At 48.5% G+C, this 274,606-nt stretch overlaps 29 protein-coding genes, 2 long non-coding RNA genes and 2 other non-coding genes across 67 annotated transcripts in view; 7 read left to right on the forward strand and 26 right to left on the reverse strand.

Moving 5' to 3' along the window:
• Positions 1–3,703: 3,703 nt before the first annotated feature.
• On the reverse strand, positions 3,704–4,278 carry LOC138224826 (histone H2B 1/2). Its single transcript, XM_069182920.1, has one exon. The coding sequence runs from the start codon at positions 4,261–4,263 to the stop codon at positions 3,889–3,891; it is 375 nt and encodes a 124-aa protein (XP_069039021.1). The 5' UTR covers positions 4,264–4,278; the 3' UTR covers positions 3,704–3,888.
• A 1,361-nt stretch (positions 4,279–5,639) lies between these two features.
• Positions 5,640–6,096, reverse strand: LOC138224688 (histone H4). Its single transcript, XM_069182683.1, has one exon. It carries the CDS (start codon positions 6,051–6,053, stop codon positions 5,742–5,744), a length of 312 nt encoding a protein of 103 aa, XP_069038784.1. The 5' UTR covers positions 6,054–6,096; the 3' UTR covers positions 5,640–5,741.
• A 941-nt stretch (positions 6,097–7,037) lies between these two features.
• LOC138224641 (histone H3) lies at positions 7,038–7,519 on the reverse strand. Its single transcript, XM_069182615.1, has one exon. The coding sequence runs from the start codon at positions 7,511–7,513 to the stop codon at positions 7,103–7,105; it is 411 nt and encodes a 136-aa protein (XP_069038716.1). The 5' UTR covers positions 7,514–7,519; the 3' UTR covers positions 7,038–7,102.
• Positions 7,520–7,960: 441 nt separating this feature from the next.
• LOC138224643 (histone H2AX-like) lies at positions 7,961–26,442 on the reverse strand. Its single transcript, XM_069182617.1, has 3 exons — positions 26,026–26,442; positions 10,977–10,985; positions 7,961–8,663 (listed from the first exon to the last, which is right to left on the reverse strand). The coding sequence occupies exons 1-3, from the start codon at positions 26,406–26,408 to the stop codon at positions 8,267–8,269; spliced, it is 789 nt and encodes a 262-aa protein (XP_069038718.1). The 5' UTR covers positions 26,409–26,442; the 3' UTR covers positions 7,961–8,266.
• On the reverse strand, positions 9,435–10,470 carry LOC138224639 (histone H1-like). The gene has a single exon (XM_069182613.1). It carries the CDS (start codon positions 10,358–10,360, stop codon positions 9,719–9,721), a length of 642 nt encoding a protein of 213 aa, XP_069038714.1. The 5' UTR covers positions 10,361–10,470; the 3' UTR covers positions 9,435–9,718.
• Positions 12,048–15,768, reverse strand: LOC138224831 (histone H2B 1/2). Of its 3 annotated transcripts, none has more exons than XM_069182926.1 (4): positions 14,948–15,768; positions 14,428–14,587; positions 13,734–13,898; positions 12,048–12,455 (listed from the first exon to the last, which is right to left on the reverse strand). In XM_069182926.1, exon 1 carries the CDS (start codon positions 15,751–15,753, stop codon positions 15,379–15,381), a length of 375 nt encoding a protein of 124 aa, XP_069039027.1. In that variant the 5' UTR covers positions 15,754–15,768; the 3' UTR covers positions 12,048–12,455; positions 13,734–13,898; positions 14,428–14,587; positions 14,948–15,378. The 3 variants fall into 3 exon arrangements, with proteins under 3 accessions (XP_069039027.1, XP_069039026.1, XP_069039028.1); XM_069182925.1 differs by having other exon boundaries at positions 14,428–14,594; XM_069182927.1 differs by lacking the exon at positions 13,734–13,898 and having other exon boundaries at positions 14,428–14,594.
• On the reverse strand, positions 18,164–21,834 carry LOC138224833 (histone H2B 1/2). Of its 4 annotated transcripts, none has more exons than XM_069182931.1 (4): positions 21,034–21,834; positions 20,514–20,673; positions 19,820–19,984; positions 18,164–18,563 (listed from the first exon to the last, which is right to left on the reverse strand). In XM_069182931.1, exon 1 carries the CDS (start codon positions 21,817–21,819, stop codon positions 21,445–21,447), a length of 375 nt encoding a protein of 124 aa, XP_069039032.1. In that variant the 5' UTR covers positions 21,820–21,834; the 3' UTR covers positions 18,164–18,563; positions 19,820–19,984; positions 20,514–20,673; positions 21,034–21,444. The 4 variants fall into 4 exon arrangements, with proteins under 4 accessions (XP_069039032.1, XP_069039031.1, XP_069039030.1 ...); XM_069182930.1 differs by having other exon boundaries at positions 20,514–20,680; XM_069182929.1 differs by having other exon boundaries at positions 20,514–21,834.
• On the reverse strand, positions 23,198–23,756 carry LOC138224700 (histone H4). The gene has a single exon (XM_069182697.1). It carries the CDS (start codon positions 23,612–23,614, stop codon positions 23,303–23,305), a length of 312 nt encoding a protein of 103 aa, XP_069038798.1. The 5' UTR covers positions 23,615–23,756; the 3' UTR covers positions 23,198–23,302.
• Positions 24,860–25,283, reverse strand: LOC138224642 (histone H3). The gene has a single exon (XM_069182616.1). It carries the CDS (start codon positions 25,268–25,270, stop codon positions 24,860–24,862), a length of 411 nt encoding a protein of 136 aa, XP_069038717.1. The 5' UTR covers positions 25,271–25,283.
• A 769-nt stretch (positions 26,443–27,211) lies between the features above and the next one.
• LOC138224640 (histone H1-like) lies at positions 27,212–28,236 on the reverse strand. The gene has a single exon (XM_069182614.1). It carries the CDS (start codon positions 28,115–28,117, stop codon positions 27,476–27,478), a length of 642 nt encoding a protein of 213 aa, XP_069038715.1. The 5' UTR covers positions 28,118–28,236; the 3' UTR covers positions 27,212–27,475.
• Positions 28,237–29,804: 1,568 nt separating this feature from the next.
• LOC138224801 (histone H2B 1/2) lies at positions 29,805–33,503 on the reverse strand. 3 transcript variants are annotated; one of them, XM_069182864.1, is made up of 4 exons: positions 32,683–33,503; positions 32,163–32,322; positions 31,469–31,633; positions 29,805–30,212 (listed from the first exon to the last, which is right to left on the reverse strand). In XM_069182864.1, the coding sequence occupies exon 1, from the start codon at positions 33,486–33,488 to the stop codon at positions 33,114–33,116; it is 375 nt and encodes a 124-aa protein (XP_069038965.1). In that variant the 5' UTR covers positions 33,489–33,503; the 3' UTR covers positions 29,805–30,212; positions 31,469–31,633; positions 32,163–32,322; positions 32,683–33,113. The 3 variants fall into 3 exon arrangements, with proteins under 3 accessions (XP_069038965.1, XP_069038964.1, XP_069038966.1); XM_069182863.1 differs by having other exon boundaries at positions 32,163–32,329; XM_069182865.1 differs by lacking the exon at positions 31,469–31,633 and having other exon boundaries at positions 32,163–32,329.
• A 1,360-nt stretch (positions 33,504–34,863) lies between these two features.
• Positions 34,864–35,421, reverse strand: LOC138224733 (histone H4). Its single transcript, XM_069182769.1, has one exon. It carries the CDS (start codon positions 35,275–35,277, stop codon positions 34,966–34,968), a length of 312 nt encoding a protein of 103 aa, XP_069038870.1. The 5' UTR covers positions 35,278–35,421; the 3' UTR covers positions 34,864–34,965.
• An 813-nt stretch (positions 35,422–36,234) lies between these two features.
• Positions 36,235–36,710, reverse strand: LOC138224668 (histone H3). The gene has a single exon (XM_069182651.1). It carries the CDS (start codon positions 36,708–36,710, stop codon positions 36,300–36,302), a length of 411 nt encoding a protein of 136 aa, XP_069038752.1. The 3' UTR covers positions 36,235–36,299.
• A 204-nt stretch (positions 36,711–36,914) lies between these two features.
• Positions 36,915–56,460, reverse strand: LOC107075738 (myelin protein P0-like). Its single transcript, XM_015337941.2, has 8 exons — positions 56,257–56,460; positions 48,553–48,599; positions 47,979–48,130; positions 46,709–46,916; positions 44,934–45,084; positions 43,990–44,047; positions 43,557–43,643; positions 36,915–40,633 (listed from the first exon to the last, which is right to left on the reverse strand). Exons 2-8 carry the CDS (start codon positions 48,593–48,595, stop codon positions 40,463–40,465), a joined length of 870 nt encoding a protein of 289 aa, XP_015193427.2. The 5' UTR covers positions 48,596–48,599; positions 56,257–56,460; the 3' UTR covers positions 36,915–40,462.
• A 4,765-nt stretch (positions 56,461–61,225) lies between these two features.
• On the reverse strand, positions 61,226–70,806 carry LOC107075737 (myelin protein zero-like protein 3). 2 transcript variants are annotated; one of them, XM_069183101.1, is made up of 7 exons: positions 70,072–70,806; positions 68,134–68,194; positions 65,387–65,553; positions 64,002–64,212; positions 63,186–63,351; positions 62,928–62,997; positions 61,226–61,799 (listed from the first exon to the last, which is right to left on the reverse strand). In XM_069183101.1, the coding sequence occupies exons 2-7, from the start codon at positions 68,189–68,191 to the stop codon at positions 61,725–61,727; spliced, it is 747 nt and encodes a 248-aa protein (XP_069039202.1). In that variant the 5' UTR covers positions 68,192–68,194; positions 70,072–70,806; the 3' UTR covers positions 61,226–61,724. The 2 variants fall into 2 exon arrangements, with proteins under 2 accessions (XP_069039202.1, XP_069039203.1); XM_069183102.1 differs by lacking the exon at positions 70,072–70,806 and adding an exon at positions 68,762–69,431.
• Positions 70,807–70,888: 82 nt separating this feature from the next.
• Positions 70,889–84,700, reverse strand: LOC102691847 (myelin protein zero-like protein 2). 4 transcript variants are annotated; one of them, XM_015337955.2, is made up of 4 exons: positions 84,214–84,700; positions 76,877–77,046; positions 75,876–76,022; positions 70,889–73,004 (listed from the first exon to the last, which is right to left on the reverse strand). In XM_015337955.2, exons 1-4 carry the CDS (start codon positions 84,266–84,268, stop codon positions 72,798–72,800), a joined length of 579 nt encoding a protein of 192 aa, XP_015193441.2. In that variant the 5' UTR covers positions 84,269–84,700; the 3' UTR covers positions 70,889–72,797. The 4 variants fall into 4 exon arrangements, with proteins under 4 accessions (XP_015193441.2, XP_069039204.1, XP_015193440.2 ...); XM_069183103.1 differs by having other exon boundaries at positions 75,812–76,022; positions 84,260–84,695; XM_015337954.2 differs by having other exon boundaries at positions 75,812–76,022; positions 84,214–84,691.
• A 908-nt stretch (positions 84,701–85,608) lies between these two features.
• On the reverse strand, positions 85,609–92,226 carry rps9 (ribosomal protein S9). The gene is made up of 5 exons (XM_069183104.1): positions 92,125–92,226; positions 90,340–90,452; positions 89,219–89,341; positions 88,297–88,483; positions 85,609–85,870 (listed from the first exon to the last, which is right to left on the reverse strand). Exons 2-5 carry the CDS (start codon positions 90,434–90,436, stop codon positions 85,693–85,695), a joined length of 585 nt encoding a protein of 194 aa, XP_069039205.1. The 5' UTR covers positions 90,437–90,452; positions 92,125–92,226; the 3' UTR covers positions 85,609–85,692.
• A 1,609-nt stretch (positions 92,227–93,835) lies between these two features.
• Positions 93,836–105,605, forward strand: mboat7 (membrane bound O-acyltransferase domain containing 7). The gene is made up of 9 exons (XM_006642361.3): positions 93,836–93,925; positions 95,397–95,495; positions 95,606–95,735; positions 97,238–97,364; positions 97,715–97,871; positions 98,812–99,007; positions 100,568–100,720; positions 101,209–101,385; positions 101,788–105,605. Exons 2-9 carry the CDS (start codon positions 95,420–95,422, stop codon positions 102,152–102,154), a joined length of 1,383 nt encoding a protein of 460 aa, XP_006642424.2. The 5' UTR covers positions 93,836–93,925; positions 95,397–95,419; the 3' UTR covers positions 102,155–105,605.
• A 2,784-nt stretch (positions 105,606–108,389) lies between these two features.
• LOC107075719 (zinc finger protein 135-like) lies at positions 108,390–110,977 on the reverse strand. The gene is made up of 2 exons (XM_069183117.1): positions 109,820–110,977; positions 108,390–109,262 (listed from the first exon to the last, which is right to left on the reverse strand). Exons 1-2 carry the CDS (start codon positions 110,355–110,357, stop codon positions 108,535–108,537), a joined length of 1,266 nt encoding a protein of 421 aa, XP_069039218.1. The 5' UTR covers positions 110,358–110,977; the 3' UTR covers positions 108,390–108,534.
• A 1,492-nt stretch (positions 110,978–112,469) lies between these two features.
• LOC138224919 (uncharacterized) lies at positions 112,470–127,187 on the reverse strand. Of its 4 annotated transcripts, XM_069183118.1 has the most exons (17): positions 126,937–127,185; positions 125,503–125,601; positions 122,325–122,348; positions 119,351–119,398; positions 118,966–119,013; positions 118,831–118,878; positions 118,370–118,417; positions 117,985–118,032; positions 117,850–117,897; positions 117,389–117,436; positions 117,004–117,051; positions 116,869–116,916; positions 116,726–116,773; positions 116,056–116,103; positions 114,966–115,055; positions 114,352–114,390; positions 112,472–113,509 (listed from the first exon to the last, which is right to left on the reverse strand). In XM_069183118.1, the coding sequence occupies exons 1-17, from the start codon at positions 127,040–127,042 to the stop codon at positions 113,349–113,351; spliced, it is 1,047 nt and encodes a 348-aa protein (XP_069039219.1). In that variant the 5' UTR covers positions 127,043–127,185; the 3' UTR covers positions 112,472–113,348. The 4 variants fall into 4 exon arrangements, with proteins under 4 accessions (XP_069039221.1, XP_069039222.1, XP_069039219.1 ...); XM_069183119.1 differs by lacking the exon at positions 116,726–116,773 and having other exon boundaries at positions 126,937–127,186; XM_069183120.1 differs by lacking the exons at positions 116,869–116,916; positions 117,004–117,051; positions 117,389–117,436 and having other exon boundaries at positions 112,470–113,509; positions 126,937–127,187.
• A 2,097-nt stretch (positions 127,188–129,284) lies between these two features.
• Positions 129,285–129,403, forward strand: LOC138224923 (5S ribosomal RNA). Its single transcript, XR_011183421.1, has one exon. It is a non-coding gene; the product is annotated as a 5S ribosomal RNA (ribosomal RNA).
• An 869-nt stretch (positions 129,404–130,272) lies between these two features.
• LOC138224746 (uncharacterized) lies at positions 130,273–131,346 on the reverse strand. The gene is made up of 2 exons (XR_011183168.1): positions 131,201–131,346; positions 130,273–130,343 (listed from the first exon to the last, which is right to left on the reverse strand). It is a non-coding gene; the product is annotated as an uncharacterized lncRNA (long non-coding RNA).
• A 133-nt stretch (positions 131,347–131,479) lies between these two features.
• Positions 131,480–137,572, forward strand: LOC102691250 (endothelial zinc finger protein induced by tumor necrosis factor alpha-like). Its single transcript, XM_069182780.1, has 4 exons — positions 131,480–131,739; positions 134,047–134,195; positions 134,733–134,826; positions 136,104–137,572. The coding sequence occupies exons 2-4, from the start codon at positions 134,052–134,054 to the stop codon at positions 137,411–137,413; spliced, it is 1,548 nt and encodes a 515-aa protein (XP_069038881.1). The 5' UTR covers positions 131,480–131,739; positions 134,047–134,051; the 3' UTR covers positions 137,414–137,572.
• Positions 137,573–138,692: 1,120 nt separating this feature from the next.
• znf384b (zinc finger protein 384 b) lies at positions 138,693–169,685 on the reverse strand. Of its 11 annotated transcripts, XM_069183132.1 has the most exons (14): positions 169,595–169,685; positions 161,522–161,558; positions 161,268–161,335; positions 159,916–160,195; positions 159,545–159,673; positions 158,239–158,426; positions 155,221–155,297; positions 146,554–146,778; positions 144,688–144,855; positions 143,810–143,888; positions 142,827–142,985; positions 141,643–142,029; positions 141,238–141,309; positions 138,693–139,295 (listed from the first exon to the last, which is right to left on the reverse strand). In XM_069183132.1, the coding sequence occupies exons 3-14, from the start codon at positions 161,331–161,333 to the stop codon at positions 139,209–139,211; spliced, it is 1,917 nt and encodes a 638-aa protein (XP_069039233.1). In that variant the 5' UTR covers positions 161,334–161,335; positions 161,522–161,558; positions 169,595–169,685; the 3' UTR covers positions 138,693–139,208. The 11 variants fall into 11 exon arrangements, 9 of the variants coding, with proteins under 9 accessions (XP_069039233.1, XP_069039234.1, XP_069039231.1 ...); XM_069183133.1 differs by lacking the exon at positions 141,238–141,309; XR_011183418.1 differs by lacking the exon at positions 141,238–141,309 and having other exon boundaries at positions 139,228–139,295; positions 141,431–142,029.
• A 2,693-nt stretch (positions 169,686–172,378) lies between these two features.
• LOC102691051 (nudix hydrolase 8) lies at positions 172,379–180,253 on the reverse strand. The gene is made up of 5 exons (XM_015337952.2): positions 180,186–180,253; positions 177,211–178,227; positions 175,732–175,864; positions 175,190–175,267; positions 172,379–173,876 (listed from the first exon to the last, which is right to left on the reverse strand). Exons 2-5 carry the CDS (start codon positions 178,224–178,226, stop codon positions 173,688–173,690), a joined length of 1,416 nt encoding a protein of 471 aa, XP_015193438.2. The 5' UTR covers position 178,227; positions 180,186–180,253; the 3' UTR covers positions 172,379–173,687.
• A 2,030-nt stretch (positions 180,254–182,283) lies between these two features.
• Positions 182,284–206,999, reverse strand: LOC102690847 (von Willebrand factor A domain-containing protein 5A-like). 5 transcript variants are annotated; one of them, XM_069182422.1, is made up of 21 exons: positions 206,967–206,999; positions 201,776–201,823; positions 200,587–200,789; positions 198,372–198,594; positions 197,540–197,706; positions 196,698–196,812; positions 194,066–194,241; positions 193,206–193,294; positions 192,651–192,795; positions 191,954–192,033; positions 191,263–191,377; positions 190,167–190,325; positions 189,585–189,688; positions 188,594–188,820; positions 187,946–188,035; positions 187,261–187,317; positions 186,765–186,794; positions 185,930–186,004; positions 184,611–184,747; positions 183,295–183,421; positions 182,284–182,717 (listed from the first exon to the last, which is right to left on the reverse strand). In XM_069182422.1, the coding sequence occupies exons 2-21, from the start codon at positions 201,816–201,818 to the stop codon at positions 182,638–182,640; spliced, it is 2,442 nt and encodes an 813-aa protein (XP_069038523.1). In that variant the 5' UTR covers positions 201,819–201,823; positions 206,967–206,999; the 3' UTR covers positions 182,284–182,637. The 5 variants fall into 5 exon arrangements, with proteins under 5 accessions (XP_069038523.1, XP_069038524.1, XP_069038525.1 ...); XM_069182423.1 differs by lacking the exon at positions 206,967–206,999 and adding an exon at positions 206,686–206,942; XM_069182424.1 differs by lacking the exon at positions 206,967–206,999 and adding an exon at positions 206,299–206,320.
• A 1,100-nt stretch (positions 207,000–208,099) lies between these two features.
• Positions 208,100–229,366, forward strand: LOC102690644 (uncharacterized). 2 transcript variants are annotated; one of them, XM_015337963.2, is made up of 15 exons: positions 208,100–208,225; positions 209,951–210,025; positions 210,125–210,253; positions 210,536–210,660; positions 211,454–211,584; positions 211,933–212,056; positions 212,760–212,881; positions 214,052–214,138; positions 216,230–216,319; positions 218,717–218,805; positions 222,978–223,197; positions 223,456–223,578; positions 224,443–224,608; positions 227,691–227,782; positions 228,719–229,366. In XM_015337963.2, the coding sequence occupies exons 3-15, from the start codon at positions 210,140–210,142 to the stop codon at positions 228,793–228,795; spliced, it is 1,560 nt and encodes a 519-aa protein (XP_015193449.2). In that variant the 5' UTR covers positions 208,100–208,225; positions 209,951–210,025; positions 210,125–210,139; the 3' UTR covers positions 228,796–229,366. The 2 variants fall into 2 exon arrangements, with proteins under 2 accessions (XP_015193449.2, XP_015193450.2); XM_015337964.2 differs by lacking the exon at positions 209,951–210,025.
• Positions 229,367–229,894: 528 nt separating this feature from the next.
• On the forward strand, positions 229,895–237,911 carry pianp (PILR alpha associated neural protein). Of its 2 annotated transcripts, none has more exons than XM_015337968.2 (6): positions 229,895–229,998; positions 230,541–230,594; positions 230,844–231,277; positions 231,471–231,549; positions 232,524–232,682; positions 235,406–237,911. In XM_015337968.2, exons 2-6 carry the CDS (start codon positions 230,584–230,586, stop codon positions 235,425–235,427), a joined length of 705 nt encoding a protein of 234 aa, XP_015193454.2. In that variant the 5' UTR covers positions 229,895–229,998; positions 230,541–230,583; the 3' UTR covers positions 235,428–237,911. The 2 variants fall into 2 exon arrangements, with proteins under 2 accessions (XP_015193454.2, XP_015193453.2); XM_015337967.2 differs by having other exon boundaries at positions 229,958–230,350.
• Positions 237,912–243,945: 6,034 nt separating this feature from the next.
• cops7a (COP9 constitutive photomorphogenic homolog subunit 7A) lies at positions 243,946–250,078 on the reverse strand. Of its 2 annotated transcripts, none has more exons than XM_015337837.2 (8): positions 249,969–250,078; positions 248,597–248,773; positions 248,142–248,217; positions 247,915–248,003; positions 247,343–247,545; positions 245,958–246,063; positions 244,863–245,035; positions 243,946–244,680 (listed from the first exon to the last, which is right to left on the reverse strand). In XM_015337837.2, the coding sequence occupies exons 2-8, from the start codon at positions 248,735–248,737 to the stop codon at positions 244,641–244,643; spliced, it is 828 nt and encodes a 275-aa protein (XP_015193323.1). In that variant the 5' UTR covers positions 248,738–248,773; positions 249,969–250,078; the 3' UTR covers positions 243,946–244,640. The 2 variants fall into 2 exon arrangements, with proteins under 2 accessions (XP_015193323.1, XP_006642463.1); XM_006642400.3 differs by having other exon boundaries at positions 248,597–248,737; positions 249,969–250,077.
• A 2,171-nt stretch (positions 250,079–252,249) lies between these two features.
• Positions 252,250–259,251, reverse strand: tpi1b (triosephosphate isomerase 1b). Its single transcript, XM_006642359.3, has 7 exons — positions 259,137–259,251; positions 256,039–256,162; positions 255,831–255,915; positions 255,396–255,528; positions 253,911–253,996; positions 253,010–253,097; positions 252,250–252,499 (listed from the first exon to the last, which is right to left on the reverse strand). The coding sequence occupies exons 1-7, from the start codon at positions 259,249–259,251 to the stop codon at positions 252,381–252,383; spliced, it is 750 nt and encodes a 249-aa protein (XP_006642422.1). The 3' UTR covers positions 252,250–252,380.
• Positions 259,252–259,429: 178 nt separating this feature from the next.
• LOC138224862 (uncharacterized) overlaps positions 259,430–274,606 on the forward strand; it is a 27,112-nt gene continuing 11,935 nt past the window's right edge. For 2 of the 3 annotated variants that reach the window (XR_011183323.1, XR_011183322.1), the window contains exons 1-3: positions 259,430–259,726; positions 263,043–263,158; positions 266,470–266,561. This is a non-coding gene — a long non-coding RNA (uncharacterized lncRNA). The remainder of the gene's footprint in view (positions 259,727–263,042; positions 263,159–266,469; positions 266,562–274,606) is intronic. The other variant, XR_011183321.1, reaches the window with a different exon arrangement.
• Positions 262,176–262,232, forward strand: LOC138224932 (U7 small nuclear RNA). The gene has a single exon (XR_011183430.1). It is a non-coding gene; the product is annotated as a U7 small nuclear RNA (small nuclear RNA).
• LOC138224860 (C-type lectin domain family 4 member M-like) overlaps positions 263,448–274,606 on the reverse strand; it is a 14,049-nt gene continuing 2,890 nt past the window's right edge. Inside the window, exons 2-9 of one of the 2 annotated variants that reach the window (XM_069182997.1) lie at positions 271,844–271,930; positions 269,192–269,275; positions 268,280–268,381; positions 267,663–268,142; positions 266,742–266,893; positions 265,622–265,737; positions 264,890–265,049; positions 263,448–264,282 (exon numbers count right to left, since the gene is read on the reverse strand). In XM_069182997.1, the coding sequence (XP_069039098.1) occupies positions 264,902–265,049; positions 265,622–265,737; positions 266,742–266,893; positions 267,663–268,142; positions 268,280–268,381; positions 269,192–269,275; positions 271,844–271,930 (1,169 nt within the window). In that variant the 3' untranslated portion in view covers positions 263,448–264,282; positions 264,890–264,901. Of the gene's footprint in view, positions 264,301–264,889; positions 265,050–265,621; positions 265,738–266,741; positions 266,894–267,662; positions 268,143–268,279; positions 268,382–269,191; positions 269,276–271,843; positions 271,931–274,606 lie in introns of both variants that reach the window. The other variant, XM_069182996.1, reaches the window with a different exon arrangement.

The following is a 274,606-nucleotide window of genomic DNA, read 5'->3' on the forward strand; positions in this document are numbered from 1 at the left end:
GAGGAGGAACTAAGCAGGGCCAGAAACTCAAGGGCTGTGGTTTCTCACACGGGGAAATTTCTGTTTCATTATTACAATCAAAGCTTTTCTTTAGTAATGGGAGTAAACAGCAGGGGTTGGGAGGACAGGCGACGCTCTGATCCTCAGACAGCGGTCAGCACAGCAACACACGACCGAACTGGGGGGCGTTGGGTCAGGGAGAAGAGGGTCATGCGACCTGCAAGTGAAGCCAGAATGAACTATCGAGGCAACAGGCTCCCCCTTCTCCCCCAGCGAGAGGAGGGGTAACAGCTGACTGCTCCCCCAGGCCAGAGCTCAGGGCCTAACCCCGTGAAGACAGACCCCAGAGCAGGACCCTGCTGTCTTCCAGCTCGGAGGCTCCTCCCTCAGGGGCACAGGGAGCTGGAGAGACCCCAGGGCTATTGACCTCTGACCCCTGGCAGACTCGGGCCTCACTGCAGCAGAACACAGCCTGTGTGGCGACTGGGGGTCCGAGCTGCACCCCTGGGCAGCCTCTGTCCTCCGACTGTGAGCTGAGAAACCGGCGAAGTCACAGGCGAGATATTTAAAGAGCGACTTGCGGAATTCAATTCAATGCAATTTATTTTGATATAGCGCCTTTCACAACAAAGTTGCCCCAAGGCGCTGGACAAAGCAAGTGACCATACAGGTTGTGAATACAGAACAGAAAAGACCAGAAGACAACGGAGGAGAGGAACCAAAAACTCCTCAGTAAGGAGAAAAAAACCTCTAGGGGTCCAAGGTCAACTGTCTGCCCAACCCCTTTGGGCATGCTAACATTATATAATTAAAAAAAGGAATAAATGAATAAGTGTATTAGTCCATCCATCATGTCTTCTGTAGGTCAGTACTCCATGCAGATCTCTGAAGACCAGAAAAATCCTCCTAAACGATAGCTGTATCCACGATGTCCCTCTTGGATCCATAGCAGTGATGCAGCATCCAACTCAAATGGGGCCCAGCCTGGACACGTGGGGAGGAGAATAGGACAGTTTGGTCAGAACAGATGTAGCTACCTGGTGGGCCAACACAGAGACACACAATGGCATGTACAACAGCACCAGCAGCCATGGCTGCAGCAGGCTATAATTTAAGGTGTGAGCAGGCTAGACTGAAGTAATAGGTCTTCAGTCTGAATTTGAATACTGAGATAGACATGAATAAGTTCCATTAGATGCCTGACCTCTGAGAGCCTTGTAAGTAAGTAGAAGAATTTTGAAGTCCGCCCTGTACCTGACAGGAAGCCAATGAAGAGAGCTAAGTATGTGGGTTATATGGTCGTACTTTCTGCTCCTAGTAACAATTCTAGCTGCTGTGTTCTGAATTCTCTGTAAGGCGTTGAAAGAGTGGTGGGTGCTCCCTGATAGTAGGGCATCGCAGTAGTCTAACCTGCTGTATACAAGAGCATGTATTAATTTATCTGTCTCGAGTGGAGAGAAACTACCCTTGTTTTGCAATATTTCTTAACTGTAATATGACGCCTAGATTACGTGCTGAGTCTTTGAGGCAAACGTTTTAATCATCTGAGTGAAGTGCTGACGGTATAGTAGTCCTATCAGTATTGTTGCCAGAACAGAACTGCAGAATTCCAACAACACCTGGAATTACAGCGGAGAACTTCCAACAGTTATTCTCACAGGTTTATTATTCACCAACAAGAGGAAACACACATAAGGCCTAAACACGACACAGCAATTGTCCTCCTTCATCCGACAGTGACATGATGTTTCCATGTGGTTAACTCTCTACACTGTGTCAGTATAGATGGAGGAAATCTAACTAGTCAGTAAAAACACAACAGACAGCTCGTAATCCACACTGGAAGACTGGCTCATCTTCTTTCACCAAATGAAATCAGGTTTGAGTGAGGCTGTAAATCCAATCCAGGCTCACCAGTATCTGCCTGTATTGTTGAATTTCCAGGCAGGACAGGATTACGTGTAAGTGATTCTCTACCTGCTCTCCACACAACCTACAACTCTGTGAACCGCTTCCTTTTTGATGCGTTTGAATTTTAGGATGCATAAATAAATGTCAGGTTTTTCCAACAGAAGTTTCCCCAAATTTGTGAACTTGTTGAAATCTGTATCTGTTCTTCCACTGATCTACATGTCTGACCATTTTCTTTAAATATATTCTGCTGAATCTTCTCATTACACAATCAACATTATGCTCCAGTGTTGATATTAAGGTACTCGATGAGCAGCTATAAAGCTGTCAAGCAGTGTCTTACCTGGGCCTGTAGTGGCTGCTTCATGAGATCTTCAGATGTGAGGGGTCTCTGCTCTCTGCCAGCACACCTGTCACACAGCGCTGGGTCACGACGCTGCACAGAGCTGGAGACACGGCTTCACCCGGGAGGAACGTGAAGTCTTACAGAAGGCAGTCAGAGCTGTGACTTCAAAAGTCAGGGTGAAGGAAAAGAAAGGATTATGAGCTGATAGTGAGGGCAGCATGCTGGTAGAGTGGCTAGCATCGCAACCTCACAGCACTGGGGCTCTGGGTTCAATTAGCCCACCTGGCAATGCTGCAGCTTTGTGCAGTAATGTACTGTATAACCCAGCAGACTGGTACCTGTTGGCTCTGTGCAGTAATGTATACCCCAGCAGACTGGTACCTGTTGGCTCTGTGCAGTAATGTATACCCAGGAGGGACAACAGTACAGAGGGAAACATTGTGCTTTCAATGCCTGTACTGTATCCCTTAACTCTTCCGAGGCTAACTACAGCACAGAATTCACAAATGGGCACACCTCGAGTTCGTCTCTTCCTCTGCACCATTTCTACAGATTTTAAAACCAGCAAGGCGCACAGTAAATTAAATTAGCAAATTAAATTCACTCCTTTAACCTGCGTTCCGTTTACTATTTATTAATGACCCGACACTAAAACAGCAATCAAACAGCACGAAGAAATCATTTAACTCACCAGAGATCCACAGTTGAAATCGTTCATTTTTGTGGACTGCGGTTCTTATGTTAAAGACTTTCGCCTTGTTTTCCAGACAAGCGTGTCCTGATCTTCTCTCTCCTGCTCCCTCTGCTGGACAGTCGTGGTCTCTGCACCCAGGAGCTCTGCCCTGGTTCAGCTGTAACCTTACAAACAGGGAGATACTTTTCTATCGGTCCTGTAACGGTTTCTCTGTCAAAGCAACTGCTCTTTCTCACAAGAATTTGAGTATTAATTCTATCAATGGAAAAATATTTAAATGTTTCGCAGACCCTTCACACCATACGGTCAGACATATTTATGTTATTCATCTCGGTTTTCTATAGTAAAGACTCGTATAATCGTAATACCGAAATTCCACAGAAAACGTCATGGAAGCTCGCCCGATTTAGACTGCCTAAAAACATGCAACCATATAATAACAGGATTTAGACGCAGTTGTACATTTCTAATCGTTAAAAGAAACTCAAAATAAAAAGGAGAAAACATGCAAGCGGACCTGGTTGAGACATGATCCCTCCTTCTTCTCCGACTCAGAAACATTAACCTCTTCCCTGCCGGAGAGCCGAGAGGCACGAACAGTACTGGTGTTCACGTTATTTGACGTGAAATCCCTATTAATTAGCCATAAATGATACTTCCCGAAAATGCATATTCGGATTGAACCAACAATACGTCCTTCAGACAGCTTGCAATATTGAACGCAAACGGAATCTGCATAAAATACACACGTGAAATGTAGACAGAGCCTGTTCTGTCCAAATCGTTTAATAACCGCGGTTCAAACGCCCTACAGTATTTCGGATAAAGCACTAACATGCACAAACACACAAAGAGGTCATGACTGCTCCTTCTCGACTCTGTGGGTGGCTCTTAAAAGAGCCTTTGGGTTCGCTGATCCGGGACGGGCGGGCCGGGTTTACTTGGAGCTGGTGTACTTGGTGACGGCCTTGGTGCCCTCGGACACGGCGTGCTTGGCCAGCTCTCCGGGCAGCAGCAGGCGCACGGCGGTCTGGATCTCCCGGGAGGTGATGGTGGAGCGCTTGTTGTAGTGCGCCAGGCGGGAGGCCTCGCCGGCGATGCGCTCGAAGATGTCGCTGACGAACGAGTTCATGATGCCCATGGCCTTCGACGAGATGCCGGTGTCCGGGTGCACCTGCTTCAGCACCTTGTACACGTAGATGGCGTAGCTCTCCTTCCTGGTCTTTCTGCGCTTCTTGCCGCCCTTCCCGGCCGTCTTGGTCACGGCTTTCTTGGAGCCCTTCTTGGGAGCGGATTTCGCTGGTTCAGGCATCTTCACAAACTGCACTCTGTGAAAACAGGCATGAGAGTTCTAGCCTCACAGCCCCCTATTTATAGCGCCCGCATGCAAATCATCTCGCTCAGCTCAGAAGGCGGCTCATTGGTCAGCGAGAGAGCTGCTCTCCTATTGGCTGCGCTCTGCGCCAATGAAATTCAAACGGGTGAGCGCCTGAGCCGCTCGCTCTGACTCCAGGCGCCTCTCTCTCCCCTCCGCCCGCGCCCAAAGGAACAGAGGACCGTGTGATCCGTTTAACATTACGTGCAGATTTATTGAAATCCCGCTCTCATAACGCTTATGTCCCCTACCCTAGAAAAAATGTGCTCGGCGTAAAATGTGCGATTTGTGCAAACTTGGAGTCAAAAGGACTCTTGGTGATGTTCTAGGCAATTTTAAAATCAGTTCTGAGCTAACAGCATTCTATCGCAACGCTTTTGGGCAAATTAGTCTGAGCAGAAGAAAACATCACACTAAAACTTTCTACAAAATGAACGTAAGCAGAAGGGCTCTTTGCAAATGGATTTCAAGCGCTTCGGGCGTCTTTGTCTCGACCTCTCGCCGAGTCTGAGCGAACAAAGAGCTGAGCAGCTTCCTGTCGGGGCGGGGAGGGTTAGAAACTGTCCGATTACACAAGCTCTTTCTTAAAAGACAAACCCAGCATGAAGAATAAAAAAACATTTAGAAGCTGAACCCCATTCTGTCCCATTATCTAATAGCAATTTACTACTACGTGCAGATTTTCTGAAATCCGACTCTCATTACGCTTATGTCTCCTACCCTAGAAAACAATGTGCTCGGCGTAAACCGTGCGATTTGTGCAAACTTGGAGTCAAAAGCACAGTTTTGGTGATATTCTAGACAACTTTAAAAGCACTTTGGAACAACCAACAGCATTTTATCACACACTTTTGAGCTTCAGCATTGGTTTCAAATTAGTCTGAGCACAATAAAACTAAACACTAAACCTTTCTACAAAATAGCATGTAGGAGATTAGCTTTTGGCGAATGAAGTGGATTTCAAGCGCATCGTCTCGTCCTCTCACCGAGTCTGCCTGAACAAAGCTGAACCGCTTCCTGTCGGGGCGGGGAGGGTTAGAAACGGACCTTTCTTAAAAGCCATGAAGCATGCATGAATAATAAAAATATTAAGGAAGTGAGCTTCATTCTTTACTCATGACCTAATTAGAATTAGTAGTAATGACAATAAGAACTACCACTCCATCAAAACGCTTTCAGCAATAAATTATTTCATTAGCAACCAGATCCACACTAATGTAAGGATTGATAAGCCCTGCATCTCAATTTAAGAATCATCACAGCAATCGCAAAGTGTTGCTTGCTTTAAAAAAAAAAAACACATTCTAAAGTGATGGTTTAGATTTCAGCTCTATTTTGATAATGTGGGTGGCTCTTAAAAGAGCCTTTGGGTTGATACGTCGGGGTCCGGTCCGGCAGTGAAGCTCCGCTCCTGTTTAGCCGCCGAAGCCGTACAGGGTGCGGCCCTGGCGCTTCAGCGCGTACACCACGTCCATGGCGGTGACGGTCTTCCTCTTGGCGTGCTCGGTGTAGGTGACGGCGTCGCGGATGACGTTCTCCAGGAACACCTTCAGCACCCCGCGGGTCTCCTCGTAGATCAGCCCGGAGATCCGCTTCACTCCCCCACGGCGAGCCAGGCGGCGGATGGCGGGCTTGGTGATTCCCTGGATGTTGTCGCGGAGAACCTTGCGGTGACGCTTAGCGCCTCCTTTCCCGAGTCCCTTTCCGCCTTTGCCTCTTCCAGACATCTTCTAGTTATCAGTTAGTGACACAACACACACTGCTGGGCTGCAGCCGCGGCGCTTCTCTTTTCAAGCCTGAGAGCGGACCTGCTTGAGACAGGAGGCGCGCTGACACACGAGCCCGCCTCCTCTCCGACCGCAGCAGCAGCCCAGACTGCACAGGAACCTCTTCCCTGCCGGAGAGCTCTCCACCACAGCAGCGCCGGAGAGGACAGACCTCGAGTATTCAATGTTTACAGCGGTGATGTAATATTCTCGTGTAGATTTAGACCAATCTAATTCCGCGCTCAACACAAAAACACAGAATTCGGAATGGAAAATGTAGTGTACTACTGTGTATCAGGGTCATGAGCAAGTGACAAAAAGCATTCATCGTTGTAGCAGTACATATTTCGTTCTTCACCCGTTTTGTATCATTGAATAAACAATCCAGCTGTTAAAAAGACCAAAATGTTTTATATAAGGACGTCTTTTAAAACGCTTATAAAGAAATGTTCCACCTAAAGTAACTGTATAAACGTTCTTAAATCATGTCATTGCAATCTCTATCACATGGACTGTCTGAGGTTCATGGCTAGTTAGCAGTGGTCCTCACAGATCTGTACTGCAGTATAAACGCTTCTTTTGGAGTGAAATGAAGAGCGATGGAGGGACCAGTAAGCGTGCTGTTGCTTAATTGTGAACCGACAGCGAACTCAGAAAATAAACAGTAGTGGAAGGGAGGGGATTGAATGCCGGTCGTTCTTGTATCATTAAAATAGTCTCATGCATTTAAACACTTTCAAGTATGGATATGAACGCTGAAAAATAGATGTAGAGCAAAAGGGGAGACGTGTGTCGCTAGTTTACTGCAGCAGTGTAGTCGTGCAGGGGGACTTTTACACGAGGGGGCAGAAAACCGCTTCTCGGTCGGGATTTCACCTATCAGCTAACCAAACGAGAATTGTGCCTCGTACAGACTATAATGGAATAATGTAACCCTCTCGAGTGTTGTGGTGGCTCTTAAAAGAGCCTTTGTGTTCAAGGGAAAAGATGCTGCAGCAGGCGGTCCGTGTCTAAGCGCGCTCCCCGCGGATGCGGCGGGCCAGCTGGATGTCTTTGGGCATGATGGTCACCCTCTTGGCGTGGATGGCGCACAGGTTGGTGTCCTCGAAGAGCCCCACCAGGTAAGCCTCGCTGGCCTCCTGCAGAGCCATGACGGCGGAGCTCTGGAAGCGCAGGTCGGTCTTGAAGTCCTGGGCGATCTCTCTCACCAGGCGCTGGAAGGGCAGCTTGCGGATCAGCAGCTCGGTGGACTTCTGGTAGCGGCGGATCTCCCGCAGAGCCACGGTGCCGGGCCTGTAGCGGTGGGGCTTCTTCACGCCGCCGGTGGCGGGGGCGCTCTTTCGGGCAGCCTTGGTGGCCAGCTGCTTCCTGGGCGCCTTGCCGCCGGTGGACTTGCGAGCGGTCTGCTTGGTTCTCGCCATCTTCCTCGCTGCTCTTCACAGTCAACAGTGTACTGAGAACCACTTCCCGCACTCGGGTTTATATGCGCAGACAGCCCCGTCCTGATTGGTTGAAAGGCACAGGGGGGAGGAGGGTGTATCGCTCTGATTGGACGGTTTGAAACCGAGCGCGCAGCTCCTACACTCCTCGCGGGTTTAACGGCTCCAGGTCTCTCGGTTTAATAAGAGACACAGAAAGATCGATTTTCCTTGATTTATCAACTAAAAGCAAGTTCAGGCGTTTTTATACCTCGCTACCTATAAAGTGGCAAGGATTTTGATTACTGTTTTAGCTATAATATAGGACAAGAATAGTGACATGGTATAATACTACTATAATAACGTTAAATAATATAATTTCTAGTGTAAAAAGTGTGACTCGGGAAGAGAGCGTTGTGCTGAGGGACAAGACCACTTGAAAGACTAATATAATAATAATACGAATTTTATTAATCCAATTACAAGTACAATAAGGAATACCTCTTTGGTTTGTAATTAAAAGGTTAAAAACGAAGCGAATATAGAAATGTTATGAACTGTATTGCGAGCGCAACAAACCGCTCTTCCATACAGCAGATTCTGGATCACGTTGCTTCACCACTGAAATATGTTAGTAAAACCGTGTAAACGCTGAAGTTACACAAGTAAACAAAACTCGCTCTTTTCAAGAGGCTGTGGGTGGCTCTTAAAAGAGCCTTTGTGTTCGGGGTCAGTCGGAGGTCTCTGCCGCGCTGTTTACTTGCTCTTGGCCGGCTTCTCGGTCTTCTTGGGCAGCAGCACCGCCTGGATGTTGGGCAGCACGCCGCCCTGCGCGATGGTCACGCCGCCCAGCAGCTTGTTCAGCTCCTCGTCGTTGCGGACGGCCAGCTGCAGGTGCCGGGGGATGATGCGGGTCTTCTTGTTGTCCCGGGCGGCGTTGCCAGCCAGCTCCAGGATCTCGGCGGTCAGGTACTCCAGCACCGCGGCCAGATACACCGGGGCTCCGGCGCCGACCCGCTCGGCATAGTTTCCCTTGCGCAGCAGCCGGTGGACACGGCCCACAGGGAACTGCAGTCCGGCCCTGGAAGAGCGAGTCTTGGCCTTGGCTCTGGCCTTACCGCCGGTCTTTCCTCTGCCGCTCATCTTGTAATATCTAGCTTGTCCGAAGAAGTCTGACAATACTGATCACAAACTGTCTGCCGCCCCGTTTTTGAAGAGTCGCGGCTGAATTTGATTGGTTGGACCGGAACAAGCTCTCCACCCAATCAGAGATCAGTGTTGCCAACCAGCGCTCTCGGTCTCCACCAATCAACAGGCAGGAGGGAAATTCGGACTCTGAACACAGAGCGCGGCTCTGCTGCCGAGCGATGACAAATATTTGTTTTTCAATATCAAGCTTATTATCATGATTCTCATACACAGGTATATGGAATAGAGAAATGCTATTTAGCTAGCTCTCAGACGTTAAGTGGTTATAAAAACAACAATAAAGTTGCATAAGAAACAGAGACAACAGGCCATGTGCAGAACAACAGGCGAATAGCAAAACTACAACAGTTCATGTGCAAAACACTTTGCTTAAACGGTCATTTTTTATGCTTTACAAAATGTATATTTTAGTGAATTTCACCACCGTCTGACTCTCAGTAACCACGCTACCTTGAGTGGAATTAAGCTCCACTCCCATAAGAATCTGGATCACCCGCCTCCGAGGGCTCGATATTGAAAAGTCACCATTGTCGCTATTAGAGTGACACATCTGTCACGTTACGTCTTTTCACATGTCCGCTATAGCTGCGAGACTAGCAGTCACACACTAATGAAAACCTCCGTGCCATGTAACAGTGTAACATTTCACCTCAACTAAATTCATTAAATGAAGAGATGCAAGGAGTCACAGCGCTGTTCAATGGAGATCAGAACGTTTAACAAAAAAGCCTTTTAATTCTACACCTCCTCTGTGCACCCACTCTCTACAATAGTATTAATATTTACATTTGTACATTTTACCCAGCATCGCATTTCAGTATAATTTTGAAAAACTACAACCCAGTCCCTCTCCTGTAAAATAATGATTTCTCCCCCCATATCGAGCGAACCGGCGCTTTCAAGCGGTGAAAAGGGAAAGTCTGCGCTCTCTCTCGGAAGGGCTGGTGGCTCTTAGAAGAGCCTTTGGGTTTGTAGGAAATTAACTCGGGGGTCGATCGCTCACTTCTTCTTGGGAGCCGCTTTCTTAGCTTTGGCCGTCTTGGGTTTGGCCACCTTGGGCTTCGCTGCCTTGGCTTTCTTCGGGCTCTTCGCCTTCTTAGGCGCCGCTGGCTTCTTGGCCTTCTTGGGGCTCTTGGTCGCCTTCTTGGCCGCTGCGGGCTTCGCGGCTTTCTTGGGCGACTTCTTGGCGGCCGCTGGCTTCTTGGTCGCCGCCTTCTTGGGCGACTTCTTGGCGGCCGCTGGCTTCTTAGCCGCTGCGGGTTTCTTGGCCGCCGGCTTCTTGGCTTTGGCGGCGGCGGCGGCTCTCTTCACGGGCTTGGGCTTGGTCTCCGCCTGCTTCTTGTTGAGCTTGAAGGAGCCCGAGGCGCCGGTGCCCTTGGTCTGCACCAGGGTGCCCTTGGTCACCAGGCTCTTGATGGCCAGCTTGACGCGGGAGTTGTTCTTCTCCACGTCGTAGCCGCCGGCCGCCAGGGACTTCTTCAGGGCGGCCAGGGACACGCCGCTCCGCTCCTTGGAGGCGGACACGGCCTGCAGGATGAGCTCTCCCACGCTGGGGCCCGCTTTCTTGGGCTTGGCGGCGCTCTTCTTCTTGGGCGCCTTGGCCGGCGCGGCGGCGGGGGCCGGAGCGACTTCTTCTGCCATCGCTGCGTCTCTGTCTGCTGTCGGACTGTCTGCGGCTCCGCGCGCAGGCGGAACTTCAAGGCCGCATGAGAACCGTGGAGACTCAACCGCTGCTGCTGCTGCAGCTCCGCTCCGCACAGCCCGCTCGCACTTGTGTTTTCTCCCCGCACAAAACTGCCCCGTAATCCTCACAGATACACAGAATCGATTATCAAATACATGAAGTACGAAGAAAACCCCCTGCTCTTTAATATGCAGTTGAGTTACAGATTTTTCTGTACGATCATTTTGACAGAATTGCCCAGAGTCCAACAACAGCGCACACGAAAGGCGGTGCTCAACCGGCACTTCATCGCCTATTTCTAAAATAAATGTACGTAAAACGTCAGTAAAGAGAAAAACAAGGTGTAAATAATACAGTCGAGACCGACGGTCATGTAACACAATAAGAATGAATTCTGAAATATTTAAAACGGATGATTTATTTTGCTCTATGTTCGGTGTCATTAACACACTCCCGGACTCGCTGTTTCTAAGAAGGAGACGGACAAGTTTTGTCAAACAAGACAGTTTTATCCCTGTGAAATTCGGAGTATTTCGAGTTTTTCCACCGATACGCTTTTATAAAATGCTGTACAAGCGAATTCTATGGTTTTGATTATCTCAAATTTTCCAAATCAGTAATTTCAATGGCGATTCTTCAACGGGGCTTTAGTAAAGACGGCGACTCTCTACCGTCAATACCAACATTCCTGAAGCTCTTTCTAAACCTGTTACTTCGGATTGCAGTTCCTCCAGATCCTTCAGCATCGTCCCAGCTTCTCGGGAGGAGACAGTTAGCAGAAAGCCCGTGATATTACTGTTCGTACAAGACGGGCAGAAAAAAAGAATTTCAAAATGCTAAGTTTTATTTTCTTTCATCTGGCTGGTGTGAACGCCCGTCCATTCCCCAGACATGTAAATTAAGACGTTTGTCTCTGGGGCTCACGGTAGGGCTAATACCAATTCAACAGGAACAGGGCTCTAGGCTGGAGACATGCGGACTCCATACAGAACGATTCTTCTATTCGGATATAAAATCAAGACCTGCAAGGCAGCAGTTTTAGACGCTTTATGTTGAAACCTATCTTGATAATATTCATCAAATAGAAGACCTACGCTAATACTGAATTATCCACACAGTGTAGAAAGACCCGAAGTTCTTGTATTTAAGTAATTGTCAGTTCTGCCATGTGTGTGTGTGTGGGGGGGGGTATTCTAATTAATTCTTCACTCTTGCTACAGATTAATTTTGTTCTAGACCATTACTCATAAAACACCTAACTGCTGCTGTGTGAAATCCCTTTTATAGAACAGCAATCGCTCCTTGGTAAAGAAACAGTCTAAATACACCAAACAAGTGTTGTAGTTTTTTAAACAGGAGACACTTCTTTACCCAAAGAGCTGTGGGAGAATGGAGCAAGTTGTCCAGCCATGTTGATCCCCTCGCTACTCTCTACAGACAACAGGCTCCTCCCTCAGGGGCACAGGGAGCTGGAGAGACCCCAGGGCTATTGACCTCTGACCCCTGGCAGACTCGGGCCTCACTGCAGCAGAACACGGCCTGTGTGGCGACTGGGGGTCCGAGCTGCACCCCTGGGCAGCCTCTGTCCTCCGACTGTGAGCTGGGAAACCGGCGAAGTCACAGGCGAGATATTTAAAGAGCGACTTGCAGAATTCAATTCAATGCAATTTATTTTGATATAGCGCCTTTCACAACAAGGTTGCCCCAAGGCGCTGGACAAAGCAAGTGACCATACAGGTTGTGAATACAGAACAGGAAAGACCAGAAGACAACGGAGGAGAGGAACCAAAAACTCCTCAGTAAGGAGAAAAAAACCTCTAGGGGTCCAAGGTCAACTGTCTGCCCAACCCCTTTTGGACATGCTAACATTATATAATTAAAAAAAGGAATAAATGAATAAGTGTATTAGTCCATCCATCATGTCTTCTGTAGGTCAGTACTCCATGCAGATCTCTGTAGACCAGAAAAATCCTCCTAAACGATAGCTGTATCCACAATGTCCCTCTTGGATCCATAGCAGTGATGCAGCATCCAACTCAAATGGTGCCCAGCCTGGACACATGGGGAGGAGAATAGGACAGTTTGGTCAGAACAGATGTAGCTACCTGGTGGGCCAACACAGAGACACACAATGGCATGTACAGCAGCACCAGCAGCCATGGCTGCAGCAGGCTATAATTTAAGGTGTGAGCAGGCTAGACTGAAGTAATAGGTCTTCAGTCTGAATTTGAATACTGAGATCGACATTATTAAGTTCCATTAGATAGACAGGTGCCTGACCTCTGAGAGCCTTGTAAGTAAGTAGAAGGATTTTGAAGTCCGCCCTGTACCTGACAGGAAGCCAATGAAGAGAGCTAAGTATGTGGGTTATATGGTCGTACTTTCTGCTCCTAGTAACAATTCTAGCTGCTGTGTTCTGAACTCTCTGTAAGGCGTTGAAAGAGTGGTGGGTGCTCCCTGATAGTAGGGCATCGCAGTAGTCTAACCTGCTGTATACAAGAGCATGTATTAATTTATCTGTCTCGAGTGGAGAGAAACTACCCTTGTTTTGCAATATTTCTTAACTGTAATATGACGCCTAGATTACGTGCTGAGTCTTTGAGGCAAACGTTTTAATCATCTGAGTGAAGTGCTGACGGTATAGTAGTCCTATCAGTATTGTTGCCAGAACAGAACTGCAGAATTCCAACAACACCTGGAATTACAGCGGAGAACTTCCAACAGTTATTCTCACAGGTTTATTATTCACCGACAAGAGGAAACACACAAAAGGCCTAAACACGACACAGCAATTGTCCTCCTTCATCCGACAGTGACATGATGTTTCCATGTGGTTAACTCTCTACACTGTGTCAGTATAGATGGAGGAAATCTAACTAGTCAGTAAAAACACAACAGACAGCTCGTAATCCACACTGGAAGACTGGCTCATCTTCTTTCACCAAATGAAATCAGGTTTGAGTGAGGCTGTAAATCCAATCCAGGCTCACCAGTATCTGCCTGTATTGTTGAATTTCCAGGCAGGACAGGATTACGTGTAAGTGATTCTCTACCTGCTCTCCACACAACCTACAACTCTGTGAACCGCTTCCTTTTTGATGCGTTTGAATTTTAGGATGCATAAATAAATGTCAGGTTTTTCCAACAGAAGTTTCCCCAAATTTGTGAACTTGTTGAAATCTGTATCTGTTCTTCCACTGATCTACAGGTCTGACCATTTTCTTTAAATATATTCTGCTGAATCTTCTCATTACACAATCAACATTATGCTCCAGTGTTGATATTAAGGTACTCGATGAGCAGCTATAAAGCTGTCAAGCAGTGTCTTACCTGGGCCTGTAGTGGCTGCTTCATGAGATCTTCAGATGTGAGGGGTCTCTGCTCTCTGCCAGCACACCTGTCACACAGCGCTGGGTCACGACGCTGCACAGAGCTGGAGACACGGCTTCACCCGGGAGGAACGTGAAGTCTTACCGAAGGCAGTCAGAGCTGTGACTTCAAAAGTCAGGGTGAAGGAAAAGAAAGGATTATGAGCTGATAGTGAGGGCAGCATGCTGGTAGAGTGGCTAGCATCGCAACCTCACAGCACTGGGGCTCTGGGTTCAATTAGCCCACCTGGCAATGCTGCAGCTCTGTGCAGTAATGTACTGTATAACCCAGCAGACTGGTACCTGTTGGCTCTGTGCAGTAATGTATACCCCAGCAGACTGGTACCTGTTGGCTCTGTGCAGTAATGTATACCCAGGAGGGACAACAGTACAGAGGGAAACATTGTGCTTTCAATGCCTGTACTGTATCCCTCAACCCTTCCGAGGCTAACTACAGCACAGAATTCACAAATGGGCACACCTCGAGTTCGTCTCTTCCTCTGCACCATTTCTACAGATTTTAAAACCAGCAAGGCGCACAGTAAATTAAATTAGCAAATTAAATTCACTCCTTTAACCTGCGTTCCGTTTACTATTTATTAATGACCCGACACTAAAACAGCAATCAAACAGCACGAAGAAATCATTTAACTCACCAGAGATCCACAGTTGAAATCGTTCATTTTTGTGGACTGCGGTTCTTATGTTCAAGACTTTCGCCTTGTTTTCCAGACAAGCGTGTCCTGATCTTCTCTCTCCTGCTCCCTCTGCTGGACAGTCGTGGTCTCTGCACCCAGGAGCTCTGCCCTGGTTCAGCTGTAACCTTACAAACAGGGAGATACTTTTCTATCGGTCCTGTAACGGTTTCTCTGTCAAAGCAACTGCTCTTTCTCACAAGAATTTGAGTATTAATTCTATCAATGGAAAAATATTTAAATGTTTCGCAGACCCTTCACACCATACGGTCAGACATATTTATGTTATTCATCTCGGTTTTCTATAGTAAAGACTCGTATAATCGTAATACCGAAATTCCACAGAAAACGTCATGGAAGCTCGCCCGATTTAGACTGCCTAAAAACATGCAACCATATAATAACAGGATTTAGACGCAGTTGTACATTTCTAATCGTTAAAAGAAACTCAAAATAAAAAGGAGAAAACATGCAAGCGGACCTGGTTGAGACACGATCCCTCCTCTTCTCCGACTCGCGCAGCAGCAGAAACATTAACCTCTTCCCTGCCGGAGAGCCGAGAGGCACGAACAGTACTGGTGTTCACGTTATTTGACGTGAAATCCCTATTAATTAGCCATAAATTATACTTCCCGAAAATGCATATTCGGATTAAACCAACAATACGTCCTTCAGACAGCTTGCAATATTGAACGCAAACGGAATCTGCATAAAATACAGACGTGGAATGTAGACAGAGCCTGTTCTGTCCGAAACGTTTAATAACCACAGCTCAAACGCCCTACGGTATTTCGGATAAAGCACTAACATGCACAAACACACAAAAAGAGGTCATGACTGCTCCTTCTCGACTCTGTGGGTGGCTCTTAAAAGAGCCTTTGGGTTCGCCGATCCGGGACGGGCGGGCCGGGTTTACTTGGAGCTGGTGTACTTGGTGACGGCCTTGGTGCCCTCGGACACGGCGTGCTTGGCCAGCTCTCCGGGCAGCAGCAGGCGCACGGCGGTCTGGATCTCCCGGGAGGTGATGGTGGAGCGCTTGTTGTAGTGCGCCAGGCGGGAGGCCTCGCCGGCGATGCGCTCGAAGATGTCGCTGACGAACGAGTTCATGATGCCCATGGCCTTCGACGAGATGCCGGTGTCCGGGTGCACCTGCTTCAGCACCTTGTACACGTAGATGGCGTAGCTCTCCTTCCTGGTCTTTCTGCGCTTCTTGCCGCCCTTCCCGGCCGTCTTGGTCACGGCTTTCTTGGAGCCCTTCTTGGGAGCGGATTTCGCTGGTTCAGGCATCTTCACAAACTGCACTCTGTGAAAACAAGCATGAGAGTTCTAGACTCTCAGCCCCCTATTTATAGCGCCCGCATGCAAATCAGCTCGCTCAGCTCACAAGGCGGCTCATTGGTCAGCGAGAGAGCTGCTCTCCTATTGGCTGCGCTCTGCGCCAATGAAATTCAAACGGGTGAGCGCCCGAGCCGCTCGCTCTGACTCCAAGCGCCTCTCTCTCCCCTCCGCCCGCGCCCAAAGGAACAGAGGACCGTGTGATCCGTTTAACACAACGTGCAGATTTATTGAAATCCCGCTCTCATAACGCTTATGTCCCCTACCCTAGAAAAAATGTGCTCGGCGTAAAATGTGCGATTTGTGCAAACTTGGAGTCAAAAGGACTCTTGGTGATGTTCTAGGCAATTTTAAAATCAGTTCTGAGCTAACAGCATTCTATCGCAACGCTTTTGGGCAAATTAGTCTGAGCAGAAGAAAACATCACACTAAAACTTTCTACAAAATGAACGTAAGCAGAAGGGCTCTTTGCAAATGGATTTCAAGCGCTTCGGGCGTCTTTGTCTCGACCTCTCGCCGAGTCTGAGCGAACAAAGAGCTGAGCAGCTTCCTGTCGGGGCGGGGAGGGTTAGAAACTGTCCGATTACACAAGCTCTTTCTTAAAAGACAAACCCAGCATGAAGAATAAAAAAACATTTAGAAGCTGAACCCCATTCTGTCCCATTATCTAATAGCAATTTACTACTACGTGCAGATTTTCTGAAATCCGACTCTCATTACGCTTATGTCTCCCACCCTAGAAAACAATGTGCTCGGCGTAAACCGTGCGATTTGTGCAAACTTGGAGTCAAAAGCACAGTTTTGGTGATATTCTAGACAACTTTAAAAGCACTTTGGAACAACCAACAGCATTTTATCACACACTTTTGAGCTTCAGCATTGGTTTCAAATTAGTCTGAGCACAATAAAACTAAACACTAAACCTTTCTACAAAATAGCATGTAGGAGATTAGCTTTTGGCGAATGAAGTGGATTTCAAGCGCATCGTCTCGTCCTCTCACCGAGTCTGCCTGAACAAAGCTGAACCGCTTCCTGTCGGGGCGGGGAGGGTTAGAAACGGACCTTTCTTAAAAACCATGAAGCATGCATGAAAAATAAAAATATTAAGGAAGTGAGCTTCATTCTTTACTCATGACCTAATTAGAATTAGTAGTAATGACAATAAGAACTACCACTCCATCAAAACGCTTTCAGCAATAAATTATTTCATTAGCAACCAGATCCACACTAATGTAAGGATTGATAAGCCCTGCATCTCAATTTAAGAATCATCACAGCAATCGCAAAGTGTTGCTTGCTTTAAAAAAAAACACACATTCTAAAGTGATGGTTTAGATTTCAGCTCTATTTTGATAATGTGGGTGGCTCTTAAAAGAGCCTTTGGGTTGATACGTCGGGGTCCGGTCCGGCAGTGAAGCTCCGCTCCTGTTTAGCCGCCGAAGCCGTACAGGGTGCGGCCCTGGCGCTTCAGCGCGTACACCACGTCCATGGCGGTGACGGTCTTCCTCTTGGCGTGCTCGGTGTAGGTGACGGCGTCGCGGATGACGTTCTCCAGGAACACCTTCAGCACCCCGCGGGTCTCCTCGTAGATCAGCCCGGAGATCCGCTTCACTCCCCCACGGCGAGCCAGGCGGCGGATGGCGGGCTTGGTGATTCCCTGGATGTTGTCGCGGAGAACCTTGCGGTGACGCTTAGCGCCTCCGATTCTTCTATTCGGATATAAAATCAAGACCTGCAAGGCAGCAGTTTTAGACGCTTTATGTTGAAACCTATCTTGATAATATTCATCAAATAGAAGACCTACGCTAATACTGAATTATCCACACAGTGTAGAAAGACCCGAAGTTCTTGTATTTAAGTAATTGTCAGTTCTGCCATGTGTGTGTGTGTGGGGGGGGGTATTCTAATTAATTCTTCACTCTTGCTACAGATTAATTTTGTTCTAGACCATTACTCATAAAACACCTAACTGCTGCTGTGTGAAATCCCTTTTATAGAACAGCAATCGCTCCTTGGTAAAGAAACAGTCTAAATACACCAAACAAGTGTTGTAGTTTTTTAAACAGGAGACACTTCTTTACCCAAAGAGCTGTGGGAGAATGGAGCAAGTTGTCCAGCCATGTTGATCCCCTCGCTACTCTCTACAGACAACAGGCTCCTCCCTCAGGGGCACAGGGAGCTGGAGAGACCCCAGGGCTATTGACCTCTGACCCCTGGCAGACTCGGGCCTCACTGCAGCAGAACACGGCCTGTGTGGCGACTGGGGGTCCGAGCTGCACCCCTGGGCAGCCTCTGTCCTCCGACTGTGAGCTGGGAAACCGGCGAAGTCACAGGCGAGATATTTAAAGAGCGACTTGCAGAATTCAATTCAATGCAATTTATTTTGATATAGCGCCTTTCACAACAAGATTGCCCCAAGGCGCTGGACAAAGCAAGTGACCATACAGGTTGTGAATACAGAACAGGAAAGACCAGAAGACAACGGAGGAGAGGAACCAAAAACTCCTCAGTAAGGAGAAAAAAACCTCTAGGGGTCCAAGGTCAACTGTCTGCCCAACCCCTTTTGGGCATGCTAACATTATATAATTAAAAAAAGGAATAAATGAATAAGTGTATTAGTCCATCCATCATGTCTTCTGTAGGTCAGTACTCCATGCAGATCTCTGTAGACCAGAAAAATCCTCCTAAACGATAGCTGTATCCACAATGTCCCTCTTGGATCCATAGCAGTGATGCAGCATCCAACTCAAATGGTGCCCAGCCTGGACACATGGGGAGGAGAATAGGACAGTTTGGTCAGAACAGATGTAGCTACCTGGTGGGCCAACACAGAGACACACAATGGCATGTACAGCAGCACCAGCAGCCATGGCTGCAGCAGGCTATAATTTAAGGTGTGAGCAGGCTAGACTGAAGTAATAGGTCTTCAGTCTGAATTTGAATACTGAGATCGACATTATTAAGTTCCATTAGATAGACAGGTGCCTGACCTCTGACAGCCTTGTAAGTAAGTAGAAGGATTTTGAAGTCCGCCCTGTACCTGACAGGAAGCCAATGAAGAGAGCTAAGTATGTGGGTTATATGGTCGTACTTTCTGCTCCTAGTAACAATTCTAGCTGCTGTGTTCTGAACTCTCTGTAAGGCGTTGAAAGAGTGGTGGGTGCTCCCTGATAGTAGGGCATCGCAGTAGTCTAACCTGCTGTATACAAGAGCATGTATTAATTTATCTGTCTCGAGTGGAGAGAAACTACCCTTGTTTTGCAATATTTCTTAACTGTAATATGACGCCTAGATTACGTGCTGAGTCTTTGAGTGAAGTGCTGACGGTATAGTAGTCCTATCAGTATTGTTGCCAGAACAGAACTGCAGAATTCCAACAACACCTGGAATTACAGCGGAGAACTTCCAACAGTTATTCTCACAGGTTTATTATTCACCGACAAGAGGAAACACACAAAAGGCCTAAACACGACACAGCAATTGTCCTCCTTCATCCGACAGTGACATGATGTTTCCATGTGGTTAACTCTCTACACTGTGTCAGTATAGATGGAGGAAATCTAACTAGTCAGTAAAAACACAACAGACAGCTCGTAATCCACACTGGAAGACTGGCTCATCTTCTTTCACCAAATGAAATCAGGTTTGAGTGAGGCTGTAAATCCAATCCAGGCTCACCAGTATCTGCCTGTATTGTTGAATTTCCAGGCAGGACAGGATTACGTGTAAGTGATTCTCTACCTGCTCTCCACACAACCTACAACTCTGTGAACCGCTTCCTTTTTGATGCGTTTGAATTTTAGGATGCATAAATAAATGTCAGGTTTTTCCAACAGAAGTTTCCCCAAATTTGTGAACTTGTTGAAATCTGTATCTGTTCTTCCACTGATCTACAGGTCTGACCATTTTCTTTAAATATATTCTGCTGAATCTTCTCATTACACAATCAACATTATGCTCCAGTGTTGATATTAAGGTACTCGATGAGCAGCTATAAAGCTGTCAAGCAGTGTCTTACCTGGGCCTGTAGTGGCTGCTTCATGAGATCTTCAGATGTGAGGGGTCTCTGCTCTCTGCCAGCACACCTGTCACACAGCGCTGGGTCACGACGCTGCACAGAGCTGGAGACACGGCTTCACCCGGGAGGAACGTGAAGTCTTACCGAAGGCAGTCAGAGCTGTGACTTCAAAAGTCAGGGTGAAGGAAAAGAAAGGATTATGAGCTGATAGTGAGGGCAGCATGCTGGTAGAGTGGCTAGCATCGCAACCTCACAGCACTGGGGCTCTGGGTTCAATTAGCCCACCTGGCAATGCTGCAGCTCTGTGCAGTAATGTACTGTATAACCCAGCAGACTGGTACCTGTTGGCTCTGTGCAGTAATGTATACCCCAGCAGACTGGTACCTGTTGGCTCTGTGCAGTAATGTATACCCAGGAGGGACAACAGTACAGAGGGAAACATTGTGCTTTCAATGCCTGTACTGTATCCCTCAACCCTTCCGAGGCTAACTACAGCACAGAATTCACAAATGGGCACACCTCGAGTTCGTCTCTTCCTCTGCACCATTTCTACAGATTTTAAAACCAGCAAGGCGCACAGTAAATTAAATTAGCAAATTAAATTCACTCCTTTAACCTGCGTTCCGTTTACTATTTATTAATGACCCGACACTAAAACAGCAATCAAACAGCACGAAGAAATCATTTAACTCACCAGAGATCCACAGTTGAAATCGTTCATTTTTGTGGACTGCGGTTCTTATGTTCAAGACTTTCGCCTTGTTTTCCAGACAAGCGTGTCCTGATCTTCTCTCTCCTGCTCCCTCTGCTGGACAGTCGTGGTCTCTGCACCCAGGAGCTCTGCCCTGGTTCAGCTGTAACCTTACAAACAGGGAGATACTTTTCTATCGGTCCTGTAACGGTTTCTCTGTCAAAGCAACTGCTCTTTCTCACAAGAATTTGAGTATTAATTCTATCAATGGAAAGATATTTAAATGTTTCGCAGACCCTTCACACCATACGGTCAGACATATTTATGTTATTCATCTCGGTTTTCTATAGTAAAGACTCGAATAATCGTAATACCGAAATTCCACAGAAAACGTCATGGAAGCTCGCCCGATTTAGACTGCCTAAAAACATGCAACCATATAATAACAGGATTTAGACGCAGTTGTACATTTCTAATCGTTAAAAGAAACTCAAAATAAAAAGGAGAAAACATGCAAGCGGACCTGGTTGAGACATGATCCCTCCTTCTTCTCCGACTCAGAAACATTAACCTCTTCCCTGCCGGAGAGCCGAACAGTACTGGTGTTTACGTTATTTGACGTGAAATCCCTATTAATTAGCCATAAATGATACTTCCCGAAAATGCATATTCGGATTGAACCAACAATACGTCCTTCAGACAGCTTGCAGTATTGAACGCAAACGGAATCTGCATAAAATACAGACGTGAAATGTAGACAGAGCCTGTTCTGTCCAAATCGTTTAATAACCGCGGTTCAAACGCCCTACAGTATTTCGGATAAAGCACTAACATGCACAAACACACAAAGAGGTCATGACTGCTCCTTCTCGACTCTGTGGGTGGCTCTTAAAAGAGCCTTTGGGTTCGCTGATCCGGGACGGGCGGGCCGGGTTTACTTGGAGCTGGTGTACTTGGTGACGGCCTTGGTGCCCTCGGACACGGCGTGCTTGGCCAGCTCTCCGGGCAGCAGCAGGCGCACGGCGGTCTGGATCTCCCGGGAGGTGATGGTGGAGCGCTTGTTGTAGTGCGCCAGGCGGGAGGCCTCGCCGGCGATGCGCTCGAAGATGTCGCTGACGAACGAGTTCATGATGCCCATGGCCTTCGACGAGATGCCGGTGTCCGGGTGCACCTGCTTCAGCACCTTGTACACATAGATGGCGTAGCTCTCCTTCCTGGTCTTTCTGCGCTTCTTGCCGCCCTTCCCGGCCGTCTTGGTCACGGCTTTCTTGGAGCCCTTCTTGGGAGCGGATTTCGCTGGTTCAGGCATCTTCACAAACTGCACTCTGTGAGAACAGGCATGAGAGTTCTAGACTCACAGCCCCCTATTTATAGCGCTCCCATGCAAATCAGCTCGCTCAGCTCACAAGGCGGCTCATTGGTCAGCGAGAGAGCTGCTCTCCTATTGGCTGCGCTCTGCGCCAATGAAATTCAAACGGCTGAGCGCCCGAGCCGCTCGCTCTGACTCCAAGCGCCTCTCTCTCCCCTCCGCCCGCGCCCAAAGGAACAGAGGACCGTGTGATCCGTTTAACACAACGTGCAGATTTATTGAAATCCCGCTCTCATAACGCTTATGTCCCCTACCCTAGAAAAAATGTGCTCGGCGTAAAATGTGCGATTTGTGCAAACTTGGAGTCAAAAGGACTCTTGGTGATGTTCTAGGCAATTTTAAAATCAGTTCTGAGCTAACAGCATTCTATCGCAACGCTTTTGGGCAAATTAGTCTGAGCAGAAGAAAACATCACACTAAAACTTTCTACAAAATGAACGTAAGCAGAAGGGCTCTTTGCAAATGGATTTCAAGCGCTTCGGGCGTCTTTGTCTCGACCTCTCGCCGAGTCTGAGCGAACAAAGAGCTGAGCAGCTTCCTGTCGGGGCGGGGAGGGTTAGAAACTGTCCGATTACACAAGCTCTTTCTTAAAAGACAAACCCAGCATGAAGAATAAAAAAACATTTAGAAGCTGAACCCCATTCTGTCCCATTATCTAATAGCAATTTACTACTACGTGCAGATTTTCTGAAATCCTTCTCTCATTACGCTTATGTCTCCCACCCTAGAAAACAATGTGCTCGGCGTAAACCGTGCGATTTGTGCAAACTTGGAGTCAAAAGCACAGTTTTGGTGATATTCTAGACAACTTTAAAAGCACTTTGGAACAACCAACAGCATTTTATCACACACTTTTGAGCTTCAGCATTGGTTTCAAATTAGTCTGAGCACAACTAAACTAAACACTAAACCTTTCTACAAAATAGCATGTAGGAGATTAGCTTTTGGCGAATGAAGTGGATTTCAAGCGCATCGTCTCGTCCTCTCACCGAGTCTGCCTGAACAAAGCTGAACCGCTTCCTGTCGGGGCGGGGAGGGTTAGAAACGGACCTTTCTTAAAAGCCATGAAGCATGCATGAATAATAAAAATATTAAGGAAGTGAGCTTCATTCTTTACTCATGACCTAATTAGAATTAGTAGTAATGACAATAAGAACTACCACTCCATCAAAACGCTTTCAGCAATAAATTATTTCATTAGCAACCAGATCCACACTAATGTAAGGATTGATAAGCCCTGCATCTCAATTTAAGAATCATCACAGCAATCGCAAAGTGTTGCTTGCTTTAAAAAAAAAAACACACACACATTCTAAAGTGATGGTTTAGATTTCAGCTCTATTTTGATAATGTGGGTGGCTCTTAAAAGAGCCTTTGGGTTGATACGTCGGGGTCCGGTCCGGTAGTGAAGCTCCGCTCCTGTTTAGCCGCCGAAGCCGTACAGGGTGCGGCCCTGGCGCTTCAGCGCGTACACCACGTCCATGGCGGTGACGGTCTTCCTCTTGGCGTGCTCGGTGTAGGTGACGGCGTCGCGGATGACGTTCTCCAGGAACACCTTCAGCACCCCGCGGGTCTCCTCGTAGATCAGCCCGGAGATCCGCTTCACTCCCCCACGGCGAGCCAGGCGGCGGATGGCGGGCTTGGTGATTCCCTGGATGTTGTCGCGGAGAACCTTGCGGTGACGCTTAGCGCCTCCTTTCCCGAGTCCCTTTCCGCCTTTGCCTCTTCCAGACATCTTCAAGTTATCAGTTAGTGACACGACACACACTGCTGGGCTGCAGCCGCGGCGCTTCTCTTTTCAAGCCTGAGAGCGGACCTGCTTGAGACAGGAGGCGCGCTGACACACGAGCCCGCCTCCTCTCCGACCGCAGCAGCAGCCCAGACTGCACAGGAACCTCTTCCCTGCCGGAGAGCTCTCCACCACAGCAACTTTAAACAGGCTACACTTCGAAATTGGCATGATTACTTCCCTAACCAACGGCATTGTAGGATTGTGCAAATTCTCCCCACGTGGTTTGAATGCTTGACCCTGGACTCGAGAAAAGCCCAGTCTTATCGAGCGCTAGCAATACAGGATAGTCGGTGCTGCAGCACGTTTTTGACTTGCAGTTTTTCTTACAGGGTAAAACTTTAGAGCAAAGGAAACCTAAACCCATACCACACCGACAGCATTAAGAAATGTGTCAATACCGAACCCACGTATCTAGGAAGAACGATATCGAATTCAGAATCCTTTGCACATGTGAGGTGCTCTTTTCTGAACCAAAACGCCCCATACGGAACAGAAAATACAACATACTACGGTGTATGGATTATGAACTGTACTCAGACTTTAATCACTGTACGAATAAATCATTATGTTTAATGTCATTCATGTTTAATCACCTACTAAACCGAGGTGCCTGAATGCCGGAAACCGAAGAATCTAAGAAATTAGGGGGGTCAATTTTATACGTGTTCAACTGTAACACATTGCAATACAGTACAGGACATCAGCAGTGAAATATTCGATCTTTTTTATATTTTTGTGGTGGTTCTTAAAAGAGCCTTTGTGTTCAAGGGGAAAGATCCTGCAGCAGGCGGTCCGTGACTAAGCGCGCTCCCCGCCAAACACCGAATTCGGAAAAGAAAATTAAGAGTAGCGGAAGGGCTTTTAATGCCAGTCGTTCTTGTGTCATTAAAATAGTCTCATGCATTTGAACACTTTCAAACGTGGATATGAATGCTGAAAAACGAATTTAGAGCAAAAGGGGAGACGTGTGTCGCTGGTGTACTGCAGCAGTGCAGTCGTGCAGAGGGGCTTTTAGACGTGTTGGTAGAAAACCGCTTCTCGGTAGGGCTTTCACTTATCAGCTAACCAAACGAGAATTGTGCCTCGTACAGACTATAATGGAATAATGTAACCCTCTCGAGTGTTGTGGTGGCTCTGAAAAGAGCCTTTGTGTTCAAGGGAAAAGATGCTGCAGCAGGCGGTTCATGTCTAAGCGCGCTCCCCGCGGATGCGGCGGGCCAGCTGGATGTCTTTGGGCATGATGGTCACCCTCTTGGCGTGGATGGCGCACAGGTTGGTGTCCTCGAAGAGCCCCACCAGGTAAGCCTCGCTGGCCTCCTGCAGAGCCATGACAGCGGAGCTCTGGAAGCGCAGGTCGGTCTTGAAGTCCTGGGCGATCTCTCTCACCAGGCGCTGGAAGGGCAGCTTGCGGATCAGCAGCTCGGTGGACTTCTGGTAGCGGCGGATCTCCCGCAGAGCCACGGTGCCGGGCCTGTAGCGGTGGGGCTTCTTCACGCCGCCGGTGGCGGGGGCGCTCTTGCGGGCAGCCTTGGTGGCCAGCTGCTTCCTGGGCGCCTTGCCGCCGGTGGACTTGCGAGCGGTCTGCTTGGTTCTCGCCATCTTCCTCGCTGCTCTTCACAGTCAACAGTGTACTGAGAACCACTTCCCGCACTCGGGTTTATATGCGCAGACAGCCCCGTCCTGATTGGTTGAAAGGCACAGGGGGGAGGAGGGTGTAACTCTGATTGGACGGTTTGAAACCGAGCGCGAAGCTCCTACACTCCTCGTGGGTTTAACGGCTCCAGGTCTCTCGGTTTAATAAGAGACACAGAAAGATCGATTTTCCTTGATTTATCAACTAAAAGCAAGTTCAGGCGTTTTTATACCTCGCTACCTATAAAGTGGCAAGGATTTTGATTACTGTTTTAGCTAGAATATAGGACAAGAATAGTGACATGGTATAATACTACTATAATAACGTTAAATAATATAATTTCTAGTGTAAAAAGTGTGACTCGGGAGGAGAGCGTTGTGCTGAGGGACAAGACCACTTGAAAGACTAATATAATAATAATACGAATTTTATTAATCCAATTACAAGTACAATAAGGAATACCTCTTTGGTTTGTAATTAAAAGGTTAAAAACGAAGCGAATATAGAAATGTTATGAACTGTATTACGAGCGCAACAAACCGCTCTTCCATACAGCAGATTCTGGATCACGCTGCTTCACCACTGAAATATGTTAGTAAAACCGTGTAAACGCTGAAGTTACACAAGTAAACAAAACTCGCTCTTTTCAAGAGGCTGTGGGTGGCTCTTAAAAGAGCCTTTGTGTTCGGGGTCAGTCGGAGGTCTCTGCCGCGCTGTTTACTTGCTCTTGGCCGGCTTCTCGGTCTTCTTGGGCAGCAGCACCGCCTGGATGTTGGGCAGCACGCCGCCCTGCGCGATGGTCACGCCGCCCAGCAGCTTGTTCAGCTCCTCGTCGTTGCGGACGGCCAGCTGCAGGTGCCGGGGGATGATGCGGGTCTTCTTGTTGTCCCGGGCGGCGTTGCCAGCCAGCTCCAGGATCTCGGCGGTCAGGTACTCCAGCACCGCGGCCAGATACACCGGGGCTCCGGCGCCGACCCGCTCGGCATAGTTTCCCTTGCGCAGCAGCCGGTGGACACGGCCCACAGGGAACTGCAGTCCGGCCCTGGAAGAGCGAGTCTTGGCCTTGGCTCTGGCCTTACCGCCGGTCTTTCCTCTGCCGCTCATCTTGTAATATCTAGCTTGTCTGAAGAAGTCTGACAATACTGATCACAAACTGTCTGCCGCCCCGTTTTTGAAGAGTCGCGGCTGAATTTGATTGGATGGACCGGAACAAGCTCTCCACCCAATCAGAGATCAGTGTTCCCAACCAGCGCTCTCGGTCTCCACCAATCAACAGGCAGGAGGGAAATTCGGACTCTGAACACAGAGCGCGGCTCTGCTGCCGATCGATGACAAATATTTGTTTTTCAATATCAAGCTTATTATCATGATTCTCATACACAGGTATATGGAATAGAGAAATGCTATTTAGCTAGCTCTCAGACGTTAAGTGGTTATAAAAACAACAATAAAGTTGCATAAGAAACAGAGACAACAGGCCATGTGCAGAACAACAGGCGAATAGCAAAACTACAACAGTTCATGTGCAAAACACTTTGCTTAAACGGTCATTTTTTATGCTTTACAAAATGTATATTTTAGTGAATTTCACCACCGTCTGACTCTCAGTAACCACGCTACCTTGAGTGGAATTAAGCTCCACTCCCATAAGAATCTGGATCACCCGCCTCCGAGGGCTCGATATTGAAAAGTCACCATTGTCGCTATTAGAGTGACACATCTGTCACGTTACGTCTTTTCACATGTCCGCTATAGCTGCGAGACTAGCAGTCACACACTAATGAAAACCTCCGTGCCATGTAACAGTGTAACATTTCACCTCAACTAAATTCATTAAATGAAGAGATGCAAGGAGTCACAACGCTGTTCAATGGAGATCAGAACGTTTAACAAAAAAGCCTTTTAATTCTACACCTCCTCTGTGCACCCACTCTCTACAATAGTATTAATATTCACATTTGTACATTTTACCCAGCATCGCATTTCAGTATAATTTTGAAAAACTACAACCCAGTCCCTCTCCTTCTGTAAAATAATGATTTCTCCCCCCATATCGAGCGAACCGGCGCTTTCAAGCGGTGAAAAGGAAAGTCTGCGCTCTCTCTCGGAAGGGCTGGTGGCTCTTAGAAGAGCCTTTGGGTTTGTAGGAAATTAACTCGGGGGTCGATCGCTCACTTCTTCTTGGGAGCCGCTTTCTTAGCTTTGGCCGTCTTGGGTTTGGCCACCTTGGGCTTCGCTGCCTTGGCTTTCTTCGGGCTCTTCGCCTTCTTAGGCGCCGCTGGCTTCTTGGCCTTCTTGGGGCTCTTGGTCGCCTTCTTGGCCGCTGCGGGCTTCGCGGCTTTCTTGGGCGACTTCTTGGCGGCCGCTGGCTTCTTGGTCGCCGCCTTCTTGGGCGACTTCTTGGCGGCCGCTGGCTTCTTAGCTGCTGCGGGTTTCTTGGCCGCCGGCTTCTTGGCTTTGGCGGCGGCGGCGGCTCTCTTCACGGGCTTGGGCTTGGTCTCCGCCTGCTTCTTGTTGAGCTTGAAGGAGCCCGAGGCGCCGGTGCCCTTGGTCTGCACCAGGGTGCCCTTGGTCACCAGGCTCTTGATGGCCAGCTTGACGCGGGAGTTGTTCTTCTCCACGTCGTAGCCGCCGGCCGCCAGGGACTTCTTCAGGGCGGCCAGGGACACGCCGCTCCGCTCCTTGGAGGCGGACACGGCCTGCAGGATGAGCTCTCCCACGCTGGGGCCCGCTTTCTTGGGCTTGGCGGCGCTCTTCTTCTTGGGCGCCTTGGCCGGCGCGGCGGCGGGGGCCGGAGCGACTTCTTCTGCCATCGCTGCGTCTCTGTCTGCTGTCGGACTGTCTGCGGCTCCGCGCGCAGGCGGAACTTCAAGGCCGCATGAGAACCGTGGAGACTCAACCGCTGCTGCTGCTGCAGCTCCGCTCCGCACAGCCCGCTCGCACTTGTGTTTTCTCCCCGCACAAAACTGCCCCGTGATCCTCACAGATACACCGAATCGATTATCAAATACACGAAGTACGGAGAAAACCCCCTGCTCTTTAATATGCAGTTGAGTTACAGATTTTTCTGTACGATAATTCTGACAGAATTGCCCAGAGTCCAACAACAGCGCACACGAAAGGCGGTGTTCAACCGGCACTTCGTCGTCTATTTCTAAAATAAATGTACGTAAAACGTCAGTAAAGAGAAAAACAAGGTGTAAATAATACAGTCGAGACCGACGGTCATGAAACACAATAAGAATGAATTCTGAAATATTTAAAACGGATGATTTATTTTGCTCTATGTTCAGTGTCATTAACACACTCCCGGACTCGCTGTTTCTAAGAAGGAGACGGACAAGTTTTGTCAAACTAGCCAGTTTTATCCCTGTGAAATTCGGAGTATTTCGAGTTTTTCCAGCGATACGCTTTTATAACATGCTGTACAAGCGTATTCTATGGTTTTGATTATCTCAAATTTTCCAAATCAGTTATTTCAATGGCGATTCTTCAACGGGGCTTTAGTAAAGACGGCGACTCTCTACCGTCAATACCAACATTCCTGAAGCTCTTTCTAAACCTGTTACTTCGGATTGCAGTTCCTCCAGATCCTTCAGCATCGTCCCAGCTTCTCGGGAGGAGACAGTTAGCAGAAAGCCCGTGATATTACTGTTCGTACAAGACGGGCAGAAAAAAAGAATTTCAAAATGCTTAGTTTTAATTTCTTTCATCTGGCTGGTGTGAACGCCCGTCCATTCCCCAGACGTTTAAATTAAGAAGTTTGTCTCTGGGGCTCACGGTAGGGCTAATACCAATTCAACAGGAACAGGGCTCTAGGCTGGAGACATGCGGACTCCATACAGAACGATTCTTCTATTCGGATATAAAATCAAGACCTGCAAGGCAGCAGTTTTAGACGCTTTATGTTGAAACCTATCTTGATAATATTCATCAAATAGAAGACCTACGCTAATACTGAATTATCCACACAGTGTAGAAAGACCCGAAGTTCTTGTATTTAAGTAATTGTCAGTTCTGCCATGTGTGTGTGTGTGGGGGGGGGTATTCTAATTAATTCTTCACTCTTGCTACAGATTAATTTTGTTCTAGACCATTACTCATAAAACACCTAACTGCTGCTGTGTGAAATCCCTTTTATAGAACAGCAATCGCTCCTTGGTAAAGAAACAGTCTAAATACACCAAACAAGTGTTGTAGTTTTTTAAACAGGAGACACTTCTTTACCCAAAGAGCTGTGGGAGAATGGAGCAAGTTGTCCAGCCATGTTGATCCCCTCGCTACTCTCTACAGACAACAGGCTCCTCCCTCAGGGGCACAGGGAGCTGGAGAGACCCCAGGGCTATTGACCTCTGACCCCTGGCAGACTCGGGCCTCACTGCAGCAGAACACGGCCTGTGTGGCGACTGGGGGTCCGAGCTGCACCCCTGGGCAGCCTCTGTCCTCCGACTGTGAGCTGGGAAACCGGCGAAGTCACAGGCGAGATATTTAAAGAGCGACTTGCAGAATTCAATTCAATGCAATTTATTTTGATATAGCGCCTTTCACAACAAGGTTGCCCCAAGGCGCTGGACAAAGCAAGTGACCATACAGGTTGTGAATACAGAACAGGAAAGACCAGAAGACAACGGAGGAGAGGAACCAAAAACTCCTCAGTAAGGAGAAAAAAACCTCTAGGGGTCCAAGGTCAACTGTCTGCCCAACCCCTTTTGGGCATGCTAACATTATATAATTAAAAAAAGGAATAAATGAATAAGTGTATTAGTCCATCCATCATGTCTTCTGTAGGTCAGTACTCCATGCAGATCTCTGTAGACCAGAAAAATCCTCCTAAACGATAGCTGTATCCACGATGTCCCTCTTGGATCCATAGCAGTGATGCAGCATCCAACTCAAATGGTGCCCAGCCTGGACACATGGGGAGGAGAATAGGACAGTTTGGTCAGAACAGATGTAGCTACCTGGTGGGCCAACACAGAGACACACAATGGCATGTACAGCAGCACCAGCAGCCATGGCTGCAGCAGGCTATAATTTAAGGTGTGAGCAGGCTAGACTGAAGTAATAGGTCTTCAGTCTGAATTTGAATACTGAGATCGACATTATTAAGTTCCATTAGATAGACAGGTGCCTGACCTCTGAGAGCCTTGTAAGTAAGTAGAAGGATTTTGAAGTCCGCCCTGTACCTGACAGGAAGCCAATGAAGAGAGCTAAGTATGTGGGTTATATGGTCGTACTTTCTGCTCCTAGTAACAATTCTAGCTGCTGTGTTCTGAACTCTCTGTAAGGCGTTGAAAGAGTGGTGGGTGCTCCCTGATAGTAGGGCATCGCAGTAGTCTAACCTGCTGTATACAAGAGCATGTATTAATTTATCTGTCTCGAGTGGAGAGAAACTACCCTTGTTTTGCAATATTTCTTAACTGTAATATGACGCCTAGATTACGTGCTGAGTCTTTGAGTGAAGTGCTGACGGTATAGTAGTCCTATCAGTATTGTTGCCAGAACAGAACTGCAGAATTCCAACAACACCTGGAATTACAGCGGAGAACTTCCAACAGTTATTCTCACAGGTTTATTATTCACCGACAAGAGGAAACACACAAAAGGCCTAAACACGACACAGCAATTGTCCTCCTTCATCCGACAGTGACATGATGTTTCCATGTGGTTAACTCTCTACACTGTGTCAGTATAGATGGAGGAAATCTAACTAGTCAGTAAAAACACAACAGACAGCTCGTAATCCACACTGGAAGACTGGCTCATCTTCTTTCACCAAATGAAATCAGGTTTGAGTGAGGCTGTAAATCCAATCCAGGCTCACCAGTATCTGCCTGTATTGTTGAATTTCCAGGCAGGACAGGATTACGTGTAAGTGATTCTCTACCTGCTCTCCACACAACCTACAACTCTGTGAACCGCTTCCTTTTTGATGCGTTTGAATTTTAGGATGCATAAATAAATGTCAGGTTTTTCCAACAGAAGTTTCCCCAAATTTGTGAACTTGTTGAAATCTGTATCTGTTCTTCCACTGATCTACAGGTCTGACCATTTTCTTTAAATATATTCTGCTGAATCTTCTCATTACACAATCAACATTATGCTCCAGTGTTGATATTAAGGTACTCGATGAGCAGCTATAAAGCTGTCAAGCAGTGTCTTACCTGGGCCTGTAGTGGCTGCTTCATGAGATCTTCAGATGTGAGGGGTCTCTGCTCTCTGCCAGCACACCTGTCACACAGCGCTGGGTCACGACGCTGCACAGAGCTGGAGACACGGCTTCACCCGGGAGGAACGTGAAGTCTTACCGAAGGCAGTCAGAGCTGTGACTTCAAAAGTCAGGGTGAAGGAAAAGAAAGGATTATGAGCTGATAGTGAGGGCAGCATGCTGGTAGAGTGGCTAGCATCGCAACCTCACAGCACTGGGGCTCTGGGTTCAATTAGCCCACCTGGCAATGCTGCAGCTCTGTGCAGTAATGTACTGTATAACCCAGCAGACTGGTACCTGTTGGCTCTGTGCAGTAATGTATACCCCAGCAGACTGGTACCTGTTGGCTCTGTGCAGTAATGTATACCCAGGAGGGACAACAGTACAGAGGGAAACATTGTGCTTTCAATGCCTGTACTGTATCCCTCAACCATTCCGAGGCTAACTACAGCACAGAATTCACAAATGGGCACACCTCGAGTTCGTCTCTTCCTCTGCACCATTTCTACAGATTTTAAAACCAGCAAGGCGCACAGTAAATTAAATTAGCAAATTAAATTCACTCCTTTAACCTGCGTTCCGTTTACTATTTATTAATGACCCGACACTAAAACAGCAATCAAACAGCACGAAGAAATCATTTAACTCACCAGAGATCCACAGTTGAAATCGTTCATTTTTGTGGACTGCGGTTCTTATGTTCAAGACTTTCGCCTTGTTTTCCAGACAAGCGTGTCCTGATCTTCTCTCTCCTGCTCCCTCTGCTGGACAGTCGTGGTCTCTGCACCCAGGAGCTCTGCCCTGGTTCAGCTGTAACCTTACAAACAGTGAGATACTTTTCTATCGGTCCTGTAACGGTTTCTCTGTCAAAGCAACTGCTCTTTCTCACAAGAATTTGAGTATTAATTCTATCAATGGAAAGATATTTAAATGTTTCGCAGACCCTTCACACCATACGGTCAGACATATTTATGTTATTCATCTCGGTTTTCTATAGTAAAGACTCGTATAATCGTAATACCGAAATTCCACAGAAAACGTCATGGAAGCTCGCCCGATTTAGACTGCCTAAAAACATGCAACCATATAATAACAGGATTTAGACGCAGTTGTACATTTCTAATCGTTAAAAGAAACTCAAAATAAAAAGGAGAAAACATGCAAGCGGACCTGGTTGAGACACGATCCCTCCTCTTCTCCGACTCGCGCAGCAGCAGAAACATTAACCTCTTCCCTGCCGGAGAGCCGAGAGGCACGAACAGTACTGGTGTTCACGTTATTTGACGTGAAATCCCTATTAATTAGCCATAAATTATACTTCCCGAAAATGCATATTCGGATTAAACCAACAATACGTCCTTCAGACAGCTTGCAATATTGAACGCAAACGGAATCTGCATAAAATACAGACGTGGAATGTAGACAGAGCCTGTTCTGTCCGAAACGTTTAATAACCACAGCTCAAACGCCCTACGGTATTTCGGATAAAGCACTAACATGCACAAACACACAAAAAGAGGTCATGACTGCTCCTTCTCGACTCTGTGGGTGGCTCTTAAAAGAGCCTTTGGGTTCGCCGATCCGGGACGGGCGGGCCGGGTTTACTTGGAGCTGGTGTACTTGGTGACGGCCTTGGTGCCCTCGGACACGGCGTGCTTGGCCAGCTCTCCGGGCAGCAGCAGGCGCACGGCGGTCTGGATCTCCCGGGAGGTGATGGTGGAGCGCTTGTTGTAGTGCGCCAGGCGGGAGGCCTCGCCGGCGATGCGCTCGAAGATGTCGCTGACGAACGAGTTCATGATGCCCATGGCCTTCGACGAGATGCCGGTGTCCGGGTGCACCTGCTTCAGCACCTTGTACACGTAGATGGCGTAGCTCTCCTTCCTGGTCTTTCTGCGCTTCTTGCCGCCCTTCCCGGCCGTCTTGGTCACGGCTTTCTTGGAGCCCTTCTTGGGAGCGGATTTCGCTGGTTCAGGCATCTTCACAAACTGCACTCTGTGAAAACAAGCATGAGAGTTCTAGACTCTCAGCCCCCTATTTATAGCGCCCGCATGCAAATCAGCTCGCTCAGCTCACAAGGCGGCTCATTGGTCAGCGAGAGAGCTGCTCTCCTATTGGCTGCGCTCTGCGCCAATGAAATTCAAACGGGTGAGCGCCCGAGCCGCTCGCTCTGACTCCAAGCGCCTCTCTCTCCCCTCCGCCCGCGCCCAAAGGAACAGAGGACCGTGTGATCCGTTTAACACAACGTGCAGATTTATTGAAATCCCGCTCTCATAACGCTTATGTCCCCTACCCTAGAAAAAATAAGCTCGGCGTAAAATGTGCGATTTGTGCAAACTTGGAGTCAAAAGGACTCTTGGTGATGTTCTAGGCAATTTTAAAATCAGTTCTGAGCTAACAGCATCCTATCGCAACGCTTTTGGGCAAATTAGTCTGAGCACAAGAAAACATCACACTAAACCTTTCTACAACATGAACGTAAGCAGAAGGGCTCTCAAGCAAATGGCTTTCAAGCGCTTCGGGGGTCTTTGTCTCGACCTCCCGCCGAGTCTGAGCGAACAAAGAGCTGAGCAGCTTCCTGTCGGGGCGGGGAGGGTTAGAAACGGCCCGATTACACAAGCTCTTTCTTAAAAGACAAACCCAGCATGAAGAATAAAAAAACATTTAGAAGCTGAACCCCATTCTGTCCCATTATCTAATAGTCTAAACGTACAGATTTTCTGAAATCCGACTCTCATTACGCTTATGTCTCCTACCCTAGAAAACAATGTGCTCGGCGTAAACCGTGCGATTTGTGCAAACTTGGAGTCAAAAGCACAGTTTTGGTGATATTCTAGACAACTTTAAAAGCACTTTGGAACAACCAACAGCATTTTATCGCCACACTTTTGAGCTTCAGCATTGGTTTCAAATTAGTCTGAGCACAATAAAACTAAACCCTAAACCTTTTCTACAAAATAGCATGTAGGAGATTAGCTTTTGGCGAATGAAGTGGATTTCAAGCGCATCGTCTCGTCCTCTCACCGAGTCTGCCTGAACAAAGCTGAGCCGCTTCCTCTCGGGGTGGGGAGGGTTAGAAACGGCCCTTTCTTAAAAGCCATGAAGCATGCATGAAAAATAAAAATATTAAGGAAGTGAGCTTCATTCTTTACTCATTACCTAATTAGAATTAGTAGTAATGACAATAAGAACTACCACTCCATCAAAACGCTTTCAGCAATAAATTATTTCATTAGCAACCAGATCCACACCAATGTAACGATTGATAAGCCCTGCATCTCAATTTAAGAATCATCACAGCAATTGCAAAGTGTTGCTTGCTTTAAAAAAAAAAACACACACATTCTAAAGTGATGGTTTAGATTTCAGCTCTATTTTGATAATGTGGGTGGCTCTTAAAAGAGCCTTTGGGTTGATACGTCGGGGTCCGGTCCGGCAGTGAAGCTCCGCTCCTGTTTAGCCGCCGAAGCCGTACAGGGTGCGGCCCTGGCGCTTCAGCGCGTACACCACGTCCATGGCGGTGACGGTCTTCCTCTTGGCGTGCTCGGTGTAGGTGACGGCGTCGCGGATGACGTTCTCCAGGAACACCTTCAGCACCCCGCGGGTCTCCTCGTAGATCAGCCCGGAGATCCGCTTCACTCCCCCACGGCGAGCTAGGCGGCGGATGGCGGGCTTGGTGATTCCCTGGATGTTGTCGCGGAGAACCTTGCGGTGACGCTTAGCGCCTCCTTTCCCGAGTCCCTTTCCGCCTTTGCCTCTTCCAGACATCTTCGAGTTATCAGTTAGTGACACGACACACACTGCTGGGCTGCAGCCGCGGCGCTTCTCTTTTCAAGCCTGAGAGCGGACCTGCTTGAGACAGGAGGCGCGCTGACACACGAGCCCGCCTCCTCTCCGACCGCAGCAGCAGCCCAGACTGCACAGGAACCTCTTCCCTGCCGGAGAGCTCTCCACCACAGCAACTTTAAACAGGCTACACTTCGAAATTGTCATGATTACTTCCCTAACCAACGGCATTGTAGGATTGTGCAAATTCTCCCCACGTGGTTTGAATGCTTGAACCTGGACTCGAGAAAAGCCCAGTCTTATCGAGCGCTAGCAATACAGGATAGTCGGTGCTGCAGCACGTTTTTGACTTACAGGATAAAACTGTAGAGCAAAGGAAACCTAAACCCATGCTATACCGACAGCATTAAGAAATGTGTCAATACCGAACCCACGTATCTAGGAAGAACGATATCGAATTCAGAATCCATTGCACATGTGAGGTGCTCTTTTCTGAACCAAAACGCCCCATACGGAACAGAAAATACAACATACTACGGTGTATAGATTATGAACTGTACTAAGACTTTAATCACTGTAGGAATAAATCCGTAATTCGTATTTAATCACCTTCTAAACCGAGGTGCCTGAATGCCGGAAAGAAGAAGAATCTTCTCTAGGGGGGAGGGATTAATTGGTTAATGCCAATCGCTCTTGTGTCATTAAAATAGTCTCATGCATTTGAACACTTTCAAACGTGGATATGAATGCTGAAAAACGAATTTAGAGCAAAAGGGGAGACGTGTGTCGCTGGTGTACTGCAGCAGTGTAGTCGTGCAGGGGGGCTTTTACACGAGGGGGTAGAAAACCGCTTCTCGGTCGGGATTTCACTTCTCAGCTAACCAAACGAGAATTGTGCCTCGTACAGACTATAATGGAATAATGTAACCCTCTCGAGTGTTGTGGTGGCTCTTAAAAGAGCCTTTGTGTTCAAGGGAAAAGATGCTGCAGCAGGCGGTCCGTGTCTAAGCGCGCTCCCCGCGGATGCGGCGGGCCAGCTGGATGTCTTTGGGCATGATGGTCACCCTCTTGGCGTGGATGGCGCACAGGTTGGTGTCCTCGAAGAGCCCCACCAGGTAAGCCTCGCTGGCCTCCTGCAGAGCCATGACGGCGGAGCTCTGGAAGCGCAGGTCGGTCTTGAAGTCCTGGGCGATCTCTCTCACCAGGCGCTGGAAGGGCAGCTTGCGGATCAGCAGCTCGGTGGACTTCTGGTAGCGGCGGATCTCCCGCAGAGCCACGGTGCCGGGCCTGTAGCGGTGGGGCTTCTTCACGCCGCCGGTGGCGGGGGCGCTCTTGCGGGCAGCCTTGGTGGCCAGTTGCTTCCTGGGCGCCTTGCCGCCGGTGGACTTGCGAGCGGTCTGCTTGGTTCTCGCCATCTTCCTCGCTGCTCTTCACAATCAGCACTGTACTGAGAGCAGCAGCCCGCACTCGGGTTTATTTGCGCAGGCAGCCCCGTCCTGATTGGCTGAAGGCCTCGGGAGCCTCTCGCTGATTGGATAGTTTGAGAAGGAGCGCGCAGTTTTTGTACCCTATGCAATGTTAGACATTCAAACAGACTCTATAATAGATCTGAGCCCATGACTATTTTATTGTTATTTCATCTCATTATGAAGGAATCACACACCCTTGTTCCAATTTCTGGCTGTTCCAATGTCTCTGCTTTGATAGTCTGCTACTGCAGCTTTGGATCTGAGAATCACTTAACTCAATCATTAACATGATTGTCTCCTTCCTCATATTCAAAAGCTTCTGAACGCTATTACTGACCAAGCAGGCATCCCTTTCAATTACATTTTAATAGGAACAGAACTTCCTGTTGTGAACAGTTTCCTATCTCACTTTTCATTCCCCCCGATGTCTATATTACTCCAGTGTGAGTGCTTCACAGACAGGACTCCTGATGTTAATCAGTATTGTGTAAGGACGTGCACTGGCACAACTTGACTTAATTTATTCATTATATTGCACTTCTGTCATTCCAGCACTCTAGAAGGCATGCTACTACTGCTGACCTTGTTCAAGTCCGTCAATGTGATTAATAAACATCCATCTGCCTCCTGCTGTTCATCACTCTCACTGAGGACTGAAAGTGTGAAGATTCTCAGAGGAGACAATATCCAGCTCTGTGATTTGTAGGGCAAGCCAGTCTAGATCACACTCGGTGCATCACACCAACTCTCCTTCACTACAGCTCCAGCACTGAAGTCACTGATGGTGATCTCCTGGAAATCTAACATCAACTCATCTCTTTTCCATTCTCTTGTCTAGAACTCTGTCCCCTGTAATTGAACAGTACCTGTATCTCGCTATCATCACTAATATTCTGGGTCACATCAGTAAAGCCTGAAGGCTATAGATTCAGAGCTGAGAGTTGCAGCAGCACCTCAGTATCTTCTGTGCCCTTCTGAGCTCCGTTGTTGATCATGTGTAAAAGAGTGAGGAGCAGGATCAGAGGTAGTGTTACAGTTAGGGACTGGATATGCTTTGTAGTTTTCAACTCGGAGAATGTGCATCAACACTCAGGAGTTGTGACTTTCAGCCACAGTTCACTTTGTTTGCTTCCTCTGTTATACTGGAGTTATCGCACCAGACACTTGTCATCAGTATATTAATTTCTCTCCCATTGAGAAATAAGGAATAGACAGACTCTGGAGAGGTTATGCTCTGATCTCTCATGGTCTCTCCCAGTGTGTTTCTAGCACTCCTGTGTGGGAGTGTTGGACACTCAGAGGAGTGAGTTTCATTCCATATGAGTGCAAAAGAGTTTGTTTCTCATTCATAGCATCACTGACAGACTCCTAGAGAGATCCTGCTGGGCTCTTTTATTTGCGCCCCACCCAGAGGTCTGCTCATCTGGCGGTGGGATGGGGTGGGGATGATCATCGCTCTTACACACTTACTGCTGAATAATGTGAAGGACTAAAGTGGGGTGCACACCCCCAGAAGATGATGACGAGAGACGTTTTTTAAAGTTCCCTCTCCGACCAAGAATTTTTAAGCCGCAGTGGGAGGTTAAGGGAGCAAATATCAGGGCAGAGATATCGCTTAACATCGATAACGAATATCGGTTAACGGAGATAACTGTTTGCTGATCAACCTACAACTTAAACGTCCCCCATCTCGCAGGATGTCAACAGTCACACAAAAACACCCGGAACTGTTAGATTACAAATGGGAATTATTGTTGATCAGTTGTTAAAAAAAACATCTCCAAATGCTGTTAGTGTACTACTCCTAATCTGTTCCCTTCACCATGAGCGTAGAGATCACGCAAGGGAGTGAGGGGCGTTTAAGACGTTGAGGTGGCGTTTTGTAGTTTCCAAATTCATTCTGAAAAAAAAGCCATATCTGGGCAATATCTAAATGCTGCTGCTGTATTTTAAGATTGCCACAAGGGGGCAGCCAAGGAGCTGCAGGCTGCCAGTGCTGGCTCAAGGAGTTTGTTACAGGAGATGCCCTGATGCCCACGTCCCACAGAACAAACGATCTGGCTGTTTCCCCTGCGCTGGGGGGGGGGTGCTTTTTTTACCTCCTTTTTACCATTGTGTTTTCTATGCAACATCCCACATGTCCATCCATTTTCTCAATCGCTCTTTTCACTTCAAGGTTGCGGAGGAGCAAGAGCCTATTTCAGCAAGCCACACACACACACACTCACTCACTCACACCAGGGCCAGTTTACTCAGAAGCCAATTACCCTACTGTACCAGCATGTTTTTGGACTGTGGGGGGGAACCTACACTAACACAGATGGAGAGAACATGCAAACTCCACACGAGCAGCATTCCAGGAGCTGAACCCTGGGCCCCAGCCCTGCATGGTGGCAATGCCCACCACTGTGCCACCATGTTGCCTTTTATCCAGTATTTTCTGCACTACTACAATATACCGTGACTCTAGAAGGCATTCTAATGGCAGACCATATTTAGCAAGAAGAATCCACAGAGTTTATCAAAGATTTACGTACAGCATTTCTGCATTTTTCACTTTTAACATCGGCCTTGGTTTCAGCATTCCTGCAAGACATGAGCAATTGAATTACAAACTAGGCCTCAGCTTTCGGGTGTCTTTTACTTCGCTTCCTTGTTTTTGCGTCTTGCCTGCAAATCCAGCAGCTACTCCATGAAGAAACAACAGCAGCTGGAACTACAGAAACATGGCGCTCGGGACGGTGATGTAATACAACATTAGCAGACGCAGAACAGTCCAGAGGTAGGAAAGATGGACAAACCATACAACAGGCACCGGAAGTTAGCCTGGAGGAAACGTGCATGTCAGACACCTTAGGGGTCAAACTTATGAGAAGATATGAAAAAGGCCATTTCTGTTAGGGGTTTTGCTATGAGCCACGACAGGAAGAAGTGGTAATAGAGGGAGACTTTAACTTTCCACTCATAGATTGGGACAAGATCAACAAGCAGGTCAGCCACTGAAATGATAGACAGGACTCTCTGAAGAAGTTGGTCGGAGTATTTACATGAAGAGCATGCCCCAGCCCAAACAGAATTCTAGGTTAACTAGATTAACTAACTGTTAGCGTGGAAGAGGCAGGTTTGTTTACCAAGTGTAGCTGAGGGTCAAGAGATTGTCTCAGGACAGTAGACAACACTCTTGCAGCAGTCGCTGAAGAGAGAGTAATATCCAGAGAGTGGCTAGTCTAGCACCTGCCTATAAGAGAGGTTAAAGATCCAATCTGTGTAACTGTTAACATATAAATCGTTGGTTATGAAACTGATCATTTGAACTAAGCTAGTGGAGCATCTGTGTGTCACTGATTTTCCAGGAGATTGCCCGCGTGGGTGTAGCCATAAGTACATCTTGCTTAACCAGCTTGTTAAGACTTCTTTGAACAAGGCACAGCAGCAATACTGACAGAGTACCTGAATTTCAATCTCTCCAGCGCCCATGGTGCTGAGAGCAGGGCAGAGTTTGTGAGGGTGAAGCCTGCGAGGTTGAGCTCTGGTTGGTCACGGCTGGGAGGCACGGGTTGACCCGTCAAAGATGCCTTGCTCTGACCAGAGAGCTGCTTTTGCATCCTGCAATTTGAAACCCGATGGTAGAGGAGCTTCGTACGAATGGTCAACATTTCTTTTGGAAGCAGAGCCTTAAATACCAGGACACGTCCGTGTTAGACAGTGAGGGTATCTGCCTGGGGGACAGTACTGGCGCAGAGGTGCTTCTTCAGGAAGGAATGCTCACTTTCGGGGTGCATGCTGTCCAGTGCCAGCCACTCTGCCGGTAGCCCCTTCCTGTTGCTGGGCGTCTGTGCAGGCCTGGGCAGCTCCTCGGGGGCTCTGTGCTGCCGGGGGGAAAGAATAGAGCGTTACACCAACAGGAACAGGGGCAGGAGAGAAAACCGCAGCAGGCTTTCATGGCTGCGAACAGCTCTGCGTTGCGGAAAGTGAGACGCGGTAGAAAAAGAAGAGGCGGTGTCAGGGTTTCTGGGCTTTTGTACACTCAAACCTGGGTCGGTCCTGGATGGAGCTCTGGACTGGAGGTGAACCATGGCGGTAACCACTCACTGAAAATTGTTGCTCAAGAGCATAAAGATCTGAGTTTGAGTCCCTGAGATGTCGATCTTGAGCCCAGTCTCCCTCTTTTGGTATTGTTGTTACAGTTAAGCTTTACTATCAAAATTAATGAGTCTGTTATATTACGTATTTTGAAATTGATTTAAACTCTGGTCCTGGAGTCCTACAGGAGTCCAGAACCCTGATCCAATTAGTACAGGGGTCTATACTCCTGATTATTGAGAGCTCCAGTCCAATGACTCCAGGGGTCTGTAACCCTGGTCCTGGAGAGACCCGGTCCAGTTACTACAACGGCACACCCTTTTTGATATAAAAAAGCCTGTGTTTTGTTTTCAAAAAGAAAGTGAAATATGCACCATTTCAGTTGACCTTTTGGCTAAAATTCTTTCTGCAGCAGTAGAGCCTACTGCAGCTTATTTTCCCATTGATTCTTAAAGTTCAGTGGCAATCCAGTCAAATATCTAAACCATACAGTATTTGAAAGAAGCAGAAATAGGCCAACTCATCTGCCTGTGAAACAACGCTGTAGGTGCTTTTCTTTCAAGTGAATAGTTTTAATCAAAGCTTGTATACTCAGATAACATTGTTCATGGTAAAAAGTTAAATGTCTGGAAAAATTGCAAAGCAAAAAAAGAACCACTAAAACATGCTAATTGTTTAAGTAGTCACCCACCAAGTCAAATTTTAGCAGCATTATTCAGCAAGATTTAGCGGCAATTACAGCGATTGTGATTCATTTTTGGATACGCGTTTGCCAGATTTGCACACGCAGGGACATTCACTTTCTTCATGATAGGTCAGTTCAGTCTCGCTCTGGGTCATTGTGCTGCTGAAGGACAAATTGGTCCCATTTTTAGATCTTCAGCAGGCTGAAGCACGCTTTCCACTAGGGATTTTTTGGCTCAGTCTTGTCAAGTGGGAAGAAGAATTATAACAAAGCTACCGCCACTATGCTCGACAGCAGGAGTGGTGTCGACGATGCTCTATGTTGGGTTTTCACCAATCATGATGCATTGAGAGCAAAAACGTTCAATTTTTCCTCCTCTGACCATAGATGTCTTTTCCACACGGCTGCAATATCACTTAAACGTTTCGCTGTAAAATCCATTTGGGATCTGCAATGGGTTTTCCACTCATGATATACTGGCCAGCTTTGTGGGGTGTCCAGGCTATCACTGGCTCCTGGGCATTTTCTCCTATCTCGGCCGTTGAGCTATTTAACACTTTTAGCCCCTGACCTGTTTATTGCTTGCCCAGGATATAGCTGGGCAGGACAAGGCAACTTTCACTTAATGATCAATCTCACCGTGCTCAAAGGGATATTCAGTGTTTGACAGTGTTTATACTCTTCTCTCAATCTGTACCTTGCACCAACTTTATTCCCAAGTTCTTTTTGAAAGCTCCTTGGTATTCAAAGTGGAATCTTGGCTTGAAAGTCGCTACCTGACTCGCAGAGAGAGATCTGTTTAGATTTAAAACTGATTGTGTGGCTCGTTAAATTCATTTCCTCACTCATTTGTAGCTTGTGCCGGCATCTGTCGGTACAAATCTTGATAACAAACATTGGAAACTGAGATGGACAGATGGACTGCAGCTCAATCCAGGGCAGAACAGGCTCTAGACCACTGTAACCCTGAAAGTTATGGTACCCCCCCCCCAAAACAAAAATCAACAGGATGAGAGGTCATCGAAAGGGAGTGCATGATGCTTTTCCAAAGGGCTGCAGTTCAGCTGTAATGCTGAGAGCTTTGCACTTGAGACCTCAGCCAAGCACAGACATTACTGTTACACCCACAAGTCCTCAACATGGTAACACCATCTCGCCAATTGCACAGCTAGAGCTGCAGCTCTCGAATCCTCTTTTCCCTTGTACACCGGTACCTGTTTTTCCGGAAGTTGTGAAAATCGGATACGGCGGAGCACGTGAATTGTTACCCACATGTGTAGTAACGCAGGCCAACTCAAAAACTACGAAGAAGCGATAGACAAAGAGAAATTTCGAATCCCCCGCCAAGTGTCGGGAGAGAAGGGGAAGGCTCGTTTCTAGTGTTGGCAACACGTCCTGCTTACCAGTCTGGCGAGAGGCTGCACAGGGCCTGCGGAAGGCCTGATCCAGCTCGCCGCGTCTCGCTTCGGGAGCGCTCTTACTTTCCGGAGAATATCTGAGGTTTAGACTTGATTGTGGACACTAAACGTGTTAAGAAAATTAAAAATTGTGTACATGTGTGATCACACAAAAAGCAAATGAAGTGGTTACTGTACAGTGCTGTCTGTAGTTATGATTAATGATGTCTAACAGTGTTTTTTTTATTCCTAAGAACATCAACTGCAGTATGAATGAGAGTCGTTTTTGCTTCTTTTGTCATTTTCTGGTAAGAAAAGGAAACGCTGGGGGTGACTTTCAGAGTCCAGAATGGATCGGAATTTTGCCCCATAAGCAATAATGAAAATCGTTTTTTTCTTGGGATGAATTTTCGCTGTACGAAAGGGTTTCTGGGAACGAATTACTTCATAAAAAGAGGTACGGGTGTACGTATTCATTCACGCAGTGCTCAGTGCAGCCTGCCGGTGGGGAAGATGTTTATTCCCCGCGCTCTGGAAGTGCAATGGAATGAACTACAGCCACGTCACTGCCTGTCTTCTCTGCTCTCGTTTGGAGCCCTTGGATTCTCCTGGGTGCCCCACACTCACCATGGTGATGTAGAGGTCTTCGGCATGGGGTCTTGGGGGTGGCGGGGGAGCACAGGTCCGGCCCAGGGTGACATAGCAATCGGAGTCCTAAGAGAGAGGAGGAGGAAGAGGTGGTAAGAAGTTTGCTGCCTCTTAACACAGTGATCAGCAACTGATCGACAAACATGATTGATTAATGTTTGGTGTTTCGACACTCTGATTTCCTCCCGAAGTCCAAAAACGCATGGGTAGTTTAAATGGCTTCTGGGGAAAGTGGCCCTGGTGCGTGCGTACGTGCATACGTGCCTGTGCCCTGTGATGGACTGGCGTCCCATCCAGGATGTATCCCATCTTGTGCCCGTTGCATTCTGGGATAGTCTCCAGCTTCCCCGCAATCATGAATCGGAAGAAGCGCTTAGAAAAAACATGGGTGGTTTGTCGGTCGATCAGTTACCTTGTTATTTCTGGGGTTCCGGTCTCCAGCATTGGTCAGGCTCTGGCTAAGCCCCTCCCTGAAACGAGACACAGCAGACAGGAGCTCAGCCTGAGAAGGTCGAGGTGACGCCAAAACTGTTTTTCTCTCGTGAAAAACCCATTGAGAAGAGTTGACTGAGAAGGAGGAAGGGCCAACTCATCGGGTTGCACCAAAAAACTGTAAAGAATTTACAAGGGACTCTTAATGTGACATACTTCTGAACGTTTCGTCTAATACTTCTTGATTGTGTGCTTTTTCACACAATAACTAAGATGGTTGTACTGCTGTCTGGGCTTTGTGCGATAAGACTGTTCCTCCTAAACCCGGTCTTGTTTAGGTTATGCAAACCAAAGCAAAGGTCTCCCCTTTGGTCTTTCCTGGTCTTCCCCTATTTTCTCCTACTTTCCTTCCCCTCTACTCTTCTGTCCTTATCAGATGACTTCAGACTCTCTTCTTTCACTCAGTCTTTTTATCTCTCTGTTATCATCATGTCCATTTTATACTTTTCTTTGTTGCGGCTCCGCCTTTCTGTCGGTTTTCCCCTGCCCTTTTGGTCTCCCTGTCATTTTAGGATTGTTCATCCATCTGTTAGTCTCCTGACACTCTCTGTCTCTGTGAATGCAGCTCTGCTCCCCACCCACCGGATTTGATCAATACCTCCAATAGAAAGCTGTGGACTTAGACCTCCAAGAGCGCCACTTCTTCTGACAGGGGACAGAATTTCTCTGTACCATGGGGCTGGACCTCTACAGCAGAAGAATTGCTCTGCACCACAGGGCCCGGCCCCTGCTCCAGGAGAATAGCTCTGCGCCACAGGGCCAGGCCCCTGCAACCAGGAGAATTGACCAGGCTCTAAGGGGGTGACATCCCCTTCTGCTCGTCTGTTCCCTTTGCCACTCTGTCTTCAGTAAGCCCTGCCTTACCCCTGGTTGCTGTGGCGGCAGGGAGCCCGCTGGAACGCCCACAGGCCGAACGCCAGGGCCAGAGCCAGGACAAAACCTCCACCCACGGATCCCGCATACATGGGCCACTGGGCAGCTTGAGCATGGGGGGTTAGGATAGTCCTGCCTTGGGCTGACAGTGGGAGGGGGAGAGGGATTGGAGAGAGAAGAGGGAGAGGAAAATGCAGAGACAGAGGCAGAGTGAGAGAGCAGAGCGATCCAGGAGAAAAGAGGAGGACAGGTTGAGAGATGTGGAGGATGGGAGAAAAGGGAAAATGGAGGGATTGAACAAGAGGGCAGAATGGGAGAGAAGTGAAAGAGGGAGAGAAAGATACAAATCCGTTAGAACATGTGTGTAAACATCTGTGGACATGCCAACATGCTTCATAGAACAAAAGGCATCCTCTATCATAAGTATAATAAGTACAATTCTCATATTGAACCCCAGGCTGCTTGAAAGCTGCTTGGGTTTTGGGTGCATCAAAAACACATTTCAAAAGTTACCAACGGTCTGGTTTTGCTAGCTCACAGACCCAGGAATCTCAATCCAGCGGTCTCTTGAAGGAAATGGGGCATTTAATGGGTGGCTATCCTCAATTCAGTATTTGATATCAGTAGCCAGTCAAATCAGGCTTCACCCATCAAAGATGTGCCGCCGTAATAACCCTGAGACACAACTGCATTTATTACACGGAAGTGAAATGTAAGTTCAGGAACATCCGGGACAAAAACAGGAAATTTTTTAAACGAAATGTCTTTTCTTGGACGATTGCATAACTCACAACACAATGGGCTCAGTGTGTACATATGCAGGCACGTTATCAATAGATTGACATTTTGTTTTGCTTTTGCACCCTTCTTTGTGTTATTTTCGGTTCTCGCTAACCTCACAACGGTGCTTCCGTCCCTCAGTTAGGGACGTCGGCTTTTTCCCTGTGCTCCGCCTACTCCCACACCGTTACATGAGGTAAAACTCGAAGCTACGAAGGCAAGGTGCCCTGAAGAAACACTGAGGAACCTTCAGAGGTCAAGTGCTCAGGGGGAATTCCGGACTCTTTGCTCTGTGGGTTCCCTAACACTCCTCAGTATGTTCTCAGCAATATGTCCAAGAGCCTGCAGTTAAACTTCTAAATCACATCAAGTCCTGGCAGCACATCACTCCCATGCTTAAATCTCTAAATTGGTTACCTATAAAGTCACGTATTCAAGATCATGTTACTGACTTGTAAGGCTTTAATTAAGCCTCTGAGCTCCTCCATGCTTACACCCCCTCCTGTAGGCTCTGGCCAGTTGAGGCTGGTCCTTTGCTCACTGTACCCCAGAAGAAATCTCGGACTTTTAGTGACCATTTTCCCTTTTCCCAGCTCTGCTCCTTTGCTACAGAATGCCCTTCCTCCGATTCTTTGAGATACTACCTCTTTGACTCTCTTCAAATCTGAACTCACCTTTTTTACTACAGCCTATGTCTGATTGCCCTACTTCCGAGCCTGTAGGTTCTTGTTCCATTTTCTTTACTTTGTATTGTGTTTTTGGCTTTTTCTTTCCATATCACATTGAACAGTGTTCTTAGGTTTGGAAAGGTGCATGCTTTCCAAAATCAATAATAGGACTAGGACTAGAACTAGGACTAAGACTAAGACTAAGACTAGGCCTATGGCTAAGACTAAGACTAGCTTGCTGGGATAAGCTCTGGCTTCCCAGCAACACTACAGTATATTGGATGTAGTAGTTAGAAGATGGATGGGTGGGCTTCGTACCTAGGACCGGGGAGGTGACGCGGAGCTGGGTGCTGTTCTTGTAGATGAGAGGGCTGTTGGCTGGGCGCAGGCGGCACACATACTCCCCCTGGTGGGCTGCAGTGACATTGCGGAGCAGGATGGTGGCGTCATTCTCCCCGATGTTCCCAATGAAGGACACCCACCTCTCGGACGGGATACTGTGGTTCTGGTAGTAGAAGAAAATCACCTGCTCGGACAGGCAGCCAGAATAAAGAGTGTTATTTGAATGTGTTTTCAAAGGTGATTTCATGCTGGGGAAAAAAGGGGGCGACCCCTTAATTTCATGTATACGTTTATGATCTAATGTTTATTTAATGTATATGTTATAAGGCATGAGATATTCACCACTGAAAACTACAAAGCTCATAGAAATATATTTAATTTTTTTTGCTGTCTCGGATGCTGATAAATAATTGAATCCTTGACCTGTGAATAACTGATCAATTAAAAAAACTGATAATTTAATCCGTGACATTTAGCATATCTTCTAAGCGGCGTTACCTGCAAACTGCCAAAATAGATGATCTTATTATCGATAGTGTATCTTGGCTGTGTTTACTGGCTAATTCAGGCGTGGGCTCGGAGGTGTTTGATCCATTCTCCAGGAGATAAACGTCACAGACTTTGAAGTTTGGGGGTTCTCAGTCCTGGTCTTGTTGGGGTTTTTTTCCCGCCCATCTCTCTGTTACGCGGCTAAAGTCATAATTGACTTAATAAGACTTATTTGCTTTCAGCTCTTAAGCATATTGGATGTTGCTTCTTAGCTGTTGCCTGTTTTGTTTCCTAAGTAGGATTTCACACATCCAACCATTTTCTAAACCTCGCTGTCCCAGGCAGGGTGCACCCTGGATGGGAAACCAGACACAAACACTCACGCCAGGGCCAGTTTTCCCCAGAAGCCAGCAGGAAAACCCACATGAACACAGGGAGAACATACAAACTCCACACAGACAGGGCCCTGGCGCACTGTGGCAGCAATTCAAACCACTGAGCTGCCACGCAGGCCTACTGGGATGCAAATCGGCTTGAAATAAAAATGAATTGTTTATGTGGAACATCATCAAAACTCTACAAAAATCAAAGGCTATATCTGCATTTTCTTCCCCAATCTAAGACCTACTTATTCTAAATCCAGGCTGGGACCCTAGTGAGCTCTGAATTGCCCTACAGTTTAGATCTACATGCCAGCTTGTCTACCTGTGATGTGTGACCGGTCTGTAACCGTTTGTGGTTTTGTGGCAGGCATTACCTTCTCCTGGAACTCCCACTCCACGCTGCTGTCTTGACTCCTCTCTCCTGCGGTCAGCGAGAAGGTGCAGGGCAGCCGGACGTCAGAGCCCACAGTCCCCTGCAGCTCATGGGCTGTGAACACCACTCCTCCAGCACTGCACACCAGTAGCACTGGAAAACACCAGTACAGCACCAGTACACCTGGGTCATAAACACCATTATCCACCCCAGTGCATCTGGATCATACCATTACAGCACCAGTACACCTGGGTCATAAATACCATTATCTACCCCAGTGCATCTGGATCATACCATTACAGCACCAGTACACCTGGATCATAAACACCATTACCACCCCAGTACACCTGGAGCATACCATTACAGCACCAGTACACCTGGATCATAAACACCATTACCACACCAGTATACCTGGCTCATACTATTAAAACACCAGTACTACAGTACTACAAACTCAGAACATGGCCACTCCACACAGACAGTGTGCGAGTCGAACCCTGGACCCTGAAACAGGAACCACTGGTGCCAACGACATCTATGACTCACGTATTGCACTAAAACAGACTAATGCTCACCGCTGGAAACTGCAGCCAAAAAGATGATGACCATTCTTTGCATGAACCTGTAAAATAAAATATATTAATTTAGATCTCTTGTCTGAATAGCGAGTTGGACTTTAGATTGAAGTGCATTCAGATTAATTTTCTGTAAGAAACTGTACTGGAAGCCCTTGCTGGTCAGAACAGTTGGAAATCCCCCTTCTGCAAGCCACACTGTTTTGATAAATTCCTGTTCAGGCAGGGAAGTCTGTCACCTATGCCACAGCCCTGTATCCCTTTTAGTAAGAGGAAGAGCAGGTTTCAAAATGACTTTTTTTTTTATTTCTCTTGCTACAGTCGACTATATAAAAGCTGGGATACTGGATCCGGTTGTAAACTGAAAAAATGTTAAAGCGTATACTGTTTCTACCACATGAGAGATGAAGGTTTTTATCATTCTAGTCTTGGAAAGCATCACTGCTCATACACTTTTCATTGTTTTGTACTCTCTTTATAGTCTTCATAATGCAGAAACTGTATTGTGGCGATCTTCTCATGACATTGAAGAGCTTTTGTTTTAAACAAAAAGCTAATTCTGACAGACCCTGGTTTTAATTATAATCATTCCTTACACTTATATTGCGCTTGTCTGGACACTCCACTTAAAGCTCTTTACAGGTCATGGGGATCCCCTCCACCACCACCAGTGTGCTGCCCCACCTGTGACACTGCTTGCAGCAATGAGATACGTCGTTCTAGTAATATTCTTCTGCCAGGAATCAGAGTGCAGTGGGCAGGTTTATTCGGACAAAGACCACAGCGATGCAGGGAGCATAAAAGTGTAGGAATACCCAAGAAAATGAACTCCCTGTCGTTTACTGCACTACGTGGAGAATTAAGAGTGGTCCTCGATCTTCACTCCCTCAGTTCTGGAGCAGAATTGACTCAAGAAATCAGAAAGGTAAAGAATTTAGCCCTCTCATCCACCAGTGTCAAGAGCATTGTCTAAACATTCATGCATCCCTCCATTTTTTGACAGATGTATCCAATTCAGCACAAATGATCTGCACTCAGTCCTTGGTTTCACAAATCTCCTAGTTTATGGGCATTATTTCTTTCAAATTCAGGGGCACAGAACCTTAAAAAGGCTCTCCTCAGACTACTACATTGCTTCTGTATTTTTGACTAAATAGTGCTTAGTAGGTGATCGGTACATGAACAGACACAGCTGAGAATAATATGGTATCAAACACCCAGCCAGTTTTTCCCCCATCCATCCATATTCTAACCACTTTATCCAATTCAGGGTCACGGGAGAGCCAGAGTCTATCCCAGCAAGCAATGGGCACAAGGCAGGGTACCCCCTGGATGGGACGCCAGTCCATTGCCGGTCAAAGACAGGCGCACACACACGCTCACACCAGGGCCGATTTCCCAAGACGTCAGTTAACCCACCAGCATGTTTTTGGACTGTGGGAGGAAACACAAAAACCCAGAGAGAACATGCAAACTCCACACAGACAGCACCCCCAGAACTGAACCCAGGGCCCCAGCGCTGTGAAGCAGCAGAGCTTACCACTATGCCAGCGCCTTGCCCCCACTGCCTAAGCCTCTACACCCCAAATCACTCGGATACCCAGAAAACGGATAAGACAAACAGAGTTGGGTTGTGTGCAAGGCAGCAAGAATCTCCTTCTAAGGAAACGACACACCCTGCCCTCTAATTCACTAATGAAAGCTGTTATAGTGAGCATTCAGTCTGAATTTGAAATTCCCTGTATTTTAATCTGTTCCCAAGGACTAGAAGATCACCCTGCATCCATTTCAGTATTTTTTTTTTGCTGTCGCAGAGTAAATCTCAAGCCAAGCTGAAACGTTCAACACTTCAGCAGTTTAGCTTATATGTGCACATTGCACACGTCGGCTCTAGTGCTGTACGTGCTGTTTCTCAAGTAATAAAACCAGAGTTCTCGGAAAAAGGTCTGCACTTTGTCACGATAAGAAGGTCAAGTACAGACCAGAACCACAGTGGCTTATCAGACCACAGCTCATCGGAGCTTCTGCAGTGTTAAGCAGACTACAGAGCACACAAACACCCCCCACCCCACCCCCACCAGCAATGATGGTGCTGGAGCCACTGCGGTACAGAACCTCACCCCAGGTATACTAGCAGTGGGACTCGAACCCAAAACCCACAAGCCATGAGGACAAAGCTTTACCTTTACACTGTGATGCCAATGAACCTGCCAGAAAGTCTTCGGGCATGCGGGAGGAAACCGGAGCACCCAGAGGAAACCCACAAGCACTATGGGGGAACATGCAGACTCCACACAGACAGCACCTCAGGTCCAGAATTGAACCCAGGGCCCCAGCGCTGCCAGGCAGCAATGCTCACCACTCTGCCACCGTGCCAATCAAACCAAAACACTTCAATACTTGATAAACATGCACAAACATTCTTATTCTGGGATTTCATTATTCCTGACAAGTGATGGTTACAACTACTCCCTGGAAAAATGACTAACGCATATTTGCAGGCTCATGCACTAAGGGATTTAGCAGCCTTCTCGGGGTAACCCCGGGGACGTAACCGACAAGGATTAATAATAATAACTCCTTACACTTCTATAGCGCTCTTCTGGACACTCCACTCAAAGCTCTTTACAGGTCGTGGGGAATCCCACTGTCACCACCAATGTGTGACCCCCCACCTGGATGATGCTCCAGTCCTCTCCCCACACACCAGCTCTCAGTGGGGAGGAGAGCAGAGTGATGAAGCCAGTTCAGAGATGGGGATTATTAGGAGGCAATGACTGGTAAAGGCCAGAGGGAAATTTGGCCAGGACACTGGGGTAACACCCCTACTCTTTTCAAGAAACTAGTCTAGGATTTTTAATGACCACAGAGAGTCAGGACCTCGGCTTTACGTCTCATCTGAAGGACGGTGCCTTTTTACAGTATAGTGTCCCTGTCACTTTACTGGGGCATTAGGACCAAGGCAGTGGCGCTCCAGAGCTCATCTTCCTGATATTTGCCCCTGGGCGCTCGTGCTGTGTCAGAACCCCCCACACACACACACACGGACGAGAGGAGGAAGTGAGTCATGTGTGACAGAGGGCTGTATTGGGCCCCTCTCAGCCAGAGAGCTGGAGCGAGGATGCCGATCACAAACGCCCTTCACCAGAAGTTTCGTTTTCTCCCCCTCCCACTCCTCCCCGAGCAGCGACGACCTGAGACAGAGCCCCCCCCAGTCAGGGCTCCAGGCGGCAGGCAGAACGAGTTTCACACTTGAAATGATCACGGTGCGGCCGGCTCGTTTCTTGTTGCTGGTTTCCTGTTTTTGAGGCGGTTGTTTGTTTTTTTTCTTCTTCGTTTTGCTGTTGCTGTTTTAACTGCATGTGTCACTGTGAATCTTAAAGAGCTCCGCTGGAATGACTTTGGCAAAGGCCCAGAGGAAATCAGAATGCGAGTATTAGATCTCCTTTGTGATCTTCGGTTCACGACCGAAGAGGTTCAGTTCCTTCAAGAGGGAGACACACCCTTAAACCCCAGAATCCAGCTCTAAACAGAGTCCAGATTAGTATAGTCTTTTCTAACATACACAGGGATCCAACTGTACGATATATCCCAACTGGTGCGTTATACAGTTCAGAACCCCTTGATTTTAATCCTACTACTTGTAGCAATGTAGCTTAACATTTTGTCTGGCTGTGTTATAGCTTTCCTATATTGTCTCAAAGGTGAGTCAACACAAACAGCTCAGACCTTTTGTTTGTATATCTGGCCTTTCTTTAGGTCAGTGTTTTCCATTGTGTATTCATAGTGTGTTTTCGATACCTTCATGCACGTCTCGGCGTTTATCTACATCAGACACCATCTGCAGGCGTCTAGCCAGCTGGGAATGACATCACACCGCTGTCAGGACAGCCGGTCATTTTCTCCTCTGGGCATCCCAACTGTGCAAAGAGTCTGACTGCAAAAAAACATTTCCTCTATTTTTCTTGGTAGCTGCAGCAGTCTTCTGTTTTCGTCAGCGTCCCTACCACTGCTTGCGTTGTGGGGTGGTACACCACAGTAAAAGCAGAGTGCAGCCAGGATAAAAGAACAGTAAAATGTTTATCGATCAGACCAACTTTTCTCGTAAGCAGTGTCCTTAACGTAATCAGCGCGATGGCGTGTATCAAGGACATCATAGATGAGTAAATCTAAAGATTCGGCAAGTTGTTTTGGGAAGAATATTGTGGAAGCATGCAAAATACTACCTAAATGTATTTCAAACGAACATATGAGTGTAAGCAATTATTATTATTATTATTATTATTATTATTATTATTATTATTATTATCATGATTGCCAATTGCTTGGCAGAGAACGTGCTATAAAAACAGTTATTATTGCATTTTGAAGATCAGGTCGCATAACTGTGCCAAAAACAAAACTCTGTGGCTTGCACTTTTAACATAAAAAAAAACATTTGATCAATGAATGATATTTAAAGGTGAAAATGGACATCTGAATAACTCTCGTACCAGCAGAAGCAAAACACGCTTTCAATATTCACATTTTACACTTAAGCTTCCTGTTTTTTTTGTTTGAATTATTTTGGTGTTTTTCTTTTTTTGTCGAGAGGGCCGTGGTTGGAGAAGTTTAAATTTCAAAAACAGAAGTTACAGCAGGTAGGGACAATTCAAATGAAAGCAGACAAATTCGAAGTGTGCACAAACTGTTGTTTTCTCATGTGTTTAGCGCATCATATTAGGTGCAGTTTATGGCTGTTTTTACCATTGAGAACGCCGTGAACTTGTCGGATGTATCCGGGGATATATTTATATTCGTCTAAAGACCAACCTTCTACAACAGGCACCACTTTACACAAAAGGTGGCGGGAGTGTGAAACAAGCTACCCAGCTAGGTTGTTGAAACCAATTCCCTGGTTTCTTTCTAGAAAAGCCTGGACCAGACCCTTGGATCAATTAACTACTAACCACTTAGGTTTTGTATTATAACACGTGAGTCTCCCAACGCAGGAGAAAATGGGGCATTTGCTGCCAGAAACAAGAATTACATTTTTGGGCTATTTCAAGGTCAGTCGTAGGTGTTTGTGTGTTTTCCAGGTGGCTTCATCTAATTCCCCGCGGAAGAAAGTATCCGTGTTAAATCCCAAGTGAATCACACCCTTTTGCTCCATCGAATCACAGAGGCTTCGGAATTCCAAGCTGACCCTGGTCATGGAAATAGTTGTGTAGAGAGAAAGTAAGCACGGATGTAACTAGTTGTGCTGTTGTTTAGCCCTGTTCCTCCCAAGACCTCTACCCAGCCTAGCCTGGTGTGCCTGTCCCCACTGCCGCCCTCGCGCATTCAACCCTTTGCCTGAGAATTTTGCATGGTTTCAGTTGCTCTCGCTGGCGGACAGAGGTAAAGTGGTGCCTGTGGATGCCAATAGGAGCAGAGTCCTGTTCATTTCCCGCACGGAGCCCCCGAGCCGCTCCGAAACGTACAATCAATCCGATACTCCAGCCTCTCGCCTTCGCGAACCGGACCAGCCCGTACGTGGACCCTCCCGCCCCACGTCACTGGCGACAAAACACCGTGGAGGCGGAAACATTGGAACACAACCGAAACAAAAGAGCTGCTGCGGTTCTGGGGAAAACCACGCCGCAGGTGCGCGCATCTGGAGCAAGCGACTGAAGAAACAAACAGCGCCGGTATCTACCCCCCCCGTCTGAAAACCACAGATAACACATCTGATGGAAACAGGCCTGTTACTCTAACGCCTGGCAGAAGCAAAGCTCTTTAGCAACAAAGTGTAAAGATTGAAATCTTCAGGGACTGACTCTTACATATTACAGAAAAACTCTTCGGTGTATATAGCGCCTTTAAAAGTGGCCCCTCGAGGCGCTTCCTAGTAAGAAGAAAAGTGCACAAGTAGAGGAGACAGCAGGTTGACACTGTCACAATAAGGGTTTGGAATACAGTAGGAGAGCAGGGAAAGGGAAAGAGGCAGAGCCAGTTCAATAAAAAAAAAACCCTTCTGAAGAAGGCGGCTTTGAGTCTTGATCTGAAAGAGCTCGAGGAAAGTTACTCTCTGATATCCTCAGGAATGGAATTCCAAGGTTCTGGGGGGCAGCAGGAAAAGCCCTGTCACCTGTTGAGTGAAGACGGGCTTGGGGGACCGATAGGAGACCAGAATTAGAAGAGCGAAGGTGGTGAGGTGGGGAGTAGGACGATAGTAGCTCAGACAGGTACTGAAAAGCTGGTCAGGCACCTCGCCTGGCCATGCAGAGCCTGAAAGGTGAGCAGGAGGATTTTGAAGTCGACACGAAACCTCACAGGAAGCCAGTGCAAGGACTCCAGGACAGGAGTAATGTGATCACTTGCACTAGACTCTGGCTGCCGAATTCTGGACATACTAAAGACTGTTCAGTGTGGATTTAGATACCCCAGTGAGTAGGACATTAAAGGAATCAGTTCAAGAGAAGACAAAAGTGTTTTACCAGCTTTTCAGCAACCGTTAGCAACAACAGAGGATGTAGTGCGGTGATAAATGTCACACGGTGAAATGTCAAGCCTTGGAGATTTTACACATGTCTGTGCACATCTTACTTTCATTGTGGTTTGAAATGCATTCATCAATGCCGATTCTTTCTAACCCCGAAATATAAAAATAACACCGCAGTTCCCCTTTAAATGTACATGGCGTTCAGCATAACAGACTGCAAGAAGACTTATTTTGAGTCTAACATGACTAAAATTGTAAATGCTGGTGTAAGTTTGGGAATTGCAGTTTCATAAACCATTAAAAAGTGCCAAGATTCAAGAAGCGTATATGCAAAAACAAGGGTTAGATGGGGCCAGCCCTAGCATACAGGACAGTGCAAGGGAGGCTGTACAACACAGTAGCGTACAGGACACTGCTGTCCAATGTACAGGACAGTACCAGTCCAGTGTACAGAACACTGCTGCCCAATGTACAGCACACTGCAGGATCAGCATACAAAACACTGCAGGCTCAGCATATTAGACCAGCATACAGGACACTGTGGGTTCAACGTATATGACACTACAGGTCCAGCGTACAAGACACTGCAGGCTCAGCATATGGGACAGCACCAGCTCAGTTCAAGCACTGTGTAAAAGCGGTTATCTGCTCCTGCATAAAGAGAGCCATTGAGCCATTTGCACCCTTCGCATGACTGCAAAAGTAACAGATAAAGAGGACTGATTCAGGGCTCATTCCACGCTGTCAGCAACTGACTAAGAAACCACTGGTCTCAAGACGGAATTCTCAAACTCCACCTGGCAATTCGAGAACCACTGTAGAATTATAGTTGCCCTGTTTCAAAGAGAACATTGCAGAAAGACGGTCAACTTCCAATTCACTTCACACAAGGCTGAAGGGGGATTCTGATTCAGGAAGTCCAAAGCCTCACGATTACTGCCAGAATTAACGCACAGATGACTTTAAAATCAGCACTGAAACGCGGACAAAAGGGCACAAGAGGGAACCGCATTGAGCACTGAGTGCAGGAGACCCCTCTTTACGCGAAGAGCGGTGGGGGTGTGGAACGAGCTAACCACCGTGCCCAGCCGTGCACTTCGCCTCGCCTTCTTTCAGGAACCACCTGGGTGAGATCCCTGGATAAATTAGCTGCTGAAAGGAAACAAACTGCTAGGGCAAAGTGTCTTGCTCTCATTTGTAACCTCCTGGCATAGCAGAGCAAAGATGTGCGTAAAACTTACCAGGCGTGACTGGGGAACGCAGGGCGATGAACGAGTGACTGGCCGAGCACTGGAGTCTCAGGTCCTGCGAGGTGAAAGAGGGGTCACCGGACGCGGCTGACATCTGTTAACACAAAAAAGGCGAACTTTGAAGTTGATCTCACCACACTCAGCCGTCTGAACGCATGTGTGAGCTGGGGGGATGTGAAGCGTCTTCCCCTCTGCTTTCACTTCTCTTCACTTCAGCTTGCCTTCTTCTGCAGGAGGGTCTGCACAAGCACGCCTTTCTATAAATAAATGTCTTGCAAATAATTGTCAAATTTGTCCCGCCTTGCAGAGCTAGATTTACACAGCACGCATCATTTTAACCCATGGATCCGTTATACTTTTAAAAACAGTAAGAATTTTATGAGAACAGAAATGGCAAATCTACTTCAATTCTGCAGGGATTAGAGGAGAGGCACTCAACACTGGTCCTGGAGTATTCATCCCACATGGGCCCTACAACTAATCAACTTGCTGGTTTAGACTTTTATCTTCCGTCAATCAAGTTAACATTGATTTCTTCCTTCCTCGGGGCCCAGAATGTTCAAACTTGTCTCTAGTCAAATTGCTCACTTATTTTTTTACTAAATAGCAATTAGTAGGTGATCAGTGAATGAACAGACACAGGTGGGAATGATACGATATCAAATGCCCAGCCAGTTTTTCCATCCAGCCATTTTCTAACCACTATACTGTCATACAGAAGCTGTAACGTTGACAAGTCCAAATCTGTAATATTATGTAATATTTACTTGGGTTACTGTATGTCCGACATTCCCCAGTCTGATTTCATCAGCTCTCTGAAGCTTAGTAAAGCCGGAGCTGGTTAATACCAAGACCTTGAAGGACAGTCTGGCTACTGCTGTAGTGGTGTTGGTGGACCAGTAGGGGGTGCTCTTTCCCCTGAACCATGCCTCGGTCTATTGACCAAGGACGATATGCTATAGGAGGTACTCTACAGGGACGAATGAAGTGGGTTCCTTCCCATAAGTGGGATCCTTGGGAATAATGTGGACAATGTGTCGGGGAATCTGTTATTTTTGTGTCGTTTGTTTGTTGGGCTGTGTTCTGTGCTGCAGATGAGCTACCAGTGTACAGGTAAAATAAATCCTGATTTAGTGTGCTTTGATTGCACGCTGTTAGGCCACAGAAGGTGTTTCTTTGGAAAGGGGGTATAGACTTTCTGCGGGATAAGCACTCTGTGGCACTGTGATTGTCATGTCTTGTCATTTGGCAGACTGCTTTATACCATACGGTGTCGCGGGAAGCCGGAGCCTACCCAGCAAGCAAGGAGAGCAAGGCAGGGCACACCCTGGATGGGACGCCAGTCCATCGCAGGGCAGGTGCAAGCCAGTCATACATGGGGACAGTTTGGAGGCCACGGTAAAGGCCGAGGGGGGGAATTTGGCCCGGACAGCAGGATAACTCCCTACTCTTATCGAGAAACAACCGGCAATAGCACTGTAATTGATTTGTTGTATATTTCTAGCATGGTTTTGCTGGTTTATAAAAAAATCAATCAAAGTGTAAAAAGCATCCCAGCAAGTTAAATAAATAAAGCACCCCTTAATTTAAATAACAAGCAGCGCTCAGGGGGTAGAAATCATACAAAACCAAAGAACTAAACGGACAAAATTAACATCTCCGATTGCTGCTACAGCACACCTGCCAAGACAGAAACTAACAGCATTCTGTGGTCATGTTGAAACAAAAAGACTTGCATAACATGCGAAACTGCACTTAGATAACAGATACATAACTGACCACTGTGACTCGCAGTTTTCACCAAATAAGTAACGTGTGTTTATTGGGATGCAGTCGTTTGACACAAACACAACACAGATGGAACATGCATGCAGTTTGTGCACCAGAAAGAGTCTTACTCATTCATAATGCTCTTGCTGTTATCCAAAAGGAATACTGAGCTGGAAACTAAATCTAAGCACTTTTTTCCCCCCAATTCAGGGTGCTGGAGCCTGTCTCACAAAGCACTGGGCGCAAGGCAGGGTGGGAAATAAATCACAGGGCAGAACACAGAATTCCGATAAATAGGCATGAAAAGAATTTACCATAAACGAATTACTGAAGCCGCAAAGGATATGGTACTTGTGTCCCAGTTATAGACACCTGTGAAGTCCTGTAAGCCTCAAGACTAGGTCCATTTGTCAGAGGACAAAGAAAACAAACTTGTCTTCAGAGATGCTATACTCAGATCCTCGGCCATCAGGTACAAATGTAAATGGACACAGTGCAAAGATCTGGACTGATACAAGTCGCCGCAATCGATGTTCAACAAAGCTGGCAGATAAGTGGCCCCATCCTGTACTTTTAGTTCAGGCAGTTTAAAGTTAAAGTTAAGGGTCTGAAGTAAAAATCACCGTGTTCAAAGCAACCTCTCCAGCAGCTACAGCAGAGCCACTCTTATTACACCAGCTACCGCCCTCAGTTTCACAGCACTGTGAACTGTAGTGTAACAGCACCTCCAGCTACGAGCTCAGTTCCAAGGAAACCAGTCAGCTGGTGAAGTGCTACAGGTGACGACACAGTACTCTAACTGTCTGGTGAGCTGCACTTTCGAGCAGTAGATCATCTGAGCCCTAAGACATTTTTTCAATGACAACCATGTTTGTATCTGTCCCAGTGTCCGGGAAGATTTAAGAACTGTCTTCTGGTAGAGAGCAGATTGAGCGGTTTTCCCAGATGTGGCCGGCCTCCGCTCAGATAGTGAGCCGGCTGTGCTCCCGACTCCCCCTTCTTCACCTGATTGCGGCTCCGAGGACGAGGAGCCAGAAAAATTCTGTATTGGCACCAACACAAAAGACTCACGCGCTCCTCATCACAGCTAAGTCTAAACATGACAATTGCAATACTTACACCTGGAGGTGACTGATGTTCATGTGAAACGTGTCTTTCTCAGATTTGATCGAATGCGCCGCTGATAGTTTCCTCGTCGACAGGTAACGGATTCAGGCGCGAATGTCTTTGACAGCTTTTGGAGCCTTCTCTGCCATGCAGGTGGGCTTCGTTTCTCCTCGCCCTTGTCGAAATTGGACTCTAGTTCACCAACGTGCAGCATGTCTGCAGAGCTCAACTTCAGACTTTGGCCATTGTGTCTACCTGGATACACAGCTAAAGGTGCCTCACTGTTGATACTTCCAGATTGGAAGAGTATAATTGAATATAATGTATACAAATCACTATAAAGGAATACATAATCCAAACTGGATTATCCTATTTTTTAAAAAAATTCAGTTTCATGTCAGCTAGCATGTGTAATAAAATGTTTATCAGGACACAATTCATAAGACACACGAAGTCCTGTGGAGCACATCTTGGTCTAGACACAACTGGATCCCTGCAGACCAACAATAAAGACTCTTACTGCCTAGCAGTTTAATCCATTTAAGTTTTGTTTTAAGAACTGCAGCTTCCCAGGGAAAGCAATTCAGTCACTGGATGTATGAGGCTTGTAACCTTATTGCATAGCCCACTGTCTCTCAGTCCCAGCCCTGGGAGATCTCTGTCTCTCCTGGTTTCAGCTCTTCAGTTCCCCTGCCTGCTTGTTTCAGTTCTTCTCAGCATGCTTCATAAACACCTAATTTCCCATTAATCATCTATGAAGGTGTGATCAATTTATGGCAACCAATAGGTCTCAGAGGTTTAACAGCAGAACGCAAGGAGAAAACTGAAATTAGTCCCACCTGTGACTGAGAATTGGGCTGGGGTACAAGCCAGAGTGAACAGGGAGACAAGGGTGAAAGACAGCGGTGGCATTTAGACTGTGTGAAAGAAGATGTAATGTGAAGTGGGTCTCTCTACTGCCCCTTTTAGCACAGCTGGTGTAAGAGCTTGGAAGCTGTTAAAGCCAGGAATTGATCAGACTGGACTGGAGCACCGTGCATTTGAATAGCACGGTTTGAACTGCACAAAAAGGGAACGGGAGTTCCATCCACCCCAGCTTTTATGGCCTACAAGAGTAGGTACACAAGTCATCCCGTACTGGGAACAAGAACAGGTCCATTCCGAGCTAAAAAGAGTAGAAAAGAAAGACATGTTTCGGCTGTGGAGCCTTCTTTGCACCCAAAGAAGGCTTCACACCAACCATGTTGTGTTTCTTTTCTTCCTTTGCAGCCAACATCACTGTGCAGTGGTCATTTGGATTCCCAGGAAAGCCAGGGTTTCCAGCCCGAGTTCTGGAGTGCAACGCCGGCTTCCTGACCAAATTTCGCTGTCTATGAATTGGCTTCATTACTCTGCTCTTCTCCTTACTGATAGTTGATGTATTGTGAGAGTACTGGTGCACTATGGCTGCCGTCACATCATCCAGGTGGTGGTGACAGTGGGATTCCCCATTACCTGTAAAGAGCTTTGAGTGGAGTGTCCAGAAAAGCGCTATATAAGTGTTAGCAATTATTATTATTATAACCACAGTCCAACAGGGCCGGCAGGTCACCCTGAAGTCAGTAGTTTGTTTTTTGGAAGGCTCGGAGCATGTCATCTTCAGACTGGTTGAATGCTGTAGAGGAGTGCTAGTTCTAGTTACCAGCACTTTTAATGTGCTTCCTCCAGCAGTAAAAAAACACAATTGCTCCAACCCACCAAGCATTATTACATCCTGGCTGTGAAGTGTCATGTGCATCTCGTGAGACTGCAAATTAATGGGTCCTCACAGACATTTTAAACATTGGCGATTGGTTTCTTAACATTAATTCCCCTTTCCCCTTCACAAAATAGATGTGTAATGTGCACACTACGTACAGTGAAATATACCTTATGAATGATGCCCAGAGCCACAAGGCCAATACATAACACATAACGTAGCAAAAAATACTCTTCTGACTCCATCCTGGCACCATCAACATGGGAGAGGAACTATTTTGAATCCCAGCTAACAGTAGGTGATGGACACCCAAATAAAAAAAAATGATATTAAAAAACAAAAATAACATAAATAGACATTTAATACCACTATTAAAGAATAACTGATGCTCGGCATTATCGAAGAAATAACTTAATCCAAAATTACAAATTTAAACTTAATCTGAGAATATAGCCCAGAGGGAAAAAAAGGACTTTCTTCATAGGACTAATCTTCATGTCTGCATTTCTTCAGAAAGAACTAGATCTTTCCCAGAACGGGCAGGCTGGAGAAGTTCTTAGGGAGGAAAGTCATCGACGCATTAAACTTGTAAATCCTGTTCTGGAATGGGAGTTCAGAATCAATCTGTTGGCTTCAGACAGATCTGAAATGGGATGGGAGTGCAGTCATCAAGCCTGGTATTCTTCCAGGTTATGCGATCCGCTGGGCATTTAGCTGTAAGCCAAGGGGGCTCTCTGCTGAAGCAGGTCTCGCAAGAGTTCAGTCCAGCGACAGCCCAGGCACCGCTGACTCTGTGGGCTCAAGAGGCAGTCCCGCAATTCCCCGACCCGCCCAGCAGAGGGCGCTAGCAGTGAGATTCTGCCACAGGCTCATGGTGTCGCAAGGGCTCTTCCACGTCGTAGTCTTCATAGTCAGAGTCCTGGAGAAGAATAATTGAGAAGTGTTGTTGAAATTCTCATCATCACAGCTGTACAGGCTTCCAGGCATGTGCAAGCAAGTCTCGGAACATCCTACTGCGAAATGGGGCAGGCTGATGAAGGCCTACTTTTTTTTTCCCTTTCTCCACACTTTCAATTTCCATCACTTTCTTAAAGGTTTATCTTGGTTTCATGTGTCCAGAAATCTTTGTTTCAAAACTCTGCTGGCTCATCTTTGAACATCTGAGCCAAGGCTGAAGCCTGTTGGAGGTGGTGCCGTGATCTGCTGTGCAAGCATGGCACTTCTTGATCGGACACACTGGTTTTTTTGCCGATGTAAACAACGAATTTTGAGGTTCACAAAAACATGCCGTCTGCTTATGGTGGAGAACATCTCTCCATACGTATTGGGCAGTGCTTCAGCCTGAGGCACGACAATAACCCCTAAACACACACAGTCGAGGAGTTCACCAGAGAACACATTGGAAAAGCCTGGCCAAGACGATCGCCAGATTTAGCTCTGGCTGAGCAGCTATTTACAAGCCAGGGAAAGACAACTGAAGTAGGAGCACCCCTAGAATCGACAAGAACTCCAAGTGGTGGCAGCAAAGCGTCTCGCAAGGAGTTTGGTTGAGCAGAACAGGGCACAGACTTTGTGCGGTATGGGCCTCAAAGGGACGTGACCCCAAATACTGACATTCACTCCCAGAAATTTACTTACAGTGAATCTGTCTCAACACCAGTGGCCACTTGACATCACAGGGTTGAATACAAAAAAAATTCTACTAGAATAAAAGGACGTAATGTAATGTATGCATAGTATGGCTTAGAAAATAAAGTGTATATTATAGTCATTCATATTAATCTTGTGATCACCAATATGTATTCCTCCAAAACAAGCAGTAAAATGTAAAAATAACAGCTGTTACTTTTCAGTCCGAGTGCTTTAGAAGAGCACTGTCCATGTTCCACAGTGTACAGCTCTGCACCCCAGGACAGGCACAGGTGCTGTACAATGGCTGACCCTGCGCTCTGACCCCAAGCTTGAGGTATTCGAAATATCCTAATGCAAGATATCGTATATGGCTAAAGTGATCTTATCTTAACAGAGATAGGGGAGAAGACTGTACCTGAAAGCACTTGAAGCAGCACCATGCAATTCTGTCCTTCAATGTAGGCTTCTTGGGGGCCGTGTCCTCTCTGTTGATAAAATAAGAAAGCACTTCTGATAATCAGTAACTCAAAGCCGGTGTTAGGGAATGGACAGATTGTCCATCTCCGAGCTGGTGTTAAGGAGTGGAGGGAGTGTCTGTCTCCAAGCCAGTGTTAAGGAGTGGACAGTGGAGTGTCCATCTCCAAGCCAGTTTTAAGGGGTCTCAGAGCCTCACCTGTCTATCACCTCGATGGGACACGCTTTGGAATCCCGCCTCTTGCCCTCTCCACAGCCGAACCTGCTGCAGCACATCCTGCCCAGCTGCACCAGGAGGATCACGGCGGAGGGGAAGAGCACCAGCACCACTAGCGCGAAGAAGCTCGTGAAGCGCAGAGAAGTGTCTGTGGGGAGAGAACTCCCAGTCATCCCAGTTTCCCCTCCCAGTCCAGAACACACCTCCACAATTGACTGCCGCAACAGGAATCTCTCCTATAAGTCCTATAATAATATTTATAACTGATTACACTTATAGACCACATTTCTGGAAACTCCACTCAAAGCTCTTAACAGGTAGCGGGGAATCCCACTTCCACCACCAATGTGCAGCTCCAGCTAGATGCTGTGCCAGCACACTCGGGAGGCCATGATTGGTAAAGGCCAGGGGCAAATTTGGCCAGGACACTCTTTTCGAGAAACGCCCTGGGATTTTTAATGACCACAGAGAGTCATGACCTCGGTTTTGTGTCTCATCCAAAGGACCCATGCCAATCACTATACTGGGGCATTAGGACCCACAAAGACCGCAGGGTGAGCGCCCCCTACTGGACCCACTAAAACCTCTTCCAGCAGCAGCCTTAGCTTTCCCAGGAGTCTCCCATCCAGGTACTGACCAGGATCACCAGCTCTGTCACCGCAGGGGCAATCACAGTGCAACAGCTCTCGCCCTCACAGCTTACGAAACAGCACAGTGCCAAGCCACGGCTGGCAAAGCACTTTCTCTCAGGGGCACCGCGCCACGGAGGTACCGGGGGGAGCCCGCGGCGCCTCTCACCCTGTCGCGTGACGGTCAGCACGGTCTGCGCCGGATTGACGTGGACGTCGGGGGGGTTCCGGACCACGCAGCTGAAGGTCCCATTGTCGGTCAGGGAGAGGTTCCGCAGGCTGATGGAGGCGTCCCCGCCAGGAATGTCTCCCACCCAGGTCACCCTGTCCTTGAAGCGCCCCTCGGTGGGGGGGTAGGGGATAGACTGGAAGTGAAACAGCTGTGCGTGACAGAAAGAGAGAGAGAGAGAGAGAGAGAGAGAGAGAGAGAGAGAGAGAGAGAGAGAACCAGGTCAATCGACTGAACGCCAGCCAAGAGTCTACGAGCGGGCGCCGGCCAGCGTCGTCCACCCCCGTCCGCTGCACGCGGCGGTCCCGAGACGCGGGCGCGGACGGCTGGGCAGGCGGCGGGCGGAGGTGAAACTCACAGCTCGGGGTTAACGCAGCCGGCTCCCCGGATCGGGAAATCGGGATAACGACAGCCGTAGCCACGAAACGAGAGCACAAGCCGGAGAACGCCAAGACGAGAGCATAGACTCAAGGACTGAGCAGGGAGGCACTGAGGCAGCTGGTCTTAAACATCCTGCCGGTACGGTAGACCCGGTGGATCGGCAGGTTGAGTAGGGGCTCAGCCAGCTGCCACTGTGCAGACCCGCGCTCCCCCGGGGGGGGGGGGGAGACGCCTTCGGCATCTCTGGACCCTGCAGGCCTCTGCTCGGCTTCTTTTTAGTCCCCCCACAATTTCAGGATCTCCCTGCTGACATTTCCCTGCTGCTTTTATTCTTGGAGGGGGGGGTTCTATTCTATCTCTATTCCCTATTCCTGCAGGTGGAGGGGTTCCGTGCCGGGAGACAGAGAAGCGCTGGAGAAACGCTGAGGTACTTGAGGGCGGCAGCAGGGGCAGATTAAGAGCTGTACTTGTGCGCTACTGCCCCCCTGTGGCAACCTGAAGAACAACCCAGAAAAACATGAGAAGAATCATGTTTAGACTCATTTATAGACTTCTTTTCATCCCAGAGGATGCCTAAGCACTTGACTTTCAGTAAGGGACAAATCAATCAAACTCCCACATTATTAACACCCATTTCTTACCAATTAGCAGTGAATGGACCTGAAACATCATCCACAGACTGTATGTATATGTGTGCGTTTGCAGCACTATATTAAATCCACTATTAACAGCAAAATTAAAAAATTAAAAGCAATACGAGAACTAAGCAATATTAAATGGAAATAAGAAAAGCAGTATATTACATTGACAAGCCATGAAGAAGAGCTTTTGTAACAATACCAACCACACAATGGAGCAGGCACAAACACAACAGTACTGATGCAGTCAAGTCTTTGTTGGGCATCTTAGTCTGGGGGGGGTTGGGGGGGTTATGGCGCACTCACGGACTGTGAAGGGCCCCCGCTCTCGGGCCGGAAGGACCAGTCGACGGACAGCAGCTTGGTCCCGTGGATGCTGGACCAGAAGGTGCACTTCAGGGTGACCTCTCTCCCCTTGACGCCCACCACTTCGGGGGGGGCGCTGACCTGTATGGCCGCCCCTCCGCCCGCAGCTGAGGGGAGAGAGAGAGAGTGTCAGGACAGCAGGGCTGGTGACCGCCAGGACTGGGGAAATCGAGGAATCATCTCTCAGAGGGAATGAAAGAGCCAAGAGGAACAGGGTTCGAGTCTAGGCAAGGCTCCAGCCTGGAAAGAGTGACAAGTTTCTCTGTCCAGGCTGTGGTCACTGAGCCAGTCCTCTCTGGACAGCCAGGTCTGCCTGTGTCCAGTTTCTCTGTCCAGACTGTGGTCACTGAGCCTGTCCTCTCTGGTCAGCCAGGTCTGCCTGTGTCCGGTTTCTATGTCCAGGCTGTGTTCACGGAGCCTGTCCTCTCTGGACAGCCAGGTCTGCCTGTGTCCAGTTTCTGTGGCCAGGCTGTGAACACTGAGCCTGTCCTCTCTGGACAGCCAGGTCTGCCTGTGTCCGGTTTCTATGTCCAGGCTGTGTTCACGGAGCCTGTCCTCTCTGGACAGCCAGGTCTGCCTGTGTCCAGTTTCTGTGGCCAGGCTGTGGACACTGAGCCTGTCCTCTCTGGACAGCCAGGTCTGCCTGTGTCCAGTTACTGTGGCCAGGCTGTGGACACTGAGCCTGCCTTCTCTGGACAGCCAGATCTATCTGTGTCCACAGCCTGTCCCCCCTGTGTGATTGTCAGGATCTGCTTCTCCTTCCTGCCTTTCCCTCTCACTGGCGTGTGTTGTCTTTTTAGGGCTCAATAGCGATCCAGTTGGAGCTGCATTTGTCCTACTGCAGGGCTCTCCCAGTCTTGGTCCTGGTGACCAACACACCCCAGTCAATCATTTTAACTCTCGAGCTGTTTTCAGCTCCTAAATAAGTAGAAAGCTGCGTTTCTTAATTAACTTTAAAAAGGCCAGCCTTTGAGAAGAAAGAAACGAAACTTGGACCGAGCGAGCCTCTGTTCCAGTTAAAGATGTAAGCAAAGAGCTCAGCTGTAATGAATAGCAGCAGGTGTGTGGGGGTACCCAGGAAAGGATTTGGGGGTCCACTGGTTAAGACTGCATCCTCCATTTCATTTGCCTTTTTGCTACACGACAAAGCAATCTTGGAGCGGTACAATTTCCTGACATTTCAAAACCCACACGGCTGAGGGTCCGCTCTCGCCCGTTAAATATCGCCAAGCTAATGGATCCTAGAATCTCACCAAAACATTAACCAGCACACAGAGGAGCTGAGGAATTTCGTAATTTCACGCTGAAATATAGAACAATTTGTCCCTGAGAGACGTGCTTTGCCAGCCGTGGCTTGGCACTGTGCTGTTTCGTAAGCTGTGAGGGCGAGAGCTGTTGCACTGTGATTGCCCCTGCGGCGACAGAGCTGGTGGTCCTGGTCAGTACCTGGACGGGAGACCTTCTGGGGAAAAACTAAGAACATTTTTTTGCTTTTTTTCGGCTTTCGAGCGTGGAATTAGCTTCTGCCTGTTCCCACACATCCACGTCACGCGAGGACCGTGACTAAACGCAGAGGCTTCGCAGTACCTTTTCCCCCCTTCACGAGCAACTTATTTCACGAAAGCACAGGGCATCTATCTGCAGGGCTTTCATCGCAACTGTTATTCATATTTTACAACAGTTTCAACCATAAACAGCTGTAACCCCAGTTCATCTTCCTCGTTCAGCGCCTCTAACTGTGTAGCTGTATTTTCAAAACGTGTATTTAACATCGAATAATATAAACAAAGAAGAAAAGGTGCCTAGAAAAAGTTATTTTAAAAATTACAAATCTGAACACTTCTTTTCGCGTACAATTGCTTTTTGCCCTTTTCCGTTACGTTTTTAAGTTCAAGTAATATTGCATTTTCATCTTGTGAGTATTAAAGGAGGGAGTAATATCAGACCGTTTTGTTTTGTGTACAAACTAGAAAAAAAATCCATGTTACATATGGCAAAGTATAGCAACATATCAATCTCCTTAAATCAAGCATTGACGTTAAAGTGACGTTTAACAACTTTGTAACAGATAAATGCTTCAGTTTCTTTTCCAGCCTCACAGAGCGCACAGAAATAAGAAAACCAAAGACATAAATCGTCTGGTTCAGATTTAAATCTAGAAAGTGTTTAACAGCACAAAGCCCATGAACAATTTTAACACTTCTTTCATTACTCTTATTTCTAAGGCAACTGGCTCTTCGGTTTCCTACACAGGTGTGACACAGGTGTGACGCAGACGGAGCTCAGGCGCAATCATTCCAGAAGCCGCCCAGACTTTGTTTAAATGTATTTTAACGTTTAACGAACGTTTTACAGCAGTTGACTGATACAATGAAACCCTAATTTGTGTACACAGCGCCATAAAACCTTCCAGTTGGCCGAAGCACAATATTTGTACAGGCACTCAAACAAACACCATAACGTCGTATATTAATTTTGTGACACTTCGCGAGCTTCTAACAGATACCAATAATGCCATAAACATGAATGCCAGGCCAGGTTTCTTTTGATCAGATGTATTTATTTATAAAAGTGTCACAACTGGCGAAGTTTTTTTTTTAAATCAAGGTAAACAACCGCCGTCCGATTTCGCTCAGCTGCCGAGGCTGTAAAATGGCAGAGAAATAAAAGAAACACTTCAAACTCACCAAACACGAGAAGAAAACAGCGCAATAATACATCCGTCTGGGGTGTCAGGCATCCCATCTCCTTTTAAAAGAAAAACAAAGAGTTTCGACCGGAGGAAAACAAGAATTACGAGCTCAGTCTCGGCTGACTGGCCTCCATATTGTTTTCTGTGGTTGTCTTCCTGTCAGACAGGTGTATCAGGAAGACAAAAACGTTTCTCCCTGTGACCCGTACAAACAAAAAAAACACCTTAAGTTCGGAGAAGACCAGGAGCTGTTTTTTTTTGTTTGTTTGTTTGTTTGTTTGTTTAAAACGGAGAAGTTAAAAAAGTTAAAAAACACAATACCGCTTCAGGGGTTCTAATACAAGTAGAAGAAAAGGCCAGAATTAGTTTAACTTTAATTTAAATTAGATATTTAAAGACATCCAGATAATACAAACAGAACTCAAGGATCTGTAACAATTAATAAAACCGGACCTTTGCGTTAAATTAATACAACTTGTAACTGCTGTTGATTGAGAGCCAATATTTCATTTTTTAATCTTTATTGCTTTGGCGTGTTTGGGTTCTTAAAATCGGGATGAATACGACGAGAATCAAGTTATAATTTTGAGATTCAAAAGCTCAGAATAGCAAATGCTAAGGACCTGCTTTCTCTGTGCTGTGCTTTCAGATGTGTTGAGGTTTTGCGTATCGGTGGACAAGGCAGGCCCTGTACTGCTGGTGTGATGCCCAGCTGAAAGGCGATATCCGATATGCCAGCTATGGTATTCATTACGCTCACACAGGTGCAAGTTACACAACTGCTTGTGTTTGCTGCAAAATAATCTTTCAACAATAGATGCAACATAACTGTAGAATGAAAGAGAGAGAATTATATGGTTAAATTTAAATCCAGGTCAAATTAAGACGATGCAAAAAAAATACATTTTCCATAACATACCTACAAAGTAGGTTTGATGTAACTAAGTGGTTGTACTTACGTGTCTGTGCCTGATTTGTATTTTAAGTGATTTACCTTCTATAAAAAAAAAAATCTGGCTCGCCCTTGCACCCCCAGAAATGGTATCTCGCTCTCATAGGGGGTGCACGCCAAGTTAAGAATCTCTGTCCTGCAGGAAACTGATTTAAATGCAGATTTAAACACCCAATAATCTGGAATACAGAGCATTAAAAAACAGGAATCATTGCCAATGTTATAGTTGCATTATAGAAGATGCTGAAATCTCTAATTTACAACATTTCTGTCATTTGCAGTGTATTTTTCATGCGTTTTAAAAACATTGTATAGTTGGTTCCACCCCTGTCGTTTTGTCTGAAAGAAACACTTAATGAAACAGTAATAACATTGCTTCCAGTTTGTATCAACACGGTTTGTTATGGGGAAACACTGAATGTTGTGTTTATATGCAGTAGCCTGCCTAAAGCAGATAGCTTTTACTGTAGCAGATTCAGGCAATGTTTTGTATACACTTAAATGTTTTTTTTTTCCCTTGAACTAGACGGCAAAATTGAGGATTAGAGGTTCTCTTCTCCTTTTATTTTGATTAAAAAATGTGAGGAAGTTTATTTTTTTCAGAAAACAGAAGTACATCGCTTCGTTGAGGGTAATTGAGCCAAAGATACATTGGAAAACACCGGCGGTTACGATTGTAAAGGAAGCTTTCCCCCTTTGTGCTGTGTCCCTCGGAGCCTCTTGTGAACTGTGGGAGTGTTACCTTGATTAACACAGAATAAAAAATAAAAAAACAACACTCAGTCCTAATGGATTTAATCAAACATTTTAAACATAGATACATGGACACTATCACCTCGTAGATTGTAGATTCAGCCTTGAAAAGTGTATGTAGAGATACTTTACATATGTTATAGAATTGCCCATCCTGTCCAGTAGCTACAGCTCAAGATGTAGTCCACCCTATAAGTCCTATAATAATAATTAATAATAATTGCTTACACTTATATAGCGCTTTTCTGGACACTCCTCTCAAAGCGCTTTACAGGTAATGGGGATCCCCTCCACCACCACCAATGTGCAGCATCCTTGAAGTAATAGCAGACCAGGCTTTTCTTCAGGGAGCTGTGATGTGGCAAAGATGGCTAGTGCAACTGACAACACAAGAGGCATAATTGTTGGTGCATCACCACAGGCAACAGCATCCCTGGCTCATGTGTCAATTCAGACAGTCCCACCAAATGTTTCAGAACCTGAACCAAAAAACCCATAGGAATAATTGCGCTTGTTGAAATTTCAATGTCCCCCATCACGTCAGGATTCTGGCCTCGAAAGCCCTTCATAAAGAAACATTTTGAAAAGAATGCTCAAAAACATTGAAGCATTTACAGACAAGTTGTAGCTCTCCTGGAAGTGGTGACTAATCAGGGTACAACTGAGCCTTGTTTAAAAAATATCCATACACCAGAACAAGAAGTCAGGCTTGTGGGATAGTACCCTTTGATCGGGTGTGTGCAGAGATTTGTTTAGTATTTTCAATCTCTGGTGCTCAATGATTTACAGACAATGTTGCTTGGTGGACTTGTACCCCTGTAATGCTGAGTCCTTCAGTGTACCAAACAGGGATCTTCAGACACATATGCTGATGTAGAGAATGCATTTTAGAAACACACTGCAAAAACACAAAAACATTTGTTTGTTATTTATAGATCTCCCTGCTTTTTTGTAAAGATTGCATTGTACCAGCATGACTATTTAAAAAAACAGCTCAAAAGTTACAATCCCTCCCTCCCAAGAAGAAAAGTCACGCTTTGTCATCCCAGTTTCATTTATGTTTTATTTTCTAAAAAAGAAAATACATCCAAGCACAATTATATACAAAAAGGCGGAACTCTGTATTCGAAAGAGAATGGTCCTGTGCTGTTCTGAAGAGGTTAGCAAACGACATCAGGAATGATCTTAAAAGAATCCACATTTCAATTTTGGAGAACAGCGAAAAGCTGAAAGGTTCTTAGACCACGGGAATCTCGAGTATTTTAAATACAGTAGGTTTAAACCATGAAACAATCATTTTAGCCTTTTGTCTGTGTCCAGATACATAACCTAATTGAGCCAGAGACAGCCATTGTTCTAAAGATAAATGGACACAGTATTTGAACCTTTGCTCTCTGGCCACTGTGTAACTATCCCTCATGTTATCAGAGCTGCTAGGTTTCTGCCCACGTTAAACCAAAGCAATTGTTTTTTATATAGCTGGGTGTTTTACTGAAGCTCATGGGTACAACAGCTGTGTCTCACCTGGGATTTGAACCCGCAACCCCCCCACCACCACATACAGTGAGTCCAGAAGCCCCTGACCACAGCCATGCTCTTTAAAAGCTAGACTTGTGTTTGCCAATTCATGTCCGCCCCCGAGTGAATCAGCAGCTCACGTTGGCGAAACGAGGTCATGTGGACCTCGTTTATCAGTAGCTGAATGAAACCTGATAAGTGCTTCACTCACTGTAAAGGAGGGTGTAGCCCTGCGCTGCACATTGTTGTGCAAATTCAAACTCTTTGTCTGGGGACCGGCCTCCAGTATGTCACCAAACAAAAAGCAGGGAAAACAAAAAAGAGGAAGGCTGAATTAATCACTCGCATGAAGAAAGGGTGTTGGTTTCTCTGTACTCCGGAACTGCAGGGCTAGATTTTCAGCTCAAAGCCTCCCCCCACCCCCAGAGAGTGAAAAGAGCTTTAAAGACTGGTTGGGTAAGACAAAATCAGTAAACTGGCATCTCTAGCTCAGATCTCCAGTCCGCAATTCAGCAGGTCACCTTTAAATCACCAGTTTCTAAAGAACAATACCAATCATACTAGTGAGTTGATCAATTCAGCCCTTCAGAGATCATTAGGACTTTCATCTAAATCCCATTCCGGCCTCAGGGACCAAATGTCTCTCAACCCAACAGAAGAGATTGAACAGGTTCGGCACCATCTTACCTGGAAGACTATCCCGGAGGAGGTCTCGGATCAGCGCCAGAGAGGAGCAGGGGTTATCAACCCAGGGAGACGACAGCAGATATGAGAGAGCAGCTTGAAAAGGTTTCCCAAGGGTTTACCAAGAGATCCCTGGGAATTAAATGCCAGGGAACTCTGTCTGGAACTAAAGTGGCTTGCAAAAATATCATTGCAGATATGACCATTAGCAGCACTGTTGCAATGCATTTAAAACCAAGAGGGGGAGGGTACTTCTTTACACAAAGAGTAGTGGGGGTATGGAACAACCATGTTTTTTCTGGGATGATATCCTTAGATCAATGAACTAGAAATTACCCAGAAGGACAGATTTGTTTGCAACTCTTCCGTTGTGCATGTTGATTTCTCTTTTGTTTTAAAATCCCCCCACTGTCTGCTTATTTTCAGAAGGGAGAAGGTGAGATATGCCTTCCCTTGTGGTGCAAAGTGCAGTTGAAACAGACTATTGCAACAAGAAAAAATACATTCCTCGAGTATATAATAATAAATTGTACATAATTTTTTTTAAAAATAAAAAAACAACTATATACATATCCATTTCCGGAAGCAAACGAAAGTCGTATTGGGCCACAAACCCCGAACGTAAAATAAGAGGGGTTTAAAACTAACTGGGCGATCAGATCACCAGTTAAAATCTGCTGGCTCTTTTAAAAAAAAACACAATACTACAAGTTTTTCAAAAAACGAAAAGCCGGTGCTGAAAAACTTTGCGATCAGCGGCTTTCCAGGATAGCGAGTGGGTCAGGAATGAGCCTGACCCCATCACAAGACTCCTTCCTCTTTCCCCTCCGCCTCCGTCCCCCGCTCCCGGCGCCGGTTCCGCCAGAACTTGACGAAGATGGTGAGGACGAGGATGAGCAGCAGCAGCCCAGTGGCGCCCCCGATGGCCGCCGCCAGGATGGCGATCTCGGAGTGGGAGGCTGCGGCGGAGAGACAAACGAGCGTCTTTTAAAACTTCCGCGTCAGAAGAACGCGCGTTGTCGAGGTTCATCCGAAATGTCCCGACCCAAACATGAAAGGCTTGACGAACAGAGCTATACAGCCAATGCTGTTGATTCCATTGTTATTCTGTCCTGATTACTCAGCGGGACGTCTCATAAACCCATAGGAACAAGCAAAGGGTTTATTCCACGCTGAAAAGAGAAGAAAAGAAACACAACGTTTCGGCTGTGGAGCCTTCTTCGGGTGTGAAACCCTCTTCTCTATTCAGTATGGAACAAACCTTTACTTGTTCCTTTGCAGCCTAGGCAAGCTACCCCCTAGAATATATTATGAATATATAGGAAACATACCGTGTATCTAATACAGCTGTGAGAAAAAGTGTGTGAACCCTTAGGAATTAAGTGGATGTCTGCATGAATGGCTCCTAAAAAGTGATTTGTTCAATAAAGACATGATCATGTAAAATGTTGTGTGTGCTGTTTGTTAAATATAACTGTCTTTATTTATTATTATGACTCAGATGAAGATCAGATCACATTTTAGGAGCCATACATGCAGAAATCCAGATAATTCCTAAAGGTTCACAAACGTTTTTTCTCACAACTGTACACAACATATAAATATAAAGTAGATCACAAATACATTATAAACCCATAAAGCTGAATTTGATTTTGGTTATCAGTAGTCCCATGTAATGTGTTTTTCTTGCAAAGACCACTTTGTTCTGCGTGAGCGTTAATGAGTGTGATGACTGATGGTCGCTAGTGCCACTGATTGCTGGGAAAATTCAGCTGATGTTGCACAAAGTTAAGGGTGTGTGCGTGTGATGTGGAGGGTTACTAGGTCACAGGCTTTTTTTCTAAGTCCGCGCAGTTTTACAATCCAGGGAGCAGTCAGATCGTCTTAGTGATTACAGCCGGACCCCAAACATATTGTTAACCTTTCCTAAATGGATACGTGTTAGTATTGCAATAACATTACAATAACTGCCTGCTCTGGAATCAGCTCAACGTGACACATTCCTGGGCTAAAGAGCAGATTCTAATCTGATGTGCTGGAGGAACTTAATCCTTCTAGTCTTTGACAGAGAAGATTTTTGGGGGAAGGGGTCCTGAAAGAAGTGTTAAAAATCACTGTAACTGACTGGGTCAATCCAGCGGGATCCACAGTATATGAACAGGAAGTGCAGACTACGTGAAATGTGCATTGGAATCTTAGAATGGGGGTGGGGTGGGGCAGTTCTTTACAAAAAGGGTGGCGGGAGCATGGAACGAGCTTCACAGCCGTGCCCCGGCTTTCTTCCAAGAAATGCTGGAGGGCGTCCTGGGATGCAAATGGCATCCATGTTTGTTATATTTTGTGTGTGTGTGTGTGTGTGTGTGTGTGTGTGGGGGGGGGGTCAAAGAATTAAAAATGAAGTCAAATAATCAAAGACAAATCACGTGAAGACACTGCACTGCAACGCCACCTCACACCGGTTAAACTCAAGCTGAGAAACACTCGATTCAGTGCCGATTTCTTTCAGTTTCTAGACCACTTAAAAAACCCGTTCTGTCTCCAGATTGTGGCAAGATTCCAGGGCAACGTGAGCAAGCTCGAACAGGTCTGGAATGTTTTTAAACTCATTCTTGTCCTTTTAGCAAGACAACCAAAATCCTGACTCTGTCACCCCCCGGCAGCCAACGCCCAGTCTAATTGCGAAAGGCTGGTGCCTTAACTCCACTGGCCTCGGCCGTAGCTGTGTCCTGCCCAGGCGGAAAGCTGTTTCAGACCTCTGGCTGGATGCATGGTGCTCAGGAATGTCAGACAGCTGCTGCCAACAGAAATATTGCTTTTTTTGCAGCTCTTGGAAAAGAAAGGCTGACTCCCGCCTGGCAGCCCTGTACACAGGGCGGCATGCAAACACTGCGGAACCGGTGTGGAAGTGTGTTTGAAACTGAGAGCAGGAGGCACGTCTTTACACAAAGGGTGGTGGGAGTAGGGAACAAGCTGGCCAGCTATGCTGGTGAAGACGATGCACTGGCTTCCGTCTGGAAGCGGATGGTCGCGACCCTTGAATCGATAAGTTACGAAATGCCTACATGAGTTGGAAAGGTTACAAATGAGAGGATTTCACTGGCTGATAAGGAGTATAGCCAGTAGTTATATCACCCTGCAGCTCACAGCTGGCAGCCCCACTGGAGCTCAACGGGTATGAGCCTGGCCAGTACCTGGATGGGAAACTCCTGGGAAAGCTAAGGCTGCTGCTGGAATTGGGGCTAGTAGGGGGCACTAACTACTGTATGTCTGCATGGGTCCTAATGCCCCAGTATAGTGACGGGGACACTATACTGTAAAAAGGCGCCATCCTTCAAATGAGATGTAAAACCAAGGCCCTGGCTCTCCGTGGTCATTAAAAATCCCAGGACGTTTCTCCAACGTGTAACTGGCCAAGTTTCCCCCTGGTCTTTACCCATCATGGCCATCATGGCCTACTTATAATCCCCATCTCTGAACTGGCTTCATCACTCTGCTCTCCTCCCCACTGAGAGCTGGTGTGTGCGGAGAGTACTGGAGCATCATCCAGGCGGGGGCTGCACATTGGTGGCGACAGTGGGATACCTCATTACGTGTAAAGAGCTTTGAGTGGCGTGTCCAGAAAAGTGATACATTAGTGTAAGGATGATGATGATGATGATGATGATTATTAAACCCGGCTCTCACATTACAGTCTGGTGCTGAGGGTCCACGGTGTGCCCCACACGTGACTGTAGGACACTTGGCCCTGGACCTGGGCTGCACTGACCTGTGGTCACCACCCGGAAGCGGATCTCCCCGCTGACGCCATGCACGTCCGGCGGGTTCTTCACCTGGCAGACGAAGGTGCCGTTGTCCCGGAACTGCACATCACGCACCATGATGGAGCCGTCGTAGCGGTTGAGGTTCCCGGCCCACACCGCGCGGCCCCTGAACCTGCCCTCCGAGGGGGGGTACTGCCCGTCCTGGTAGAAGAAAACCTGGAGAGCGGGCCGGCGGGCCAGAGAGGTGGATCAGGAGTCGGCGTTTCTGGGAAAGACCCCCGCTGCGGGGCGGGCTGATCCGTTCCGGGGTTTACGAGCGGCAGGCGCAGACGGCTCAGCTCTTGCCTCCGTCTGCTCACGCCTGTCCCACCCGGGCCCTGGGAGAGCCCTCCGCTGCCTGGTTTTGGGTGTCACCCTGAGCTCGTCTTAACTAATACGTGTGAAAATTTCCAATTTGGAACATATTTATGATTTGTGAAAGGCTTATTTGCTCATAGGGAGACCAATCAAGCACTTAAAGTGTAATTTAAGCGCTTGTGCTATTGAGATTTTATTCCTAACATAAATAAGTGGAGCCTTCTACAACAGCCAACTGAAAGTAGCATATGTGCTGTTATCGGTCCCGAAACATAGCGCCTTTAAGGGGATATGTGACTTAGCCCCCCTACAACGGCAACAAGAGTCATGCGGCACTATATCTCAGGAAGAAGAGCACCTCAGGTGCTACTTTCAATGGCAAAAACCAGAACAGACCGGGTACTAACAGATGAGACTGGTTTGGTTCGGTTCGGTTCGGTTCGGTTCTCCTGTGCCGTTCTGGGGGAGGGGAGAGGAGGGGGAGTGATGACAAAAAAACAAGGCGCTATATCTTGGGAATCAATGCAGCACAAACAAATGTGGTTCCTTGTTTCCTTGTTCAGTGTGCAGGGATGCTGGCTGCACAGCAAAGCTCTGCAGGTTTAAATCCAGCAGCTCTATTTTTGGGAAAAGTTTGCATCAAGTAAAGTTGGTCACCCTGGGAAGTGGAGGTGGGTGCACTGCTCAAGCAGGATGCTGACCGCCAGGCTTACCGACTCCTCTGCGCCCCCGCCCAGGGGCCTGAAGTGCCAGGAGACGGAGGCGCTGGACTCCTTTAAGGGCGACGAGGATTGGAAGGTGCACTTGAGCTTGGCGTCGGTCCCGTTGACGGATTCCACTTCCTCGGGCGTGTACACTTCCATGGCTGAGACGCGCAGCACCCCTGGGTAGAGAGGACAGGCGGGTTTACCCACTCCCCCATTGTGACATCACACACCCGATGACATCACGAGATTTCAGAGCCACAGCCGGTGACGTCACGGTGAGAGGTCAGGGCCTCAGCCGATGACATCACGGTGACAGATCAAAACCACATCCAATGACATCACAGTGACAGAACTTTAAGCCATGATCTGACTGGTTGGAGCCCAGAAGACAATGGTGACCAGCTCTATCAGAGCTATAGTCCCTGCAGACTGCGTCTGTCTGAATGTTGCATTGACTGCCCACGTGTCAGACGGTCAACTACCTCTGTACCCAACAGACAGACCGAACTCTCACTTTAGCTTATTATATTTCATAGCCAAGGTCTTCTTTCCAGCTCCAGTCTAGTGAATAATGTGTGGCTGCAGAGACCATTGAGTACAATAGTTGAGGGTCAATTTTTAGTACCAACAGTATAGCTGAAGTCACACAGATCAATGGTATGGAACTCCTATTGTTGTGTGCTCCTGCTCTACACCTCTGGCCAGTCATGTGGTCATCAGGCTCTTACAGCAGCTAGTTCTGACCCCAGGATCCTTGACTGCACACGTCCATATGACGAAAATAATACACTATTAAAAAATAAGCATAAAAATGTTCTGTAGCAATGTTTCTGGCCTGCCAGTCAGCATCCACGACTCACTTTCCAAATCCCAGGACAGCACAATCTGTTGCACAACGAAAAGAGTTTCACGGGCTCAATTAAAAAAAATGACGTGCCAGGATTTCGCAACGTTAATCCCAGGCAGTCCAGATAAGGAATGACTAAATTCCACTCTGGAAAGTGTGTCAGAGTGGAGACGGGAACAGCCCGGCAATTCCGATTTTAAAAGAGGGGGACATAGCCCTGGACTGCTTCCCGCCAAAGTCCAGAGGGGTTGGATCCATCGGGAGAGTCCCAAACTGCACTGCCTGTCAGAGCATGGAGCACATCATCAGACCAGCCCTCCCCTAACAGCGGACACAACTGGGGCTGAAGGGGATTTCCAGAAGAAACGAAAGATAGGTCACTGCACGACTTCGAAATTGCCCATTATTTGGGGTTTGAACTGCCCCCTTCCCACCCTCAGACTCCAGAGTGCTTGATGGCGTCTCTCCGATTTGAAAGGGGTATCCTGTTTCAGCTCTGTGGACATCCTCCAGCAAAGGGCTGGGAATTTGCAAGCGTGAACACAACCTGGGTCCGTCCATTTTACAACAGCTTTACCCAGGACAGGGTCACAGACACGGCCTATTCTGGTAAGAAACGGGCGGCACCCTGGGTGAGACGCCAATCGATCACAGGACACACACACTGGCTAATTTTCCCAGAAGCCAATTAACCTCCCTGTGAAGTCTTTGGACTGTGGGAAGAAATCAGAGCGTCCGGAGGAAACCCACGTGAATATGGGGAGAACATGCAAACTCCACACAGATAGCACCCCAGACTTTCACCCAGAGCACAACTGCCTGTAGATGCTGGGGCTTACCACTGTGCTACCATGTCACTCAGGTCTTATATGAGTAACATTAGCCACACACAGAGATAGCACTTGTCAACATAGCATTTAAACTAGGAATGCCAGGGAAGAGATCTGAAGTCCCAGCTCTCTCCTGTGCAAGGTTATTCATTTCGATTTCTCCTCTTGTGGCCTAAGGTGGTCACTTATTTATAGACCACTTTACAGAAAATTCTCAACTTACAAACAGACTACCAAAACTTTATTTGTAGGTCATTTGTTGGGAATTCAGAACATATTTTCCCCTCAGGAACCATGCTCGAAATTGTGTTTAGGTTTCTGGCCCACAAAACCCTATTTATCCCATAATGCAGCTGGTGGCCTGATTGTCACGGCAACAGAACAAGTTTTAACAAGTATTTCCTGCTCTGGCATTTCTCTTTTCTCCAAACCCTTGATGGGGTCTTCATTTCACTTCAAAACCTCTGACTTCCTTTTGCCTTGATACAGGATACAGTTCCCTAGAAACCTGTATCCCGAGAATACAATTCCCCAGAGCAGTGGCTAACTCACATCGTCAGGTTGCCATTTGTATCCCAGAATTATTAAAACAATATCTAACAGAGTTCTGTTTGGCTGTATGGATTGGATGTTTGGAACCTGGGAAGTCTCTCGCAATGGTATAAAAAAAGACATTGCATTTCCCAGTTCAAAAATATTACTGCAGTGTTACATTTTGTCGCTGAGGTTTAATCAACAAAAAGACCAGCAGAACTACTGACATCTGCTTCCCTTCAAGCTTTCAGGATTGATTTGGAAATGAAACCACCTGTCCATCCACACACCTTTGAAATACAAGTTTCTCGAAAAGAGTAGGGAGCTCAGCACTGTAAAAGGGCACCATCCTTCGGATGAGACATAAAACCGAGGTCCTGACTCTCTGTGGTCATTAAAAACCCCAGGGTGTTTCTCAAAAAGAGTAGGGATGTTACCCCAGTGTCCTGGCCAAATTTCCCCCTGGCCTTTACCCATCATGGCCTCCTAATAACCCCCACCTCTATATTATAATAATAATAACAATAATAATAATAATAACATTGATGTTATCTCGATTAATAATATAGCACGGTACAATCATGGCAACTCAGAGCACAGAACTACATCACGGGGTAGCCAGGAAAGCCCCTTGGACCCAGATAGAACATGCAACCTCCACACAGAAGGTGCTCCCAGGGCAGAACCGAGGCCAGGGACCAAGAGCTTGTGAGCTCACTGCCAGGTTTTAGTAATGGGGCCGCCCTCTGCCCGTTTCAGCAGAGGGGGTTTGGACGGGAAAGCATTCCCAGAGTCCTGGCCGCAGAGAGACATATCCCGTTGCCTCTTCCTCCTCTCTGGGCATTCTGCCTCTATCGCCTGGCACTGGGCCCTCCTTTTCTGTCTGGGCAGATCGAACGCCGAGATTAACAGCGCTGATTGGGCGCCGCTCGCTAAAAGCCGCTCAACTTGTTTTCGGGTAATGCGTCCGAGCCTTCCCAGCGAGCCTCAGAGCCCTGCGGCCGACGTTCAGCGGTCTTTTAGAGGAAGCAGGAAGGAGTCCTTTTGTAATCAGGGACACATTAGAAGAAAAAAAAACAAAGCTTAAAGACAGGGGTTGAAGATAGTGGAAATTATGGAATAATAATAACAATAATAACTCCTTACACTTCTATAGTGCTTTTCTGGACACTCCACTCAAAGCGCTTTACAGGTCATGGGGAATCCCACTGTCACCACCAGTGTGCAGCCCCACCTGGATGATGCGCCAGTCCGCTCCCCACACACCAGCTCTCAGTGGGGAGGAGAGCAGAGTGATGGAGCCACTTCAGAGATGGGGATTATTAGGAGGCCATGACTGGTAAGGCCAGGAGGAAATATGGCCAGGAGTAACACCCCTACTCTTTTTGAGAAACGCCCTGGAATTTTTAATGACCACTGAGAGTCAGGACCTCGGTTTTACGTCTCATCCATAGAAAGGCGCCTTTTTACAGTACAGTGTCCCCGTCTCTATATTTGGGCATCAGGACCCACACAGACCGCAGGGTGAGCGCCCCCTGCTGGCCCCACTAACACCTCTTCCAGCAGCAGCCTCAGCTTTCCCAGGAGTCTCCCATCCAGGTACTGGCCAGGCTCACACCTGCTGAGCTTCAGTGGGGCTGTGAGTTGCAAGCCGATATAGCTGCTGGAAAAGCATGAAGTCTGGTTTCCTCCCTTTGCTTGCAGGGCAGAGTCACATCCTTGTCCAGTGTCCCGGTGTCTCGGGATCAGTAACAGTGCGAGTGGTTTCGAGGTCAGGTGCCAGGAGCAGTCCGGCAATGATTAACGTTCAGGAGTGCATAACCTAGCCTGCTAGCCTTGACTTTTACTTTTGTGGTGTTTTGAAGAGGGAGTGGAAGAAAAAGACCTTGGCCCAGCTTATCAAGCACAGCTCAACAAGTAGATTAATCCAACACAGTGAGCAGGCCTTTACAAACAAGTTTGTAATGATCTGTAGTAGTGAAACTCATTGCCCACTATCCAGGAGCAACATGTACGAAGGCATTTGTTATATATTGCAATAATGGTTGTTGTAATTGTTATGGTGTTAACTACCATTAGAGAAATGTGCAAGACACTCTGTGGCAGGGAGAAAGGTGTTATAGCAGATAAAATGACTGGCTGACTGATTCACAGATTCACCGATTCACGATTCACCGATTCACCGAAACAATGGTAAAAAAAGGCTGCAAATTAAACAGGTTCAAAACGTGCGAGTATGATTCAACCCCAGCCATCCCCGGTGCCCGTGAAACTGAGGGCTAGCGGGGAAAAACAAAAACGGGCCGCAGTCTCTCTGCCTCTACACATAAGGAGTTGGAAGGCCACAGCTGTTTGAGGCATAAAAATATAACAGTGAGGTGAACGTCAGCCCACGAAGCAGATAAGCCCCCCTGAGCCAGACTGCTGGCACAAATCAACAGGTGAAAGAGCTGGCTTCAGCAAAACACTTTCAAAGCTCTTTTCCCCCTATTTCAGCCAGCCGCTGAAACCTAAGGACAGAAAAGAAGCAATTACGAGGAAAAACAAAAGCAGGGACTCGAGAGAAGGTAAGATTTCAGACTGAAATTACACTAGAACCTAGACAAGCACAGAGTTCTGTACAAGCATTCTGTATGTGCTGCGAACAGGGCTGGTGTGGCCTGTTCAGTATATGGAACAGAGCAATAAAATACTGGTTACATCTATAAAACAGTAACCAGAACTCCCAGCACCACAAGGCCCTGCTGAGCCAAGAGCTGAGCCCCCTCAGCCAGCTGGTCCTGAAGCTCACTGACACCAGCCAGCCTCAGGACAGTACGGCTACAACAGCATGAATCAAGGTCAACTTAATCACAGCACAGGCCCAACAACAGTAGCTTACTCACTGAGGCACACACACAAACTGGAACGTAATGTACAAGACCCGAAAAAGACAATGCACACTCCCTGAGTACCTGACCAGGGTAAGAGACAGCAAAGACATACAGACCCTGAGAGAGTACAGACTTGGTGACCACAGCCTCGGCATAGAAACAGGACACAGGCAGCCCTGGCTGTCCAGAGAGGACAGGCTCAGTCCCCACAGCCTGGACATAGAAATTGGACACAGGCAGACCTGGCTGTCCAGAGAGGACAGGCACACTGTCCACAGCCTGGACATAGAAACTGGACACAGACAGACCTGGCTTTCCAGAGAGGACAGGCTCAGTCCCCGTAGCCTGGCCACAGAAACTGGACACAGACAGAGCTGACTGTCCAGAGAGGACAGGGTGTGATCCCACTGTCAGCAGGGAGGAGTAGAATTAGAGATGCACTTTCTGTTCCTCTGTGAGAAACACTCCTAGAACAGACAAGCATTCTTCCCTGAAGTAACCAATTTAATCCCAGAATTCCCACGCCTGCCAGAATCAGACCATCTACCCAACCCTACTGCCCCTTCCACTACCTTAACGGACAGAAACCACTTCCTGTTAGATGTACAGTCATGACCTCGCCCTGCACAAGCAGCTGTAATGTAAATCCAGCGCTGATCAGTCATACCTGATTACTGCAGCCTGCTCCCCTGACGTTACTCATCTGTTCGGCTATTCGGAAAACAGCCCTTTTGTGGAAACTCAGAAAGCACGAATAAAACTATTAAACACACATTTTGTTCTTCCACCTTTCATAAGCACGCTCCTCCTTGTTTCTAGATTCTAAACTAACGATGTACAAACTTTGCGGTTTAGAAAACTGCTTGAACTACTTTTCTGTGCATAATACCTTGCGCGCATGATGCAGGCTATAAGCACACAAACCATCTGTCCATCTTCTTACCCCTTCTTCCAAATCAAGCTGGCGAGGGAGCCAGAGCCTATCCCACCAAGCAATGGGCATGAGGCAGGCTACACCCTGGATGGGACGTCAGTCCATCCCAGGTCTCACACACACTCACACCCACACCGGGGCCAATTTCCCCAGAAGCCAATTAACCCACCAGCATGTCTTTGGACTGTAGGAAGGAACCCATCTGAACCCTGAGAGAACATGCAGACTCCACACAGACAGCACCCCAGGAACTGAACCCAATTCCAGCGCGGCGAGGGACCAATGCTCACCCAGTTGCGCCACTGTGCCCCCATACAGTCGAGTCGTTGGGAAATAACACAAACCCAGAGGACGCCAATCCTGTTGTTGATACTAAAGATCGATATAGAAGGATTGTGTTGAGTAGGGCTGCACACAGAACGCGTGGAAATTCGGCCTGACGGCTGGAGAATTGATTTTTCAAACATCAATTCGAACAAAGTCGGCGATAAGCCCGCATTTCCTACAGCTCACGGTCGCGTATAGCCTCTGCAATACGGAAACGCCCGGAGTCTTAAATCAAGTTGAGGCGCTAGAAATCCTAACCACCACTGCTGGGATTGAATAAGAGTTTGGTGAACGCAATATCACGGTCGAGCAAATATAGGCCGTTCAGCTGCGTTTGTTCTGCGCGTTTAGAGCCCGGTGTGGAAAAAAATAGTTCGTGGAAAGGACGAAAAAAGAGCCTCATTCTTCCAGCGGAGCCCCACTCTCTTAATGCACCCAGCATCGTCCATCATTCTCTTCATCTAAACCTGCCAGGTAGGTTCCGAATTTGTGTTGACCCAGGCGCGTTTGCTAGCCATTCAAACAAAGCTGATTCGTGTGAGAGTAGTGCTGATCTCCAACCTCCGCGAATCACCTGCAAAAACCCCCAGGTGACTTCATACCCGAGGGTTTTCCCGGGGTTCAGGGAGGGCAGAGGGCATCGGAATGGGCTTTCGTAGTGCAGCCCCACACCCGTGACACGATGCAGCGGGAGGTAATCACGGTGGGGTGACTCTTTTGAAATAACCTCTCGCCCGCCCCCGAAAAAGAGACGAAGCGCGCACGCTGTATTTTTCGTTCACCTTTTTAAGTTTTTTTTTTACAGACTCGCATTTACTCCTCCAAGCTGTTTCACCTTGACGGTGGGTGGACTTAAGGACAACACGAGGTAGGGCAGAAAGTCTACAGTGGGAACATTCCAGGGGGAAAGACAAGTCCAGCGACACCGCATGAACTGGAAAAGCGAGTCACGGGCGACGGGAGACCGGAGGCGAGGGCCCTCCTTGTCAGCACTGTACCTGAGACCGCAATCCCAGCGAGGAAAGCGAGGAGCCGAGCTCGTACCCCAGACATCAGGTGCTGTCGACCCCGGAGACGGGCTCTCCAGTCGCGGCCAGGACGGACGGGTTTTGACGATCCGCCGCGGCGCTCTCAGGCACGGCGTCGGAAAGCAGGAAAAAAATCTTCGCTGCAGATAAAATTCTTTATGCAGCTGTTGACATCTAACTTAGCAGTTGGCCCGAACAGCACAGTCTACCCCCTCCCACCGCATGCAGGCGGGGCTGGAGATCTTGATTCGTTCACTTTTCTCAGGTTAAAGTTTGGAGAGAGAGACGGAAGTCATGCCGCCCATCTACATAGCTTATCAACGACTCTCCTCGTTTTTGCGAGAGAGACCGAGACCACATCTAACCTCGGATCCTACGCGCTGGAGATAGACCTGGACCAGAATGAGTCCAACGTGCTTCTGAAAATGGATTTAGTTCGGGACGTCTGATGTGATTAATAATCCACAGGAAACTGCCCAACTAGCGCAAACGCCCCCCAAAATACTGTAGTTATCTGCTTCTGGGAATACATGTAGGTGAATTGCCAAGGAAGCTTATACGTCGCCAAGACAAAACTGGATCGGGAGCCAAGGCAAAAGAAAACACTTTTGTCGACATCAGAAATCAATGAAGCGAAGAAAAGAGAGGGAGAGTTCGCAGGACAAAACGCGTTTGTCTCTTGGGTGCGTGACTGCTGAGGAGGGGAGAGTCGATTTCCCACGAGGATCGGATGAAATCTTTATTTGAATTTTGGAGGTTTTTTTTTCTCTAAAACATGTTGAAGACACTTAATGGATCGATTCTGGTCCGGGCCGCACTCCCCTTGCCGTTTTCTGCAGAACTTCTCTGCGGATGGAGGATTGTTGGGAGTGGAGAGACTCTGAAATCCTCCATCTTCTCCACGGCCCTTGTTTGAGGCTGCAAAACTGTGCAGCCCACCATCCACACCCAAAAAAAAAAAGTCAACACCAGCCCAGGTCCTGGAGAGCCACTCGGCTGGATTCCGCTACAACTCTGTCGGCTCGTTGACCAAACATCCCCTTCCAGCTCCCGAGGCGGTTAGACATGACCAAGGAAGCCTGCGGACCCACCAGCATTCCAGCATCAGGACGTTGAGTCCTTCCAACATCACGAACAGCCCCCAGCAGAGGTCAAGATAGACCCCCTCCCCAACCCTGAACACCATCTCACAGAGGTCAACTTATCAAACATGGACGCCACCTCCAGGACAGAAGAGCATCCGCCAGAGGAAAACCAGCTTCCGCTCTCGGGAGCTGGACTGGGGAAACCCGAGTCCCCCCCCCGCCCCATCAAGCCCATCTCCCTCGATCGCGCTTGAGCACAGAAGAACACCTCACAACGGGCTGGAAAACCAATTTCTCTTTATTCAACAGCATTGGGGGACGAGGGGGACGACGCAGGCACCACCCCGCTGGCCCAGCGCCCAGCTCAATCCTCCTCCTCCTCGTCGGCGCCGCCGGCCCCGCCCTGACCCTTCTTGGCGTTCTTCCTCTTGACCCGGCCGGGCCGCCCGCCCCCGTACGGCGAGCGCAGGGAGAAGTCGATGTGCTTCTGGCTGTCCAGGCGCACCACGAAGGAGGGGATGTTGACCACCTGCTTCCGGACCCTGCGGGGGAGGGGAGAAGGAGGAAGGTTAGCGGCGTGGGGCGGAGCCGAGAGTCCCGCCAACCCGGGGGCAATGCCTTGTGGGAAAACCAGACGCGTCATGTGACCACACCCAGGCACCAGGACGTGGCTGAGCCCCGAGGCTGGGAAGCACGAACGCCAACTCAACACGACCGTGGTCTGTACAAACCCTGAACGCTACTCAACATTCATCTAGATCAGGGGTGTCCAAACCTTTTTTTTTTATTGGGGGCCAAATATGGAGTGGCAGGCCACAGGCTACCTGTAATAATAAAAATAAACATAATACCACATAAGCACATTCCAATAGTCTGCAATTTCCCTCACGGGATCAATAAAGTATCTATCTAACCGAATTGCATTCCAATTAAATTGCCAGATTAATTCTTGTTTCTTCTCTGGGCAACGGATTTTGTGAGGCACTCCCTTATAAAGCCACCCTCTGCCAAGGGCAGTAGTCTGGCCACCCCTGATCTAGAGGACCTGAAGGTCTCTCTTGCTCTCCAGCCCAGCTGCTCAACTCCCCTCAACCAGTTTCAGCTTCAACCGGTTGCCATTCAATTTCCATCTCGCAGGTTTTACCATCCTCCTACAGAGCAGTCTGCTTTAAGATCCCAGTGCACCGACTCCCGGCTGGCAATCAGCTGCAGAAATCAGATGACCAAGCTCAACTTCAAATGAAGATCAATAAGACATCCTTTCAGATCACCTCTTACTTCCTTCTTTTACGGTCGCAGATGGTTCCATTTGCAACCCTAGACAGGTCGGAGTTCTAGTACGCTATATTATCCATATTGGGGTCAACACTGGGACATGACTCCCCCCCTACAGAGCACAGGGAAGGACTGAACTAAGCATTCCCTTGGTGACTATACAAGCCCAAAGCACTCAGCACAGCGCCGGCGCTTTAAGACTGATATAGCTGGTAAAACCTTAAATCAATTTTATATAGAGCCTCTCATTCCAAAGGATTTCAAAGTGCTTCACACCTACGAGATCCCACCACTGCACAGCGGATCAGGTGGAGAAATAAGGAGGGAGAGTGAGGTTAGTTTGAGAAAACTAAAAGTGAGATTTAGTCAAGGACACGTAGGTTAACGACCCAGGGTCGTTACCTACAGACCACCATAAGGTCAGTGTTAAGTTTGGTCGTCTCATCCAAGGATACAGCACCGTATCCACTCTCAGCACATTAGGGAACAAATTCAGGGTTTTTTTGCTGAGGAGCGCCATCTAGGGGTCCATAAGATGCAACTGCATCGTGTTCACATTCCTACAAGTTTGCAAAGCCTGATTTTATTTCACCACTTCTTAAGCTGCACATTACAGGCCAAGACAAAGGTTTAAGCCCACAGCTCCCACCCCACGTCCAGATCCACTGTAAGTGAGCACATTACCTGTCCACAGACTTCCCATGAGGCCATGCTCTTACACCATTGGCTGGAGGCAGCAGCCGGAGCCCCGCCCACACGCCTACTCACAAGGTATACGGTTTTTGATACCGAATTGACCTTGGCGAAACTGAGAACCCCTTCGTCTCCAGGTGAAAAGTACTGGTTACCTCAGCCCGCAGAGGGCGCTGGGGAGGGGGAGGAGATAGTATCAGTAGAAAACATCTTGGGCAGGCTGGTGCGATATCTGCAGGCCTCCACCTGCAGTGTCTCCTATACTTCTGTAAGCAGCTGGGAAAGGCTTTGTAAAACCTTGCACCTCCTTCTCCGATTTCCCCCAATACCCTCGCCAAGCTATGGAGCTGCCTTGCAAGGGTGTGTGCTCTTCATCATGCTATGCACTGTGTATTAAATACATACATTGTACATGCTGGAATTGTAACACTTACTGCCAGGTCAACTTGGGAGAAAACCAATTGGATTAATAAGCATAAAATTTAAAGTCCGAGAACTCCAATTGAACATTTGCCGATGAGTGGGGCAGTATAATTCACGCAGCACAGAGCTTTGATCATCCACCTTGCAATGCCTTTAAGACTGGAGCCTACAGCCGATTACACCACCACTACGTGGGCAGTCCTTCTATGTAATCAGCAGTTGGGATAGCTCCTGTAATCCAGGAACACGGGGGGAGCTGGAGCCTATCCCAGCAAGCAACGGGCAAAAGGCAGGGTACACCCTGGACAGGACGCCAGTCCATCACAGGGCACACACAGACACTGTGCTCCCCTTCCTGGAATCTTAAGTGCTAAAAATACAACAGCACGCTGGGAAGTATTCAACGGTGTCATGCTCATTACTTACAATTAGATCCCTGCATCTCTAACAGCGTGAAGTACTAGCATAGCACATGAAGGGATTATTGCATTGGCCGTGCCCTGCAGGATATAGCATATCTGCATTAACCTACAGGGGCATGAAATTGTACAACGTCCTGCTGCCTTTCAGACCTTACCGAATGTGTCTCTGCCGGATCAGGACCCGGGCGTGATGGATGCTCTTGGCGAGGCCCAGTTTGAAAACCTGCGTCTGCAGGCGCCGCTCCAGGAAATCCTCGACCTTCAACCCCAGGATGTAATCCAGCTTCATCTTCCCCTCGTCCAGCACGCCGATGCGCACCAGCCTGCGCAGCAGCGCATTGCCTGCAAGAGGGGCCGGCATGCGGGTTACACATCAAGACTTCACTGCACAGTTTCGACCCCTCAAAATTGGGGACCTTCTCTCTCAGACGGGGGGGGGGAACCCCAACATCTGTGATACTAGTTAATATAATCCTCACATTTACACAGCGATTCTCTGTACACTCCACTCAGAGCGACTTGCAGGTCGTGGGGAATCCCACTCTCGCCACCAGTGTGCAGCCCAACCTGGATGATGCTCCAGTACTCTCCCCACACACCAGCTCTCAGTGGGGAGGAGAGCAGAGGGATGAAGCCAGTTCAGAGATGGGGATTATTAGGAGGCCATGACTGGTAAAGGCCAGGGGGAAATTTGGCCAGGACACCAGGGTAACGCCCCCACTCTTTCAGGGCAACACATTGGAATTTTTAATGACCACAGCCTGGGGGCTCCAAGTCTGCAAACTCAGTTCAACTTCTCCTTTTCTCAATGGGGTCTAGAAGAAGGAAGCTCATTCCGAGCTCAGCCATCAGGTCTCTCTCCTGCCTCATTGACGAGGAATTCGTGACAACACAGAAATTCTGACAACTGTAATTTAAATCATCGGCTTTAGAGAGACCCGACGCTGGGCTGAAGTTAGCCCCGTTTTCTTGGGCAACCCCAAAAACCCAATTTGAAATAGAAGCCGCAACCCGTTACAGAAACGGCCACATGCCTTTAAAATAAAAAAAGAACCGAGTAACATCAGTTAGGCATACCTTCGAACAGCCGCTTGGGGTCCTTCTCGTCGAGCGTGAGCAGCTCTCGGGCGGCCTTGCGGATCTTGGCGAGGGTGAACTTCACTCTCCACACCTCGCGCTTGTTCCTCAGGCCGTACTCCCCTAGAAGAGAGGCGCACATTCAAGCCGGGTCAACACTCAATTAATGCCCCCTGCCGTGCGGTCCGTCAGAAAAGGCCCCTACACCGCCGGTCGCTGGAGCTGAGCACCATCCCACGCGACGCGCGCTACAATCCTCCCAGAGCCGATGTCTACAAACAGGACGGTACGGCAGCTCTGCAGGGATGCAGCCAGAAAACAGACGGCAAAGTGTTTAACTTCCACCAGGACTGCGAAACGGGATGGCAGTCATTGTCCTGGCAGCAGAGGGCAAGGACACTACATGGAAGCAGATATGCTTTATTAAATAACCATCCTGGGGGTCTCCCAACCTGGCTACCACTATCAGACTGAAACAAGAACAGCACACGAAGAGCAGCCAAGCTCGACAGTGGTCTCCTGTCTCCAGACAGCCCCTCGCCCCTGGCCTCATTGACGAGGAATTCTTGACACCACAGAGGTTCTGACAAGTTCTGTTTAAATCACAGGCCAGAGACTGGGCGAGCACAGGAGGCCACGCAGAGAGCAGCACGCCCTCTTCCCCTGCAATCAAGCCTCTAGAAAATCTCCCAGTTCCCCCGGGGTCTGCTTGGCAGCTCGGAACACAGCGGTTCGCAATCCTGGTCATCCTCACGCCTGCTGGGTGTTTTTAAATCCCGTCGAGCCCTCAGTTCCACAATCAAACCCTTCGTGGATTCAAGAAGATTTCATCCCAACGGTTTGTTCCCTGGTCTTCAACATGGGAGTCATTTTTTTGTGATGGACATAAAACCCCAGCTATTAAACTGAAGCACCTTCTTAGAGCAAATTAGGCTTCACTGATCTGATGAAGGTGGGCTGGAATGAAAACCAGCAGGCGTGTGGGTCACCGGGACTGGGAACCACTGCCTTAAAGGACTCGGGCGGCTCGGCTTCGACTCCGGTTGACCACCAGTCACCGATCCAACCCACAGCGCCGCGCTGCCTGTCCGGCCCAACCTGGGCAAGCAAGGGCCACTCACCGATGAGCTTGAGCTCCTGGTCGAGACGGGACTTCTCGAAGGGGCGGCGGGGGGTCACATAGGTCTTACGACAAACCCAGCTCCTGGCAACGGGCATCTTGGGTCAACGCAGCCTGCAGGGGAGGCGAAGAGGAAAATCACTGTGGAGAGGAAAAGCCGCTTTCCCAGGCTTCACCACTAGGGGGTGCTCATGCACTGCTGCACCACCTGCACTGCAGGACAGCTCATGGCGCCATGCCTGTCCCATCTCTGTGGGCCTGACTTGGTTACCTGATCTAGTGAAGGTTTAAGCGCAGTTACAAGTTTTACATTCATTTCAGCACATTAAAGACCCTGTTCCTGGTTTATAACAGTGTGGGGGGACCCCACTCCAAAAAACAAGACTACTACCTATACTTTATCAAATTATATCTGAAGGGATGGCAATAAATACAATGTAGATGGCAGATCTTAAAATGTAATAAATCACTTAGCATTTCACCAGACGGGTGCCCTGCCTCTCAAACAGTAACTTTCAGAATGTTCCACATGTATTTAAAGTATCACAGGGCGCGTTTTTGCCACACCATTCAGTGCTGGTGGACATCAGAATTGCATTCTACTGTACACCTTGTAGCTCGGCTCAGACTGCAGTTTGGAATGCCCCACATATTACTATTTGCTTTATTGCCAAACAGCAGTAAGGCCTCACCCAGAATACAGTGGATGATTTTGATCACTGGGCTCTGAAAATTCCTGGGCTTGAAGCAACACCACCCCCTTCCACCCCTGACAGGCTGAAGGAACCGAACTCTTAGTGTTCAACAGCGGAGACGGCAAGACCACCTGATCCGAGAACTCAAAACCCCTCACAGATCAAGTCCACCCAAGCAGCAGCCTTCCGAACCGGTGAATCGCGTATTAAACTACACACATTTCAAAAGAAAATGCACTGAGAATGACAAGAAGCTCTAATACAGGGTAAACTGTAATAAGCGACCTAATTTGTCTGCGCATCCAATAACCAAAGTACTATGCTTTAGGATTTGAGCAACACTGCTAATGAAACCCAGCACTGTCACAGAAAACGACCATAACCGCTACAACGACGAAAATTGTTTGTCAAGCGGCAGATCCAAACATTTTCCCCCTTTAAGGCCCACATTCAGGAAACTGACCATTCGCAGAGACGTCGAGGTGCACTAAACCAGATTATTGTGACGCTGTCAAAACCGGTGTCTAACGACCCTAAAATGGATTTTAAACCCGGGATTAACATTGTACGGCCAGCAAGTCCTACCCGACGTCATTTACAGCGCCCGATCCCAACAAAACGATGAACCCCCCCCCGGCGATCAAGAAGGACGAGCCGTCAAAAAGGCGTATATCGAAGGGTGCCACACCGGGCCTCGCCAGCCATGTGCAGGAGCAGCAGATCCCGGCGCGTCACACGGACCAGCTCAACAATCAAAACGAAATCCGCCCCCACCCGAGCAATAAGCAACCAGAGCGCCTGCAAACGCGCACGTAAACACTAGCTCAGGCCATCGGCGATCTCTTTTCCCTCGCTCGGGGGAGATCCGGACAGCGGGGCCGCAGCCTAGCAGCACCGCATCTCGGGCACATGGGACCCAGTCTGGAAAACTCGCCCCACTTCGCCTTCGTGCGGGGAACAAAACACCCAATTCCTCGCGCTGGAGCCTCAGAGGCACGCTTCCCGAGCGGAAACCAGCCGCTATCTCCATTCTTTCATCACCTAAAATCTTAAATGTGAAGGAAATGCAGCGCCACGCCGTCGGCCATTACCTGACTCCCAGGCTTCAGTAATGCAAAAGAGAGCGTGCGCAGCGCTCGGCGCGGATTTATAAGGACGTAAACGTGCGTTTCCCAGACTTCTCTGCGGCACGTACAGCTGGGACTTGTAGTTTTTCTGTGCTTGGGACGCGCCCTTCAGTCCGACTTCCTGAATTTAAAAAAGGGGACGCTGATTTTTTTCCACCGCAGGAACAAAACGCGGGGGGATAGTCAGTCATACAAGCAAAGTCCACACGCTGAAAACGCGAGAACACAACCCAGAGCACACAGGAGTTCCCCCATGTCGAAGCGTGATAACCGCTGCAATAACGCGGTTTTGACCTGTAACATTATTTAAAAGCGTGCTGCGATTGATTAAAATAACGTAAAAAATAAAATAAAGACTCCCGAATAAGGCACCACAGCCGAAACGCTGTGTCTCTTCTCTTCTCTTTTCAGCCTGGAATAAACCTTTACTTGTTCCTAAAAATAATAATAACACATTTTAAATAAAATAACATAAAAAATAGCCCATTTGGTAATAATTGATCTGATGAGGGTGTCGGCTTCATCTATATGGCTGGGCAGTTTGTTTCACACCCCCACTACTCTTTGTGCACGAAGAAGCGCCTCCTGTGGACGGACGTTAACGCACTTCCGCAAGATTTTTTGTTGACTGTCGGCGCCTTTGAGGGTTTTTAATTCTTATATCCTTGTCGTCTCCTCGATTGAAGACTAAAGAGGTGCATTTCCTTCAGGCTGTCAGTGTAGGGTATAATATACTATATTCTAATATAATCCACCATTACCGTCCAGCATCAGGAGTTTAAGACATGCTCTTACACTCCTGAATGTATCTGCTTGCTCTTCTCCGGATGGATTCCAGACCAGCGGAATCATTTCTGTAACACAGTCGTGTAACCCACATGAAGTCTTACCAATGCATCGCACATTTCTAACGTAACATCCAGTGATTTCATTATAGGCTTGGTAACCAGATGCCTTAGCATTGCGTTTGCCCCTCCTTTTTTTTTGCTGCTCCGATAACCAATTTCTCACAATTCTTCAGGTGCTGGTGCTTTCAATATGCCTGCAAAATCTGGCCCACTGAGACCAGGACAGGACAATCTCCTAATTCAGTAGCCAAGTGACCCCAGAACGACGCTTTCTGAGGTTAAACTACACTCTCCGCAATGCTGATGGATTCACACCCAGGAGAGATGCCCTTATTTATTTTTTTATTTCTTGGAAGCTTTCACTGGGTATTTCCGCGATATCGCCGTTTAGAGGGATTGCGCAAAACACATTTTCTCAACATCCTGTCTCCCTCTTATCTAATGGCTGCCTTCTCTGTAAGGTGTAAATCTGAATTGACAAGCACGTTTCGTGTCCACTGTAAACTTTATGATTGGTGGATGTTCCACCGTGAGCGGGCACATGATGTTCAATGCAATGCCTGGCTATTTTCCTCCGCAATCTGGCATGCTTTCAGTAAATGGGAGCAAGAGAAATTCTGCCCAGAAGTTGCAACACATTTTTCAAGTCAACTCAAATCATTCTTTTTGTTTGTGTGTTTCCTCACCGGAAACCTTTTCACCGCAACACCCGGCCTCCCAAATCGATTGGCACCTGTTTTATCCAATAGACTTACAGACAACGATTAAAAGGCGGGAGCAACTCGTACAGTAGCCAATGGGATTACGGGGCGGTATTTCTCCTGGAGTCTGGGTTTAAATTGCTGTCCATTGTAGGAAGTGGCCGATCGACGTTTGCAGGAATTAATAATCAAAGGTTAGAGCACGTATCTGAATCGGTGAGTGAAACAATCATAACTGATATTGTCTTTGAAGTATCCGAATCAAATGAGAAAACTGTGGATTAGAAATAGATTTTCTGAGAATTTCGTACAGGTGGTTCATTGATATGGGGTCAATATACAGTATAGCGATTTTAAATAAACATGAATAAGTTTTCATTGATTGAAACGCGTATTCCTCTTGTATCTTATCATTTTCAAAACTAGTTCTAGTTCGGCGCCTGTTTTATTTTGTAAAGGTGCTGGATTTTGTTTTATAAAAAAAAATTAAATGTAATCTAAACTGTTGCGGTTTTGTAAAACCCGGTTAGATATCTTACAATCTCCATTATCTCGAATTACAATCTCTGATGAGCTGTGTCAGCTACGCAACTCTTATAAAGCACTGTACGTGGTAAAGAATCGCCTTGTTATTTCAATAAATGTATGGTGCTTTACATTGTTCTTTCCCCTGCAAAGTTTCCACATTTGTTTTGCTCTCTGAGCTTGAAACCATGACGTTTAATATTGCACATTCGACTTTGTATTTATAATTTAAACATTTTAAAAAACCCGATATAGCTATAAATGGTGAAATGCCTCACACAATTAATGCAAACTAGAGAAAATGTATATGTACTGTACAACCTTTACACACGCACTACACTGTACAGCACATTCACTGTTTCACTAATTTACACTAATTGTGTGAGTCTGTGCACACTCTGTGAAATTGTACAGTGTAGTGCATTTGCAGTCTGTGAAACAGTGCATGTACTGTATATGTAGAGTGTACAGTCTGTGAAACTGTATATGTACTATACAGTGTAGTGCTGTACAGGAAATGGGGAACATCTCCACCACCACCAGTGTGCAGTCCTCTCCCCACACACCAGCTCTCAGTGGGGAGGAGAACAGAGTGATGAAGCCAGTCCAGGATTATTAGGAGGCCATGATGGGTAAGGGCCAGGGGGAAATTTGGCCAGGACACCGGTTACACCCCTACTCTTTTTGAAAAACACCCTGGGATTTTTAATGACCACAGAGAGTCAGGACCTCGGTTTTACGTCTCATCCGAAGGACGGCGCCTGTTTACAGTATAGTGTCCCCATCACTATACTGGGGCATCAGGACCCACACAGACTGCAGGGTGAGCGCCCCCTGCTGGCCCCACTAACACCTCTTCCAGCAGCAGCCTCAGCTTTCCCAGGAGTCTCCCATCCAGGTACTGACCAGGCTCACACTGCTGAGCTCCAGTGGGGCTGCCAGCTGGGAGCTGCAGGATGATGTAGCTGCTGACGGTATGTACTGTACAGTGTGCAGTGTGTGCTCAGTGCTGTCTATGGTAATGCCTACTGCCTGAAAGTGGGTCGAGTGAGGTGTGTGTAGAGTACTGAGAGGCGAACTGGTGAGCGGAACAACACTGTTTAATACTAAGCGCGATACTGAAGGACGGCGCAGCTCAGTGAGGGGTGTTCTCTGTTCACAGCTGAGCTCTGGCCCCGCGGAGCCATGTCCCCAGAGGAGCTGGTCTACTTCTGCGTCATCGCCGGCTCCATTCCGGTCGGCTTTGCCTTCCACTACTTCAGTGAGTGACCGCCGGGAAGACGAGGGCACGCAGTTAGACCGCAGCCTGCAGCGGAGCCAGCGTGCCCAGTCCGGCTCCCTCACATTCTCCCATCTTCCCGATCGGAACAGGTCCGGCGGTCAAGCAGCTGCTGGCTCTGGTCCTGGGTTTGGCCATCACGCTTGCCACCTGCGGAGTCCACAGCCTGCACTCTCTGGTCATGGTGCTGGGCACATGGGCCATCATCAAGTTCAACTGGAGGTGAGACTGGCACCCCCCCCCTGAGGTCCTGACCGGATGACCCGCGAGAAAGGGGCATCAGGCGGCTTACAAAACCGACCGGAGGTTGTTTGGTAGAGGCCACAGTCTGGGGAAACCCGTTCCAGGCACCCACCACTCTTTGTGTAAAGCAGACTCTTGTCTGCAGATTGCAGATTAAGAGCTGGACGCGTGCCCTAAATCCTTCCATTCTTCGGCAGCTCGTTCCCTGATGCACAACACGGAGCAGGAGAACCAGCAAGGCCAGTTCTCGATGGGAGCCTGTGCAGTTCCCAGAGGCTGGCAGGGACATGCTGTTGCCGAGTACTTGTACTGAGTACTCTCCTCCAAACCACATTCACCTTATTGACGTCCGCGCCGGCTCACTGCTTCCAGGGCACTTATATTTGTTTTCTGATGCGGCTCACCTGTGTCTTGTTGTTTCACTGAATAGGCCCTTTCCATAAGCGGGTCAGCTGGTTCTTCTTGGCGGCCATTTTGCTCAGGTCTATATCGAGTATATTAAGCATGTTGTTCCGGAAATACCCGTCATGCACATTTGGGAGTGAAAGTGCCCAGGGCCTACGAACCCCAAACTCTGGCCCCACCACATTCGGATCATCTGCGCATTCAACTCGTTTGCTAACTGTACCAGAGTCAAAATCCCTAAAATAGGTTGGGGCTGGGTGTCCCTGCGGCAAACCACTGCTGACATCTGCCCAAGAACATGAGCTGAGATGATGCCCTCTTCCTGTTTCTTGAATAGCTCTCAAACCTGAGCACATCGGGGGTGGACTGGTGTGGTCCGATTCGCCTAATCTGCACCTGAGCTGTTCCCACAAGTTTACGTAGATGTGACAGCCTTGCATCCATTTTCTAACTGCTCCCTCCAATTCAGGGTCGCGAGAGAGTCGGAGCCTATCCCAGCAACCAGTGGGCACAAGGCTGCCAAGCACGCCACTTTTTTCCTGTTTAACCGATTGACTTACACCCTTGCTTGAAAAAAAGATTTAGAATCTTGTGTGTTTTTATGATAACTGCCCAATTTTGGAATCGCCAGCTTTTGCGTTTTGCATGTCTCGCCTCACAGCGATGAACCCTGTGACCGCACACAGGAGAGATTGAGGAAGTGCAAACAGGCTCTGACCACCCACCTATGAGCCAATCGTCTTTTGACACATCACAGGCAGCAAAGCCCCCATATCGGAGGCTCCCTGGTGATTGGAGGCGAGATGCGTCTGTCAGCTGCAGCCTCACACTGATTGGAAGAGAGATGCATCCCTCCCCCACAGCCCCACACCGATTGGAGGAGAGATGCATCCTTCCCTGACAACACCACATTCCTGGCAGCACCCGAGAGGCCACTGTGCACTTCCGTTTGAGGAATCCCAATCAGAATCTCCTAGTGACATGACCCAGCCTTCAACCCATGACGCCAGGGTCAGGCGCGGCCCCTCGTTACCAGTCTAACCTCTGTTTCCTCCCACCTGTTGCCCTCTCTCCAGGCTCGCTCCCTCGCTGTCTCTTGGCTGGACGTTTCTCTACCTGCTGTTTTTCCGGCTGGTCACCTGGTTCGGCCTGCCCTCCCCGACCCCCTTCACCAACGCCGTGCTGCTGCTGCTCACCCTTAAGGTTTGTCAGGCTGTCTGAATCTGTGTGGGCACAGTGGTCTGTTTCAGTGGGTTTCTCTGTGTGTCTTCCTGCCTGTCTGGCTCCTCGAGTGTCATCATCGTCTCTGTGTATCTCTCTTTGACTCTTTACGTACAGGACAGATGTCTGCCCGCGTGTTTTCCGGCCTTTGCATCCTTTGTACCCTTGTGTGTTTTTTCCTCTTTCTCTCCAGGTTATTTCCAATCAATCGGCCAGCGTGCACATGTATGCCCGTTACCCACGACCTCCACGAAATTGCTGCCTGACCTCCTTTTCCCTGTTTGACTCCATCTCTGGCTGTCTCTCTCTCTCTGCCCCTCCCTCCCTCTCAGATGGTCAGCTTAGCCAATGAGGTGCGGGCCTTCCACCTGGCTAAGAAAGAGGAAGTGAGCTCGTTCACCAAGTCTCCAGTCATTGGTGGCTTGACCCAGGAGCCCTCATTCTATGATGTCATTTCCTATAGCTACTGCTACATCGGCATCATGACTGGTGAGTACAGACTGTGAGTCTGTGTTGACCTTAAATCCCTTTGTAAGGGTTTCCCTCCATTTTCTCAAGAGCTAGGCACTGCTGATATCCCAGCTGTCTCTCCGGAGGTGATTTATTCTTTTCTCAGCCAGCAGCTGTATCACCCTGCAGCTCCCAGCTGGCAGCCCCACTGGAGCTCAGTGTGAGCCTGGCCAGTACCTGGATGGGAGACTCCTGGGAAAACTAAGGCGGCTGCTGGAAGATGTGTTAGTGGAGCCAGCAGGGGGCGCTCACCCTGCGGTCTGTGTGGGTCCTAATGCCCCAGTATAGTGACGGGAACACTGTATACTGTAAACAGGCGCCGTCTTTCGGATGAGACGTAAAACCGAGGTCCTGACTCTCTGTGGTCATTAAAAATCCCAGGGTGTTTCTTGAAAAGACTAGGGGTGTAACCCCGGCATCCTGGCCATTATTGTAACTTGCCAATCACACGAGTCCCAATCAGCTAGTGATAACAGCAATAATCCTTTGCTAGTGTACTGCTACTACATCCAATTAACCCAGTGTTAATTATGTCCTGACGGTTTGAAGGGTATAGGCCCGCAAAAGCATCCGTCCTAGCGGAGGGCTTTACAAACAGGGCTAGGACGTGACCAGGATATCAGTTTGACCTTCAGTATTCCCCATCTCTGTGTCCCATGTTTTGTGTGGGAAGTTGAAGTCTCCCATTCATGTCAAGTCTCTCGTGCTACATACATTTCAGATCTCTTTATACAGCGAGCCACTTGCCTGCTTTAGATGGCCTGTAGACACACTCCTGGGAAGCTCCTATACTTCTTTTTGCTGTGGCTTACGAGCTACTTTTGATACAGTCCCACCCCTACCACCTGTCCGACAACGAATGTCCACACACCGATTTGAGATTTGTCCCCGTCTCTCCCTCGATCCGTCTCTTCCACAGGCCCATTCTTCCGCTTCCAGACCTACAGCGACTGGGTCCACCAGTCGGCTCCCCTCTCCATCCCGAGCTGGGACCCCTGTCTGCGGCGCCTGCGCTTCGTCCCCGTCTACGCCGCGCTCTTTGTGGGTGCCAACGCCCTCTTCCCCCTTGCCTACGTGCGCACGGACAGCTTCCTGGAACGCCACTTCCTGTACCGGTGGGCATGACGACCCCACAGCCTCAGTCTCTTGTCTCGTATCTCGTCTTCCTGTCTGGTTCTGTTTTTTTGTCCGAGTCACACTTTAAAATTCCCGGATCTATGCAACGGCATACACCAGGAATCTGATCTGGAATCTGATTTCGGAAGGGCAGTAGTGTCTTCGAGCTTGAATTTCACATGAACGCACTGCGACTTGATTTGGGTTGATCGTGGGGTTCATCGAAAATTCATTTTATTCAAGGCTTGCCGATAGTGGGCGTGTTGGGTGTTGACGTTGGGTGTGCTTGTCTTCATTTCTGTAATTTCCCTCACGGGACCAAACTATCTTGTGGGCAAACCTGGAGTGCATTGAGAATGTTAAGGCAAGTTTAACCCTGCCCAGAGGTATTAAACTTAAATCCACATATAATACATGGGACGATCTAGATTCTTAAATGGCTGGATGATGACTTGAGTCAATTGCACGAAAAGAATGAAACCTTTAATTTGGGAGCACGTCCGCCTGAACAAACCGGGAATCAATTATTAGGCTTTTCAGGAATTTCAACAGTGCTCCTGCTAGTGATTGCTTGTGTACCCAGTTTTGCCCTTTACTTTGCAGTATATTACACTGGACAATCAGCCTATTTACTTTCTTCACAAATGTGTATGATACAACAAAATACATAAATAGGCCTTAGAGGGGAGGGGAAACATGACTATAAAACGTCTGCACTCAGTCTCTTAAATTGCATATGGCCAATAAAGTCATCTTATCGTAAACCGAAAGAAAACAAAATCATTGGTATACTCGCTCAGAGGGGGAAGGATTCATTTCCACGCTTTCACTGTGCCACAGACTGGGTTTTCCTCAAAGAATCGCAGTTTTTTTAACATGGGGAAAAAAGTACAGTCGGGTTTTGAAAAACCAGGCTCGTCCGCAGTAAGACAGTGAGATATGCTCTTATGTTCTGGCACAATAACTTGCCCTGTGCCCACGGTTGTCAGCTGGAAGTGATCGGATTTACTCACAACCTCAGACAATCAGAAATCATCACCTTCCTCACCCTCCTTCTCCATCTCTCAGACACTCCCAGTTCTGGAATGGGAGCAAGCAAACAAGTCTAAAAACTGTCCAGTGTAGGAAATTCAGGGCACAGTCCAAAATTCAAAACCAGATGATCCATCCAGGACAAGACGATTAAAAACAGGAACAGGGACAAGGAACTAGGAAATTAAAAGGGAGTGACGAGGCCAGGCACTCCGAGCCCCGGACTCAGCTGGGTCAGGACGCCGAACAGAAGCTTGTGCCCTCAAGCCGCGGGCGTGGGGTGACTTGACGCTAGGCGGGCCTCTGGGCGTCCGTCATCCACTGCGGAGCGCCAGGCATCAGAGGCACGAGGTTTAAATAGTACCGGTGAAGCCAGGGACAGGTGTACGTGATGACGAAACTAAAACACAGAAGGGCCGGAGCGCCCTCTAGAGGAGGGATGGCGATCATGACAGGTCTGCGTGTGAGTGTGCAAGACTCCTGCACCTTCCTCACCCTCCTCCCCCTCTCTCCCTGTGTGTCTCCAGGCTGTTTTACATGACGGCCATCTTCTTCGTGTTCCGGATGAGGTTCTACGCGGCCTGGTGCTCGGCGGAGGCCAGCTGCATCAGCGCGGGCCTGGGGGCCTATCCCGTGGGGGCCGCGTCCCGATCCGGGGGCGGCCCCACCGTCCAGTACAGGTGCGGGAGCCGGGCCTGCAGCGTACGCATCTGTCCCTGCGCGGTGCACAAGGCCAAGCTGTGCCTGATGATTTCCCCACTTATTCCAGCTCCATATGTCTGTGAATCCTACCCCCCGTCCTCTTTATTCAGCAGGGTTTTGTTCCTGAAATGTTCACGGCTAATGGAATAACACTGTGGATGTGTTATTACACAGTTATTACTAAGCCACGTGTGTGTTAGACTGTAATAACACTATGGGCATGGTATTACCATGTTATGACAGTGGAACACAATATCTGGGTGCCAGTACAGTCTCTGGGCCAAGTGATGCGATATAAAGCTAGAAAGTAATAACACAGGTGATATGTTATTACAGGGTTATTACAGTGCAGCATTGTGTTTTTCTCTGGACAGGGCGATATTAAGCTCTGTGTGCCGGACTGTAATAACACTGTGGGAGTGTGACTGCAGGGTCGTCACGTGCTGCTGCCCGTGCTCTGTTTCAGTGCTCCGGCAGACGCCCCGGTGCTCTATGACTTCGAGACCATCAGGAACATCGACTGCTACAACACGGACTTCTGCGTGAAGGTGCGTCACGGCATGAAGTACTGGAACATGACCGTGCAGTGGTGGCTCCACCAGTACATCTACACCAGCGCCCCCTTCAGGCCCTACGTCCTCAGGTACCGCCGGCTGCATAGTGTGCGTCCGTGTGCGCTCCCTCCTCTCTCTGTCGTCGTCTCCGCCTCACACGGGGTGCCTGACTGCTTTATCCACTGTCTATATTAACCCCCCGGCCTTCTCGTTGGCCTCTCCCCGATTTTAAGCCCCAGTCGCCAGCGTCCTCCCCCCTCTCAGTGAAAACCGCAAGCAGCCGAAACAAGAAATGCTTTCGCTAGATCGCTGACCAGATATCAGTAGCAGCACAGAGGGACTGAAACGCTGCCCCAGTGTGTGAGCTGTGCAATGCCTGCGTCCCCATGGCCAGATCGGATACTGTGGGAGCTGGATCCCAAGGGCCGAGGAAGTCAGTTGAGGAGTCTCCGCTGCAGTGAGACGTGTCTCTCCCTCTCTCTCTCTCTCAGGGCTGCCTGGACCATGTTCATCAGCGCCTACTGGCACGGCCTCCACCCAGGCTACTACATGTCCTTCCTGACCATCCCGCTGTGCATGGCGGCCGAGTCGGCCATGGAGCGCAGCCTGCGGGCCCGGCTGGGGCCCCGGGGCCAGGCGGCGTTCGACTGGACCCACTGGTTCCTCAAGATGAGGGCCTACGATTACATGTGCATGGGCTTTGTGCTGCTGTCCTTCCAGGACACGCTGAGGTACTGGAGCTCCGTCTACTTCTGCATGCAGCTCGTCGCCGCGGGCTGCATCGGGCTGGGCTCCCTGCTGGGGCCTGGCCAGGGGAGAGCGCGGGACGGGGAGAAGAAGGAGGAGCTCCGGAAATAGGGAGGGGGATGGCGGGGGTGGGGGGTGGGGTGGGAGCAAACACTGGCACAAAAACTACAACTCCCAGCATGCCGTGCAATCCGGGACTACACCCGGCGGAAATGGTGTTGCATATGTTTTCTGTTTTTTTTACAGTAGCGCAATGTTTGGCTTTAATAACAGCAGTTCCCAGCAGGGCTTGGGAAAGTAGGCCGAGGAAGCGCGGTTTCCTGTAGCGCTTGTGTCGGTGGGTCTGTGCGTGTGGACTTTTGTGATGTTAAGGGCCATAGAGGGTTAATTGATAATTAATTAATTGAGATCGGGCCTCCGAAGGTCACGGCCTACTGCAGGGTCAAGAGAGGAAGGGGTGGGGCAGCATTAGTGGCCTGTGTGGTGACGGTCACAATTCTAATGAAGGCACACTCCCTTCACCTTAAACAAAATCGGAAAGGGTGAATAAGGAAAAAAAAGTCAACGTGACTCCCGTCACTGGAGACGAATGACGAGAACGGTTTCTTTCATGAGCCCCCTTCAAGAAATTCAAAGCCCTCAGCCCCCAGTCTGAGTATTTCAAGGGTTACTGATCACTGCATTGTGAAATCTGGGCACTAATCACTCCGTTCTCTGGCTCGGAACGAACAATTGTGGAGGCGGGGGGAGTAAAAGTGTCAAAGCGCTGTCACACGATCGCTGGGCAACTTTTCAGGTGGAGCGTGAAGTTATTTCAGACGTGCTACCTGAGGACGAGTGAAAAAATCATTCAGAGTGCAGCTACTAACCTGCTCAGATCTGAGTCTGATTCTCCACGTTCCAGTGGGGGTAACATCGGGTTTACTTGGGAATCAGATCGGCTCATGTGGATACGTATGTTAAGCTTCTAGATTCAAATTCTATATCCAGACTTCCCCCAGATCTGTTGCTGCTTATACTCGATCTGCACAACATTAGGATATTGCCTTTAAAGTGCCAGTTTCAGGTGACAAGTGTTTTTAATGCAGCTATTTCTACACTTCTAAAAGGGAAAGGAGACAGAGCCCGATATTTTTTAGGGGAAGGCATAGGAAGATCACCAGTAAAGTAGGAAAACTACACCTCCCAGCATTCCTTGCCATACGGCAGGCATTAATGTTGATGGCAGATAGGCGTTGTCATCCACTTGTGTGTCTGTTGTGTTACTGGAGAGGTGAAGAATGTTTAATTTATCAAGTGTAGGACAGTGGAGCCTGGTGGACTACAGAGACCAAAATGCCATACAGAGCAGCACTTGCCAGTTAATCTTTGTGCATTAAGCCACACTGAGTTACACTGAGCATCATGTGCATTGTTATTAAACAGCAGTTCCTTACATAAACAAAGATTTTGTATGAAAAAGCAAGATGACAGTTATGGAAATGAGAATATATGTTTAAAACGTCAAATTCCAGAATGCCTTAAAAATTACCTAATGGGAGCTGTAGTTCTAAAGTTAAGTCACAAAGGGGAGGTTTATACGTCATTGGTTTTTGGTTTTGACTACAAATCCCAGAATGCCTCAGAAGTACTCATTGGTAAACTATGGGAGCTCTAGTTCTATGGTTCGGTCACAAAGAGGAGAGTTAAGAGGTTTAGATATGTACTTGTGTTTTAAGCTACACAATCTAAACATGATTGCAAGACGCAGGTTGGATCTTTAGTGCCTGGGTGCGAACGTGTGTTTGTGGCCCTTTAATGTTGACCCAGTGAAGAAGTAAAGAACATATTGGAGTATCCAGGAGAGAGCAGGGAGACAGAGAGAGATCTGAAAGAGGTCTGGGATTGTAGGGTGAATTTTTTGCATGCCCTGAAATTGTGCCGCTCCCAGCATGCTCTGTCACAGATGAAAAGGGCAAAGAATGAGGGGGCTGCAGTCTAAAGCAGGGGGTCACCCAATTCTGGTCCTGGGTGACCCCACACACCTGCCTATATCCATGAAGCTGAGCTCTTCCTGGTTGGAACCCTTGTAAGTTATTGTCTTTCTACTCAAAAGTGGGAGATTTTAAGTTCCTTCAGAACCACAGCAGGTAAGAGGCAGCCTGCGACTTGTTCAGGAGCCAAAAACAAAGAGTTCGGAAACAGACTCGTTACGAGATCCATTAAGGGTTAATTTATTAAACTGAGGGGCTCAGATGGAATAAAAACAGCAGGAGAGTGGATCCCCACAACCAGAATTGGGGACCCCTGCTCTAATAGTAGAATCGCAAGTGTTTTGTTCCTCTGTTACGTTCTGTATTTGTCTTTCTTAATCATTCCCTTAGGTGTCACCCATGTCTTTGGTGCCAAGAGTCTCGATGCCAAGCATGCCAGTGTTAGAAGTAATATGAACACTTAAAGATTGGCACCAAGATGTCAAATCTGTGTTCAGCACCAAATACAATTATGCCAGTTTCTACAGTGCGTTTCACTGTAAAGGTCCTGGAAGAAAACACTTCCCCCTCCCAACACAAGGTGGCGATTTGCCATTTCTCTAGTACTGATCGCACAGATCATTGTGAAATTGCCATCGTTACAGAAGGTCAGTCAATGCAGGGAAGCTCCGTTTTGAATGATCCCACAATCACCATCTTCCTGGGGAGGTCACCCCGTGTTCAAATGGGACTGTGAGGCAGGTCGTCCTGCAGCACGGGCAAAGCGCCGAGCAGCCTGGGATTGAACCGTTACCCAACCCGGCCTGCCGTCCGGATCCCAGTCCCCTTTAGAAACCTCTAGGCGAACAAAGAGCAGTTTATCACGAGAGCGTTCGCCTTAACATTCGTCCTTCCGAATTAAGACCGTAAGAAAGGTTATGAAAGGGAGGAGGCCCTTCCTCATCTATCCATTGGGTATTAGTGGTTAATCCAGCCACTTCGTGGCAGAAGGGTGTCGGCTTCAACAACCTGGCTGGGCAGCTTGTTCCACGCTCCTACCGCCCTTTATGTAAAGCGCCACTCTTTCCCAGGTTTTAACCCTGGGAAATGGGGCATATGATGCACAATTCCGCACGACAGATTGACCTACCTATGACCAGTCCTGCATCTGTGGCACAAAAAGCTTGCCTCCTGTTTCAGATTTAGATACTCCCACTTGGCAACAGGACACAAGACTCACCTTGGGAGGGGGGTACCTGTCCCATTTTTAAAATCAGACCAATCTAACTAGGGACCATCTATAAGAGGACCTCCATTTTGCACATTTCACTTCTACAACACACCCTTTGTCCCTGAAAGCTATCACACACACCCACAGAGAGAACGACGCGGTCTCAGATGTCCCCAAGCAGGCAGTGTTTTTCCCTAAAGCCTCGATAACCGCACAGTGGTGTAGACCTCTCTATATTTTCCAGACGACACTCCTGTGCTTTCAGACCGGCATCTCGGCCCTGTTTTTGTAAGTTGTTCGGCTCTTTGTCATAGTGAACATTTGTATTCTTGTCCACTTGTCGGTGAAATACACAGCTGCCTTTTTTGATATATAACAATGTCTCAGTCTTTTCTTGCTGGCGAGAGTCCTGCAAACCACAATCCTGAAAAACATGCACATGCAGGGCGATGCAGCTTCGTTTGGGGTGAGAAGAAACCAGACTTGCTCGGCACTTGGAAATATTTTGTGCCCACTGATGGACATCTGGCCAGCAGAGTGGGGCAGTGGTTAGCATTGCCGAGTGGCAGTGCCGAGGCACTGGCTTCAGTATTGGGCCTGAGGTGCTGTGTGTGTGGAGCCTGCATGTGCTCCCCGCGTTAGGGCGGGTTTCCTCCAGCTGCTCAGGTTTCAGCGGCCCGTGGAAATCTGGCCAGGGGCACCGATTGGTTGTGTGCGAGCCGGATGGGAATGAAAAAGGAGCTCGTTGGTGATACCCGGCTTATTTCACGCGTCCGCTAGGGATTCACATACAAATACTTCCCGCCACCACGCGGGTGAAAGCTAAACTTCTCGGGACAGCGGGACGCAAGCAGTACGGAAGCGCGTTGCTTACACCAAGGGGGAAATATATATATATATTTCGCGTAGCCTACAATAACTACATTATCATTATCTGCCTTTCAGTTTTAAACAGAGGAATCGACACCCGTTCTAAATTGAGGGCATGTGTGAGTGTCCTCGTGGTTAAAACTGTTTCCATGAAGTAGAAACCGTAAGATTTCGTTAGAAATGAACCCCAGGGGAAAGTCAGTCTGTGCGTATTTTGCGACTTGGCACATTGTCAGGAACACATTAATCCACAGGGCCAGCAAAGCTATCGGTGGCTTGTAGGCACTGCCATTGCACAGCGGAACAGGTTTGTTCATACACTGACGAGATCGCTGCTAGAGCTCAGGATGTTTTTTTTTTTCCTTGCGGGCAGCAAAGCGCTTCCGTACGAGAGCACACAAAGGCTGTGTGGATGTTTTGTCCTGACGTGTAAAAATCATGCCATATGTGGAGGAGTGGGAGAAACATCACGCGTACCCGAGAGTGGAAGTGGGCACGAGTCGGAGGAGCAGACCGGTGTCCCGGGGACACCTGTCGCGCTGTCTTACCGGCTGCGCTGGGGGGTCTTGATGCGCAGTCGGTCCCCCTGACGCGCCGCGCTCACCTCGCTCTCCGCCACCAGCGATCGCCCCTCCGGCGTCTCTTTTTCTTTCTTACCCGGGCTGCCTGGACCGACGAGGGGGCCACGCTCCTGTTGAGAAGGCGTGCGATTTCGCACATTGCCCTTGTCTGTAGGCTCTCCGGGCCGGGGGTTGAGCCGGGTTGGAAAACGTTATCGCGGCATTCGGCACGCCGACTTAAGCTTTAGCAAGACCTTCGAAATGAGCCCGAGCTAATTCCTTTTTTTTTAATTAACAAAAGACCTGTAATAAATATATGTTTCTCTGTCCAGTTACTTCATGTGCACCTCGTCGGAGAGCCCTAAACGTACATTCAACCAGCATAATTTCGTTTGAGTTGCGTACTTCATACATATTCACACCGCAGCTGCATTTACACCTGCAAGAAAAGCCCTTAACTAAAACTTAACACGTAGAACTTAAAACTGTTACTAAAGAGCGCCAGCTGTAGGATCTTTGTCAGAATCTCGATCATTATCAGCCTTTAGCGTCCTCGGTGATGAGAATCATTCATTTGGGAGCGGAACAGGAAATTAATTGCACGATAAAGGCGAACGCGAATGTACACCGAGAAATCCTTTGTGAGACGCGGACAACCTAGTTTTTTCACTCATATGCTCTATATAGCACCTTCTTAAATAATTAAGGAACGATCAGTCAGTGTACGCTAACGTATTACATCCAAAGATGTCCGTTTTTAAACCTAAAATGGTCGTTGAATTTTATTTCCATGCCTTGGGAGTACTCGGGGCGAACACCCTCAGTCTCTGTGGACTTCTTTGAAATCTCAAGTTTTGAATCATGTTCGCGTGAGGTTAACTTCATGTTGTTGACAGGGACGTAACTATTTTGCTGCGCTTCTTCGTTCATTTGATATTGTCTTTGTATTGTCATGTTGCAACATATGTATATGCCCTCGGTTGTTAAGTTTTCGTTTTTGTATAATAAAATAAAAAAAAGCTCGTTAGTACTAGGCGTCGAGTCCCGGATGCGCTAACTGCGCGCGTGAGGCTGTGCGCTCTGATGACGTCAGGCTAGGCAGAAGGTCCAGGTCCGACTATTAACCCACTATAGGAACCTAAAAACCATTACAAACGAGAGCGCCGCCAGCCCCTCTGGAACTTCCGACTTGCTCATCGATACCAGTATCTATCCCGTCTGTTTTTTTTAAAAGAAACCAGGGCGTCGGCTTTAACCACACAGCTGGGCAACCTGTTCCAGACTCCCACCACTCTGTGTGTATAGAAGGGTCTCCCGCTCTCGTTTCCAAATGCACTTCCACAGGGTGTCCACTTGCGCCTTCTGGGTCGTGTTTCAGCGTCCGTGCTGAAGAAGAAATTGTTTGCATGCCACCATTATAAACTCTTACAGCTCCTGGACCGAGCAATTAAGATAGGTTAATGTACTTATTCACCTCTGTATAAAACTAACGCAAATCTGAAAAACATGGCATGTCCCAGCTAATTATTTTCAGCTACAATGAATAATTTGTCTTGCTCTCCTCTGGTAACGTTTATTTGGACCGTTTGTACGTTTGGGAAGATTCCGTGCACGGAAAAGCAGCAGCTTTGATAACAAGACAAATTCCTGAGACCTCAGAAAAAAATATGATTAAACTATCTTATAGCTGTTAAACCAGTATAAACATTCAATAAAATATAACTGCTTTGGCATGAATTTAATGTTGAATTTAATATTGTTTCTTGAATAAAAAGCCAATGAAGCTGAAAGATACGGACGTAGGCGGAACTTGGGAGTTGCAGGGAGTTCCGGAGCAACAAAACGAAGATGTCGTCTTCGCCCCCCCAGCGAGCGCTGCTATCCCAGGTGCCCCTGCTTGTGCCTCTTGAAGGTCCTCAGGTAGCGGAAGGTCTCGCCGCAGGCCGGGCAGCGGTGCGGCTTCTCCCCGGTGTGGATGCGGCGGTGCTCCTTCAGGATGCTGAGCCGGCTGAAGCTCTTGCCGCACTCGGCGCAGTGGAAGGGCCGTTTGCCGGTGTGGATGCGCTGGTGGTCGCGCAGGGTGTGCACCTGGCTGAAGCTGCGGCCGCACTCGGCGCAGGCGTAGGGCCGCTCGCCGGTGTGCACACGCCGGTGCCGCTTGAGGCTGTCCGGCAGGCTGAAGCTCTTCCCGCACTGCGCGCAGCGGTAGGGCCGCTCCCCCGTGTGCACCAGCCGGTGCCGCTTCAGGTACTTCGGCTGGCCGAAGGTCTTCCCGCACAGCTCGCACTCGAACTCCTTCGCCACCGGCGGCGTGCTGGGATCTGGCCCCGCGGCGCGCTGATGCTCCGGTTCCGACTGAGCCGGAGCCCAGGGCGGGCCAGAGCCTTCACTACAAGGCAGGATGCGCGGAAAACCGCTCCAGCCAGTCCCAGGTGGCGCCTCTTCCTCCTTGACCCGGCTGGGCTGGGGCTCGGGGCTCTCCGCTTTCACGAGGACGCCCGCGGGCAGGGACTCCTCCCCGGGGCACAGGGGCAGCTCCGCCCCGCCGCGGCGCCCGGAGAGGTGGACTTCAGAAGGCGTGATGTGCTTGAGGACCTCTCCGGCGTCTTCAAAACAAAAAAACAAAACAAAACAAAAATCAATAAATCAAGTTAGGGCAGCGAGGAGAAGGGCGGAGTTTCACGGGGGCACGAAGCAAAGATTCCCCGAAGAGACAGCGGCACCTGGCCATTCTGTAACCTGCTGCTGACAAATTCTGGGGTGCGGGGAAGCCTGAGCCCATAACGGCAAGCAACGGGCACAAGGCGGGGTACACCCTGGCCGAGACACCAGTCCATCACAGGACACACACACTCACACCAGGACCAGCTTTCCCAGAAGGCAGTTGACCCACCATCCTGTCTTTGTACTGTTGGAGGAAACAGACACGGGGGGAACATGCAAACTCCACACAGACAGCACCCCCAATAAAATACCCTGCAGCTTCTGAGAACTGGACGCACTGGGAACAGCGCAGCGCACTCCGACGCATCGCGGCTCCCCACCATCTTGTTTCTAAACTTGGCACACCAAAGCAACTGAAAGGGGTCTCTGTCTGGAAATGGCCGGTTTTCAGAACGGGAAGGGCTCTCGTGTGTGATGTGCGGGCGGGGTCGCCTGTTACCTCGTTTGGGCGCAGACGTCCTCTGCGTCTCGGCGCAGTCAGGCGCCCCAGCCGCGGCATCCCATCTCGGCTGGACTCCGCCCGCCCCCGAAACGTCCGGGGTCTGAGCATCGCTGGAAACGGAGGCTGTCAACAGCGTGTTTAAACGCAGCGTGTTTGGACACCCGTCCGGCGTCGTGCCCGACTGGCGGGGCCAGTGACCGTAGCCGGTCCCCTCGGCGCCATTGTGGAGCTGGGAGGAGGACGGAGCGAAGGCTTCACTGCCGTCCGGGTTTGGAGTGACCGGGGGTCTTGGATGAGGGGAACGCTCCACGGTCTCTCGGAGCGCCTTCAGCTCCGTCTGGGTTTCCCCCAGAATCAGTTTTAGATTCGCGTTCTCCACGTCCTTCTGCGTCAGCGCGTTCTGGAAGTCGCTCAGCTGGCCCCAGACGAACCTCATCGTTTCGCACAACACGGTCTCGACCGCTGACCGAACGGCTCGCTCGACGGTAGAAGAGAGGCTGTCGTGTAAAAGGGAAGCTGAAATACTCGCCTCCATATCAGGTTTTGCAAAATAAATTAATATTTCTGTTGGAGTGCAATGTATACCCTGGGCCTGGGTTTTGTTATTCAGAACATTTGAGACTAGGATCGATACAAGATGACACTACATTGTCTATAGGACTATCCTGCAAGACGATGCTCGCAAAACGTCAGCTGATAGTTTTGCATTTTGTTTTGCTCCGGGGACACTTCTCTATGTCCTGCAGAGGTGAACTTGAGCTCTCTTCAAAGGCGCGGATAACAGTTTCTTTTGCATTGCTGTGCTCAATCATCGGAGCTCCCTAAAGCGGTATAATCGGAGGTTTTCCATTTTGTATAGCAGGCGACAGCTAAAAGTCGTTTTTCCCCTTGAAAATGGGCTCTGTCCCTTATATTCTTAACCTCGACCACACGATTCCTCACATTTGGTACATGCGTGTAAAGGCACGGTAATAACACGCAGGAATTCCTGTATGTTTGGAAATAAGTGCAACCCAAGCACGGTCTATTTTGTATGCGGAAGGATTGCAGGACGTCATTATACATGCGACATGTATGGACCAATCAAAATAGAGAAGAATGATCCCTCTTCTATGTCGGTTTTAGATGACGTTCACCATTTTAATTTATCCCTAAGGTTAGTAAGCTTACGAAGAAATAGGTGTTGCGTTAATTTTTTATCCTATTAAAAATAATATGATTTAATCATTGACTTAATCATTATACATGGACGATATTATATACAAACAATGAAGAAACTCATGTTCGAACAGTTTAAAATAAACGTAAGGGCGTATCTAAAAAGTATTCTAAATGTAAGAACACGAAAACTGTGCGGACCTTATCTTTATTTACCCCATTTATTTTTCTCGATTGTGGGCAGAATAGAGACAAGACGTAAAGAAATCGTCACTTTTATTTTCAAATTAGTGGAAATTAATGTATCAATAGTTATTTAAAATAAAGAACGTGTCATTATTTTGAGTATTGTGAGAGTTACTATTCTACTAATACTGTATTCGCATAAAATTAAACTAAAGTTATATGTTACGCTTTTTTCAAATTTATGTTCCGTAATATGGTAGCGCATTGCTGCCATCAAGGAAAACTAAATATTTAATGTGTATCTCGTAATTACGAATAGATTATCCCGTTATTTCTATATTGTACTTATTAACGGAGCCCATTAACCTAATTTAGTTTTTTAATCTTTTAAATATAAAGAAACTGTGCTGCAATCTCAGTCTTTAAGCATAATGTGACTTATAAACGCGTTACATGAAAGATTTTGAAAGCTAAATCAGGTGTGCCAGTTCTCTGGACGGTGTTTGTGCCGAACTTGGGTGAATGTTTATCCCAGGGCAGAGACAAGTAATAAGAAATTATATTCCTTCAGCGGACACAAAATTCGTCGAAATAACCTTGGCCTCTCTGACTTGGAGCTGCTCCAGGAGACGAGCGCCGGGGCCGGTCGGCGACGCAGCTTCTGGTGCGGTCGGCATCGCCGTCCGAAAACCGCAGCAAAGACGCCCATGCTTGGCACAGGAGATTCTCGGGAGGGCTTCCCCACCGCAGCCATGAGCTGTCTGTCGTTCCTCCACGCAGATTGTGGACTGAATTTCAGTCACTCACAGCCCCTTGCCCTTCACAGGAGGGAGAAGCTATACCTCTGCGTGAGGAATGTCTCCTCCTTCCTCCTCCCTCCAGTTCTCAGGCTGGTCCAGGAGAGCCACAGTCCAGTGACTCCAGGGGTCTGTAACCCCGGTCCAGTGACCCCAGGGGACTGTAACCCCGGTTCCAGTGGGGCTGCCAGCTGTGAGCTGCAGGGTGATATAGCGACTATACTCCTTGTCAGCCAAGTGAAATCTTGAGATCTGCACGGGCATGAAATTGAAGCTCGTACCCGAGACCCTGAGACCCGACCGAGCCCGAATGGTACGGCCCCATGTGAAACCCAAACCCGCCTCTCTCTTCCTCCTAGAGCGAGTAGACCCACATGCACAGACGGAGACGGAGTCTCACAGACACGGTTTTACAACGTGAGCAAGCGAGCGAGTGCGCAAAATGAGTTATTTCTTCTAATAAAAATACATTTAAAACAAATAATAATAATAATAATAATTCATTTTCACTTATTAGAAAACAAACCCGAACCCGGCCTGAGCCCGAAGTTGTATGTGAAAAACTGACCTGAACCCGGCCCGAAACCGATAGTTTGCCGGGCTCAGGTCGGGTAGCAGACCTCTTTTGAACTCTTCTCATTTGTAGAATTATGGATGAGCCACAGTTATGCAGAAGGGAACAGCCTGTGGAGCCACGAAGCCCAGAGCAGTCGCTCTGAAGATCGACTCAAAAACCTAACGGGAAGCCAGTGCAACGTCTCCAGCACAGGGGTGATGCGACGAGCTGGATTCCGGATTACAGGTGCCGCCTTGTGCAAGATCTTCACCGGAGCTGAGGGAGGCACAGCGACAGCCAAACCACTTCCGTCCCCGTTCTGATCGTATCTATGCTTGACGTCATTTCTTGCGGCTAAATACCGTACATCATAAGCCTGTCCCTTTTCGGCATATTACTCTCCCACGATCCCTCCTGCACCACCTCTCCCCATCGGCTCCCCCCTCACTCTGCAGGGCCTGGGCTCACGTTCTCCCGTCCTGGAGCAAAAAAACAGATGGATCCTCAGCTCACTGCACCTGAATTCTCAAGCATCCTTAGCCGCGTCTGCTTCTCGATGGCACCCCTGGGACTGTGCACTCTGGGTACTATTAGATAACGCTTCTTGAAGATTTTAGATCAAGACCCTGGACGGTATGTTTTTTAAGGGCTGGAGGTGGCTGGAACCCTACAAGAAATGCCAAGATTCCTTGATCAATTCCTGAGACCCTGAAGGTGCCAAGAAAGGTCGTGGGCATGACATTTGGAGCTGAGTGGGCAAGCAGGGGCCAGGCAGACACGCCCTCCTGGACTGCGATCACTCCCTCTCCTCCTTGCCCACCCCTCAAGTCTACGAGCTGCTGTCTCCTGGCTGTAGATGCCCCGGGGTAACTGGGAGCCGCTTCTCCATGCCACTGTAGGTGCCTTCCATTTCCAGAGCCGGGACCGTCCGGGCCCACGGGGATTCCGGCAGAAACAAGCTGGAGAGGCTCGGAGAACGGCTGCAGAGTCCTGCGAGAGGAACAAAAATGGTTTCGGAAACCTGACGTGTTGGTTTTGTGTGTGTGTGCTGAAGTGCCGTTGGCCCAAACCAGCAGGGTAGTCACGGTGACCTGACACCATATTGCCCCTGGATCCCTGAGGCAATATGGTGTCACCCGGCCCCCATTCATGCCAAGGAAACAAACGGGAGGAGAGAATTCCAAACATGCTGTCCGACTGAATTCGAGACCTCCACCCACCCATATTCGAACCACTTTATCCAACACAGGGTCGCAAGAGAGGCAGAGCCTATCAAAACCAGTCTGCAGCCCCACCTGGATGATGCTCCAGTCCTCTCCCCACACACCAGCTCTCAGTGGGGAGGAGAGCAGAGTGATGAAGCCAGTTCAGAGATGGGGATTATTGGGAGGCCATGATGGGTAAAGACCAGGGGGAAATTTGGCCAGGACACTGGGGTAACACCCCTACTTTTTAATGACCACAGAAAGTCAGGACCTCAGTTTTGTGTCTCATCTGATGGACGGCGCCTTTTTACAGTATAGTGTCCCCGTCACTATACTGGGGCATTAGGACCCACAAAGACTGCAGGGTGAGCGCCCCCTACTGGCCCCACTAACACCTCTTCCAGCAGCAGCCTTAGCTTTCCCAGGAGTCTCCCATCCAGGTACTGGCCAGGCTCACACCTGCTGAGCTGCCAGTGGGGAGTTGCAGGGCGATATAGCTGCCAGCTGCTGGTTAAGGACACACAGGCCTGAACACAACAGTTAAATAACTCAGAGAGCTTGAATTTCACAAGAAAAATAAAGCCAACAGCGGCGTTGTGGAGCTGGACAGGGGGTATTGGCACCTACCTGGGAAAAACCAAAGCCCAGATCTCTCAACATGGTAAGCTGTGAGGGGATAGGGTGAAAGAGAAGAGGCGATCAGTGATTCTGAATACATTGGAATTTCATGCTTCCTTATTAGAATGTTTTGTATTGATGTTCTTGTTCATTCACACAAGCACTCCTTTTACTGTTAAATATCATATCAGTCATATGACCCAGAACAGAAATGATGATCTGATGATTTTATGAAGGAATATTCTGATTGCTACACTGGGCTGTGTCTGGATCCACAATTCAACAAGAGCCCAGGAAAATGGAAACCCAGAGGTGGGGGGGGGGGCTTAGGAGTCAGAATCGAAAAACTGTCTTTACACCAAGAGGGGTGGGTGTGGGGAACAAGTCGCTATTTCCTTCAGTTCTATCAAAGACATGGAAGGGATTTTTGAGATCCATTAGCAACTAGCAGATAAGCAAGCAAGATCAGGCAAAAAAGATCAGCTGGAAGCCTGTTCTTCTGGGGGAAGCTTGCTAAGGACTCAAGCCAGCAGGTAATAGTATACAGTGCCCTCAATCTGGGGACTCAGTTTTTTTTTTTCAGATGTCTTTTTTCTGTCTAAAAAAGGAGCGAAGGGCTTCACCTCGGGTCTTGTGGCAGCGCAGCAGGAACACAGCCAGGGCGGGCAGGAGGAGGCTGGCACCCAGCCCCACGCCCAGCCATACCCAGAGGCCTGTGGAATGATGGGAGAGCAAAGACTCAGGCACAGTGGCGCAACGAAGGTGTCCAGACAGGGCCGGGGAGACAGTCCCATCTGCGGAGGGGGGCGAGTTCACATTTATTTGATTTCCCATCTGCCCCTTGGGCTTCATGGCTCCCGTCCCAGAGTTCTGCATCTCCCAGTGCCTGCCCCTTGCGGACTTAGCTCAAAATGCTCGCTTTTAAGCTAAATTTCCAGGGCTCCTGGCCGCAGTGCAGGTTTTAGGGGAAGGGAGAAGCCGATTAAGCCCGGAAAAATTGTCTTGATCTCTATAAAATGAATTTCCCATTCCCCAGGAACAGGTAACCCCAGCAGATCTCTGCTCCCCTGCTATGGCGCTAGACTGAGCGCCGGTGGGCTTGGAGGTTAGCGCGTCTGTAAGATTTTAAAAGATCCTCCTGAATTCAGTCGCTGCATCTCAATCGGCATGTGTGCATTATCACAAACCCTAAATTCTATAATCCCCTGAAAACTTCTTCAGATATATGGTGACTGGTTTATTTCTTATTTTCAGCACCAAATTTGTGTTGATGGTTACATCCGGGGCTTGTGACAGGATATTCCAGTCTTTGATCATTAATTCTTATTCCTGTGTAAGCTTATTCAGAACTCATCCATCCATTTTCTAATCGCTTGTTCCTATCCTGGAATCTATCCCAGCAAGCAACAAGGGCAAGGTAGGATACACCCTGGATGGGACACCAGTCCATCACAGGACACACACGAACAACTCACACCAGGACCAGTTTTCCCAGAAGCCCATTAACCTACCAGCAAGTCTTTTTGGACTGTGGGAGGAAACTGGAGCACCTAGAGGAAACCCATGCGAACTTGGAGAGAACGTGCAAACTCCACCCAGACAGCACCCAGTAATTGAACCCAGGGCCCCAGAGCTGCCAGGCAGCACTGCTGACCACTGTGCCACCCCTTAGTACATACATAAAACACATAAAACAATACCGCTGGTGCTTACCTGTGTGGCTGGACACTGCAGTAAGGTTCGATTGAGGAGTGTACCTTCCTGTACAAGAAAAAAAATCCTTCTTAAAGGAGCAGCCTGTGTCTTTGCCCATTATTAGAAATACACTCACTGTATTTCCCCTATATGGTACATAACATATACCCATATCCAATACAAAAATGTGCTAAAACCTTTTAATTAATTGTGCAAATTGCCGTGTTAGTCACAATAAAACCATAAGAACATTTACAAATGAGAGCAGGCCATCAGACCCATCTGCCTGTTTGGTCATTAGTAGCTCATTGATCTGAGGGTCTCATCCTGCCATTTCTTGAAAGAAGTCAGGGTTGTGGGGTGGGAGTTCGGAACAAGCTTCCCAGCCATGTTGGTGAAGCTGAAACCCTGGCTTCTTTCAAGAAACAGCTGGATGGGATCTTTCAATCAGGACAGGGGGCTCTACTTTACACAAAGGGTGGCGGGAGGGTGGAACGAGCTACCCAGCCATTTGCTCACATGTCCTCAAAGTTCCACTTAAAATGTCCCATATCAAGTGCATGCCTGTACTTCTTGTTTTTACACTGCAGATGGGATTCCACCATGTGTTAATTGCCCTTTTATAGCCAGTGACTTTATTTCAAGTTTTAAATTCTGATTTCCAGAACTTTTATAAACTTGTGCTTACCCATAATTACCGGGAGTAAAGATGGGGTCATTTGTGAGGTTAGCATATCTGTAAGAAAAAAGTATTTTTATTTTATATTATTCCCCCCTCCATCACACCCACCCTGGGGACTACAGATCCCGGCCTGCTAGCTCGGTTTGTACCTGCTGTCGTGCTCATTGGAGTCAGGCTTGTCCCAGAGGTGGCCATCCCTGCCAGAAAGAGACGGTTTCATTCCCCAGTTTCACAAACGCCCTGCTGCACAGGAACAGGTGACCCCCCCGCAGATCTCTGCTCACCTGCTGTCGTGCTGGAGGGAGCGCTGGTGGGTTTGGAGGTCTGACCGTCTGTAAGATTGGAAAGAAAATCCTCCTGAATCCAGTGGCTGCACTCCCTCATCACTAGGGATCGGAGTCATGTGATCTGGTTTGTCCATTTGAAATATTAGAATGATATTGTGTGAACCTGCCCTGCATATGGAGCCACAGACCCGTGACGTTTCTGTAAGGTTCAGTGCATGATCGGCACTGTAGATCAAAGAAATTCCTGCGCAAACACTCTGATCGCCTCACTCCTGCAGCAAGTATCCTCAATAAGCACCAAGACACTTTACAGTCTAATAGTCCTCATTTTCACACCTTCAATGAGGCCTCAGACAGGAGGAGGACAGAGCTCAGTGCTCACCTGCTGTCGGGCTCGATGCAGTGGCAGCCGGGCTGGAGATCAGAGAGCCTGGAAGAGAAAGGAAACCCCTTCAGAGCTGATCGTCCGAATCTGTACTGCATGAGCCAGCAGAAATCGGATTCAGTCTAACTCAAGACTGCATATCTGTCCATGAATCCAGTGCTGTCTTGAGATAGTCACTGAATCCTAGAAGTAGGTACAGATAGTGAATTTACAGTAACATGTCATGCATGGAGGTACACTGCACATTCAAAGGATTGATTGCGGGGGCAGGTTCTCTATTCTGACAACCGTCCCTGTTGCGAATAGACAAACTACCTGCACAAGCTCATATAGAGTCAGTTCTGCCAATTACTAAGTATAGCATCAATAAGGAACATCCCAAAACCTCTTTCATACCATCACCCCTGTCACACCCACCCTGGGGACTACAGATCCCGCCCTGCTAGCTCGGTTTGTACCTGCTGTCGTGCTCGTTGGAGTCAGGCTTGTCCCAGAGGTGGCCATCCCTGCCAGAAAGAGACGGTTTCATTCCCCAGTTTCACAAACGCCCTGCTGCACAGGAACAGGTGACCCCCCTGCAGATCTCTGCTCACCTGCTGTCGTGCTGGAGGGAGCGCTGGTGGGTTTGGAGGTCTGACCGTCTGTAAGATTGGAAAGAAAATCCTCCTGAATCCAGTGGCTGAACTCGCTCATCACTAGAGATCGGAGTCATGTGATCTGGTTTGTCCATTTGAAATATTAGAATGATATTGTGTGAACCTGCCCTGCATATGGAGCCACAGACCCGTGACGTGTCTGTAAGGTTCAGTGCATGATCGGCACTGTAGATCAAAGAAATTCCTGCGCAAACACTCTGATCGCCTCACTCCTGCAGCAAGTATCCTCAATAAGCACCAAGACACTTTACAGTCTAATAGTCCTCATTTTCACACCTTCAATGAGGCCTCAGACAGGAGGAGGACAGAGCTCAGTGCTCACCTGCTGTCGGGCTCGATGCAGTGGCAGCCGGGCTGGAGATCAGAGAGCCTGGAAGAGAAAGGAAACCCCTTCAGAGCTGATCGTCCGAATCTGTACTGCATGAGCCAGCAGAAATCGGATTCAGTCTAACTCAAGACTGCATATCTGTCCATGAAGCCAGTGCTGTCTTGAGATAGTCACTGAATCCTAGAAGTAGGTACAGATAGTGAATTTACAGTAACATGTCATGCATGGAGGTACACTGCACATTCAAAGGATTGATTGCGGGGGCAGGTTCTCTATTCTGACAACCGTCCCTGTTGCGAATAGACAAACTACCTGCACAAGCTCATATAGAGTCAGTTCTGCCAATTACTAAGTACAGCATCAATAAGGAACATCCCAAAACCTCTTTCATACCATCACCCCTGTCACACCCACCCTGGGGACTACAGATCCCGGCCTGCTAGTTCGGTTTCTACCTGCTGTCGTGCTCGTTGGAGTCAGGCTTGTCCCAGAGGTGGCCATCCCTGCCAGAAAGAGACGGTTTCATTCCCCAGTTTCACAAACGCCCTGCTGCACAGGAACAGGTGACCCCCCTGCAGATCTCTGCTCACCTGCTGTCGTGCTGGAGGGAGCGCTGGTGGGTTTGGAGGTCTGACCGTCTGTAAGATTGGAAAGAAAATCCTCCTGAATCCAGTGGCTGAACTCGCTCATCACTAGGGATCGGAGTCATGTGATCTGGTTTGTCCATTTGAAATATTAGAATGATATTGTGTGAACCTGCCCTGCATATGGAGCCACAGACCCGTGACGTGTCTGTAAGGTTCAGTGCATGATCGGCACTGTAGATCAAAGAAATTCCTGCGCAAACACTCTGATCGCCTCACTCCTGCAGCAAGTATCCTCAATAAGCACCAAGACACTTTACAGTCTAATAGTCCTCATTTTCACACCTTCAATGAGGCCTCAGACAGGAGGAGGACAGAGCTCAGTGCTCACCTGCTGTCGGGCACGATGCAGTGGCAGCCGGGCTGGAGATCAGAGAGCCTGGAAGAGAAAGGAAACCCCTTTATCTTTGTCCAAGCAGATCTCTGCTCACCTGTTACTGTGCTGGTGGGAGCACCAATTTAGAAATGAAAACAGTATTGTGTTCACCTGCCATACATACTGAGATATCGATCCAAATAACAGTTAATATTTTTGCCGTATTTAAGAAATGATCTGCATTGTATATCAATACATTACCTGCACTCTGATCACTTAACTTCTGCCTGCTGAGACAGTACGTAGCCTCAATCAACAGCAAAAGACTTTATGTCCTAATATTTGGAATTTTAAGCGTTCAATGAGGCCTCAGACAGGAGATGGCCAAAAAGATCAGTACTACTCTGCTGTTGATTTGGTCAGGAGAAAGAGAGCCTGTAAGATTTAGGAATCACAAGGCACAAGGGGAAAATAAGTGGAAAGTGCCTTTAAATCTAAGAACAGGAGGCTGCTCTTTGCACTAAATGGAGTAGGAGCGTGGAACAAACTACCCAACCAATGTTGATGAAGCCGATACCCCTGCTTTCTTTCAAGACACAGCTGGATGGGATCCTGAGATGCTTTTGAGGAGTAATGTCTTACTTTTACACAATAAGTAAATGCATACTATCTAGTTCCTCTTTCATAACGCAAAACCGACAGCACAGCAACAGTTACCCCAGCTGCAAAGCACTACGGCCAACACACTCCTACAAATATCGCCTCAGATGTCAGATGTAGGACCACCCGACAGACAACGTCGACACTCCCCAAACCCAGTGATTTCTATTTTGCTACATCCTGCTCCTCCTATATTAATACCCAGTACACCCTTCCAAACTAGCTTTAAATAGAAACAAAAGGCCGGGGATTTTCAATTCAAAAATCTTTCCTGTTTTCGTTTGCCATGCTGGGTCTCCAATTTTGACCCCGACACACCTCAGGAGAAAATAATCATTCCCAGGCGGGTCTGCCTTCTGTCCCGCTCTGCAGCCGGGCTGGACGACACAGGAGGCCGTCCCTGAGAGCGTCTCTATTCCCTGAAAGTGTCTCTATTCCTTGAGAGTGTCTCTAGCCTGCAAAACAGGGCTCTTGTCTCTTGCCTAGCAGAGCAGCTGCAGTAAGAGTGGCTTGATTTGTGTTGCTGGCAGTCTGGGGACATTGATTCGGGTGTCATCACTGTGTGGTACAGCAGTACTACCTGGCGGGACAGAGACGCACTACTTAGGGTTGTGGCAACAACACAGAGGGTTATAGGATGTGATTTTACCCTCAATCGGCGAGATTCACACCATTGCAGAATAAAGTCCGCTCCATCACTCAGGACCCCAGCCATCCCGGCCACAAACTGTTCCCTTCTTGCGCTCTGGCCAGCAGTACAGCACTGTTAAAGCACAGACCTCTAGACTCCAGAACAGCTGCAGAGCGCATCCTCAACAGCTAACTGTGCAGTGCCTCACAGCTCAATGCACCTCTGGACTACCATGTGTTTTTGTTCATTACCACATATTGATTGTTCCTACAATGTTTTTATGGTTCCGGCTGTAACTATTTATTATGTACCATTAATGTGCTGCCCACATTATGTGATGTTGTCTGTCGCGTTCTGCATGTCCGGAGAGGTCAGTGTGAATAGGAACTCCAGCGCACGTGTACATATGGCAACAAACTCCTCTGCTCTCACGTTATATGAGAGCGCAGCATGAGCCCTCATGAAGCACTCGCAGCACACTTTGTCATTTGACTGTCAGGAAAAGTGGGAGGCGCGGCGGGTCCTGGGTCCGATTCCAGCCACAACCTTCTGGGTGGAGTCTGCGTGTTATCCTCGTGTGCGTGTGCATGTGCGCTGTCCTTCACGTGCGCCAGTTTCCACATTGCTGCCAAAGAGGAGGGTGTACCCCACGATTTACAGGACTCCTGTCTTGACTACACACTGGCCTTGTGTACTGTAACTTCTGGGCTCAGTGCTGTGTCACTGCAATCCTCCACAGACAAAGCAGCTACTGCTGGATGGATCTGCACTCCTGGGCTGGACTGAGTGATGGGCAGGACACAGGGTAGACACACCCACTCACACCAGGGCCAATTTCCCCAAAAGCCAAGAACCTACCAGCATGTCTTTGGGACTATGGGAGGAAACCAGAGCTCCCACATGAAACACACACGAACACTGGGAGACCATGCAAACTCCACACAGACAGCCCCCCAGGAATTGAACCCAGGATCCCAGCACTGCGAGCCTGCAATGCTAAACTTTGCTGCAGCAGCTGAAACGTTGAGTCCAGAACTTAGTTAAGGGTTAAAGCACCATAGTAATACAGACCTCTACATTTGCTGTATTTCAAATAGGACCATTTTCAAAGCTTCCTGCTGTGGATGCAAATTCACCTCTGCTGATTGCATTTACCCTCCAGCCAAATATCCAAAAGTAGGTTTAAATATAATTATTGCAGAAGGCTCTGCTTCTGTGCATACGGGCTGTACATGGCAGTAAACATGAGCCTATGAGCCTAACATGGCAGGAACCTAAGTGTCTAGATCAGTTATGAATGCAGACATGGCCTGAAAGAGCAGAAAACCAGCAATTCTTCTGTCCCCCCTGCTAGCTAAACTGGATCGTGGTTTTTCCACAGCTATTATGGCATGTCATCTTATGCTCACTAACCCCCCTTTAACCTTTTAACACTTGCCTATTTTTTCCCCAATCTTTCACTCCTAAAAATCCCCCCCCCACCAGAAAACCTGCATGTGCGAGGTCGCCTGAGGCGAGCCCCAGCAGTGCTGTAGGAGGAGGCCTCGGGCTGGAAATGCACAGGAACCGGGGAAGGCGGAGAACGCCACAAACAAAGGGCCACACGCTGTCATGAAGTCCCAGGGGGCCCTTACTCTGGCGCTGAAGAGATTAGCAGATGGAAACGGACAACAGAGCAAGCTGAGACTGGGCTCCTACCTTGAAGTAGTCCAGGCCAGAACACTGAAACAAATAAAGATAAAGCTGTGAGTTCAGCAGTTATACAGTAGAGAAGACATAATGCAAGATGACTATCATCAAAATCTAAAATGATTAGCTTTCATGTCTAGATGTGCCTGTTTTGGAACAAAATATATATTACCCGTAATGGAAATACACAATAACATGTTACTTGTTCCATGTATAGATAGATTTCTGGAGTTTAAAGAGGAACAACAAGACTGTTTTTATACTTCGGGGGTCATATAGAGTGATGAGTACATTTTAAACCACAATAAAAGTAAAATGCACACAGTAGTGTGTAAACCTCTCATTTGCATCACAAATCTGACCAAATGTCCAGGTTTGCCTATTTCCAGTGAGGTGAAGTGGCTCTATTACATTATCACGAGCAGGCTTTTGAATCCATCTCTTTTAATTCAATCTTTTAATTCGCCTCAATTAGCGAAACGGCTGAACGTTAAATAACATTCTCGATTGCTGTTCACTTTTTGCAGACACTGAACTGCGACCTGCGGGTGAGTTAGATTCATATTTATTTATTTTTTGTCGGTTGATTATTTTTAGCCAAAGCCATCCAGACTTTTTATATTGTTCAAGCACACCTGGCAGATCCTGTCACAAACGAGCCTGATGATTAATTTTTCAACTTTTTATCAAAACAAATTCAAACAATGCAACAACGTATTATTCTCAGAATGTATACATTACTAACAATAGAAACTCAGTCGCAGAGGAAAAATCTAAACAAATCGGATTGTCCATTATCAGTCCCTGCAAGTGGATGTTAGCAACAGATTCCTTTATTTATTTGGTTTGGGTTATCAGCTTGAATAGCCCAGAGGCTGACGCGGAACCGTTTCACGTTACGCCCAGGTGAACACGCGGGTGACAAAACACCAAACACAATGAGCCCCCCCAAAAAATCTTTCTCTAACCTCCCCAAACGTGTAAATATTTTCCTTTTAATCACATATTATTTCTGGCTCTTGTAAAGTATTTGCTCTGTGCCTTTTGTTCAGATGAAATCGGGCTGCGCTGCGGGCGCGCCTCTTCCTCAGAGGAAAACCACCCCCCAGTTTTCCGATCTCAAAGGGGGGCTCTCTCTGCGCGCTTTTCCTGCGTGTTACACATGAAAGAAACACTAGCGCTTCGATACACAATGAGCTCGGTCAAGCTCAAGCCCGTGTCTGAGGAGGCGATGCTCTGTCTCAGTCGCCGGCGGTCTCTCGGCTCATCCTTCGTTTCCGACACGACGCCGGCAAATATATCTAAGCGGCCGGCTGCGCAAACTGGGGCTGTGCTGATGAGCCGTAACAACCAGCCCCTGCTGAGTTGTACTTTTAAAACTTTTAAACATGACCTTTCGACCGAGGAGAAAAGGTCAAACGCGCACCCAGAAATTGGCCGAGGCGCTGCCCGGGAAGGATCACTACCAGTCAATAGGATGTGCTGGACTCCAGAACCTTCTTAATACAACATCGTCCGCACCAACATATCTGACCGGACAGACATCCTATACGACCAATCCTTCCGATATAACCTCAGCATTCCACACGGCAGGACATGGCCTTGATCATCGTCTGGATCTCGTAACAAGAACGTCTGGGGCGGAGAGAAGGTCCATCCGGCACAACGGATAACTAAGCGCCATTTATCAAATCGAAACGTGTTTTCCCACTGAGAAAGATTTCAAACTTCACCCGTCTTCTTACCGCTTGATCTATCTAGTTCAGGGTGGCAGAGCAGCTCGAGCCTATCCCAGCAAGCAACAGGCACAAGGTGGGGTACACCCTGGATGGGACACACACACTCACGCCAGGGCCAATTTTCCCAGATGCCAATTCACCCACCAGCATGTCTTTGGACTGTGGGAGGAAACCAGAGCTTTTAGAGGAAACCTCCCTCTCACACACACACACAGAGAACATGCAAACTCCACACAGACAACATCCAAGGTTTTGAATCGACCCCTGGACCCCAGCGCTATGTGCCAATCACAATATTGATCTTAGGATCCGGTGACAGTCCGGTCTCTTTCAGCTTTGGCTGCAGGTTTCTGAACTTCCCACTGTGTCAGTAGGACGCCGGAGATGGTTGCTAGGGAAAAGTCTGGCCAGAAGCTCTCAAATTTAAATTAATACAAAACAAAAGGGAAGCACATTCACAGAGCGGGCCGGACCCAGGACCCTCAGCAGCCCCCCACCCCCGGTTCTCCTGCAGTACAGGGAAGCATGTTTGTGCCCAGGCGGGCAGTGCGTCGAGCGGACTCCCAGAGTCCCTTGCCAAAAGAATGAAATGAGGCGCTCTTCCGAATCAGGGCTGCCAGACGCAACACACTCAGGAACATAACGGGCTCCGGTCAAAAACAGTGTCTTCCCCCACGCAGGCCCATCATAGACAGCTCAAATCAGCACCTGCACTTTAAGGCACTGCACGGTCTGTCCTGTCGTGGCTGTATTCTAACGTCTGTTGTCTGAATTTACTGTCCATGTCTGTTTGTCATTTGTGCCTATTTTTTCTCTCTCTCTCTCTACTGTAACTGGGTCCAGCGGGGCGAGTAAGCATTCCAATACACCCCTGAAGAAGGCTCCACGGCCGAGACGTTGTGTTTTCTTTCTTCTTTTTTTCAGCAGGGAATAAACCTATTACTCGTTCCTTTGCAGCCTACGCATGCTGACACAGCTCCCCACCTGGACTATTCCAATACTCTTGTTGTATATGATGGATAAAACAGTCTTGAACCTTGAACCTCGGCCCGTGCTTGTCAGTGTCACGCCCAGAACACCTAGAGGGCGCTCTCCTTCTGTCCTGTTCCTAGTTCCCTGTGATTATTCATGTCTTTCTGGTGTGTCTTGTTGTGTAGCCTATTTACTTCCTGTGTCTGCTCTGCTCCTGGCTCAGCATTGACGTTCGGATGTCCTGAGACCCGCCGAGCACCAGGTCGCTCCTGTCCGTGGCCTGAGGGCGTAGGTTTCTATACGGCATTTTCTGAACAGCTGAGCCCGGGCTAACCCCCGGTCTCTCCTGCCATTCCACGGCTCGTCCCTTCCGACATCCGCGACAGTCAGCACCTCCCCTCCTGGGTGTCTCAGGCTCAGTGTGTGCGACCGGCGGAGGGGCTGCTACACTGGTCTCAGAGCTCGGCTCTACCTACCGTAGACGCACAGGGCGACATTGGCGGCCAGAGAGAGGGAGAGCAGAGCCGAGAGGACAGGGACAGCCCGGCGACGCCTAGGAAGAGCGCACCCCCTGCCTGGGAAGACAAGAAAAAAACCACCACGAATCCACAGTGTGGATGCAGGCAAGATTCATCCCTCCATCCATCTTTATGGATGGATGGATGAAGTCTTATGCCTTCTGCCATAAGACTGTACAACGCATCCACCTTGCGTCTGGGCAGAGGCAACATCGACAGTGACCTGTTTCTGGACTGAACGCATCTACACATCTACTGCCACATCTGTTCTCTTTCTTTTCTTTTCCCATTTACAACCGTTTTTTGTGCAATATATATATATATCAAAGACCCGTGCAATACATTTATATTTATATCTATATCTATATTTACATCTATATTTATATTCATATGCGTGATACGATTTTTCTGTGTACTGTTCTGTTCTAGTTTGTTCTTTGTGTGTCCGGACTGTGAGGAACTCTTGTAGTCCACCCCTCACTGTACTGATTGTATTGTATGTATTGTATTATTATTATTATTGTATCATTCGTTACACTGTGGCTGTGTTGTTTGTGTTAAGCTGCTGTTGCACTGCAATTTCCCTCAGGGGATCAATAAAGTATCTATCTATCATCTTTACGCCAGCTGCGGTATCCAACTCAGGGTCGCAGGGGAGCGGGAGCCTATCCCAGCATGCAGCGGGTGCAAGGCAAGGTACACCCTGGACAGGATGCCAGTCCATCACAGGTCTCACACCAGGGCCAATTTTCCCAGAAGCCAATTAACCCCCCAGCATGTCTTTGGATTGGGGGAGGAAACCAGTGCACCTGGGGGAAACCCATACAAACATGGGGAGAACATGCAAACTCCACCCAGACAGTGGAGACACCCCAGGGATTGAACCCCAGCGCTGTGAGGCAGCAATGCTAAACCTTGCTGCAGCAGCTGAAACATTGACTCCAGAACCCAGAAGGGTTAAACCCTTTCAACTCAAAACAAAAACACTTGTGTTTGAAATCCGCTCTGATGCTCATATTCAGCACCAGACAGGTCCAGATCACACAGCCTCCCCCAGTGTTACTCTCCAAAGGGAACCACATTCAAGACAACCCACACAAGTAGTCGAAGTCGAATTCGTCACCATCACATCACTTAACCAGCTACAGCAATGGCAGTGTTATTTCTTTTTCTTGTCTGGAGCATAAATATCATAGTACGAAAAATGAACGAGGAGGAACTTGCTCAGACAGAGGATCTATAAAGGAATAAAGGAATCTGTGTGCATGGAGCACGCTGTATTTTCCGCTTGCATTGCGTGTCGGATTTAGGTTTAGAAAGGTCGGATCTGTGCTCTCGCTGCACCAGCACCCTTGCCTTCCCTGCTGGAGCGATTCTCCGTCTGGTACTCACAGTCCTGCTCGCCCATGGTCTCCCCCTCCTGCTGCGTGGAGCTCACGGTCTCGTACTCATCCGGAGCGAGCGCCGGCCGCTCCGGGCTGGCTCTGTCCCGGTCCATAGCCCCGCGCGGTCTGGACAGGACGACAGCCAGCTCGGGAGCTCTGGAACAGCTCCGCCCAGGGGGGAGGTGGAGTTTGGAGAGGGGGGGGTGGTTGGAGGGAGGAAGGTTGCAGCAGGGGACAGATTTCCAACACAGGGGTTGATGATAATAATGATAACTCCTTACACTTATATAGCACTTTCACTCCACTCAAAGCTCTTTACAGGTCATGGGGATCCCCTCCACCACCACCAGTGTGCAGCCCCACCTGGATGATGCTCCAGTCCTTTCCCCACACCCCAGCTCTCAGTGGGGAGGAGAGCAGAGTGATGAAGCCAGTTCAGAGATGGGGATTACTAGGAGGCCATGATGGGTAAAGGCCAGGGGGAAATTTGGCCAGGACACCAGGGTAACACCCCTACTCTTGTCAAGAAACACCCTGGGATTTTTAATGACCACAGAGAGTCAGGACCTCGGTTTTGTGTCTCATCCGAAGGACGGTGCCTTTTTACAGTATAGTGTCCCCGTCACTATACTGGGGCATTAGGACCCACACAGACCGCAGGGTGAGCGCCCCCTACTGGCCCCACTAACACCTCTCCCAGCAGCAGCCTTAGCTTTCCCAGGAGTCTCCCCTCCAGGTACATATAGCCAGGGCGGGGTGTCTAAATGGACGTATTTAGCACCTCCGCAGCGCAATGGCCGCTCTTAAAGCGGGTTGAAGACGTTCAAGCAGGCAGGCAGGCTTGCGCAGGAACAAGTGACGGTTTATTCCAGGCCGAGGGGAAAAGAAAAGAGACGCAGACGTTTCGGTTGGGGAGCATTCAAGGACACCCGAAGAAGGTTCCACAGCCGAAATATCGTCTCTCTTTTCTTTTCAGCACAGAACAAACCTTGACTCGTTCCTTCCAAAGCGTCTTTACTCCCACTTGCTCCACTGAGGGATCCAGAGGGAGCGCTGCCCTCTTCTTCCGGTTTCTGTCTGCTGTCTACCCAGCCCAGGGTCACGGGGGGGCAGCCGGAGCCCATCTCTACCGGGGCGGGGTGCAAAGCGGGGTACACCCTGCTCGGGAGTGAATACATTTTGATCCCGGTGACCCACACGCCTGCTGGCTTTCGTTAGATCAGCGAAGCCTTACTGGATCGAACCTAGTTCGTTGCTTCGTTGGGAGGATTTGCGTTGGGTTTCCCGTCACAATTCGGCGATTTTGTTTCGCGTACAAAATACAAGGGTGAAAGACCCACCGTGTTGAAGAGCTGGGAACGAGCACCTCCCCTTCACCTTATTATTAAGTCAGGCGTGTGGGTCACCAGGACTGGGAACATTAGAGAACCAGACAAGCGCGACTCTCTTTAACGTTTTGCGGTTTCTAAGGATTCAAAACTGGGAAACAGCGCCCTCTGGTGTCTCCGGTCCGTTAGGCAGCAAGCGGGTCCCATCGCAAGCTATACCGGCAAGAAAACTAATCGAACTTAATTTTCTGTTCTCAAATATGATTCCAGACAAATATCCAAGGATTGCGCTACCTGCTCTACACAGATTACAAATATCCAAACTGAATACCGCGCAGCAATTAAGACCTTGGGTTCCTGTTCTCAGTTGTTTCAAAGTCACTTCGAATATTGATTCGATTTCGTGGATCGTATTTTAGAATTGGGGGGGACACTCGTGGCGTAGTGGGCTGTGTGGCTGCCCTGGGTGCAGTTCGTATGTTCTCTCCAAGATCTTGCGGGTTTCCGACCCACAGTCCAAAAAAATACCTTTCCTGAACCTACAACGGATCTCTTACAAATTCGAATTCCAATGAAGTGCAAATTAATTCGCCTTCAGTTAATATAGTTAATATTTCTTGTCCCCTAAGGGTTATTGTTTGTGGACACACAGCACTTCTGTACATCTAAATAGAATGTGCGCGCACACACACCAAAAATCATTGCACATCACTCTGTATAACACATAACATTTATAACATTACAAAACATATTGCACAGAAGTGGATTGTAAAGGTCACAAATTGTGTGTTTATCCATTTGCGTTGACAGCAGTAATGGACAGCGGAACAATGGAATCTTTGTATCTGTCTGACTTACATTTGGGAACCCAAAAACGTTTGCCTGAAGGAAGTAGTTGGTATTCAGAGTGTAGGATGTGTGAAGGATCCGATGTAATTTTTCTGTATCAGTTCCGTTCGGATGTTAAGCGTGGCTGAGGCACAGAGGTACGACACAGTGAAGTAGCGAGTCAGGCATCCCTGCTCTCGCTTACGGCCACACCACCCTGAACACGCCCGATCTCGTCTGATCTCGGAAGCTAAGCAGGGTCGGGCCTGGTTAGTACTTGGATGGGAGACCGCCTGGGAATACCCGGTGCTGTAAGCTTTTTGCTCTCTCGGCCAGCAGAGGTCGCTAATGTGCGCGGCCGCTTTCGGAAGACAACGCACGCTTACCGTGCGCGCTTCTGTCCGTAATGCGAGTTAGCCTGAGCTGCCTCCGTAGTTTCTTTTGCGGAAACGCGCATCTTGGGCTGGCTTTGGCAAACTACGAGTGACTTTTCCATAGACGTCGAGAAGAAATCGGAGAGTGAAGTTCTCTTTTTCGGATGTCAACAGGAATGCCGTTTCCCCCCCCCACGTATCCAAACCTTCATGTCTAACTCGAGTGAGCTGGACCTGCAAGCGCTTCCACGACCTCGTTTCTCCAGCGCCCTGCGCGGCCTGATCACAGCAAACACAGTGCCCCAGCCGCCCGCCTGCACTTCCAGATCTGCTCCTTGCCCGAGACCAGCGGGGAGAGCGCGAATGACACCAAAAATAAAACTTCCCAGTCTTATAAATCCCTAAAACAGCATATACACAGACCTGTTCAGAAAATATTCCAAAGCCAAAAGAGGAATACCTCTTGTTCACATAAATTAGATCGTATATTATTTTTAAATCGCTTTTTCCTCAACACGACGTGAATTTATGCTTTCTCCCCCCCGTGGAAAATAACACTTTTCCCCAGACGATCTGTTTGGAATATCACAGGGGTTTTGAGATACAAACCTTCCCCTTCAACTTCCCACGGATTTTCTGCTTCCTCCTCCCTCCCTTCTCTCTAATAACAGACCGGACCAGGCTATCTGTTGCCTTTGATCACCCCCCAGGGGTGTTCCCCACCCTTTCCACTGTTCACTATGGCTCAAATCCTGTCCAACATGTCGGGGGGTAGTTGGACAGCAGAGATACCGTATGTAATGAAGGCAGCGGTCCAGATTCAAGATGCCTTTATTTGCCACATACGACAAGTGTCTCGGAAGGCTTACTTGTTCAGCTGTACCCTGTAACATTAGAGAAAAGAAAACATAGGCACAAATGACAGACTTGGAAAATGAATTGAGACAATAGACATTATCATACAGCCAAGACAGGTCAGGAAAAGGTAAGGGGGAGGTCCTGTAACCAGTCCTCAAACTGGGCCCAGAAAGCCTTAGCAAAATGGCAGGATCACAGATGGGGTCGGCCATCAGGGGAAAAATCTGTAGAGGCATCAGAGCGGATTTCAAGCGTGTTTGTTTTGAGATGTACTTTTTATGTCAAAGGGGTTTAACCCCTAACTAAGTTAATAATAATAATAAAAAAATAATTGCTTACACTTATATAGCACTTTTCTGGACACTCCACTCAAAGCGCTTTACAGGTAATGGGGATCCCCTCCACCACCACCAGTGTGCAGCCCCACCTGGATGATGCTCCAGTCCTCTCCCCACACACCAGCTCTCAGTGGGGAGGAGAGCAGAGTGATGAAGCCAATTCATAGAGGGGGGTTATTAGGAGGCCATGATTGGTAAGGGCCAATTGGAAATTTGGCCAGGACGCCGGGGTTACACCCCTACTATTTTCGAGAAACACCCTGGGATTTTTAATGACCACAGAGAGTCAGGACCTCGGTTTTACGTCTCATCCCCCGTGACCCTGTACTGGAGAAAGCAGTTCAGAAAATGCCAGGATGGTACAATTATAAAAGTCGTAGCAGGGTAACCTCGTGCACATCGTGTGGGCTTCATAAGGCTTTCAACACAAGTACACTACGCAGTTTCGACGTCACGAGTATTACCCAGCTAGCTTGGGATCCGTTTTGCGCAAATCTCGTACGCTTTACGCGTCATTTGTTTTATTGGAAAGCGATTATACTTACGCTGCGCAATCGAACTTTGCACTGAAAACAACTTCCAAGCTTAGCATGGAAAAAACAACCCCTGGCATCAGGGGTTTCCCTCCTGTCTTGCGGGTCTAGGTATGGTCTTACAGTAAGACCACGACCACCTAAAAACACTATTAAAAACGCATGCTACCTCACGTACAGTGCACCACAGCATATAGGAACCACCAAGAAGCCTTCGTTTCCGGAGGGACGCGCTCTCCTGCGCCCTCTCTTCCGGTGAAGTAATTGTAAACAAAAAAGTGATTCGGGGCTTTTCTGTCAGAAGGCCGTGGGGAAGGTGGGGGGGGGACCGTTTTGTGTGCTACAACCGTGGGAAGAGTCTCGATATTTCAGCAAGGAGGAGTGTGCAAACGATGAAACCCTCCTCAACTGGGTAGCCGAGGAGACGCGTACATTAGCGGTCGGATTTTTATTAATCATCAAAAAGGTCGTTTCCAGCGTCTGGGGGAGAAACGAATTAACCGGGGCTGCTCCGAGCCGCTCGGATATTTGACACCGGGCTGCTGGTGCGGGTGTGTATTTGTTTTTCTTCCCCCTGTTCTGACGGATGCATTTAGCTGGCTACTACGTCGTGTCATTATCTCAGTCATTTAGCACTTAAGGAAATAGTCTTTTCAACGTCCGCGGTTGAGAATAAACGCAGAGTCGTGGCTTCATGCGGTTTGCGCGTTTTAGTTATCTTCTTGAGGACATCACACAATGAGGGAAACCAAAATGATCCTTAATCTCAGTAATTGATCATTATCAACGATCAAGCATGGTTTGGATATTTGAGGATCAGAGGGTTATATTAAGACGGGCATAAGGTGAAACGGTAGTTATCCCACAGAAGCTGATAACTTTAAAGGAATCGTTCTCCTAATCTTAAATGGTTCCGGTCCCCCCCCCACCAAAAAAAGAAAAGAAAACCAAGTTCCTCATATCACAATGCGTGCTCACCCCACGGGAGAGTTGCGTTGATCTTCCCAGTCAGCCTTCTTCAGCAAGCGGGTATGACTACGATTACTTACGACTGTCGTAGTTGCTTGATCCCTCACTCGGGACGGGGGTAAAATCCAATTAACGGCAATACATTTGGGGGCCGGAAATGTAAAGGCGCTTGAAAGCGGGCCACGCAGAGTTCCGTCCCGAAACGGCGTCGTTTCGCGAACAGAGAAGGACCCAGAAGGTGCGGTTCCGAAGCAGCCAGCGCCGTGAAACTGGACCTCTCGAGTGCGGATTAGCGGTGTGAACCGCCGAACCGGACCTCGGATGCGCGTTCTGGTCGAAGAACGGTCCTGAACCTGAAACAGCCCGGAACGCGAAGTTCAGAAGTATCAAAAGAGACCTTTGCCCATAAAATAAAGGACTATACTTCACACTTTAAGGCTGCGCTTCGATTCGATTCGATTCTTCATCGGTATCGTTGTTCTGAAATAGCAGCGTGCACCACAATCGCAGATCGAGTGAGAACACGACTGTTCTCTGGATTGGAGGGCTGCCTTCGTTTCCGGCTTTTATTCCATCTCGGCACTTAACGACTTAATTGAATCCCGTTTCGTGCACATGCAGTCCAATCACCGGTGTTCTACACACACCTTTGCTGGTTTCGCAGCGAAACGCGATCGCATACGCCTCCAATCGCAGCGGGTCTAACTTCCTAATTGAAACAGACCTTGTGAGGGAATCACTTCACACCAGAGTCACGGTCTTAACCGCTTCTGTGCTACTTTCTAGTGAAGTCAATTGGGGGGGGGAGGGTAAAGGCTGGGTAGCTTGTTCCACACTCCCACCCCCCTTTGCGTAAAGAAGCGCCTCTTGTATTTGGTTTGAAATGCTCTTCCCTGTAGTTTCCTCTTGTGCCCTCTGGTTCGTGTCTCACTGTTGATTCTCAATGACTTTGTCGGTTCCTTTGAGGATTTTAAATACTTGTATCCGATCCCCTTGTAATTTCCTCTGCTCATGACTCAGCTGCTTCAGCCTGTCAGTGTGGGACACCCCCCTCACACTAAAGAGACTCAGTTCCTCCAGCCTGTCAGTGTGAGACACTCCCTTCACACTAAAGAGACTCAGTTCCTCCAGCCTGTCAGTGTGGGACAATCCCTTCACACTAAAGAGACTCAGTTCCTCCAGCCTGTCAGTGTGGGAATGTACCTTCACACTAAAGAGACTCAGTTCCTCCAGCCTGTCAGTGTGGGACACTGCCTTCAGACTAAAAAGACTCAGCTCCTTCAACCTGTCACAGTAGGACACTTCCTTAAGCTCTTGAATTAATCTGATGGTTAAAACCATTTGATGTGTGTGCCCACAGCTTTTCAATTCTGAGTCCTGTATACTTCCTCACAGTTTGCCATCATCAGAGCTGAGTTTCATACCTGAGGTTTAGGTGTGAGTTAAACCCCACGTTGGATATACAATCGAAGCCTTTAACAGCTGAGCCAGCACATGTGCACTGTCACAAAATCTTTGTTCTAGTCAGGACTCGGATGATGTCAGCCCCCTAAACTTCATCCTGCAGTTTTTACCTGTTGTGGATTTATTTGAGGGTGATGCGGTGGCACAGTAGTTAGCAGTACTGTCTCATAGCACGGTCAGGGTTCAGTTCCTGGGGTGCTGTCTGTGTGGAGTTTGCATGTTCTCTCATGTTTGCATGGGCTTCTTTCCATAGTGCAAAGGCATGATTGTAGCTTAATTGGCTTCTGGGAAAATTGGCCCTGGTGTGAGTGCCTGCTGCCTGCTGGGATAGGCTCTGGCTCCCCCTTGATTCTGGACTGGAAGAAGCAGTTCAGAAAATGGATGAATGCACTTCTTCAGCTTTGACACTTTTCTCTTTTCAACAGGAAATATGGAGACGAAACCTGGTATTCAAGTTAAAGAGGAAGTTCAGATTAAAGAGGAAGTTCAAATAAAAGAAGAAAATACTGACCAGTACCCTGACCAGTTGATAGAGAATATCGCTGAAGTTGAATCTGTCATCATAAAAGAAGAGGTGAGTAATCAAGTGTAATAGATAGATAGATAATTCTTTCCCTTAGGGAAATGTGATCAACGTGTGATCAAAAGGCTGGTGCAGAAGGGTTAAATGGTTCAAGTGCAAGAACTCGAGACTAAAGCATTCCCAGAGAACTAGGACATACGTGTCCCATATTCTCACATACCGCAGCTTGTTCCACACTCCCATAACCCCACAGTCCCTCCAGTCAGACCAGGAGGCCCTTCTTTACACAAAGGGTGGTGGGAGCGTGGACCAAGCAACCCCCCCCGCCATGTGACTGAAGCTGAGACGGTGGCTTCTTTCAGCAGACGGCCGGACGAGATCCCGGGACCTGCTAACGGCAGGAAGGGCCGGACGGGCCCGTCTCCTCTCGCTCTGAACCGTTCATGAGGCGGGAGGAATTCAGGAAGGAGGGAGAGTGGGTCTGTCAGCTAGATAAGGAGGGGTGGTGAAGTGGGAGCTGAGGAACAGGTAGAGTAGGAGGAAGCAGCCGGGTCTCCCCTCCCTGATCCCCGCGCTGCTGTGTTCCAGCCCGACGACAGCGAGGAGGACAGCCCTGAGTCGCTGCTGCTCGTCGGAGACGAGACCTCCGGCCTGCACCAAGCGCTGCTCGCTAGCAGGAAAAGTATGTAACGTTTTTTTTTTCCCCCCAAAGATTTTGTTCACATGACTGCGTTTCAGAGAAACCCAGACCCCGACAGCAGGGGTCTCCACCTCTGGTCCTTAAGAGCCCCCAGTTCAGCCGGACTTGTAGCTCACTGTGAAATCACTCGACCCGTTCAGCTTGTTTTGGTTCTGCAAGGATCAAACTGAATCAAACTCTCATAAATAAAAGTGTCAACATTTCACTTCCTACATTTAAACTCCTCAACGTGCTTAAAAACACACAAGCTTCGCTGCACCTTCAAACATCTTACTTCTGTATTGGCATCAATTTACGATCCCTGGGAATGCCAAGGTATTTCAGATTCATTTAGGATTTCAAAATCGGTTCCGTGAATAGCCACAGGAATAGAACATTTCTTTCAAAAATTAGTTTTTAGTTGTGCTTAAAAACCAGCGCTGTCTCCTGATGTCAATGATGAAAAAAGATTCATCCCGTCTGTAATTGTATTCATCATCATTCAGACATCCAGTCGGGGCTCCATCATCCACATACTTGGTAATTGCACAGATGTCAGAGCGGCGTACACGATCATCAGTGTACAGTGTGAAAAGCAGTGGGGACAGCACGCACCCTTGGGGTACCCCTGTGCTGGTGCTGATGGTGAGAGACGTCCCCGAGCTCACTCGCACAGACTGTTCCCAATGAGTAAGAGAATTGTACATCCACTGAGTAAGTGTATGATGTACTCCCACATCCAAAATCTGCCCTACCAACGTGTAGGCCTGAATAATAATAATAATAATAATAATAATATAAAATATAATAAAAAAACTTTATTTTATATAGCGCCTTTAAAGGTGGCTTCTCAAAGCGCTTTACAGAATGACAACAACAATAAATAAAAAGAATACACAAGATAAAACACACTAACAATACACAGAGGAGACCGTGGATGGTGGTAGTAAGGAACTAAGCAGAGGGGTGAAGAATGGAACCAGTTCAGTAAAGGCTCTTCTGAAGAAGAGGGTTTTGAGTCTGGATTTGAAGGAGTTTAGAGAAGGTGACTCTCTGATATCCTTGGGGAGAGAGTTCCAGAGCTTGGGGGCATAACAGGAGAAGGTCCTGTCACCCATACAATGTAGACGGGCTTGGGGGGACAGTAAGGAGAGCAGAGTTAGAAGAGCGAAGGTTGCGAGGTGGGGAGTAGGGAGATAGTAGTTCAGACAGGTGCTGAGGTGCCTGGCCACACAGAGCCTTACAGGTGAGCTTCAGTCTCTTTTCTTCTTGTCCCCCAGGAGCTGGCCAAGCCACCCCTGAGCCCCTTGGGCGGTTTCCTGAGCCCACGCCCACCGAGGGTGGAGAGGAGCTGACGCGGCAGCTCTGGGCCGGTCCGAACGGGCCGGTGGGACCAGGACCGGTCCATGTCTTCCGCAGGCTCGGCCCGCTGGGGTCCTCCGGCCTGGGGACGGGGGGGCTCGATCACCACCTGGTCCCGGAGAACTTCATGAGAGCTCTGTGCGACTTGCAGTCTCTCGCCAGGCGGCGATCCAGGAGGGAGCGGCCGGACGGGGGCCCGGGACCGGTCCCGATCGGCGCCGAGCTCCGGCCCGTTCCCCCGGTGCCAGACGCGCGGCCCCCCCTCCCGAGCCCCAGCCCCAGCCAGCACGGCGCCGCCGGGCCCGGCTGCTTCCTCGTGCCGGACGCCCCTGATCCCGTCCGCCAGGGAGGGCAGGAGGCTGCCCCCCGGTGGGGGGAGACGGCACTGCGGGCGCCCCTGGCCTTGGCGACCGCCACGGGCACCGGGACCACCGCCGGCGCCGCCATCCGAGAGGCAGGGGCGGGGCCCTCCCCCCGCCAGCACCGCTGCTCCCAGTGCGGGAAGGGCTTCAACTACTCGGGGGACCTGAAGACCCACGAGCGCATCCACACGGGCGAGCGGCCCTACGGCTGCCCGCAGTGCGGCAAGCGCTTCATCCGCGCCAGCTGCCTGAAGCGCCACCAGCGGGTCCACACGGGCGAGACGCCCTACGGCTGCCCCCAGTGCGGCAAGAGCTTCAGCCAGTCCTACTACCTGCACATCCACCAGAAGACCCACACCACCGAGCGCATGTACAGCTGCTCCTTCTGCGGCAAGCGCTTCGGCTACTCCAGCAACCTGAAGAAGCACCTGCTGGTGCACACCGGCGAGCGGCCCTACCGCTGCGCCCAGTGCGGCAAGAGCTTCATCCAGCAGGACCACCTCAAGACCCACGCCCGCATCCACACGGGCGAGCGGCCCTACTGCTGCGCGCAGTGCGGCAAGCGCTTCAACCAGCTGGAGCACCTGAAGATCCACCAGCGCACCCACACGGGCGAGCGGCCCTACGGCTGCCCGCAGTGCGGCAAGAGCTTCGGCGACGCCGCCAACCTCAACACCCACCGGCGCCTGCACACCGGCGTCAAGCCCTACCGCTGCGCCCAGTGCGGCCGCAGCTTCAACGACTCGGGGAACCTGAAGACGCACCAGCGGGTCCACGCCAGGCAGGGGGGGGCGGCGGCGGTGGCGGCGGCCGGGGCGGCGGGGGGGGAGGGCGCAGGGGAAAAGAAAGCCGAAGACGGGCCGTGATCTGGCGCGCGCACGAGAGAGAGGGACTCTCAACCCTGGTGCCACCCCCCTCCCTCCCCTGCTGGTCCACCGACGGCCTCGCGGCTCCCGAGCCCGGGGCCCTGATGTACCGCGAGGCCCCCCGGACCTCCCTATTAAAAACCCCAGTTTGAAACCGAGGCTCCGGCGTCTTGTCTCGTTAATCGGTCGCCCCGGCGGTGGGACGGCGCGGTTTCCTCCGAAAGGATTCGGGCTCTCGCGCTCGAGGCTGGTGTGTGAGCCTTAGGCGCCCTGCTAGATCCACTCCGAACTGTACCTGCTCCGCTGTGGCCAGCCTTCCACCGGTTCCGGGAAAACGGGGACCTCACCCCCCAATTTTCCAGAGGCGGTTGAAAGAAGCGCGGTTAGACTTTGAAAACTGAGCTCTGATCATTTCCTCAGTTGTTCAGCGGGCTCGATCAATCTCAATCAATTAGAGCAGCCCTATAGAATTAGTCAAAATATTTAAAATCGTGCTGGACGGGTTTTTATAGTAACTGCAGTTTGAGCTCCAGCTCTGGAAAAGGCTCCAGAAAGGAAGCCTAGTCGAGCACGTTCGGTGATAAAAGAGTGTAAATTGTTGGAAGCAAATCAAAAATCCGTGATCTCTTCCAGGATTCCTGTAGCTGGAAACGGGGGTAAACAACACCGACAAAGCAGAAACACTAACCAGTGGGCACAAGTGGGATCTCCAGCTCAGTGCATGTAGAACTGAGAACAGGAGGCATCACTTTACACTAAGGGTGGTGGGAGGGTGGAACAAGCCGCCCAGCCTTGTTGCAGCAGCCAATCTCCTGGTTTCGTTTAGGAAATAGCCTCTCCTTTGCGGCCTTTCTGATGTTTTTCGCTGGCCTGACAGCTCTGAGGAGGGTCAGCTCTTCAGTGCCGAGCGTGAACGTTGGAAGGTTGAAGGTTACAGGTGAGTATCCAGGGATCAGCTCGCAATCCAGGGACAGCGAGAGCTCTGGACTCCCCTCCCAGAGGCACCGATGAACAGGGGTGTCAGTTTCTGGTGCTCTGTCACTCTGGTCGTGGTGAACCAACGATTCTCTTCTGCCCCAATTAATCGAGGACAGGTTGTGACAGGCGAGGGGGCAGGGTTTTGGAAGAGAGGACAGCCGTATGATGGTAACAAAAACGATTTTTACCCTAAGATGAACCAAAAAGAGAGATAGAGGGGAGGGGGGGGGGGGGTTAGGGGTCAATCTGAGTCCCAGCTGACTGAGATCTTTGACCCCTGCAGATGACAAGAGACCAGACAAACTTTCTTAATTTTTATTTTGTAACAAGAAACACAGCTTCCTTTATGTGTGTATTTGTAAGTCTATACAGTATTGAGAGCATCATCATCATAATAATAATAGTAATATTGAGAACTGTTGTTATGCATAAAGAGACATAATGGAATACAATGTGATATACTAAACAAGTACCAGCCAATCACAACTCTCCTTTCTGCCGTTGCGGCTCTTGATGGACCAATCACCACTCAGCTCTCTCCAGGTCCTATCTTTTCGACCAGTCGTAATGCCCCTCTCACCTAGTCATTACTGGACCAAGCGCATCGCCTCTCTCCTAGTTCTTAGCAGACAAATCCCCTCCCAGAATTCTAGTGCTGTCTCCTCTGGACCAGTCAGCTCTCTCCTGTCTCCTGATGCCGTCTCTACCAGACCAATCAGAACTCTCCTCTTTCCTGACGCCGTTTCTACTGGACCAATCAGAACTCGCCTCTCTTCCGATGCCATCTCTACCGGACCAATCAGAACTCTCTTCTCTCCTAGTGCTGTCCATACTGGCCCAATCCTGACTCCCCTCTTCCCCAGTCTGATCTGAGGGTGGAGTCTGACATTCGGTTTGGCTGGTGCTGAAATACATGATTTTATTTTATTAATATTTTTATATATATATATATTTTTACATTGCTTTTTTTGTTTTGTTCTGAAGCACGGAGATAAAAGAAAAAAAATCTTCCCTTTTTTTAATATCTTACAAGAGATTATAACCGTGGCCACTGATAATAACTACAACTAACAATAATAATGATGATGGTTTCTTACAGTATTGCCTGTGTAAACAAGTCTACGGTCACAACTCAACCTGTCAGCAACTCTGTAACTGTCAGTCTGAGTGGTGCCTCAAAATCACCTCTTGTGACTCGGATCACAATGGTTCTGATGTGATTTGGCATCACAGAGGGAGGGGAGCAACTCTCTCGCTCCCTCCTATATTCCGTCATTTGCTATCACTACTATTATTACTGATCTTATTATCAGTGTTATTACAGAAACACTGTTATACGCTGGGAAGAGTTGGAAGAATACAAAACAGAAATAAAAAAGGGACAAATATAGAGCCAACCCCGCCCCCCCCAGTCCCCACTCAGTGTGACTGAAGCCCTCCTTGACTGGATTACTGTGGCCTACTGCAGTAAACTGCAATACCCAGGCCAGAACGAGGAGGTGAGGTGCTGGATCTGTGGCAGTGAGGTAGAGAGCGGCAGGAGTTTAGTGAAGCACAGTGAGAGCGCTGAAGGGAAGCACAGTGACAGGCTTGCAGGAGAGCGAATCTGGTGACACACAGCAACACTGGTGCAGGGGAGTGATCCTGGTGACAGAGTGACAGTGGTTCAGAAGTGAACCTGGTGACACAGCGACAGTGGTTCAGGAGAGTGAACCTGGTGACACAGCGACAGTGGTTCAGGAGAGTGAACCTGGTGACACAGCGACAGTGGTTCAGGAGAGTGAACGTGGTGACACAGTGATAGTGGTTCAGGAGAGTGAACCTGGTGAAACAGCAACAGTGGTTCAGGAGAGTGAACGTGGTAACACAGTGATAGTGGTTCAGGAGAGTGAACCTGGTGACACAGCGACAGTGGTTCAGGAGAGTGAACGTAGTGACACAGTGACAGTAGTTCAGGAGAGTGAACCTGGTGACAGAGTGACAGTGGTTCAGGAGAGTGAACTGGGTGAAACACAGCAAAACTGGTGCAGAGGAGTGAACCTGGTGACACAATGACTCTGGTTCAGGAGAGTGAACTAGGTGAAACACAGCGACAGTGGTTTAGGAGAGTGAACCTGGTGAAACAGCGACAGTGGTTCAGGAGAGTGAACCTGGTGAAACAGCGACAGTGGTTCAGGAGAGTGATCCTGGTGACACAGCGACAGTGGTTCAGGAGAGTGAACCTGGTGAAACAGCGACAGTGGTTCAGGAAAGTGAACCTGGTGACAGAGACAGTGGTTCAGGAGAGTGAACCTGGTGAAACAGCGACACTGGTTCAGGAGAGTGAACCTGGTGAAACAGTGACAGTGGTTCAGGAGAGTGAACCTGGTGAAACAGCGACAGTGGTTCAGGAGAGTGAACCTGGTGAAACAGCGACAGTGGTTCAGGAGAGTGAACCTGGTGAAACAGTGACAGTGGTTCAGGAGAGTGAACCTGGTGAAACAGCGACAGTGGTTCAGGAGAGTGAACCTGGTGAAACAGCGACAGTGGTTCAGGAGAGTGAACCTGGTGAAACAGCGACAGTGGTTCAGGAGAGTGAACCTGGTGACACAGAGACAGTGAGGTGAAGCACAGCAGCCCCATCATAAAGCAGAAGAGTGTGTAAAAACAACTGAGCACAAGAGAGCGAAGACAGGATAAAGGTCAGACATGAATGGCCGCATGTAAACAAAATGTTTATTTAGTTGAATTCATGAGGAAGTCAGATGTTTTTGAGATCGCCGATCAGAGCGAAAGGAGAGACCTTCAGTCACACCGCTCAGCTGACACCAGATCTCCCTTCTCCCCCCCTCCCCACTTTCCAGTACCTCTGCCTGCCTGCCTGCCTCCCCTCCCTCGCCACTCCTTCCACCCTCCCACAACCTGGAGGTCTGACGTAACTAAAACATTCAGAGAAAAAAAAAAAGATTAATAACAGTAAGAACAATGTTATGATTCATCTACAGATGAGTAGAGTCTACAAGAGAATTATTGTCATCACTTTTTTCTCCCTCCTGGTACCTTGCTTTCCAGATTCCTCGCTCTCTCCGACTCCTTCCTGCGTATCCTCGCTCCTAATCTTCCTGCCTTCTTCGTTTGGGTGTTTCGCCACAGTCTTGCCTCTCTTCTTCTGACCCCTCCCACTCCCCAAATGCCCCGCCCAGGCCCCACCCCCGTCCCGCCCCATCCCCGCCCCCCACCGCCCACTCGGTTTAGGAGTTCAGATGCTCCACCTGTATGGCAGACGTGGAGACCGTGAGACAGAGGTCTTTGTGTGTGGGCAGGTCGCCGACACTGACGGGCTTGTACTGGATCTCTCCAGCCGCCACCGTTTTGTACTGGTGCAGGTCAAAGGGGCAGGGCACCCCGTCGGACTGGCCGGGCCCCGGGTGGTAGGGCGTGGAGGCGTTGGGGCCCTGGTTCTGGGTCTGCCCCCCTCCCCCGGCCGCGCCGCCCCCTGCTTGCCCGGCCTGGCTCTGAGCTGCCTGCTGCTGCTGTTGCTGCTGTTGCTGTTGTTGCTGCTGCTGCTGCTGTTGCGAGTGGGCGCTCTGGGCCACGGCGGCGGCCGCGCTCAGGGGGTCCGGGTTGTGTTTCCTCATGTGCTTCATCAAGTAGGTCTCCTGAGACGCAGAGAGAGAAGAGTTGGGGGGGGGATACCGCAAGTGCTCCCGGGACGCTTCCCCGGCTCTCTCAAAGCACTTGCGCCGGAGCGTGCCGGCTCTTCAGGACGCTCCTGGGTCAGGCGATAGCGGGGAGTGTGGGGGTGGTGGTGGAGACGTCAGGGCTCTGGACAGTTATAACTGCTCTAACTGAGGTGGGGTCCAGTCTTGTCACACGTAACCTTGAGCAATACGTCACTCAGAAGGAAACTACACAGCTGTAAAAATCACTACAGCCTCTCGAGGTGCAGACTCACTCTGTATCAGACACCCAGTCTAATGGACACAGGGACACACAGGAGACAGTGTCTCAGCGAGGTGCAGATTCACTCTGTATCAGACACCCAGTCTAACGGACACAGGGACACAGGGACACACAGGAGACGGTGTCTCAGCGAGGTGCAGACTCACTCTGTATCAGACACCCAGTCTAATGGACACAGGGACACACAGGAGACAGTGTCTCAGCGAGGTGCAGAGTCACTCTGTATCAGAAGCCCAGTCTAATGGACACAGGGACACACAGGAGACAGTGTCTCACCGAGGTGCAGACTCACTCTGTATCAGACACCCAGTCTAATGGACACAGGGACACACAGGAGACAGTGTCTCACCGAGGTGCAGACTCACTCTGTATCAGACACCCAGTCTAACGGACACAGGGACACGCAGGCCGGTGTCTCACTGAGGTGCAGACTCACTCTGTATCAGACACCCAGTCTCACGGACACAGGGACACGCAGGAGACAGTGTCTCACCGAGGTGTAGGCGCGGTTGCACATGCCGCAGGAGTAGACCTTGGCGTGCTTGACGGTGTGGGTGCTCAGGTGCACCTCCAGGCTGGCCGAGTCGGTGTAGGCGCGGTGGCAGTTGTGACACTTGTAGGGCTTGTCCTTGTTGTGCTGCCGGCGGTGAGACTGCCAGAGGAGGGGAGCAGAGAGGCACACATCAGCGCTCGTGGAAGACCACACACGCAGTCGGGTTTGCTCTCATGAGCGATTCACTATTTTAAGGTGTCGGACTGCTTTATTCAGATCTGCATTTCTGTAATGTCTTATCTTCTAGTATAAGACTTAAACAGCTTACTGAGCACTGAGCTGTACTTTATCATACTATATACTAAAAAAGTTCTGTAGCTTTCTGTTTATATTCTTCAAAAGGACTGTAATACATTCTATATTTTATTATATTGTATTCAGTTCTATATTAATATTAGTAAAAGTGTAATGTGTTACTCAGAACACTGTACATATACTGTACAGTATTACTCAGTATGGTATTATACTTCACACAATAATCTATTATTCAGGATGGTATATTTCACACACTGTACAGCATGTCTCACTGGTATTATACTTCACACACTGTGTCGTATTATTCAGTATGCATTATACTTCACACACTGTACAGTAGTATTCAGTATGGGATTATACTTCACACAATGCAGTGTATTATTCCATATGATATTATACATAACATACTGCCCTGTATCATTCAGTATGGTATGGGTCTTCACACACTGTACAGTAGTATTCAGTAGTATTTTACACACTGTACTATATTCTTTCGGGATAGCATTATACTTCACAAACTGTACTATATTATTCAGAAGCATATGAGTCTTCACACACTGTACTGTTGTATTCAGTATGGGATTATGCGTCACACACTGTACTGTATTATTCAGGATGCTTTGAGTTTTCACATACTGCATAGTACTATTTAGGTTCTTTCACTGTACCTGCAGATTGGAAAGCTGGGTGAAGGCCTTCTCACAGCCAGGGTGAGCACACTTATAGGGCCGGTCGCCAGTGTGAATCCTAGAGAGCGAAAGAGAGACAGATTAAGACTGCAGCTCCCATCACCTCTTTCGTCTGCACTGCATCCGCAACACCTGACTCCCAGCCCCAGGGAAACCCCCGGATATGTAGTTCACCAACTGTGGAATACAAATTATGATGAAGGAAAATCCGGCAGATATCCATCAGAAAGCTCAGAAGAGCAGATGCTGGAGATTCTGCAGAGGACCACAGGGAAGCTGGTTACTTTTTTGCAAAATGTCTTCACAAAGGAAAATAGAGAACAAAGAAACAATCAAAAGAGATGGGTGGAGAGAGAAAGGGGAGGAGGGAAAGGGGTGTCATCAAAGGATAGCTGTTTCGGTGTATGGTAATCAATGTAGAGTGCGGTCTGGACATAAACCACAGTCTCCCAGGATCTTTCTCATCTTATTATAAAACTACTGCCGGCACCCACCTGCCCCAGAGCATCATGGGCAATGTAGTCCCCTGCATAGTTCAGAGAGCAGAATGATGACGGAGGGGAAGGAAGGAGGAAACACCTGAGCAAGAGAGATGCGCGTAGAAGAAGGCGGGATTGTGTGTGGCTGACTGACCTGAGCATTTTGGCGCCCTTTGGACCGGGGGTGGGGGGGGAACAAACTACAATTCCCATGACCCCGTTTGCCAGAGCGCACCTCCCCCAAAGGACCATGGGAAGCACAGTCTTGTGAAAAGAGAGAGAAAAGCAAGCAAAGACGCAGAGAAGCAGGGAGGGAAAGGGAGTGGGGTGGGGTGGGGTGGGGGGTGGTAGGTGTGTGCACAATAAATTGGGGGTTACCTGTTGTGCTGCTGTAAGTGGCTGAGCTGTCTGAATGTTTTCTGGCAGTAGGAGCAGGTGTAGGGCTTGGCCCCACTGTGGATGCGGATGTGCTGGGCCAGGTAGCTGGAGTTGGCGAAGGATTTGGAGCAGTGCGGGCACTTGTGGGGCTTGGCTTCTGTGTGGTTTCTACGGGGACGGAGAGGGGGAAGGGGGAGCGATAGAGAGGGAGGGAGGGGTGGGGGGGGGGGAGAGGGGGAGGGGGAGGGGGGGAGAAAGGGAAAGAGAGAGAAAGGTATAAATACCCGGTTCACATCACACAAGCCAGTTTACTCCACCGCAACATCGGCTGAACCAGAAACCTGAGCACGCCACAGCTGAGCCCGCGCCCCCGCTCTCTTCCCTCGGGGCTCCAGGAAGAGCTGGCGGTGTAGACACAGGCTAGAGGGAGGTGCGATTGTGGGAGGCAAGGCAGGAGCCTACTGCTTCTGAACTAGAAGATCGCTGCGCTTTACAGAAGCCAACGCTGTTCAAAGACACGACCGCGCTGGAGAATCTGTCGAGGCCTTAAAGAGACCGCCGCACTGCCTACTAAGAGCCGCGTGGGTCACAGCCTCTGAAAGGAAGACAGTACCCCATCTCCTCTCGTCAATACGAGTGCAGAGTGCCCCGTCGACACAGCCACACTAGATCTCACGACGGAAGCAAGGAGGCAGACCGGCCATGTGCGCGCGCTCGCTCACTCACAGCCCCACACACGCTGGCTACTGGGCACCCAAGGGTGCCCGCGCCCGGAACCGAGTCAGAGACGAAGACGAATCGGATTTCCCCCACCCCGAGCTCCCGCCTCGGGCGTCCCAGGGACGGGCCGTTCCCAGCGGGAAGAGATCGCCCCGCTCCGCCATCACCCTCGGCTCTCCGAGCGAAGGAGCGCCGCCCGCCCTCCTATTCCCCGTTCCCAACGCGACGCAGCTTCGTCCTCGCGTGCTGCCCCGCGTTTCCCCGGCAGATCCGGGTGATTTCAGCTTAACGTTCGGCCGAATCCCTTTCAGGACTGAGGCGACCTGAATCCAATCCCCACAGGACTAATGATTAGTGGCCACCAGACAGCCTTCCTGCCCGACGAGCGACGTGTGTGTCTACTCAAGGAGCCTTTCAGCTGTAAGTCTAGACTAGGGGAGACGGCGTGTGGGCTGTCGGAGTCAAATACAGAGATCGACACAGAGTAAACTGGCCTGAGAGAGAGACAGGGGGCGAGTCAGGCGGGGGGGGTGGAGGGAGAGGGGGAAGAGAAACTGTGATGGAAGGGAGGACAGATGTACAGAGAGAGATTGGCAAATTTTCCCATTTCTGCGTTACACCCCTTTCTCTCTGTGGCAGGGTGCTCGCCGGCTGTCGTGTCGCTGTGAATGATCGCAGGAGGATGAGCGGAGAGGGGAGAGGGGAACAGCCTGCTTGTGGAGCTGTGAGTGACTGGGCTGGTTGACGTGGTGGTGGCAGAGGTTGCAGGTACAAGAAGTAGGAGGAGAGGAAGGAAACGACAATTCCCATGATCCTTTCTGCCAGATCCCCTCCATGTGCCGCGCCACGGGATTGTGGGCAATGTCGTGGACCCGCGGGCAGAAAGAAAGAGGCTGAGCAAAAGGCAGGGAGGAGACAGACGCACAGTCATTAGGTGTGGCGGGACTGTGCTTTCTGAAGGAGCAGGAGCCATGAGAGGCCCAGAGCGTGCGTGCGTGCCCCATAATGCTTTTCAACAATGAGGTCATCGCTTCCCATGGCTCACCTGCCTCGGGGGTTATCAGCAGCCCGGCAGACATCCCAAAAACCAGAGAAAGAGAGAAGACAGGGACAGCTAGACAGGCGTCAGAGAGGAGTACAAAGTACCGTGTGTGCTGCTGTAAGTGGCTGAGCTGTCTGAATGTTTTCTGGCAGTAGGAGCAGGTGTAGGGCTTGGCCCCACTGTGGATGCGGATGTGCTGGGCCAGGTAGCTGGAGTTGGCGAAGGATTTGGAGCAGTGCGGGCACTTGTGGGGCTTGGCTTCTGTGTGCGACTTGGCGTGGATCTGCATGTCCGATTTGGAGAAAAACGTCACGGCGCACATCCGGCACCTGAAAGAGAGGGCCGAGGACAGGAATTGGGGATTAACGGGACACCGACATGGACACAAACCCTGACTGTTACCACCGGTGGGAGAGAAAGACATGGAAAGTGTGCCCCTTAGCACGCCTGACAGCATTTCTTCTCCAACTACAGAATATCTTCAGATTATACTGTTACAAACCGGGGGTTAAGAAACTAGAGAGCATCAGAAATAGATGAGAGGATAAATCAGTCATGTATAAATCACTAGTCACAACCCCCTGCTTGTAGATGATTTTTGCCAACTATGCTTGTGTGGTTGGTATAATTGGAGGGACGGGAGTTCTGTGCTACTGGGCACAGCTTTGGTGAAAAGAGTAATAATTCAGGCACATTAGGTTAAACAAATATTTATTGACAATGGCAATACAAACACTAAACATCAACATACAATACGCAAGATACACTTTGTAAAAATTCCTTAATAAGGCATTTCAGAGATCTATGTCCTAACCACCCAGAAAACTCCAGACTGCTAGCAAGTATTCGACACCTATATCACCTAAACGGAATACGACCATCTGTTAAATCTCTCTCTCCCTCCGCAAAATCCAGATGCTACAAAATGAGAGGGAACCTATCTCCCTATTCTAAAAATACACCCACTAATAAGGAGAGGTCGTTTTTTAACTGGGGGGTTCTCTGTACAAGGATTCAAAGTTTCTGACAATAGCAGAATAGAAAACTCTTTTAACAAGGTTCAAATATCTAACTCGAACCTCGAACCTTGAACCTGGAGCTCTCCCCTTCTGTCCTCCTGTCTCATCCTGTGTCTTCCTCCTTTCCTGTCCGTATGTGCTGTTTTTATGCTGTGTTCCTCGTCTCTCCATTGACACTTAATCAATTACCCAGAACTTAATTAACTCAGGCAAACCGAAGTAAACAAGTTTGCTTTGATCGCTGCATCTCGCACCCCTCCATCTCGGCAGACAGCTCCTGGTTTTGAAGCTCCCGGGAACTGGATTCGTTGAGAATAGCCAGGTGTTACCCGCTGTATCGGGATTCTTCAAGACACTTCATCAGTCACTTACAACAGTTGTAACGGCATCACAAAAAGACCCCAAACCATCCTTCAAAACTGCGAAGTTCGAGTGCGACTGCGAGTGACACGGCCGGGGTCCGATGTCATAACTTGTTTGTTCCCCTACCATCTGGCAGAAGGTTCCGGTCACTCCAGTCGCACACAACTAGACTCCAAAATAGCTTCTTCCCCAGAGCTGTCAAGTTGGTGACGCCCCCACTCCCTCCCATCATATTATGTCTTCCTGTACCCACAATGACTGTACTCCTACACCACTACACACACATGTAAGCCCAAATAGTACTGCCCCCTCGATAGCCCAGTAAAACTGTACTGGTCGTAATATTTTATAATTAACCATACTATTTTTAACCACACTATTTTTGCACTGTTCCAAGAATTACCTTGCACTGTTTTTGTCCTGTTATATTTTCTCTGTTTGCGGAATTTTTCACAATTTTGATTACTTGATTACATGTTATTTATGTTATGTTATTACATGTTACTGTTATTGCTATTGTGTAACTGTCTATTGTCTTATCTTCTGTCCTATTAATATACTGCACCTGAGTGACTAATGAGAAACACTTTTCATTATACTATGCACCTGTGTAAGTTTAATGACAATAAAGTTGAATTGAACTGAATGTCCGCTGGGCTCAGAAATCTGAGGCCGGCGACTGGTCCAGTCTGGGACGGGTCATCCAGCGACCGCAGCCCTGAACCTCCGAGGGCCGGCTGGGTCAGAACCCTGCCTGACCAGAGAGCGAGAGGAAACGAGCTTCCCTCTGACCGGTCAGGACAGTCCCCTCCTGGCGCTCTGAGGCAAGGCTCAGGGAGGGAGGCTAGTTAAGGTAGCTTTTCCGCCAGAGTGCTCGAGGCCGTACCTGACGATTCCAGGAAAAGCGGGAAGATATGGGAGTTATCCTCCCCCCCCCCCCTCTCCCACCCGCCGAAACAGCTCCCACGATGCTGTCTGGCTTTGGAAACGCACGGAGCCCTAGTGGTGGAGTTTCAGACTTGTTAGAAGGTCACTCCCAGCCCGAATGACGTCCCGGGTCCGCTCCCAGCCCGACCCAACCGGACAGAACCCGTCCGCGCTAGCAAAGCCACGACCCTGGGTGAGAGGACTCGCAGTCACTGGGAGAGCGACGGCACTGTTGCTGATTCCCATAGGGAGCGCTGCAGTGTGCATGCCAGTGCATGGAGCAAGCTAAACACTATTAATATGGGTCTTTGCTTAGACTGTATCACAATCGAGCAACGCAAGGAAAAACAAAGCGTACGTGTTGAGTTACACGTGTACACGCGTGTGCCGCCCTACCTCTTTTCACAAATGGAATTTGTTCCCAGAAGCCCTTTCCTACAGCAACATTTTAAAAAAAAAGTAAATAGCAAAACTGCTACTTCCAATATTTCTTATGGGGAAAAATGACGATCCATTCTGGACCCGGAAAATGTCGCTCCTACTTTTACTTTTTTCAGTGAAAAAAAAGAGACAAAAGAAACAACGACTAGCATTCCTACTGTAGTTTGCGATTTCAGGAATAAAATCCTTTGCTTTTTGTGTGATCACACATGTACACAATGTTTAATTTTCTTAACACCTTTAGTGTCCACAATCGAGTCTAAACCTCAGATATTCTCTGGAAAGTAAGAGCGCTCCCGAAGCGAGATGCGGCGAGCTGGATCAGGCCTTCCACAGGCCCTGTGCAGCCTCTCGCCAGACTGGTTAGCGGGACGTGCCGCCAACACTCGAAACGAGCCTTCCCCTTCTCTCTCGACACTTGGCGGGGGCTTCGAAATTTCTCTTTGTCTATCGCTTCTTCGGAGTTTCGGAATTGGCTTGCGTTATTCGACATGCTTCATCGTATGTCGAACAAAGAGCATACGTATAAAGAGCTACGGATGTGTTTCGAATGTATTACGCTCAAGGTCGTGTGCTAATATTGCTCAGAAGGAAGACAGGAATCCCGCATGCACACACGCGCACGCAGGCAGCTCCATCGCCTCCGGGCACCGGACAGGAGCGCATCCCTCGCTGGCATCGCTGCCAGCGGCCTGGACGTTTCGGGAGATCCTGCCCTCCTGTCCCAGGGCCACACGACGGCCGCGGAGCGAAGCCCTTTGCCCACGCCCTGCCCAGAGAGGTCGAGCTGCATTTCTAATATCTGGTCTGTCTCCCTCCTGCTCTGAACCACGAGCCACGCAGTGCTGTGCTTTCGTCACGAGTCAAAGACCAGTCAGGTCAGCTGCAGGTGTGGCCCTGGGCCACCAACGCGTTCCACTGACCATCGCAGCCGTGTCGTGGAAGCAGACACCCCGGTCTCTTTCATGAGCCAGCTGGAGCGAGATCCTGGGAATCCCTTAGCTACTGCAGGAACAACCAAACGGGCCGGATTGGCCCTCCTCTCGTTTGATACTGTTTTCCGTTGCTAAGGGGTGAGTTTTTCCGAAACAGTCCCACCGCAAAGAGGCCCGTTTTGCACACTCCTCAAGAGCACTTCCAGCCTCTGCTGTCCCATGTGGTGGTCCTCATGGACGCAGGGGAGGCAGGCGGCACTGAATAAGGAGTCAGAGCGTGAATCGGTACACTTGAACAGCCCGCCTGCTGGTTCTGCCAATCTAATTTGTGCTTTAAATTTTATTTCACAATCACTCGATTAGGTAACCGTTACAATTATCAGAAGCGCTTAAGATAAACACCTATGTTCCACGGTCTGATGGTACAACATCACTTGCACTTATAAAGTGACATTCACATTCACGACAGGGGTCACTAGAAAATTTCTAAATTACCACCCATGCATAAAAACAGCAACAAAGCCGAGTAATTACAGATCGTCTTTTCAATGATCTATAGGGTTAGTCACACAATAATTAGAACTAAAACAGAGTATTCTCTGTGTTTTAACAGGATTTTAGCTTGCATTTAGAAAAGGTACATTTTGCATACTTAACTTGATTAACTTCTTTTAACAAGTAAAACACAGTAATAAGACAAATTAAAGCATAAGATATATTATAGTCATGTAGGTCGCAGATGATGCCAATATAGGTGGAATAGCAAAGTTTAAACACGTTGATAAGGAAATTCCAAGATTTAAACTAAATTCAAGATTCTGACCCCTGGCAGATGGTGCTTAATGGTTAATGGTGCAGGTGGCAGAAACACAAACTACAGACTTAAGATGGGAAACACTGAGCCTCAAGAAGCTATTGATTACAAAGACTTAAGTATCGCTTTCTAAGAGACAATCTTGGCAAGCAATAAGGAAGGAACACAACGTTAAGGCACGAAGGTACACATCTAGAATTTAAATTAAAGAATGTTTTTTTGTAAATCGTACAAAGCAGGGCCTCATTCAGAGCATTATGCTCGACTTTGCTGCTGTGAAAACAGTCCACAGAAGAAGGTCCTACTTCTGACAGGCTGAAAGAAACACATCTGTTTCAGTCCTTCAGTGAGGGGACCCCCATGAAGCATCAAAGGCACTCACAAAGCCAAACCAGCAGACTTCTTCGGTATTGACAGTGGAACACGAGCCAAAGGGCGCAGGTGGAAACTACGGGGGGGGTGCAACTAAAACCAAGAGCAAGAGGCACTTCTGTACGCAAAGGGTGGTGGGAGTAGGAAACTAGCTGCTCAGCCATGTTGTTAAAGTCAATACCTTGGCTTCCTCCAAGAAAGAGCTGGGTGAAAGCCTTGGATCAATGAGCTACTATCAAATGAACTACATGCGCCTGGAGTTTTACTGACTGATTATCTAACCTACAGATCAGTCCTCTGAGCACTAGACGGCAGTATAGCCTCTTCCAAAGCCACTAATTTCAATGAGTCATTTAAGTAGTACACTTTACACACATAAGCATGTAGAATAACTTGGGCTCCATTGGGATACAGACTCTTGATCAGGCATCTGTGTTATTCAAAGCAGCGCAGACTGTGGCAGTAAATTAGAATGATCATCAGAAATGGATAGAATGTGTCGACAATAGTTCTGCTTTGTCTAAAGGGTTGAGCAATAAAGAAATCAGGAACTTAGAGCTGTGGAAAATTGTGTAAAAACAAGAAAAAGAAATAAGAAAAGGCAGGTAAAGGCAGAGAGCAGCTAAAAGTCACTTTCAGCTCTGTGAAAGAAAGACACCAGTGTGTTACTCTAAAACTAATCATTTCTCATGGGGAAAACAAATGAGTGACAAGTACAACTCCAAAGTAATTTCTTTTCAGTTCTTCACTCTTGACTCAATTAAAACAAACAATAGTGTTGAGCCTCTGTACTTGGAAGGAGCAAAAGGACCGGGACACTGGCTGACAGATGTCTCCTGCTGCTGAGGGGTTAGCTGTTGGGCAATTAGGCTCAAGGAAGAGCTGTGAACACGCAGTCCACATGTCTCCCTCGGACTCCGAAGCTCAAGGCTGTAGTCTAAAAAGTCAATTTTCATAACGAAAGACTTTTGTGAAAGAGAACCCCTGGTCCAGTGACTCCAGGGGCCTGTAACCCCGGTCCAGTGACTCCAGGGGCCTGTAACCCCGGTCCAGTGACTCCAGGGGCCTGTAACCCCGGTCCAGTGACTCCAGGGGGTCTGTAACCCCGGTCCAGTGACTCCAGGGGGTCTGTAACCCCGGTCCAGTGACTCCAGGGGTCTGTAACCCTGGTCCAGTGACTCCAGGGGTCTGTAACCCCGCTCCAGTGACTCCAGGGGCCAGTAACCCTGGTCCAGTTACTCTAGGGGCCAGTAACCCCGGTCCAGTGACTCCAGGGGGTCTGTAACTCTGGTCCCGGAGAGCCTCAGTCCGTCAGGGTTTGTAACTAATCTTTAAATTATCAGTTTCTAAGATAAGATCACTTTATTGGCCATATACAATTTCTTGCATTCGGAATTTGTCTTTGCGCAAACCCCAGCTTGCTCTCCAGGAGACACACAGGCACACAGACAGGGAGAGAAGCTGGGGGTCAGAGCGCAGGGTCTGCCATTTATACGTCGCCCCTGGAGCAGCTGGGGTGAAGGGCCTTGCTCAGGGGCCCAACAGAGTAGGATTCCTCAGCTGTCGCAGGATTTGAACTGGCAACCTTCCAGCCACAGACACAGATCCTGAGACACAGAGCCACAGCTCCGCCCCTAAAGGTCTGGAGCTTTACATTAAGTAACTTAAACGTCACAGGAAACCTAAAGGACCAGTGTTCCCCTCACTGAAGCGTTACTTGCCCAACTGAACAACTGCTTAAACAAGTGTCCCTTGACTTTAAATAACAGATGATTTAGGGTGACCTAGAAGAATATCTGGATCGGGGCTCTCCAGGGCCAGCACTGGAGACCCCTGGCCTCGGGTCGGCACCTGAACTCGAGGTTAGGAGCCCAGAAAATGATTCGATCACAAGAAACTCCAGATCCAAGCCACCGCTGGCAACCACAACAGAATCCAGGGCTTGGAAAAGCCCGACTAAGATATACTAGCTACGTGAGCCAACAGAAGAGCTACAGAGGCTTAACGGCCTCTTCTCACCAACTTATGGTCTGATGTTTCGATCTCAGGGAGGCAATTCCTTCAGACCGAGAGAGGGCGCAGGACTGCCGCAGCTGGTCAATACGGCACGGAGCATCAATAAGCACACGTTTCTGTCTGCACTTCTGTCCTTGGGAATAACCCAAGATCACACCGGTAGGAGCTCTCCCGCCACCTCCTAGTAAACCCACCCACTGGCAAATCGCCGTTTAAGAGCCCATATGGGTCCCTGCTTGGGCTATCATGGGAACCAGCCGATGATCCCGCAGTTCACAGAGAGGCTCGAGGCCTCGAGGGAGTCCGGCACGCGATCCGAGCGAATCTCGGGGCAGCGGCCCAGCGGCAGAAGCCCCCCCCCCCTTCTTTATCCGGGACGGCGTGTTTGGCACTGGACGCGACACCTCCCGACCCTGGCTACCACCCCCCGGGAGTTGGCTCTGCACTTTTCCAGGACCTTGTAAGGGCCGAGCGTCGTCAGCTATCGCGTACACCTCCCACGGTCACCGGGGGGGCAGCGGACCTCCTCGGCGTTCCCCGTCTCCTTGCTCGCGCCCGCTTCGACGAGACGCAGACGTCCCATTTACCAGTCTGGCAGTGCCAGTGGAGGGTCCAGTCCAGCCTGCAATACTTGGTGCCTGGGCGAGGGAGGGGGTCCGGAAGAACAAACATGGATCCCTGCCGGCAGCGCGGGTGCCCTTGATTAAGCAGGTCTTTCCAGTCTGGCTACCCGTCCCGGCACTGGGAGACGTCCGAGGATCGGCCAATGAGAGGTGTGGGTGTGGGTGTGGGGGGGGGTCCCGTCACACTCAGACCGGGTCCGAGTCACGTCCAGCCGCGGCTAGGGGCAACCCCAACATTCGCACGCGGTGTCTCAGACATCGCCTCACTCCGCGCGGACTAGGTCAGGACGCCTGTCCATCAGACCAGCGGATGTCCACTCTGACAGCCCGTCGAGGGCCCGAGCGGCTTCACGAGCTTCGCTCCGCCGCGTCAGCGCTCCGTCGCCGAGCTTCGCAGGGTCTGATCGCTCAGATCCTCCGTACAGCTATTGCCTTAAAAGAGATTCTGTCGTCATCATCGGAGCTTCTATCGCCAGAGCTCCGTCACAGCGGAGTGTTTTTCAGCTCACTTGCGGTTACTGCCGGCTGTAAACGTTTTTTTTTGCCCAGTGGTGATATTTTCGGCTCCTCAACCGGTCCTTCTTTTTTCCCCCGGCCAGGAGCTGCCTCCTTATTTCCTCTCAAGCGTCTTTTGGGGGTTACTTGTTTCCCTTCAGATCCCTGGCTGTAGTTCTGCAGCTTATGCTGTACCCAACCTCCTCACTGGTACGTCACGACACTGGCAGGTTAATGGGCTTCTGGGAAAACTGGCCCTGACGTGAGTGTGTCTGTGTTGTCTATGTGCCTGTTGCTTGCTGGGATTGGCTGTGGCTCCCCCGCAACTCTGAGCTGGATACAGCGGCTTGAAAACAGGTAGATGGATTCAAGGCAGGGATAACCTTATCAAAAACAGCCCGAGTGCCATACATGGGAATATTCTGTAAAGTACACGTACGCTGTATACAGTGGTCACTTCTAAACGTTCATTCGTGGTAATAACAGAAAGTGACCGGAGCTGTACTCGCAATACAAAAGCTTCTCGACAAACTGCTTGGGTTTGGAGCACTAGGAGGGAAAAGCCTTATGTGTCTTCCTGGGTGTCATCTCAGGAAAACGAATCGAAGCTCATTTCAGGCCTTCGCTGAGCTGCGAAGTCCTCGCTTCCTCTATACGTACTGACAGGCGAGGGAGTAATCAGAGCCCGGCCTTTACCGGACATCCCGGAATTCGACCCTCATGATCCCGATCTAATTCCAGGTGTGCGGAGTCGGCGGCGGCTCACCTGTAGGACTTGTTGCCGTCCTTCGTCCCGTGTTCGTCCTCGTCGTTCGAGAGGTCGTAGGGGTCGGCCGTGTGGTGCTGTGGGCAAAGGACAGAGGTCAGGCGGACGGGAGCATCCGGCGGGAAACGACCGTGGACGCAGACCGACGCGTTAAACCCATGCTCGCTGGTCGCGGGGGCTCAGGCTATTCTCATTGGAAGGGGGGGCGATGGCGAACTCTTCTACGGCCATGGCGAGACAGGGAAGGCGCTTCGGAAGCAGCGCGGTTCTGAGGGGCCCCGCGGATATCTCAGCGGGGAGACGTCCTCGGTGCTGAAGCTCAGGACTTTGCAGGTGGTTTTGAAACCCCGGCCGCAGCCGGAACAGCCTTCTCAGCACAGACGGCAGGCGAGAAACGTGAGAACGGTTCAGCAGCCGAGCGTTCCTCAGGGCCTTTGCCAGCCTAAATGATGAACCGCCATGTTATAAATCATAATAAACAATAACTCCTTACACTTCTATAGCGCTTTTCTGGACACTCCACTCAAAGCTCTTTACAGGTGATGGGGATCCCCTCCACCACCCCCAGTGTGCAGCCCCACCTGGATGATGCTCCAGTCCTCTCCCCACACACCAGCTCTCAGTGGGGAGGAGAGCAGAGTGATGAAGCCAGTTCAGAGATGGGGATTATTAGGAGGCCACGACTGGTAAAGGCCAGGGGGGAATTTATCCAGGACCACAGAGAGTCAGGACCTTGGTTCAACGTCTCATTCAAAGGACAGCGCCTTTTAACAGTGTAGTGTCCCCATCAGCACAACAGCTGGCCAGTCTGGTTTCTTGTACACGAAAAAGCCAGGTCGAGCTGAATTCTGCAGACGCAATAAAATCGCTAACAGAGCGCTGTGGTCTACCACAGGCAGTGTGGAATTCCAGTCCAGGGAGGTGGAGCTCCGGATTTGCAGTGCTAAATGAAAGTCTTCGTTTTTTTACTACTGGGCTCAGTTTTGGTCACCCCAGGGCAAAAAGGGATATCATTGCCTTAGAAAGAGTTCAAAGGAGGACAACAAGCGCGACACCTGGTTTCTGTGATTTTTCACTGTACTAAATTTGTTTCCTCTAGAACAAAAATGTAGAGAAGGGGTATAGATAGGGTTAGGACAGGGGACTATTCATATGAAATATAAACAACACCTATGGTAAGTATTGACTTAACACTAGAAAGCACCACTGATATTCCTGAATTTCATAATAATGTAGTATTTATTTTCACTTTGTTTTATTATTTGTGCATTTCTCTGCTATTATTCAAATATTTCCGAATTTACAGACATAATTCCTCTTTTGCACATTTTGTCAAAAAGTCTTAAAGCGAAGTCTGTTAAACGACGGTTTACTGTAATTCATGCACAGAGCCAATATCAGTTTTGAATGAAGCACAAAATTGTAAACTTTGTGAAAGTACTGTAAGTCGCAAACTACTGGTCTCACTATGGGCAAGAGCAAGAGTTTGTGAGAATCGAACATGAAGAAGCCCTTCCTGCTCACTAGTCCCTGTAATGAATGATGTAATGGGATGGACGAGCGAATTAGTACAGGTTGTGCAGCAGATACTTCACCGCAGAAATGCTCCAGCGTGATCTGCAGAGTTAACAAGTAAGTAGTATTTGTCTGAACCGCCCCGAAGTCAAAAGGAATATTTCTACTGGATTAAAAGAGTTGGATTCACAAGCCTGCTTGTTAAAGTGTAATAGAGCAGCTTCACCTCAATGGAAGTTTTGTTGCCTCGTTCTAAATTGTTGAGTTGGAAGTTTTACAAGTTACTACGTGACTTTTACTTTCATTGTTGTCTGAAATGCACTCATCAGTGCTGATTCTTTCTAACCCCCGAAATATGAAAATTGTGAGGAAGTTCCCTTTTAACCATTCTGGGACGGTTTGGGCTGCTTCTGTTCACTGAATAAACTCTCTCGGATCTGAGTGGACAGGTGTTCATTAAGAGAAGCCTTTCTGATTGCCCTGCTCAGAGGAGAGAGATCAGCTCCATAAGACAAACGGCAGTCAATTAGAACTGACCCTGCCACATAGGCAGAGAAGAGGACCGATACTAAATGACTCATTTTTCATTTCGTCTCACAGGCAAAAAATAGGACAAACACATTTTCACTCCCAAAACGCAAAATGTCACGTTTTGTAGAGCTTTTGTCCAAAATATGATGATAATGAAACTAAATCATTGTAATAATCAGTAGCCGAACTACAACGTTTCTTTAATCCCTGACTTTTTGATGCACCATGTGCAGTAAGAGCAACCAAAATGGGCCACTAAACTACTACCAGGCATGACAGAGACGCACTACAAAGGGTTGCAGCAAGGATGTGATCTACCCTCCATCGGTGAGATTCACACCATCCGCTGTCGCAAAATAAAGCCCGATCCGTCATTCAAGACCCCAGCCATCCCGGCCACAAACTGTTCCCCCCCTGCGCTCTGGCCAGCGGTACAGCACTGTTAAAGCACAGACCTCTAGACTCCAGAACAGCTGCAGAGCACATCCTCAACAGCTAACTGTGCAGTGCCTCACAGCTCAATGCACCTCTGCGCTCTGCACTTGCTCCTGTTGTTATTTTTATTGTGTACTGTGTACACTGCGTGGTGTCGTGTGCTGTACTGTGTACGTCCCGAGAGATCAGGGGGAATAAGAATTCCGATGTAGATGTACATACGGCAACAAACTCCTCTACTCTACTATAGTCAAACATATTATGGTCAGTTAAAGATTCGATTTAAATAAGAGCTCAGCTGAGGTGAAATATAGAAGTTACTGAGGCCCCAAAACACAGGACTATGCAATCTTAGACTACAGTTTTTTTAGTTAATTAAACTGTGCTTATTAAACAATTCAAGTACTGATCCACAAAGGGTTCGGTGCTGATTTACCACCTTGAATTAGTTCAGCGTTGCCTGTGCCCTGGAACTCGTTAATGAATTAAGACACTCGTGGCCAGCCTTGTGATAACTGGCTCGGGAGCAGCAGTCACCTGTCCTCCGGCCGCCAGGTGAGCCAGGATGAGCGCATCACTTCCTGCCGCGAGGCTGTGCCCGCCCACCCCCACGGCCCCCGTCGCCCGCGGCAACACCGATTTCTTCTTCCGCCCGCGCTTGGAGGGCGTCTGCATGGCCACCTGGGCGGAGCCCGACTGGGCCACCTCCTCCGTCTTCGGCTTGTCTGGGGAGACAGAAGGGGAGGGTGAGCGCACGTGGACACACAGTGCAGGACGAACAGCCTGAAGCCCATAGCGGCCCTAACATGCAAACTCCACACATAAGCCCCCCCCCCCGTCCAGATGAGAACCCACGTTTATACCCGGCACGAAATCCATCTCGTCACCTGGCGTTTGCCCATCGCTGCGAACTTCAACCTTTCACCTGTCGGTAACAACAAGAGCCTTCATATACTGTCCTGAGCTGACCAGCTTCGCAGCACTATAACGACCCTGCAGATACATTCAAGCTACAAGAGCTGAGAGAGAAGACACTCCTGTGCTCTTGTGGCAAACATTGAAATATTACAAAATATTTATAAAAGTATAAAATAAAGCGCTTTAGCGATCGAAACTGCTAAAAATTTAGGCTGCTTGCTCCAGCCAAACGCCCTTTTCCGCAACTCCTGTTTAACCTATACCAGTCCATTTCTGTGTTTAATTATTCTTCCCAAAACGAAGACAAACATGTGACTAGAGTCCTTTTGGCAAGGTTTCCTGTTTCCTGCGGTTAAAAGTGTTTTTTGCATGTCTGAGGAAATCGAGAACCTGCCTTTCGTCTGTCAGGACACCTCTTGACAGCCCGTCTCTATCAGCTCCAGCTCGACCTGCAGGACTGTCTTTGACTATACGACTATAGTAACCTCTGACACCTGAAGAAGGCTCCACGGCCGAAACGCTGTGTTTCTTTTCTTCTCTTGTTTCGTGGAATAAACCTGTTTCTTGCTCCTTTGCAGCCTGCGCATGCTCCCTACTTGAACTACCTGATCAGAAAAACGTTTCTTCCTGGGGAGGGTGGGCGAGACCCTAAACTCTGGGGGACCCCAGTGCCCCGACGCCGCGCTGGTGGGTTTGGGAGAAACCCGAGCGCGGCAGACTTCAGATACTGCCGCAGTGGGAACCGGGGCGCCGTGAGGCCCAGCCCCGCTCTCCGACGGAGGCTCGGCGGAGATAAAGGGGCGCCCAGTTGGCCCCCCATCGGGAAAAGGCCTTGCTTTAGTCCGGAATAGGCTCCTCCAAAAGCAACGCGCGCGCACACACACCACACACACACACTCCTCCTCTCGCCTGCCGTCCTGCGTACCGCTGGGGGTCTGGGGGTGCAGCGCGGACACGATCATGGTCGTGGTGGGGTGCCCCGTGATGAAGGACTGCGAGGAGGAGGGCGGGCTGGACACCAGGGCCCCCGAGGGGGTAGTGATCACCAATCCCGCTGTGGAGAGAGAGAGAAAGAGTGAAGGGGGGGCGTCAGCTAACTCTTTTCACACTGGGACAGCGGGGGGGTCTACCGTGGTAAAGTTCGATGCCCTGTCTGGGGGGCACAGAGGTCAGCTTGGGAGGTTTACAAAAAGAAAGAAAAAACGCCAGTCTGGACTGGAAAAAGGGGGCGTCTGTGACAGCGGGGTCCAGACTGGACTGGAAAAGAGGGGGTCTGTGACAGCGGGGTGCAGTTACCTGCCGTCATGATCCCAGTGGAGGGCACGGGCACCACCGTGATGTTCTGAGAAGTGTGTGGTGGGTGGAGGTGCGCCCCGCCGAGCGAGGGGCCGCTGCCCCCCTCCTGCTTGGTCCCCCGCCCGGCGCTCCCACCCGACCCCGTCTCCATGGTGACCGCTGGCCCGGGCACTGTGAGCACGGCCGTCGGGTAGTGTCCCGAGGATCCGTGAGGAAACGAGGACGACTTGTCCGGAGCCAGCTGCTCCTTCATCTTGTTGATGAACATGGCGTTCTCGATCTGACAGAGAGCAACACTGAGTTAGTACAGACACCGACTGGACCCTCCAGCACATTAACACTGCAGTGTCGTTAATCTCCGCCACCCCTTGTAGCTCCTATCCTGCTCGGCGATCTCCTCCTGTCCTCGAAGCTCCTATCCTGCTCGGCAATCTCCTCCTGTCCTCGAAGCTCCTATCCTGCTCAGCAATCTCCCGTCCTCGAAGCTCCTATCCTGCTCAGCGATCTTCTGTCCTTGAAGCTCCTATCCCGCTCGGCGATCTCCTCCTGTCCTCGAAGCTCCTATCCTGCTCGGCGATCTCCCCCTGTCCTCGAAGCTCCTATCCTCCTCGGCGATCTCCCCCTGTCCTCGAAGCTCCTATCCTCCTCGGCGATCTCCCGTCCTCGAAGCTCCTATCCTGCTCGGCGATCTCCCGTCCTCGAAGCTCCTATCCTGCTCGGCGATCTCTGCCGGCCTCTCACTACTCCTCAACATTCCCCCCCTGGGATCAAGCCCTTGGATTCCCCAGGCTGTGGAGCAGAGCGGCTCAACCGAAGGGACCGATCGCCCCAGTGACTGAACGCGCATTGCGTGACAGAAGAGACCCCCAGAATCACGGCTGAGAGCCGAGAGCCTCTCTCGGCGATCTGCGCCCTTCTGCGCGACAGGCAGGCCCGAACTGTGCGCAGTGTTCCCGCGGGTGAGCCATCCAGGGAGCTCCGGTCTCAACACAAGCTCTCCCGGGTCTTCCTCCCACACCAAGCACGCCACCGACCTCCTCTTCCTGCTCTCAGGCGCCCTGCGTGCTGCCTAACCACGTGCGTCCGATCAGACACACCTCCACCGAGGGCCCGATCCCTTGCGCGGCAGGAAGAGTTCGACCCACGGCCCTGGCCCTGACGTACCCCAGTCTTTCCAGTCCCGAAGGAATCTGACCAGCGGCAGAGGACTGCGATACTCTCTTAACGGCAATGCAGATCTCAGCTGGGGTGTAAACAGATTTGCAGAGCCCTTCCGCAGACAGATGTGCTGGCTGTGTGGTTGCTGGTGTACGCAGCGGAAGGAAAGATCAAAATTAAAGTCATACAGTTACCTGTCCTTGCACTGCGGGAACTGGAGACCAGAAGTACGAGGAGTTAAAATGAGAATCTTCCATCATTCCTGCAATTAACAGAAATCCGTTAACGCAAAGGGCCTGATTAACACAGGGAGCTCTCTCTAAGAAAGAGCTTTCATTCGAACGGTCAGAATTCAAGCAGGGTCCAATTTCAACAGAAGAGATATTGGGGACCAAAGCAGCTGGCCTGGTAAAAACTTGGAAAGGGAAATACTTGAATGCTTACGTACTTGAATACTTGAGAGAAGGCTGTTATTTCAAATGGATCTGAAAGAAAAATCAAGTGTGTATCAGGATTTACTGGGATATTTACCCAGATATAGGATGTAAGTCATTTAAACTCCAGAGCTCAGTCAACTTGAAGTTCTGTGCTCGCAGAAACCTGGACGCAACTTGTTTCTCTTGTGATTCTAGTCACAACCTGGATTTCGGCTGTAAACACACGCAGAAAGCATTTGCCCAAAGGGTGGCGGGAGGGTGGAACAAGCTGCCCGGCCATGTTATTAAGGCCGATACCCTGCCTTCTTTCAAGAAACAGCTGGATGAGCCGCTGCATCAATCAATTAACTACCAAACAAGCAAGATGGGCCAAATGGCCTCACAGCTGGACCTTTTCCCTATAATAATTAGTAGTAGTAATAATAATAATAATAATAATAATAATAATTACTTATACTTATATAGCGTTTTTTCTGGACACTCCACTCAAAGCTCTTTACAGGTAATGGGGATCCCTTCCACCACCCCCAGTGTGCAGCCCCACCTGGATGATGCTCCATTCCTCTCCCCACACACCAGCTCTCAGTGGGGAGGAGAGCAGAGTGATAATATAATAATAATAATAAACTTTATTTATATAGCGCCTTTAAAGGTGGCTTCTCAAAGCGCTTTACAGGATGACAATAACAATAAATAATAAGACTACAACAATAAATAAGAAGATTTCACAAGATAGGACACAATTATAATTACAACAATACAACAATAACAATAGAGGAGACCCTGGAAGGTGGTATTAAGAAGAGCAGAGGGGAGTAGAATGGAACCAGTTCAGTAAAGGCTTTTCTGAAGAAGAGGGTTTTGAGTCTGGATTTGAAGGAGTTTAGAGAAGGTGACTCTCTGATATCCTTGGGCAGAGAGTTCCAGAGCTTGGGGGCATAACAGGAGAAGGCCCTGTCGCCCATACAATGTAGACGGGCTTGGGGGGACAATAAGGAGAGCAGACTTAGAAGAGCAAAGGTGGCGAGGTGGGGAGTACGGCGATAAAATGCCCTACTGATGAAGCCAGTTCAGAGAGGGGGATTATTAGGAGGCCATGACTGGTAAAGGCCAGGGGGAAATTTGGCCAGGACACTGGGGTAACACCCCTACTCTTTTTGAGAGATGCCCTGGGATTTTTAATGACCACAGAGAGTCAGGACCTCGGTTTTACATCTCATTCGAAGGACGATGTCTGTTCACAGTATAGTGTCCCTGTCACCATTCTCGGGCATTAGGACCTCAGGGTGAGCGCCCCCTACTGGTCCCACTAACACCTCTTCCAGCAGCAACCTTAGCTTTCCCAGGACGTCTACCATCCAGGTACTGGCCAGGCTCACACCTGCTGAGTTTCAGTGGGGCTGCCAGCTGGGAGCTGGAGGGTGACATGGCTGCTGGCATATTCCTACTTTGTTTTTAATGTTCTTTAAGTTAAAAGGGTTGGACCAATCAGCAATCATCCTTTAGATTGTCAGTGCATCATTATAACACTGCCATCAGTCATTAAACAAAACCACCTCCGATTTTCAATCTAAGTGTTTCTGATAATCGGATCTGAAGATGGTGGACGTCTTACTATTAAAGGTTAACTACAACGCTATTCTTATATTTTGGGGTTAGAACCAATCAGCACTGACGAGTGCATTCCAAACCACAATGTAAAAAAAGCCTTATTACACTGTAAACAAGCAGGCTTGTGAATACACCTCTTTTATTCCAACAGAAATAAGGCTTTCATTTTCGAGACTCCGCTGACAAATACTTCTCGTTAACTCTGCCTGCAGATCACGCTGGAACATTTCTGCGGTGCAATGTCTCCTGCACAACCTGTACCTATTCGCTCGTCCATCACAGCACATCAGTCAGCACAGCGATCAGCGCTTCACTTCGCGGTTCGTGGGGACTCAAGTGCGAGTTTGTGACAACATGGCGACTGACAGTACTTTCACACGGCTCGTGATTTTGTGCTTTATTTGAAACCTGTACATTTCTTCTCCAACGCCGAAGAATTTATTTGCATTACCAAGATGTAATACCAGGCCTGAAAACTTGGGACTGCAGTTCCCCTCTATTATGAGTTCTACAGCTGTCTGGACTGTATTGATGCTCACACTGGGGTTCCCCGAGGACAGAAGTGCCATCTTTAGGAAGGCAATTCATGCAGGACATTACATTACCACAATGCAAGCAAACACTATTTAACACACTGACTAGCAAGGCCTTATCAGATCATAAAGAATGGTTCATTATGTTAACGAGAAATAAAAAGGCTATTTTATTTCTTTATCGTTGTCCACCACACGTGTGACAGCTGTGCTCCAGCCTCCAGGAGGCACGCTGCTATTGTATCACCTGTGTGCTCAGCGCGGTCCCCACAGCTGTGTGAGCTGGCAACAGCACCACCTGCTGGGCAGGGCAAAGCGGTGTAGGACTGGTGTCCTATCCCAGGTGGAATCGGATACACAAGCCAGGCCAAACGAGGGCTTGATGAGCTTGGAGGCTTCCATAACTTAAGACAGACTTTAGTGCTAATAGTTCATTTGTATCAGGACTGCTGTATGAAATAAACATGTGGTTCCTTTAGAAGCCTGCATCCACCAATCTTTCAAAAAGCCTTTTCATAATATACGTGGCTGTACGTCATGTGTAACATCCATTTTCTGAACCTCTTTATTCAGGACAGGGTAATGGAGGAGTCGGAGTCTATCCCAGCAAGCAACTACTATTCATCGACTTCAGCTCAGCTTTTAACACTATCATCCCAGAGAAACTAGTCAAGAAACTCAGTGCACTGGGTTTCAACACCACCCTCTGCAACTGGACTCGGGACTTTCTGACAGGCAGACCTCAGGCTGTCAGGCTTGGAAACCACACCTCCAGCACACTAACTCTGAACACTGGGGTCCCCCAGGGGTGTGTGCTTAGTCCATTGCTCTACTCCCTCTATACCCACGACTGTAAGGCCAAACACAACACCACCCCATCATCAAGTTTGCCGATGACACCACAGTTGTAGGTCTGATCACAGACAATGACCAGAGGGCCTTCAGGGAGGAGGTCAGTCTCCTTACAACGTGGTGTGAAGACAACAACCTCACCCTCAACGTCAGCAAAACCAAGGAGCTGATCGTTGATTTCAGGAAACTGCAAACCAGACATGCCCCTATCCACATCAACGGAACTGAAGTGGAAAGGGTCAGTAACTTCAAATTCCTTGGCGTACATATCACCGAGGACCTCACATGGTCTCTCAACACCACCTGTCTGATCAAGAAAGCGCAACAGCGCCTGTACTTCCTAAGATGGTTGAAGAAGGCTAGGATATGTCCCCAGATCCTCACTACCTTTTACAGATGCACTACAGAAAGCACACTGACAGGCTGCATCACAGTGTGGTATGACAACTGCAGTGCTGCTGACCGCAAAGCCCCACAGCGGGTGGTGAAAACTGCCCAATCACTGGGGTTACCCTCCCATCTATCCAGGACATTTATGACAGACGGCGCTTGAGGAAAGCTCTAAGCATCATCAAAGACCCCACACACCCCAGCTACAGACTTTATGATCTGCTACCATCTGGAAAACGGTACCGGAGCATTCGGGCCCGGATTACCAGACTCAGAGACAGTTTTTACCCCCGCACTATCAAACTGTTAAATTCTCAGCCTCTCTCAGTCTCACCTCACCTCTCACCTATGATCTGAACCTCACAGTGCCTTCTTCCTTTCTTTCTTACCAAAAACTCAAACACACATTGTAAATCTACCTCTACCATACATGTCAAAAGCTCACTCCCCATAATTTCTATCCCTTTATTTTATTCTGTTGATGCATATTTTTGCACATAACCTGTTACCTTTTTGCTGTTTTGCACATTGCCTGTTGTTGTTTTTGCACACTGCCTGTTGTCTCTGTCTTTCTTTTGTTATACAATTGTATTGTTATTGTTGTTTTTTTTCTTTGTACTACTTATGTCTGAGAGCTAGCTAAATAGCATTGCGTTATACCATATACCAGTATATGAGTATAATGACAATAAACTTGAACTTGAACTTGAACAGGCGCAAGGCAGGGTACACCCTGGATGGGACACCAGTCCATCACAGGACACACAGAGGCACAGTTTTCCCAGAAGCCAATTAACCTACCAGCATGTCTCTGGACTGTGGGAGGAAACCCACAAGAACACGGGGAGAACATACAAACTCCACACAGACAGCACCCCAGGAACTGAGCCCAGGACTGTGAGGTAGCCATGCCCCCTACCATACCACTGTACTGCACTACTATAAACATCTATCATAATTATAATATAGTCTGCAAAGGAACAAGTAATAGGTTTATTCCACGCTGAAAAGAGAAGAGAAAAAACACCATTTCGGTTGTGAAGCCTTCTTCGGGTGTCATGATATATTATAATTATATCTATCATTATCAACCATTAATTGGATGATGGACCCAGTTAATTGAAAATCATTCCATTAGCTACAAAACAAATGCTAGCAAGACCTGTGACTTTACATACTTAAAACTGGAGATCAGAGGCATCTGGAGAAAGAATGCATTTCATTTATATAAGAGTCCCATGCATACGCTGGAAGAGATATCATACCTGGGACAAGGCAATGTTATTTTCTGTAAGGAAACCTACGATTTCAGGCTCTTAATCAAATCAAATCAAATCAAAACAAAGTTTATTTCTCAAATGCACAACAGTACAAATACAAACGGAATAAAGCTCAATATGAGTCGAGCTGCTATGTGTCCATGGTGTATGCAATATATACACTAGTAGTGCGGTTATGCTGAATACATTGAAAACTGTGTGTCCATGTAGCCATTACAGGTGATTTGCTGAAGGAGCTGCAGGTTGGCTATTTAGTAATCCCAACTGACTCTCAATCACATGAGCGTTAGATGGATTCGTGAAACGAGGAGCAGAACTACCCACAATGTTCAGACGTGTGGAGACCATAACCATCTTATTCCTCCAGCTCTTTTAATACTGGAACAACTCAAAGCATGTCCCGGAATTTCACATCCAAAAGCACAGGTGGAATTCAAACAAAACACCATGGGAAAGTGCAGGATTTGTCTTTAAAGCGCGGAGCTTGACACGGAGCAGTCAGGCTGGAAGGACCGAGTGGCAGATTAACCCACAGCAAACCCTCCGTTTAACAGCCAAAATCTGCCAAAGGGGAATTCTGTCTGTGAAAATCAGAAATACCGAACTATTCCCGCAATAATAGACAAAGGATATAGAAAATAAGTAAAATACAAAATACACAAATAGAAAAATGAGGTAAAAATCAATACTACATGTGTTTTAAATACTGGCCCGGCTATTTTATATAGCAGGTTCAGCTGCTTACGGTCGACACCCATCCTGAGCAAGTGCCCTGCCCCTGCAGGGCTCCGATATTATTCCTGAAGTGTGGGTTTCGTGTGCTTGGGCAAATCTTCTACACTATATTCATGACACAATCAGGAAAAAGGCACAGGAGTCGTTCTCATTGACTGTGTTGGTTGTAATAGTTCAAAATGAAATCAAATAATCCAGGAGGCACATATATATATATTATATTCACAGTTATTTTTCTTATGTAATAAGTGTTTTTATGCTGAAATAATGTGTTTTGTGATTTAATGGACATTCGGCACCCCTTCCGCAATATTAGTCACTTAAACTGGGGGTGTCTGCTGCAGACAACAGTCTACACACACACACAAAATCAGGAAGGTACAGGTACACACACGCACAACCAGGTAGGAACACAGAGCGCACACAGAGCACAGAGCACACACAGAGAGCACACAGAGCGCATAGCACACACAGAGAGCACAGAGCACACACAGTGCGCATACACACAGACTGTGCAGGCAGTGTACAAGAGTCTCATTTCTCAATCACTCCTGACACAGCCTTCGAAGGTATCACTATGGATACCAGTCATCCTGGTTTCTCACTTCTCTCCCCCCTCTGGGCAGCGTTACAGGAGCACAAAGGCACAGATTTCCAGATCCAGAGACAGTTTCTTCCCGCAAGCTGTCAGATCACTGAACTCCACCCCACCACTGGCTCACACTGGTTTTTCTATTCTCATACTGTTTGTCTGACTTTTTTTTTAAAGTTGTATGTTATTTAACTTGTTGTTACTGCTGCTGTTCTGTGTTTATGTTTTTAGCGTTTCCTTTATGTCTTTGTATTGGAGCACACATGCACATAAGCATTTTATTGCACTTGTGCACATGACGAAAAACTGAACTGAAAGTACTGTACGGTCACTATTAATGTTGCGAATTGCCTGTCTCTCTATGGGCGAGAGTTTGTGAGAATCACGACCTGAGGCGGCCCTTCCTGCTCACTAGTCCCTGTGATGACTAATATAATGTGATGGACGAGCGCATAAGTACAGGTTGTGCAGCAGACATTTCACCGCAGAAATGTGATGTGCAGGATGAGTTAACAAGTAGTATTAAAAACGAGGTAAAAATCAATACTACATGTGTTTAATATACTGGCCGGCTATTTTATATAGCAGGTTCAGCTGCTTACGGTCGACACCCATCCTGAGCAAGTGCCCTGCCCCTGCAGGGCTCCAAAATTATTAATAATCTATATAAATAATAGACATACGAACAGGATCTTGTAAGAAAAAAACACCCCGAACTTATTGAGTTTGGTGATGTCCATGGGACCGGGGCTCGACGGAGTTATCACAAGCGAGGGACTTGCAACAAAATACGACTTCCCGTCTTTAATTTGCTTTAGGTTTTACGTGTCCCAATACTTATGATCGCCTGATTTTTTTGGGGTGGGGACTGACCCAGCACCATGTTCCGGTGGAAAACGGATTTAAGTGGGCCTGCAAAACATATCCTCAAAATAAAAGCTGACCTCCTGAGCTCAGAATCATTTGTTTTATGGGAATTCCGATTTCTCGTGTATACGACAGGGAAAACTCAATGTTAGGTTTGGGGGGGCACTGTATACCTGCTTTTAGATATACGTGGGGACCTATGTGGAATATATCCATATAAGCACATATTTCTGTGTCTGCCTATAGAACACATTTCTTTGGCAGCAGATGCAAAAAAAAAAGCCAATACAGACCCACTGGTGGAAGAATTGCTGGGAGGCCTTTAGCCAATAGGGGATCAATAGAGGATAACCACGATGATGTGGGTGAATGTAAATGATGCTTGTGCCCATGTAAAACTTGCTCCAAATGAATGCTAATGTTAGCAACCTTATTATTCCCATTGAGCTCCGAGTACTGGTCTTAACTGGCCCATTAGGGTCACCGGTTAGGAGCCTAAACTTAGTGACACACCGTTTATCACTATTAAATGTTAAAAACATAATGCACAACCTCTCCGCTTATATTGATCACACAAGTCAGGGTTTCAAAGGAAGGTAAAAAACACTAATAGTAATGAGGTAACTAATAAACCTCCCATTTCTCAGGGGCTAGACACGCCGTGCTTCACCCACCCGAAAAGTAATAATATCACTGCTAATAATAACACTAATTACAGCGAAAATCATGATAATGAATGTCGTAATTCCTTATTTAATTTAATTTTAACGTTTCCCGCTCACTCTCGGAAGGTCGGTGCAGGGAATTTGTATCTTTTGTTTCGGAACGTCTTTCGGGAGAGAGAGAGAGAGGGAGGGGGGTTGGAAAAAACAAAACAAAAACAAATATTTTTCTTTCTCCTTTATTGCGAGAGAGACCGACAAAACAAACAATTGTTCTTTTAAAACTTCCGGCAATGATCTGTCTCTCTCTCTCCCCCTCCCTCTCTCTCCGTGTGTCTCTCTGTGCGCGAAAATAAAAAAAGAGAAAAAAAAAAGAAAAAAAACTCACGGATAGAAAAAAAAAACCGTCGACGACGCGCGAGCCCCGGCGCGAGGAGAGCCGCAGCCTCATTCGGCAGCACGGGGCTGCAGACTTCCGGCTCCGGGGAAACAGAGACGAAGCGGCTCCTAATTAAACGGTCAAAAATAAGGATAATTAAGAATAATTAACGGGGAAAATTACCAGAGCTGGTGGCGGATTCCCTCCCCCCGGCGGCGGCTTGAGCCGAGGAAACCGGGCCGGTGAGAAACTTGGTCCAAAATCCCCGGATTGTTCGGGGGCCCAGATCCGCGCGAGGACTTTTTTTTCTTTTTTTTTCGTTTTTTTTTCCAGAGGCAGCTCGACGCTGGCTCGCGCTACGCCACACTTCCGGGAGATAAGGTCGAATACTGCGGGGAATGCTTCGTCACTTCCTGAGAGTGAGGTCAAATCACACACGCCTGCGAAAGATAGCCAACATTGTCTTGGATAGATTTGCAAAATGTTATTGTTAAACATTCAAAGGTAAATATTAAATTGAAAGGATATTATTTTATATTTTGGTAGACCTGATTTGGATAAAGGATATGATTTTATTTTAACTTGTTAATTATGTTGGCGAAATACTTCATCAAGTAAATGGTCTAATACTGCTCCCTCTATTGATGCTTTTAAGGTAGAATTCCTTTTTTATTTAAATTCTATTAGAAATTTAAAGAATCAAAAGGCAAGACGTACAATGAAAATAGGTAAAAAGCTTCATTTTCAGCTTTTATGATTATGAATGCCTCTGGCTGTGAAGTGTGTTTATTTCTGTATCCGTTTTAATATTTTGTCTCCTTTTTTGTATTTCTGACGTTTAAATAAAAGGGCGGGGAAGGTAGCCCATCTTGTGTACAGCAGTATGTGAGCTGGCGCCAAGGTACTCCGTCCGGTTTGATGGAAGATGTTGCTTTTGTAGTCCTTTTTTGTATATTTAAGATCCAGACACTTTATTGTTTTAACCAAATCGGCGCCGAATTTTCAGATTTTTATTTTTCTACCAGCAGGCAGGCAGCACTAACAGACATAGTGTCCCTGAAAGAAAACCAAAAGCTCCATTTTGCGACGTTAAGGCCGAAAAAAGGCTGGGACGTCATCAGAGTGCGCCAGAAACTAAGCGCCGTGAAAATATTAGCTACATTCTTTATTTTGCTTCCTCCATCTCTGTGACTAAAAAAATATAAATATAGACATTTTATTTTCTAATACACTACGTTGGTGCTGCGAAGTATTGAAATGTTATATTGGTGAATGAGTTTTCCACAAAAAATAATTTATGGGGATACTGTAATTTTACGTTAATGATAAACGGCCTTTCACAGAAACGGTAAAATCCTAAAGAACTGTTTGACAAGTATTTTGAACTCTCTGGGGCCATAAAAGAGATTGCTGAGCATCGATGAGAACCCCCGTCATAAATAACGGATGTTCATGTCGATTCATGTCTCTTTGCCGATTTTTCTTCCATGACATGACCTGGAGAAGTCCCAAGCCAATAAGCTAATAAAGACGGAATAATAAAACCTATCGTGTAGTCTTTGTTTTTCTGAGGGTGTAACCGTTTCTGGTCTCGGCTCTATGGGATAAAACGCGAAAAGCTCCTCAGCCGGACAACTGCAGCTGTCGGTTACCCAGTAACTTGATGATGCACTTATGCAACGAATTTCTTAAATCCCCCACGCACACGCCCCTCATCACTAGTTTAAAGTACTTCAATTACAGCTATCTTGCCGAGGAGAAAAACCTAGCTGCGGCCATTTTACAAAGCCGAGTGAGGGCAACATCCGGGTAACTTCCCCGTCTGAAAAGCCCATCCGACATTTTAGTTAAGGGCAGACCATTTAAGGTCGAGAGGCGCCGAGGTGGTAATAAAAAAAAAACGACAAACGAATAATTCTCCCAACCCAGAATCCCAGGGTATTTTTCTAAATGGGGCGTATACCTACATTTCAAAAATTAGTTTCTTTGATAGTCACAAACCCTGTGTTGTTTTCTCGGGTTGCTGTACAGTGCAGTGACACGGGTGGCCGGAAAGTGAATTTAAAAACGGAGATGAGGAGTTCTTTCAAACTATGTCGACGGGAAGGTTGTGCGTGATAAAAATGAAGTTTATAACAAAAGTTCGGGAGAGAACTGCTCAGCCTCAGCGGGCAGTAGTTCGCAGTCACTCCCGACGTCATTTCCTTACCCAGACATCATCAATCCTATGCCGTGCTCTCCCTCGCATTCATCTCCTGGTTCCTCCCTCCACCCCATCTCTTCCTCTGCCTCTTGGTCACTCCATGGGCAGGAGGTCGGCCCTCAGCCCAGCCAAATTGTACTGTTGTTGCGGCTGGGAGGCCTTCTCAAATGAAGAAGCACACACACACACCTGAGGTGGACCACCTCACACGCGTGGGAAAAAAGCGCGACAGCCGAAACACTGTCTCTTTTCTCGTTCTTTCCGTGTGGAATAAACCTTCACCTGATCCTCTGTGGCCTTTGCGTGGTGACGCAGCTCCCTGCTTGGAAGTACTTCACCCAATTTGACCAGGACTTAAACTCGGGTCTTCTTCTTCTTCCCAGTGAGGCACGCCCAAGTCCTCAGAGGCCTGGACAGACTCCCACCGAGGCAGAAACAGGCTTGGGGTTATGTCTTCTGCAGGCCTCAGGCCCTCCGAAAGTTCACAGAGTCGGTTCCTGTCCAGAGAACGAGGGGGGGCGAGGTTCCCCTGCACTCCGGCAGATCCCCCCCCCCCCCCACGACCACCAGAGAGGGGGAGTCTTCGTTCATTATGGCCAGCAGCTACATCACCCTGCAGCCCCACTGCAGCTCAGCAGGTGTGAGCCTGGCCAGTACCTGGATGGGAGACTCCTGGGAGAGCTTTCTCTCCTCGCTGCTTTCACGGTTGTCTCAGTGAGGTCAAAGGAAATTTTCAATGGGATGTGGACAAAGTAGCTTCCGAGTTTAGACTGACCAAAAATGCATTTTTATTAACACTTGTCTCCATCGCCAAGGTCTAAGCGTTCATAACAACATTCTTATTTTAAAACATTTTGTAGGCTTTTATTTAATTACAGTGTATTTTTTCGAGGGTTTAAAAATCCTTTACCACGGGCGTAAAGACAATTGGGATTGTGCTGAAAAGTGTCCCAATAGTTAATATTAAATATTTATTGTGCCAAAAAGAGCCAGCACAATGTCTATCTACATAATACAAGATTGCTTCTAGAGCACAGAAGTATTCATTACTATATAAGTGATTTGTTTGCTTTTAAGTCACTTTTAAGTCAAATTCTTGTGCCAAATATTGGCATAATCTGCTACTTTGATTCACTGGGCTAGCTTTTAGCTTGTTTTGTGAATCCCATATAACACTGGTACCCAACCCCGGTCCTGAAATGCCCGGTCCAGTTACTACAGACAGGCTCAGACCGGGGGTTCTGGAGAGGCCCAGTCCAGTTACTGCCAGGCGGGCTCAGACCCCGGGTTCTGGAGAGGCCCGGTCCAGTTACTGCCAGGCGGGCTCAGACTCCAGGTGGTCCAGGTCCAGTTACTACCAGGTGGTCCCAGACCCTGGTTCTTGAGAGGCCCGGTCCAGTTACTGCCAGGCGGGCTCAGACCCCGGGTTCTGGAGAGGCCCGGTCCAGTTACTACAGACAGGCTCAGACCCTGGGTTCTGGAGAGGCCCGGTCCAGTTACTACAGACAGGCTCAGACCCTGGGTTCTGGAGAGGCCCGGTCCAGTTACTACAGACAGGCTCAGACCCCGGGTTCTGGAGAGGCCCGGTCCAGTTACTGCCAGGCGGGCTCAGACCCCGGGTTCTGGAGAGGCCAGAACTACAGACAGGCTCAGACCCTGGGTTCTGGAGAGGCCCGGTCCAGTTACTGCCAGGTGGGCTCAGACCCCAGGTTCTGGAGAGGCCCGGTCCAGTTACTACAGACAGGCTCAGACCCTGGGTTCTGGAGAGGCCCAGTCCAGTTACTGCCAAGTGGGCTCAGACTCCAGGTGGTCCAGGTCCAGTTACTACCAGGTGGTCCCAGACCCTGGTTCTGGAGAGGGCCGGTCCAGTTACTCCTACAAATCAGCCATTTCTAAAGTTTGGCAGCATCTGCGGGTAATTTGTTCAACCGCCAGAAGGCTAGTCCGATGGCCGAAGGGGTCCTAGCCCATCCCTACAGCTGCTGCAGGCCTAGAGAAACAGCCGATTCAACAGTCACCTGAACCCCCGCCGCTGCGGGGCTCCCCGTAACCAGGGCGGCAGGCCCCCGGGGCTCAGCCTCGGGGCACGACGAGCTTCAGGGCCTCGTCCAGCGCCACCGCCGTCAGCCCCCAGACGCGGTGCCTGCCGTTCTTGAAGACCGGCAGGGTGTAGGCGTAGCGCGCGCCGGCGCGGAAGTGCGTGTAGCCGCGGTTGGCCGGGTCGCACAGGTGCGAGAGGGTGAGGGTGAAGATCTCCTCCACCTGCGCGGGACACAGAGCGAGGGCGGCCATGAGCACGGGGCCCCGAGGGCCCGGACAGGGGTCAGACCCGCCGCAGCCCGGAATGAAACCCCCGTGACGCGTCAAGGCGAACTGCCGTCCAGGCTTCTGGTCATTAAATCTCAGGTCACGAAACGCATTCATTGAGGGTATAGAAACAGTTGCCAAATTTCGGATTAAGCACCAAAGTCACAAGCTCTGTGAAAGTACAGTAAGTCGCCGTGTTGTCACAAACCCCTGGCCTCTCCGTGGGCGAGAGCTTGTGAGAATTGCACTGTGAAGCGGCCCTTCCTGCTCACTAGTCCCTGTACTGACCAAAGTTACGGGATGGACGAGCAAATGAGCGTGATCTGCAGGCAGAGTGAACCAGTGAGTAGTATTTGTTGGTAAAACCGTCTCGAAGTGGAGAGCAATATTTCTACTGGGTGAAAAGAGCTGGATTCACAAGCCTGCTCGTCTACAGTGTCACAGGGCCGCTTCACCTCACTGGAAGTCTTGTTGCCTCGTTCCCAATCACAGAACATGGCGCTGCGCCAACCTGGACATTGTGTCTATTTTGTGATGTCAATAGGAGTTCTTACAAGCTACTGTGTACCTTGTACTTTCACTGTGGTTTGAAATGCACTCATCAGTGCCGATTCTTTCCAGGTCTGAAATATTTCAATTGCATTGCAGACCCCCTTTAATAAATACTCCCACGGCTGGCTCTAGTTGTTCGAACTGAGTGGACTAGAGGGGCATTGACTTTGTCATGCTGGGACATTGGACACTGGAGGACTTAGTTTATGAAATAAATGAAATAATATAGGGTTATTATTAGACCTTTCCCAACAGCCTTGAATTGTCCACTTTCTCTCATTTGGCTGAACACATTCTGCATTAAAACTGTCCTTCAAACGGACTGGCACAGTCTAAAGACAAACTTGACAAATTCGATCCTACTGCTTGATTTTCCCCTGTCCACCAAACAGCTCCCTGGTGTTCTGGTCCTGTACGGTCTCCTTGATTCTGTATGGTCCGGGTTTCTTATTCTAATGTAAAAGAAGCTCTCCCCTTAGATATTTCAATTGGGCCACGTGTCCTCCTTCCTCAAGGAGTTCAAATCCAGACTTGATACTAAATGTCCTTACACAGAGCCTTTGTGAAATGGATGTTTTTTTCAGTAATTCAGAAAAATACCCATTTTCAAATCAGGCGTTTGCTACAAATCAACAATCCCGCAACAGGCTTTTTACAGGCAGAGAGCCCGATCCGCAGAGCAAGGCGAAGGCACAGAGAGTTCAGAAAACCCTTACCTCGTCCGGATTTGGGTTAAACGAGAACGCCTCCACTGGACCCAGATGGGCAACAACCGGAGCAATCATCATTCCTGACTGAAAGAGAAATCCAACCGGCAAAAACAAAACAAAACACATCATTCAGTAATCACGTGCCGTTTGCCAAACGGACTGAACTTCCTCCTCATGGGCCGATTGCCCATCAACACTCACTCATTTAGGGTTAAGTGACTAGCAGGGCTGGACTATGGACAGGAGCACCTTCTGTGTGGAGTCCGACATCTGTGGGGCTTTTTAACGAGCTGCCCAACCCCATCTTTCAAAGACGTGACAGTGCAATTACCTAGTGTCTCTATATTGTCTGTGCTTGTCCCGCCCAGGGTCTGTCCCAGCCTCAGGCTCCGGGACTATGAGACAGGCTCAGGGTCGCTCCCTGATGCCGCATGGCTAGGCCTGGTTTACCCACAATGCTCCAACTGCTATACGCCCCGGAGAGAGCTGCAGCGGATCGGGGCGATCAGCCCTGTGCCGCAAGAGGGGCGGGGGGTCAGGGCTCTCACCCTGTCGCGGAGCGGCTTCAGGACCCCCCACACGCAGCCCGGGGCCACGGTCACCCCCAGCTCTTCCCTGGCCTCGCGGAGCGCCGTCTCCACCACGTCGCGATCCGCCGGGTCCTGCTTGCCTCCCGCGAAACTGGGGCAGAGAGAGAGAGAAACAAGGGGGCAAACTGTTATTCAAGCGCCCTCCTTTCCCCTCTTATTACTGGGCTGATGCAGGGGCAGCACAGTGGTCTCACAGGGCTGCAATTCCAGGGGTACAGTCTGTGTGGAGTTTGCATGTTCTCCCCCACATACTGCATGGCTTTCCTCTAGGTGCTCCGGTTTCCTCCCACAGTCCAAAGACAGCAGTAGGTTAAGTGGCTTCTGGGAAAACTGGCCCTGGTGCGAGCGTGTCTGTGTGTGCTCAGAGAGGGACTAACGTCCTGCCCAGGGCGTACCCCGCCGTGTGCCCGTTACTTCCTGGGATAGACTCTGGCTCCCCCGCGACCCTGAACCTGACGAAGCCGTTAGAAAAAAAATGGATGGATGGAAAGACGCTGTGGGCGTGTTTGATCCAGTATTATTCCAGCCCGTGTCTGGTCATCAACTGATCACTCGCTTGAGAGCTTTTGAGTCAGCAATCAGGGCTGACAAATTCTTCAAGTTAAGAAGAGACCGCCTAAAGGGTTCACGTGCAGACGTAGGTGGATATAATGGGAATTTGTCTATCTTCCCCAATTTCGCTTGGCTTCAGTTTCCAGTGGGTACCCTGTGATGGACTGGCGTCCCATCCAGGGCGTACCCCACTGTGTGCCCCTTGCTTGCTGGGATAGACTCCGGCTCGGGACCCTGAAAATGCAGTAGGATGGAGGGTCCCCCCCCCCAACTTTATATCTGCCGTTTGCTGCCGCCGGAGCGAGACCTCCCAGTTTAAAACAGGTCTACTTCAGACACGGCGCCGCCACACTGCATGCTGGTCCTCCTCCATCAATCCGGCTTCCCTGTCCTGCGTTTCGGGGCTTCTTCCGGGAGCCAGTCAGCTCCGTCAGCAAATGCTTATGACCGACAAGTACCCATGGGCACCGGATCGCAAACCGTCTACTTCCACCTCTACCTGTGGGTTTTTTTGCTCCTGCCGACTTGAGTAAGTTGTGCAAGTTGTGCGGCTCTCCCCCCGTTTCTAACGGGGGCCGTTAGAAAATCTGTTCTTGCTGCTGCCGCCAAGCAATCGTGGATCGAGCATTGCTGACCTCTACCCCCGACTCGCGATTCTGTTCCTGCACAGGGCTTGTCCCGATGGGCATCTAAGCTGTGCGTTCTCGAACTCTGTGGCTATAGCTGCTGCTCTGACATTTACGGCGCTGCCACAATGTCTTTGCATGGGAGCACGCCTGCAAACAGGCAGTCCCCCCCCCCCGACAAAACGAGCTGGGCAGGACAAGGACGTCACGGCAGCAGATCCCAGCATCCCCCGCGCCGAAACCGGAGCGATCCACTTACCTGACGTCCCCCTTGTGGCGGCCCGGCAGCCTGCTGGACCTCAGGGTGAAGAGGAAGGCCGGCTCCCCCCGCACCGAGCAGAGCGACACCAGCACCGCTGCCCGGCCTCGCGGCCCCTCGGCCCCGGGCTCGTACAGGGGGCCGTTGGGGCTCAGGGCCCGGCGGCAGCGGGACTCGTTCTGCGCGGACAGGCACTCCCTCAGGGCCGGCGGAGAGGAGGAGGAGGAGGAGGCGGCCTGGTGATGGAGGTCACGGGGACAGGCCAGGCCAGAGAGGCGCGGCTGACCAGACAGGATGCAAGACCGGCTGGCCACGGCACCGCCCGCGCACACAGCGTTTCCAGGCAGCCAGGAACCCCCGAGAGAAACGGAACCGCTATTTTTCCCAGAACTGGACCATTGATGGGGATAGCAGCTGTTTTCGGAGCGATTCACCAAGGCCTCCCAGGGTGCCTTAAGGAACCGCTCTCTCCTTCTGGACAGGCATTCTGGGAGGGCAGCTTTGCAGGGGTCTTCGGGGTCCTGTGACGAAGCACGTCTCTGTCTCCTTGTCCAGCCTGTCCAAGCTTCACAACTGGAGTCCGGAAAAACAGACAGGTCAGCCCTCCCTCTCGACTCTGCAGGACAGCCTTCAGTCAGGCGACAAGACGACGCCGTTTTTGAGTTCCACCTGGACAGGCAGTTACGCCAGACAGCCCCGCTCCGGCCCCGAGAAAGAGAATTCTTATCCTTCCTTGCGGGCGGAGACAAACCAGGGGGAACAGGCCGCTCTGGGGCCTCGGAAGCCGTCCTAGATAAGCCCGCGGCGCAGTCTGGCGTTTCGTTCTGACCCGCCTGGGAATTGTCCAACGGGGGTGGAGAGACCAAATGAAACGTCCTGCCGTGTCCTGGCCAGGCCCGCTGGAAAACCAGGCATCCCGAAGAGACGGGCCCACACGGGTCCTTGGAGAGCAGCAGCAGGAATCTGCGGGTCCTTTTCAAGCAGGGCGCAGGCAATATCCTCGGACACCTCAACATCCTGCGATCACCAAAATAGACCCATTAATGTCAACAGGCTGCAACTCATCAACATTTATTTGCAGGACTTTTAAAGACCGAAGTGGCTCTGCACTGGAGCATTCATTGTAGTACATATCAACCTTACAGCCTCCAAATCACTCCAAAATGATATAGCTTTTGCAAGTATTATTAGTCCTCCCCACCCACACAAACAGTGGGAGCTTCCCAGCAGATCACAAACACAGAATAAGAATTGCTTACACTTCTATGGCACTTTTCTGACACTTAACTCAAAGCTCTTTACAGGTAATGGGGAATCCCACCCCCACCACCAATGTGCAGCCTCTACTGGATCAGAAAGACCTGGCTTTCTGAATTTAGTTTCACACTGAATCTCACTCTGCTGCAGCACAAGATCTGAGCGACGTCAGAATATCCTGAAAAGGCGCTAGAGGACACTACAGTGGAGCACATTTAAAAGGGATCCACTTCATCTAGTGCTGGAGAGCAACCCCACACACACACACACAGAGCAGCTGTCCCCAAAACAAAGCACAGGAGATGTGTCCCAACACCAAGAGCTGCGGGTGTCTGGAACAAGCAACACAGCCACATTGCAGGAACCGATTTTTAAATCCCACGATCAAACACAAATCCTCCTTAAGTGTAAGATACGTATACAGTATGTACAAGATATGCACTTTGAGAAGCACTTCAAGAAGCCACCTTTAAAGGCACTATATAAAATAAAGTTTATTATTCATTATATGAGTCAGTCAGTATCATGACAATTGTAGAACACTTTTATCAAAAGCAGCTTAATAGCAATAAACTGTCAACCAAAAGTGGACAAGTGAAAGAAACTTAAAACAGATACAAACTTCATTGAGACATCCAGTAACAGAAATACAAACAGAAAAGAATAGCACTAGCAAATTATTTTGAAGAAGCTCTTGAACAGGACATACTACAGAACGAAATAATTCATGGCTTATTTAGTCTACTGCAAAGAACATTCTGGACAGTAAAGCCTTACAGAAATGGGGGAAAAAAAGATTTAAAAAATGAGCTAAAAACAAGATACGTGTCACTAAATGGTCTATACATTATAGAGACAGGACTATATAGCATATTCTATATTCAGAAGCTTTCATTTGAAAAACCCTGACTGTACTTTGCGTTATGTATTTTCGTCCGCGTTTTTAATTGTAAGATAATTAGACGCAAGACGGCAAATAAACACAGTCCAAGTTCTTAATATGGACATACCCCCCGGTTTTTAAATCGAACAGCTCGGTTGTTATAAACTCTTTTTGACAAGTGCCACTTTATAATCAAGGTATGGAAGAGCACCGAAACGCGTAGGTCATGTGAAGTTAATTTTACTGAAACGGATGTCCCTGAGCTCAAGTAAAAAGTAAAAAAAAAAAAGGAACAGCAAATTATTTTGTAAACTTTGGATGTCTCCGTTTTTCTTGGGTGAAGAAAAACGAGGTTTTTTTTCCCCCTCCAGTCTATCTGGAGGGCATGGTTGCGATCGTTGTCGACTCCCCTATACCAGCGAACTCCTGTGCTCCGCCGCCATCTTGTGGCGGAATCGGAGAACTGCAACACACTCCCCGCGGATCAACAACCCCAGAAAACATGTCAACCGCAAATTTAAAACCGGACACACTTGTGCATTTAAATCCTACACGTATTCACGAGTAAAGCCTTCACAATTTCGCCGACTTTAAAAGCTTTACCTTAGCCAAAAGAGTGGAAAACATTAGCATAAAATCGCAGGCCTTATAAATGGAACCAGTTAGTTGCTTCAGAGTTCATTGTCATTTTGGGCGTTCGTACAATCTGACAATGCATAAAATGCTTATGACCTAACAAACATCTACAATTTAATACTCAGCGGTGAAAGTCGGGGGCTGTCAAATCAAGTAACTTCCTGTTGCTGTTGGAAATTAAATGCAACATTCGACTCACCTTCTGACAAAGCAGCAGAGCAGCCCTTCCTCTCGCCATGAGTGAATATGGCGTCAAGCTGATTCCGCCAGGGCTACGTGTTGCCCTTATTTAAAATGGCTGTCTAATTCAAAGCTGAATATTAGATTGTCGACCGGCGTTTCCAAAAGTCCATACACTGTTCAGCTAGTAGAGTTACCGGTGTAAACACAAACGTATATCTTATTAATTAAGGCAGAATTATTGTGTATATCACCATACCGTGTAAAATGAACAGTTGCTTAAAATTCCCTTCTCCAGATCTAAAGCAATAACACCTGGTAATTATTCTATTTCTTAATTTTGACTCGGGGTTCACATTAAATTATTGTTAATGGTTTAACCCTTAGGACCTTTCTGCCTTTAATCCATGTCCATGCCAGTTTTGGGGGGTGCAGTGATGTAGCAGTCAGCTCTGCTTCTTGGATCTTTGGAGCCTGTGGTCTGTCTGCGAGGAGTCTGCACGTTCTCCCTTCCACATTAGGAGTTTTCAGTGGGCTCCGATGAGCCACTCGCCTTCCCAAGAACAGGAATCTCTAAATAAGGGCAGGATGGATGTTCTCTGGGGCAGCATAATAGCCCCATAGTGAGCATTGCTGCCTTGCAGTGTTGGGGCCCTGGGTTCAGCTTTGAGTCAAAATGAGTTGAGTTTGTATGTTCTCCCCATGTTTGTGTGGGTTTCCTCCCACAGTCCAAAGCCATGCTGGTAGGTAAACTGGCTTCAGGGAAAACCAACACAAACACACACAGTGTCTGTCTGCCCTGTGTTGGACTGGTGTCCCATCCAGGGTGTACCCTACCTTGAGCCTATTGCCTGCTGGGATAGACTCCAGCTCCCCCGCTGAACTGCATGATGGATGTAAACATTTTGACATATCTATTTGGTTTAAATCCTGATTTTCCCATGTTTCTCAATATTCAGTTTGAACTGTTATTGCACACCCATTGAAATCCAGAAATTGTAAATATTATACATACATAAACACCCAGTACTTATGACTAGAACTTGCTTCTTGGAACACAGTGTGTCCCTTCTTTTATTAATGATTTATATTTGTGCCTCCTAGTGAAAGCAATTAGAAAAAGCATTGAGGTAAATCAGATCGACGTTAACATCCTCTACAGGGGCATATAAGGAAGGCCAAGAGCACTATGGGTGTGCGTCTCATCCTTCAAAAGGACAGCACCCTTTTTATTTCGACAGTATAGTATCCCCGTCCCTATACTGGGGCATTAGAACGCACACAGACTGCAGGGTGAGCGCCCCCTGCTGGTCTCACTAGCACCACTTCCAGCAGCAGCCTTATCTTTCCCAAGAGTCTCCCATCCAGGTACTGGCCAGGCTCACACCCGCTGAGCTTCCGTGGGGCTGTCAGTGGCGAGTTACAGGTTGATATATAGCTCTTGGCTTTAAGAACTACCAGTTTATTTGATTGACACTGACTCCATCTGACTCCAGCTGCGTGTTTTGCTGGAGCAATTCAAGTGAAGTAACTTGCTCAAGGGTACCGCAACTGTGCCGCACCTGGGATTTGAACCTGCAACCTTCCCATTACAAGCTCAGATCCCGCCCGCTGTAGACAAATCCCCCAACCAGACTAACACTACCCCTAAAACCAGCAGACTCACCCTCCCAACCCCTTAATCCTTTCGCCATTTTATTCTAGACTAAAGATTAACAATACTAAAACACTTATATAACCAGTTGTCATGTTGTTCTGTGTGATCATACAGACAGAATGGCAGCTACATACATGTAATCTTATAGCCTGGCTGCATGTGTTAAAGCTCCAGTGCATGAAGGTTACACAGTTAGATCTGCATCCAGGTCTAATTTTTCTTCCCCCCTGCCTGTCCTCCAGCCTACACTCCAGCTCTGCCTGCCAAAAAAATCTTTGCAGTTTAATGGGATGACAGTACCACACACGAAAATATGTTTATTTTCCATATGTTTGTGGGCACCGGCCTCTCTGGGCATGTACAGTCCCAGTACTGCCAGATCACAGGTCCAGACTGGTCGGAACTGCAAACCAGCCACAGAAACGCAGTCCGCTTTGAAGTATATGAGAGCAGCAATAAGTATTTTCACAACCCCACAAGCTTTATTGGATACAACGCCCGTCAAGGAAAGCCACTTGATTCGGACAGCACTGGGGTACATACTCTGAATATAATGCTACATGATATATTCCTAAAGATCATAGATTCCCATCACAGGTCACACACAGCAGAAAACACACCAGCAAGCAGCGATGACAGTTTCGTACTGCCCTGCACACCCAGGGCAGTATTCTCCAGCCGTCTGCAGAGGAATCAGAGCAGCTCCAGTCTGTTCCCCCGAGAGGTTAAGGCAGGCACGGAGAGAGGGAGGGGGTGTCTCCCCCCCACCCCACCGGAGAGACTCTGGATGAGGGAGGGTTTCCAGGGTCGCCGCTCACATTCCCAGGCTCTGAGGATCCACCTGGCAGCCCAGCAGGGTGGCTCCATCCTGAACGCACTGAGCCACGTCGAGTCCTGAAACACAGAGCACACAGGCACTGCTACAGCAGCAAGATAGAGGCAGCTGTACAGGGGGCCGCCTATCGGCTGGAGGAACACCACCGAGAGCCAAGAATAATGCTTAACTCGGAAATAAGAGGAGCTAAACACCGTTTTCAGGTGGATGGGATTTAAGAAGACTCATACTAATATTCTTTTCGGGCTATACAATACACGCTTGAGGAAAAACACGGCTTACACTTAAAACTAGGAACTGAAGGCCCAGAAGTCCCCAAAATAAGCAGGAATATACTATATGAGGCACTTTTCATAGCCAAGCTGAACTGAAGCTTTCCGAAGCACAAAGTTTCGAAAATAAAACTTAGACAAAAGCATCGGCAAGCAGGTGATGAAATTGGCACAGAAGAGATGGACGCATCACGCCCGGACTATAAGACTACAGCAGGGAGTGCGAGAGAAGGGGCATCCTTGTCAACCAGCTCAGGGCGGCTGATGTCTCCTCATGACGGTTTCCCGGAGGGCTGGGCCAGGCTCTCCACCAGCGCTCGGGGCGGGAGGACCAGCTGTCCGGGAACGGCGTTCGTTCCACTACCTGGCTGGGCTTTGATCCAGGACACAGCTTTCAGGGCCACGAACTGCCACTCATCCCTGGAGTCCAGTTTGAAGCCGTGCAGCCAGAGCAGAGCCAGCAGAGTGGCCCACACAGTCTTATCCAGGCCCTGGAGAGGAAGCGCACAGAAGCAGGGTCATGACCGAGCTGCAGCAGGACAGGACACAGGCAGGACCGGCCTTGACTCAGCATGATCACCTGTCATCTTGGAACTAGGGTCACACTGACTCACTAACAGGGTTCAAAAAGGCGGTTATAAATGGGTCCATCTAAGCCATTGGGTGGCTAGCAATTACAGTGATCTCTGCTATTCCAAGCGTTTCCAAAACGCGAATTGGCTCATATGCGACTTGTAAATAGGGGAGGTCTGTTTCACACGAAACTCACGCTGGCTTATACGCGATTTCATCCCCGACATGTTGACGTTTTTGCGTCGCGGAGTAGCACAGCTGAAGGTGGCAGTCCGCGCCGGAATTCACAAGATGCTCCGCTGGCCCACGTGCTGCGTTTTGGAAAGCGTTAATTAGGGGCGGGGGGGCGGCTCCTCAATTTCCGTGCCATTTTCACGAATTCTTCTGCCTTGCCGCACATATGAGTGGACAAGGGGACAAGAGTGTGTCCAAGAAGCAGCATGCTGGCGATAACATTTCAGGTGGTGAACTTACGGTTAGTGTTTCTTTATTTATGATACATTTAACGTGTATTTAAACGGTGCCACCATTTTTAATGAGGATCATCATTCCATTTGGAAAAGCTTCGGATAGGCTCTGAGTGGTCTGCCCACAGGCCTATTTTTCCCCCCCATAAGCCTCGTTATTTTTATTGAGCGATTCTGCACAACGCGAGGTTTCACAGGAATGCGTCTATCGCGTTACAGCAGAGACGCCTGCACTTGAGTTAAGGCTCCGGCTTGAACGAAGCCTGGGGTATCGGCTTGCCCCCGCAACCCCTTGAGAAAAGACGTGGCTCGTGGTCCTGGTTTGAAATGCACTCAGTTTCCAGCCTCCTCCTCTGGTTCTGCTCTTTTGAAGACCGCTGGGCAGACTGCGTCAGTGTCTTTGAGAGCTTTGAATACTTGTATTGGGTTCCCTCGTAGTCTTCTGTAGTCACTGGTACCGAGGACCTGGGACTGGTTCTGACCAGAAATGGGCATGGCGGTACCATACACCCCAGGAAAAGATACCCATACACCCCAAGATAAGTCAGCACTGCTTGCTGCTGTGGTTAATGGAGATTAGGACCCCAATATTGCAGCCAGTGAGCCTGACACACATTACAGAAATAAAATGACTGGCCACCTCTCCGGGCATCTTGCTGGCCACCTCCTGCTCCGTCTTCCCCAAAACCCCCAGCAGAGCCTCCTCCAGATCCCAGGAGCCGTTCGCCTTCTGCAGGGAGATGAGCTTCAGCAGGGGGTCCTCCTCCGGCTCGGGGGCTGAGGAGAGACGAGCAACAAGCGTGCGAGACCTGGAGAGCCCAAGAGACCCTCTCTACACCCCCCCCCCCATCTCATTTCACTTCCGGCACAACTGGGCCTTTCCCCAGACTGACCCAGGGTTTATGGGATAGAACTGTGACACTTGTTTAAAGATGCAGGACGTGACTACTTGACGAAAACAAAAACAAACTGCTCTCCGATACAGATGCTGAGTACCTTTATTCCGGGTGATTCACTGGGTATCTGTTACGGCTGATCAGACACAGTAACCCGCACAGTGACTTCGTAGAAGACGCTTTGTGAATAGAGTCCACTGGCGTTTTGTTTAATAGCTCAGTCTGGGTAACGGTTTCAGCCTAATATTCTCCAGTGCCCACCCTGCAAGCACAAAATATAATCGCCCTTCGGTACACTCAGTAGTGTGCGAGATAAAGAGCAAGCTGGTTTTAATGCTTCTCTTTATTCGACATTTTAATGAACAAGATGAGTATCTCCCTGGTCCTGGAGAATCTCCACAGCCTCAATGCTCGGTAATTTATTCCAGTCACTTCTGTAAAACAATTGGTCCTTGAGGGTTGAAGGATATTCTGATTTCCAAGTGATCTCTAAATGATCATGGCGAAATTGGTCCTGGCCTTTAGAAATGTAGGATTTAAAACCTGCTTGACTGGCACTCTAAAGTTTGAAATTTAGATCTCAAAAATGCCAAGCCGCGGTTGAGTAAAATGCCAGAATCGCCACCCCTCCCCCCAAAAAATAATTTTAAATATCTTTGGAAGAAAGCAAGGGCAACATTTAATTTAATTAGCGGTGTATTTATTTACTTCTACATTTTAAAATATAAATGAGCTTTAATTAAGCAGTCAGATGCGTTCCAAGTCCATATCTCTTTTCTTCTGTGGCCGTTTACTTCCTGCACAAACTCCTCCTCACCTTTAATTCTGCTCCTGACATTAACCGAGAGAGAATCTAGATCACATAACCGCAGACGCCTTCAGCTGCCACAGTAAGGCGTTCAAGGTGCCACTACGCAAGATGGTTGCACTTTCTATCGCCTCACTAACCTGATCCAGAACATGGGCAAGATCTTACAGGGAAATATCTGAAATGCAGAGATAATCCAACACATTTTCAACTGCGACCACACACTCCCACTTGTGGTGTAGATGGAGAATTTACCTGTTTGGATGTCACAATCCTCCGATTCTGCATGAATGGAATGAGCCAATATGCCGTCGCACTGCATTGAATTATCTTTGAACAGAGCAGACACAAATGCACTTATTATATAGCCATTTCTTCCGGCAGGACTAGTCTGGAAAACCCCACAGTGCTGACCAGACTAGAGGTAAACCGACAGGCCCTTCAGGGATTTTAACACCAGCTGAACGGACCCCCAGAGCCAACGGGGTGAGAGTTAACTTCAGGTATACTATACTGTTTGACCTGATATACTATACTAACTCAGATACCCGACAACACAGCCTGTGGTTAAGTCACTCCATGCTTCTGTGCTGAGATCAGTACTGTTTTAAAGAAAAACCATCGAAGGCACACACCGCATGGCTTCAGTTAAAAAGTCACAAAGAAAAAGAAGGAGAAAAGAGTGTGTAAACTGCAATGAGGAACACAGGTTATTATGGTCTGCTATGCTGCTTTGTTTTCTCTTTGGATGCACGCGGATTAAGAGACAGTAACGCCTGTGAACGGATTTAGTTCTTTTTCTTTTCGGAACGGTCTGGTTTTAGGTGATGCAGGAGACAGCAGGCAGGTTGTCACAGGCCTAGTTAAGATCCCGCATCATATACTGAGCTTCAAAAGAAACATCACTGCATGCTTTTGGTAAAATAAAGCATGCCTATGATGGCTATTGATTAATCTCTCAAATGAGATGAGACATGAGAGATACACAGACATGTTCCATTCAATCACCTCACTAATACCAGGTGTTGAGATCTGTCTTGTGCAACATCGCGGGAGAAGGTAAAGGGAGAAACGAAGAATAAAAACTCACCAAATATTTTCGGCATTGGCATGGCTGCAGCTGAAATACCCCATGTAAAAAAAAAGAAAAAGTGTTTAAAACTTAAACGAAGGACACTGGCTTTTGCACGGGAAAAAAAAAAGATGCTATATTATTTTCGATTGAAAGCCCACGTGTTAAGAGACAGTAACTCCCGTGAAAATCACCGCCCTTCCTGCAAGTGTCAATGACTCATCTCCCCGGGAGCATCCCAAGACCCATGAGAAGGAGTGTCAGGAGGTAACAACGGACATTTGAGAGAGGGCCGGGCGATTTTCAGAAGGAGACGGATCAAGGCAGGGCAGTAAAACGGGGTAAATAAACCTTCCTGCTGGCTGCACCGAACCTCGCGAGCCAGCATGGTGCTCCCCGACTGCCGGCACCTTTCGATTGGTCTCCCTGCCCGTGCAACTAGCTGGCTTTGTGCAGCTCACACACACAATCGGGAACACAAGCAGTGAAGATTGTTAAAAGAAGTGCACAGTACCGCACATGCGAGTTGGACGGGTTCCAGCCAGACAGAAGGCCATCGGCATACACCGGTCTGCAAAACAACAAGAGGAAGATGTTTACAGCAGCAACCAAGTCACGCCGATACAGAAGTTCATCTCAGGATCGATCCTGGAGAGCAGGTTTGACTCCACAGGACCTGGATGGCTGACCGCCTCCGTGTCCGGATGGAAAAGACATTCAACCACATCCCCACCCTACACTCAAGTCTGCCCCCGGTGCCCAGAACCGGACTGAGATGGAGCACATTCTCCCGAGCCAAAGAATTCCTGGATACCGCTGTCAACAGTTCTGGCCGAGTTACTTAAACATGGATTCAATTTTTGTTTTAAAAGATGGCAATAAGAATGCACCATTGTTTTGCCTTTCCTGCTATTTTTATTCCCCAGTGTTCAGATCCTCTGATGTTCATCAGTGAGTTCCACTGTCGCACTGTCATTCCAGTTGCAATAAATCAGAGACGATACTGGGGAGGAGGCTGACAGAGACTGAGGTGGCTGAGCAGGCGCAGTCGTTTGCACTGCTGCGGCCCTGGGTTCAATTCCTGGGGTTCTATCTATGTGGAGTCTGCATGTTCTTCCCAGGCTCGTATGGTGCTCCTCCCACAGTCCAAGCACAAACTGGAGTGAGTATGTGTGGCCGTGTTTGCGTCTGTGCGAGACCTGTGATGGACTGACGTCCCATCAAGGGAGTAGCCCTGCCTTGAGCCCATTTCTTGCTGGGATAGACTCCGGCTGCCCCGTGACCCTGAACTGGATAAAGCAGAAAGAAAACAGATGGATGGCTCATAGAGTCAAAATTCTGAATAGGCCTTTTGTGTGTCAAGTGCTTACACACTTCCTGCACACCCTGGGAACAACAGTGCATGTCAACAGGGCTTTGACGTTTGCTGGGGTGAGAGCTAATGTAGATATTTGTTCTGGTGTGCACCAAGCTCCACCGTCCACTAAGGTTGCTACCTTGTGTGAAAGTTAAGTACACACTCGCAAAGTGACACAGTCACAAACTAAACCGACTAGTAGAGACTAAATTCACCATACTAACATGTACCCGTAACCACGCGAGGATTGCTTTCACGGGAGATCCACGGGACGCAGAAAACAACACTTGGCACGGCACAGTACGCGGTTACACACTGTATGGACACAGCCACAGTGACGCCATTAACAGTGCCCAGCGGCCTACACCAGGGCAGCCTTATTTATGGTACCGATAGACATTGGGCATGGACACCCGGAGACAAGGGCAACGCCAAGAGCGGCTGTAGACTCTCTAGATCTCGCTCAGCCCCCCAGCCCAGCCCTACTCACACTGGAAACGAGGGATGTTCCTGCGCAGAACAGGACCCTGGACGGGCTGCTTGTTCTCCTTGTTCACGCCAATGAAGGCGGTGTGAGAGCACACCACTCCGGACTGAGTGCTCAGCTCCGTCGCCCTCTTCCTCACCGCCTTCTTCTCCTCCTCGCCCTCCTGCTCCCGCTCCTCCCTCTCCAGGGAGCGGAGGAGCGAGCGTGCCCCGAGCCTGTGGATCGTCAGCCTGCGGGAAGAGAAGAGCGACTCGCACGAGCTCTCCCCTCCACTCCTTCACTGCTGGCGCAGCCAGGTGTCCCAGAAAAACACCCCCCCCCCATTTACTATGAAGGAAGCAGCTCGATCCCTGTCCACTACAACCACTAGGTGGTGCCACCCACCTGGACGTGTGAGTCCGAGCCCTGGCATAACTGCCAGTGTCTGTACCAATCAGCCTTGATAAAGAGACGAGCACGAAGCAGCACAAGGCAGCCTGGCCTTGGGCCTGACCCGGACGATCCTGCAGAAGCTTAATATTTATAACCACAAGTGGTGTGAGGAATCTGAAATGATCAACTCTGTTGTAGCAGGGACCCTGCATCACCTCCGTCTGCCTGTTTTTTTGCTGTACCACAGTGCTTTGAGTTGACCCACGTCTCTGCAGGTGCTATAGGTTCGAGTCTCCCACCTGGTCTTCTGGCAGCTCAGTATCTCTGAATATGTTTTATCAAATGTCCTGTTAGGAACTGTTCTTCTGCTGTTAAGCCAAAGAAATACTATTTTACACTCATGAGTGCAAATGGATGAAAAATTAACATTTAAGTCACTGTTAACCAGGGACTCAGCGTGGCTATTGACTCCCAGACACAAAATTCCTCCATATGCAAATACAATGAAACGTTGAACTACAACATAACTGTACAGTCAGTAAATTAATGAAGTGTGACAGTAAATATATCATGCTGCTTAACTTAATGCAGTGTAAGGACGACAGATATAACTGTATCTTACCCATTCTCCTTGTCGGGCTTCAGGCTGAAGCTCAGTTTGCTCTTGTAGGGCTCGTCTCCCAGCTTGTACTCCAGCAGCACTGAGCCTTCTGCGCTGTGATCACACTGAGAGAAAGAGAGAGAGAAATGAATACCCAAAGCCAACTGCATTAATGGCTCTCAGAGAGGCAGACACAGGATTAATACAGATGCTGGCCATTGAACATCACAGAGACGTGAAAGGGGAGAGAAAGAAAAAAGGGGGATTTCATTCAGATATACATGGATTCCACTGTATTGCTGTAGAAGTGACAGACTGACAGGGATGGAGGAATCGGCACTGCTGTAGAAACAGATGATCTACAGAGACCAGTGCTGTAGAAACAGATGATCTATAGAGACCAGTGCTGTAGTAACAGATGATCTACAGAGACCAGGTCTTACTGCACGCAGAGAGGTGGGAAGAGAGAATGACTGGACAGAAAGGCTCATCATAACCGCAGGGAAACACAGCAAGAGAGGCACAAAACGGACATGCTGACTGTCTGTAGACTCAGGAAAACCCGAATGAGCCGAAGTTCAATTTCCTTTCGGCAGTCCTGACCTGTCCTTTAAGCTGGGCGTACAGCAGTGCTCTCTGCCCCTGGAACAACGCTTTCAGGGGAGGTGACAAGGAAGACACCTCCAGCCCAGACGGGACGTCCCAGCGCACAGAAATCTCCCGGACTGCAGGCTGAAGAGCGAACCGCAGAGACTGCATCACCTGAGAGGAGGAGAGGGACATCGCCAGACTGAGACACGTTCTTTTTCACCTGATGTCAAGAGACTAGAACACACATTTTACAACATTGGGGCTGGATTGTTGTAGTGCAGACTTCTCTGGTACCACTAGTCACTATAATTCAAACCTACAACTTAAATAAAAAGCAGGTGGTAATCTTAAAACCAGAAAGTGAATTGTGGATATTTCATCCCTGTTCTGGCAGGTTGAAACTTCCATTCAGACCTGATTTTAAAGTCTTGCTCACATGTGAAGCTCTACAACAGTGGTTATATCACTCAGCCCTGTTCCTAGGGAACAGCGCATCTCCTTCAAATGATCAATTAGTAACTACTGATGGACAATGCAAGTTACACGATCAAGGAGTACAATGACATTCTCTGAGGCATGTTGCCAAATGCCTGTAACACAAAGAAATTTGAGGGATTATGAGGTTTGGAAATATGACTCTGATTAGGATTCGAGGCAAGAATCTGATTGTTCTATTACAGTGAATGAAGAGTCAATGAAACTAATAAAAAATGCCAATGAGAAAACTGACAGCATAACCTGATTACTTAAGAAGCAAGTTACTTCTCTCAGTTAAGCATTGGAGGTCTCTTAAAGCAAAGCAAAACTACTTTGCTGACACATTATACAGTACACATCTTCCCGATGAAAATTTTATTAAAATGTAATAAAACGGATGTGTGATTAAGTGTCAAAAGCCAGGCTGGGTAACTTATTGCAATCACATGACTAATTGACGTACCACAATATGATGGCTAAGAAGTTAACTATGTTTAGTTAGTGGTTTTAGATAAGGCTATTTTGACCTTTTGGACCTCAAGGTTAGACAATAGTCAAGTGGAGCTCACTAACTCATGACCAATATCTGACCGGCGCCCGGCTGGGCTCCGCTCTCTGACCGGCGCCTGACCTTGGGCTGCAGGCGCTCGGTTCCGGTGATGAACTGGAAGTGACCGGACCCTTCCGTGGCCATTCCTCTGATCAGGGCACTGGAGGCTCCCTCTCCAATCCCAAAGGTGAAGCACCTGGACACAACACAGTCAGGCTGCACAGCGATATACGACCAAAACACACAGAGAAACACTGCACACCAGGCTACAGTCTGCTACAGGGACAGCGTCCAGCCCAGAGGAAAGGACAGGGGATCACGGGGGACACAGACCGGAAGAGACTACAGGGCCACATTCGTACAGCATTTCCCCAATGACGGCTTTTATTCCACTTAATTTAAAAAGCAAAACCAAATGTGACGTCTTGTTGATACGGAGGTGTCTCCGGGGAATTTCACAGATTTCAGATTTAACTGTGTGGTTTCCTTACCAGGAATGAACACGCTTAAAGCCGATGGGGTGAGAAATGTCAGAACTGAGAAGGGTGCACGTGACCCTGTGCGTCTGCAGAGATCAGAACCAAGAGCAACAGCAAAGAGAGGGAAACGGACGTGGACAGAGTGATAATGGGGGAAAAACTTCCGACAGTACAGTTACTTATAAGATAGAACCGATGACCGTGTACTGTACCTACATGTACGCATCTGTAACCAAGACACAGGCGAACGACACAAGGGCAGGAGACTCAGTGACAGTACAGCCAGATCCTACCTGTGTGAGAGACTATTAGTCTTCACAAGGTCTGTCACTTGTTTGGTGTTCCCTACTTCTCCATCCGTGAACACAAAGAGCTGGAAAACAGCGAGAGAGAGAGAACGAGAAGCATTGAACTCGTATTTATACTTCTCCCTCCTGTTTTTCATAGTAACGTTCATCCCAAAAGATCCCCAAGCCCTTCAAACATAGAAGGGGGCTCATCTACCACTGAAGGGCAGCCCCCCTCACCCGGCAGGGGAGGTGGACACGGCAGAGACCACTGACAGCAGCAGCCTGCTTCTCCCCTGAAGGTCTCTGCTCCCAGAGCTGACCGGGCCCAGCCTGGCCTGGCTTCTGAGATCTGAACAGGTCAGGCTACAGGGAGGCAACTTAGCTCAGCTTCTCAGGGTATTTCCATTGCTGTTGAACGAGTGCCCATTTTCTCCTCCTCTCCAGTCGAAAACTGGCCCGGGTGCAGTGGGAATGAGAGCGTGCGCTCTTTCAGCCCAGAGCTTGGCCCCTGCGGAGCTCTCTGGGTCCCAGGCAGCCACGCAGGTCGGGCCTGCTGGGTAACCCACACCCTGCCTGGTCAGAAGGAAAGCCATGAGACTCCCACCTCACGGCACTCGGTGGGTTCACACTAGGCAAGCTACTGGTTAGGACTAACGAAGACTGGAATGCGGAGGGCGAGAGTCTCCACCCAGCCCCGTACCTGGCGAGGGTGGGCAGGCAGGCAGGGCTTGTTGTAGATCTCGGTCAGAGGCTGAAGAATCTCCGTCCCTCCGAGATCAGCCTCCATCGTCTTCACCTTCGCCAAGGCCTTGTCCATGGTGTCCTGGCTGTACTCCACACTCTCCCTGCCGCGGAGAGAGAGGGGCCGTCAGGCTGAGGGCACAGCCAACCAAGGACAGAGGGAAAACAGGCGAGACACCGCTCAACAGTACTGAACGCAGCGGGGAGGAAGAACACTGCCTTGTGGGCCTCCATTGCAGACAAGGAAAGAATTCGAGACACGTCTTCCAACTCTGGACTTCATGCATCATGGAACAGCAACACAGTAGTTTCTAGAGGTCTTAACGACAGCGTATTACTGAAATCCTCCGTGAGACTGAGCATTCTGGTCAGGTTTCCTGGAGCCGGCCGACAGCTGCTGCTGTCAGTCCTGAACCTCTCAGGCGTGCGTCTGGATCGATTGCTCATTCTTGGCAAAACTCTCGGAGACCTGCGATGCAGTGAAGGAACACTCTTGCCATGTCTGATCACTTACGGGAAGAAGGACTCGTGAGTTGACCCAAAGCCATAAATATTGAAGTAACAGCCCAGGGGGAGGCTCTTCAGCAGGAGCAGCAGAGTATCCTAAAGACAGAGAGAGTGAAGGCTTGACAGAGGACACTGCAGAGCACAAAGTCCAGTGACAGAGGACATCGGACACTGGATCCCTTATCCCACTGGAGCCCAGTTCTGGACCTAAAGCCACTGGCCAGCAAGGTCTCTTCAAACCTCCAGCTTCTTAAAAGCAAGGGAAACTCTCAACTAGGTTCTACAGCAATTCCCTAAATATTGATGCTATAAAATCTAGGTGCAATACCTTTCCACTGGTCAATTTCCAGAGTATAAAGCCGTAGAAATTGCTCAAATGCATTTGCTAACAGGACAAGTAACACATTGACGAAGCCCGATCACCCAACAGGTGGCAATTAGGCAGGGTTTTGGTAATAACTCAGGAATGAAGAGGCATGTGAAATTTTCAAAACGGCAAAACTTCCATGGCCAAGAAAAGGTTGGAGAATCGTATAAAGACAGCCAATTTCCCCGTTTATTTTTAACACAATGCCAAAACCGCAGTGGGGGCAAAATAGTCATTTCTTTAAAAACACAAGGTGTTGCTGACATGCGTCAACACCACACATCCCTAGTTATGTAGGTTTTCCAAATCTAAAATTTTGAACTTTTCAAGTACGTGTTAAATCTGGGTCTCTGTCAGCAACACATGTGCTTTTGTGTCCGCGATGGCGTGCACTGGTGTGGAAGTGACCGGGCACTGCCCCCCAGGCACAGCGGATCCTGGTGTCCGTCAGGGTTCGAATGGCTCTGCGTGTGTGACAGCACGCCGGCCGCCGGCCGTACCCTGGCACTCTCGATGCGCTGCTGTCCTCCGCCCTGGCTGCTCATCTCGCAGCCCATGCTGCCCGAGCGGTCCACCAGGAAAATGAACTCGCCAAAGGAAGACAGGGCCGAGGACACCGCCCCGGGGAACTCGGGGTACAAGCTGAGCATCACCGCCGCGTCTCCCATCAACGAGCCTGCAGGAGAGGATGACGTTAACGCACCGGGCCTGACGCCGGACGGCGGTAACGCTCTGGTCCCGAGACAGAGGAGAGCGAGCTCAAACAGGCCTCAACGAGCCTCTTCACAGCAGTTTCAGAGTCCTGGCAGAAGTGTTACCACCTCGTAGGCATGCTAGGTCAGTACCGGGCTAACCAGGTTGTGCCTGCAACTGGTGCAGTGGACCAGTAGGAGGCGCTCTTCGCTACAGGCCAGACTCACCAAACCAACGCTCCAGTGTGCTGATCTGTGCTACGAGAGGCATCAGCTTTCTGGTGAGTTATTCAACTAAAGACTTTCAAAGGATCCCACCCAGCAACTTCCCCGATTCAGTTAAGGATTATTGTTGGCAAAGAGCTCAGCTGCAGACATTATGGATTTCAGGGTGGAAGATGGTGGATGGGTCTATCCTCTCATATTACCTACAAATGGAACAAAGGCAAACAAAAATGAGATCCCAGTGCACTTACAGTAGGAGAGTAAATTTGCAAAGAAGTAGACCTCAGGGAATGTTCTCTATGCGGTATTGAAAGCAGATACGTTGCTAATGAATGTGCTGTAAATATGGGTGGGAATGTTACTTCTAGAACAGTGAGATACGCCTCAGCACAAACTAACACAGGTACCGACCAGACATCTCTCCAAACTGTACTGTGCTCGCGCACGCTCTAACAGATACTAGGTAGGATTGCAAATGAGCCTAAGAGAAGAGCAGAAAAATCATTTAAAAGTTCACAGATGGTCCCTCAGTCCATGTGGCCAAACACTGCGCCCAACAAAAGTAAACAGGGGGGAAAAAAAAAACACAAGAAACTAGAAGTGTAAAATTAATAAAAGCAGGCTAACAGCCGGCTTGTGCAACGTCACCCTGAACACGTTATAAAGAGAGTTCAAAACATTCTGAGTATTAAAGCACTCAGAAGGCAAGGATTTGTCATACAACACTCAGGGCAGTTTAGATATCAGAGTACCGAAGATTTCAGACAGTTTTAGAACACATCCACAGTATCCAGCCACTCTAAGCCTTCCTACATGATTTTCTACCTGAAAATTAAATCACTCAGAATTCAATAAGGTGTCTATGGTGGTGATTTTTTAAAAACATCACTCATCCGTCTTGCAGAAGAGCGCTCTTGGATCTTCAGGAGTACCTGCAAGAGTCACCACCCACGCACAAGTCTTTCAACAGTCCAGCCCGCAGGAGGAATGCGTGCACCTGGAGCACAGCCACACCCACGAGCCAGAATAACCACCCAGCAGCTCCCCTCGGACTCGGACAGAGCACAAGGACTGAGGCAGCCGTGTGGAAATGGCTTCGACGTTGAAGTCGCTCGTAGATAAATGTCACGGACACCAGACACCAAATTCCAGGAGCAGCCCATTTGGAAAAACCTCTCTCAACTGGACTCGGTGGGATCCTTTAAGAAATGGCTTGATGACCACTGGCGAAGCGTGTGGCACCTCGAAATTTTCCAGACGAGCTGAACCCCCCCCCCATTTCCATTTGTCATGGGGAAAGTCCAAAAGAACCTCTTACCTACCATGTTGCCGTTTGCACAGCGATCAGTATCGGAAGAAGAGAAAGAAAATCGGTTTCCTCCCACACTAGAGAGAGACGCTGGTAAGTTAATTGGCCTCTGGTAAAATTGGCCATGGTGCTAGTGTGCGTGCCTGTGTCTGTCTGCCCTGAGATAGACAGGCGTCCTGCCCAGAGCGTATCCTGCCATCTGCCCATTGCTTGCTGGAATAAAACCTGGGCTGGAATGAACCTGAATAAAAGGTCACTCAAAGGGACGTGATGATACTGTAATGAAATAAACCTACTGTGCACAACCCTTTTTGCACTTACACTTCTGATCTGCCATTTCAAAAGGAAACAGGAAAATCCTAGCGCACAAAGCCTCCAACAGTCTCCAGCTCTTAGCTCATGATCAGTATCAGGAGAAATAAGACAGAATGAGTTTCACACGTGAATTCCAAAAGAACTGAGAACAGGGGCAGGGGGAGGGAGAGAATCCATGCATGAGGTCTTGAAGTCTTGCAGACCGAACACAGGAAATTGGTAGAGGACCCGAGGCGAGTATTTTAATCCTAAAGGGATTTGACAAAGTCCGCCCAATGGAACCCTTCAAGAGATAAAAACGAAAACACGAACTCCAGCACAAGTGGAAACCAAGAGGAAGGGCAGTTCTAACAGAGAGCAGGATGGACTTGGAATGAGACACCCAGCCACACCGGTGGACCTAGTTTTCTCCAGCTTCCCTCGGGAAACCAGACACGCGAGACGGGCCTCAGGGCTCCCTCCTTCTTTCTTATGAGGCCACTAACTCGTCAAGCGCTCCTCTGCTTTCCCAGGGGGGTTGAAAGTAAAGCGACCGCGCGGTTTTGAAGACGGCGGCTCTGCTGCGGGTCACGCCCCATCGGCTGCCCTCACCAGCGGGGGCGGACTGCTGCCCCCCCTCCAGGATGGCACTGGGCTCGTGGGCACGCGTGTAGTAGACCAGCAGCTCCACATCCCGGTCGAACTTGTGGCCTGGAGACAGGCTGACCTGCGGAGGGAAGGGGAGACTGTGCTGAAACGGAGCAGGGAAACACACACAAGGGAATCCACACTGGCCCTGGAGCTGTGCCTCCTGGCTGTTTGGGTACTCAGGGGACAGTGCTCTGTGATGTCAGTCATGCCACAGAAACTGGACACTGGCGGACCTGGCTGCCCAGGGAAGACCAGATCAGTGACCACAACCTGGACACGGGCAGACCTGGCTGTCCAGAGAGGACAGGCTCAGTGACCGCAGCCTGGACAGAGAAACTGGACACAGGCAGACCTGGCTGTCCAGAGAGGACAGGCTCAATGTTCACAGCCTGGCCACAGAAACTGGACACAGGCAGACCTGGCTGTCCAGAGAGGACAGGCTCAGTGACCGCAGCCTGGACAGAGAAACTGGACACAGGCAGACCTGGCTGTCCAGAGAGGACAGGCTCAGTGACCGCAGTCTGGACAGAGAAACTGGACACAGGCAGACCTGGCTGTCCAGAGAGGACAGGCTCAGTGACCACAGCCTGGTCATAGAAACTGTGTGACAGTGCCAGCAGGGAGAAGCACATCTCAGTTGGCTTAAGAAACTTCCCAATTGTTATGGCTTTGGCTTTAGCTAACACGGCTATTCATCGGCCATGCCAATACAGCTGGCTGAGCTTGAACTGGACTCCTGCAGGTGGACACAGCGCTAGCCAGACCGCTGGCTGGACTGCGTCTCTGTGCTGAGCAACACGTACCTTGGCCTGCGATTTATCCTCGGCGAGATACTCCAGCGGGCTGAGGGGGCAGTTGGACTGCACTCTGTCGATGCTGCTGGGGGAGGAGATGTGGGCGCCGAGCGCCAGGGTGTAGGGCACAGCGCCCCCCGGGACGCCTGGCGCCTCGGCCGTCACGCTCTCACCACCTGGGAGCGCAGAACAGAGGGGGTTAGTCACACACCGCAGCGCCTTCATAGGGACTCATCCAGCTGGGTCCCAACCACTGCGGGGGACCCAGAGTCGATCCCAGCTTCTACGGGCGCAAGACAGGGTACACCCTGGAGGGGACGCCAGTCCAGCGCAGGACACTCACACCAGGGCCAATTTTTCCCAATTAACCTCCCAGCATGTCTTTGGACTGTGACAGGAAACCAGGGCACCCGGAGGAAACCCACATGAACATGGGGAGAACATGCAAACTCCCCACAGACAGAACCCCAGGAATTGAACCCAGTGCCCCCCCAACGCTATAAATACATACAATATAAATACAGCAGACTTGCAACTTACTCGGTCGACACCAGAAAATAGAAAATATTGGAAAAATGCTTTATTCTCTGAAAAACTCTTCAATTTAGTGAGGCCTATATAGTTGTCTTATTTACGGTACTTTTACTTATATTTAATATATTTTATTACGGTAAGAGGTTAGTGGGGGGGTTATAAGGGTTACAGTGTAAAATTTGGCTTTTCTCCAAATCCCTAATCCCTGTGTAAATTGGGAGTCGACTGAATTTAAACAGAAGTGTAAAAAATGCGTCCACTGCTGAGACATGACCTCTGCCCTCCCGCTGTCCGGGGGGAGTTTCACCTGCGGGGGTGTAGCGGGGGTTGAGCACCCCGGGCAGACAGAAGCGCAGAGCCCCGTCCTCCTGCAGGGGCAGCTCCGTGACGTAGGACAGGCTGACGGAGGCACTCTGGCCCGGGGGCAGGCTGCCCACGCTGAGCCGGAAGACGTCGGGGCTCTCGTCGCTCTCCTCCAGGAGGAAGGCCTGCTGCCCGGAGCTCACGGCATCGTCGTACTCCTCTCGGGCCTGAAACACACCGGGGGGGGGGGGGGCGATCACACACAAACACGCGTCCAGTCTCGCACAGAAGACGACAAGCATGCGCAACCCTAGAAGCCTGAAAGAAGGGCCTGAAGACACAGGAGAAAGCAGCATGGAAGTGCTTTTCCCAACAGAACGGGAGGCTGCTCTTTACACAAAGGGTAGCGGGGGTCAGGAACAGGCTGTCAATCCATTAATTGAAGGCAAATTCCAGGGATTCTCCAAGAAACAGCTGTGATCCTAAGATCACTGAGCTATCAGCAAAAAAATTAAAATGTTCCCATTTTTTAGGCCATCTACAGCTCTTACAAATCGATGGAGCGGGTCAAAACCGGTTCGACCACTTTCGGCTCCCCTCTATACACAAAAGCCACACAGTAAAGCCTCAGTCTTCATGGGGACTGACTGAGGTCTTTAAACACTCCTTGAAACAACAGCCAGGCCCTCTCCAGGAATCCGAGGGCTGTAGTTCAAGTGGATTGCATGTTTCTCCCTCAGGTGAGCACACCAATAGCAGGTGGAGCAGCACAGGGGCCTTCAAAGTCGGCAGGACGTGGGAACGACGACAGACTTCACATTTTTCATCTTTGTACAGCTAGAGCTGAAACTAGAGCTTTTGTTCTCCAGATGCTGGGGATCTGACATGAGATCAGTTTGAGCCGAGTTGCGCAATTCAATTCCCACCTCCAGGACGGTCTGGAATCAAAGTGGGGTTTGGGAGGTAGGGTCGAATGCGAGAGTGAAACAATGCAGTGAGTGGCTCAATAAAATAGGTTGAAAACTTTTTTTTAAATGTTACGCATTTATATTGAGGACATATTTCTGCATTTTTTATGCAACGTGGGCTTCAAGGTAAAACATTTTTTTGTGACGGAGTGACATCAACAAGCAGTCATTATTACCTTATTAAGACATGCTGAGTGTCTGAGCTGACGCAGTTTAATTCAATAAATCTTATTAAAGTCAATTATACCAATATAACATAAAAAAACTTATCTACACGTACAACCTATTGATTCTCAGTGATCAGTAAGTCTTGGCGTCACTTGGACTCTTTAAGACAGGATGAGATTTTAAAGAATTTTTATACACATGCAAGACTACAATCATTTGTGTTGTGATGATTAATACGTTGTGATTAAAAGCCTGACATTTCTCTTCCGATCAAAATCGGCCGTTCATTGAGCTCGAACTCGGAACAGTTTTCCAGTTTTAAAGGCTTTTTGCACGCCAATATAACAGCATATATATATCAAATACTGTTACAATATATATTACTGCAATAACAGTAAAAGGTACACAGTAACTTGTAAAACCTCCAATTTACATCACAAAATAGATTAAATTTCCAGATCTGCGCAGCACCATGTCCTGCTATTGAGAACAAAGCAACAAGACTTCTGGTGAGGTGAAGCGGCTCTAGTACACTGTAAACAAGCAGGCTTGTGAATCCAGCTCTTTTAATCCAGGAGAAATATTGTTAAAGACTTCTAGATGGTTTTTACTTACAAATACTACTTCTTAACTCTGTTAACTCTGCGTGCAGATCACGCTGGAACATTTCTGCGGTGAAATGTCTGCTGCACAACCTGTACTTATTCACTTGTCCATCACACTAGTTAGTACAGGGACTAGTGAGCAGGAAGGGCTTCTTCACATCACAGTTCTCACAAGCTCTCGCTCTCACCCGTGGAGAGACCAGGGATTTGCAACAACGTGGCGACTTACAGTACTTTCAAAGTTCACCATTTCGTGCGTCAGTCGAAATGTGTCCATTTTTTTACACTGTCAAAAAATGTATTTTGTTACCGAGATGTAATAACCGGTCGGAGAAATGGGGACTGCAGTTTGACTGTAAGACACATCGCCTGTTCATTATCATCTTTCCATTTTATATCTGAAACAAGGAGGTTACGGCAACGCCGCCAGTGAATCCGCAGTGGCACCCGGACGGGCCCTTCGCTCCCTCGCACTCACCTCCTGCTTCTCTCGGACCTCGGCCTCGATGTCCTTCCCGCCGACGCGGGCCACGAAGCGATAGACGGCCGAGTCGCTGTCCATGGGGAACACGAAGACGGCCTCCACGGGACTGGACTCGCTGTTCTCGTACTCCAGGGTGGAGGAGACGTCGGCCACGAAGCCGCACACCCGGACCTCCACGGACACCGCCTTCAGGGGCACTGCGACACAGAGAGACAGGGCATGATGGGGCGACCGTGACCACGGCTTCAAGACCAGGTGTAACCGACCCTCCTGTCAATTCCAGCGCCTGGAAGAGGTAGGTTGTTTCTGAATGCAGCTCGGCTGCCTGCTTCTTTAAAGGGTACAGCCGCGCTATCCCATGAGCCCTTACGGGTCAGCACAGCCCCTGCCCAGGCACACAGGCAGAGGAAATGAGTCGTGGTAACGCTGGGCAGACACAGGCTCGACAGGTCACCATGGTGGAGAGCTCTTCCCCTAAGCCCTACACGCCAGCGAGCCGTACCCCTGACCTGCTGGCTTCGAAATCTCTCACTGTAACCAAACAGTACCAGCGGCTCCTCGGTCACCTGGCATGCCTGCCTGAAGCATTTAAGAACTAAACCCTTCCGAGTCAGCATTCGGGTTTCTTCTGAAAGGACCGCTGCCAGGGTTCCAGCTCTGCAGTAGAACAAGACTCCCTGGAGCCGAGCCAACAAGGCGCAATGGTGTTGAGGACGTCACTGTAAAGGTTGGACACATTTCATACCAGATATCAAAAAGACAAAGACTTTTATGCTTGATGGCTCTTTCGACTACAGAGTGCCACTGGTCCCAACGAAGATGTTGAACTTAATAAAAACGGACATGCTCCCGAGAGGTATTCCAGCACAGTGAATGTCTGTGGGACTGAAGGGACTGATCACTCCCCAACAGCAGGACAAATACACAGAGGTGTCCATGCACATGACTGCAGAGGACACCGAGCTACATGGACAAGATACAAGGGGGCACTGGTGTCATAACACTGCCCAGCACAGACTGAGCCACGTGTACAAGATAATACTGTAGGAGTGCACCAGTACCATAACACTGCCCAGCACAGACTGAGCCACATGTACAAGACAATACTGTAGGAGTACACTGGTACCATGGCACTGCCCAGCACAGATTGAAACAGGAAGGCACACAGGCAATCTTGTCTTACCTGGTTCATTCTTCAGAGTCAGGAGACCACAGCAGCTCTCCATGATGCCTGTGAAATGAGGAGATAAGTGTGAAGTCTTTCAAAGCTCTCAGGAGACCTCGGTAGACAGGAAGGAAATGGTTTCCAATGATCACTTGAGGAGCTACAAGAAATTAAAACGCTAGGTCTGCACCATTTTCACTAATAATGCTTAAGGACTTGCACATTTTGGTATTTGTGGGTTTTTTTTTTTTAGAAAATAATGTTACAAAACTATTCAATGTATGCATCAGTCAAAAAAAATGAGGCTTAATAGGGTGTCCATAAAAAAATTCCCCCTGGGGACAATAAAACTCGTTTCTTAATTACAAACACTGAAAACAACAGGTGTCATTTAAATGCTCTTGAAAAAGACCAGATAGCAAACAATGTCTTGTAACACACAGCAGAGCAACAGGGGGAATGGGGATAAACCACACACATCACGTCAGCCACTCCCAGTCAGTGCCTACAGATACTGGCCGCAAAAATAAAAGAAGGAATAATTTGCAAATACGATCTACTGCCTGCCTACACATGACTACACTGTCAGTTGAGTATAAAAGCTAATTAGATGAATGAAGAACTGTAATTGGTAATTGAAGGCAAGGATCCAGTAATCGACCGATCTACTGATCCTTCAATGACAGGATCCTGCAATTCCACTATGACGGAACAGAAAGGACGGGTATCCTCCAGCCTGTTGGGTAGTAGGCATGGATCCTAGGCCCTCATCCAGCTGTCTTGAGAGCAAGCACTGCATCAGCTTTACCGGCATGGCTGCCTATCCCGTTCCACACCCCCACAACCCTTGGGGTAAAGACGGGGCTTTCAGGTCATCTCATTTTGCACTCGTCTCAAGACTAATATGATTCATTTCCTCCGGCCTGTCAGCCATAATCCCCACAGAGTATCCAGTTTATCTGCACTGGAGCAATTCCAGGGCAACCATACATTTTCTGTAACACGGCAACCAAAAGTGCACATGATATATAACATCCGGCTTTCCCACTGCATTATCCAATCTAGGACAACATCCCTTGATTGAAATTCTCCGCTTTTAATTATGTGTAAACGATGACAGCATGAACCCCAAAACCTTTTCAGAAGCAGCCCCTTCCAGCTCGGCGTTTCCCAGTTTGTACTTATAGTGTACTGTGGCTTGTTTTTACTACCTCTGGTCAAAACTCTGCACTGCTCTTCAATACAGTAAGCGCTTCCTCGAATTCTGCCCAGGACTTTTCGAATTTAAATCCACAGCTCCCTAAAGCGTTTGCCAATCCTCTTAATTATTTTTTTTTTGGACCATCTGCAAACCTGACCTGGTTTTATTACCTTTGCTAGAATGAGGGGAAAAATGTTCAATGCAAGAAAACGCAATTTGGATTTCCACGACAGCACAGTGATGAAACCAAAAGTCAACGTTTTGACTGATTATTTGATGAGGCTGCAGAAATTTTCAGAAGCACAGTTCTTTGATTTCCATTTTCTGTCCAAGTAAACGCACTATTGATCCACTATTGACGAAAAGCATATGACCAGCCAAAAGGCCAGAAGAAGGCTTACACAGCAGATGCTCAATGTTTAATCAAGTGTTAGATCTCACGTGGCAATTTACAGATGACCTCTGCACAGGGAGCAAACAAATAATTCATTATTTCAGAGTGTTCAGACAGCACTGCCCTTAGTTCACTCTTTGTTTGCCATCAGATTGCGCTTTGGAGATTCTCTGCAAAGAGCTATCAAGGACAACCCGAGGTAAAGATCAAAACCAGGAGCAGGGGGGCAGCATGAGCCTTCGAAAAGCACAGTATTCGGGCTCTGGGGACGACAGCGATAGTAATGATAGTGCTTCGATTCTCTCTTCACTCTTGTGGCAACATCCTGCCTACAGTAAGAACCGATCCTCAGGGGATCCACTGGGTTCTTGACCTTATCGCCACTGAATATCATGGAAGGACAGGGGAGTCCGGATCTGGCCGGACAGATCCCACGACGCCGCGTTTGTCCTGTCGGAGGCGCCGTCAGCTCGGGGTTGGTTTCTCAGGATGAACATGTGCCCAAGCACAGGGTTCAAGTGGGGGAAACCAACACCTGGATGTTCTCAGGGGTCCTTACTGGTACAGCAAGGCAGCAAAACCGGCACCCTGCAGCATTTGAACAAGAGCCTGCTGCCGGAACAGCCCGACAGCACAGTGGGTGAAGCTCATTCAATTGCAAATTTTTCGCCTTCCTGGAAGCACGTGAAGGCTGTAGGAGGCTAACGAGCTCATTCTTCGGGACAGTCTTTCGACAGATCTCGGCAAGTAAGCACCTGCCACTCCTTGCGAAAAACAAGCTCCGAGAACTGAAGCGGCTTTCGCCGGAACACTTCATCAGACAACGATATATGAACCAAACGAACCAGACGCAAAGCACTTCCGACAGTGTTTTTTTTAATCTGCCTTTCTCTTTTGATCTTGAAATCAAAGACATGCCCCATTTAGCTGGAAACCGCTAGAGAGAAAATTTTGAGGAGCTTTCCTGTGAACATCCATTTACCCCCCAGCATGTCCTGGTGGTCTCCTTTAATAAATACCTGAGTGCCTCCCACACAGACTGAGTCCACTTCCCTGGAATTTACGGAGGCGTACAGCCCCAGCCCCCCCCAGTATAGGATCGCAGCAGGAGTCTATCCAGGAAAGCATCGGATGCAAGGTGAGGCACACCCTGCACAGGACACCGGCACATCACACACACACACACACACACACACACACACACACACCAAGGCCAATCTTCCCAGAAGCCAATTAACCCACCAGCATGTCTCTGGACTGTGGGAGGAAACCCACGTACACAGAGGGAGAACATGCAAACTCCACCCAGACAGCACCCCAGGAATCGAACTCAGGGTCCCAGCAGAGGAGCAGCAGCAGCAATGCTCGCCACAACATCCCCACGCTGCCCTATTTCATGTTTCCCCAAAAGAACTGACCTACAAAACACAAGGCCAAAGGTCTGAAAAACACCAAGAAAACACTCCGGTGATGCACTAAGGCACAGCAGAGGACAGGAAAGAGTGGGATGATGCAAACAAGCGGTATTGACGCTTTCAAACCAGCTCTATGTGGTCAGCTGATTCTGAAGCAAGCTTTCATGTTTAAACATCAGCTCACACTCACACAATAGAGGATTTCACAAACTCACTCATTCATCATGTGCTCATCACTTCTAAAGAACTCACTGGCAACATGCTGCAAAGGGCACTGAATCAAAAAACGCAATTTATACTGTCACTGGAAATACAGGTTTCCAGGATATGAAACTGCATCTGTTTCTCATTTTCAGCAGATGTTCTGTGGGGTGGGGAATGAATTAAAACAAACGTTTTCCAGCTAATATCTTTTGCATTGTCTACAGAAAGGAAAAAAAAGTTCTGGCGTTACTGCCCCAAGACAAGACAAGTAAGGAGTTCATTCAGCGCATCAGGCACTTTATTGGTAGTTGTCAACTGATCCCACAAGCTCATCTAACTTCTGGCTTCAGGCTGGGTAGTTTGTTCCACTCTCCCACCCCCCTCTGTGTAAAAAAAGCCTCCTGTTCAGGGTTATAAATTCACTTCCACATAGATTCCACTTGGTTTATGTTTTGCTGAGGAGTTGACAAACCGAGTTGGGCTTGTCAGATGTTGAATACTTATTTTATATTTTAAAAAAATGCAGTTAAAATAAATATAAATACTAAGATCCAGAATCTGAAATACCATCAGTTTCTCATTTCAGCAGAAGGGTGATCTTCTTCCTGGACACAAGAACTTGCTGTATTGATTACACTGAGAACACAACCAGCTGACTTGCAGAATTAGCCAATTCAGGTTTTCCCTATAGAAACGACTAAAAAAAACACAGCTTGGACAGATTAGTTATATAGACTGTTATATATTCAGTATCACTCTAACAAAGGCAACACTGTGGACGTCTTCAGAATCTCTGTGAAATATGAACCAGTGAACAAGTGCAAATCACCCAGAAGCATTTAATATTGAGAGTAGGAGGCACATTTTACACAAAGGGCTGTGGGAGTATGGAACAAGCTTCCTAGCCATGTTGCTGAATCGATAATTTACTAGCAAACAAATGCTCTCAAAGGGCTGAACGACTATAGCATGTAAACGTGTGTTCTCACACATTTCCAGTTTACAGAAGACCTTACAGACTCCCAGAACTACTTTGGGTTCGCAGCGCTGTCTTTAAGATCAGCCCAGCGGTGCGCTGCTTTGTGGTGAAAAAGCTTTTTACGGCGCCTGGCAGAAGTATTGGCGCAACCCCGAATCAAGGTGAAGAATATAGACACTTGGACATATTGGGGCAATCGCGCTTCCATTTCAATACAGTACATAAGAATGTAAACAGGTCAGGAGACAGCAACACACCTCGTCCCAAACTAAACATTATTGCTCTGAGAACTAGAGAACAACCTGCATTTCACGAAGGAATTCAAACTTGCACCGTCACTCTCCTTACCTCGATGGTTGTGGTGGGATCTGCTGAAGGAGCAAACAAAGATACACGGATGGCAACAGCACAAAAGTAAAACTAAATCAGATACAATAAAAAGAGGTCCACAGGGGGAACTGTATCCAATAACAAAAAAACAACAATTTATACGTTGTACACGAAGTTGTTGTGGTGGTGGTTATTACAGCTTTTGGGGGGTTTCGATTCATGTCCGTTTCGTTTTTAAAAATATAGAGGTACAAATCAAAACATCTGCGGTTATAAAAAAATAAAGACCACGTAAATTAACAATTTCAAAGGTATTACTGTACCTACAATGTTATTCGGTGTTGTGAAAAACAAACAGCCCTTGTTTTATCATATGGCATAAAGGTACCTTCAGTTGCTCCTTACCTGGATTTCCTGCACACACACCTACAAGGACCGTGACGAGGAGGCTAGCGGGGTGTTTATATGTGGGGATAGTAGGGCGCTAATGTTGTCTAACTCTCTGGAAAGGCCCACGCCCACGCCCACGCCCACTCTGCGGGACACTTCCCGGTTCTCCGAGTCTCGCTACAACTTTTTTTTTAATTTGTTATTTTTATTTCTGCTTAACAGAATAACCAAAAACGACAATACAAACAAAAGTACGTATAACAATTCAGGACAAAAAGATCGTCAGGGGTACATACTACAACCTGCCGCGGGCCACTGGGTTCCGGGAAAAAACATGCACCCCCGCCGGAACGTCTCATCTGATTGGTCGCTTGCGGGCTAGGACGTCATCACGCTGCGCTTGAAATACTTTTGCAGAAGACGGCCTGTATCAGAAATCGATTTTGGTTCATCGTCATTAATGCACCACTTATGCATTGTCTGGGGGTGGCAATTTCTCTCACGCAGGGGTATTATCTCTGCCCTCATGGCCAGTGCTAACAGCGCTAGATTGATTATCTTTTAATTGTAAAAAGGGTGATGCTTTTGATCTGAAACACAGCACAGGAAATCTTATATAAGAATGGCTTTCAGAGAAGCCCAGCAAAATCATATGAAGTACCCTCCAAACCTACTGGGGCTGCAAAGTCAAAGCTGGTCTGTTTGCTTTACAAGTAAGCAACTTGTATTTCTGATCATGGAATTAATATGAATCATAAGTGTGGATTCCTTTTATTTTATGGATACAAAATTATTACTATATATTGGGGGCAGCAAGGTGGTACAGTAGTTAGCATCACTGCCTCACAGCACTGGGGTACAGGGTTCAGTTCCTGGGGTGCTGTCTGGGTGGAGTCTGCATGTTCTCCCCATGTTTGTGGGGGTTTCCTCCAGGTGCTCTGGTTTCCTCCCACAGTCCAAAGACATGCTGGTGGGTTCATTGGCTTCTGGGAAAACCAGCCCTGTTGTGTGTGTGTGCCCTGTGATGAACTGGTGTCCTGTCCAGGGTGTATCTCATCACGCGCCTCTTGGCTGTTGGTTTAGGCTCTGGTGTCATAACTTTATCTGAATTTCTAATAAAGTTGTCACTACCTTAGGATGAATGAGAATTCACTCAGCCCAGATATAGACGTATTAATGCGTAGTGTTTATAAAACTTCTTAATTTAATTTACATTCACAGTGTAAATTGGAATTGTTCAAACTAATTATTGTAAACATTATGACATACAGCATATTATCATACTGCGCAGTACACTCAATACATGATGTGCTATTTCACAGTTGACTGTTTCATACAGTACCCAATCTTCCTCACAAGATGGCGCGTGAGAACCGTGCTTGTGAGACGGGTTTTGCGGAAGTGAGGTCATGATGTTTGCCTACGTCAGTCCGGTGAGGTGGCGTGGAGGTCGAGCAGCTGTGTTTTCAGGTCGGCGACACGTCACCGCCGCGTCGGTAATCAGCGCCGCTTACAAACTCTTGAGGAAGACAGCAGAGACGGTAGTAACGAGTAGGTAGGTACAGTATTTACGCTCACAAGGTTTAGACATTTTAGGAAAACAAAAACTCAATCGGGAAGAGATTGTTTTCACACACGATCTACTGGTATAGACTCGTCTAAGTATTGAACAAAACTGTTCATACTGTACGTACTGTAAGTGCGGAGGTTCTCTGAAAAGGCAGATTTCATTTCTCTTGTCCTTGAGATCAACAATTCAGCAGGTTTTATGACTCCCCCTTAACTAACTTCTTTTTTTTTAATAATTTGACTCATTTAAAATGGATTAGACGTATTATTCCCGAATGATACAGGATTCTGAAGGGTTTTTCATATGGCTTAATTAAGCATATAAGATGTTGTACCAGTGCAGTGTCTTAGGTGTTAAACAGAGATATTGCTGTTCTGGAATCAGTCCACAAAAGAGCAACCACAGGAAGAACCATTTTGACAGGCCAAAGGAACTGAGCCTTTTTTGTGTTGAACAGGAGATCTGATTCAAGTATTAAAATAAAGCTCAGAGACAACGAAGCCAAGCGTACTGATTTATTTTTAACGGGATCTGAACACCGGCGGTAGGAAACGACATGGCCGTGAATTTAAAATTGAGAGCTGGAAGCCCTTCTTTGCACAAAGGGTGGTGGGGGTGGGGAACAAGCCACCCAGCCGTATTGTTGAAGCCGATACCCAGGTTTCCTTCGAGAAAGGGCTGGAAGTGATTCTTGGAGCTGTTGGTGACTAGAAAAAAAATGAATGTGCTACCTGCTGGAGAAAAGAACTGGCAGGTTGATGGTAAATCTTCAGTTTTACTCACTGCCGCAGTTGTAGGCACATCCTACCTGGGTGTTGCCTGGCGAGCTTCACTTGAAGCGATCATAACCCAGCAAAAAAAAAAACCTTCAGTCCTCAGACTGTTCCACTGTGTTGGAAATGTTGACAAGTACATGTATATTAAATACAAAGTTTTAGTGGTTTATGTAGAATGTACATTACTTTTTTACCCGAATTGGTACAAAAGCTGTATTTTGTCAAGGTAACTAAGGGCCCATATCTGGTAATGTTCAAGTTTCTATGACCCCCAACGTTTGGCGTTTGACCTTTGACCTTTTCAGCTGTCAAAGGTTAAGGGATTTGACACTCAGGAATGCTTGCCGTCTTCATTCTTTCTCTGGTGGGCCATACCTGTATCCCACATAGTTCAGCTTTAAGGGCAATGCTATTTTTAGATTTAGGGGTTTGAAAGAATCGGCACTGATGAGTGCATTTCAAACCACAGTGACAGTAAATAACAAAAAAGACATAATTTTGTCATTTTGTGAGAATAGTGCCATATTCTGCGATGAGGCAACAACACTTCTGGTGAGGTGATGTCACTATGACATTGTAAACAAGCAGACTTGTGAATCCAGCTCTTTTAATCCAGTAGAAATACTGCTCTCCACTTCCAGACAGATTTTGCCAAAAAATACTACTGACTTGTTCACTCTGCGTGCGCATCACGCTGGAACAGTGCAACGTGTCTGCTGCACAACCTGTACTTATTCGCTTGTCCATCACATCACATCACAGTACAGTGACTAGTGAGCAGGAAGGGCCGCCTCTCATCATAATTCATGGGAACTCTCTCTCTCACGCCCATTGTGAGACAAGGGGTCTGCAACAACACCATTTTGGGGCTTAATTAGGACTTTGTAAGATTTTGCTCTGCTATAAACCTATACAAATTTATTTTGTTACCCAGATTCAATAACTAGTTTGAGAAATGGGAACGGCAGTTCCTCTTTAACCCCCAGCCTCCTGCACCGCCTTGGCCTAGGTGAGTCAAGCGGCCCCCTCGCGTTTCTGACTTCCTCCTTCCTGCGCGCCGCAGTGACAAACGATTTCACGCTGCTCGCGCTCCTCTCCCTGCCCCCAGGACGAGCGGGCTGCCATGTCCGGTCAGGACCTGCTCTCGCCCGAGATCCGGAGGCTTCGGAAGAAACTGCGGCAGATCGCCGGCTTGGAGATCCTGCAGCGCGAGCTGACGGGGGAGGAAAGGGAGAAGGTCAGTGTGTCCCAGGATTCCCCTCCCACCACCAGGTGCTGCCCACTGTGAGGCAGACTCTGGTCTTTCGTTTGACTGACAGAATTTTCTGTACAGGTTATGCAGTAACAGGGTTGTGGGGGAGCTGATAAGATCAGATCACTTTATTGGCCATATACAGTTTCTCGCATTAGGAATTTGTCTTTTCGCAGACGCCAGCTTGCTCTCCATGCTTGGGGGTCAGAGCGCTCCTTGGCTCCTCTCTGTGGAGTGTGTGTGTAACCGGGGCATTGACTCTCCCAGGTGTCCCGGAAGGCGGAGCTCTGCGCGCGACTGGCCCAGCTGCTGGCACGCCTCCCGCAGGAAGCCCAGGGCATCGTGGGAAGCGACGCCGAGGAGAGAGGGCAGGAGACCATGAAGAGACGAGTGTGAGAATGATGAAAGGGTTAATTCTGAATGACTGGGCTCTGGAGTGACACTGCGCTGAGTTGAAAGGGTTAATTCTGAAAGACTGGGCTCTGGAGTGACACTGCACTGAGATGAAAGGGTTAATTCTGAATGACTGGGCTCTGGAGTGACACTACGCTGAGATGGAAGGGTTAATTCTGAAAGACTGGACTGTGTGGTTGAATCTCTCAGAAGATGGATGGATGAACCATACCAAGTCAACATTTCACTGAGGGAGGGCGTCTCTTTACAGGCACAGCAGGTGGAAAATTTGTATTTATTAAGCAGCAGGTCACTCAGAATTTTAAATTTCTCCGTGGCCACAGACTGATCTAGTGAAAGTAAATCAAGCATTATTTCCACAAAAAAAATGTTCTCGGTGTGCAGGTCCTGCACTGAAGGAAATAAATTGCACTTTCCGTTTTTTTCCATTAAAATGAAGCATTGTACAGCACTGTTTCTGCAGTTCGGTACTTTTAAACGTTCAGATTGAAATTAAAAAATAAACAATGCGCACACAACACCCCAAATCACAGTGCTATAAAAGAATGTGCGCAAACAAACTGATATAAAGACTTTGACAGGATTATCCAGCATTTTGGAAAATCGGTAATCAAAGACATGCTTTATATCACACCAAGGTGGTAGTAGAACCAGTACCAGTGTGCAAAATCAAACCCTGTAAGACCTAGATTTGGCTGTTGTGCCCCCGATGAGCTCTGGCAGGGAACAGTGGGACGCCATTTTTATTTTCATTCCATATTCTCTCTTCAGTCAGAGCAGAGATGCCCAGGAGTCGAAGGCCCCAGTCTCGGGGCTGCCTGAAGAAGTGCCTGTGAAACAGTCAAAGCTAGAAGACACTAAAAGCACAGCCCGCCCAGCGGAGACAGAAGGCAGCACAGCGGGTATGATGGGAACATGGGCCATAGAACACAACGATTACAAACCAATCTGGCCTGTTTGGTCATTATTAATTAAATGAGCCAAGTAAATGAGCCAAGGAGCCAGCCTTTTGTTGAATGAAGCCAAGGTGATGTTTTCAACCACCTGGGGGGGGGGTAGCTTGTTCCACCCCCCCACATCCCTTTGCGTAAAGTAGTTTCTCATGTTCCTGGTTTTAAATGCACTTCCAAAACAGTTCTGGGTAGGAGAGGGCTGAGTAAGGTTCTGCGCAGCTTAAGGTTAGAGTTGGAGTTGGGGATACAGCTAGACCTAAGGGTCAGAGTTTAAGAATTTTATTTTGTTTTCCCCAGACACAGGATTTCTTGCTGCCAGAGAATCATGGGAAAAGGTGAAGTTCCGCCTCAGGTCCCTGGAGGGTCACAGTGACATCATCACCTGCGTTGCTGTTGTCGACAATCATGTTGTTTCCGGAAGGTCAGTGTCACAACTAGGACAACATGGTCTTAGAACCTTTCTTTTATGTGTAGCAGCTGTATCACCCTGCAATACCCTGAAGCCCAGCAGGTGTGAGCCTGGTCAGTACCTGGATGGGAAACTCCTGGGAAAAACTAAGGCTGCTGCTGGAAGAGGTGTTAGTGGGGCCAGTAGGGGGCGCTCACCCTGCGGTCTGTGTGGGTCCTAATGCCCCAGTATAGTGACAGGGACACTATACTGTAAACAGGCACCGTTCTTCGGATGACACATAAAACCAAGGTCCTGACTCTCTGTGGTCATTGAAAATCCCAGGGTGTTTTTCAAAAAGAGTAGGGGTGTTACCCCAGTGTCCTGGCCAAATTTCCCCCTGGCCTTTACCAGTCATGGCCTCCTAATAATCCCCATCTCTGAACTGGCTTCATCACTCTGCTCTCCTCCCCACTGAGAGCTGGTGTGTGGGGAGAGGACTGGAGCATCATCCAGGTGGGGCTGCACACGGGTGGGGTGGAGGGGATCCCCATGACCTGTAAAGAGCTTTGAGTGGAGTGTCCAGACAAGCGCAATATAAGTGTAAGGAATGATTATCATTATTTTAAATTTACAGTTACCTCCAGGAAGTTGGCCTGCAGCGTTACTGTACTGCAGTGTCCCGTTGTCCAGTGTGTTTATATTAACCCCCTCCACTCTCTTCCCCCTCGGTCAGTCGGGACACAACCGTGAAGGTCTGGCACGTTCCCACGGCGACGGAGCAGCGGCACCTGGGTGGTCACACAGGTGGTGTCACCTGCCTGAGCCTGCCACCCCCGGAGCACTGCAACATCCTGGGTAATTTCTCATCTCATCGAGCCACACAGGACACAGGGCTGATCAGCAGTAAAGATGCTCGTAAAGAAGCCGATCTGGGTAGCAGACAAGCAAATGACTACACCGAGGGCCTGTAATTCATGTTCATTTGGCCAGGGGCGACTGAAGTGGAGATTTTAGGACTCTGTGTTCGAATCGAATGGTTCCTTTTGCATATTTATACTGTGATATACACTTGGTTTGGGATCTTAAAAAATAGGCACATCCAGGACAGCAGACACACCAAACACACAGCCATGAGGTTGAAACACCCCAGCGCCTTTCATTGAGCAGGGCAGGGAAATCAAAACACCGCAACCAAAAACGACTAACCAAAAAACCCTCAGCTCTTCATTGAGCTCCTGCCTCAACTTCTTCCTGACGTCCCCTGCCTAACACACCGCCGACCACCCTCCTCAAACACGCCCCTCCAAGTCATCATGCTTCTCCACTTCCAAGAAGTCCCTCCCGCCGACACTCTTCACAACCCTTCCAAACTCGCGTTTCCCCGGTCCTCAGTCAGTCCTTCTCCTCTGGTGAGCGGTGCAGACAGTGGGGGGGCATCCAGTCCCCCAGACTGACCCTGGAGGCTTCCACCTCCTGCTCGTTTACAGGGCTTCTACAGGGCATCCGTAGAAATTTGTGAACGTTGGTGAAGACACTCCAGATCTCCTGAGTCACCCGAGCAAGTAGAGGTACTGGTGTGCTCTCGTGATTACTTTGTCAGTGTGACGGGAGCAGGTTGGATTGTGGGTGATGCGAACGTCGATTACTCCTCACAGTTACCCCAAGAGTGATGCCCCGCTCTGGGGCAGCTGGCGACGCCTTCCAGCACGCTCCCAAGTATGGGTTAGGTCCAGGATACCCGGAAACAAAACGTCAGTCCGGTCAGCACTGGGATGCCACAGATGTGTGTCGGAAGAGCACCTCTGTAAAATAACGCCCATCTCTACCGAGCCGTGCAGGAATTTTCCCGTGCCCAGCCACGACCCTTGCCCAGATGTGCCTGCTGGGCTCTCCCAGGTTGCCAAGTTTTCTTTAGGCATCTTTTCCTTGAAAGGAGCCAGCCTGGGTGGTCATTTGTTTTCCTTCTTCTGCTCACTTTTTTTTCTTGTCTGTTTTTTTTTCCTCCCTCCTTCCTCGTGACCCCAGCTCGCTCTCTGGGGCTCGGCAGTTCGGAGAGGTTCATTCTCAGCGGGTCCGTTGACAGCTGTGTGAGAGTCTGGGCTCTGAATTCCGGTGAGTCCCCGGTCTTGGAAGACTACATTTCCCAGGGTGCACTGGAGGGGGTGGGGTGAGCGAGGTCCTGAGGTCCAGGCGAGTATATTTGAATGCGGCCTTTTTTTAGAGAAACAAATTGTGTAGATGAGGCCCTTGCATCACAACACCACTTAGCAAAAGGTCAAGGAACTGTTAAGCAGGTGAGGAAGGCTAGCTTTAACTAGTGATGGAACAATCACTTGTTGGTGTTTTACAGCCAAGGAATGTATTTGCTATTGTGAGATTAACATGAATGATAAGTACTGTATAATACAGATTTTATTTTTAGGTGATACCATGCATATGTTTGATTCTTTTTGCGCAAAACCATACTTTGTGTGCAAGTGACCATACGTATCTGGGCCCATTCACTGGAAGTCAGTTTCAGATAGTAAAAGTCGGTATTTTTATTTAATCTCACATCACTTTGAGGCCATAACTGCACCTCGTGACCCATTGAGTGCACCAGAATTATGTGTCATCGGAGATGCTTTGCTACAACTTCAGCTCTTGCATGTTTTTGAGGTGTGATTTGATCCATTTTTATTAATTTTAAGTGCATAGGAAGGTGTCAGCGAGCTCTTTTGACACTTAATTTACACAGACAAAACCGAGAGGCTTGTACAGCGCAGCAGATGAAAAGGAGGTCAGTGGGAGTGGTTGTAAAGCAGTTTAGTGTGTGATAGTGGGACACATCAGGCACAGGAGAGTAAAACTCCCATGAGGAGGAGAGGAGACCTCTGGGGGTTCAGGAAGGAGCTGTGTGCAGTGAGGCAGTATGGGGCTGTGTGTGAGAGCCCAGCTGGGAGAGGCTCTGAGTGTCCTGTTGGGGTCAGTGTGTGAAAATGGATGAGCAGTGGGAGTGGATGTAGAGTAGTTTAGTGTGTGATAGTGGGACACAGTAGCCACCAGGAGAGGAAAACTCCCATACGGACCTAAGGAAAACCTGTCTGCGTGTGAGTCCTGCTGGGAATGGTTGGGGTCAAGTGTGTGAAAGTAGTGGTGTGGAGTGGATGAATCTCGGTCCTCTGGGTTGTTATGACTATAGTGATTTCTTCTGCTGGTAAAATGCTGGCTCAGTCGGGCTTCCTGCTGTTCCCGACACAAATCCTCTTTGCCCTGGCATCAGCCGGCACAAATGAGCCCTCACGCAGGGGGTGTCGCAATCGGAGCAGCCTGCGACAAGCGAGGCGCGCGTTTCCTGCTGGACTCTCGGCGGGACGCCAGCACAGCGGAGTGAAAAGGCTTCCGACCGTAACTGTCAGCCTGCTAATCCTTTTTGCCCAGAAGGGAAGAACGCGTGTGTGTGTCACGTGCGGCCTTGTCTGTGCAAAACAACCTCCCCAGCGAGGAGAGGTGAGAAAAAGAGGGGGAAAAGTGGGGTATCCGAGTCAGTTCAGCTGTTTTCAGGATGCTGAAACAATCCAGCAAATTCGCTGAACGAATTCTCCTTCTAAAACGAAACCGACTTTTACCCGATCCTGAGATGTGGATATTAAGCACGTCTATAAATGGTTCACATTTTAGCTGATGGGGTCTCGGGGGACATCAGAGGGAAAATGTGATTTTCCCCACAGTGAAAATTGCAGCTCTGCTCACTTGCTGAAACCACCTGGGCTTTGCTAATCAGTTCCAATCAGACCCTATTAAACCTTCTTTAGCTCTGGGATGGGTGGGGGGGGGTTAGGCAGAAGGGTGACGATCACAATGTCACCACGCAAAGGGTTTCCAAAACCCATTTCCCCGCTCAGCAACGCCTGACGCACAACTAATTGAAATCAGACATTAAACATCGCCAGGCGCTGTGATGGTCTTTGAGGGGCTATTGGCCGGAATGAGATCAATTAGCGCCGCCATGTGGTTCGTTAATATCATTCAGAGCAACATAAAGGGTTGAGCTCCATTACAAAATCTGGAGCGCAGAATATGTGTGAATTTCTTTGAATGATGCCCCATTTAATTACTCTATTTGTTCGGTAAGGGTCTTTGGCTCTTGGCTTGCTGAAATGATGTTCCAGACTGAATATCGTTGAGTGAAGCGATTCTGAACCTCCTCCCTCTCTCCCACAGGCTCCTGCATCAGGTCTATTTATACCTTTAACTCCGTCATGTCTCTCAGCTTCATCCCAGAGGGGGAGGGCTACATCGTCACTGGGTCAGGTAATGATGAGGAATTCGTGCCGCACACTTGTGTTAAAGGTCTTGTGGTTGCAAAAGAGTAGTTCCAATTAAGGTGGGGGCATTTGGCCTACCTAGCCTATGTGGTAGCTCACTTGATCCCCGAATCTCATCCATCTGTTTCTTTGAGAGAAGCTCAGGGTATCAGCTTCGTCAGCATGGCTGGAGAGCTTGTCCCACCCTCCCACCACTCTTTGTGTAAAGCAGTGCCTCCTTTCCAGATTGGAAGATCTCATTCCAGCTCTTTCTTGAAAGAAACCAGGGCACTGGCTTCGTCAGCATGGCTGGGCAGCTTGTTCCACACTCCCGCCACCCTTTGTGCACAAGAGGTGCCTCCTGTTCTGAGTTGGGGTCCCTGGGTTACAAACCCTTTTTGCTACGTAGTAGTCCTGTTATCAGTAATCAATAATAACCCCACTGCCCCATGTCCATTTCCGTTAGTGACTTCAAAGCCACTGCTTGTTAGTGTTTTAGTCCTCTTGTTTTCGGATCCGAACAGTTCAAAATGTCACCCGGCTTGGCATTTTTCTTATCTTAATCCTCAGGTGCTGGTGCCTCTCTCGCGTTGCTGTCTGCTCTTGCATGTGTGCCGCACAGAGATCAAACTGTCAGCCGTAGCTCCTGCTGGGGGCAAGGGGCCAGTGAACCAGGGGGATTGGGGTCTGCTGTGGCCGTTGAATGCACCCCTCGCCCCCCACAGGTGGCCTCAGATAGCCCCCTAGTGGCCATATCCAGCAGTTGCAAACTGCATGTGATACATGGCCGACGTATGTTGTCTCTCCTCCCAAGCCCCCCACCGACTGCTCGCGAAAACAGCCCCGCCAGCCGGGCTCTGAATCTTGGCAGGGCCCCCCTGCTCGCCGCCACTCCTCCGAGCGCAGGCTTTCACTGAAAGTTGGCAGACGGGGCCGATGGCCCCCCACACTCCCCCGCCTGCCGAACATACGCTGCCCCGCTAAGCGCGGCGATCATTTGTTTATTTCTTATGCCTTTGTGCTTTTCCACATTTCTGGACGAGACACGCTTTGAGCATATGCGGCCGACTGCCTCCTGTGAGAATCTGCCCCCGCCGTCTCGCCGCAGGGAAACTCCGCTCGGCTGTGTCTGTCGCTGCTGTGCGCGATCTGTAAAAGCATGGGCTGGCCTGCCGTCTGCACTGTGATGTCTGTGTGACCTTCAGTGGCAGCCCCTCCGGTGCTCAGCAGGTGTGAGCCTGGCCAGTACCTGGATGGGAGACTCCTGGGAAAGCTGAGGCTGCTGCTGGAAGAGGAGTTAGTGGGGCCAGCAGGGGGGGCTCACCCTGCGGTCTGTGGGGGTCCTAACTTCCCCAGTATAGTGACAGGGACACTATACTGTAATACAAATGGCACCGTCCTTTGGATGAGACATAAAAACCAAGATCCTGACTCTCTGTGGTCATTAAATGTCCCAGGGTGTTTCTCAAAAAGAGTAGGGGTGTTACCCCGGTGTCCTGGCCAAATTTCCCCCTGGCCTTTACCAGTTATGGCCTCCTAATAATCCCCCTCTCTGAACTGGCTGAATCACCCTGCTCTCCTCCCCACTGAGGGCTGGTGTGTGGGGAGAGGACTAGAGCATCATCCAGGTGGGGCTGCACACTGGTGGTGACAGTGGGATTTCCCGTGACCTGTAAAGCGCTTTGAGTGCGTGTCCAGAAAAGTGCTATATTAAGTATAAGCAATTCTTATTATTACTGCTGTGCGTGATCTATAAAAGTGCAGACTGGCCTGTCTGAAACGCTACGCTGGTCTCCAGCCTTGATCTCCGGCCCCGACTCAGAACGACCGTCTTCATCATCGGCCGAAGCCTCCTCTTCCTCCCACGGCGGGTCTCGCCGGTCAGAACCTTGTCTTTGGAGGAGTCTCACCCTTCACGTGCGAAGGGACGTCTGTAGATTGCAGCCCTGCACTGTGGGAGGTGTTAGAGTCAGTGCTGGGATCTCGTAATTAGGTCTTTACCAAACGTTGTGTTAATGCAGGATAAAGCTGACGTGCTTGAACAGCTGCAGCAACTAATTTCCTTCCACAGGGTGTTAAGAGCAGAAGGAGTCACATGTCAAAGAACAGAGCAGACACTCAAAATGGGAACCTAAGGGCTTTCTGAACCTGTACTGTATGTAAGAGCTGCAATACAGTGTGTCTCTCCTGCGAGGCAGACTCGATGCCGTGTTGCTGTGCTTATTAGCTCAATAAAGACTCAGACCACACTAGACTGTCTGCTGCTCTGCAGATGGAGAATTTCCCACGACACGCATTATGTCCAATCACCTGTAAAGCCAGTGATGGATCGTCTAGCGCCCTGGCTCGTTGTTGCATTTCTCCGTGCTGGTCTGTATTTAACCCCCTCCTCTCTCTCTCTCAGATGGTGGGAAGGTGGAGGTGTGGAGCTGGCTATCTGGAGAGTGCTGTCACTCAGTCACAGCTCACGAGGACAGCGTCACGGCTCTAAAGGTAACTCGGGCCCGTACCGTCGTTCTCACCCCAGGTTTGGCCTGTGGAGCAAATTGCACCCTACGCAGAGTGAATTCCATGTCTTGTCTGCCATTTCATCACCACAGCCTTTTTGCTTAGCCATTCATTCACATTTCACTGTGAAGCTGTAAAGCTCCGCAGCGGCCAACAGGAGAGCTGGCAACCGCTGGAGCAGCCACGCCCCTCTCAGTGATGTCACTGCAAGCCTGTTGGTGCAGAAACCTGAGACAGCCCTGGTTGGCCAATCTTAACACCTTTCCCTGGTGGCACTCAACCATTTGGGAAATACGGTTCACGGCCAATGTAGCAACGTCAAAGGCCATAGAATTCAACCTGCACTCCAAGTCAAGTAACAGTTTTCACCGATTGAGCTGGAGTCAGATTTCTGCTTATTTTAAACCCAAATGGCATTGCATAGTTAAAAAAATAAAACAAATGCTTTAGTCCTCTGGATAAAAAGTGTCAATAAAGCGCATTTTCTTAAATAAGGTAGCCTGGTTCTTGAAAAAATTCCAGTAACACCTGATCTCTGTCAGCCTTCAAATCTGTAAGTCATCTATTTCAAGGAGCTTTTCTCAGTACCTGTGACAAAATATAATCCAAAATAAGACAATAAAAGAAATTTGTTCATCCCAGATGTCACGAGCTAGTGAAACCTAGCGGATCACATTGAGTTTTTTTTTTTTTAAATTGAGATTAAAGAAAATAACTTAAAAAGATATTGATTTGTATCCAACTGACAATTTAAATTAAAGGTGAATTCAAGTTTCACTCTAATAATAACAACATGATGGAAATAGGACAGCAATTATAGCTGAATGATGTAACACTTGAAACATGAGAGATATTAAAGAGTATTTAAATCCTGACCTGTACAGTATATATATTTTCCCCATAGTCGAGTATATTTCTTTTAAACCAGGACGAATGATGGAACACGAGCAAGAATGTTTTAAATCAATTAGAGAATACACGTTCAGGTTTAAATTGAATTGGATTAACCTTTATTGTCCCTGAGGGAATGTGTCTTGCACATCAAGAGCTCCTAAACATGTAATACCGGCTAACAACAGCACAATACTGTGCTGCAGAACAACATTCAACGACAGTTGTTCAATCAGAACTCAATCCCATCCATAAGATTAAAATAATTGACAATTAGCTGGTAAAGTATCTAAAACTACAATAAAAATATTAATATCCCTGCCTGCAAGCAAGATTTTCATTGTTCATCAACTGAATGCTTTCAGGTATGAAGGAAAATAAATGCTCTCTTAGTCTTTATAGAGGGGATCTCACACTTCCTTCTAGAGGATAGGAGAGTATATTCTAAAGAGAGTGGATGAGAGCGGTCGTCTCAGATTTTATGTGTAAGGTTAATAATAATAATCTTGCCACCAGTCCCGATCACCTTGTCCAAATTATTTTTATTTCTGCAAGGACGAGTCACCCCTTGCATACAAAGGACAGAATTCTCTGAATAAAATGATGGGCTGTCTACATTAAAATTCCTTAACGGCCTTAAAAAAAACACAGCCCTTGCTCGTGCCTTCAAATACCCGTCTGGCATATGATAGTTTAAGAATCGGCAAAAGTTATTACAAGAGGAATAACAGCTGGCCCTTGAAACTACATGGAAGTGTATTTTGAGCCAAGGCCAGGGGGGGTGCTCTTTACACAAAGGGGTGTGGGAGCCTGGAACAAGCTGCCCAGCCATGCTGTTGAAGCCGATACCCTGACATCCTTGAGAGGACTTGCTCCAGTTCCCACTAAAGGCCTCGAAAATGACCTGTTCTCTTTGGCGAGTATTTTTTTTTTATCACTGCGTTAAACCTGCTCAGTGATCATCAGGTAGCAGTGCTGCAGTGCTTCGGGTGTTGTATGGACAGCTATATCACCCAGCAACTCACAACTGGCAACCCACTGAAGCTCAGCAGGTGTGAGCCTGGTCAGTACCTGGAGGGGAGACTCCTGGGAAAAACTAAGGCTGCTGCTGGAAGAGGTGTTAGTGGGGCCAGCAGGGAGCGCTCACCCTGCGGTCTGTGTGGGTCCTAATGCCCCAGTATAGTGACGGGGACACTATACTGTAAACAGGCGCCGTCCTTTGGATGAGACATAAAACCGAGGTCCTGACTCTCTGTGGTCATTAAAAATCCCAGGGCGTTTCTCAAAAGAGTAGGGGTGTTACCCCAGTGTCCTGGCCAAATTTCCCATTGGCCCTTACCAATCATGGTCTCCCAATAATCCTCCTCTATGAATTGGCTACATCACTCTGCTCTCCTCCCCACTGAGAGCTGGTGTGTGGTGAGCGTTCTGGCGCACTATGACTGCCATCACATCATCCAGGTGGGGCTGCACACTGGGGGTGGTGGAGGGGATCCCCATGACCTGTAGAGAGCTTTTGAGTGGAGTGTCCAGAAAAGCGCTATATAAATGTAAGCAATTAATTATTAATTAATGACATTTGTGGTGGGATAGGCACTGCAGCCTCCTTGGGGGACTGTAATTGCGTTCTGTTTAAAACCTCCAGAGCCCAGAATGAAACATTTTATGTTCCCTGAGAGCCAATGTTCCCTCCTGTACATTTTGTATCCGTGTAGCTGCAGATATTAATTGCACACTCAAGGCGTGAAGGAAAAATTAACTGTACCTCTTGGTATTTTAACCTACATAGACAGGAGACTGATTGATGTGTCTTAATTCCTTCACCTTCAGACACAAGCTGACCCTTCAGGAGCAGAGAAGCAAATGCCTTAAAGCTGTATCACTGAAATACTGGGAGTGGGACCACAATATATTTAAGCAAATACAGTTTAAGTCAAAGTAATACTACATATGGAATTATATTTTTTTTCGGAACTGCTGGTGGGTCGAGATAAACTTCAGCCTGTGTCTATGTGAGATATTTATTCCAAAACAGCTGTCAGTTCTGAAGATCAGAACACTTACTTTCTGTTGGCCACATAACTTTACACTGCATTTATCTGTATTCATATTGGTAAGTAGGTCTGCAGGGACAGCGTTAACCATATGGTTTTTCCTCAATAGTTTTCTGTAGAAAAAAAACAACCTCTCTCAGCTTTTCTTGGAACCCCAGATACAGTTTATGCCCAGGTTATAAGTAAGGTGTCATGAATAAGTCTCACTAAGACACTAAGAAAATGTCTAATTGTCAGGTCAAAAGATCCACTTTAAGTACAGGTTAAACTGTGCCATTTTAACTACATGGCTAGGCAACTTGTTCCAGACTCACACAACCCTTTGTGTAAAGACCTGTCTCATCTTGTAAATGCACTGGTTTCTGAAGCTGTCCACTGGGCTGACTTCTTCAGTAACAGCTGAGAGTTCTGAATACTGGGATCAGGCTCCGTCTCGTAACCTTGTCTGTTCAGGACTAAAAAGATTCGGGGCCTTCAGCCTGTGAGTGTGGAGCACTCCCTTATACCCCAGAAGGTGTCTGCTTGCTCTTCTCTGGACTGTTTCCAGAGCAGCAATATCTTTTACTATAACCTGCCGATTAACATTTTGCATATGTTCTAAATGGGACCTTGTGCATTATCCAATTATAAAATAACATCCCTTGATTTAAATTATACACGTTTAACTATATATGCTAGCATTTTATTTGCCTTTTTTACTTCTTCCCCTCATTGTCCAGGAGACTGAAATGCTTTGTATCTTCCATTCTTTACATCTGTCCATCCATTTTCTAAGCAGGGGAAATCTATGTAAAAATGGGGAGAACATCCAAACTCCACACAGATAGCACCCCGGGAATTGAAACTAGGGCCCCAGCAGTGCCAGGAAGTAATGCTAAGCCTAAGGCTAGAACAGCCTGTTGTAAAATAACAACGTCATAGTTGTGACCATTTGAATATCAACCCAGTATTCGGATGCAGTGCTTTAAAGAGAATTTGTCTTGATTGCTTTTAGAAAGGCACTTCCACACAATTATTCTGTTCTCTATTTTTTAAATTGATCCCCTCAACTGTGACAAGATCTGCATTGACCTCAGGTTTCCTTGTCCACTCTCACCCTGGACAATCACAGCCTCGGTTTACCCAGACTTCTACTGGGGCTCTACGGCTCTGATGTCTCCCCATAATCCCTGTTCCCACCCGCGGGTCACCAAAGCCACTCTCTCACGGCAGACTCACGGCCCTCACCTGTTCAGCGGCTCGGCAGACGGGGGAGTGTCGGTCTGGGAGGTTACGGCGGGGTCGCGGGGTGACGGCGCCCCCCTTCGGCGCCTGACTCACTGGAGCCCCGTTCACACCGGCCTGGCAGGGGTCTGCTGCCTCAGCCCGCGGGGGGAGAGAGTGTACGTCGCAGATGGGCGAGCGAGCCTGGGAGTCCTGGATTGGAGAAACGGTGGGAGAGAGAGATCTTTTTGCATAGCTCTACAGAGTGCTTTCTTTCTCCTCTATTTCCTCATGTGATTTGTTAAACCGCCCGGGTCACTGCTTTGCAGGGTTTGTTATCCTCCCCCTAGGGATGATTCCGTTCTGCAGTGCAAGCAGGACATCTTTAAAGTCTCTCCATTGGTAGACAGAGAGGATGTGTCTGTTTTTTATTCTGTTTTAACTGATCCACCCCTGTTAATCCATTCCAATTCTCACTTTGTCTCAGGCTCGGTGTCCAGACTGGCCAACCACGGCTCTGTGTCTGGGGTATCAGACTGTGTCACTCAGACAGAGGGGATTCTGATTGGCTCCGGGTTCGACCTAGAAACTGGGGAGAGCAGTCTTAACTGTGAGCATAATATGTACTGTTTTAGTCTTGTAAAACAACAAGATTACTCCAATCCAGCTCTGCTAAAGAGATGTCCAAACTGTACTCTTATTCCTGCTCTTACAGCTGCCCTGAACTTTAATATCCTATCACTTTGCTCATTAACATTATTTATATTAATGGTACAAGTACAGTAAACGTGGTTTAATGGGCTTTGCTTCACCAGAGTTCAAATTTAATGGACAAAATCTGCCAAAGGAGAATTTTGTCTGCAAAATCAGAAAAATTGTACTTTCCTGGCAGTAATAGGGAAACAAGGTAAAAACAAAATAAAACAAGGTAAAAACAAAAACTACCTAGGGCTGAAATTCGGGAATGGCAGTGGTGCCCTATAGACAGACGCAGGCTGGTTGCTTACAATGGGTATTGTTTGTGATTGTGTGCTTTAGACACTTCTATACAGTATATTTATGACACATGAAATAGAGTTTGTGCATTCATGATAGAAACATATACAGTTTTTTCACACGGTAACAATTTTCATTGACTGATTGTAAGTGTTTAAAAATAAATCACAAGATTTAGGAATCATATACAGTATACGTTATATATATATATTATTCCTGTATAATAGCATGTTCTGGGACTCATAAAACAATATTGTGGACATTCAGCAATAACTGACACCGCTTTCGCCCATGAGTCCATTAAACCAAGTGTTTGCTATATTACAATTTATCATTTGTATGATAAACTGTAGAACTAGCAATAGAGTGAGACCTTCTTTCCCACTGCTCTTTCTAGAGACTCCTTACTTTATTGTTATTAATATTATTATGAGCCACAGTTACCTTGCTGTGTTTTGTCTCTGCCTTCCCCTCTCAGTGCGCAGTCTCCCTGACAACAGGTACCTAGCATCTCTGTCCTGGCCCGAAAGTCCCAGAATCCTCTGCCTGGCCACCTGGCTGACCCCGAGTGGGGGTCACCGCTGGGTCACTGGAGGGCGGAGCCTCACCGTGTGGGAGCAGCTGCCAGCCAATACCAAGAAGAGGTGAGGGGCCGATGGTCATCAAGGGAGTCAGATCACTAAAACAGTAGATCTCGAGTGGGCAGCAGGTCCAGTTGGCTGCAGATTCAAGCACACAGAGTCTGTGTTTGCCTGCTCCTACGCAAACGTTTATAGCAGGTGAAGGGAAACCCTTTGAAAGGGTGTTGCTTTGGCTCTGCTGAGAAACAAATGTGAAAACCGAGCAGCTGCAGTAGGAGACGAGTTCTGTGCCTCTGTGCTTCCCTTGACGGTACTTCTGCCGCAAGTCCAACAGGAAAATGGTTAATAAATTCATTTTTACATAACTGTTAACATAAGCTTGCAGAACGGAGGAGGCCATTTGGTTGTTAATCCCAACACATTTGTTTTCATATGCTGTCTGCCCTGCAAGGTATGTTGACTACTTTGGGTTCAAAGAACGTAAATTCATTTTATTATCCACAACATTCATAGCATTTCGCAATAGTTATTAAAATCGTGGTAAAAACAATCAATTGCCGTTCTAGAAAAAAATCAAACAAATTCTGAATTAAGCACAAAATCGGGAACTTTGTGAAAGTACTGGTCTCATCACGGGCGAGAATGAGAGTTTGCAAGAACTGTGACATGAAGCAGTCCTTCCTGCTCACTAGTCCCTCTAATGAGCGATGTAGTGAGATGAGCAAATTAGTACAGGTTGTGCAGCAGATACTTCACTGCAGAAATGTTCCTGCTTGATCTGGATGTAGAGTCAAAAAGTAGTATTTGTTAGCAAAACCCTCTCAAAGTCAAGAGCAATATTTCTATTGGATTAAAAGAGATGGATTCACAAGCCTGCTTGTTTACAGTATAATAGAGCCACATCACCTCACTGGAAGTTTTGTTGCCTCATTCTGAATTGCAGAATATGGCACTGAACAGACCTGGAAATTTCCTATTTGTGATGTACACAGTAATGCGTAAAACCTCCAATTTACATTTTACTTTCATTGTGGTTTTGGCAGGGAACCTATCGGTAGAATAGGAGGATCCTTATGCATGACTGTGAATCCCACAGAACACAGAGTAGCAAAGGGACAATCCAAAAGACAAAAATCCAGAGGCTTGGTCAATTAAGGAGGCAAAGGGTCTGGTAACAAGAAATATCCAAGAGACAAAATCCAGAAGGCGTGGTCAAAAGGCAGGAGCAAAGATTTAGTAATGGGAGATCTATCAAAAGACTTAGGAGACTACTACAAGAAGCTTCTCACTAATGAGCATGGGTAGGAGTGTGAGGGGAGTTTAAATACTGAAAGGAAAGGGATGTGGTTGGATAATTGGTTAGGGAGTGAGAATGTGTGGAATCTAGTGCATGTGGGAATGTGATGGGTTCAATTAGGGATGAGATTGTGAAACAGTGGTTCTGGGAATATAACGGCGTTTGCCAGGGAGAGTGTGGGGCGTGACAGGTTTTTAAATGCACTCATCAGTGCTGATTCTTTCTCTCACCCCAACAAACAAAGATGGCGTCCCAGGTCCCCTTTAACAATGTAGGTTGGCCTTTTTTTATTGCTGTGTCCTATATTTCCCTTGTACTGACACACAACCGGCCTGGTGCTTGTTTTTACCTGCCCATATGTAGCGTTGCGTCAGACACGAGCAGCCAGCCGGAGCCTCATCAATCACATTGGCAACAAGCTGTCGATTCCCAGCGTTCGGCCTCACAGCAGGAGAGGAGCAAAGCTGTGTGGAGCAGGGATCTGAGGAAATGAAAGACGACAAGAGTTCGTCTCTCGGCCGGGGCTGGAGTACGCAGACAGTTCTGGGGCGCAGGGAAATCGCTTTAAGCTGAACCCACCCCCACCCCTGCGCACCAGAGATCCACTGTTCCCGAACCCTGGTCGAACTCTTTCTAGAGCAATGCTGATTGGTCCCTGTTGCAACCTTCCCTAACGTCATCAATGTCCCGAGCAGTGACATCGCCCAGCAGGAACGTGGGTATAGGAGTGTTTCTGGAGGAGTTCTGCTTAACCCTCTTGGCTCTGAGGCGACCCCCTGGCTCGCAGTGGGCAGAAGGCAGGACACACCCTGGACAGGACACCAGTCCATCACGGGCCACACACGGACACAAACACACACACTCACACCAGGACCAATTTTCCAATAAGCCAATTAACGCACCAGCATGTTTCTGGACTATGGGAGGAAACTGGAGCACCCAGAGAAAAAAAAACCCATGAACTCAGAGAACATGCAAACTCCACACATATAGCACCCCAGGAATTGAACATGAGGGCCCACTGCTGTGACCAATCACCGTGCCGCCCCAAACTGGTTTTAGTTTTTTTAAGTTTAAGTTTAGAATCCAAAAACATGGTGATCCGGGACAAATCTAGGCGAAAATGAAGAAACGGTAAAGATGATGAAAATTAGGCTGTAAAATACACTGCAAGGCATTAGAAATACAGCCAGTGCTACTGGTTCCAATGCTCAGTTGCTGAATTTTTAATGTCTTTCTCTCTTGTAAATGAAGATGTAAATAGGAGCTACTTTGCAACATCTCAGACAAAATCTGCTTGCGTCAGGAACAAAGATGAGGAGGGAATGCAACTAATTAACAGTGTTTGGACTGCCCTACTTCTGTGTGACACCAGTGGTGTTAGGAGCTAACTGTATGTGGTGAGAAATCTTATTCCCAGGGTTGGCAGTTCCTCAGAATGTTTCCTGCCCCAGAGTCCTCATGGGAAACGGAGTCCTCGTGGAAATTGTTGTCCTCGTGGGAAATGTAGTTCTCATAAGAACAGTGACAAAAGAAAGGAGGCCATTGGTTCCGGACCTGGTTTGTGCCCTTGTGAGGGGTTACAGATAAGAGGAGGCTGTCCAGCCCATCTGGCCCATTCAGTAATTAGGAGCTAATTAGTAGCTAATTAACCCCAGAGTCTCATCCAGATGTTCCTTGAAAGAAGCCAGAATATCGGCTTCAACAACATGGTTGGATAGCTTGTTCCACACTCCCACAACTCTCTGGGTAACGACACGCTCCTGTTCCTGATTTCAAGCACACTTCCATGTAGTTCCAGCGTGCAGCCTTAGTCTTGATGTGGTGTCTTTCCTGTCCCCCTGGCAGCGATGTCCAAACCAGGAGACTGAGCCCATTGGATGGCCCACCTCTGGAGTCAGGGTCTGATGGAGAGATGACCGAGGAGGAGGAGAGTGAAGGTGAGAACGAAGTAGCTAATTGTTCGGAGGATCTCATCCTTTCTTTGAATCAAGCCAGGGTGACGGCAGCCACTGGAGGGGTCAGTGTTTCTGCAGCAGGGCTGTCCAGTCCTGGTCATGGAGGGGTCAGTGTGTTTGCAGCAGGGCTGTCCAGTCCTGGTCCTGGAGGGGTCAGTGTGTCTGCAGCAGGGCTGTCCAGTCCTGGTCCTGGAGGGGTCAGTGTGTGTCTGCAGCAGGGCTGTCCAGTCCTGGTCCTGGAGGGGTCAGTGTGTGTCTGCAGCAGGGCTGTCCAGTCCTGGTCCTGGAGGGGTCAGTGTGTGTCTGCAGCAGGGCTGTCCAGTCCTGGTCCTGGAGGGGTCAGTGTGTGTCTGCAGCAGGGCTGTCCAGTCCTGGTCCTGGAGGGGCCAGTGTGTGTGTGTCTGCAGCAGGGCTGTCCAGTCCTGGTCCTGGAGGGGTCAGTGTGTCTGCAGCAGGGCTGTCCAGTCCTGGTCCTGGAGGGGTCAGTGTGTGTGTCTGCAGCAGGGCTGTCCAGTCCTGGTCCTGGAGGGGTCAGTGTGTGTGTGTCTGCAGCAGGGCTGTCCAGTCCTGGCCCTGGAGGGGTCCGTGTGTCTGTTTTGTTAAATTCATTTTCAGAATGGTTTTGTGCTTTGACCATGCCCCACCCATTGTCCAAAAGCCCATTTAGAAAAGCAATCAGAATGTGATACAGAGCCTCAGGGATAAGAACAGGAGGCCATCCAGTGCTTCTAGCTCATTGGCTTTTTGAGGAGCTAAATGACCCAGGGGTCTCGCGCCGCCACCTCTTCAAGTTGTTAGAAATGTTATCATTCACATCTGTTCCTTCGCTGTTCCCTGTGGTTAGCTAAAGGGAGATTTTGCTCAGTGGTGCCATTCTGGTTGTCATGATCCTAATTATTCTGTCATTTTGTCACACAGAAGAGTACAGCTCCCGGGACGCAGCAGGGAAAGACACGGGACCTGGAACCTCATGGGCCCACTGTGTTCTGCTATGAAGGACCCTGCGCTCGGGTGGCCAGGCCGCTGCCCGAAACAAATCCAGCCCCCCACCACCGGCTCTGTGATGGAGTGATAAATTACGGAACTGAAGTTATTGATTTCTAGTTACCAATCACTTTGGAAGGCTGATCGGAACGAGGTGGTGGCAAAGCACTTGGAACGGAGGACAGGGCGTAAAATTACTGCACGGGTCAAACAATCCGTATACCATCCCATCTGCTTGGTAGTTAGTAGCTATTACCGATTGACCTGAGGGTCTCGTCCATACGGTAACTGACTGAAACCAGGATATCGGCTTCAGCAACATGGCAGGGCAGCTTGTTCCATGCTCCTACCACCCTTTGGATAAAGTGGCCCTTGCTGTTCTGTCTCAGATGGACATCTGTGTAGTTGCTCCTGTGCCCTCTGTTTTGTGCTTTACTATTTTGTGTGGGGGGGGTGAAAGTGGGGTGAACAGCGCTGGAGGGAGAGAGGAGGGGGGTGAGGAAGAGGCTGGGCGTGTGTCGGGGCTGTCAGAGTTTGGGGAACAGGAGAAAAGAAAGTTGAGGGCGGGTGGGGTGGGGATCACAGATCTGTCTCTTTATACTTTGTACAAATTCTCCTCAGTGTGAATAAGAGTGGATCCAATAAAACAAAACCCCGCAAACTCTCATGATTCTGGCTCCTGGTGTTCATGCCGTAATGAGATTACTCACTCGCCGCTCCGCCCTGCCTGAGCCGACCCGATCGTGATCGATCCGGTCCACATGCTTTGTGTGCAACTCCGGGCGCCCGCAGGTCTTTTTTGTTTTGTTTTGTTTTTTTTTGCATTCACATGTGCTTATTTGCTCTTTCTCCCTTATTATAAATCCCCCTTTTCACTAAAAATAACATTTTAATCTCTCCACTCGAGCCGCCCTCCCACCTCCCCGTTCTCATAGTTCTAATTCCTCAGTCTTCTTCAGCTGTATATCCATTTCCGTTGGCTGATTTCTGGTGTATATTAAGCGCTCGGAATCAGTTTTATTAAGCCCATTAAAGGCGCAATTAGCATTTAAATCTCTCTCCCTCCCCGCTGCCTCTCTCTCTCTCTCCCGCTCGCTCAGGGGTTCGCCGCCCCCCCTAAACACCCCCTCCCTCTCCATCTCAATGTCTCTGTCGCCAAGGCAACCAGTGCAAGTTCTGCTTCCCCTGCTCACTCTCCCGTTCTGCAGTATGAGGTTGGTGGATTCACTCCGACCTCCCGTCCGTCTCGTCCAGAGTCTCCGGCGGTTTTTTTTCTAACCCGAGCCCGTCGTGTGGTATCTGCCGCCGGCGGTGTAGCGTGTACAAGTGTTTGTGCGAGAGTGTGCCGGGAAGGCGCCGCTAACAGGTCGGGGTGTGGGCGCTGTGAGTTTGCGTGCGTGTGTGTGCGTGTGTGTGTGTGTGCCTCCGATGTTCGCAGGTGATATTTTTTTTTCTGCCGTGTTTGGACGGTGCCCCCGCTGCCTTTTCGATCGGCCCCGGTTCTGATCTCCGTTCAACAGATCCGCTTCTGTCCTCGTCTGCTCCGTGCGCCCTGGGTTCCGGGTGGTAAGCAATGTGTGTGTGTGGTTTCCGATCTGCCTGTTTCTGACGGTGCTGTGTGTGGACGGAGTGGCTTGTTCCATCGGTGAGCATGTCTGTTTCACCTCGGCTGTCTCCGTGTGTCTCTCTCTCTCTGCTGTCCACTCCATCAGAAGCACTTACACCTCATCGCTGCCTTCTCTCTCCTCTCTTTCAGGATGAAGATCAGAAAAGCAGCGTTTCTATGAAAACCTGAAGCTATGGAGAGATGGTGAGAAAGATTGACTGGGAGGAGTGTGCCACCTGATTGATAGATCGATTGATTGATAGATTATTTGGCACGCTGACTGACTATACAGTCTGCCATGCAGACTCCTAGCAGTGTAGGGATGTGTTGATCTAGTTCTGGCTGTAACAGCTGTGCTTGTGGTGTATGTCATTGTAGTGCTGTGGTGTTAAATCGCTCCCAGTCCGCGAAGCCCTGCGTTAACTCCTTCTGCTCTGACTGTCCTCCTGTCAGCTCGGTCTCTCTACCCCTGTCCTGTGCTCAGATCCGATTGGCCGTTCTCTGCCTCCTGGTTGCTGCGGCGACGCGCCCCGTCTCGTGTGACCAGAGTTTGGGAGGTACGAAGGGTGGGAGGGAGAGTGGGAGGGGGGGCGAGACTCCTCCCCCGTTGCTGTCAGTCACCGCCCAGGCCACGCCCACCCCGCCGTGGGCGGTCCTGTGGGGCCCCACCTACGAGACGGAGGAAGACCCGGGCCACGTCCTGGGCCCCCAGGACCCGCACCGCCATCCCGGAGTGGCGGCAGATGGGATAGAGGAAGCGGCGGAGGTCCAGACGTCACAACATCGTCACCGGATGACGGGCATCCCGGCCACTACAGAGTCGCAGCTGCTTCTGGAGGAGAGGGAAAAGGAGAGGAAGAGCGAAGGCAAGAGCGAGGAGGAGGAAGGTACAGGAGCTTTGCACCTAGTGTGTTGAGAACTACATTCCCATCACCCCCTTGGGTCGCGGCAACAGCGATGCATTGTGGGTGGCTTCTCCGTCCAAGAGGATGGTGGGAAGCGTAGTTTCTGTAAATGATTAGGGGGGGGCTGCTGTCAAGTCGAGCCGGGAGTCTACATTAACCCATCTCTCTTCCTCAGTTGATCCTCAGTTCTACGTTACCGTAACAATCTCTTCTCTCCTCATCCTCACTGCGGCCATCATCACAGCAAAACTGTGGTAAGTGCCCATGCTTTTTGTTTTTCCCATCTTTGTTTAGGGCTAGCAGTCAGGCTTCCCACTGCACAGCTAATAGATCCATTACAGCACTTACTGGGAGCTGCAGGCATCAGTATCTGAGCCAGCACCAGATGCTGCAGTTTAATGCCTGTTACTTCCACTGGGTAAAATCAGGCAGGCCGACTGATGGCGATAATATTAAACGTATGAGCACAGCTGATTTGATTTTCTGCTTCGCTGATCCTTTGTGCTTCAGCCTGTAATGTGGAAAACCTGCGCTGGATCGGACATCAAGTTAAAGTGGCCTGTCTTTCTTTCCACTCCTGCCCTCGTAGTGTTCTCTCGCACTCACGGAAGCGTTTCGGCTCCTCTGTGGTCCGCAGCCAGCTCAGTCACTCACACAGTGATCCCCCTTCGCTCTTTCAGATCAGTTTTATTATACCTGTGTGTGCAGGGTTCCCAGCCCTGGTCCTGGAGAAACGCTTTATCTGCCTGATGACTTAATTGATCTGCTTGCTTGTTTGAGTCTTTCACTTTTTTTTTTCCCGTCAGTCCTGTGTGTAAAAAACAAAAATCCCTCATATCAAGGTGACAGTTTCCAAGCCCCTCAGCACCTCTGTTTGGTGTTGTTTCTGATTTAACACTTGTTGTTAGGCGATCAGTTGAGGATGAACAAACAGATGGAAGTGATACTGTAGCAGACATGCCCTCTGTAGGAGGCACCCTGTATAGGACATGCCCTTAATAGGGGTGTTACCCAGTGATAACCACACCCACCATGGGGGGTGTTACCTTGTAACAGCCACGCCCACGGGAGCATGACATTGTGAAGGACACGCCCACAGTGGGGGTGGCTATGTACCATGCCACACCCAGAATGGGAGTGGCGCTGTAACAGACGCCGACCATGAGTGTTTTTTTTGTATCGTATCGTATCATATCGTAAAACACACCTTTCTCCCTCCCTCCCCCAGTTATGACCGGAGCTGCTCGCGGCACACCCCTCCTCTGTCCCGCGGCGGGGCTCCCTCCCTCTCCCTCTCTCTTCCTCGCTCCCTCTCTCCGGAGGACAGCAGACAGACGCTGACCTGCGGGGCGGGACTACCCCGGACTCCTTCCTTCGACCGGGACCGGTCAGTGTCGTCTTGTCCTTGGCCGCCTCTGTCTGTCGATCCGCGCGTCTCCGTACTTTGTCCTTGTGCCCGGTGGTGTCTTCGCTGCTTCGTCTGAGCGTCCGGCAGCCTGCACTTCATATCCACCCAAGCATCGAAAGAGACTGCTCACTGCATTTGTGCTTGTGTGTTCTTAGAAAAAATAAACCCTATGGATCTCGGGTATTGAATGACTGTTTCAGTGTTGTTTTGATGAATTGGTCGTTCGTGACTGACCATAGTGCGTGCTAGTGACTTTGACGGCTGCACAGGTGTTAATAGGATTGATCCGCTGCAGGAGGTGAGGTTTTAACCTGTTGAATGTGAGGTTAGGAGACAATCACGGATGGCAGATACATAAAGGAATCTGTGCTCTGCTTATCAGGGGATCAGCACCTATGTGCCACTGGTGAGCTGGAGTGAATCGTCGTCGATAACAGAGCTAGGCCTTCTTTTGGGCTGAATCTGGGTTTTTTGCTCCGACAGACTTCATTGAACCAAGTTTCGGAGAATGATCATTGCCAGTTGTTGGAGAACAGGACAATCAAAGGTCCAAATGAGATGGTCTCAACAGGAGAGTCTAGTGGGTACAGGGCTCTGCTGGTAGAGACTGACGTGAGTCTGACTGCAGGGCCCTACAGTGACCTCACTCACTGCCCTTCCTGCAGACTCATCTAGCCTCCTCCACACTGCAGCAGGACAACACACTTCCTCGTGCTGCTCATCTTGCATGGTGTGAATGCGACAGTGTTACCATGGATGATCTAGTCACTAGGCTTGAGCCCCATTGAATACTGGTGGGGTGAGCTGGGATGACGTGTGGCATTTTGGGCTCAGAGACCAGCGATCAGACACAGGCTTGTCTAGGGCTCAGAGACTAGCGATCGGACACAAGGCTGTCCAGGGCTCAGAGACCAGCTATCAGGCACAGGCTTGTCCAGGGCTCAGAGACCAACGATCAGGCACAGGCTTGTCCAGGGCTCAGAGACCAGCGATCAGGCACAGGTTTGTCCAGGGCTCAGAGACCAGAGATCAGGAACAGGCTTGTCCAGGGCTCAGATACCAGAGATCAGGGACAGGTCTACGGTCTATAAGAAGAAAAGGAAAGTATCCCACAAGGCAACATCTTGTGCACAGCCGAGTCACAGCCGAGTCACAGAGCACAGCTTCCAGCAGTGACCACACAAGCTTCCAGCCTGGGACCTTCCCAGTAGATCTACTGCTGATCACCCCCTTTGATGAAAATAGAAATCAGCAGAATTTATGTTTATCAGCATGAATTTACCTCTGTCCCGCCTGTACTATAAAATGTCAGTGCACCAGCTACAGAAAAGATTGGTGTTCTCCTTATAAAATGGGTTTTTGTTGTAAGTGGTTTCTTTGGATGCTGGGTATATGTACAGTATGTGTTTGAAAAGAGCTACAGGGAATGTGTTTTACCAGTATTTTACCCCACTTACTGTACTTCAGTGACACTGTTCACACTTTCAGTGGAGTGTGCTGTTTTCCTCTCAGTAGGATGGAGACGGCTTTCAGAACTCATTAAGTGGAGAGTTTAGTGTGAAAGTCTGTGCAGGCTGTTGCTGGTTCTTTTACATGAAGAGGCAGAAGCAGCAAATTTAATGTGATTTAAGCACATTTACACACAGATACAAAAGACAAAGCACCCAGCTTATTTCTAACAGCTTCACCCAATTTAGGGTCATGGAGGACCTTGAGCCTACCCTAGCACAAGGCAGGATACACCGTGGACGGGACACCGGTCCATCACAAGGCACACACAGACACACACACACTCAGATTAGGGACAGTTTTCCCAGAAGCCAATTAACCCACCAGCAGAACTGAACCCATGACCCCCGTACCTACCTAACCACCACGCCACTGTGCCTGCTAAAATGGCCAGGAGGCCAATATAGATATCTCAGTGGCCCAGTAGTGCCTCGCAATGCTTGGGCTCTGGGTTCAATTCCAGACCTGGGGTGCTGTCTGGGTGGAGTTTGCATGTTCTCCCCGCGTCCACATGGGCTCCAGGTCCTCCCAGAGTCCAAAGACGGGCTGGTGGGTTCATAGGCGTCCAGTAGAACTGTCCCTAATGTGAGTGTGTGTCTGTGTCAGTGTGTGTGCCCTGTGACGGACTGGTGTCCCATCCATGGTGTATCCTGCCTCGCGCCCATTGCTTGCTGGGATGGACTCTTGATTGGTCGACGCAGTTAGAAAACAGATGGGTGGTCTCCGCCTGACCCAGGAAATCTGTGTTAATTTTTTTTTTAAAGAAAAGGAAGAGGACTTTTGTTCTTGTGCCCTACTGTGTCACGACTGCTTCATGGCGGATTTCGGCCTGGAGCAAGTGCACACCCAGGGCCTTTGGAGGAGGGCTGTAAATATCCGTGGACGTTTCAGCGGTGCTCCCCTGCCATTGTGGATTAGAATTATGGGTTAATATCCGTGACTGTGTTCAGGCCCAATAATGAAAACAGAAAGAACTCCAGTCCCTGCGAACACTGCAGCCTGATGTAAATCTCTGGAAGGTGCAGTTTTAATAATATACTGTATATATCTAATGTTGTAGTGTTTATATATGTGGCCCATGATAGGCAGAGGAATTAGATTCTTTTTCGACTTGTATTTCATCATTTATTTATCTTTCTTCTCTTCTTCTTTCCCCTTCCTTCTTCCCTCTTTCTCTCTCTCTCTGTCTGTAGAATACCCGTTGTCAATCTCTGAGGCTCTTAATATGTTACTGCACTTCCTGACTCGCCCCCTAGGAGGCGCTCTGGTCCGGACTGTTCCTATATCTTCTCAGTTGATCCTCTGTGAATCTGTCTGCTGGACACTCTTTTTACTGGATCCTGTATTTGTTTCTTGGGTTGATTTTTCTTTCAAATCTTTGCCTTTTGACAGACTGTGAACTGAGGTTCCTTAAGCTAACAAGACGAGAAAGCCATGTTGAGTTGTTCACGGGGCACAATGTTTGTGATCCGCGGTTTCAGTGACAGCGGGGGCGTGCGAGCCAGGTGTTCACAAGGTAATTGTGCCAGGCTGAAACAAAGCCATTGATGTGGTTGTTTCTGCACTGAAACTCTTGCCAGGGCCATTAATTGTCTTAATTTTTATTACTGCAACACATGAAGATCTCCAGGTGGAAGTCACATATTTTCAGAACAAACAATTGAAACAAGCCATGCTAGAAGCCATAAGTATGTGACCGTTACTGCAAGAATTTATTACCCTCTATTGATATTCCCCAAGCAGTGATTCATTGATCCTTATATCACCCAAGCCATGATTGGCCAATCAGGACATGACCTTGCCCATCACTGGGCAACTCTGACATCACACGAGCCATGATTGATTGGCCAATCCAGACATTACCAGAGCCATTACTGGCCAATCTTGACTTGACCTTACCCATGACTGGCCAATCCTGACCTCACCTGAGCCATGCTTGATTGGCCAATCCTGACATCACCTGAAGCGTCATTGATTGGCCAATCCTGACTTGAATTTACCCATGACTGGCCAATCCTGACATCACCTGAGCCATGATTGACTGGCCCGTCCTGACTTGACCTTACCCATCACTGACCAATCCTGACATTAACTGAGCCATGATTGGTTGGCCAATCCTGACTTGACCTGTCCCATGATTGGTTGGCCAATCCTGACATCACCTGAGCCACGACTGATGGGCCAGTCCTGACTTGACCTGTCCCAGGATTGAGTGGCCAGTCCTGACATCACCCAAGCATATCACAAAGATTTCCAGTATGTGCCTTTGTACTGTATATGTACTGTCCATACATACAAAGGAATTACATATTGGCAATGAATGATCTTGACACACAGGCGATCTGCCAGGTAAATCACGGGCCAATTTCGATGTCGCACAAGACGTAGTGTTAAGCATTGTTTTCCTCCTTCGGTGTTTTGTCCTGCCCCAAGGTGAAGCAGAGATCAGTGCAAACATAGTGTATATTTCTATATTTGTTTGAAGGAGGCAAGCTTCTTTAAACTTGGGGTGGTGGGAGGCGGGTGGCGATCAGAGGGTTAAGGCAGGGTTTCCCAAAATCCGGGTCCTCGGAGGTGGGGGGGGTCTCCCCTTGAATTCTGTTTTTTGCAGTACCCCCAAGCCGACAGAGTTCCTAGACTCCCCCATTTGTTACAAACACCAAACAAGCCGTTTTCTCTGCGACCTGATGGCTGTTTGCCCTCTGACCTCGCTCTCCAGGAAGAACCTGCTGCGAGGGTGCTGATGTCATCAGCTCTGGGACAAAAAAAGTGGGAATTCTCTGCTCCCCCCCGGTACAGCTGCTGCCGGTCTGCTGAGTGTCCCCAAACAGGCTTATTAATCAGCGATCGCGGCTCAGGCGCCCTTCACCCAGAATGCTCGGCGGTCAGATCACTAAGCCGCCAGGAGCAGCAGTTCCGCACCCTGGGGTGCGAAGGCTGGTTTTCCCTTTCCCTTTGCTATTAAAATAACGAGGGGTTGTTGTTTTTTTTTTACAAAAAAAAGAAAGGTGTGTTGTTTTTTTTCCAGCAATACCTGTAAGGACACGGCTGGGTCAGCTACACGCCTGAAAAACAGCAGGCTGAAGGGCTAGCCAGGCCCCCTGGCACAAGAGCAGTGAGCCCGTGTCGGGGCTGGATTTCAGTTTCGGACCCCCACCGACGCCCTCACCCCTGCCGGAGAGGGAGGGGGCGACCCCAAGGAAGGTGTATGGAGGTTTTGAGGGCATACACTGTATGCTGGCTTCATTCCATCACAGTATCTGCTGTAGAAACAGGAGGCCCAGATCTGTCTCCTCTTCTCTGCCATCTGTATTTGACTCGAGAGTTGGAATCAGACTTGATCCCGCTGACGGCCCACTGAGGGACCTCCTTGTGTTCTGTCCTTAAGATGGGAGTGGAAGGTCAGGGATATCCCCTAAGTACCCCCACAGTCTGGGCGTGGTCAGAGACACTGCTGCTGGAGGGGAGCGTGTCCCACTGAAAGCTAGTTTAGGAGCCTTGAGCTGGAGTGTGTAAAAGACCCCCCTTCTATTTATAAAAGGGTCATCTTGTACTTTCAGTCGATTACTTGTCTTTCGGTTCGTGGTGGGTTACACCTTTTTCTGACAAGGACTGCCTGGATATTGATTGTAATATTGACCGTATGTCTATGTGTCGCAATGTTGCATTGATCAATAAACGGGAGTTTGTGAAATACTACATCAGTGTCTGTCTATAACCAGGAACCGAAACTCCTCCATGTCACCTCTCCCATACCTGGAGGCTCTTAAGCCAAATTAAGTGGGATTGCACTAACTCGAGGACAAGTTCTAGCCTTAAAACGAACTTTGTGGGACAAGCTCGCCAGGCATGGGGTTGAAGCCGACACCCTGGTTTTTTTAAAGAACTGTCTGGATGAGATCCTCCAACCAGGACAGGAGGTGCTGCTTTACCCAAAGGGTAGTGGGAGGGTGGAACAAGCTGCCCAGCCTTGTTGTTGAAGCCGGTACCCTGGCTCCTTTCATGAACCAGTTGGAGGAGACCCTCAGGTTAATTAGCTGTTAGCTATCAGACAGGTTGCATGAACCAAATGGCTTCCTCTTGTTTAAAAAAGTGTTGTTTTCTTAAATTTTTAAGTATTGCATATTTACTATACTAATAGTACACGGGATGGGAATATCTTTGAGTTTTGTATTTTATGAGACTTAAATAGGAAATTGAATTGGGGAAAAAAACAATGTTTATGTCAAAATCTCTACAGAATGTTAAAAATGTGTATCACAAGATAAAGACAAAGCACTTATCTTACTGCTGACACCTTGAATCAACAACACAAATTATAGGTCTTCTGCTAAATAAAACCCAGCCTCCAGCAACAGCATCCAAACAACACTTTGAGAACAAATTGGTAACAGAGACGAAAATGCATTTTGTCCGTTTTTATCCTGATTCTGAGGTTGAGAAACCGCTGTTCTTTCACATAAGTGCGCTTCAATCCAAGATACTTGGACTACTTAATGATACTGCATGATAAACAGCTTTTTCTTTTATTCTCTGAATAGTAGTCAGAAAACTGGAACGTTACTGTTTCAGACAAAGGTTAGCTTCTGAATTGTTGTCAAAATATTTTTTCAGCTCATTGTGTAGTTTAGTCTTCCTCTATATATCTCTCATGTATGATAATAACTAGCTTTGCATTTTGTCAGAAAAGCTGATGAATTTGATCTGAAGGATATGGCATTCATCCAACCATTTTCGAAACCGCTTTATCCAATAAGGATTTGCGGGCAAACCTGTTGTATCATTGCTGGGGCCCTGGGTTCAATTCCTGGGGTGCTGTCTGTGAGGAGGTTGCATGTTTTTCCCCTCTGTGTTGACGTGGTGCTCCAGGTTTCCTCCCATAGTCCAGAGGCATGCTGGTGGGTTCATTGGCTTCTGGGAAAATTGGCCCTGGTGTGAGTGTGTGTGTGAGTCTGAGTTTGCCCTGCGATGGACTGGCATCTGTTCCGTTTTGTCCCCTGCCTTGTGCCCATTGCTTGCTGGGATAGGCTCCAGCTCCCTGCTCCCTTTGTGGAACAACGGATGGTTGACCGTTGTGTGCCGAGAGAAAGCGTGAGACCAGTCTAAGGATGGCTTTGGCCTCTGATGTCTTTGAAAACCAGTGAAGGATGCAGGAGAGCTCTGTGTAATGGTGACTAGGGATAGAGAGCCCTTTAAAAATCTAAACTCAAAACCTTCTTCTTAGAAGAGCCTTTACTTGACTGGTTCTGTTCTTTACCTGTTTGCTCTCATTGTTTTTTCTCATTGTGCATATCTTGTGTATTTTTTTTGTTGTTGTTGTGGCTCTGCTAAGCGTTTTGAGGAGCCCGCTTTTAAAGGCGCTATATAAAATAAGGTTTATTGCTTAAAAATAGCTGAGAGCTGAAGCACACTTGTGCTCCAAACTCTGCCGTTTACAACAAGGCTGCTTTATATTGAAAATACATCAGAGAGGACAGACAAATATGCGGCTTAATTACAGGAAGAAAAAAAAAGGTTTTGGCATTACTGCCAATGCAAGTGATTATTACCGTTTTTAAGAACAGTTAAGAAAAGAAGGGGCTGTTCAGCCCGTCTCGCCTGCTTGGTAGTGAGAAGTTAATTGATCTGAGGATGTTATCCAGCTGTTTCTTGACGGAAATCAGGGCATGGGCTTCAACAACATGGCTGGTGGCTTGTTCCACACCCCCGCCGCCCTTTGTGTAAAGCAGAGGCTCCTGGTGTCAGTTTCGAATGCACTTCTGCATCCTCTCTGGTTCGTGATTGACAGTTCATTGGGAGGAAGTGCATTGTGTTCCCTTTGTCGGCACCCTTGAGGATTTTGAATACTTGTATCAGGGTATTTTTGTAAAAAAAAAACAAATTAAGCCGGAGAATTTAAATGAATCCACGAGCAGGTGCAAATTAAAACACAGCTAAGCCGAGGTCAGCAAGCTGTGGGAACCTGTACCAAATATTCCCTCTAGCTGTGGAAGTGCAAGATGTCATGTTAGATTCATCTTTATTCATTAAAATCAATTAAAATGTTAACAATCTGGCCAAGTAATAAAAACACCTGAAAAAATAAAGAGTGTGAAGTAAATCACCAAGTGGGGGAAATGGCCTGATAAGCAACTCTCGTACAGGTCCAAGATTAATACCGTTAAAAGATTCCTTCTTTCCTCCTTTACATGAAAAAATCTGTCCTGCAGAGTTGAATAAGTATATTTATTTTGAGAGGTAACTGAGTCACTATAAGAAGTGAAGAATCTGGAATATACAACCATTCATTGCAAAGGAAGCAGTAACAGGTTTATTCCATGCTGAAGAAAGAGAGAAAACCCGACATTTCGGCTGTGAAGCCTTCTTCAGGTGTCGAGAGTCGCTGATCATTTTCCCCCACTTCGTGATTGACCTCATGCTCCTTGTTTTTTCACTGGATTTGATTACAAGGCCAGATCGCTAACATTTGAATTGATTTGAACACATCAAGATGAATCTAACATTAAATAAACAACCATTTACGTACAGGCGGGGCCATGTTCTCGAGCAAGCCAATCTGTCAGAAGTGATGGAGAGTATGGAGTCAATGTGATAAAGGGTTTGGGTTTTTTATTCAATTCACTAGCTACATGTTACTTCACTAGAGGAGATTACTTTTTTTTAAACAAGAAGCAAAGCAGGATTGAAATTGCCTGTAAGGGGAGATGCCTTAATTTAGAAAATGTACACACCGTACATATATCCCTAAATATGTACAGGGCGGAGCGGGGGCTCTGTGGCTAAAGATCTGTGCCTGTGGCTGGAGGGTTGCTGGTTTGAAACCCGCAGCCGGCAGAGGAATCCTACTCCGTTGGAGCCCTGAGCAAAGCCCTCAACTCCAGCTGCTCCAGGGGTGCTGTATAAATGGTTGACCCTGCGCTCTGACCCCCAGCTTCTCTCCCTGTCTGTGTGTCTCATGGAGAGCAAGCTGGGGTCTGTGAAAAGACAAATTCCTGATGCAAGAAACTGTATATGGCCAATGAAGTGATCTTATACTTTTTTACTTCAAATGTACCCCCTCCTCACAGACGTCATTCATTTTATTCATTTGTTAGTTTCTCCCGGGACTTGGAAGTTTTAAACCTCTTCTGCAAGCGAAGCCCTGGGACCCAAAACCAATCCGATATTGGACACATCCCGTTATCCCACCACCAGACACCTCCATTCCTGAGGTTTTCCGTGTTTCCCCCTAGGCCTTGAGGGCCAGAACTTGTGCCTCGTGGATAAATTGAGGGTTCGGTTCAACCTTTTCCAGCCTGGCCCAGTTAAAAGAAAGAGAAGGGGTGTTATCCCCGGTGTCCTGGCCTAATTCCCCCCTGGCCTTTACCAGTCATGGCCTCCTAATAACCCCCCTCTCTGAACTGGCTTCATCACTCTGCTCTCCTCCCCACTGAGGGCTGGTGTGTGGGGAGAGGATTGGAGCATCATCCAGGTGGGGCTGCACACTGGCGGTGGTAGTGGGATTCCTGCCTGTAAAGAGCTTTGAGTAGAGTGTCTAGAAAAGCGCTATAGAAGCGTTAGGTATTATTATAATAACAAGCATTTTGACGGATGTCTTTGTCTAGAAAAATGAAGTGTCTTTGTTCGGCAGAAATCGCAGCCGACAGGAGACTGATGAAGCACAGCGAGTCCTGTGTGTGCGCGTGTGTGAGCACAGCACTCCACTTTTACCAGGCTGCTGTGTTTCTGCGAGTCAGTCTGGGAGAACAGGTAGGATGTGATGTGTGACACACACACAAACGTACAACGCCCCCTCCGACAGGCTCGGAGAGAGAGAAGCCTGCTGCTGCTTTCAGGTTTTTTTCTGCAATCAAATGAAGTACAATTTTCCCACGCAAAGGTGTGAAAGAGAAAACAAAACAGCCTTGTCTCAGGACTACCCCATATATACCTGATTCTGCGGCATACATACATATATACAGACATACAGTCTAGGCCTTTGAAAAGCAAGTTCCCCTTAATGTAATGATCTGATTTGTTGGGCACCGGAGAACTCTTGTTGAAATGAAAGCAAGTAGACCCTGTAGCTCTCCAGGGTCTGGGGTTCGAGACTCCTCTGCTGGATCCCCAGTCCAGAATTCCACTGATATAATCGTCTGCGTGGCTGGGACCCCTGGTTCAGTTCCAGCTCCGGGGAGGGGGGTGTCTCACGGCCTTGTGGAGAATTTCCCCCTCACGCGAAAAGCCCGGTTCCGGATCCACTCCTCGCCTCTGCCCTGCGTGTGCTCGCGCGCTGTGTGTCTGAGCTGGCACCCCAGCAATCCCTTCCCTCCTCCGAGCTAATTAGCGCAAAGAAAATCTCCCATCTGTAAACCCCGCGATCTCCCGAATTAGAATTGCAAATGAAGGCAGAGACGTCATTAATTCCAGCTGGGTTTAGACGGGGGAGAATCGGGCGGGGTGGGAGGGGGTGTTGATACAGTGTCTAAGCACGAGGACAGCGTGCTACAGTGCTGCCGTCCTGAGACAGGGAGCAGGGCGGGACAGATGTCCTCGCTGTCTGGCAGACTGGACGCGTGAAGACTGCACCGACAGCGAAGGGGGGGTTGATGACCAGCCGGGAAGGGTTCAACGGAAAATCTTGCGTCTCTCTCCCCCACCCACTCATCTCCTCCTCTCCGCGTGTTGTCTCGTTAGCTGTGACTCCGGAAGAAGGCTAATCGTTTTCATTAGCAGCGCAGGCAGCTGGTGTCGCTGCCAATCACGGGGGTTGAAGAGAACGCCCAAGGAAGGAGGGAGAGGAGGAGGGAGGAACAGAGATGAGGTGTTAAGCAGAGATTGGTGGGGACTTCCCACTACCTGTGAAGCGCTTTGAGTGGAGTGTCCAGAAAAAGCGCTATAGAAGTGTAAGCAATTATTAGAATTATTAAGCGCAGGGGTGTGAAGAGAGAAGGGGAGAGGGCTGTTTAGGCATGAGCAGCATTATCACCTTGGAACCTGATTTCAGCAATGGCTGCAAGCCAAGCAAGGAAGGGGAGGCCTTTAAGCAAGATCAGAAGCTGCAGGTTGCTGCCACCAGTGGTGTCAGTGGACCTGTAGGTGGCGCTCTTTGCTCTTTGCAGTGTGCTGTGGGAGGTACCACCTTTGCGATGAGACTCTACCCCAGTGGCTCCCAGTCCTGGTCCGGTGGACCCTGCCGGTTTTCATCACAGCCCCGCCCTTCATCAGATCCCCGAAGGCCTCACTGGATCGAAGAAGGTGCTTCAGCAGAACAGTTTCATTTTGTTTCTAATCACAAGTTTGGGATTTCTTTCTACTCGCACACCGCCACGGTTAAAGCGCCCCAGCGTCTCGGAGAGCTGGGGACGTGGGGCAGATCAAGCAGATTACTGCGAAGTGAAGGAAAGGATTGATTGTGGGACCGAGGGCTCAGCTGGAACACAAACCAGCAGGTGCCAGGCTCACTGGGACCAGGACTGCAAATTACTGCTTTAAATCAAGGCCTTGACTCATTTATTGTTGAGCATTTCTTGTCACTAACGAGCCAAAGGCACTGTAAGAGCAAGGCTGTTACTCTTACAGTGCCAAAAATTGCACCCCGGGCTTGAACCTCCCTAAAGTTCCTCCCTAAGCAGTGTGTACGCTGATCTGCTGTGTAGTGGGGGCTGCATCCCCTCCTCATGTCCATGAACCAAGCGCTTGTGATGTCTTTGGGATGCACAGCACTGCACAAAATGCGAGGGGACCACCGCCGTCGTCACCCCTCAGAGAGTCAGTCTTTATTTGACAACGCCGAAAACCGCCCTTTAAAACTGAAACATTACAATTAAAAAAAAAACAACCCAATCACAACAACACACACAAGCGTTCCACCGACCATCACACTAACCCCCGCTGTTCAACACAGCCCTCGACCCCGGCCTCAGTGCGCGTCTGTCTGTGATGCAGGGATCAGGGAGGCCAGGCGGCCGGTCAGTGCCAGCGACCCCTTTCTGACCGTGTGCGTCTCCCACCTCCCCTCGTGCTGTCCTGCCACTGACCTGCTGCCCGTCCCTGGGGGCCCGCCGCACCAACAAGGACGAAAGAGAACACGGCGAAGCGCAGACCGGGGTTTATTGAGCGGAATCACTGAAAAACAACTCGGGAGGCGGAAAAAAACTCAAACACAGCTGAATAGCTCCATCCTTCCGGGTGGATCCTCTTCCTGCCTCTCAAGTCCGCCAAAGCGTACAGCGCGCGCGCTGCGGTCGCGAGCCAATTTAAACCTCTAGCACGGACGGCTTAAAAAAACAAAAAAATCGAGCCCGCGCTGGATGAATTCGAAACCAAGGTAAAATCTAGAACGCGGTGCAAACTGGACTAAAATACAAATCCTTCAGTCGGGGTTAGTGGGCGATCCATGCGAGTGCAATCGGCTCTGTGTATGTGCTCCTGTCATGTCGTGCGTCTTCAGTTTGATTTGGACCAAATCTTCCCACTGCCACGGAGTCTAAAATAGAGGAATGGGGGAGGGGGCAGGATTAATGGATAACCTAATACACATCCAAAAGATGTATTTAACTCAAGATACATTTAGAATTTGTTTTTTGCAGGTCCTAGTATGACAATATATTGTATGTCCACAACACATGATATTCACACCCTTCACCCCTAGTTAATGAACACTCTTACCCTTTGACCTTTGAACTCTTTTTGCCCGGTTGCCGTGGCTCCTGGGAGGAGGCGGGGTCTCGTGGCTCGCCAGCTGGCTGGTCAGGGTCCTGATTGGTCGCTGCTCCGGCAGGGGCCGGACCAGAGGATGAGGAGGAGGAGCTCGCCTTCAGGGTCTTCTGCAGGTTGGAGACCTGAGAGCCAGCGAGAGAAACAGAAGAGTTGTTTTCTCACTCTCTCTCTCTCTCTCTCTCTCTCTCTCAGCCCACCTAGGCAACCTGGCACATCACTCGAGAGTGAAGGTATTTACAGTACAGTGAATACATCAGAGCATTACTGGGACTGTTTTTTTAAGGCAGCCCACGATCTGTATGAAAATGCTAGTCTCCATCCATCCCTTGGACTGCTTCTTCCAATACAGGGTCGCAGGGGAACCGGAGCCTATCCCAGCAAGCAAGGGGCGCAGGGCAGGGTACGCCAGTCCATTGCTGGCGTGTAGGAAAACTGGCCCTGGAGAGAGTGTGTGTCTATTTACCTACCAGTACATCTTTGGACTGTGGGTGGAAACCCATGTGAACCTGGGGAGAACATGCAAGCTCCACACAGACAGCACCCCAGGAATTGAACTCAGAGCCCCAGCGCTGCGAGGCAGCAATCCTGATCACTGTTCCACCATAGTCTCTATCTTTGCCACGTGAATTCTTTCTTGTGCTTTCTCACACATCCAGGAGAACACACTTGCATCTGCCCCCCAGTTTATGAAGGCTGTCTAGTTCCAGGCAGTTCTGATCGGCTGTGCAGTGGACAGACCGGAAACAGAACGATCTTCAGAAAGTTGCTGCGAGTTCACCTTCAAACTGCAGGCAGAATACTTCCGTCGTTCCATCGGGACACAGTTCAATCAAGCAAGATCAGATCAATCAATGCACTTCGCCCTGAGCTGTGATCTGATCAGACCGATCAGACAGTCTCAGCTGGCTGGACACCTTTTCAGACTGGACCTTTCTGAAATGGACCAGCCCACAGTGTTTGTATCCTCTGTTACAACTCTCACCATCAGCCCTGCATGTCACAATACAAGGAGTGTAGAGGTGTATGTACAGAGGCAATACTGACCTCGGTCTCCACTTGAACTTTGACCTTCAGCTGGTTCTCTCTGTACTGGTTGGCCCGGGTCACCTGCTCCTCGATCCCGCACAGCACGGCCTCGCAGCCTGAGCACCTGCACAAGAAGAGCACGAGGTCTTCAGAAATGACAGCGAGTGACATTCGCTCTGACGTCCCTTGACACGCCTTTGTGAAATTGACTGCATTGTGATTCGAGTTGAACTCCGGGCTCCAGTTTTGTGAGGCAGCAATACTAACCCATTTCTGGACCAGACTATCTGAGTGTAGTTCTGGGAGTACCACAACACATTATACAGATCTGATGAGAAATACATATAAAGGTAATGACGCCGGACCACAGCTGTCTTTCTGAGCAATCCACGTTCTTCCTGTTTACAGTATGGCTTTTCCTGGTGCATCAAGAACAGGACACATGCCGACAGCACCTCACTCAAACCACAACACAAGGGCTGAACACTCTGAGCACTCTGTATGACAGAGCTGGGCATGCAGAAGACAAGGTGCACACAAGATTTCACCTAAAACAATCCTTCACACTCCCCCGGAATTGGACATTTCAGAATGCTCTTTCAACAGTGCAGAGGGAGGGCGGGTCAAAAGAATCGCTTCAGGTCCGAGATCAGTTCTGTGAAACAGCAGCAAAACGGATGCCAACCCAGCACTGTAGCTGAATCTCAGCTCTATCTCTCAAAACATCCTTAAGACACCCCCCTGAGCCTTAAATCACTCACACGATCTGTTCTGTGATGGACTGGTGACTTAGATATGATGTACATCGTTACTGTTTGCCAAGGCAATACTAACAGATGATATTAAATAACAGGAATTGTAAGTCTTCTCCAACTAAAGCCTACATTCTCTGAATTTTTACGAGCCCCTCTGCTAGGGCAGATATATTTTTTTTTTATTGATCTGTAAGCAAATTAAGTGCTTTATGCTGTAGGTTGTGGGTTGAGAAGACATACGTTGGTGAAAATGATGAGAGGAATCGTGTCTTTTGGTCATTTTAAAAAATAATCTTTGAACAACACAGGGAGCAGGTCCTGCAGGAAATCAGTTCTGTCAATCGGACGCCAACCCACCGCTGCTGCTGAAAATGAACTGTGACTTAAAAGTGACAGAACCGCACAACACTGACTTCTAAAGGGAAAAGTAAAGCAAATTAAAGGAACGTCAGGTTTTCCCCAATTCTCAAAAACTAGATAACGTTCCAGTGGAAAGGCAAATTCAATGTTGATTTTTTTCTGAAGCAAACAGATTTTTAGGATCTCGGGTCTACTGAATCAGCTACCCCCCCCCTCCACCATCTTCCTCTTGCACGATTCCTTCGGGGCTCCCTGCCAGCGCCCCACGTCATCCATGGTGCTGCTTACCATTCCTGCAGGGTGTTGGCAATGTTGGGCAGCTCGTGGCGGCCCAGGTCCCTCCCCACGCTGCAGTCCACCTCCACCTGCTGGTTGCGCTGGTCCAGCTTGCCCTGGATGATGTCGCTGTACACGGCCTCGATGAGCAGGTCCTCCAGCTCCCTCACATTCTTCAGCTCCAGCTGCTGCAGGAGGAGGGAGTAGGGGAGGCACTGGAAGAGGGAAGGAGCAGAGGAACATGGTCAATACAGCACAGACTGCGAGTTCACCACCAGTACTACACTCACAGTGCACGGACCGAGAGTTCACCATCAGCACTACATTCACTGTGCACAGACCGAGAGTTCACCATCAGCACTACATTCACTGTGCACAGACCGAGAGTTCACCATCAGCACTACATTCACTATGCAGGGAGAGGGAGGTTAATACACCATAATTGGCTAAATGCCATAGTAAAGTACTACTGCAGCAAGAGAGAACACAGTCAATGCAGTACAATCACTGCTTACTTACTGATCAGACACGACAGGGCAAGAGCACTGCATTTCACAGTGCTCTGGGTTTCACAGTGCAGTTACCTTGAGATTGGAGGCTAGGCTGATGATGGAGAGGTGCCGGAGTTTGTTCTTCTGGGCAGGAGTTAGCTCAGGAAGCGAGGCTGCGTTCTCTGATAAAGGAGGAGAGGGTGTTTAACACAGACTGGCGCAAACACCCCGCCCCAACACACCCACCAAGTGTACTGCCGACTCTGAGCTGTCAGTGTAACGAGGCGCTAAGATACAGGGACACAGGCGGCGGGGCTGACCTTTATAGTCGCAGTACGTCCCGTAGGCGAAGAGGTTGAGCAGCTGGTAGACTGGGGCATGAGGTCCCGACTCCAGCTGAGAAGACGAGACAGCTTAAATACACACACCTAGACTGAGGGTCAGTGAGTGAACGTCCTAGGCGGGCAGCTTGGCAGTCATTTGATCAAATTCATCGAGCTCTACTGGCATGACTGATGTCTTACATTGCTGTCCAAGTGTGCACCATCCACATAACATCTACAAGCCATTTACTATCCAAACACATCAGAGGATGTTTACATACAACACATACAATGCCAGTCAGTCAGACAGACAGCCAGTCGTACAGTCAAACAGCCAGACAGCCAGTCAGTCGTACAGTAAGACAGCCAGACAGCCAGTCAGTCAACAGCCAGACAGTCAGTCCCTCTCCATCTGTCTGCCTGGCTGTACAGGTCTAGGGCTCTGTCAGTACCTCTCTGACATTGGGCAGCTCCAGGATGTCGGAGAAGACGTAGAGCCCGGGCGTCTCCAGGAGGGAGGAGAGCGCCTCCGCCAGCGCGGCGCCCGAGAGGGTCAGGAGCTGATCCACCGACACCTGTCGCACCTCCGACATCTGACCGGGAGCAGGAGAGCAGTAAAGACTCGGTGACTGACAGCACGAACACGGAGCCGAGGGATAGAGGATGAAAGATGAGGGGGAAAAAGGTGGGTTACAATAATAACTCCTTACACTTCTATAGCTCTGTTCTGGACACTCCACTCAAAGCTCTTTACAGGTCATGGGGATCCCCTCCACCACCCCCAGTGTGCAGCCCCACCTGGATGATGCTCCAGTCCTCTCCCCACACACCAGCTCTCAGTGGGGAGGAGAGCAGAGTGATGAAGCCAGTTCAGAGATGGGGATTACTAGGAGGCCATGATGGGTAAAAGCCAGGGGGAAATTTGGCCAGGACACCGGGGTTACACCCCTACTCTTTTTGAGAAACACCCTGGGATTTTCAATGATCACAGAGAGTCAGGACCTCGGTTTTGTGTCTCATCTGAAGGACGGCGCCTTTTTACACTATATTTTACGCTATACTGGGGCATTAGAACCCACACCGACTGCAAGGTGAGCGCCCTCTACTGGTCCCACTAACACCTCTTCCAGCAGCAGCCTTAGCTTTCCCAGGAGTCTCCCATCCAGGCTCACACCTGCTGAGCTCCAGTGAGCTGCCAGCGGTGAGTTGCTGGTTAATGTATCTGCAGGCTGTGAGAAACGAGAAAGGCTACCACCAATGGGCTGATGTACTGGAATGTAGGATGATGCACTGGAGCTACAGTGCACACCCTATAAAGCTTTTCACCTATGTATGCACTGTAGAAACAGCGAGCTCAAGGGAGGTTACTTAAACACACTGACTAGACACAAAAAAACACTCGAGCGAGAGAGATAGGAAATTAATACAATCATAAAGAGGATGCACAGTGCGTTCACAGTGTAATGAGAAGGACCATCGTTGTTCTGGACCGAAATACATCCCATAAAATGCACACACACATATATAGCCATTTGATTTTAAAACGTTCAATAATAAACCGATTAAAAAGCGGAGCCAAATACTGCCATCTCATCATCAGTTACTTTTCGTAAGCAGTGCTACCCAACTAAACCGTCTTCGTTTCGCTTTCTTGCAAACCGGCGCAAGAATCAACCTGAGCCCGAGGCTTCCGGGACCTCGTTAGGCCTCAACTGCTTTTCTAACGCACGCACACCCAGAAAAGGTGGCAATGTGTTTCTGAGAGGAGATACGAGAGTGCGCTTTGCTAATTCTTTCATTATGGCTGCTGTTTCACTCAATTACCTTGAAATCGCGTCACTTTTCAACCCGGAATCCAGATCTCGGCAGCCGCACGCACGCAGTAGCCTTTTCTGTAACAACAACTCGCCGGCGCCTTCCATTGGAGGAGGCGAGAGGGAGGCGGGCCATTGTGTCTGGTTCGAGAATGGGATTGGTTTTGATCCTTTGGGGGGGCGGAGAGACAGCCCATCCCTCTCTCCTGATTGGACAACAGCCCGTTTCTGTTTCGGCGAGAGAGTCGCCGGGAGGCGTATCTGACATTCACCCCAAAATGCTTCCTCACATCCTAAAGTTCCGCGACGTCCTCTGTCTCTGCTTCCAGAACGCTTTTTAAAAAAATATTTTGATAAAATGCAGACTCGTAACAAGCTTATGATGAATTTATTAGTACTCTAAAAACGATGCCTCCGGCTGTTCTTTCAGTGACACCAGACGTGACGATGCATTCACACGTGGAGTGATGCTGTCTGACCAGGGCTCCACTGACACCCCAGGAAAAAAAGTGGTAAGATTTGCCCAGGTCTCCAGCCGCCGCCTCGGTTTTGGACTGTAACTGGAAGGTTGCGGGTTGAAATCCCACTCTGTACGCGGGCTGCTCTAGTGTAAATGTGTAGAATGAATGGAAATGAAGGGGGTGTCTCTCTCTCTCTCTGTACCACCATAGTGGATCACCGGGCTCTATGACATTCATAAAATAGTGACTTAGCCGTTCAAATTTCAGTGCACACACGTCCCAGACACTGATGCTCTTTTTTAAGAAGAGCGCAGCTAGAGACGGGGACGAGAACGCGAAAAACAAACCGAGTTTAAGGCTTTAGTAGAATAGTTATTGCAGGCAGATTATGGTGCTACTTTTTCATAATTTCTAGAACTGACAAAAAAAACGTAGTAGCCCCCGTGAACCGCTTAGGTGCTCATACCACTCAGTTAATTTAATTTACGGTCTGTTCATTCAGCTAGCACCACGGAGAAACGTGCCGGTTAGACTAAATGTCGATTCCTTCTCCCCTACTGCACCCTTCTGGTAATACGGGGGACATGGGCATCTCCCAAGCCTAACAGCAGGAGTCTGGGCTCCAGTCTGGCTTTCGGTGATTAAATTGCACCCGTATTGTAAAATAAATAAATCTATGCCACATGATCGCTGTGGTCACTGCCGATCCGGGTTCGAATCCTTGGCTCTCCACAGCGTAGACAATGTTGTATAAAAGCCCCAAAACAACAAATGAGAAGAGAAACTACTTTGGCAGCAGGCTTATCGCCCTACAGCTCCTAGCTGGCAGCCCTACTGGAGCTCAGCAGGTGTGAGCCTGGCCAGTACCTGGAGGGGAGACTCCTGGGAGAGCCGAGGCTGCTGCTGGAAGAGGTGTTAATGGGGCCACTAGGGGGCGCTCACCCTGTGGTCTGTGGGGGTCCTGATGCCCCAGTAGAGTGACAGGGACACTATACTGTAAAAAGGTACCATCCTTTGGATGAGATCCTGACTCTCTGGGGGTCAGGAAAGATCCTAGGCGTTTCTTGAAAAGAGTAGGGGTGTAACCCCAGTGTCCTGGCCAAATTTCCCCCTGGCCTTTACCAGTCATGGCCTCCTTATAATCCCCCCCCTCTGAACTGGCTCTCCTCCCCACTGAGAGCTGGTGTGTGGGGAGAGGACTGGAGCATCATCCAGGTGGGGCTGCACACTATGTAGGGGGGGAGGGGATCCCCATGACCTGTGAAGAGCTTTGAGAGGAGTCTCCAGAAACATGTTGTGTAAGAAAGTATTATAATTGTAACCTATGTGACATTGTGGTGCCTTGTAGAAAATAATGAGTTCCAGGCTCCTGTTGCAACCATCCTGACTAGAGCTGGATTTGTGCAGTATGGAGATTTGTGCAGCTCAGCAGCAAGTGGTAGCAGATTGGACCCTTCAGAATATACACTACCCCCCCAAGAGAACAGGAATCAACACCGGGTTCCGATCAAACCGTTTGTTTAATAATCCCTTTTCCAGCCAACGGCTCCCCCAGGCCGTGAGCCAGGCTGGCTGCGAGGAACACAGAACGCAAGAGCTTGAAGTTCAGGGTGACAGTGCTTGGCAGACAAGGAACATTACAACACTTGGATTACAGATGGGTACCAATTCCTGACTAAATTACGGGCTTTCAAGACTTTATGCACATCACACTGCACCAGCACTACACACATCATCCAAGACGATCACAAAAGCATACACTTGTGGTTGTCAAGAACCCACGTCGAGTATACTGTCCCCAAGTGCTTGATGACGTATGCAGTGTCTGTGCAGCATGCCCATCTATGCAGTGCTATAGGGCTGAACACATGGAGGAAGTGACATCACAGGGGTGGGGCTTGTAAGTGCAAAAGGGGGGCGGGGTCCACCATCCCCGGCTGTGACCTCATCACTGCCTCCCCTCACTGGCGCGCGTTGATGATCTCGACGAACTCGGGCTTCAGGGAGGCGCCGCCGACCAGGAAGCCGTCGACGTCGGCCTGCGAGGCCAGCTCCTTGCAGGTCCCCCCGGTAACGGAGCCTGGCGCGAAAGGGAGTCCATTGAGAGGAGGAAACAGCACTTTGGGAAACACCGAACGAACACAACCTAGAGCACCAAGAACTTTAGAAAGCCTGCTAGAAATCTCACACAATCCAGTGGAAACATGCAAACTCCACACAGACAGCACCCCAGGAACTGAACCCAGGGCCCCAGCACTGCGAGACGGCAATTATCACTGTGCAAACCCTTACATACATTAACCTGGAGCTAACCGACATATCCTTAGTAGAAGATGGAGATATTTACATCTACAGTCCTTTACAGATGACTTAATCAAATCCACCCCCCATGATAAAGCTAAGCCCACAAATCCCTCGTTTTAGAGCCAATTCCGCTGTAAATCCATTTTGCAGGGCTGCATTTACACCATTAAACCACACACGACCGGTTGCTGGAAAACCAACGGGGGAGGGGAAAATCGAACAAGCTTGGGGTGAAGGACTAATGTACGTCCACACTGGAGGAGACGTGCAGGACGAGGAGTCTCACCTCCGTAAATGATCCGGCAGGAGCTGGCTACCGCCTCCGAGACGTTGGTCTTCAGCCACTGCCTGAGCTTATCGTGAACTTCCTGGGCCTATGCCGGGGGGGAGGGGGGAGAACGAATGGAAGAATAGTTAGAAAACAAGAAGGGTCAAATGCCTCCCCCAGTCTGCTTTCCCAGAAGCCGGGGTGGGGACTTCAGTAACATGGGCAGGGTTGCTCGTTGCCTACCCCCACCACCCTTTGTGTAAAGGGCCTCCTAAGTAGAGGGCTTAAGGAAGTTGCTAGCTCAGCCGGGAGCAGGGAGAAGCTGTTAAAACTGGTCTGAATACGTCAATGGCCTCATTCAGGTTGATAAAAGCCCAGCCGGACAGAAAACCTGGAAACAGGCTGGCTCTCCGACACTGGGAGGCCCTGCATTAACCAGACAATGGGGTAGATCAGGCATCTTCAACTGCTCCCAAGGATGCGAGCTGGAGACCAGCCTGTGCACGCGGTGTTGAGTTCAGTCTACGCTAGCCCCTTTGAATACAGAACTTCCTCTGCTAGGAAGAGCCCAAAACATCACTGCACACGGGCCTGAGGGTTCATCCCAAAACCACAGAAAACCCAGCCAAGCAGTTGCCTTGCAGGATTCGTGTTGCTCTGCAACCCCTGAAGAGGGGAACCCCCCCCCGAACTGCAGCTGCGCTTGGGTGACACAGCGGCCATTCTGCACAGCAGATCAAGAGCAGGAGAGAGAATTGCCTCATGCTGAATTGAGGAGGAGCCCTCGTGAGGCCAAGTATAGGATTTAACAGCTCTGGTCTTACAGCTATAAAAGCCGCTGTCCATTCGATAGAAATACATGAGCCTTACAACGTTAAACGCTTACGGAGGGTCGAGCAGTCGACATCAGCAATGTTACCTGTTGGGGGGTTGCGGTTTTCCCAGTTCCAATGGCCCAGACAGGCTCATAGGCCAGGACCACCTTACTCCAGTCCTTCACGTTGTCTGCAAAGACACACAGCTTAGTAGAAGCCCTCGGGCAAGGACTACAGTTCCCATCAGCCACTGGGGGGGTGTAGTTCCACATCCCCCATGCACTAGCGTCAAGCCGACATCAACCGATTTTGTGAGATCGCCCCGAGTTTATTAGAGGATGCAGATGATTCTAGTAAGGATAAAAACACCCAACAGGTTTACTTCCATCGCTAATCCTCCATCATCATAAATCAGGTGGAGTTTATTTTTCACGGCATTTCAAAAAATGCTTTGCCTTTCAGGACATGCAAGTTCACCACATTTATATATTTATGTACTCCTTTGCCCCTTTTACATGGTTTATAAAGCACTTTCTTACTTCCGATGTGGTCTTTAACGTTTACACTAAGTCACTAAAGCTAGAATTTGCCCAAATCTCGAGTCTTGGGCATTAGTTGGGTGGTCATGCTTCGGGAAGAGCAAAATTATCCCTAAAACAATCCAGATCCAACAAACTCAGCACCAGCCTCAATCCCCACAGTCTTTCCAAAAACTGTAAGCCATAATGTGACTGTGCAGATCCATTATTCAGGCTAGATCCCAGACGTCCGAAATTCTTATTGATCTGATCTTCCCAAGTCGGCACTTTACAAGCTAGGCTGAGAAGCAATTGATCACAAGATTCCCCAGTTTATAGGTGGAAAGTCAAAGTCTTCCAGTCAGGCAGCCATCACCTGCTACACCCCTTCCTGATCTCATCTCAAGAGGTTTGTACAACCTAATGTAACCCAGGCACCTCAGGGCTGTCCACTCCCGTTCCTGGAGGGCCAGTACATCTGCAAATATTTCGTTTCTCTTTAAAGAGCTGGGAGCAGCTGCTAAATGCTCACTTGGTCCCATGAAGTCAATACGGTCCCAAGCGAGCTGGGCAAGAGCCAAGCTGGACTGAAAACCTGCACTGGCCCTGCAGGATCAGGAGTGCCCTCTCCCGCTGTCCTTACTTGTGGGTTCCGATACATAAACCAACATCCTCTTCAGTCCTGCCCATCATGGTCCATGAGCCATGTTTTAAGTTACTCCTATACAGTGACACAAGCAAGCTGCATTTCTCCCACTGCGCCAGCAATGAGGTTAAGAGCAGTCTTTCTGGTCTGGGAGAACTATCTTTTAGTGGCGTTGTTACTGGCATTGTGCTTGCCCATTAGTGTTTGGTTTGAACCCAAGATATCATCATTTATTAATGGTAACCAAGAATTTGCAGCATCATCAACATTGATCTTATTTGTCATTGATTTACAGGGATGACCGATTTGGTCTTGAACAATCCAATACTGGCCAAGACCTTTGTCTGCCTTCACTACAGCAGTAGCGCCATCAAGGTAAGACATCTGCACCAGTGACACCTTGTCCATCAAGGCAGTAGCATTACCTGCAATGACCTTGGTCTGGGCGAAGACGACTTTATCAGTTATCCCCGCCTCTCGCTCGTCCAGCTTCTCCCCGATGCAGGCAATCACGCCAAGCCCCTCCTCCAGCGCATGGGCCACTTTCTGGCCAATCAGCTGCCGGGACGACCCAGTCAGAAGGAGGGACACGGTGCCGGCGCAGCCAGTCACGATGAGGGAGAGACAGAAGACATCCAATTAGAACGCAGCAGCGTCCTAACATGAACATAGCAGCTGAAGGCATGCACCTTTTCCCTCTTCTCAAAGAAGAAGGCTGACGAGACAAATCAGAAACCCAACAGCCACCGAAAGCCCATCAGTACGGAGAGCAAAATCTCACGGCCGGTCGGAGTAAGAGTGGGAGGAAAGTCAATAAGGTAAAAGCAAAGGAAATCAGAATCCTAGATGAAGAGCCTCACCTCATCAGACTCGCCAAAAACATGGCGCCTCTCAGAGTGGCCAAGAATCACCCAGGACACCCCACAGTCCTTGATCATGGCGGGACTGAGAGGAGATGAGAGAGAGAGAGAGATTAATCCATGACCCTCAAGCAAGAGACAGAACAAAGATCTCACAAACCCACTACAGACCCTATAACATCACCCACCACCCAACCAATAATGGTACCTGATCTCTCCGGTGAAAGCACCCTTCGCGACTTTGTAGCAGTTCTGGGCAGCGACGGCAATCTTGGCATCGAGCTTCTGGCGGGCGAAGTCCAGGTAGATGGAGGGAGCGCCACACACCACCTCTGCAAGAGAGACTGCAATCAGCACCCCCTCGGAGAGCAGGGAAGAGTCTGGCTTAAGCACCGAGGCGAAAAATCCAGCACCTACATCACCTCAAGCCTACTGGGGCAGCATTAAATATAAAAGGCCTGTTTTAGGATGGAAAGCAACGCATAAGGATTCATTCCTATGCTGGAAAAATAACACATCACCCAGCAAAGATTAATTCCTGCTTTCCATTCCCCAGCCCCAAGGAATTCACCTATACTTGCTCCTTAGCAGCAGACTTGCACCGTTTGAGCAGGGAGCCACATCGGTGTTAAAGTACAGATTCAAAGAAACATTTAAATCAAGGGCTGTTCAAATCTTACAATGCACTCCTAACAGGAGGCATTTCAGTCAACACTCTATGAGAAGATACTGCAGCTCTGAAATAATCATTACAGGGAACCAGACACATTCCACGATGTGGGAAGGGAGTGTCCCACACTGATAGGCTGGAGGAACCGAGTCTCTTTAGTGCAAAGGGAGTGTCCCACACTGACAGGCTGGAGGAACTGGACATCTTTAGTCTTGAACAGAGAGGACTACAGGGGGACCCGAAACAAGTACCCAAAATTATCCAAGGCACTAACAGTCACACAAGTGACTCACAGCTTAGAATAAGAACAAAACTGTGCACGCACTTTTAAAAAACCCTGTTGTGGTGGTGGAGAATCCCCGTCACCTGGAAAGTGCTTTGAGTGGAGTGTCCAGAAAAGTGCTATATAAAGTATAAGGAATTATTTTTGAAAGTGCATATAATGCATTTCCCCCCGACAGGTCTGAATGCACACGCAGCTCTTTCTGAATGAGAATCCAACGCATACTGTACCTACATTAGACACTCGCATCTCTCCAATTCTACAGTGCGTGTACGGTCATCCCCTGACATTCAGGACTGTAACTCTATCCCAGTTCACCGTCTCTATATTTATCTCTCCAGAATTCAGACAGAGCCAGTGGAGATCGCAGCTCCCGGCTCCTTCACAAAGGTCGGAGGTCAGCCCCGAAAGGTCACCAGCTGTGCGGTATAAAAACTCGGGAAAGGTCAGAGTCTGAGGAGAACCAGAGCACACTGTAGGGTCTCGCCAAAACCCGGACTCGGCCTCACTGAACTGCACTGCATCAGCCCGCTCTGCACTCAAATAACGGCAGAGTTTCGCAACCTGTACAAAGTCCATAACTGTTTGTGTCTCGTCAGGGGCTGTCAGCATGGAAACGTCACAGGACTAAGCTGTGGTCAGGATAGACAATGACCAAGAGGGTGACTAATTAACCCTATGTACCTCCATCAGCCTAGATACAGTCGTCTTGTGTCTATATCTCCAGCCAGGCCTATTTGTAACAGGAGGCTGATGGAGAACAAGCAGTCATGAGTGTGTCATTGTGAAACAGGCAACAGCTCAGCCCATCGTGAAGAAGATCTTAGGAGAGGAAGTTAATCTAAAATCTCATCCAGCGTTCTCTTGAAAGAAACCAGAGGTATCGGCTTCCACAGCATGGCTGGGCACCTTTTTCCCCTCTCCCGCCACCCTTTGTGTAAAGCAGCCCCCCCTTCTCAGTTTTAAATGCACTGGCAGTTTGCACTTGTGTCCTCCGCTTCAGGTCTCAATTCTCATTCTGAACACGTGGGTCGACTTGGTCAGAGTCGGAGAATTTGGGATACTTGGATGGGATCTGTATGTGCGAGGAAAGCTCGTTTAGACGGGAGACTTCAGGCCCCGCGGGCTCAAGAGGGAGGGCTCAGTCTTTTACCAACACACCCGAGATCTTAACTGGTGCAATCGTGGATTTTTTAGGTCAGCTCCACCACAATCACTAGACAACTGGGAACTATTTGCTCGGCGGGTGTCTTGATCCGGGCAAACGGAGAACATGCTTCTATAGGTATGGTACTGGGCAAGCGCTTACACAATGACATCTAACATAGGCGGATCACGACATTTTTACCAGTTTCCCCTAGGGGACAAAGCTTGAATAGAATTGACTTGACAGCAAATGCTTTTCGCAACCCTCCAGAGGCAGCGACGTGAACCGGAAAGAAACGCCGGCGTGCCCTCCCTCAGAACAACGGTTTCTATTGAAACGCGTTTATCACGACCGCTGCGCCGTCCTGACGGCCTGTAACCCCAGTACAGCCCCGCACCAACACGCTGGATGTGACTGCACGGATGGGAGGGGATAAAAAGATACCGTTCGCGTCGCAGACTCAGACGCTGGCCTTGCGCGACCGCCGGCTGCTACGTGCGCCGGGGCACACGCTCCAGCTCCGGGCCCTGGCGCTCGCCCCCGCGGGCCGGGAGCGCGCCGCAGGGGTTCCACCGGGACGGACTCACCCACCCCGGCCACACGCCGGGACGGTCCTGGAGCTATGGAACTATAACTCCGGGATTATCACCTTCTTAAAAAAACCCGGCTGGCGGTCAATTAAAAGACACCGCTCCCCTCTCACCGCTCTCTAACTGTCGAAAGCTCCATCGTGCTCAATGCTCAGTGATGCCCGCCTCATTTCAGGTGGGCATCCAAGCACTGCTCGCCTGTACACAACTCTTCGTTAGATCCATTCATTGAAAGTGTCAGGTCTCGGCTGGCGGTCGTAATGGCAATGCGTCTGTCCGGCGATGACTGCTTTAGGGGTTACTTCCAAACGGCATTCATAGCAATCGCAGCTGTGGTTAATAACTGATCGTTACTTAAAACCTAACCCGTCTGGATGGAGGGAAAAGCCACTAATTTCACTGTGGAAACTCACCCTGTCGTTTTGACCTTATTAACCATGATCGATTCTATACACCATGTCCTCTATCTGGGGTAGGAGACGGGTGACGGATTTTCTATAGCCCCAGTAAATGAAATGAATAATGCGACGACAAAATAACGCTTAAATAACCCTATGTAATCACCAAGATTCGCTGCACTTTAAAAATAGTGGCGTTTTTTTCCGCGTTGACTCACCGGTGTCTGGGTTCAGTTTAGCAGTGTTCAGGGTGTTGATAAGATCTCCCAACACTTTTTTGTCCCCGTTCATCTTCCAGTTGCCACCCACGAAAAATTTTCTGGTCGGAGCCATGGTTCTTGGGATAGGATCGGAAAGAGGCCTCGCTGTGGAGCTGGTGGAGAAGCGGGCAGATAATTCACCAAGGTCGGATGAATCAACGAGCAAGTGCCCCTCTCCTGGAAGAGGGCCTTATAAACACGCCTGCCTGAGGACACGCCCTCCGGAGATGCTCATTGGTTTCAGGGAGAACGCGCCTTCTGCGCCCTGCCCATTTTATCCTTTTATGGATTAAAGGCGGGACATCACGAGGGCAGATCTGAGGGATCCTACGTTGATTGGCTACTTCCGAGAGCGGGGTTTATTCTTTACAGGAAAATCTCCGGCGAAGAATTTGACCCGTTTCCGCCCACAACCACCTTCCTTTATTTCTCTATAAAGTGAAGCCTTTAACCGCCATCTTTCAGAAGGGCACAGAGGTTTTTTTTTATCCCAACGATATCGGACACGTCAAAGCGACAAAGAACTCTTAACTCAGAATGATCTCACGGTAAGTGAGTTCCAGTTGCCTCAAGACTTGGCTGTTGAATTTATTCTTGAGCTCCGAACTAAAATGTTCTGAATTGCAACGACACCACAGTATCCGCGGATGTCCTGTAGAGGACACTAAAGTACAGTGTAGTCTTACTCTCGCCCTTGTCCAGCAAGAATTTCAGTCCCTTACCAAGTAGAACAGCGGATCGTTATGTAATAATTGTAACCTTCTTGTAATACTTTCCTAAATGACATTCCAACTACGGTATAATAGGCGTACATCTCATATACTAATAATGGTGTTGTCAGTTTTACATGAGTTAATTTGCGCCGATTCTGTAGTATGATAACTCACTATTAAGTATATAGTTCTGTATTAACATCTATATGACTATATTTCAGTTTCAAGAGAGCCGGAAACAATTAAATAAACAACAAATAAAATGCTTTATACGGAAATAAATGGAATTTGGCTTTTCAGCGTCTTCTGTTAGACCCGGTATCTCTTGAGTCCATTTGTTCTTGCTGTTGTGAGGGAGTCCACGCAGGCGTTTCTCATGGGGGAGTGAGGGTTGTTGAGTAATATGGGCATTGTGGGTGAACGCGTTACTTCAAATAGTAACATGTTGGGGTGTATTCAGGCAAGTGCTCTTATCAGCGTCTTTCTTCGAGACAAGCGATGAGTGAAGAGCGTCTTGCAAGAGTCGCCTGTTTGTACATTTTTGAATCCCTTGATTTTAGGACTCCCGTGTTAGATCGCACCCGCACAATTTCCTTAAAATTCGATTTCAGTCGCTGTTGTCAAAACACCCACATCTTTCGTGCTACAGCTGCGCTGAATCTGAGGTTATGATCTCACACCATCAACTGTACTTGTACAGTCATCGGTTGCATTGCTTAATACTTAGGTACAGTATTGCTCCCCTGCAGTCATTTGTTAAATCGTTTAGTGGAGGATTTTATTAACACCGATTGACGTATTGCAGGCTCCAAACTACACCATTTCGAAAACTACTGAATTATTACTACAGCTACAATATGTACAGAGGGTACTGCTTAGACGTAACTGTCATGGATATATTACCGGTCTTTGCCCATAAGTGCTCAATTTCGGGAAGTTGGAGTGTTAAAAAAAAACATGTAGAGGGTCACCTTTATCTAACGGCGGTAATCTGCAACCATAAATGAGAAAATACTCCCATTTATAGCGCACACGTCAAGAGAGGGCATTACAAGTATGAATTTTCACTGTGCTCACTCGAGCTTTCTGAAGTGCCATTACCTTCCCGCATCATTTCACTGTCTCTTCCCTCAGCCCCTGCCCTGATTTATTTATTCCTGTTCTCATTTCACGCATTTCAAACTTTAGATGCCCGTATAAAGTATACATATATTAGAAATGCCTCTGTCGATTGCAGCGAGCTAAGCAGTTTGTCCTGTCCTGGCGACCGGATACAATCGTAAACCACGCCCCCCTCAGACATCATGAGCGTGGAGGGGGACGGGACGATGGAGGTCTGCGTCTATCCCACCTGTCTCTAGTTTATTCTAGTTATTTCTGAACTCTATGGTTGGTTACGGTTTTATTCTTTTGCTTTTTTAATATAGTGTTTTCAAAGCACCAAATGAACAAAGATAAAAAAAATACTTAGAGAAGAACAGTGCAACACTACATAAACAAGAAAAACAAAATGTAAGCAAAACTAATTTAACAAAAATACAATTCTGAAACCTTCACGAGAGATGATTGCAATGTTGCAATTGTACTTAACATGGAGTTAAAGAGGTGTTTGAATTGCATGCAGTGTTCTCGTTTAAGAATGATAATATGATTCATAAAACGAAGCACGCATTTGAAATAACATTACTTTATAAACGTCTCTGTACACATTATAGATAATACACACGCTGACATGGATTTTGTTTAATTTATTCATTTAGATGAATGTGTTATCTTTTCAAACTGGTATACTGACGACCGCTGGCCTCTGGCGGTGAATCTTGCTAATTGCAAGGGCGTTGAATTTGTATTAAACAAGACACCGAGCCGTTTCAAAAAACAGTTTTCCTTTAATTTTTAATTTTTCTGCTATCCGGCGCTTAGTTCGTTTTTTCGAGATGGCGGTATCAATTGTCTTCTGCAAAAAAAAAATATCCTTTATGCAGTATAGTATGAGACAACTAATCCGGAGCTTTCTGATTGGGCCGTCTTGGATTCCTAATTTGCATACGGCACTGCGAGACAGTAAAGGTATATTTTCTGTCATTTACCGTTAGACCTTAGCTACACATTTAAAAAAAAACAAAGAAAACTGTTTGTTAGTTTTGAATGTTTGCGAGGCAGCACATACAATAATGAAACGTAAACCAATTGTATTGTTTCGTCCTTAAAATATTTTTCCACACCCTGGCCCGGCGTACTCTGTGATATATAGTGTCGTTATGTTGCGACTGCCAAAGAGCAATGGAATTTTTGCTCTTTTAGTATTTGTCTAGCAGGTTTCCTTATTTAGGAAGCCCCCGCGTTTGTTAAAAAGCAGATTTGTAAGTAGGCGAGTTTTTAATTGAATATACACTTAAGAAAAATTATTAATGATATATTTCTGGAGTAGTTTCTTAAGACATTAGGGTATTTGAATGTGATCCAAGTGATATTTTAAGTGCGGAAATTCTGTGTTTGTTTCTTTTAGATCTAGCTGTTAAATTGACAACACCTCTAACAGGTTGGCAATATCAACAGAGCTGAAGGAACAACGAGTTTGTATGAGCCCGTTCAGATTTTTGTTGGAACGTGTTGCTGGGCAGCTTCTCACTGTGTACCAGGGTGGGAAAAAAAACCTCTTATTCCAATTACAATAAAAATCATGATTCTTACATTTATATAGCGCTTTTCTGGCAAGCCCCACAAAGCACTGTATAGGTAATGGGGATCCCCTCCACCCCCACCAGTGTGCAGCCCCACCTGGATGATGTAAGGTTTAAGAAAACCTTGCATTAATAAGATTAAACCTTGTTGATACCTTTTTGGAAACCTCTTTCCCGGCGACTCCTTGGTAATACAGGGAGTTTGTTAGTCCCGTGTGATGTTAAGGACTTTTTTTTGCTGCGCGATGTGTCACCCAGCAGAAGCCCTATGCAGCATGTCGTGGCCTGGACGAAGAAATAAAAGCAGCTTACCGCTGGGAGAAGGAGTACGTCCACATCTTTGGCCAGCTGCACAAACGGACTGCCTTGTTTGCCAGATCTCAGAAGCATAGCAAGGCCAGACCTGGTCAGTACGGGGACGTGAGACCCTGCATCCATTCTTTTTCTGACTGCTTTTTCCAATTCAGGGTCACGGAGGACCCAGAACCTATCCCAGCAAGCAATGGGCACATGGCAGGCTACACCCTGGATGGGACGCCAGTCCATTAGAGGACAGGGATGGGAGACCTTCAAGGACAACCAGGTTGGTGCTGTAAGTGATATTGATTGACCAGTAGGTGGTGCTCATCTATCTGGGAGTAGGGTAACTGTCCTGTACAGTAACTGTAGCAGTGTGCATGCTGAACTGGTGTTCTGACCATCAGGGTGTTGACGAGCCTACAGGATGGAAAAGGAGGAGTCTTTTGTGTCCTGGCTAAGTCCCAGTCTAGGCTTGTAAATGTGTCCCTTTGGGATACAGAGTGCTATGCAAGTCAGGGCAATTTTGTTTTTAATTAATTTTATTATTAATCCCTGGTGTTACAGCATTTTACGTGGTCTACATAAGCTTTTGTGCAATTGTGGAAAATCTCTGATGTTGAAGAGTCACACACATTTTCTTGCTGTGTGTCGGAACAGCTCAGGGGTACCTCAAGCTAGAGGAGAAGCTGCTCCTTACTATGTGAAGAAATGTGCAATATTAGAATTAACCCAAGGAGTCTCCAAACTGTTTATTTATATGAAAACAGCAAACTACAGAGCAGTGCAGTCACACAAGGAAAGCAAACAGCACAGGTTTTAATCTAATGAGTGAACCGTACATAGGATGGCAAAGACAACCGTTGAGTCAATGATTTAAGGAAATGAGAAACATGTTTTGAAAGGGCCCAGTTGAGAAAATGTGGGCGAAATAGCAAAGACAAAGTAAAAAAAAACATACCAACAATTATCCCAAAAGGTTATCTTTAAACACATTATTTTATATAGTGTTAATACACGTTTATCCATTTACTTTAATCTGATATGTTTCAGATGCGTCACAGAGCGCGAACAAAATGAAAGGCTCTCAGTCTGGAAAAAGGTGCGCTCACAAACCCTGGGGGAAGGATTTTGCCGTTAATGATAAAAACAACACGGAGTAAAAAAAAAGATGGCTTGGCGTGAAATGTCTTTTTCTGAACTCTCTGACAAATCCAAACTTTCACCCCAAATATCCTCTCAGTCCCCGTCTGCCACAGTAACTGCACATCCTCCGTTTTGAGGGTACAGGAGAAAGCTGGGTGGAAGAGCATTTCAAAAGCCAGAGCAGGAGTCAACCAAGAGTGGTGGGAGTGTGGAACAAGCTCATCCCTCCATCCATTTTCTCCAGCCACTTCATCCAGTTCAGGGCTGTGGGGGAGCCAGAGCCTATCTCAGTAAGCAACAGGTGCAAGTTAGGGTACTCTCTGGACTCTGGATAGGATGCTAATCCATCGCAGAGCACTCGCACAGCACTCGCACAGCTCTCGCACAGCACTCGCACAGCACTCGCACAGCTCTCGCACAGCTCTCGCACAGCACTCGCTCAGCTCTCGCACAGCACTCGCACAGCACTCGCTCAGCTCTCGCACAGCACTCGCACAGCTCACGCTCAGCTCTCGCACAGCTCACGCTCAGCTCTCGCACAGCACTCGCACAGCTCTCGCACAGCTCTCGCACAGCACTCGCACAGCTCTCGCACAGCTCTCACACAGCACTCACACAACACCTGCAGAGCACCCGCACAGCACTCGCACACGCACCGGGTCCAATTTTCCAAGAAGCCAAGCACCGCAAGACAACATTGTCAAGCATTCCAATCCTGCCCATCCATGTTATGCTAGAATTGTTTTTTAAACAGCAAATCCGTGTAGAGAATGGCTAGCCATTCATCTGGGTATGTTTCTTAAAGACAGAAATGATCCAACCGGAGAAATGACAGAACTATGGAACATGTGACACAGATGCAGCTACTCACAGAGTGAAGTCTTTAAAAGGAACGTTCACAGATCCGGTAGTTGTTGCCAGTACAAGGCACATCATTCCAGATCTTCTCCATATCAGTTGATAATGTGATATCTATCAATGCGCAGTGCTCTTTGCCCTGCCAGTTATCAGGCTGCTGGTTAGCCCAGTATCTGAAACAGAACAGTGTGGCTTTAGTAGGACGGCAGTAATACAAACCACCCCCTGACTCGGCAATTTAAAACTCACCTGTTCAGAACCCACAGCCCAGTTACCTTTCAATCTGTCCCCACTCTCTTTTCTTTTTCTCTCCAACCACCCCTCGCCCCATCTTTGCAGAAGAACTTTATCTTTTTTATATTCTCTGTAACTGTGTGGGCAGTGTGTGAGTATATACAGTGTGTTCAGTCAGGGTGTAGGTCAGTACTGGACTGCTCTCTCACTCTGTAACTGTGTGGGCAGTGTGTGAGTATATACAGTGTGTTCAGTCAGGGTGTAGGTCAGTACCGGACTGCTCTCTCACTCTGTAACTGTGTGGGCAGTGTGTGAGTAGATACAGTGTGTTCAGTCAGGGTGTGGGTCAGTACTTGACTGCTCTCTCACTCTGTAACTGTGTGGGCAGTGTGTGAGCAGATATAGTGTGTTCAGTCAGGGTGTAGGTCAGTACTGGACTGCTCTCTCACTCTGTAACTGTGTGGGCAGTGTGTGAGTTAGTGTAGTTTCCAGACTCTCCCACAGATCTTACTTGACAGTCAGATTAGTGCCATCTACCCAGAGCCAGGTCCCTTCCTTGTTTTGGTCAGTCAGGCCGATCCAGGCCGATTGTTTACTTGGGCTCCGAGTGAGGTTCCAGAGAAATTCCTGTGCACAGGACAGAAATCCATAGTTGTAGTGATACTGGGAGTTGTAGAACTGTTTCTCCAATCACAATCCTGGCTTTCCTTGTCATTCCTATTTCACTCCCCCAGGATGTAAAGTTTGTTTTTTGCGCTGTTGGTACTGTAAATAACCAAGGTATATACTGGGCCTGGCCAGATTATTCACCCCTTCAGGTGAGGTCTCATTTTGTCGAATTACAACAGAATACTTTTTGTATAGTTATTGAAAAGAGCCCATCAAAGATCCAAAGAAGTGGATGTTTTTAATCGGAACCCATTAATGCTGAATACGTATGGGTCACAGGAGTTAAAAGTCAGCCAAAATTTGCAACAAAAAAATCCCAGACTTAAACGTGTTAGTTGCATATCAACCAGTTCGATGAGGGGCTTTATCTGTGTTCAGTAATAAGGGTGCACATGATTTCAGAACAAACACACAGGCTGATATAAAACACTTCTGTCAGGTAGTGAATTTCAACGAGACTCAGCCCTGAACTCCAATAAACTTTTAGAACAACTCAGTGACAAAGATGGAGAAAGGCATGGGTCAGTGGAGGGGCTTGAAAAATTACTTTTAAAAATTACGTACTTTAAACTTTGGAAACTGGGGGCCTTCTTTGACACTCTTATGACAGTAACGTGGACACCAAAATGGAGGCTAAAAGCCTCTCAAACAAAACTGCAGAGATTGAGGCACTCTTTGCTGTGATTCCAGGAAGGACAGTGGCAGGGTACGTGCCAGTGAATACCTGAAGCACATCACTTCCACGGAGACGGGACATAAAATTCACAGGAAAGATTGTCGAGGTAAAAATAGTTCTTTTTAGCTACTATTATGACATATCACTTTTATCGCTGTCTCTTCCTCTTTCTCTTCCTCCATCCATTCTCTGATTTTGGTGCAGTATCAATTCAATTTGATTGTTTATATTAACACCCCCCAAAAAAATCATACACCTTGCTCTCTTTTTCCAGACAGTCACCCACCTGCTCCTGTCTGCTCTCTATAATCACCAGATCAGCTCCCTGGCTCCTGCAGGCAGTGCGGCTGTCATTCCAGTTCTTTATTTCAGAAGAGAAAAAGTAACACCTGGTGTTGTAGAACACAAAGCCCTGAGGACAGGATTGGCAGGCTCGCTCTGTAGAGGCAAAACACAGACAACACCAGCAGCGCATATCAGTCCAGCTCATACCATATCTCCGGCACAATCCAGTGCCACCATCTCGCATACCTTCACTGATAGAGGGAAACCCCTTCCAGTTCTGCACAAACAAAACTACACAAACTAAAAATATTTGCACAGTTTTTAATACTACAACTCCCTTGGGCAGTATTGAATAGCAGGTGAGTCTCTATACTCATAGCTAGTGGGCTGTGGGTTCAGATCCCTGCTGTTGTACCTCCAGTGAAGGATTTACCACAGTGGCTTCAGTCCACCCAGCTGTATAAGAATGGGATCCTCATTGCTGGGGTGTGATCTCTGAGCTGGACCAACATCCTGTCCAGGGAGTGAAACACATGCTATGCAGTCTGCTTAATGACATGAAAAGCAGGATAAGATCTAATAAGCCAAACTCAGATATGGACATAGCCTATTACTGATAAGTGCATTTTTGTACAGTAAAACATTCCATCCCAAAAGATCCCACTACTACCACCAATGAAGAACACCCCACCTGTATCATGTTCATTCTGCACCTGCAGCCCAGGTGGAGGTAAATCATCTGAATTTAAGGAGGTCAGATTATTCAAACCCAGGTTAGAATTTAGTCAGATTGTTGTGCTTAACACGTCCTGCTCTTGCTTAACTGTCCTGCGGGATCTTTCATGACGAAGTAGTCTGGAACTCAGGTTAACGTCTTCAAGGACGTTAGAATTTAATAATTTTGAGAGGTCGGAGAGCTCACCCAGTGTGGCCGGTTTTGTGACAGGACAGTAACGATTCAGTGTAGCAATTGTCCTGTTCATCTCAGTGAGTGCCTGGTTCAATCCAGTGACCTGGGACTGGAGATCGTCTCTTTCATCCTTCATTATTGTATACTCTGTCTGTAACTTCTCTTTGACTACGGTGAGGTTGTTGTAGTCTGTCTGTAACGTCTCCTTGACTACGGTGAGGTTATTGTAGTCTTGCAGTAACGTCTCCTTGACTACGGTGAGGTTGTTGTAGTCTGTCTGTAACTTCTCCTTGACTACGGTGAGGTTGTTGTAGTCTTGCAGTAACGTCTCCTTGACTACAGTGAGGTTGTTGTAGTCTTGCAGTAACGTCTCCTTGACCACAGTGAGCCTGCTGTAGTTAGCTGTGAGTTGAGCCAGTTTCTCCTTCATCAGGGAATTAGTCTCAGACAGGTTTCTGTTCTCCTCATTGTCTCTCTGAGAGACTAGGTTATCTGTTGGTAGGAAACAGACACACTGTGCCTTAGTTATACACCCATTTACAGATTAACTGAAACTATCACACAATACAAACACAGAGATGCACAGGGTGTGCACAAACATATCTATTCCGATTGTATGTTTTACTCACAGTAGACACTCAGAGCTACAACGATAGCCAGTGAGCCAGCACACAGCAGCCCCAGACACACTGCAGCCAGCTTGTTAGAATAATGCCTGGGTTCTTCTTTCACTGTGGACACAGACACCAGTGGAAATAAACACACTGCACTGCACTGTTACTCCCTAGCCCCACAGAGAGCTCACTCTGGATGGACATAGACACCTTCAGGTGACATAGACACCTACACTGAGAATTCTGGACTACTTGTTACTATTAGTAATTACCACTAATAATAGTAATAATAACAACAAAAAAAACTTCACAACTGTCTCTAATTTTAGTATCTGATAGATGTCTCTTTAATTGTCTGTCCATCCATTCCTTCTCGGCGACTAATACTGATTTTGGAGAGAGAGAGAGCTCTACTGCCTTTTTTTCATTAATTGGACCTTAATTTAGTTACCATGATTTAATGACTGAACTGAGAAATTGGGACTGCAGTTCCCCCTTAAAAGCAGCCACTAGATTTGAATGTGAGTTTTAGCTGGAAATTCCCCCTGTGCTAAGTTTCTGTGACTGGATGTCCTCATTGGCTTTTGGTTTTTATGGCTAAATAATGTCCTTCCCCTTGAATTAAATAAGAATCCTTTACTACTCTGTTGGTCTTCATCATCTCACCACATTGTCTACAGGAGAAGCAGGACAAATCAAACTCTGAAACAGGCATTTTTGGTATTTCCTTTTAAAAGCACAGCCCCAAACTGTTTCTCTTTTCAAATACACTGTAAATGTATTTTATATGACTGTTTTTTAAGCATGGAGGGTAACGGACTGAAATCTACTTCATGTATTACTCCGATTTTCTTCAAGTTATATTTTATGTTAATGCCCCGCGTAACAATGTTCATATATTCAAACTGTGGTGTGTGTGCGACCGACCTGGCATGGCTGAAGGTGGCTCTGTCTTGGCAGAGAGAGATTCTGCTGTCTTAATCTTCGAATAGATCTCCTCATCTTTATTCGCTTCGAGAGAGTCAGACAGGGAGAAAAAGTTTGTCAATACGGGCACATTTCATAACTGTACACCAGACTACATCAACAGCACAGTGTGTGCCTTAGGCATGTTGTAAGAGGCTCACTTACTAGACATATAGATGCCTGCAAATGTATTCATGCTTGCTAAAGTGTAATAAAAATGCATTGACTTCACATTAAAATGCAGGTGTGCATCAGGAATTTTCCAAGTTCATTGCATGAGAACAACTGATTCAGGTTCCCTTTCTATCCTCATTTCTCTTGATCTCAGTGCCGCTTTCGATACTGTTAACCATGATCTCTTACTTTCTCACCTTGATGTGTTTCTGACACTGCTCTCAAATGGTTCAAGTCTGACCTCACTGATCGCTGTCACTTTGTCTCTCTTGGCGGATTTAGGTCTGAAATTGGACTCGTTAAGTCCGGTGTTCCTCAGGGCTTGATACTAGGCCCCTTACATGTTTCCACTTGGTCAGCTTTTCAGATCACATGGCCTCAGCTATCATTTCTAAGCCGACGATACTCAAATCTACATCCATACCAAACCTGACACTGATGTGCCTGTCTCTATTCTCTAGTGCCTCTGACAAAAAAACATGGATGATGCAACATTTCTTTAATCTAAACTGTGATAAGACTGAAGTCATGCTTATCAGCTCCCCCCATCAACTTAGCAAAGCCAACGCTGTAACTCTTTCTGTGGTTGGTACTATACTTGAACTTCAGTCTAAATTGAAAACCTTGGGGGTGATATTTGATTCAGGCTCGACTTTTGACCCATGTGTGCAACACATTGTCAAAACATCTTTCTTTCACCTCAGAAATATCGCTAGATTACATTGTATGTTATTGCTACCTGTGGCTGAAAAGCTGATCAACACATTTGTCTTCTCCTGAATTGACTACTGTAATGCTCTACTTGCTGGGATTTCTAAATTTCTAAATCCGCATTGAACAAACTCCAGTTTGTCCAAAATTCGACTGACCAGGTCTAGTGCAAGTGATCATATTACTCCTATCCTGGAGTCCTTGCACTGGCTTCCTGTCACATTTTGTGTTGGCTTCAAAATCCTCAGGCTCACCTATAAGGCTCCGCATGGCTTGGCTACACTTTATGGGTGACTGTGGCTTCTCCTGTTATGCTCCAAAGCTCTGGAGCTCTTTCCCTAAGGACATCAGAGAGTCGCCTTCCCTAAACTCCTTCAAATCCAGACTCTACACCTTCATCTTTAGAGGGGCCTTTACTTAACTGGTTCTGTTCTTTACCCCTCTGCTCCTACTGTATTCAGTACCCCACCTATTGTCTCTTCTCATTGTGCATATCTTGTGTATTTTTTGTGTTGTTGTTGTCATTCTGTAAAGAGCTTTGAGAAGCCACCTTTAAAGGCACTATATAGAATCATGTTTATTATAATTATTGTTACACAGTGTGACTGATGGGAGGTGTGAGAAAAAGGCAGTTAAGAGTAACAGCTATAGTATTATAGGAGTTACGGAAATGTGTCCAGCAGGCCCAGAATCAGCTCACCAGATGTAGGTGGGGACTGACCTTTTATAACTTCTGGTAAAATCATTATTGTGAATTCCCCTTCTCCCCTTGAGAGCACACAGTCACCAGACAAACAAGGAACACTTGGTCTTCTATACTTCTCTATTCTAAAACAATAGGTGGGTGTGGAGAAATAGAGAGATAACATATCGAAATATCAGATGGAGGCACTGTTTTGTAGTGCTTTCCCCCATAAACATGTGCTCGCCATAAACCTTCCTAGGGCAGGCAGTTTGGAACCTGCAGTATTTGCCCTAATCTGGCTCACACAGAGAAGACAAATCGGCCAAGAGCAAGGCTGTCTCTCCTAAAGCATTGCTCCCTGCACGGTGAAAAATGCCTGGCAGCACGCTAACAGGACCAGTCCTGTTAGGATCAGAACCTCTCAGAGCAACAATGGGAGCAAACTGGAATACCTCCTCCATAAGGTTAAAATGGGAGAGGCTGGTCAGCCAACCCATAACTAGTCAATTGCTTTAAGACTCTTATCCAACTGTTTCTTGAAAGCAAACAGCGTATCAGCTACAACAGCTTGTCTGGGTAGATTGGTCCACACCTCCACCACCCTTTGTGTAAAGGTGGACCGCCTGCTCTTATATTTAAATTGATTTAGAATGCATCCCATTTAAATGCCTGCTACTAGAAGTATAAGAAATAAAATGCACAGACTCAGTGCTACATGATTTTTTTTCTTGTTAAAATAAAATTGAAAAGATCTTGGGGTGCTGTCTGTGTGGAGTTTGCATGTTCTCCCCAGGTGCACATGGGTTTCTTCCCACCGTCCAAAGACGTGCTGGTGGGGGAATTGGCTGCTGGGATAATTGGTCCTGGTGTGCGTGTGTCTGTGTGTGGCCCTGTGATGGACTGCTGCCGGTCCAGAGTGTACCCCAACTTGCACTTGTTGCTTGCCAGGATAGGCTTTGCCTCCGACTCCAACAATAGCTGTTAGAAGATGGATGGATGGACTGTGAATTTCAACGTTACTGCAGAGCTAAGTTGTGACTAACCTCCCGGTCCAGTAGGAGGCGCTGTCTGAGCTGAGTGAGATCTGTCTGTCTTCACCACTGCATAGATTGATTTCTCACTGTTGTTCTCTGAAGGAAAAGAGAGAGATTAGTTTGTGCCGACACACTTACAGCGCACACTCAGAGAGAGAGAGATAAGGAGCTTATTAGTACATTATGTTCATACTACAGCAGTCTCATCACTGAGGAAAATGTGATGTTTTTTGTAATTAAGTAAATATTCATTAAAATTCTTTAATGTCACAGGCAGTAAGTTGGTGAGCATTGCTTCCTCGCAGCGCTGGGGCCCAGGGTTCAATTCCTGGGGTTCTGTCTGTGTGGAGTTTGCATGTTCTCCCCAGGTTCACATGGGTTTCCTCCCACAGTCCAAAGACATGCCAGTAGGTTGATTGGGTCCTGTCCTGCCTTGTGCCCGTTGCTTGCTGGGATAGGCTCCTGGTCACACAATTTAACATCTCAGTACAATAGAAATCTAGATGTGGTTTCTCCTTCATTAAATGAAGTTTCCTTCATCTGCAGCCATCCAAAGTGTTACAAGTGTTACAAAGTGTTACTTGCCAGCAGCCATATCACCCTGCAACTCACAACTGGCAGCCCACTGAAGCTCAGCAGGTGTGAGCCTGGTCAGTACCTGGATGGGAGACCTCCTGGGAAAAACTAAGGTTGCTGCTGGAAGAGGTGTTAGTGGGGCCAGCAGGGGGCGCTCACCCTGCGGTCTGTGTGGGTCCTATGCCCCAGTATAGTGACGGGAACACTGTACTGTAAACAGGCGCCGTCCTTCGGATGAGATGTAAATCCCAGGGCGTTTCTCGAAAAGAGTAAGGGTGTAACCCCGGCGTCCTGGCCAAATTTCCCATTGGCCCTTACCAATCATGGCCTCCTAATAATCCCCATCTCTAAACTGGCTTCATCACTCTGCTCTCCTCCCCACTGAGAGCTGGTGTGTGGTGAGCATTCTGGCGCACTATGGCTGCCGTCACATCATCCAGGTGGGGCTGCACACTGGGGGTGGTGGAGGGGATCCCCATTACCTGTAAAGTGCTTTGAGTGATGTGTCCAGAAAAGCGCTATATAAGTGTAAGCAATTATTATTATTATTATTATTATTATTATTATTACAATGTGATTTAAGGCCGTGAGGCTGCAAACTGTATTTCTCTGGAGAGGCTGTGCAGGCACTGTGAGTTTTTTGTTGTCATAGAACAAAAGCAGTCACGTGCTTTCCTGGAACAGAACGGAACAGAGCCTGTACCGTCTGAAATTATGCTAATGTTTATTTCACATTTATGGAAATGTCTCCCCTCTCCCATCTCCCCCTGAGGGCAAGTCATTTCTGCAGCAAAACCAGAAGCCTCCTGGTGCTGAGAAAGCAGAACCCTGTCAATTTGGCACAGCGCACACACATGTACGCTGAGAGACTAGCATTCAGTGTTGTCAAGCAAAAGCATTTTCATGCATTAATATAATGTAATAGAATAATCCATATTCTAACCCCCTCTTCTAATTTGGGGAAGGATACATCTTGGATGGGACGACACAGGGCACGCACACAGAGACACACACGCTCACACCAGGGCCAGGTTTACCAGCAGCCCATTAACCAATCAGCAAGTCTTTGGACTGTGGGAGGAAACCCACATGAACATGGGGAGAACATGCAAACTCCACCCAGACAGCACCCCAGGAATTGAGCACAGGGCCCTAGTGCTGAGAGGCGGATTTTCTAACTACTACACCACCTGGCCACCCCCTTCCAAATATTGCCGTGTATTTTGCAAGATACTGAACTGAAACCACCTGAAACGTGTCACTTAAAACGTCGAAAGCAAATTGCTTGACAGTGTGATGCCACAGTGAATGCCTTTCACTCCGCCCGGCCAAAACAGCAGACTGAGGAACAAACCTGCTGCTCTTACAGGTTCATTGCTCTGTGTGGCTTGAGTGCAATTGAAATAACTTTCTTTTAAAGGAAACGTCAAATCTACCCCCGTAATATGCATTCCTGTTGATCAGCAAACTGCTTATAAGGAAGGTTGGAGACGGAAGTTAGCTCCGGATAGGATGTGTAAGGCAGGACTGAAAAATATTCAGTGAGACCCTCCACGTCCACTTTATCAATTTAAAATCCTGCAGCGGCACGTTTTTGTGAGGCCATGAACACATCGCAAATGACCATCATACTTTCCAATTGATCATGAAATTGCTGATCCTGATCATAAAACACGAGTCTTGCTAGATCTTGACGAGACGATGACTATATCCTGTTTAAAAGTCTATTCCCCAGTCGAGTCCTTCTGTTCGCTGGACTGGGACAGTTGCACATTTCGTGGCTATTTCCATTTGTTTATCGCCGTTGATTATATACGGCCAGCTCCCTGTGCTTGCAGGTCTTCTTGCCCAGACAGTCAGGCACCACAGATTAAACGGAAATATACAGTACGTCCTTGTCAGTGTGTTTTGCTGATATGTGAGATTCAGATGGCTTATCTCCTCTGGGATGCAAATATGTTGTCAATGTAGGGCTCAGACAGAAGAGGCCACTTTCGACACATCACGTGATGCTTTGAATTTGTTGATTGCACTGTTGATCAGTATCGGTGTGGACAGACGTACATGTCAGTAGCTTGGGTCTTGGTGTAAGAGGGACAGGTTTAGTGGCCGGGCAGCGACTGATGTGGATGTAAACCACCAGGTGAAGGAACGCCAGTTTGGCCATCAGAATTCTGGGAACCTGTTACCAATGTC

The sequence above is a fragment of the Lepisosteus oculatus genome, chromosome 23, assembly GCF_040954835.1.
Source record: "Lepisosteus oculatus isolate fLepOcu1 chromosome 23, fLepOcu1.hap2, whole genome shotgun sequence".
NCBI lineage: Eukaryota > Metazoa > Chordata > Actinopteri > Semionotiformes > Lepisosteidae > Lepisosteus > Lepisosteus oculatus.

Excerpts from the sequence above, each read along its gene's own strand:
- LOC138224826 (XM_069182920.1), bottom strand. The coding sequence starts at position 4,263 with ATGCCTGAACCAGCGAAATCCGCTCCCAAGAAGGGCTCCAAGAAAGCC.
- LOC138224688 (XM_069182683.1), bottom strand. The coding sequence starts at position 6,053 with ATGTCTGGAAGAGGCAAAGGCGGAAAGGGACTCGGGAAAGGAGGCGCT.
- LOC138224641 (XM_069182615.1), bottom strand. The coding sequence starts at position 7,513 with ATGGCGAGAACCAAGCAGACCGCTCGCAAGTCCACCGGCGGCAAGGCG.
- LOC138224639 (XM_069182613.1), bottom strand. The coding sequence starts at position 10,360 with ATGGCAGAAGAAGTCGCTCCGGCCCCCGCCGCCGCGCCGGCCAAGGCG.
- LOC138224831 (XM_069182926.1), bottom strand. The coding sequence starts at position 15,753 with ATGCCTGAACCAGCGAAATCCGCTCCCAAGAAGGGCTCCAAGAAAGCC.
- LOC138224833 (XM_069182931.1), bottom strand. The coding sequence starts at position 21,819 with ATGCCTGAACCAGCGAAATCCGCTCCCAAGAAGGGCTCCAAGAAAGCC.
- LOC138224700 (XM_069182697.1), bottom strand. The coding sequence starts at position 23,614 with ATGTCTGGAAGAGGCAAAGGCGGAAAGGGACTCGGGAAAGGAGGCGCT.
- LOC138224642 (XM_069182616.1), bottom strand. The coding sequence starts at position 25,270 with ATGGCGAGAACCAAGCAGACCGCTCGCAAGTCCACCGGCGGCAAGGCG.
- LOC138224643 (XM_069182617.1), bottom strand. The coding sequence starts at position 26,408 with ATGAGCGGCAGAGGAAAGACCGGCGGTAAGGCCAGAGCCAAGGCCAAG.
- LOC138224640 (XM_069182614.1), bottom strand. The coding sequence starts at position 28,117 with ATGGCAGAAGAAGTCGCTCCGGCCCCCGCCGCCGCGCCGGCCAAGGCG.
- LOC138224801 (XM_069182864.1), bottom strand. The coding sequence starts at position 33,488 with ATGCCTGAACCAGCGAAATCCGCTCCCAAGAAGGGCTCCAAGAAAGCC.
- LOC138224733 (XM_069182769.1), bottom strand. The coding sequence starts at position 35,277 with ATGTCTGGAAGAGGCAAAGGCGGAAAGGGACTCGGGAAAGGAGGCGCT.
- LOC138224668 (XM_069182651.1), bottom strand. The coding sequence starts at position 36,710 with ATGGCGAGAACCAAGCAGACCGCTCGCAAGTCCACCGGCGGCAAGGCG.
- LOC107075738 (XM_015337941.2), bottom strand. The coding sequence starts at position 48,595 with ATGCAAAGAATGGTCATCATCTTTTTGGCTGCAGTTTCCAGCG. Across the intron at positions 46,917-47,978 it reads AGTGGGAGTTCCAGGAGAAG|GTGATTTTCTTCTACTACCA; the intron begins GTAATGCCTGCC and ends CTGTCCGAGCAG. Across the intron at positions 45,085-46,708 it reads CGTCACCTCCCCGGTCCTAG|CCCAAGGCAGGACTATCCTA; the intron begins GTACGAAGCCCA and ends TCCCACTGTCAG.
- LOC107075737 (XM_069183101.1), bottom strand. The coding sequence starts at position 68,191 with ATGGGATGCCTGACACCCCAGACGGATGTATTATTGCGCTGTTTTCTT. Across the intron at positions 64,213-65,386 it reads GCGGGGGCCCTTCACAGTCC|CTGTTTCACTTCCAGTCTAT; the intron begins GTGAGTGCGCCA and ends TGTCACGCACAG. Across the intron at positions 63,352-64,001 it reads GCTGACCGTCACGCGACAGG|ACACTTCTCTGCGCTTCACG; the intron begins GTGAGAGGCGCC and ends CTCTCCCCACAG.
- LOC102691847 (XM_015337954.2), bottom strand. The coding sequence starts at position 84,268 with ATGTCTGGGGTACGAGCTCGGCTCCTCGCTTTCCTCGCTGGGATTGCG. Across the intron at positions 77,047-84,213 it reads CGCTGGGATTGCGGTCTCAG|GGGTGCTGCGCGTCTCAGCC; the intron begins GTACAGTGCTGA and ends CTCTCTACCCAG. Across the intron at positions 76,023-76,876 it reads GCGGGGGCGCAGAGGAGTCG|GTTTTCTTCTACCAGGACGG; the intron begins GTAAGCCTGGCG and ends CCCGCTCTCCAG.
- rps9 (XM_069183104.1), bottom strand. The coding sequence starts at position 90,436 with ATGCCCGTTGCCAGGAGCTGGGTTTGTCGTAAGACCTATGTGACCCCC. Across the intron at positions 89,342-90,339 it reads CCAGGAGCTCAAGCTCATCG|GGGAGTACGGCCTGAGGAAC; the intron begins GTGAGTGGCCCT and ends CCTCTCTTCTAG. Across the intron at positions 85,871-88,296 it reads ATCCGGCAGAGACACATTCG|GGTCCGGAAGCAGGTGGTCA; the intron begins GTAAGGTCTGAA and ends CCTCCCCCGCAG.
- mboat7 (XM_006642361.3), top strand. The coding sequence starts at position 95,420 with ATGTCCCCAGAGGAGCTGGTCTACTTCTGCGTCATCGCCGGCTCCATT. Across the intron at positions 97,872-98,811 it reads CTACATCGGCATCATGACTG|GCCCATTCTTCCGCTTCCAG; the intron begins GTGAGTACAGAC and ends TCTCTTCCACAG. Across the intron at positions 100,721-101,208 it reads GGCCCCACCGTCCAGTACAG|TGCTCCGGCAGACGCCCCGG; the intron begins GTGCGGGAGCCG and ends GCTCTGTTTCAG.
- LOC107075719 (XM_069183117.1), bottom strand. The coding sequence starts at position 110,357 with ATGGAGGCGAGTATTTCAGCTTCCCTTTTACACGACAGCCTCTCTTCT. Across the intron at positions 109,263-109,819 it reads GACGTCTGCGCCCAAACGAG|ACGCCGGAGAGGTCCTCAAG; the intron begins GTAACAGGCGAC and ends TTTGTTTTGAAG.
- LOC138224919 (XM_069183118.1), bottom strand. The coding sequence starts at position 127,042 with ATGGACCGGGACAGAGCCAGCCCGGAGCGGCCGGCGCTCGCTCCGGAT. Across the intron at positions 119,399-122,324 it reads CTGGCCTGGACTACTTCAAG|GCTCTCTGATCTCCAGCCCG; the intron begins GTAGGAGCCCAG and ends TTTCTCTTCCAG. Across the intron at positions 118,418-118,830 it reads TCCAACGAGCACGACAGCAG|GCTCTCTGATCTCCAGCCCG; the intron begins GTAGAAACCGAA and ends TTTCTCTTCCAG.
- LOC102691250 (XM_069182780.1), top strand. The coding sequence starts at position 134,052 with ATGGAGACGAAACCTGGTATTCAAGTTAAAGAGGAAGTTCAGATTAAA. Across the intron at positions 134,196-134,732 it reads CTGTCATCATAAAAGAAGAG|CCCGACGACAGCGAGGAGGA; the intron begins GTGAGTAATCAA and ends GCTGTGTTCCAG. Across the intron at positions 134,827-136,103 it reads GCTGCTCGCTAGCAGGAAAA|GAGCTGGCCAAGCCACCCCT; the intron begins GTATGTAACGTT and ends CTTGTCCCCCAG.
- znf384b (XM_069183130.1), bottom strand. The coding sequence starts at position 161,333 with ATGATGGAAGATTCTCATTTTAACTCCTCGTACTTCTGGTCTCCAGTT. Across the intron at positions 142,986-143,809 it reads CCCAGCTTTCCAATCTGCAG|TCTCACCGCCGGCAGCACAA; the intron begins GTACAGTGAAAG and ends CTCCTCTGGCAG. Across the intron at positions 141,310-141,642 it reads TCTCCACGTCTGCCATACAG|TTACGTCAGACCTCCAGGTT; the intron begins GTGGAGCATCTG and ends TGAATGTTTTAG.
- LOC102691051 (XM_015337952.2), bottom strand. The coding sequence starts at position 178,226 with ATGTTGAGGTGTCCGAGGATATTGCCTGCGCCCTGCTTGAAAAGGACC. Across the intron at positions 175,865-177,210 it reads CGCCACAAGGGGGACGTCAG|TTTCGCGGGAGGCAAGCAGG; the intron begins GTAAGTGGATCG and ends TCTCTGCCCCAG. Across the intron at positions 175,268-175,731 it reads TGAAGCCGCTCCGCGACAGG|TCAGGAATGATGATTGCTCC; the intron begins GTGAGAGCCCTG and ends TTTCTCTTTCAG.
- LOC102690847 (XM_069182421.1), bottom strand. The coding sequence starts at position 204,646 with ATGTTCTCCCTCTGTGTACGTGGGTTTCCTCCCACAGTCCAGAGACAT. Across the intron at positions 193,295-194,065 it reads AGCGCATCGAGAGTGCCAGG|GATACTCTGCTGCTCCTGCT; the intron begins GTACGGCCGGCG and ends CTCTGTCTTTAG. Across the intron at positions 190,326-191,262 it reads CCGAGCGCCTGCAGCCCAAG|GTGATGCAGTCTCTGCGGTT; the intron begins GTCAGGCGCCGG and ends TCCTCCTCTCAG.
- LOC102690644 (XM_015337963.2), top strand. The coding sequence starts at position 210,140 with ATGTCCGGTCAGGACCTGCTCTCGCCCGAGATCCGGAGGCTTCGGAAG. Across the intron at positions 211,585-211,932 it reads GACAGAAGGCAGCACAGCGG|ACACAGGATTTCTTGCTGCC; the intron begins GTATGATGGGAA and ends TGTTTTCCCCAG. Across the intron at positions 223,579-224,442 it reads TGGGGAGAGCAGTCTTAACT|TGCGCAGTCTCCCTGACAAC; the intron begins GTGAGCATAATA and ends TTCCCCTCTCAG.
- pianp (XM_015337968.2), top strand. Across the intron at positions 231,550-232,523 it reads ATCATCACAGCAAAACTGTG|TTATGACCGGAGCTGCTCGC; the intron begins GTAAGTGCCCAT and ends TCCCTCCCCCAG. Across the intron at positions 232,683-235,405 it reads CCTTCCTTCGACCGGGACCG|AATACCCGTTGTCAATCTCT; the intron begins GTCAGTGTCGTC and ends CTCTGTCTGTAG.
- cops7a (XM_015337837.2), bottom strand. The coding sequence starts at position 248,737 with ATGTCGGAGGTGCGACAGGTGTCGGTGGATCAGCTCCTGACCCTCTCG. Across the intron at positions 248,218-248,596 it reads AGCTGCCCAATGTCAGAGAG|CTGGAGTCGGGACCTCATGC; the intron begins GTACTGACAGAG and ends TCGTCTTCTCAG. Across the intron at positions 248,004-248,141 it reads GACGTACTGCGACTATAAAG|AGAACGCAGCCTCGCTTCCT; the intron begins GTCAGCCCCGCC and ends CTCCTTTATCAG.
- tpi1b (XM_006642359.3), bottom strand. The coding sequence starts at position 259,251 with ATGGCTCCGACCAGAAAATTTTTCGTGGGTGGCAACTGGAAGATGAAC. Across the intron at positions 255,529-255,830 it reads TTTTTGGCGAGTCTGATGAG|CTGATTGGCCAGAAAGTGGC; the intron begins GTGAGGCTCTTC and ends TCGTCCCGGCAG. Across the intron at positions 252,500-253,009 it reads CTGCCGGATCATTTACGGAG|GCTCCGTTACCGGGGGGACC; the intron begins GTGAGACTCCTC and ends CTTTCGCGCCAG.